Source organism: Phocoena phocoena, chromosome 6, assembly GCF_963924675.1.
Source record: "Phocoena phocoena chromosome 6, mPhoPho1.1, whole genome shotgun sequence".
Lineage (NCBI taxonomy): Eukaryota > Metazoa > Chordata > Mammalia > Artiodactyla > Phocoenidae > Phocoena > Phocoena phocoena.
Genome location: NC_089224.1, coordinates 110,162,600 through 110,420,006, shown reverse-complemented (window position 1 = coordinate 110,420,006; position 257,407 = coordinate 110,162,600). Strand labels below are relative to the sequence as shown.

The window sequence follows — 257,407 nt, the reverse complement described above, 5'->3', positions numbered from 1 at the left end:
TGATGGTAAATATCTTCTCCTCCTATTGGAACCTCCTTATGGAAGGATGAGAGGTGGGGCAGCCCAGAGGTCTGGAGTGGGTGTGGGCTCTGAAGGTGGACCGTGGATTCAAGGTCATTGTTGTGAGTCTGGGCAAGACACTGAGCCCCTCTGACCCTGTTTACCTTGTATGGACGATGGGGGTTCTCTGAGTAGCCGCCTCCTACCTGACACAGTGAGAACACCCTATTCTACTCGGTTGCTGGGTGTTAACTCACCAAATCCTCACAACAGCCCAGATGTTATCCCGATCCCCATTTCACAGGTGAGGAAACTGAGGGAGAGCCGAAGTCGAGAAGCTGCCCAAGGCCACGCACCTGGGAAGACGCAGAGTCAGGACTTGAACCCCGGCCCCAGGGCCCAAACCTTCCCCTGTGTGCTCTCAACCTCAGCGAGTCACTGTGGAGCACACGTTCTGGGATCAATAATTAACAGCACCTATTAATAAGAAGAACCCCCCCGCCTGTGGCTCACTCCATGCTGGGTTCCCCAGGCAGCAATTGCCTTCCTCCCCCGCCACAGGAAGTCTGTGCTGTCAGTTCTCCGTGGCCCACGGTGAGCCCGCTCGGTCCCTGCCTGTGAGGGGCTGCCTGGTCAGTTGCAGGCCGCGGGCTCGTCGGCTGGGTGGGCGGTGGCCTCTCAACATCGCCACGGAGCACGAGGGGCCCCGTTCACTCTGGGCATCGGGTAGTTGGTTTCTTCCCTGGGCTTCCCACACTGCAGCAACCCAACGGCATTCTGCATCCTATCTCCTGGGTGTCTCTCCTCTGAGACACCAGAGCAGGAAATTGCATAATAGGCTCCACTGGCCGGCCTCCACCCAGATGGCTTATGGGTGATGCAGCTCACTGTCGTGGTTTGGCTTTCGATTGTGGATTCAGCTCCTGCGCTCTGCCTGTGAGACCATGGTGTGTGCGTGTGCGTGTGCGTGTGTGTGAACAGAGAACGGGGTGCAGCCCCGGCCAGTGGCAGGAGGGAGCTGAGCCGGATCCCATCAGGGTTCAGAGTTGCTCAGGCAATCGAACCTTCACACTGACATGGCAGGACGCTCAGACGGCTGCCTGCGTTTGGGGGTAACATTTGGGAGGGGAATGCGCAGGGGGAGTGGTTACGAGTAAAATGGATTCCAAGTGGCATTTCGTCACACAGTGGAAGCCTCCAGCCTCTCAAGCTGATAGCAGGTTAAATTTAGAAGTCCCAGACTGGGATGAGACACAGACACCAGGCTCCAGCCAGCTGTTGCAGCGTTCTCCCCACCCCCGCCAGGAGCCAAGGCCTGGGGAGCCGGCCGTCCAGGCTGGGCCAGGCCGACCTGCCCCAAGACGCCCGGAGAAACAGGCTCACTGCAACCTCACACCCAGCCTGCCTTCTACCAGTAAAGTCACTTCTGGGTAGAGCCCAACCTCTGCTCTGGACAGAGTCCCTGTAGGTTCGGCCCTGAGGCCTAGAAGGAAAACCCCATTTGGGTCCAAGAGGGAGACAGCTTGCTGGCAGCTGCAGAAAGGCGAAGGCGGGTGGCGCTCTCAGGCCCCTGGACATTTCTAATGGCCCAGGCACTCTCTCGCACCTGCGGCTTGAGCTGTCTCTTGGTCCTCATCTATCCTGCCTGAATGGCCCCAAAGAGACCGTTTCCCACCTGGTTGGGGTCCGGGCCCTCAATTAAGGCAAACATTGTGGGTAGCAACAGGCCACAGTGCCCACACACCATCCACTAAGGACACATCCGAATCATCGACACGACGAAATCCCCCAAGACAAAGCGCATGCAAAGGGCGAGCGCTTGGCTCTTCCACGGCCCCTTTCTGACCCCAAACCTCATCGAATGGTACCACGTTTACAGATGAGGAAACTGACCCTCCCAGAGGGCCGAGGGTCTTGCTAAAGATGCCTCAGCTGGGAAGTCACAGAGCTGGGCTGCTTTCCAATAGCTGTCTTTTGACGCGGCTCTGTCGCTGCTTTTTTGGCTACACCATCCCCAGCTCTTCCACACCCCGATTCTACCACACTGCTCTTAACCATTCCTTCATTAACTGGCACAGAAGGTCCCTGAGCACGGAGCTTCGCACGAGTCGTCAGCAGCCCCGCTGGCACTGGAAGAAGGAAATTACTGAACGCAAAAAACACATCTGAGTGATGAGCTCCGCCTCTGCGCCTGTGTCTAGAGAGGCACATGCATGCAGTTGACACCGGTCCTGGCAGAAGCCGGCCCGGCTCCGACCCGGCAGGCCTTCCCCACTTGTCCCTGCCGACTGGAACGCAGAGACGGGATTAGTTCCTCCAGCGGCTCGAGCCCAACTTCGGTTTCGGTGCCGCTGCTACCAGGCTCCTATTTTATGGTCCCTTTTAAAATCAGACACATGAAGGGGGGTGTGGCTCGGTGTTTACAGCAAACGGGACGCAGTTCGAAGCCCTGCGCTATTCCTGGCTGCCACTTGTCTTGCTGAGTGAGGTCGGGCTGGTCGCCAGACCTCCCATGCCTGTTTCCCAATCTGCAAGCTGGGACACGCACCCCGAGCCTTCCCTCCCCTGTCGGGACCCAGCCAAGCGTAGGGGTGGTGTGCTCGGTATTGAATGTGCAGGAGGGGCTGCCTGAAAACGGTCACGCTGGACCCTGGTTTATATTAGAGACCAGAGACGTCTCTCTTTCATTGTGGCTAAAAGTCACGGCAACATCCCGATGACAGGACTTGGTTATTCAGGACTGAGCATCTTTAACAAACACACACCGAATGCCAGCCCGTCAGCCAGACAGGTGTGTTAAAAAAACTTTTTTCACGGCTTTAGTGAGATATGATTCACATACCATGTGATTCACCCACTTAAAGTGTATAATTCTACGGTTTTTAGTATCTTCACAGAGTTGTGTAGCCATCACCAGTAAATTTGGGGATATTTTCATCTCAAAAAGAAACCCTGTACCTGTTAGCTATCACCCGCCGCCCCTCTCCCCAACAACCCAGACCTAAGCAGCCACTCATCTACTTTCTGTCTCTATAGATGTCCCTCTTCTCATTTCATGCAGATGGAATCACGTGATGGGCGGTCTTTTGTGCCTGGCTTCCGCACCGAGCACGTTTTCAGGTTCACCGTGCTACGGCACGCACCAGCACCTCCTTTTTGACAAACGCACTTTTGATCATCTCCCGTGAATGAGGTACTTTGCTGGGTGCCTGAGAAGCAGCAGCCTGGAGCATACAGTCCCGAGGAGAAGACAAATGAAATGTTACAAAGGACTAGCGCGATGCTGACAGTCAGCAGGGACTGCGAAGGGAGGTGGGGAAGGCTTCCCCGAGGAAGAGGCCTTTTCGAGGAGACTTGGAGAATGGACCGGAGAGTCTGGGCCTTGTGAGCGCGGGGAGAGGAAGCAGGGCTGCCTGGAGAGGCTCTGAGTTAGGAGAGCGCCCTGGGGGCTGCAGACCAACTGGAGACACAGCAGCCGGGTGTAGAGCCAGGCCTGGTGAAGGAGCTCCTGTTATTTTAGGAGCAACGAGGGAAGGGGGTGCCTGCTTACGCCCAGGGTAAGCGTGCGGCAGCGGCAGCAGCTTTCTGGAAGGTGCCCATCACTCGTGAATGACTGAGAAACGATTCCGTGAAGGAGAGAACGATGGAGGCCACGTGCAGGAGCCCCTGCCTGCCAAGGGGAGCTCTCGGGCCTCCCCAGATGGCAGCTCCTGTTCCCTCTGACACAGCCGGCTGCACAGGCAGGAGAGGGTCACGGCAACCTCAGCGGGGTTTGCAGGCCTGCTCCACCCCTCCCTGGCCATGTGACCTTGAGCAAGATATACGGATACGGTTATGGAGAATGGGGATAAACGTGGTTGCTTAATGAGGTTCTGGTCCAAGATGGTGGCATAGGAGGACCCTGAGCTCACCTCCTACCACAGGTACACCAGAATTTCAACTATTTACGGAAAAACTATTCAAGAGAAAGACCAGAATCTAGCAGAAAAGATCTATGACTAAACATATAAAGTGGGGGGACTTCCCTGGTGGTCCAGTGGTTAAGACTCTGCCTTCCAATGCAGGGGTCCCGGGTTCGATCCCTGGTCGGGGAACTAAGATCCCACATGCTGCATGGTGCGGTCAAAAATTTTAAAAAGTAAAAAAATTTAAAAAAAAGGATATAAAAGCAGGAATCACAACGAGACGGGCAGAGGAGGCAGAGTCGTAGTATAGGAAAGACACACACCACTGGGTGGGTGACCCAGAAACGAGAAAATAATTACAACTGCAGAGGTTCCCCTCAAGGAATGAGGGGTCTGAGCCCCACATCAGGCTCCCAGCTCTGGGGTCCTGCAATGGGAAGATGAGCCCCCAGAACATCTGTCCTTGAAGGCCAGCAGGGCTTACATTCAGGAGGCCCAGAGGACTGCGGGGAATATAGGAACTCCACTCTTAAAGGGTGCACACAAAATCTCACACGCTCTGAGACCCAGAGCAGAAGCAGAAATTTGAAAGGAGCCTGGATCAGACCCACCTGCTAACCCTGGAGAGCCTCCCAGAGAGGCAGGAAGCAACTGGAGCTCCCCCTGGGGACACAGATGCCAGCAGCAACCACTTCTGGGAGCTCCTTCTACCATGTGGATGGCGAGGGCCATGTTGGAATCCTCCCTCCAGCTTATTAGTGCTGGGACCTGCCCCTGCCCACCAGCCTGTCGGCGCCTGTTCTGGGACACCTCAGGCCAAGCTGCTAGCTGGGCAGGAACACGGCCTCACCCACCAGTGGGCAGGCTGCCTTAAGATCCCCTGAGGCTACAGCTGCTGTCCCTGGACATGGCCCTGTTCACCTGAAGGCCCAGGACTCGGCCCCCCACACCAATGGACGGGCACTAGACCTAGGATTCCTAGGGCCCTGCAGCCAGAGATTCCAGGACCCAGCTCCACACACCAGTGGGCAGGTACCAGTCCTGGAATCCCTTAGGCCCTGGCTCTGCCCATAAGTGAGCCAGATCTAGCTACAGGACCAGCTTCACAGACAAGTGGGCAAGTATTAGACTCAGGAAACCCTGGGCCCTGGCCTGCCCACTGGTGGGAGAATCCCAGTCCCAGGACCACTACAGCCCTGCAACCTGCCATAGCAGGACCCAGTCTACCTACTGGCCGGCTGGCACCAGCTCTGGGACCCACTGAGCCTTGGCCCTCCCTACCAGCAGGCCACCACCAGCTCTGAGACACCTTGGGCCCCTCAGTCAGTTGCCCTGGGATTTCACCCCACTCACCAGTGGGCCAACACAAGCTCTGGGACCCCTGGGTCCTGCAGCCAGAGACTCCAGGACCAGACTTTGCCCACCAGTAGTCTGGTACTAGCCCTGAAATCTCCTGGGCCCCAAATTCACCCACTATCAGTGGTCACCAGCCCCAGGACCACTGAAGCCCTGTGGTCTGCCTTGTCAGGACCCAGATAACACATCAGCAGGCTGGCACCAGCCTGGGACCCTCCAGGCCTGGGCCCCACCCACCAGTAGGCCAACACCATCTGTGAGATACCTTGGACTCTTCAGCAAGCCACCGTGGGATCTAGCCCCACTCACCAGTGAGCCAGCACCAGCTTTGGGACACCCCAGAACCTGAACCCAGCTGTGTCATGAACTGCCCCCCCCACCGCCGCCTCCACCAGCAGGGTGACAATAGCTCTAGGAACTCTGACCTTACAACCACCCACCTCAGAACCTGGTTCTGCCCACTAGTGAGCCAGCACTAACCCCAGGACTCACTTCAGATCTAAAGACACACACAGACTGAAAGTGACGGGATAGAAAACAGTATCCCATGCAAATGGAAATCAAAAGAATGCTGGGGTAGCAATACTTATATCAGACAGAATAGACTTTAAAACAAAGACTGTAACAAGAGACAAAGAAGGACATTACATAATGATCAACGGATCAACCCAAGAAGATATAACAAATTGTAAATATATATGCACCCCAAAAAGGAGCACCAAATACATAAAGCAAATATTAACAGACATAAAGCGAGAAACTGACAGCAACACAATAATAGTAGGGGATGTTAATTCCCCACTTAAACCAACGGACAGATCATCCAGACAGAAAACCAATAAGTAAACATTGGCCTTAAATGACACATTAGACCAGATGGACGTAATAGATACATATAGACCATTCCATCTAAAAGCAGCAGAATACACATTCAAGTGCACATGGAACATTCTGCAGGACAGATCACAAGCTAGGCCACAAAACAAGTCCTGGTAAATTTAAGAAAAGTGAAATCATATCAAGCATCTTTTCCGACCATAATGCTAGAAGACTAGGAATCAAGTATAAGAAAAAAACTGCCCCCCAAAGACATGTGGAGGCTAAATAACATGCTACTGAACAACCAATGGGTGACTGAAGAAATGAAAGGAGAAACAAAAATACCTGGAGACAAATGAAAATGAAAACACAATGTTCCAAAGTCTATGGGATGCAGCAAAAGCAGTTCTAAGAGGGAAGTTTATAGTGATACAAGCCTACCTCAGGAAACAAGAAAAATCTCAAATAAACAACCAAACTTTACACCTGAAGGAACTGGAATAACAAACAAATAAAACCCATAGTTAGTAGAAGGAAAGAAATCATAAAGATTGGAGCAGAAATAAATGAAATAGAGACCAAAAAAATAGAAAAATCAATGAAACTTAAGAGCTGGTTCTTTGAAAAGATAAACAAAATTGATAAACCTTTAGCCAGACTGATCAAGAATAAAAGAGGGCCCAAATCAATAAAATCAGAAATGAAAAAGGAGAAGCTACAGCTGACACCATGGGAACACAACGGATCATAAGAGACTACTATGAACAACTATATGCCAATAAAATGGAAAATCTAGAAGAAATGGACAAATTTCTAGAAATGTACAATCTCTCAAGACTGAACCAGGAAGAAATATGAAACGTGAACAGACCAATTATCAGTAATGAAATTAAATCAGCAATTTAAAAAACTCCCAATAAACACAAAGTCCAGGACCAGATGGCTTCACAGGTGAATTCTACCAAACATTTAGAGAAGAGTTAACACTTATTTTCTCAAACTATTGAAAAAACAAATTGCAGAGGAAGGAAATTCTGAAACCATTGACAAAACGAAAAGACAACCTACTGACTGGGAGAAAATATTTGCAAATGACATGACTGATAAGGGATTAATATCCAACATATATAAACAGCTCATACAACTCATTTTCAAAAAAACAAACAACCTGAATAAAAAATGGGCAGGACAACTGAACAGACATTTTTCCAAAGTGGAAATGCAGATGGCCAACAGGCACAGGAAAGATGTTGAGCATCACTAATCATCAGAGAAAGGCAAATCAGAACCACAGTGAGATATCACCTCATACCTGTTAGAATGGCCATCATCAGAAAAACCACAAATAATAAATGTTGCCAAGGATGCAGAGAACAGGGATCCTTGTACACTGTTGGTAGGAATGTAAATTGGTGCAGCCATTATGCAAAACAGTACAGAGGTTCCTCAAAAAACTGAAAATAGAACTACCATATGATCCAGCAATTCCACTCCTGAGTATATATCCAAAGAAAACAAAAACACGAATTCAAAAAGATACATGTGTAACCAAGCAGAACCCTATGGGGCCTTCCTGGGACAGACACCTGCCACCCCCACCCCCCACCATGTCCTCTGCCTGCCTCTTTTTTTTTAAAAATAAATTTATTTATTTTATATATTTATTTTTTAATTTTTGGCTGCGTTGGGTCTTCGTTGCTGCGCACGGGCTTTCTCTGATTGCGGTGAGTGGGGGCTACTCTTCATTGCAGTGCACGGGCTTCTCACTGCAGTAGCTTCTCTTGTTGAGGAGCACGGGCTCTAGGCACGTGGGCTTCAGTAGTTGTGGCTCGTGGGCTCCAGAACACAGGCAGTAGTTGTGGTGCACAGGCTTAGTTGCTCCACGGCATGTGGGATCTTCCTGGGCCAGGGTTCGAACCCGTGTCCCCTGCATTGGCAGACGGATTCTTAACCACTGCGCCACCAGGGAAGCCCCTGCCTACCTCTTGCCTATAGACAAACTTTAGCCTCCCAGGCCTTCCCCACATTTCAAAGAACACGTTTAATCAGAGAAGTGAGAAAATGCAGAAACAAATGAAACACATAAGACAAAATAATAAGTTTGGCTGTTAAACAAAGTCAAGGACTTTTAGTTCCTTCTCAGGGGCTACATAGTATTCTGAACTATATCCTTTGAGCTGTTTTTCAGATACTGAAACCCCAACCAGGTGGAAGAAGTTAACAGTACAGTGCCCACAAGCACACAGACCCCAGACTGGCTGGAATCAGAAGGTTGATGATGTTAACTCCTTAGTAACTCAACACTAACCAATCCCAAGAATGTCCACGAGCTGATCACACACCCTGCAACCCTCTCCTTCACCCTGTCTTTAAAAAACCTTTCCCTGAAAGCCACTGGTGAGTTCAGATCTTTTGAGCATTAGCTGCCTGGACTCCTTGTTTGGTGTCTGCAATAAATGCTGTAATTTCCTTCACCACAACCCCGTGTCAACAGGTTGGCTTTACTGCACAGAGTCAAAGAGACCCAAGTTTGGTTCAGTAACACATGCACTCCAATGTTCATAGCAGCATTATTTACAGTAGCCAAGATATGGAAGCAACCTAAGTGTCCATCAATAGACGAATGTATAAAGAAGATGTGGTGTTATATATACATATACATATATACACACACACACACACACACACACACAATGGAATACTACTCAGCCATAAAAAAAATAAAATTTTTGCCATTTGCAACAACATGGATGGATGTGAAGTGTTTATTCTTACTGAAATAAGTCAGAGAAAGACAAATATCGTATGTTAACACTTATATGCGGAATCTAAAAAATAAAACAAATGAGTGAATATAACAAAACAGAAACAGATTGAGAGATAGAGAGAACAAACTAGTGGTTACCAGTGGGGAGAGGGAAGAGGGAAGGGGCAGGTCAGGGGTAGGGGATTAAGAGGTACAGGCTACTATGTATAAAATAAATAAGTTACAAGGATATATTGTACAGCACAGGGAATATAGCCAAAATTTCATAGTAACTTTAAATGGAGTAAAATCTATAAAAATTCTGAATCACTATGTTGTATATCTGAAAGCAATATAATACTGTAAATCAACTATACCTCAGTAAAAAAATCTATCATTCAAAATACACAAACCTAAGTAAGTGTAGAAGAACTGTAAATACTTAAACAGTCAAATTTTATTAAGTTTGTAGAATTTATGGTTCTGAAATTATTAAAATTTAAAATTGCATGAAGGAAAAGAAAAAGGTAGCTTACCCCAGGATTGTGGTGGGTGTTCAAAGGTCAATGGATACAAGGCATGTGAAACAGTACCTGACACATAGTAAGTGCTCAGGGCATTTGAGCTGTTAATATGGGTAAGCCCCCGAGCCTCAGTTTCCTCATCTGCAAGATGGGGCTAAGGGGCTCTCTTCATGGGGGAGGACTCAGTAGGATCAGTAAGCACAGCCTTACTGTGCTCACATGTAGCCAGGTGCCCAACTGGCATTAGCTGATATTGACTTTGTAACCCGGACGTTAAAATGGTTTTCTTTTCTGCCCCAATTTCAGCTGAGACATGGAAGGTAAGGTACAATACAAGCAGTACTGCTCCTCTGTGCTGGATGTGCTGAGGGACCTGGGATCACTTTGGCCAGTATTTGTCCAATCACACTCAGGGGTGTAAATGAGGCAGAATAAAGGCTGCCCTGGAGAGAGCCAGTGGTGGACTGTGTGTTCTTCGGGATGCAGCGTGTTTACTTCACTCCAGCACCCCTCCTCGTGGCAGCCTCCCCGAGGTGGGCAGCCAGGCCTCCCTGCAGCCATGCCAGCCTGTGTCTGTGGGCTTTGCCCTGTGCCCACCAGGTGCTTAAGGCTCAGTTAATGTTTACCACTGTCCTGAGCTCAGATGCGTGTGGTCCTGGAGTCAGACTGCTGGCTCCACCACCTGCCACCTTGGCTTGTGGGTTACCCTCCCTGAACGTCTTGGCATCCTCAGCTGAGAATGTGGATGGTATATTATTATTGTGGTAACATACAATTTACTACCTTAACCACTTTTTCAGCATACAGTTCTGTGCCATTAACACGGCACAACACCCACATTGCTGTGCAACCATCATTGCCATCTACCTCCAGAACGTTTTCACCTTGCACAACAGAAACTCTGTACTCATTCAACAACTCCCGGGGCTTCCCTGGTGGTGCAGTGGTTAAGAATCTGCCTGCCAACGCAAGGGACACGGGTTCAAGCCCTGGTCTGGGAAGATCCCACATGCTGCGGAGCAACTAAGCCCACGTGCCACAACTACTGAGCCTGTGCTCTAGAGCTCGCGAGCCACAAGTACTGAGCCCGCGTGCCTACAGCCCGTGCTCCACAAGAAGCTTGTACACTGCAATGAAGAGTAGCCCCTGCTCACTGCAACTAGAGAAAGACTGTGCGCAGCAATGAAGACCCAACGCAGCCAAAATAAATAAAATAAATTAAAAAATCAAAACCAAAAACCATAACTTCCCATCCCCCTCTCCCCAGTACCCCTGGCAACCACCACTGTACTTTCTGCCTCTATGAATCTGACTAGTCTAGGGACCCCATATGTGTGGAATCATATACTTTGTCTTTTTGTGTCTGCTTTTTTACACTTAGCATCCTGTCCTCAAGGCTCATTCATATTGTAGCAGGTGTCAGCATTTCTTTCCTTTTTAAGGCATTTCTCTCTGACCCATTCTTCCACGGGTCCTGACTACCCAGAGGTGTCCCAGAATTACAGCCCCGTCCCTGCTGCTCATGGCGAGTCATCAACACATGGGTAAATTCTAGAGCTGTGCAAGGACGTCCATGTGTGGTCCACTTTGGAAGATTTCCCTCCAACTGGTTAAAATAATAAGATACGAAGTGCTTAAAGAGAGAAATTTTTCTCATCTAGAAAACTCATTTATAAAAGGCTATTCTCCATGAAATGAAAATTATTAGCTCTACGCATGAAGAAGGTAAAAGTATGAGGAAGCATTTTCCGAAGTGCCATAGTGAATCTGGACTTCAGGGTGACCTTTGATAAGGTCCTTTATTATATCCTCAGGGGCAGGTGTTTACAGGTATAACCTTGGGCTTCCCTGATTCTTTTAATCTGGATAAAGCCCATCACAAGATGTGGCGGAGACAGGAGGGGGACCCAGAGGCTGTGGGTTACTGGCAGGGGCATCTGCCCTGATTTTCAGCGATCACTTGGTTTTGGCTGCAGATCTGGCTGTCAGCAATGGAAAATGAGCTCCTTTGGGACTTCTTCTGGTGCCTCTGATCAGTTAGGAGCTCTGCACAGCGGGGTCTCATAGAGAATAAGTATGGCAGCTGGCAAGGTGGACTGAGTGATTAACGCAGCACTTAGGATGTTGTTACCTGCAAGGTGAAGGGATTTCCCTGTAAACAGCCTGACAATTCCTGTAAAGGTAAATGAGGGGCGGCTGACTAGGCTTCTTCAGCTGTCCTCCTAACACATGGCTCCACACGGTGTGGCACAGTAATTCTGCCATGTGGACACATTCCTTCACCCTCTGATGGTGACGGAGGAGGAGAATCCAACTCCTCCCACCCCATGACATGAAGCTGATGCTCCTAAAGGAACTACAGATGTGAGAAATGGTGGTAGGGTTGGCAGAATTGATGGGTTTGATGGTCAGGGAACCCAGAAAGGTCTGAATCCTGCCCACAATCCATCTTCCTTCCCTGGGGGATCTGAGGGGAGATGGACACCCTAGGAAGAAGCACCTCTTCTTTGTTAGCTGGACAGGGGTCCTGAAAATCCAGCCTGAGAATCCAGAAAGCTGGGTATTACAGAAAACCCCTTTGGGTACTAGTTTCATCCCACCCCACACTCTCCATCGCCAAGGCTCAGCAATATGGCACATCACTGTGGCTGCCTGGAGGGCAGGTAGGAGAAACAAGATAAGGATGGCCACTCTTACCACTTCTGTTCTACCTTGTGCACAGAGCAAAATAGAAAGAAAAATAAAATGCATAAAGAATTGTTAAGGAAAAAGAAAACTATTCGCAGTGAAACAAAATGTCTCTGTGTGCAGATAATCCAAAGAAATCTACACATACACACACACATTAATAAGCAAATTTATCACAGTTACAGAGCACACAATTAATATAAATCAATTATATTTCTATATACCCTCACTTGTTCAGCACCATTTGCTGAAGACTATCCTTCCTCCACTGAATTGCCTTTTCACCTTTGTCAAAAATCAACTGATCATATGTGTGCATCTATTTCTGAACCTTCTATTCTGTATAATTTATCTATTTGCTTATCTTGACACCAGTATTGCATGGTTTTAAATATCATAACTTTGTAAGTTTAGAAGTCAAATAGCTTAAGTTCTCTTTTTCTTTTTTAATGTTGTTTTGGCTATTATAGGTTCTTTTCATTTCCATAAGAATTTTAGAATCAGCTACACACACACACACAAAAGCCTATTGGAATTTTCATGGGATTGCACTGAATCTATAGATCAATTTGGAGAGAACTGACATCTTAACAATATCGAGTCTTCTTATTCATAAGTATATATTTCTCCTTTTATTTGGGTGTTCTTTAAATTCAGTCGGCATTATTTTATAGTTTTCAGTGTACAGGTCTTGTACATCTTGTCAGATTTATACTTAAGTAATAGGTATTTGATGTTACTGTAAATGGTATTTGCTTTTGAAATTTCAATTTTTAATTATTCATTGCTAGTATGTGGAAATACAATTGGTTTTTTTTTATACTGACCTTATATCCTGCAACCTTGCTAAAATCACTTACTGGTTTTAGTAGTTTTATAGATTTTATAGAATTTTCTATATATATGATCATGTTATTTGCAAACAAAGCTTAACTTCTTCCTTTCTAATCTGGATCCCTGTATTTCTTTTTCTTGCCTTAGTGCATTGGCTAGAACTTCCTGCACAATGTAGGACAGAAGAGGTAATGGATATTCTTGCCTTGTTCCAAATCTGATGTGAAAGCATTCTTTCATCATTAAGTATGATATTAAAAGTAGGTTTTTCCTAGATGCCCTTTATCAGGTCAAGGAAATTCCTTTTTATTTTTATTTCACTGAGAATTTTTGTCAGAGACGGACAGTGGATTTTATCAAATGCTTTTTCTGTATCTATTGAGATGATCATATGGTTTTTATTTTTGACTCTGTTAATTGTATTGATTGGTTTTCAAATGTTTAACCATTAATTGCTAGAACAAACCCCACTTGGTCATTATGCATTATCTTTTTAAATATATTATATAAAATATATATCTTATATATTTTTAATATATTATAATATTATTTAGGATTTGATGCCTAAACTTTTGTTAAAAATCTTTACATCTATCTAAATGAGTGATATTTGTCATTTTCATTTATATTATATAACTTTGTTGGGTTTTGGTATAAAAGTAATGCTAGCCTCATAGAACGAATTGGAATGCATTCCATTCTTTTCGATTTTTTTGGAAGAGTTTGTATATAACTGGCATTATTTCTTCTTTAAGTATTTGCTGGAACTCACCAGGAAAGCCATTTGGACCTGGAATTTTCTTTATGGAAAAATTCTGGATAATAAATTCAATCTCTTTAGTAGCTGTAAGGCTATTCAGATTATCTATTTCTTCTTGAGTGAGCTTTGATAATTTGTGTTTTTCAAGGACTATTTCATCTAAGTTGAATTTATTGACATAGGATATTTGTAATATTACCTGTCTTCTTAATATCTGAAGAATCTGTAGTGATGTCACCTTTCTCATTCTTGACATTGGTAATTTGTTTTTTGTTATTTATTTTTTTCTTGATCAGTCTGGCTAGAGGCTTATCAACTTAATTGATTTTTCTCAAAGAACCAGTTTTTGGTTTCATTGATTTTTCTCCTTTTTGTCCTGTTTTGTTTTCTATTTTATTCATTTTTGCTCTGATGCTTATTTCCTGTCTTCTGCCTATCTTGGGTCTCATTTACTTTTCTAGTTTCCTAGTTTTCTTCATTTTTAAACATAGGCATTTAGTATTATAAATTTCCCTCTAAGTACTTCCTTAGCACCACAAATTGTGATTGGTTGTGTTTTCATTTTTCATTCAGTTATAAACATTTTCTAATTTCCTTTTAAATTTCTTCTTTGAATAATGGGTTATTTTAAAATGTGTTATTTAGCTTCCAAATATTTAGGGATTTTCCAGATATCTTTCTGTTATTGATTTTTAATTTAATTTCTTACACTAGAGAACATATTTTCTATGCTTTGATTCCTTTTGAATTGACTGAGACTTGTTTTATGACTTGGAATATGGTCTATCTTGGTACATTTGAGAAGAACATATATTCTACTGATGTTGGGTGGAGTGTTCTATAAATGTCAATTAGGTCCAAGTTGGTTGATAGTGTTGTTTCAAGTCTTCTGAAGACTTACTGATTTTCTGTTTACTTCTATCAATTATTGAGAGTGTTGTTGAATCCTTTGACTAGAATTGTGGATTTATCTATTTCTCCTTGCAGTTCTAATGGTTTTGCTTTATGTATCCTAAAGCTGTTATTAGGCACAGAAACATTCAGGACTCATGTTCTCTTCATGAATTGACATATTATGAAATGACCATGTTTATCCCTGGTAATATTCTTTGCTCTGAAATCTTCTTTAACTGATATAAATACAGCTACTCCAGCTTTTAAAAAAAATCTATGTTGGCATGATATCTTCGTCCCTCTTTTTCTTTTTAACCTACTTGTGTCTTATACTTAAAGTTGGTTTCTTCCAACAAGCACCTACTGTATAGCACAGGGAACTCTGTTCAATATTACATAACAACCTAAATGGGAAAAGTATTTGAAAAAGAATAGATACATGTGTATGTATAACTGAATCACTTTGCTGTACACCTGAAACTAACACAACATTGTTAATTACTTATACTCCAATATAAAATAAAAAGTTAAAAAAAACGTTGGTTTCTTACAGGCAGCATGTAGTAGTTGGATCTTGCTTTTTTATCCAATCTGCCAATCTTGAGATTTTAACTGGGGAATTAGACCATTTACATTGAATGTGATTATTGATATGGCTGGGTTTACATCAACTATCTCGCTGTTTGTTTTCCTTTTGTTACTTTCCCCCTTCTTTTTTTGCCTTCTTTTGGATTAGTTTTAATGATTCCATTTTATCCCCTTTGTTGGTTTATGAGCTATAACTCTTTGTTGTGCTATTTTGGTGGTTGCTTTAGGATTTACCAATACATCTTTAACCTACCATAATCTGTCTTTAACTAACATAGTGCTTCGGGGTAGTTGATGAACCCTACAACAGTGTATTTTCATTTCTTGTCTCCCAGCCTTTCTGTTATTGTTGTCATAAATTTTTTACTACATGTTATAAAACCCTTAATACGTTATTATTTTTGCTTTAGTTATCTTTTAGAGACTTGAAAAATACCCCCACCTCCCTTTTTATATTTACTCATGTAGTTACCATTTCTGATGTCTTTCGTATTTTCCCCCCATCTCTCCTCCCTTTTCAAGGACTCTCATTACACACATCTCAGGATGCCTGAAGTTGTTCTTCAGTTTACTGATGCTCTATTCCAATTTTTTCTCAGGCTTCTTTGTGTGGTTCATTTTGGGTCGTTCCTATTGCTATGCCTTCAAGTTCACTAATCTTCCTCTGAAGTGTATAATATTGTGTTAATCCCATACAGGATATTCTCATTTCAGACATTACAGTTCTCATCTCTAGTTTGATTTGGATCTCTTCCATGCCTCTATTTAACATGTTCAGTCTTTTTTTTTTTTTTAGCTTCTTAAACATATACAGTTTTAATAATGATTGAAAAATTCTCGGCCACTAATTTTATCATCTGGGTCACTTCTGGATTAGTTTCAATTGATTTTTCTCCTCATTACAGATACTTCTCCTTTTGCACACTTGGTAATTTTTGATTGGATGCTGGAAATTATGAAATTTATTTTGTTGGGTACTGGGTACTTTTGTATTCCTGTAAGTTTCATGAGCTTAGTTCTGGGATCTTACTCGGTAACGATCTTATTCATTTGGGCTTTGCTTCTAAGCTTTGTTAGGTAAGAGTGGCATTTTGTTATGACTGATTTTCCCCTATTACTGAAGTAAAACCCTTCTGAGTACTCTATCCAATGCTAAGTGAATACTGTGGTTTTCCACTTTGGTTGATAGGAACCAGCACTAGTTTATGCCCTAAAGTTCTTAGGATTTTGCCTCTAATCCTTTCATGTTGTGTTTTCTCCAGACATGGGATTTCCTCACATGCATGCGCTGATCAGTACTTAGTACTTGAGACAGTCCCTCTGCAGAGTCCAGAGCTCTCTCTGTGCAGCCCTGTCCTCTCTGATAATGCCGTATGAACTCTGCCGTATGAACTCACAAAGACCACTGGGCTCTACTTGGATGCTTCTTCCCAATGCTGTGACCTGGAAATGTTCCCTGGGCAGGAAACTAGGGCAATTGTAGGGCTCACCTCATTTGTTTCTTGAATCCCAGGGGTCACTGTTGTTTGCTGTTTGATGTCAAACTGTTTTGAAAACTGACCGGTATTTTAGTTGTTTCAGAAAGAAGGTAAATCTGGTACCTACTAACTCATTTTGCTGGAAACAAAGTTACCTTACTTGGAAATAAAAGAATCTGTAGGCCAGTGTCACGCATTTCCACAATTTCTGGAGGAAAAGAACTCTGAAATAACCAAGAATTAGAGGGACTGATTTTTTTTTTAAAGGTTATTACTGCAGCAATTTTACAAGAACACAATGATCTACCAAAAGGAAAAACCACAGTAACCCTAAAATGTATGAATTCATCCATAAGCAGCAACTGAAAACCATGACCAATTCAAGGCAACGCTGCTCGCTGAAAAAAATCTGGCCCTCCCCCAAACTGCAAGAATTCCCACCCTCTTGACAGGCACTCATGCAGTGGAGAGTTGCACGACAGCTAGACATCTCAACAGGGACCTAGAGTTCTCTGTAGACTTTCCCCATGCTTTCAACTTGTGAATACGTAATACGGGTAACCTTTTCTAACTCAGTAAGTCATTTTCCTTGCATGTGAAGGAAACCTAAGGAGTTCTGTGTTGAAGAACAGACTTCCATTTTAGATCCATAGACCCTTCTAAAGGATGTTGCCTAGAGGTTTGGGCACTTGGTCCACAGCTCTGGTGTCAGTAGCCAAGATACAGATTGAAGGAGCTTTACTTTAAGGATGAGCAGTGTAAATTTTGTCTTCCTCTCCAGCCCTCTGGCCTCTCTTACCTCTCCAATCTGATATTAGTGCTAGGAAATAAACAGGAGTCACTCACTATTTGATAGTATTAATAAACTTACAAATGGCAACGGATCACCACAACATAGGTCCCCATGGTCCTGTTTCCTGTTACTAGGCAGCTAAGTCAAGTATACTTTGACTATTCTATTTGTTCTTGACAGAAGTTTAGCTTTAAGATAAAATAAACATCTTTGATTAAGAATCCAACTGGAAATTAAATTGACTTTCGGATAGAATAACTCTATCTACTCAGGCAAGTTGCTCTGATGCCCTGACCAGCATTCAATGATGAGCAGAGCTGGGGCCCCTTCTCATTCCAGATACCCCAATCCAATCACTGTGACACAAAATACTCCTTTATAGGTAAGATGAGCCACTGGAAATAAAAATGAGTTTGAGAGAAGCCCAAGGTACATTCTGATTTTATATCCAAGAGGCAGTGGATGGACACCATCATGAAAAGGCTCATCTGTACAGTAAAAATCAGACTAGAAGCTTCTTCAAAGGCAGGGTTTTAATTTCTGTGTATTTGCAGGTTCCAGTTTCAGGTCCAGAGCATTTTGAGAGACCTCACTTTAACATGGATCACTGGAAAGTGAAATCTCACCTTCATGGGTGCCATTCCATTGGGGAAAATTGTGCAGAGAGGGCATTTAGGGACACCCAAGAGCGATGAGGGACAGCTCTGGGTGAACTGCCAAAAGTGGGAGGAGGCAGGGCCCACTGGTTTGTACCTTTGAGCGACAAGCACCCGTGGACAAGCCAAAGTCTCAAATGGACCACGTGTTCCTGCCACCCCTTAGTCCTTCAGAGACCACAGGGACCCACGTTATAGCTAGATTCCCACGATGAGACTTTTTTTTAAAAATAAATTTATTTATTTTAAAATTTTGGCTGTGTTGGGTCTTCGTCGCCGCGCACGGGCTTTCTCTAGTTGCGGCGAGTGGGGGCTACTCTTTGTTGCGGTGTGCGGGCTTCTCATTGCAGCGGCTTCTCTTGTTGCGGAGCACAGGCTCTAGGCACATGGGCTTCAGTAGTTGTGGCACACGGGCTCAGTAGTTGTGGCTCGCGGGCTCTAGAGCACAGGCTCAGTAGCTGTGGCACACGGGCTTAGCTGCTCCACAGCATGTGGGATCTTCCCGGACCAGGGCTCGAACCCGTGTCCCCGGCATTGACAGGCGGATTCTTAACCACTGCGCCACCAGGGAATTCCCGTGACTTTCAATAATTGATTTTTATTGCATGGCTGAAAACATGAAAATAAAATGCTCACCACGAGTTTAACTGCGGATACTTTTCTTATCCGGGGAACATCTATCGCACAAGCTGAGCCATCCTGTGTATCTTTAAGTTGTAATGCCCTGAGCAAGAGTTCACCTCTGGACAGTTGAGCTCGCTGGTTTTGGAGCGTAAACAGCTACGAGAGCAAGCGACTCAGCTCTTGCAGCAGACTCATTTTAGCTCTTTGATTACCGCCGTTATACTGAGTGCCGTAAATGAGAAGGGGGTCAGGAATGGGGAACTTAGCCTTCTGCTCTCACTCTAATAAATGATGATGATGATGATAATAACACCAGCTTTATATATAATGTCTCATTTAATCGTCAGCAAACCTAGACAAATACATTATCATTCCCCCTTTTTACAGATGATAAAACTGGGGCTCAGAGAGGTTAAGTGACTTGCCTTAAGTCACACAGCTAGGATGGGATTCGAGCCCAGACACACACATGACCTTAAGCAATAAACTCTACTTGCTGGATTGAGTCACTTTCTTCCCTGTTTTGGGTCTGAATTCCCTTCTGTATTGAGGATAGAATCGAACAGGATCATCTTCGGCCCCCAGATGCCGGCTTCTTTGATTCCCGCTTGGGCCGGCGGGAGCGGACGTGGAGGGAGGCCAGGAGGAGCGATGAGCTGGACTCGCCGCGACGTGCGGCTCGGGCCTGCCCCGCGCCCCCATCACCACACTGACTCACTGTCTGCAGCTGGCGGGCCGGGGCCGCGAACGACGTGGAGAATCTCTGGCCAGGGCTGTGGAATGGACGGGTCTCCACTCACGAGCAGAGAGGGGCGGAACAATGGAGTAACTGCCGCCTCGCTGGGTCTGTGGCCGACCGCCTGTGGGACTCTGGAAAGCCTCAAAGCCAGAGCCCGGAGGAAACGGCGGAGGAAGGAGGGGCCCGGACAGCCGGAGGGCGTGGGGCCAGCTGCTTCATCCGGGGTCTGATCGCCTTCCTCCTCCGGAAGCGGACGCGAGCCCCTATCTGTACATGGTGTGCGCCAACGCCGGCACCACAGACTCAGCCCCGCCCCCGTCCCGCCCCGCTGGGGTTTTGGTTCAGTCGGAGGATCACGCACAAGTTGGAGCAGCAGAACGGCGGCAACCGACTACACAACCGGCAGCGCGTTTACCGTGGTCCACACCCAATGTCAGCTCCTTTCCGTGGGGGTAGACACGACAGGCATGTGCTGGGCTTGGCAGTGTCCCTGGCACAACTGGGCAGGTACTGCCTCTAGAATGAACGACCACCTTGAGGGAGGACGATCACGAGAGCCAGCGGTGGACGGCCAGGGCCCAGTCGAGGACAGGCGGGTGCGGTGCGGGGCAGGGCAGCAGGCACTGCCCCGGTTCCTTCTGGCTCCACCGCTGCCCGGCTTAGGACTCAGCAAACTGCTTACTCTCTTGGTCTCACTCTCATCTGGAAGATGTTAAGTTAAACATGCAGACAGTAATCATTCAACGAACTACCACTACTATTATCACTGAATACGAGAGAGAGGAATGTGTATTGGAAACACAACCTGCAGGAAGTAAATAAGCTATGCTTTTTGTCCAGCGACACCGACAATGAAGCAAGGATGAGTTTCAAGGAAGCTGGCTCCAGCAGAAAGGTTCCACGGTAAAAGTATTTGGGAAATGGCAGACTATTGCATCTTACTGATTTACAAAGCAAATTTGCATACTAAAGGCTCAAAAGAGTCCGATAAAAAGACGTGTTAAATTTCACTGTGTTCATTCTTTTCCCCAACTTATCTGACCGTGGAACCATTCTTATTTTGGCTGAGTATACAAACGTTCCGTAGGAAACATTCTGAAGACAGAGGAGGTTTGGGGGCTAAAACCATCTCAGTCTAATTGCTTTTTTTTCCTCCTGTGAGTGATGAAGGAACAGACAAATCAGAGAGAACCGGGGTAGGAGGAGGAAGAAGAGACTGATCCCGGAAGCCCGGGGCCGGGAGGTACACCTGCCCCTGCTTTCCGCCCAGCAGGTGACACCCAGAAGCAGCAGGAGAGCCGGCCGATGCCCGGGAGCACTGGGCAGGCGCTCTGTGAGGAAACCGAGCGGGAACCCACAAGTTGACGGAACTGAAGAGAAAAGGAAAGGGTGACAGAGCCAAGCTCAGGAGGGTGCAGGACACCTGCCCCTCCTCCTCCAGTACTTTGTCTGAAGCACAACGTGGCGACCAGAGGCAGCGGGACTGAGTCGCGCCGGGAGACAGGATGAGGTCAAGGAGGGGAGCTCCTCCCACCCGTTGATCGGGGAGACCTCACAGAGGCGGCGTTCTGAAGCCGCCGAACAGGAAGGCGCTGACAGCCCACCTGTGCTTTTGTGTTTCCTTTCTGAGCAGGTGCCCAAAATGCAGCTGAAACTTAAACTCGGTGCCCCTCATCAACAGCTTCAGAAGGATCCCTTACCCTGGACTCACGGCCAAATCAACACAGCCGTGGGAGTGCGGGTCTCTTTCAGATGCTCCACAGGAAGAAGATATTTATAGTTACTGCCATTAAAAGGTTTCTCTAAATGTGGACCGTGGACCATCTGCGTGGGAATCACCTGTGAAGCTTATCGAAAACACAGCTTGAAGGGACTCAGCCCTGCTGAGGCAGTATCTCAGACTGAAGTGGAGGCCTCCTGCGCCACAGCTTGGTTAAGCAGGCGCCCTCCCGGGCCCATCTGCGGTCACGGTCCCTTCTCACGGGGACATGACCCTCACACTCGCGGCTGCTCTCCGTCTGCCCCTATTTGGGGAAGGCGCAGCCCCACCGTCTCCTCCCCGGGCAGGCTGGAGCCACCGTGCATTCCCTGCCCAGCATCCTGGGAGCTTGGGTTTCAGGGGACGCATGCTGGCTGCGCTCTGAGATGACCCCTGTCACCCACCAGCGAAATCGACCCCAAAAAAGGAACTCAGAGGGGCTCCCACACCAGCCATACATTCCCTGGTGGCCGCCGCGCCCGACAGTGAGTGCGGGGGGGGGGGGGGGGGTGTGTTATCTGGCCGAGCTCAGCTGATACGGCCTTAGGGAGAGATGTCACATGCCACCTCGATGGAGGATTACACAGAGAATTTGAGGTCAAGGGTTTAGGCCAAACCAGCTTCTATTTATAAAAAAGAGCCTCTGGGGGGAACATAAGCGCAGGAGATGGCTCTGTCTGGGTGCCGGTCAGGAGGAGGACACGCAGAGGCAGGTCAGCTCCTGCCGTTTAGTCACGTTGCTCCCTTAAAGCAAGGCCCTCCACCGCGAGCTGTTCCCATCAACGCTCGAATTCGTCTCAAGATGGCCCTGTGTACGAACTAGGGAGAGCACACGTGGGAGGAATGAGCCCCATGTGGACGTCTGGGGACTGGCTCTGCGGCTGGGGGGGCCTCACATGAGAACAGGTGGAGACGGGCTCTTCAGTTCCACAAAAACCAAAAAGGGTACCCGTTAAATGACTGAAGTCCAAGCTCTTTGAAGGAGGCAGACGCCCTGATTAATGGAACATACGAACAGACTCTCACTCTCCTCTCACAAACTGCACAGAAAACAGGATAAGTCACCCAGGGGCCCAATTCCGGCCTGGGATTCCTGAAACCCGACATGCCGCACTTAGGAGGCTCCTCTTCTGATGAGAGTAAGAAACTACTGCCTTCAGCCGCAGGGCGTCCAGTACCAATTTCAGTCCTACTGAATCACAATCTGCCAGACTGGGGCTTCTGAGTCTGTACTTTACACAGAGCCCCTAGCAGAGCGAGGACCAGCAGGGCAGGCTGTGGCCCAGGGTACCTCCCCGGGGTCTACCCTCCCAACAAGCCAACAGAACCAGCCAGGTCATACTGGCTGTAATGTGACGAATTCAATCACATGGAAAACTTTTATTAACACCTTTCAAAATACAACTTTCCAATATATAAAAATCTAAATAACTGTCCCTTTCCAACCCTCCCCTGCTAATGACCCAAGCCAAAGCGCTGTCCTATCCTGAGCCTGAAAGATAACAAATTCTTATGCCTATGCTTTGGTGCAAGGCAGTCCTTGTTTGCCAGCAACTGGCTAGGACATCACAGGCCTAAGAACACTGCATTACAAGCACTGTAGTGAGACCAAAGTCGCGACCTCTAGGCCACCCTAGCCAACACCTGCCTGGTGGCATCGGGCAGTAGCAACATCTTCTCAACTCCTGGGTCTACCCAAGGGTTATGTGCACTGCGGTTCGTAGACAGGAGCCAGGAGTGGTCACCAATGTCACTGTCACCTACTGGAGATAAAAGCTGTTTCTCAATCAACTGTCCACCTCGCCGCCAGAGTATAAGAAATTAGCCGTGGGACACACAGAGCCCAAGAGCCAAACTGAGAGGATGAGCAGAGGTGTTCCAAGGGCAGCACACCTGTCACCAGCACCCCCTGGCAGGTTTTCCACACCTGCCTCACAGCTACCTGTACTCTGAGGTGTTAATACCTCTTCCGAAACTCAGCTAATGCCTGCATAAGTCAGTTTCTTTCCCTCTACTCAATCACGCAGTTGGCACCTTGAGGGGCCTCATACTCAACAGCAAAAAGGATGTGAAGAAAAGACACCGAGTTATGGCCTCAAAAAGGCGCTGGCCAGCACTCAACCTCTTCCCCCTGGGGAGGGCCCCAGTCCGAGGAGACCAGGGGAGACTGTCTGGGAGAAGCGCCTGCCTATCCGTAACCTATGCTGGATCCTTTTGGCAGCCGTCTTTGAAGACACGTGCTGCTGGCTGATGGCAGGCTGTGCAGGTTTCTCAGACCCACAGAAATGAGGAAACCTCTCTCCTTGGCTGTGACCTGAAAAAGCCCACATACATTCTGTATGGAAACAGGCGAAACAGTTTAATAGCGGGGCGGGGGGGGGGGGGGGGGGGTGGGGAACAACCAACACAAAATAGAAAACAAAACAAGCAATCAAGCATCTCTGGAGTTTGGTTTCTGCTGTTGCTTTCGGGGTGTGTATTTCAATGAGAACGTCCAGCTCAAAGGACTGCTCCAGGGTTTCTCAGCGAAGGGGAGCTGAGAACGCAGTTGGTCACAGGAACGGAAAGGAACACCGACACCCACTCAGCTTCTCCAGCCACCAAAGCCCTGGACAGACCTGCAAGGAAGCGCCGGGAGAGGCATATCAGCTCCTGCTCTGAGGAAGGGCTTCGGGGCTTGTGCCACTCCCTGTGTTCAAAGTTCAGGACCCTGAATTTTTAATGTCATGCAGTTCTACACAGAAGCATAGAGCGAGGATCAAAAAAATAAGACTTGGTAATCGGCTTGGAGCCCAGGAAGCTCCTGAGACACCAACAGCAAAATAAGCAAAAGCATCTCTCGAGTCCTGCCTTCCAGACTTGGCTCATCAGAAGGCACAACCTTCTCTCTCAGGCTCAGCCCTTGAGGAGAGGCCAAGCCGGGCACCTCCTGCCACATGCCTGAGATCAGCAAGTCCACAGAACCCAAAGCCTGCTGCCAGACCACCATGCTGCTAGGACAAGCTTTTAAACCAGGAAAAATGGGCACAAAACGTACAAACAGAGCAGAAACTAGTATTTTCACATACCACACACTCTTTCATCCTTCGTTAATGACTCAAAATAACTGAAGATAGATACTTACGAGCTAGATGATCCAAAGCTGAATCCTGAAAAAGAGGAAAAGGGTGCAGTTAAAACACACACACACACACACAGGACTTCCCGTGGCGCAGTGGTTAAGAACCTGCCTGACAATGCAGGAGACACGGGTTCGAGCCCTGGTCCGGGGAGATCCCACATGCCGCGGAGCAACTAAGCCCGTGCGCCACAACTACTGAGCCTGCGCTCTAGAGCCCTCGAGCCACAACTACTGAGCCTGCGCTCTAGAGCCCTCGAGCCACAACTACTGAAGCCCACTTGCCACAACTACTGAAGCCCACACGACTACAGCCTGTGCTCTGCAACAAGAGAAGCCACCGCAACGAGAAGCCCCTGCACCGCAACAAAGAGTAGCCCCTGCTCGTCGCACCTAGAGAAAGCCCGCGCAGCAACAAAGACCCAAAGACCCAACGCAGCCAAAAGAAAAAAACAAACAGAAAACCCAAAAAAAACACCACCACACACTTGGAAGACAAAGGTGGTCTCTAGGCTGCATTGTTTCCCTCCCTTTGTCTCCCTCCTCCTGCACTGCCTGCAGGTCCGGGTGGGCAGGAAGTGCCGTGGTCTTTTATTTCAGGGTTCTTCCCCCCTCCCTGGCGGGCACTGGCAGAGGGTCTTGGGTAGGCACCCTCTCACTGTTGCACCGTGCCACACAGATCCACTGCGTCGGGAAAATATGTTTTTTCTACTTCTCCCATCCACTTGCTTCCTCTTCTTCTTGAGGCCAGAGCAGCAAGACACGCGGGTTCTAGGCCTGGCTCTGCTGCTCACCGTCTGGCCCTTTGGGCAAACTGGTTCCTTGGAGTTTTTGTGTCATTTGTAAAATAATAACGGTGCCTAACTTCTGTGTCTAATAACTGTGGTGCAAGGATAAAAGCAGAATGCACACACTGTACTATGTGGAGAAGCGGAGTGCCAAACAAATGAAAGACATTTTGTAAAGTCTCTACGTCTTATTTTTTTCTATATCTTATTTTTTGAGTCTGATTTTTAAATCACGGTTTAGTAGAACCTGATTTTTAAATCAAGGTTATTTTGGGGGGTCCTCAAATCTTGAGAGAAAAATCAGGTCAGCCACTTCTTTACTTGGTAAGAAACAGCAGAGTGTTACAAATCTAATTAAAACCTAAAAAGAACATTTTGTCTTTCAAGCACTTTTGGCTTTTAAAATACTACACTGAACAGCCAGGTAAAACCACCCATTCTTGTTTTTTTGGGCCGGGGGTGTCCAGGCATTTACTGAGGAGACGAAAGGAGGGACCACGGTGAGGGAAGAGGTCTGGCTGCCTACCTCCGCTGCCTGACCCGAAGGCGGAGAATCCCGCGCCCTGGGCCCCGAACGCAGAGGACTGTTGGGACAGCGATCCGAACGTTGGGGCGTTCTGACTGGCGAGGGTGCCGAAGGACGTGGTGTTGCTGCTGCTCCCGAACCTGGGTTCCGGCGAGAAATGAGGCTGCGGTTAAGCGTGGCCACGCGGTCACTCTGCCGCCCGACGGCCTCATCCCCCCTCCCGAGTCTCAGGAAGTGAGACTCGCGTGATTCGAGGTGACTCGCTTGGTTTAAAGTGGCCGCCTCTCAGAACAAACAGGCTAGAGCCCAGAGCCAACCTTCACCTCAGCTTCGGGAAGAAAAATAAAGGGACGCCATATGAAACCCCTCCTTGCCCAGTGTTTGAGTTCTCCTCCACTGTCTGGAAATTCCAGGTCACTGGTCCTACTCTAATCCCACTCCTGCCTCGGGTCTCTCATGTACGCCTGTGGGAACTCCTCAGATGTCAGTCGGGGTCAGATACAGTTTCCTGGCCAGGGACCTGAAAAAAGGTGACAGGCTCTTTCGGAGATTTCAAACCAAAGCTGGAACTCAGCTCTGCTGGACAAAATGGAACCAGCCAGTCAGGATTTATGTGGGAGAGCCCCCAGCCAAGGCAGAATCTGATACTTTTTTTTTTTTTTTTTTTTACTAGTGAAGAAAATAGCTGGTTTCAAATAAATAAATAAAACCCTCCAGATTCCTAGTCAACCACGAACCTTCCACCAACTCTGCAGCATTATGTGCTGGGCGGCCACTGGCGAGAACAGTGCCCGTCAGAACCTGCCAGGATACCGGCTTAAGTTGATCCCAACTCTCCTTTAAAAGCTTTTCTTAACTTTAAGTCTTGGGGTTTCCTGACTTCCTGGGAGAAACTTAAAAGACCCATTGGTCTCTGCAGGAAGTCTAAGAAGCAGTACATCGACTTGCTCACTTTCCTTGAAATTTGCCAGCACTGCTGCACCAGCACCTTTCATGGGGAGGAAAGGGTATGAATAAGGAGTCCACTTGAGTTTATTTTCAAGATAAAGATGCTTTCACTTGGCCAACCCTCATCCCATGTACCCTGACAGTTCTCCCAAACAAGCCCCTGGCTCCACTCCCCAGCCCTCTAGCTTTACACATCCTGAGCCAGTGCTGAGGACAAGGACAGCGAGAGGCCTGTAAGACGTTAATCTCAGACTCCACACCTCCTTTGAAGGAGACACTTTGTAGTCATCACCACATATATTTTACTGGGAATTTGTGGTGTGGTGAAGGCTATTTTTTCCATGGGGTTTTGGTAACCAGACCGAATTTCTGGGACCCTTAAAAGCAAATCTCTAATATGGCATTTTCAAGTGAGGATATGCACAAGGGAGTGAGAGCCGCCTTGAAGGCTGAGCAGTCATGGAGACTCTGAAACACGCACGGGGCCCAGGCAGTGCCTAAGGAAGCTGGCCCAGGGGACTGTGCACCGAAGACCCACTCTGGGGGTCTGGAGCGGAGCAGGGGACACAAGGAGCTGTTCGCTCGAGGACAATGGGCCTTCTGCGCAACAATCCCAAGAGGAAAGAATGTGATTAGAAACTATTCATTCAGAGTCTCCTAACAGAAGTCACCACACAAGGGGCAATCCTGGCTGTAAAGCAGCCACGGTGAGACTGTTTCTCTTCCTCTAACCAATCCTGTAGCTCCACCAGGAGAACAGGGATCTGCCAGCCACGACGCCACGTATCAGGGGACAGCAACACGGCGGACGTCCACCGCGTACTGGACAGAGTCTGCCTTGGAAGACACGAACCTTCCCCTGGAGACAACAGGAATCCTGGAGCGACTGGTTTGCTGATTTCAAGGGAGGGGCTTTCAGCTCAGTCGAGAGTAGGGTAAACAGAAGAACTTTCTTTTCAAAGCAGCAGTACTGGGCCCCAGTGCTTCTGCTGACCTGAGCCTGTGGGTCTGCCCAGGCCTCTATGGGGGGCTTACCCGAATCCTCCCGCGCTGGCGGCCGCGGTACCCTCTCCGAACACTTTGCCTCCCGTCGAGCCCAGAGGGCTTGTAAAGGCTGGGGCTGAACCGAATGCTGGCACCCCTCCAAACCCAGGGGATCCCCCAAAAGTAGGAGGGCTGCCAAACACTGGAGCAGCACCGAAGCCACCTGAGCAAAACAGAGGCAAACAAACAGAAACGGGGAGAAAGAGAGAAGGAGACAGGAGGAGAAGACAATGAGCAGTGAGAAACCAAATCAAAAGAGGGAGGAGAAAGGGGAAAGTACGTTAGAAACTCAAATTCAAAACACCATAGCAAAGGGCAACACCCTTTCTACCAGCAAAATAACAAACCCAACCCAAACCCAAACCCAACCCAACCCAACCCACCAGCCCCTCCATTTCTAGCAGAGGGGTCTGGGGTCCACGTAGGAGAGCTCCTCGGAGTTCTAAGAATCCAGCAGACTCCATGTTTGTCTGCGAGCTCCCTGATCCCTCCCAGAGGCAAGCTAAACTCATCAGCTCCAAGCCTCGTGAGATCCGACGGCCACCAAGAACCAACCCCATGCGCGCAGACCCCCGCCCAGACCCTCTGCCGTGTTCTGAGAATTCTCACTGAAAAGTCACGCTCAAAAGCGCCGATCCCTACGCAGCTGTCAAAGTGGTCAGAGTTTATTACTTATCATCACATAGGCAAGGCATCTCGCTTCATGGAAACACAAATTATAAAATTAGAGGCTCAAATCCCCTCTCAGGGAGAATCTGCGAGCCGGGTTACAGAGGAGATGGAGAGGCTGACGCTCGGCCAGGTGCTTTTTACTTATTTAGAGCCTGAGAGCTCTCACATCTCTCACAGGAGTCTTTCTCTCCCTGTACAGAAGAATTTTTAAAAAATGCTCTCTCTCTGCAGTCAGGAACTACTCCTCAATAAAAAAGCACACCGTTTCTTGTCTGGAGGATGGCTGCTGCATAAATGTGATAAGGCCATCAATCAGCTGGGAGGAGAGCCCTGAGTCCACGACCCCCTGGGCAGGCTCCCAGCGCTCTCACTCATGTGGACACAGGCCTGCAGGGGTGGCACGCATGCAGGTGACCGCACAGGAAGGGCCAGGCGTGCCCAGGCCACCTCCCCTGATTGCTGGATGCCCATCAGGCGGGAAGACAGAAGGTCCTTCCCTAACTGTTCCTTCTGCTCCTGAGGAGGGGTCCCAAACCCCAAGATGCTACATACATCACTCTAGGCTATCGGCAGAGACACTTGTTGAGTATCTACTGAGCAGAACAGAGCAAAATGGTACAGGACGTGTGCTCTAAAGGGCATTTCTTACAGTGACCATCGGCCCAGGAGCTACATGCTGAAGGGAGGAGTGGTGGCCCAGGCAGAGCCAGGAGGCGATTTGCCCAGGGAGACGGGGACCTCATTCTCGTCCCTTCAGAAAGTGAATCCCGTTGACAGAGGGATCACTCAGGCCTTCTTACTATGAGCGTAATCACAGCACAAGCTTCGGCCACCTGCAACAGGAAAGATCAACCGCTGGACACGAAAAGCTGTCGGCTGAATGCCTTAGTTAGCTGCCACTTTGTGGTTCAATCGTTTGCTTATTTACCACGAACAGCAGAAGCACAACTGAGAAGGTGCTTTCTGTGCGGGCTCACGTTTGGGTTTACATTCTGTATTTTAAAACCCTGAGTGAAATTCCAAGCCATGATAATGGAGACTGTTGGGTTACAAATATAACAGACTGGAAAAAAAAAAAAGTGCTAAAAAACCCTTGCAGTTGAATTATTTAAGACTGATCACAGATCTGGTTACACTTTCTTCCTGGACACACAGGCCTTTATCTAGTGCCTTGTACTCAATAGTGTTCAGAGTTCTTGGTGGAAGGTGAGTGAAAAATGAGAAGTCACAATGATACAGAAAGTATACTGGACAGGAAGGGGAGGAGATTAAGCGCACAGGCACGCGCGCGCACACACACACACACACAATGCCCCCAAAACAACGAATCCATGTCACAGCTACGTGAAACAGAAGAGAATGGTCACTTGGGCTTTATTTCTGGAGACAGGCAACTCACTCCTGATGCTAGGGGGGTTCCAATTTTATTAGATGCTTATATTTTTTCTCCTCCAGAAGAGACAGAAATTTAGTAGCACTCAATGATAATAAGATTTCTGATTTATTGAGGGCCCTCCACGTACCAGGTGCTGTACACCAGTTTGTTTCAATCCTCCCAACAAACCTGGGACTCCCTACTTCACAGGTGAGGACCCCGAGGCTCAGAGAACATGTCTCTCATCTATGCTGAGCCAGCTGGTGAGCAGTAGAGCTGGGATTGGAACAGGGCTGAGTGACTCACAAGACTACCCATCCCCTCACCACCACCTGCCACGCTGCCCCCTGCCACTACCACCAAATCCAGCAACTCCACTGACAGAGCAGTGGGGTGACCCCAGTGGACTGGGGGTGGCAGGAAGGTCATTTTCAGTCTGTCCCACTTCCTGTTCTCTCCTCAAATGATCTCCAGTGGTATTATTTTCTACTGCAACTGTACTCAAGGGAGGATGGGCACTTTTGGGATTTCAGAGACCCATCCAAACCATCAATCTAAAAATCCCTCGAGACCTCAATCTAGGTGGTTTCATGGGGCAAGTAATCAAATAGGAAAAATATTCTGAAACGTGGGAGGACACATTTTCTCTCAGACTGCAAAAATAAAAGGGGCAAATTCTCAGATCAACTGGGACATGATCCCAGGATAAGGAACAACATAGAAGATAAACACAAGACTCGAAGAAAACATGATCAGGTTCCTGAAAAAGTAAATTTAAAAGTCTTGATGATTAATAACCTAAAATTTCTTAGTCAAATAATATTTGCCTTGTCAAGCAGGACCAAAACCTTTGTAGCCCTTTCATTTTTAAATCATTCACTGCAGGGAAGGGTGGCGGCAGAATAAAGCTGTGATGCTCATTTCTAGTCCATTTTAAATTCTAGGAAGGAGTATAAAAAAACTAGCACTTGTAGACTAACCCAGCCCAGGCACGGGTCTGAGTAAAGGTGCACAGTGCGTGCAGAAACCTCAGCAGTTTCGGTTCTAAAAGGTGGGATTCCAGGTACTAATTTGGGGCAGTTCTGCTCCTCAGTCAGAGCCACCCAGGCATCTGCTCCTCGGGTAGGGTCCTTCCTCTGCAACACCCCCCCATAAATTCAGATACACACAAGGGAAAAGTATCCTGCCTGCTCACCTGCGGGGCATTTGCTTTATTTTGAAGAACTGCTTGCTCAGCAAATATCCTCCCCCTTGACCCCCTGCCTTAAAAAAGTCTTTTCACCCACTCTTCCACACAACAAGGGCAGGTATGCACAGATCCCCTCTGTAGATCTCAGAGACAGAAATAGGATAGAGGGGCAGCTGACAGAGATGAAGTACGGTTTTGCAAGTAAACATATATTGTTCTTTAAAATTTTTAATTATAAGTGTAATAATACATGATTATAAGAAGCCACACAGTTTATAAATGTATACTTTAAAAGTAAAGCTGGGATAAAAAGTAGCAGTGTAACGTTCTTTATTCCTGACTACGTGGGTATATTCCAACGGCAAAAATTAATTGAGCTGCAGAGTTATGATATGTGGATACTGTATATGTACAGGAATATCAATACATTTACGTATGTTACACTCACAAGTACAAAAAAAGTGATTTGGGAAGGAGGACAAATGATATGGACATAAGAAATTAAATAAATAATCTCTCTTGCCCATCACAGGGAATGGGCATCCAAGCAAATCTGACTTAGGATGCTTTCTTGTTTATATTTCAGCTATCACGGTCTTACATGTTCCCTCACTTTGGTTGTTAAATGCAACTAAATATTTACAATGCTTTCTACCCTAAGAAAACATGAAGTTCTCTTCAGGGCTGCATGCTATGCATTCTGTGCTTTTTAACATGTCTCAGGAGACCTAGAACAGCGTCAGAAACGTAGTAGGTGCTCAATAATTAGAGAATGAATTTTGGGGAAAAGGTCCCTTCATCCATACTCCATACTCTCCCCTGAGAACACCCCAGAGAGCTCTCCTTCCAGAGGTCTATGCAATGTTAAATATACATCTAACAATAACCACAGCTAACAGGCATAGGAGTACCTGTTTTACTTGGAGTGGAAAACCCAAAGCCTTGGGAGGCCACACTTCCTCCTCCAGAGCTAAAGGTGCCAGCAGGTTTCTGGTCTCCAAATGATGAGCTGGCAAAGCCGCCAAACGTCTTGGCTCCACTGTTTCCAAAAAGGTTAGAGGTATCTGAAGAGATGAAGAACACGTATGAGGGAGATCAGAGGGAGAAAAATGTCCTTATCTGCTTCTCAGAACAGAGAAGGAAGGAACCTCACTAGGTGTCTGCGGAGAAGGGAATGATAGAGAAGTCGAGGATCCAAGGTCGCTGAGACGACCTTGTGTGCTCTGCGGCATGTGGGATCTTCCCGGACCGGGGCACGAACCCGCGTCCCCCGCATCGGCAGGCGGACTCTCAACCACTGCGCCACCAGGGAAGCCCTGCATGCATCTTGATGACAAGTTTTTAATCATTCTGGTGCTCAGGCTCAGGATTTCCTGGCGTGATTCTACAGGCACAAAACAACGGGGCCGCAACAGGTCCCAGTGAAGGGGCTCTTCTGCAGAAAGGTACCTGCGTGCCCACAGGTATCACAGGTATGTCCAACACAGGACCAACCCCGCAGCTGCATACGAGACCATTTGCTTCGGAAGAACAGGGCTGGTTTTCATGGATCTCCTCGTATGAAGACCAACTTCTAATTTTGTCAAACTAGAGAAAACAAAGAGCGAATTCAAACCGAGCGCGGTGGCTTCCAGCGTTCTGCTTTTCCAGTCTAGCTGGGCATGCTTGCCACTGCCTGATCTGTACAGAGAATGGCAGACGAAATAGGAAAAACCCTGCTGCTCCTACCTCTGATCTGACAGGAGCTAGGCATGCTCTGAAGAATGTAAGGGGCCAGCAAGACTTCCAGTCTGATTTCCTCTTTCTAAGAGGTTCAGTTAAGCCCTTGACCTTTCAGAGGCTTATCTAGTGGGTCGCTCCTGCAGCTACACACTGAATCGGCTCCAAGACTTAAAGGAAAAACGGAAATGAGGGACTTTCCTGGTGGTCCAGTGGTTAAGAATCCGCCTTCGAATGCAGGGGACATAGGTTCGATCCCTGGTCGGGGAACTAAGATCCCACACGTCGCGGGGCAACTAAGCCCGTGCGCTGCCAACTACTGAGCCCGCACACTCTAGAGCCTGCGAGCCACAACTAGAGAGCCTGTGTGCTGCAACTACTGAGCCCGTGCACTGCAACTAGAGAGAAGCCCGCGTGCCACAACAAAAGACCCCACATGCTGCAACGAAGATCCCGCGTGCCGCAACTAAACCCCACTGGAGCCACATAAATTAATCAATTAAAAAAAAAAATAAGGAAGTGAACTACTAAAAACCAAGATGGGTGAGAAGTATTTTGTTACAAGAAATGTGAATCTGACAGGCAACATATAAACAGCCAAAGTCAAACACACAGAAGTGCTTGGAGAGAGTACAAACAGCACACTAAATGACAGGAATTTTTCTTTCACCCTTTTCCGAGGGGAGAGGGGAGGGATAACTCACATTTCCCCACCATGTTTGGATGCGTGTTTTATTAAAATGAGTTTGCACCCACAGTAAGGCAGCAAGAAGCTCTGCTGAAATGGGATCACTGCCCAAAGCCACAGGCATGGACAGGAGGCTGAAATGACACGCTCCGGGTGCCAATGGGGCATTGACTCCATGTCACCAAGCGAGGCCTACAAACACCTGCACAGGCCAGTCTTCCCCCAAGCCTGTCAGGCGCTCACAGAGAAGGTGACGGAAAGGAGAAGAGTGGAGGGCGAGTAACTCTGCAAGTCGAGCCGTCTGAAGAGGTGGTCTACCACTAGCCCGTCAGCGCCAGGGTCTCTCATCTCGCTCTGCTGCCAATCCCACCCCAGTGTGAGATGCAACTCCGTTACTACTTCCGCTTGCAGTGCTCTCGATCTGCAGGCCAAGAAGTGAGGAGCCTCACCTCAGGGACACAACCACCTCAAATGTCTATAGGCACCGATAACATAGAGCCTCGGACCACCGCAGGGTCACCTGCTCTGTAAAGCTATTGCTGACCGTTTGGGAGCTTGGCTGTGAGTAGGTCAGGCACTGAGAGCAGGAGTGGATAACAGATTCCTTTTCACCACCTTCACAAACGGTCGCACGGGACTATGTACCCTTCGGTAGAGTCTGCAAAATGCCCTCCTGAGCAGTCTGACCCTTCCCTTAGTGAGCCGGCTGAAGGTTACATCAGATTCCTCCAATGGAAGTACAAAACCAGGCTTCTCAGCCATTCCTTTTATTTGGTATTTCAAGAACAGAGGACTGCAATTTTCTGACTTTGTTAGCGCTACCAAGGCAAAAATTCCAAATAGCAAACAAATTCAAGTACAAGATTAGAGGCTAGATCTCCTCTTGGAGAAATCAGAAATACAGAGATGAAATGATTTTACTGGGACAGTGCTGGAAGACAAATTCTAGAGAAGTCAGAGAATATTTAGAAGTCTTCGGGCTTCTTTGTCCCTTTATCTCTTTAAGACTCCTTTGTCTTTAAGATGTTCACAGATATGACAGTGGAATAAATGAGTTGTGCAGTCAGCCCTGGCTTTGAAAACCTAATAACTGTGGGGCAAGGACTTAACCTTCCCGAGTCCCAGTTTCCTCATACATATAATGGGACAGCCACTGTGCCCAGGCAAGGCTGCTGGGAAGACTGAATGAATTAATGTATGGAAAGCCCCTAGTCAGGCATAAGGTAGTCCTAGAAAATAGGACTTCCCTCTCTGTTTAACTTTTCTCCTGCCAATCATGTTTCCTATCCCAATCAAGTTCAATACAAAAAAACAGAGCAGGTCAGCTGCAGAAAGTTAAACCCTTTTCATTTTGCAAAGATCACTAGAATCAAGCCATTCAAGTTGTAACAGCTGTCATTTGTAGTCTCCAAAGGAGCTCTGCATGTTGAAACATTTTAGGATTTATTTACGCTGCTCTGAAACGAAGTGGCATTAAACGATGGGATGTCTGCTTCTCTCTGTCTCTATGGCCAACAATGTGCTTCTCAGTTTTCTCCTAGTGGCTCCAAAATAACAGTCTCTGGCTCTTGAGAATATGGTGTCTTGGCTGTTGGAACAATATTTCACTGTGGAAGAGACTTCTTCACTTGTGAACTAGCCAGTAAGAAAGCCTGTCTCTGTAGAGCCACCGGATGACTTCCACTGGGGGTTCCAAGAATGGGTCACACTGGCATCCGCTTTGGGCTTCCCCCCACTGGTGCAGCGTGGATCCTCTATGGTCTTTTATTTGGCAAAAACACTAGCAAAATCCAACAACAGGGTCTGACCCAATTTAAATTGATACTTGATATAAATTTGATATAAATAACATCACAGAGACCAGGTCCCACGTCATTCTGCAGGTCTAAAGTCACTAGACGAGAATTCAACACACACTGAGAAGGCAGTTCTCAGGAAGCCCTCGTCCAGGATACCTTCCCAAGACATTCTCTTAAAGATCAGTAGTAGAAGGAGCCTTGTGGGACCAAAGGATTCTCATCAAATGACTCCTTCATCCTCATACAAACATGTCTTTCAAGCCCCTGTGCAGAAAATGTGCTGAGAATTGTCCTCACCAGTGTCTTCAGGACAAGACTCAAGGAGGCAATAGGGCCTTACAGGCAGCAATTCACAGGACCCCCAGGGGTTAACTGTATCTATGGTAGAGTCTCGGGGAAGAGAGAGAGAAGAAACCTTTCTAGTGTGAGCTTCTGGATACAGAACACGCCAACTCCAAGCACCAATGTTCCTAGCTTGTCTTTCTCGATCAATGCATAGTTCCAATTACTTCTCAGGCCTCAAGAGGGCAGCTCCAGGACCAGGCAGCCTGGGGCCTAAATGTCACCAAGGGAACTGCTGGCCGCCCAATCTGTGCTCGGATATCTATCTGCAGGGGAGCATGTTCGATGCCATGCGGAGTGATCACAAGGGCTGTCAGACAAGGCGCGTGCGGAGGCGTTCCATTCCATGGCGAGGCCAGACGATCTCAGCAGGTAACACAGTGGATCAGAGCTCTGCACACATGCCAGGATGAAACCCTCCTTATGCCACTTAATGGCTGTTACCACTGGAAGTCAACATTCCCACTCTGAACCTACTTCCTTATTGGTAAAATGGGGACGGCCACATCTGAAAATACTGTTGTGAGAGGCGATTAGACCGCACACACTGAACAACTGGCGCACAGCAGGCGATCAGTAAAGATGAGTTCCCTTCTGCTGACGGCTCCTGAAAGAACAGAGCATAAGGGCTGCAGGATTCCAGAGAGGGCGAGATCACTGTGCATCCTCGTGACCTTTCGGCCACACTGCAGAGGAAGACGTACATTCATGCTGAAAGGAACGGCAGGTTCAGAGGGGCGGCGTGTGGGGAGCAGTGTGAACCCTGGCACTGAAGCAGGGAGAAGTGAGGGTGCGTGCGTGTGTGTGTGTGCGCGTGTGAAGGCGAAGGAATTTGAGGTCAGAAAAGTGTGTCAGGGCTCATGGAGGGCCCTGCATTATAGCCTAAGGAGTTGGTCTGGACTTGGTTCTATAGTTAGTGGGACATTGCCAAAGGGTTCTGAGTAGGGAGAGTGGCAAAATAAAAGAGTTTTAAGACATTCAATTTGGTACAGGTTTCCAGACCACAGTGTAGGAGACAGCAGGCAGAGAGGGGAGTCTGGAGACTCCTGTGATAACCTGGATGACAATGGGGACACACCCCACGATGACAGGGAAAAAGGAGAGGGAAAGAGCAGGGAAGGAAGTGTTTGGCAGGCAGGAAAAGAGCCGGGAGCCCATCCACACAGGGCAGGAAACTGTGCTGCTCAGAGGATCACACGCCGCACGGTCGCCCGAGGAGAAAGAGGCCGCCCCTGTGACCTGCAGAAAGCGTTCTCAGTTCCGTGGCGAGGCCAGTGTCCTCCCCAGGGGCTTTCCAGCTCCTTCCCCACTGTTCCTTCCTCTCGCCCTGCACTTGGTCCTCAGGGCTACAGAAGCTCGTCTGTTTCACTAGCAAATTACGCAGTTTTAAAAACCAAAATAATGCTATATCTTTCCTGCATACTTTCAAATCCACTTAAACTTCCCTTAAATGTGAAAGTAAACTGCTGGTTTACAACAGCTGACCTTTAGGAGATGAAGACCCGCAGGTGTCTGGTATCAAGAACAGATATATGTTTATTTTAAACCAGAATTAAAGAATTAGAAACAATGGTGTGCCTATGAACAACAGGTCGGGGCTGGGCAGGGGGCGTCTGTCCCCGATCTGTAGCACTGTCCAGTTACCATGGTGTAAATAACTACTCCCTAATGTCACTGAACAGGGAGCTGGGGAGAAATGTGCAAGCTGGCTCTCCTGAGCCGGTACAGGCCAGCTTCAGCCCAGCACTGAGAGAAGGCCATTTTCTGCCAGGTAAGAGCCACGGCATTAAAGGTGAATCTGACAGGAGGAAAGGATTTTTTACAAAGATATGACACACCCACGTTTTAACAAAATAGGCTAGTAACACAATCTTGCAGACGATAATCTGCCCATGGGACAAACGCACATTTCTCACTAGCATGTTCTATCAAATGCCTGCTCTGTGCTAGACGCTGTGTTTGGCACCTCATGCATGATCTGGCTGAGTTCTAGGTCTGCCACTTTCTGGCTTTGTAACTAAAAATCACCTAACCATTCTGGGCTTGTTTCTTGATTGGAAAAGGGAGACTGACACCCGAGGATCATGTTTTCAAAGTACGTGCTATGGCGCCCTGCAGCTGTGTGCTGATAGCTGGGAAAAAGATGGGGAAACCACCCAGGAGTACTGCTGGTTCCTGGCCCCTGCTTCTGAATACCCTGTTTTTCTCTGTTTTATGTATCAGGATTCTGCGTAAGAGTTCATCTGCAGAAACGGCTTCTGAAAACTGTTACTAGACTTGACTTCCAAGATCCCTTCATTCAAGGGTTCTAAATTCCTCCTAGCAGAACACAAACTTCTGATTATATAATTTCACAAGTTTAAAGCTATGTGGGTCTTCACTATAATCTCTCCTTATATATTACTAGATGAACAGTGACATCAAAATAACTGATCTGTGACTCCAGGAGTCTCAGCAAAGAGTTTTGCTTTTTAACTACATGAGCCTTAATATCAAGGAAACATCTGTTCTGTCTATGCAACACGAGCTCTCGCATTAAGATCGCGTATAGCACAACAGAAGAGAGAAGCTTCTGGTAGAGCGTATTAAACAAGACAAGCTAAGATGAAGCTGACAGGTGCCCGACTTCCCATCTCAGTCTCCACTGGCAGCAGGATATATTTTTTTAGAAGATTTAAACAAACACATTTCTTTCATTTCCAACCATGAACAGACATCAACAAGGAATCAGCTGGAGAAGAAAGTGCCGGCAGAAAGATACAGCTTCATTTGAAAATAAGACAAAAACGTAAGAGATGGGAAATAATGACAGCGTCAACTTTTGTGTGACACTTCTCTACAGTAGCTGAATTTTAAAGCAAATTCAAAGAGAGTCCAACACAAATGAAAATCCAGATGCTCCTCCAAGCACACCCAGCTTGTTCTGCTGCTCTCTTTTACGCCTGTCTGCTTGCATTCATTTCAAGTCATTTCAATCCTAAGAAACAGAGCAATCTGGGCCTTGGGAGAGAAGAGGGGAGTAGCTCAATACACAGATCCTCTCTCCCTGAAGCTCTGATGTCTTTCCGTGATTATATAGGACATCTCATTAGAAAACCAAAGATAAAAAACAAAATCAAAACAGATCACACTGCTTTGGGGTAGATATTTTAAATGGGCCTTCTAGACCTTTTCTTTCCTTTCTACACTTGTCACTGAAGCTTTGATAACACCACGACGATGACGATGACATCAGGGGACCAAGAGACTGGGAAAACTTTCTTAACTTACTTGGGGTGGCTGTAGATCCAAAGCCCCCGCTGGCCGAGCTGAATGGGTTTTTGTTGGCTGCATCTTGGCTGGGTTTCCCTCCAAGGCCACTGAAGAAACCTCCCCCTCTTCCAGTGTTTCCAGACCCAAACACGCTGCCACTGGAAGAGGACGACTGCTAAAAAACAAAAGGGACGGGAAGCACGATAAGATGAGAGGTCACGGTAAAATGGCAGGCCACATCCACGGAGAGGAGGCACTCACAGCTGTGCAAGTGGAAGAAGCAAGAGAAGGCTGATTAATTCTGGTGCAGATGCTCTAACACCCACAAAGGAAGCTGAGCTCTGCATAGGAACACTCTCTACAGTCACAAGCTCTCAAGTTCTTCTATGTGCACAGTTCTCTGAAAACATCATTTATGGCAGGTGGGAGTCTTAACAGTTCATCTGCCCTGCTGCCTGCAGTCTCTGCTGGACGTGACGCCAGGGGCAGGAAAACCAAACCCTCAAAAGCGCCCCCAAGTGCGAAAGTTTAAAAACATGTCTAGGTTATGATGAGCACCAATTATTTTAATTCCTCTAGTGTTTGGCTGACCTCATCAGCAACCGACGATAAGGGAGTCACACTGTCTTTTCTCCCAATTTGTGTGCTTTTATTTCGTAATGACTTCCCCAGTACTGCCGAAATGAGCTTAAATTAGCTCCACTGTTGAAACGATGACCGCAGCTGAATTCTGTCCAAGTCTGCAAATCTTATGCTCAGAGGATGGTGAGCACGTGCTGACACAAAGCTGTATCAGGCACCACACACTGTATTTTTGTTTAGAAACTGGTTCTTTAAGGGAGGCCAGTGCTAGATTTGAGGGACAATTAATGATGAGTTAAGTATGATATCTCCCTGGCTGATAACGTAGAATACGATGGGCCATTAGAAATGGGTCGCTGTGCACAGGAACCTTACAGGAGTCCCTTCAAAGGGGAGGGGGGAACCAGAAGTGTACAAGTCCCTCTTTCTGGCAAAATAAACCACCCACCTCAAAACAGTGAGTGAAATATCAATAAATGAGCTAGGAAGGTAGTGCCCTTCAGAAAAGTGCCTAAAATGTAATTTACACGCTCAAAAAATGGTTCCTGTTCAGTATTTTGACAATGACGATAATGAACCAATGACCGAGCACTTTCTCTGTGCTAGGCACTTTTCTACGCACTTTACAAATAATTATTTAATCCCCACAACAGTCAAACCTCTAGCAGCCTGCCCCTGAAACATGCCCCAGCACATCCCTGCTCTGAGCCCCCGTGCCGTGACTTTCTGCCTGGACCATGTGACAACTTTATTGACGTTCTGCTTCCCCTACAATCTGTGGTCACACAGCAGCTGGATTAATCCTTGAAAATGGCAGTCAAAACATTTCACTCCTGCTTACAAATTCTGAAAGATACACATGACTTGGCCCCATCCATCTCTTGGCATCGTCTTCTATCACCCCCCCGCACTTGGTACAGTCACACCAGTCTTTTGTGCCTTGGACATGACAAGCTAATTTTTACCTGAGGGCAACATACTTAATGTACTTGCCTGTCTCTCTCCTTTCTTTTTTTCCCTCTTTAAACTTCTTTAACAACAACAGTAACTGTTTACTACAACCATTTAATGATGAGTAACAGCTTTTTAAAACTTGGAATGAAATCCAACCATAAGAGCACAGGCTTTGATAACTAGTAAACTGACTTTCAAAGGAACGAAGACGTGACAACTACGCGTGCACGCGGAAAACAGAAAATATCAGGTTTCTTGGCTGACTTCCACGCATCAGGCTGAAACATAGGAAACTGCCAATATACGGACATTTTTGCCCTACAAGGAAAAAACCAAAACAAAAACCCCACCGAACCCAGCAATTTCAGATGGCTCAACTTATTTTTAAAAACATCATTTGAAAAGTAATGGATATCTGCAGAAATGAATAGAAACGGGTAGCACTTCACTGAAGTGAATGTGAATCGACACTTATTGCATCCTCAGAAGCGGGTTTAGAGTATTCCATTCATTTTAACTACGATAAATAACAACAGTTTTTAAAACTGTAAATTATGGAAAATCTCAAAAGTGTAGATGGAGGAGCATAATGAACCCATGTACCCATCACCCAGTTTCACCGGCTAACTCACAGCCAGTTGAGTGTTACCTAGAGCCCCATCTTCTTCCCCTCAACCTTTATTAGTATGAAGTAAATCCCAGACATCTCACCATTTCATCCACGGATCTTCCAGCATAAAGCTCTAAAACATCAACCATAACCATGATAACATTATCGTGTCTAAAAAATTAATTCCTTTATATCATTGAATAGAGAGCTAGTGTTCAAGATGCAGCCTAATAAAGTTGCCAAAAAACCCTGTGAATCTCGTCCAGCCTCCAGACCCAAGCATCATTTCACAGGAAGTAACAGGGCGCTACACTGCGGGGATCTCCAAAGGACCAACGATCTGCTTTGTTCATCAACTGTACTATGAGGGGAAATAAAAGAGGGGAGGTCCTGGGAGGGCAATTTATAGATACAGAGGCTGAAGAGAACTACCAGCCGATCTCAGTGAGTGAGGCTGACTTGATCCTGATTCAAAGAAACAAACGTAAAAACAGACATTTATGAGACTTCTTCAGAAAGGCATTTCCTGACTATCGAACCTAAATCAGCTTCCCTGATTACTGCCACATCATCCTGCTTTACTGTCTTCATAGTACTTAAATTAACTATTTGAAATGAAACTGTTTTAATAAAGACTGACACCCCTCCCCACCCCGCCAAATGTAAGCTCTATGGACATAGCCACTTTTGTCTGTCTTATTCATTACTGAATCCCGGCATGAATGTTAAATTAATTTTCACAGTCCTGGTTCTCTACTGCCATTTTAACAACATTAAATCTTCTGATCCATAAACACAGCATGGCCTTCCACTTATTTAGATCACCTTTAATTTCTTTAAACGACGTTTCATTGTATTCAGAGCACACGTTTTGCACTTCTGTTAAATGTATTTCTAAGTATTTTACTCCTTTTCGTGATACTGAAAATCAATTGTTTTCTTAATTTCATTTTCAGATGGTTTGTTGAAAATGTACAGAAATACAATTAATTTTTATATATTGATCTTGCATCGTGAAAACTTGCTGGTCCCATTCATTAGTTCTAGTTCTGTAGTGGATTCCTTTGGGATTCCTATATACATGATCATGTTACCTGCCGATGCATAGTTTTACTTCCTCCTTGCCAATCTGGATGCCTTTATTTCATTTCTTGCCTAAATGACCTCGCTAGACACAACATATGCTCTTGAGAGCCACCCCTATGGCTGCATGCCATTAGCCGTCCTTCCCTTCTTGTTGCTGAATAGTATTCCACTGTGTGAGGACGCCAGGGTCTACTATTCCCCTGCCGATGAACATCTGGACTGTTTCCAGGTGTGGGCTATCATCAACAAAGCTGCTATGAACATTCTGATAGAAGTCTGTGAGTATACATTTTCATTTCTTTTGGGTGAATACCTAGGACTAGAATTGTTAAACCCTAAAATGAGTGTATATTTAACTTACTGAGAATTTGCCAAATGGTCTTCCAAAGTGGCCACACCATTTTACCTTCCCACCAGCCAGCGACGCGTTAAGAGATCTAGTCACTCTAGATCTTTTCCACATTTGGTCTTGTTGGTTCTTAAATTTCAGTAATTCTACAGGTATGACATAGTATCTCATGGTTTTCATCTGCATTTCTCTGATGACTAACAATGCTGAGCAAGTTTTCATGTGCTTATTGGCCATCTGCATAGCCCCTTTTGTAAAGTAGCTGTCCAAGTATTTTGCTTATTTTAAAATTGAGGTGTCTTTTTATTTGAGTCATAGGAGATCTTTATGTATTCTGCACAGAAGTCCTTTAATTTATGTATTGTAAATATTTTCTCCCAGTCTATACCTTGCCTTTTCATTTTCATAACAAAGTCTTTTGATGAGCATAAGTTTGTAATTTTAATGAAATCCCGTTTTTCAATTTCTTCTTTTATGGTTAGTGCTTTTTTGTGTCCTAAGAAATCTTTGTCTTCCTAATGGTTTCTTCACAGTGGCATTATTGACATTTTGGGCCACATAATTCTTTGTTTTGGAGGGCTGTAGGATGTGTAGCCTCTACCCACGAGATGCCAGTAGCGTCCCCCACTCATGAGGATCAAACGTGTCTCCAGACGTTGTGATTGTGAAATTCCCCCGGGGAACGTGTCTCCAGATGTTGTGATTGTGAAATTCCCCCGGGGGCAAAATCGATACCGGTTGAGAAGCACTGATTTGCTCCAAGGTAGCAAAGATGTTCTTTTTGCCTTTTTGCCCCGGCTGTCATATACTTAATACCTCGTTATTAACTGCACAATACATTGTTTCTCTTTATGTCATCAGTACTCTTTCTTCAGCTGCTTTAAAATTTATTTTCTTTTTGTATTTGGTTTTCAGAAGCTTAACCAGGTTGTGTCCAGGGGTGGTTTTCTGAGGTTCACAGAGTGTCTTGGATTTGTGTATTCCTGTTCTTCAACAAATTTGGAAAAGCCTGGCCATTGTCTCTTCAAAACATTTTTTTCTCACCAATTCTGTCTCCTCTCCTTTTGGGACTCTGATTGCATTATGCTGAATTGCCTGATACTGTTGCACAGGTCACTGATGTTCCGTCCAATTTTTTTCCAGTCTCTCGGAGCTTCATTTTAGGTAATTTCTATTGACATATTTTCAAGTTCACTGTTCTTCTGTAGTATTCACTCTGCTGTTTAACCTGTCTAATCGTTTTTTATTTTGGATATTAGATTTAAACTTCAGATACAGACTGACTTTCTATTTGTTTTTGTAATTCCCATTTCTCTTCTGAGATTCCTTATTCAACCATTCTTTTATTTTCCTGTAAATCCTTGAGCACAACAGTTATCATAAAGTCTCTACCTGTTAGTTCTAATACTGGATCATCTGTAGGTTATTTTTTTGCTGATTTCTAAAGTGTGACCGTAGGTCCCCCTTTTCATTTTGCTTCTTCATGTGTTACATACCTTTTTTTGTTTGTTAGGTATACTGGACTTTATACAGAGGAACGGTGGTGTGGTGACTGAGGAATGCTAGCGTGTTCCCCAGAGAGTGAGAGACCACTCTCGTCTGTGTCCTAAAGTGAGGAGGCAATTATTCAGATCGCCCTAAGTGTCCAGTTGATCGGGAACTGGTTCACAGATTTAGACCGAACTCACCTCTGGTTAGCCAAACACTGTCTTTGCTTAGGGCTTAGGTTATTTGTCATGTAAGTGTTGGAGCCTGGAGCCAGAAGGCAGTTAGGCTGGAGTGCTACCTTTGGATTCAACAGTTTCAGGGAACAGGAGGTTGCAAGACTGCAAGTTCTTTCTGCTTTACTTTCTCTCAGCAAAATTGGGGGAGAGGTGAATAGAGGATTCTTATACTGAACTTGCAAGTCTTTCAGACTCCAATTTGTTGTTGTTGTCGTTTTTTTAAAAGCAGCTTTACTGGGATATAATTCATATACCACACAATTCACTGATTTAAAGTATAAAATTCAGGACTTCCCTGGTGGCACAGTGGTTAAGAATCCGCCTGCCAATGCAGGGGACACGGGTTCGAGCCCTGGTCCAGGAAGATCCCACATGCCGCGGAGCAACTAAGCCCATGCGCCACAACTACTGAGCCTGCGCTCTAGAGTCCGCGAGCCACAACTACTGAAGCCCGCGCACCTAAAGCCTGTGCTCCTCAACAAGAGAAGCCATCACAACGAGAGGCCCACGCACCACAACGAAGAGTGGCCCCTGCTCACCGCAGCTAGAGAAAGCCCGCGTGTGGCAACGAAGACCCAACCCAGCCAAAAATAAATAAATAAAAAATAAATAAATTTATAAAGTATAAAATTCAATGGTTTTGGTATATTACATCTTTAAGTTTTAAAACGTGTGGTAAAACACGTATGACATAAAACTTGCCCTTTTAATCATCTTTTAGTATACAACTGAGTGGCATTAATTATATTCACAATGTTGTCCAACAATTACCACTATTTCTAAAATTTTTCATCACCAAAACCGAAATTCTGCAACCATTAAACAAGAACTCCCTGGTCCCTCCTCCCCCCAGTTCCTGGTAGGCTCTAATCTACTTCCTGGCTCTACGGATTTACCTATTCTAAATATTCCATACAAGTGGAATCACACAGTATTTGTCCTTTTATATCTGGCTTATGTTACTTAACGTAATGTATTCACGATTTATTCATGTGTAATATGAATCACAACCCCATTCCTTTTGAAGGCTGAATAATATTCCTATGTACGAACAGACCACCTGTTGTCTATCCAATCCTCTGCTAATGAACACTGGGTTGTTTCCATCTTTTCGCCACTGTGGATAATGCTGCAATGAGCAGTGGTGATCAAGTGTCTGAGTTCTACTGCTGGGTCATATGACAGTTCTATGGTTAGCTTTTCAAGGAACCTGTTTTCCACAATGGCTGTACCATTTTCCATTCCAACCAGCAATATACGAGGGTTCCAATCTCTCCAATCTTTGTCAATACTTGTTATTCTTTGTTTTTTTTTTTTTAAATTATAGCCCTCCTAGTGGTTGTGGAGTAGTATCTCATTATGGTTTTGATTTTCATTTTCCTAATGTTTATAATACTACTGATTATCTTTTCGTGTGTTTATTGGTCATTTGTTTGCCCTCATTGTTGCCAATAGCTTCCTCTGGCTTCTCCAGCCAGTAAATTTCCTTCGGCAAGGCCTCTCTTCCACTTCCTAAACCCAGACCTGACATTTGCCCCCAAAAGCTGCTGTACCATCGAGCTCACCTACGATTAACTCCCCTGTCTGGAAATCAATTCAACAAGGCTTTCTGCCATGTTTTGATGGTCCCATCGTGACAGATTATATTTTCCAAAGATGGTCACAGTAGTATTTCTAGACCTAAATGCTCTTCTAGAGCAAGAGGTGAAGTCTATTCCCCTCCCCTTGAACCTGGGTGGGGCTTTGTGACTCCCTTGAACAAGAAGATGCAGTATACATGATGCTCTGTGACTTCTGAGGACAGGTTCTGCCTGGCTCCCCCTCTTTCTTAGAATATTCTTCCGTGGAATCCAGCCACCATGATGTAAGGAAGCCCAGGCCATACAGAGAAGCCACATGTAGATGTTGCAGCCAAGAGTTCCAGTTAAGATTGGAACTAACAGCCAAGCCAACCACTGGAGAATGCTACTGAGTTTTGGGGTAATTTGTTACACAGCACTAGATAATTCTAATATCCACAGAATTAGTGTGATTTTCACACCATCTGGATTTTTCTTGGTATTATGATGAAAATGAAGTTCTTCTATATCCTGGCCAGAATCTACCTGTATCCTTAGATTTTTCTGAGAATACCCCTACTACCTGAAAATTCATTCATTTTTACAATGCTTGTCCTGTGCTAGCCACAGTCCTAAGCACTGGGGATACAGTGACAAATATAACAGATAAAGCCCCTGCCATGACAGAAAAAAAATTCATTTGAATTTCTAGCCCCTCCAATTGCAAATATAATTTCTGTGAAGGAAGAACATGAGGTGCAGGGCAGTAACCAATATGGAGTTTATCACAGTAAGCTTTAAATCTCTTTGCTCAAATTATGCCTGCGAGAGAGAGAAAAAATTTATGCCTGTGAAAGTCACGCACGTAGCTCTAATTTGTTCATTTCCACAACGTAGTAACGTTCTACTACAGAGTAATATAAGTTCATCTGCCCAGTGGAATGGCCATAGCCGTCTGGGTTGCTTCTAGTCCTGTTATTGTAACAGTGTACCCTGGCGCACAGGTGCATCAGTTTCTCTAAAGAACAAACTAGGAGTGGAACCACAGGGCTTCACTAGATCACACCAGACTATCTTCCAAGGTGGTGTGCCAACCCACGCCCCAGCTAAGAGTGTACGTGAGTTTCTGTGGCTCTGCATATCTGCTGACATTTGGTATTGTTGGGCTTTTAAATTTCTGCTGCGTTACAGGTGTGCATCTCTTAGTGGTTTTACTTTGTGTTACTAATTAAGTTGAACGTTTATGGTCCTCTGGCTATCCTTTTTAAAAAATGTTTTCTTATTACTCTCTTTTCCTAAATTGTGCTAAAATATACATGAAACTTACCATTTTAGGCTTTTTTTCCCCCATGCGTCTGGGGCATGAACCAGGCATGGGCACAAACCAAAAGCCAAGCTCGGATAAACAAGGAGTTGCTTTGTCCCCGGCTGATATGAGACAGGCACCAGCAACCAGGTGCCACTTGACCCAGGTCAGGGGCAACATTTTAAGGATTTTAAGTGTATAATTCAGTGGCATTGAATACATTCCACAATGCTGTGTAACCAACACTACCCTTTTTTATGAAGTCTCTTGTCCTTTTTCTTTCTGTTGTGTTTTCTATTAAGTTTTCTATGTACAGAGCTCAATGAATTTTGACATATAACTGTTTATGATGTTCAACTTTTTTTTTGGCTGCGTTGGGTCTTCGTTGCTGCGCGCGGGGGCTTTTTCTAGTTGTGGCGAGCGGGGCTACTCTTCGTTGCGGTGCACGGGCTTCTCGTTGCGGTCGCTTCTCTTGTTGTGAAGCACAAGCTCTAGGCTCGCGGGCTCAGTAGTTGTGGCACACAGGCTTAGTTACTCCGCCGCATGTGGGATCTTCCCGTACCTGGTATTTTCAAGTTTGTCTTTTATTTCTTTACGGCACGTAAAACACAGCTGTTTTATAGTCTAGGAAGTCTCTGGAAATGTGTGTCTCATGTTTATTCTGGCTCTTGATCATAGTTCCTTGTTTCCTGTTGTGATAAATTTACGTGTGGGAATCAACGTCCTTAAAAATTATCTGAGGCCTACAGTTACTTTTCTTCAGAGTGGCCTGTGCTCTTCTGCCAGACATCTGGAGACACCGCCATCCTCGGATCGGGTCAAGCCGCATTCTCAGGCCGAGACCGGTGAATCTGGAGTCACAGCTTCTCGTGGGGAGGGTCTCTTTTAGCCCTCCCACTTTGTACACGTCTTGGTGAATGATGTCTGCCCCTCTGCCCTTTTGGTGTTGTTAACATAGTCAATAGATTAGTAGATGCTCTCAGGGCAGAACTGGCTTCTGTGCTCCACTCACTTCTACAGGTTCCCATTTTCCCTTTAATCTGGTTTGGTTAAATACCTTATTAGTTTATAAGTGCTTTTGAAACTATGGTTTGTACGTTTTATGTAGCCATCTTTAGCTGTTTTCAGTGGGGAACTTGAAAACCAGAAGTTCTGTTTCTCGGTCAAGGATCACTGACTAGGGCAGGGCCCATCTTCTAAGGAAAAAGGTGATAAAGAAAATCTCCTACTCAAGACTTGGAAGAAACATAATATGGCTACCACTTTCTTAACTACTGGACAAGTACCAACCCCACCTTTAGAGAGTCACAATCGTTTCCAATATATCAGAGTGCCTTATGAAGTTACTGTGATCTAAATGCAGCAGCTAGCTTTCACAACAGTAAATTTAACCCCTCTGGGTCCTCCGTGTCCTCATCTGTCAAATGGGGATACTAACAGCGTTACCTTATACGAGTACTAATGATTCCAGGACTCAGTGCGTGTACAGCACTTAAAACCACACCCGGCACATAGATAGCCACTAGCTAGACAAAGTGAAACGGCTCAGGTCACCGAAAGGCCCCTGGACTACATACTGCTTCGCACAGGGGCCACACACAGCTTCTGCTACATATTCTTCTGCATCGTGTTTAAACAACGACTTAAATAAAAACGTTTAGCTCAACGGCCTTAAAAAAGGCCAAGGAGCAGGTTTAACCCATGGGCCATAGTTTGCCAATCCCTGGCCTAACAACAGGCAGAAGATGGATGGAAATCAGGCAATGTGCTTTAAAGTGCTTCCCGAGAGGACTTTCACACAAGGATCAAAACTGTAGTGATTCTCTCGAATCGGAGGCTGAGACTTCTGCATCCCCAAGGGAGCTACAGAAGGCAGAGCTTGAGAACCACAGGGCTGTTTGTTGGGGCTGGTTACATCCTACAGGACCGGTGTACATCCTACGGGAACATGACTGATTGCATCCTATAGGAACGACGCAGATGGGTTTGATACATGTTGACATGAATAGAGGCAAACATCCATATTTACCTGGCCAAAGACTGTTCCACCAGTACTGGCTGCTTGACCAAACAAAGAACCAGTATTACTAGACCCAAAACCTGTAAAATAAAAAGAAAACCAAAGTTTAATTTGGATGACCCTTCTATAATATCAAAGTTTTGTTTTTTACTCTTTAAATGGCATTCAGGTGTGCTTAAGTGCCTCACAGTAAATCAACTCGTGAAGAAAGTCTGTTTTCCTACCTAGGAAATGGAGAAAATTATGAGTAAATAATTTAAAGAAACCCTTTTTTTTCATTGCTAGAATTTTAGAATAGTAAAAAAAAGTCCCAAAGTCCCAAGGACTGAATCCTTGTCTCCTACCAAACCCCAGGTGGGTGAGGACTCTCAGTGTAGCTCCCCTAGACTTACAGCTGCCAAGAAGTGCTTCCAGTGACTGACTGAAAATCATGAATATTCCTTCTCCCTGGTTACCTCTAATCTCAAATACCAGATGCCTTCAGGGTCGTTTATCTTTCTTCTAGGTGGCAGAACGTGGTTGAGGTGCTGAGTTAACAGGGCCTGGGAAAATCAGGAAGAACTATATTTTACAACAAAAGAGCCCTAGATCAGGAGCTGGAGGACAAGAGTTCCACGCTCGTCTCTGCTACTGGTCTAGGCAGGGGAGCTCAGGCAAGGCTCAGTTCCTCAACCAGCGCTGGAGGAGAGGCTGCTCAGGTTATCTTTCCACCTAGCTCCCGTAGGAAAGAAGGGTTTTTCAGAGGTTCTCAGTTGTATTGAAATAGTTTTTTTTTTTTTTTTTTTTTTTTTGCGGTACGCGGGCCTCTCACTGCTGTGGCCTCTCCCGTTGCGGAGCACAGGCTCCGGACGCGCAGGCTCAGCGGCCATGGCTCACGGGCCCAGCCACTCCACGGCATGTGGGATCTTCCCGGACCGGGGCACGAACCTGTGTCCCGTGCATCGGCAGGCGGACTCTCAACCACTGCGCCACCAGGGAAGCCCCTGAAATAGTTTTGATTATACTTGTGAACGAGGATTCTCAAGTTTTGACTGCAGAACAAAAAGATGCACTAGCGATAGCGGTAACTATCCTACTCTCTTTTAAGACCCACAAGGCCTCTTCCCTGCCCGTTCTCTAGACCAACTTATCACATCTCCTCCCGTCACTCCAACAGGCCAAGCAGCCTCTTCACAGGGCATCAGGTGGATCCCAAAACTGTCGTGCACCACTGTGTTCTTGTAGTGGAACATAGTGGGAGCTTCACAAACATTTGTTGAAGGCAGGAAGAAAATGACTTCCTTTCTAATAAGTTATGAACCAGTTTCAAATAAATTTTCACCAAAGGAATGAACACGCAGTTACTTGTAATCCTGTCCACCAAATCACTGATCGTTGATTCCGCCCCCTCATCCCCTGAGCCTGATGGCTGAAGAAATGCCTTTCATAAGATAACCATGGAGAAAGGAAAATTAGAAGAGATACTCGAGTTGTCCTGTCTACTGGCTTTAGGAGCAAAAGCAGCTGCTAAGATTGGACATGCAATAGTGAGGATTACATTTTACTTTCAAAAGTAGTAAAATTTAAAGATTTGTTTCTTTAAAAGAATTACACTGGGGCTTCCCTGGTGGTGCAGTGGTTGAGAGTCCGCCTGCCGATGCAGGGGACACGGGTTTGTGCCCCGGTCCGGGAGGATCCCACATGCCGCGAAGCGGCTGGGCCAGTGAGCCATGGCCGCTAAGCCTGCGCGTCCGGAGCCTGTGCTCCGCAACAGGAGAGGCCGCTACGGGAGAGGCCACAACAGTGAGAGGTCCACGTACCGCAAAAAAAAAAAAAAGAATTACACTGAAAATAGAAAAATAATCCAACTTCTCAAATGTCACTATTTGCCCTTCTAGAAAGCAAGGTGGTGTCAGAGGAAACATGAAATACCGGCAGCACAGAGGACTAGGATGAGGAGCTCTGGAGTCTAGTCTTGGCTCCAGTAGTGGCACTAAATGACATTAGATCGGTCACCTCGAGGCCTGACAGGTTTGGACATAATGACCTCCAAAGCACCTTGCCAATGTAAAATTTCATACTTATGAGTCATTCGTTATTTGCCATGACTTTACATCTGTTTTTCTCCCCCCATGAAACTGGCACTCCGGTGGCTAGGAGAGTGGAGAACTTGCTGAGAAGCACAACTGGAGCTGCAGTGATTAGACCAAAGAAATGCCCGAGACTGCCAGTGGCCAGGCTCCCTTCCGGACTTTCCAGAGCCTCTTCTGTTTTCCTTTCCTTTCTTTTAATCACCAAACTAATGCAGATTTGCTGCAAATGTTTCAAATAATACAGAGGACAACAAAGTAAAAATCTTCTATAAATTCTTACCTGAAGCTTGACAAAAGCTAAACCCAGAGGATGGCGCTGTCGTGGTGGTGGCTGAGGTGCCACCGAACACAGAGCTTCCCTGCCCAAAGCCAGGACTTTGGCCAAAGGCAGGAGGGCTGCTCTGGCCAAAGAGCCCTCCTCCAGTGTTGGCAGAAGACTGTCCAAATGAGAAGGAGCTGGAGCTACTGGCGCTTGAAGATGCACCGAACACGTTCCCGCTGGTGGACGCGGGGGTGGGGGACGCGGACTGACCAAAAGCCGGCACGGAGCTGAAGCCGGGCTGACTGAAGGAAAAGCCGCTCGCGGGGCTGCTGGTCGGCTGCCCGAAGGCCGGGGCCTGCCCGAAGCTCGTCTGTCCAAAGACCGTCGGGGCGGAGGTGCCAAACGCTGGGCTGCCGAACCCCGAGCCGCTGACCTGCGGCGCGGCAGCCACCGTGCTGGCGATGCCGCCTGCCTGCTGTCCGAACAGGCTCGGGGCAGTGCTGGCAGCCACCTGTCCAAACATGGGGGTCGCCGAGGGGGCAGTGGCTGTGTGGCCAGTGAGCTGGCTGAAAGCCGAGCTAGAGCTGGCGGCCGGCGGCTGAGTAAAGACAGGCGAGCCCGAAGTGACCGCCCCAAACACTGCGGGATCCGTGGCTGGGCCTGGAGCATCACCGGAAACAGCGCTGGAGGTGGCGGGAGGCCTGGATGTTTCCGGGGCCACGGGGCCGGCACCTGGAACGGCAGGTGCTGCGACGGCAATCTGCCCAGGTGCTGCCGGGGTTGGGGCAGGGGACGGCGGTTCGGTCTTGGCGTCCGGGGCCCCGGTGGCTGCCGGAGTGGCCTCAGCGGACGGCGCTAGGACGGTGGCACTGGGCGCCGCTGTACCAGGGCTGCTGGCCACAGGCTGGACGAGAGCGGGCTCCTTCTTCACAGAGTCAGACGTTTGAGAAGGAGCCTGGGGAAGCTGGGCGGATGGCTGCTGCCCTAGGAGGGAGGCTGTTGACACTAAGGCCTCACTACTACCTGGCTTCTCAGGCAGAGCCGATGACGTGGCTGCTTCCGTGCTTTTACTGGAGGACGTGGGCACGGTGGGAGCAGATGCTGAACTCAGGAGGCTGCCAAACGACAAGGCGGGGAGGGATGTAGGAAGGGGTGTGGCAGCGGCAGTGGCAGAGGACGGCGCTGTACTACTTGTCTGCTGGCCTCCGAACGGAAAACTCGTCTTGCTACCGCTTAGCGATAGCCCCGCAAAACTGATTACGCTGGAGGGTCCCGCACTGGTGAGCGGCAGGCTGCCAAAGATGCCTGTCGAGGAACTGCCGGGGCTGGGGCCGGCCGCAGCCGCCAGGGTCACTGCGGTGGCAGCCACAGAGGAGGTCACGGGAGGCTCCGCGGGCTTCCCCAGCACCACGGGGCCGGTGAAACTAAACCCGGAGGGGATGGCCGAAGTCTTGGTGGGCTGTGCACTAGCACCAGTCCCGCCTGGGGATGAAGCCTTACTGGCTGCCTTTGTAGAATCATCTGCTTGGCCAACCCGCAGTCCTGAAAAACTTCCTAGAGTCTCTCCAGCCAGAGAACTTGGAAACAGGAGCTCTCCCAACTTGGACGGCGGAGCTTCCACCTTGCCAGAGGGGGTGGAAAGAGCAATTCCAGAAGGTGCCACGGGCCTGCCGCCGGATGGAGCAGACTCCCCAGGAGAGGGACCAGCGGCTCCCATGCTACTTGACGTCGTCATTCCCGAGGGAGGTGAGCTTTCAGGAACGGCCTCGTAAAAAGGTTTGCCTGTCCCGCCAAAGGAGAATGTGTCCAGCTGGTTTGACTCTTTGCCGGGGGGTGCTGCCACTAGCAAGAAAAATAAATTAGGAAATGGACTGGATTTCACAAAATATGACCTATCACAGTCTCACTGACTTTTCTAAGCCGAAGCCTCTCTCCTCCCTTGATACTGTCAGGGACAGCTTGTTCTGACAGCATAAGACAGAACAAATGCTTCTCCGCAGGAACGTTAGCTCTGAGTCATCTCACTGAGGTGGGATGAACGAATGTTCTCTTTATGACCATTAAATAATAACAAATACACCTCTATCTAGAGTACATGAAATTAACCTAGTGGCCCAAAAGAGAAAGAAAAGGCATCTTCCCACATTTCCCCCGTGTGTGTGCCGCAATTACATTCCGGGCAACAGTACTAGCCTATGGACCTCCTGAGAGACCAGGAATTGATCCTTTTTTTTTTTTTTTGGCCGCACCATGCGGCTTGTGTGATCTTAGTTCCCCAACCAGGGATTGAATCCAGGCCCTTGACAGTGAGAGCACGGAGTCCTAACCACTGGACCACCAGGAATTCCTCCTTTGGTTTTATGGACAGATAGAGTGTCAATCCACAGGCAATCATTTTTACCTATAATTAAGGGCTACTTCCTAGTGCTCTCCTCACTAAGTGCTTTCATGGCAGCAGTGTGGCCAGATGGTCAAGGACATATGTGGGCTCTGAGGCTGGGGGCTCTGCCACTTGCTGGCTGTGCAACTCTGGAAAAGTTAATTGACTTCTCTGGGCTTCAATTTCTCCATTTGGAAGAGAGAGCTAATAACAGCACGTACCTCACAGAGTTGTTACGAAGATTAAATGAAATACAGGTAAAGCATTCACAAGGCCTGGTCAAAAAACTGATCAATAACGACTAATTTGATACTTACAAACTGAAATTGGTCTATGGAAAGTGCTGGTTGATGTTTCTAACTCCATGCTGTTTTAAAAAGTCTGTCTAGGGGCTTCCCTGGTGGTGCAGTGGTTGAGAGTCCACCTGCCGATGCAGGGGACACGGGTTCGTGCCCTGGTCCGGGAAGATCCCACATGCCGCGGACCGGCTAGGCCTGTGAGCCATGGCTGCTGAGCCTGCGCGTCCGGAGCCTGTGCTCCGCAACGGGAGAGGCCACAACAGTGAGAGGCCCGCATACGGCAAAAAAAAAAAAAAAAAAAAGTCTGTCTATCACAAACTCCTGAGAACACTACAAAGCCCCTACTATATACAGGTAATTTCCAGAAACCCCTCTTTGTGTCACTGGTGTTGTACTGAGCTGTTTATGATTTTGGATTGTTGTCTATTCTTGTATTAATGAAAATGTTTATGGAATTACTATTGTGTTTTATTACTAATTTATTTCATTTAGGATTTTTGAAATTATTCTGTTCCTCTCCAATCTTTTTATATCATTGAGTTGTTTTTCTTCTAGAAAGTGAGACTGGGGAGAGGGTGGGCCTCAAGGGTATTCAGCCACATCTAAGTGGGCAGAAGAGTTTAAGAATCACTGCTCCAGAGAGAAAGGAATGAGACCAACAACCCTTTAAGTGCCACACACAGCTCAGGTTTAGGAAGTCTGCTATGCTTTCAGCTCCCTAATCTCCCTCCAGGAGGTTTTAGGAGATCTCTTTTTTACTAAAAAAAACTTCTACCACTTGGGTTGACACGTAGAAAGCGCTCATAAAAATATGTGTTGAACGAAGAGATGAAAAATGGTCATTGTCTTATTTATCATAGGGAAAACCTGGAAAGAGCCTAAATGTCCAAAAGGTGAATAGTTAAATAAATTATGGCATATCCACAAGACAGAAATTATGTGGCCATCAAAAATGACATTTACACAAGATTTTCAATAATACTGGAAAACTCACAAGAGATTGTGTTAAATGAAATGAGTGGAAGCAAAAACCCCAGAAGGAAATATAACCGAATGGCAATGGTTAAGGGTACAATGTGTGATTCTAGAACACATCACTTTTATGATAAAATATAACAATCACTTTTATAATAAAAGCTTTCTTTTTAAAATAAAAGTAAACTTAATTACTTAAACTGAGAACTGGAAGGCACTTAAAAAGTACATCTGGTTTCCTTATAGGTCTTCAAAGTCTTTTAAACATTAAAAACATGCTGGTTGGTAGATCTGTAACAACATGCATGAGACCAGTGTGTTTTCTGCTAGGTTATCAAGGAAAAAAGACGAATTCAGTCTTTGATATCTATAGTATTAAGTCTATCTCATCCTATGAACTGATAAAATTTTAAGTGACATAGGAAAAAGATGGAAAAAAATAATTCACATGTAAACATTCACATTTAAAGCACAGCCTTGCTTTTCTAGAAGCAAATCCTTTCCTTGTACTTAATTATGAAGAGTAGAAGCCCTTCCCCAGTTTCGTAAATCTAGCCTATTTTTAATGCATAATATCAACACCAGGTTAACTGCAGATACTTTAGGCAAGACGCAGCGGCAAGCAAAATGCCAACATTTCTGACCCCCGAAACCTGCACTTGTTTAGGGGGAAACACAGAAGTAACGCTATGCCATGCAGAGACTGTACCTTGTGTGGCCGTGAAATTAGAAGACGGTGTCGGTGTGACTATCCCAAAATTAAAGCCAGTCCTAGGGAGGGGAAGAAAAGAAGCTAAAAGTGAACAAACCCAAGGCACAACATTGCCCTTTTAAAGTACATTTTATAATTCATTCACACAAACTGTTCTCGAGGGACTTACAATCTAGAAGATAAACGTCAACAAAGTGAAAGCACATTATCTCTGAAGCAGCAGAGCCATCGCAAGCTCTCTAAGTGGGGAGAGACAATTTGTGGGTGAGGTAAGAAGGGAGAAGCAGGTGAGAAGACCTTGGAGGAACAGCTGGGCTTTCCACGGTGGAGGCTGGGGTGGGGACCTATTCCAAGGAAAGCAAAGGAGTAGGAGAAACGCACTGGGAATGTTTCTGTGGGGAGAGTGGCCAGAGCAGATGGCCCACCTAGCGAGGAAGACGAGACAGGCTGGAGGACCTCTGTGACCCAGACCGAGACCGAAGAGCGCGTCAGGACAGCGCACGCCACAGGGAGGTGACGGACAGCACGGAACAGGAGCCACTGTCTCTGCCGTTCTGACAGAATGCTTAGTTCTGGGCTGGGAAATTTGGTTCAAAAGCTTTTCTTTTCTTTTTTTAAAATTTTGGCCACACCTCGCGGCTTGCGGGATCTCAGTTCCCCAACCAGGGACTGAAGCCGGGCCGTTGGCAGTGAAAGCGCCGAATCCTAACCACTAGACCACCAGGAAACGGCCCTCAAAAACTTTTCTGACTCCTGTCATCACGTCGTCTCTTTCTGTACATTTTCTTTACACCATGAATGAAGACACCATGGCCAAAGAAGAAAACGCAGCACGAGCTGAGCCAGAACAGACTATTTACTGTGAGAAAAGTTCAAATAGCACATTTAAAACTCTACAGCTTTAAAATGTAAGGGACCAAGCATACCAAATATGGTAAGAAATGGTAAGGACTGGACTTAGAGTTGTCTTTTTAACCCATCATTGGCTTCGTCAAATGGACCAAGATCACCTAAGAGGTTGTGTTAAACATTTCATCACATCAAAAAAGAAAACAATTCTCTTTCTTTGTCTCAAACTTGGTGAAGAAATTTTATCTAATAGAGGTAAGCCACTGACCCAATGACCCAAACCTTTTCAGGTTATTTTAAAAATGGCAAGAAGACTATCAGTTCACAGAAGTAAAGATTAAAAGATGCAGTAACTCCAGGGCTTCCCTGGTGGTGCAGTGGTTAAGAATCTGCCTGCCAATTCAGGTGACCTGGGTTCGAGCCCTGGTCCGGGAAGATCCCACATACCACGGAGCAACTAAGCCCATGCGCCACAACTACTGAGCCTGTAGCCTGTGCTCTAGAGCCGTGAGCCACTACTACTGAGCCCGTGAGCCACAACTATTGAAGACCGCGTGCCTAGAGCCCATGCTCTGCAATAAGAGAAGCCACCGCTGGGAGAAGCCCGCACACCGCAACAAAGATTAGCCCCCGCTCGCCGCAACTAGAGAAAGCCCGCGCGTAGCAATGAAGACCCAACGCAGCCAAAATTAAATAAATAAAATAAATAAATTTATTAAGGAAAAAAAAAAAGATGCAGTCTGGCACTGACCTACTCTTTAAAATTTGCTCCAAACTACCTTTGGGAAGTAGAAAACATAACGATTGACAGTAAAATATATATAATTTCCTCCCCTCAAATTCTATTCTAACCACCTCCTTTCTTTTAAGGGGTTAGGTTGAAGGATGCTCAAGAAACAAATTCACGTCAGGAAAAAGAGATTGTGGTCAATATGATTCCAGTTACAAAAGCATAACCTGAAAGAGCTTAAGAGGCTTTTCTAATGGAACTGAACATGCAACTCTTCACAGTAAAAACAATCTTTGGATGGGTTTTTATCTCAGCCACACAGAGCCTAACTCCACCCCTGAAGGGGAAGGACGCTTTGGCGACTCTCACAGGTTTCAAGATGAGTGCTTATAGCACAGAGAAAAGGCACTCTCCTTCCAAGGTTAATAAAAGCTCCCTTTGGAATGAGGGTTAGAAGACCCTTTTGTTTTTAAAGATGACTCAACTTGACAAGTATAGCCATCATTACTTTTTTAAAAATGAAACAGAAATGTATGTCCCCACATCTATATAAAACCCAAATTTTCGAATGGCTACTGTCTTGATCTCTCAGAAGTTGCATAGAACATGACCTCTCAAGGCAGCAAAGCCAATCCAAACTTCTCACCCAGCCCCCAGATGGTGTCAGAATGAAAACACCTCAGTGTGATAAACCTGATCAACCACAGACTCACTATCCAAAGAAAATGGAGCCTATCCTAAAAAACAAAACAAATAAGCAAGTATGTAATAACACATTTATAAACTTGAATCAAAAAGGGGAAAGAGATTTACATTAGGACACTAAACTACTGTCACTATTATCAAACGCATCACTGCAGTGATAAGAACTCTGGCTTCATGTAAGTATACCTACTGATTGTAGGATTTGGGACAGCTATCTGTAAGGTTGCTGGTGATGTCACAAAATTTAGTTCGCTACTGACCCTGACGGAGAAAATGAGAAAGACTTGCTGAACTGCCCAACAACAGATGGGGTAGACGTCACAGCTGTCTCTATCTTGGTTGCCACTGGTCCTGAAATTATGGAAAAAAATGAGAACATTACAAAAAAACAGTTAGAATCACCATTTTAGTTTAATTCTCTGTGGCAGCGAATGCGTGGTGCCGTGTAGAGCACAGCCCCAGGTCACGCACTTTCTATGACAAGTCGGTGGCCGCAGCGCTGCTGCCTAAGTCATGCTGCCTCAAGGTCTCTGAACTTGCTCTCTGGCTCAGTCACTGTCAATTCCAAACCAGGACATGCCACACTTGCCCCTTTGCAGGAAAGAGGTCAAAATAGCTGGAGTGCAGTTCAAATTTAAGGCTTTAAAAGTAGCTTTTACAATTACCAAAAAGTAATATATACCAAAGGAAAAACAAAATTCCAAAGAGAAATAGGTTAACTAAATATCTCTGAGTAGTGACTTCGTGGCTATTTGCTTTCTCTCCGCATTTCTGTATTTTCCATAGACTTTTTGTATTTAAATAATAGTTCTTTTTTTTAAATTACAGAGGTAACATATGATTGCTGTAATCTAGAGAAGTATAGAGAGTTAAAAGTGCAATCCATCATCCTTCCCACATTCAATATACTGTAACTACTTATTAATAGTCTGGGGTATTACCTACAATCTTTCCCCTATCGCTCTACTTTTAAAAGGAGGAGGGGAATGGGGGAATTACATTTAAAAAGCCCAAATCAGGGATTCCCTGGTGGCGCAGTGGTTGAGAGTCCACCTGCCGATGCAGGGGACACGGGTTCGTGCCCCGGTCCGGGAAGATCCCACATGCCACGGAGCGGCTGGGCCCGTGAGCCATGGCCGCTGAGCCTGCGCTTCTGGAGCCTGTGCTCCGCAACGGGAGAGGCCACAACAGTGAGAGGCCCGCGTACCACAAAAAACAAACAAACAAAAAAAACTTAACAGGGTACAACTGCACAGTGAAGTCTTTGGCTACCATTAAAATGAGTGAGGTAGAGTTGTATCAGATCTGGAAAGGTGAACATGATATTTACTTTAGGGGGGGCGGGGAAACAGATTACATATCAATATATACAGGATATGACTATTTTTGTTTAAAAAAACAATACACATCAAACCCCAAGAGATACACATCAAATCGCTGAGGGCTGTTATCTCTGGAACAGGGAACTTATAGGGCAGCTTTCGTTTTCTACATTATATAGCTCTACACCATAGACTTTTTGTGGACTTGAAATAGCTCTATAATCAGAAAAACAATGAAGGTATTTCCATTATTAATAAGGAAATTATTCTATAGAAGTTTCAGAAATGCATTTTTTTTTTAAAGAAAGTTTTTGCAAACTCTTAAATAGTACTTTTCAGGGAAATTTTCCTACTTAAAAAAAGTCTGTTTCCAGAAAGTGAGGACAGAGGAAACACACAGCAAGGACAGAGAATATTTCACAATCATCACTGAATGATGAATCCTAGAAATTTCTTCGCAAGTCATGCTAACTGCCTAGACATGCACAAAACAAAGCCCCTTAGATATCCTTGATTCTTAACTTCAGGAGTGACAAAAAACTCTCCAATAAAATCCTTGAAAGGGGTTAAGATACATAATCTTTCAAAAAATTTTTCTAAAATATTAGCTAGAAATGGAAACAAATTTCTTAATTTGAATCCTAAATGATTCAAAAGTCTTCGACAAATTCCACTGAAATTTCCCTTCTAACATAAAGTTTTAGCTGCTAGTTAAGAAGTGCTATACACCTCCTTCTCATGGAGGCTTATATGATAAAAACTGTGCTCCTCCATTAATCCGAATTCTAGAATACAACTTGGGCTTACACAGTAATGGTTTTCTTCTGAGTGCAAGGAATACTTCTGAAGATAAACCCAATATCCAATGAGAAAGATTTGACTACAGAGAAGTTGGGATGATGGTATGATTGTGTAGAGATTACGGAAAGCAGGCTGCTAAAGTGTGAAGTCCAGCATCTCGAACAGAATTTATTGGCTTGAAGACCCACTGGAGAGCATGAATCAGAATAAAAGCTAGAGTCCAGAGCATGGGGAGAACGCTGGACTGCGGGCAGCACAGTCTAGCATTTTCTGGGCTGTAGCAGAAAGTAGCACATGTCAAATGAAGCGGACTCCAACACAGAGTCAACAAAAGGGGCTGCTGAGGAAGAGCCCACATTAAACTAGGCACTACGTGTAAGCACACTTCTAGGCCAAGTGGGCTAGGGCGGCGTGGATGCCTGGGCAGAGCGCTTTATGGTGACTGTAAAAACTAATTTCGGTTGAGAGTAATTACGCCTGCGTGACTGCTGGAAGCGTGTGAAGCCACAGTCTTTTAATACTGAATTTTATCTACTCTGAGATCTTATATTGTAACAGATCCATTTTACTTTCTGTGTTTTACCAGCTTCTGAATTGTCCTTGTAAACGCAGAGAGTTTTTCTTTCCTTTGTAGTAGAAGAAATAGAGTTCAGTATTCTGATCCACTCCTCTCTAAACTTTGATTATCCAGCAAGGCAGGTGCTCCTTTTTAGGAAAAACATTTAAAGGCAGGCTTTCTCCTATTGCTCTCATATTTCAGAAGTCTGCAGAGCTGCTGAAGGGCTCACTAATTTCCTGGATATTCTACATCAACTGAGGCCTTTCAAATATGTCTTCACTGTACTTGATTTCACATCAAGCTGCCTTTGTGATCCACAACAATCAACTCTACTGTGGAGCATATCTTTCACCTTTATTTTCACTAAAACAAAAGTGCAAACTTACCTGATGCTTTATCACCAGATGACAATTGACTGGACGCTGGTGTGGGCCCAGACGGCTTTAAGGCGTTTATCAGAGATCCCTATAACAGGAGCAAGACATTTATGTGAAACCGCAAACGAGCCTTTGGAATAAAGGAACATGTAAAATGATAACATAATTTAAAATAAGCAAGCACAAACACTTTGATTTAGTTTAATTTTGTTTTTTCCTTTTCAATTTAAGTCAGTATTTTTAAATGCTTACCACATGTAAGATCGTATCAGAGATGGGAATATTCCACAAGCACCAAGAAAACAGAGTCAGGCCTGTTTAGCTGGTGGCTATTTCCTCAGTGCCTAACACAAGACTTGGCACGTAAAAGGCACTGGGATATTTGATACACAAATGAAGGAAGAAGTTAATGAATGAAATAGGTCCTGGCTCTCAACAAAACTTATAATAAGGTTAGAAAGCAAAACTGTTCAACTTATCCACCTCCAGTCAATGTTCCTTTTCTCTTGGTAAGGCAAGAGGATTTGTGCCTTACCATGTGTCTTCCAAGGTGAACATGGAAACCTCCAGAAGAAAGGCCAAATGCTAACCACTTAAGTGTCATGTTAAGTCACGGCAAGCTAAGGTAGATAGCCACGTCTGAGAACTCACAATAGGCAAGTTCTGATGTTCAATCTCAAACACAATCTACCATTATTTCTAGAGACAGAGATGAGTAGCAGAGCAACCAGGTTTCTTAGGGAAAGTCTCCGAGAGAGCTTGGTCTACCTTTCACCATCTCTTGTGATTTTCTTCTGGATTGCGTAACTGTTCATAATATAACCTACCTTTGTAAGAGACAATGTTTATCAGGCAACAGCCTGAAAGTAGACATAACACACATCACTGAAGATGCAAGGTCTGAAAAACAGGGATTGCAAGAGAAAGCAAGAGAACCTATCCCCTGGATGCTGACACGGGAAGGTACAACGAACAAAGCAGTGGATAGGAAGAAGTTGGAAGACTTGGGTTCCAGCTCTGGTTCCATCATTTAGTAAAAACCGTGGAAGCCTACGTTAGTCACTTGAGCCCCGGCTTCTTCATTAGTGAAACATAGCTGAACACCTGTCTTGTCTATATGGTTGTTGTATGGGTTAACTAAGACAATGTTAAATGAAAGTAAATTTCAACTCCATGCAGATACCCCATATACAAATATAGAATTATGACCCAAGATTACTAGGTGCAGGATGTCACATGGCCTACAAAGACAGTATCAGGTCCTAACTGACCTGCCAGGTCGAGACTGGCATAAACTGTGGAGAAAGGATCACAGGCCTTTGTCAGACTTACAGTTCCTTTAAACAACATGAGGACCTAGTACAGCACTGTCTTCAGTTACAAAGACGGTCACTGCAGGTCACGTCAGTAAAGCCCAAAGCAGCAGGTTACCTGCTTAGCTTGGTGAGCAGACGCTGGGGTCAACATCGGGTGAGGTGTTTTGGCTGCGGAGTACGGCACTGAAGAACTGAAAAACACAAAGCATATGCTCAAGAGAAAGGCACGACTGGGCGTAAATCACATTCATCCCTGAGCCAACCTTCTGTCCAAAAAATAATATCAACTTAGGGGTAGAATATAGATGTCTGGGACCCTAATCAAAGTCATTTGACATTTTTCGGATTGCAGACTAAATTCTTTAAATGACATTTGGGTCTTTAGCATAAAAGTCAAAGCAGCGACCTGTAATCCTAGGAAAAAATTATGAATATTCAGAAGTAGATCCTTTTCTTATCTGGAGACGCAGCCTTCTACACCTCCTCCCCAACACCCACCGCCATTCCGGACCACGTGGGGAATTCCTGATTCTGTTTTCCAAGCCTGAGAAAATGTTCAACAGGATCTATGGGATGTATATGATCTGGCTCAAAGAAGAGACCTCAGCTTCTCACAGCTACCAGCCCTGGGAGCCCAGCGCTCACGATGTCAGCACACAAGAGAGTCAAACATACCACGGTTCCGTTCCCGACCTGCACTTCTGCTATGGTATGAAAAGTGCATCCAGTGTGTGTAGAAAGAGTTCTCACCATCTTTTGTTACCCCTGAACACAGTAAGCAGGGAACTGTTGTTTCAGTAATTACTTAGTGTTAATATGTGACGGAAAAAAATCACCTGTTTAACGCAAAGCTCTATTCTTGGCTCCTGGGAGCAATTCTTTCCATCAATCTATCTGTCCTCAGCGCAGAGCTACTTTGACTAGTATGCATAGGAATAGCAATTATAGGACCTGGTTTTATTTTTCAGAACTCTCATTTAGGGAGAATTAATAATTTTCCATTGAAAGATTAACTTGGAAGAGGAAAGACAAAAATAAGCCCATGCCTCATAGAAAAGAATTATCAAACATTTTAATAATCTTACAGTCACCTCAGGATACTCTCCTGGAATAATACAGGAACCCTCCCAAACAAACATTATTAGATTCAGAGAGAAGAAAAAAGGCAGTTATTTTCAATGAAACAGAACCTCTTTATTTTCCTACTGAAGAGAGAAGGAGCTGTAAATGTGCGCCTCTCTGAAGAGACACACCCCTGTTCCCCTGAGATGTTCTACCAAACAGGTACGCAGGGACACTGCTCCCCTCATCTGCTGACTCTCCAACGAGAAAAGGAATGTGTGAGTGAGATGCTGGGACTGAGAAATCCCTGGGCGGACACAGCAGACTTAGGTGGAAAAATGGCTGCAGCTCAGGCGAGTCACGAGGGCAATGAAAATCTTTCACGCTTTCTTAAAGATAAGCAAAAAATAAACTACAAATAAAAAGAAAAGCAGCAGTTCACCAATTTGAGAACATTTTTTGCACCCTAAACTTAGTTATGACATGACGGTGAATTAAATCATGCACGAAGCAGACTGAGTGTAATTGCTGTTCTATTTACTCGTGATAATGCTATAAATCTCTTGGGCGTCCTAAATCCCCAAACACACCAAATTAGGATTCACGGTACTTACACACCGGGCCATATGACAACCCTGCAGAGAAATGCTGCTCAGTGCAATCAGCTAACAAACCTACTGACTAAATCGGACCCACCGTGATCTAAGAGCACAAACAGAAAAGAACAGTATACTACCAAACAAATGTGTTCAAAGACTTGTGCGGGATTGTGAACCGAAACAATGGAAATCAACAGCTAGCAATGTTCAAGAGAAGATGGAAATGCTGAACTTGGAATTATCCTATTTTGGATGACTGTATTCTACTTTCTAGCAGTATGGACCTGAAAAGAGATCACTGGAAATTCATTTGAAATGTTCTGTTCCACAACTGAAAACAAAGGACCACAGGCAGAAAATGGCACTGTCACATATATTTACTACATGAGTCTACAAATGACATTTATACTACTGCCAACACTAGGGCACTGCTTTAGAAAGGAGGAACGGAGTTTACACAGGGCACTGAGAGTAGTAAAATTAGGTTCTTGGAGAAAAACAACTGCAACAGAACTTAAGTTCTCCGACTTTCCATTACCCAGACCATCCTGATAAAAGTTAATACACAAGTGGAGGTGAACATATCAAGTATGATAAACATCAAAAAATGTCACAACAAACCTCGTTCAAACACTGCCTTGAACACAGGAAAGCCATTTTTTAATTTTTATGCCACACCCTATCAGCACTGCCCGCTGACATAGGCAGGCTAATGCATACACATTCTAGGGCTGTGTACTCTACACACAATGATAAAATTGAGTTGTTAAGATTGTGAAGCATTAAAATGTTGCCTAGGCCCTTTCTTAGTGGTCCCTTAAACTTTAATGAACTTTAACAAGGCAAATATTCATACTATTGTTGTGAAAGGGGCCAACTACTCATTCTTCTACCTATTTCAACATTTTAAAGAGCTTAAAAAACAACAGACCTGGTTATGTTTTATTTTGGTAAGTCTGATTCATTATCATGTACATCTTTTTATAATTTCACGTATGACACAGTGGATCTAAACTGTGAAAGCTGCTAAAGTTAAGTATTTAATGAACTATGAATTTTTTGTAATTATTTAAAGGTGAAGCAAGTAAGGGGACAGGACTACTTAACAAGAGCAACTGAAGAAATAAATCAGGAGAGAAAAAGAAAATAACAGAAGATATTGAAAACAAAAGCTCTCAGTTCATTTTTTCACCTATCAGACTGCAGTAATCGTAAAGTTTGATAATCTTGGCAAAGATATGGGGAACCAGATTGTCATACACTGCTTGTGGGAAGGAGAAATTGGTATAAGCTCTACTGAGAGAAAGTTGACGACAATTATAAGAATTATATGTATGTATATACACTCACATATATGGATATCTCCTTTGCCTCAGCAGTCCTACAACTGAGAATTTATCCAACAGATATGGCTGCAAGCATGCAAAATTATCTAAGTGTCAAATTATTTTAGCATTGTTGGTAACAACATAAGAAGCACATCCCTGAATATCAGTCAGTAGAGAAAAAAAAAGCTATCAGTTCACTTTTAGGCGTTTCTTATGTCTTGTTACCACCAACTACTGTGCCCTATTGGTAAATTTTATGTCTCTGAAGACTCAAATGCTTTCCAAAATATCATCTAAAAGTCTGCTAAATCAAACTGTAGTTTTTGCACGCATGTCAAGGTGCCAAGTAACTTAAATAATGCAAGCTGGAACTGCATTAGAGCTTTAAAAAAGACGTATATTAAATATGAAAACAGGATTGTTAAGAATTTATAATGACATGGAAAAATGTTAACAATTAAGTTTATGTGCCCACACCATGCAGCTTGCGGTATCTCAGTTCCCTGACCAGGGATTGAACCAGGCCACGGCAGTCAAAATGAGGAATCCTAGCCACTAGAGCACCAGGGAACTCCCTCCAAATTTTACTTTAAAAAACTAAATTTTCATGGAATAAAGATGAAGAAACATGTAAACAGTGATTAAATGTTTGCAGTGGGAATAAAGGTAATTTAAATTTTGTTCTTTTTTAACTACCTGAGATTTTCATACTATCTACAATGAACATTTGTAGTAAGAAAAATAAAAGAATGAAAGTTTTTTTTAAGGTTATGGTAATTACTATAGTTATTATTTTTAAAGTGGGGCAACATCTTTAAGTGAGTGAAGGAAAAAACTGTCAACCTAAAATTCCTTACTTAGGAAAAATATCTTTCAAAAATAAAGATGAAATAAAGACTCTGGAATACACACAAAAGATGGAAGAATTCAGATCTAAACCTGAAGAAATGTTAAAGAAGTCCTTGAGCAGAAGGAAAATCATACCGGATGGAAACCTGGGACTGAACAAAGCAATGAAGAACACCGGAAATGATAACTATATGGGAAAAGAAAAGATATTTTTCTTCTAATTTAGTTCTGTTTAAAAGATAATCAACTATTTATAACAACATATCATGGTATTTATAACATAGGTAGAAGGAAAATATACAATAGCACAAAGGTGGGGAGGGGAGAAACAGAAGAATACTGTTATAGATTCTTTTACTATATTTTAACAGTATAATCACACTTGAAGATAGACTGTGATAAGTTAAAGATGTGTACTATAAACCCTAATGCAACTACTTAAATAACACACAGAGGTATAGCTAATAAGCCAACGAAAAAGATAAGAGAATCATAAAAATATCACTCAATCCAAAAGAAGGCAGAAAAAGAGGAAAATGGAACACAGAACAAATGGGACAGACAGAAAACAAATAGCAATATAACAGATTAAAACCCAAACATGTTAATAATCACATTAAATGTAAATGACCTAAGTACTCCAATTAAAAGTCACAGACTGTCAGATTGGATAAAAAAAAAGATCCAATGACATGCTGTCTACAAGAAACCCATTTTAAATATAAAGACACAAGATAGGTCTAAAATAGAAGGAAGGATAAAAAAGCTATACCACACTAGCACTAAACAAAGAAAGCTGGACTGGCTACATTAACATAGGAGAAAGTAGATTTCAGAGCAGTTAATCTTACAAGGGAGAAAGAGAGTTATTTTGTAATAACAAACTGGGTCATTTCATCAAGAGTATGTAACAATCCTAAACATTTATGTAACTAATAACAGAACTTCAACATGAAGCAAAAACTGATAGAACTGTAAGGAAAATAAATCCACAACTATAGTTGAAAATACCAACACCATTCTCATTAATTGATGGAACAAGCAGACAGAAAATTATCACTATCAACCACCTTAACTTAATTGACATTTATGGAACACTCCAACCAACAAGAGTAGAATACATGTTCTCTTCAAGTGCACACAGAACATTTACCAAGATGATTGATATTCTAGGTCAGGGACTGGCAAACTACAGACCAAAGACCAGCTGCCTGTTTTTGTAAATAAAGTTTTACTGTAACAAAGCCCATGCCCATTCATTTACAGTTTGTCTACAGCTGTGTTCAGGCTGCAATGGCAGAGTTGAGACAGAGACTATATGTCCCACAAACTTAAAATATTTACTATATGGCCCTTAAAAAAAACCCTTGCTGATCCCAGTTATGGGCCATAAAAGAAGTCTGAATAAATCTAAAGAATTCAAGTCATACAAAGCATGTTCTCTGACCACAATAATTAAATTGAAAATCAATAACAAAAAGATATTTAGAAAATGTCCAGTTATTTAGAAACTAAATAACACACTTTAAAATAATCCATAAGTATATAAAAAAAAAGTATTTTGAACTGAATGAAAACGAAAAATAACATATACAAAATCTGTGGGATGTAGCCAAAGCAATTCTTAGAGGGAAATTTATAGCACTAAAATGCCTGTATTAGAAAAGAACAGTCTCAAATCAATGACATTAGCTTCTACCTTAAGAAACTAGAAAAAAGAGTAAATAAAACCCAAAGTAAGAGGAAAATGAAATAATAAAGACCAAGTAAAAAAGTAATAGGAAAAAAAAAATCAATGAAACCAAAAGCTGGTTTCTTTGAGATGAATAAAATTGATAAACCTCTAGCTAGACTGATGAGGTAAAAAAAGACACAAATTACCACTAACAGGAAAGAGGGAACTGAAATCATGAATTCTATCCACATTAAAAGGATGATAATCAGTGACTATTACAAAAAACGTCATGCCAATAAATTTGACAACTCAAATGAAATGAACAAATTTCTTGGAAGACACAAACTACCAAAGTTCACTCAAGAAGTGGATAAGCTGAATAGTCCTATATCTACTAAAGAAACCGAAATTTCCAAGCCAAAATGATTTCAGTGGTGAATTCTACCAAACACTTAAGGATGAAATAATAACAAATCTACATAAACTCTTCCACGAAACTGAAAAGGAAGGAACACTCCCCAACTCATTTTGTAAGGCCAGCACTACTCTGATAACAGAATGAAACAAAGATATTACAAAAAAACGAAATCTACAGACCAATATCGCTCATTAAGACATGAAAAAATTCTTAACAAAATTTTAGCAAATTGAATCCAACCATGTATTAAAAAAAAGGACAATACATCATTACCAACAATTGGTTTAACATTAGAAAACCGATCAATTGGGCTTCCCTGGTGGCACAGTGGTTGAGAGTCTGCCTGCTGATGCAGGGGACACGGGTTCGTGCCCCGGTCCAGGAGGATCCCACATGCTGCAGAGCGGCTGGGCCTGTGCATCCGGAGCCTGTGCTCCGCGGTGGGAGAGGCCACAGCAGTGAGAGGCCCGCATACCGCAAAAAAAAAAAAAAAAAAAAAAAGAAAACTGATCAATCTGACAAGGGCACCAAGACAATTCAAAGAGGGAAAAGAAAAGAGTCTTTTCCGCAAATGGTGCTGGGACAACTGAATACCCACATGTAAAAGAAAGATGTTGGACCACAAAGTCACACTATTTACAAAAATTAACTCAAAACAGATCAAAGACCTAAATGTGAGAGCTCAAACAATAAAACTTAGAAGAAAACACAGGAGTAAATCTTTATGATCTTGGATTAAGCAATGGTTTCTTAAACACATACCTATATGTAAGACACCTATAGCACAAGCAACAAAAGAAATAAATAAACTGAATTTCATCAAAATTAAAAATTTTGTTGTTCTAAAGGACACTATCAAGAAAGTGAAAACTATGCAAAGAATGGGAAAACATATTCACAAATCATGTATCTGATAAGGGACTTGAATCTAGATTACACAAAGAATATGACACCTCAACAATTAAGATAAATAACCCAATTAAAAAACAGGCAAAGGATCTAAATAGACATGTCTCTAAAGAAGATACAAATGGCCAATAAGCACATGAATAGACTCCCAATTATCATTCATTAGTCATAAGGGAAATGCATATCAAAACCACAAGGAGATACCACCCATTAGGAGAGCTATAATCAAAAAGATGGACAATAACAAATATTAGTGAGGGTGTGGAGAAATTGGAACCTCATACATTGCTAATGGGAATGTAAAATGGTGCAGCTGCTTTGGAAAACAGTTTGAACTACGTTTAGCTCAAAAAGCTAAATGCAGAATTACCATATGATCTAGCAATTCCACTCCTAAAACATTACCCCAAATAACTGAAAGCAAGGGCTCCAACAGATACTTGTACAAGAAGAAGCGAAACACCCAAGTGTCAACTTACAGATGAATGGATAAGTAAAATAGGACATATGCATACAATGGAATATTATTCAGCCATAAAAGGAATGAAATTCTGACATACGCTACAACATGGATAAATCTCGAAAATTCGAGCGAAATAAGCCAGACGCAAAAGGACAAATACTGTATGATTCTACTTATATGATGTACGTAGAACAGACAAATTCTTAGAGACAGAACGTAGAATAAAGGCTACCAGACACTAGAGGGAAGGGGGAGTAAAGAGTTACTATTTAATGGCTACAGTTTCTGTATGAGATAATGAAAAAGTTCTGGAAACAGATAGTGGTGAAGGTTACACAACACTGTAAATGTACTTAATGTCACTGTACACTTAAAAATGGTTAAATTAATAAATTTTGTTATACATATATTTTACAATTAAAAAAAAAAAAGCTTCCTAACTGTTCTCCCTGTTTCTACCATTCCTCACTCCAGCCCTTTTCATCTATTCTCAATATAAGAACCAGAAGCCTCCTGCTAAAACCATAGGTCAAGAGAACTATCTGCACTTATCAAAGCTCATGGAATTTCACACTAAAAAAAGGTGAATTTTACTGTGTGTTAATTACGCCCCAATTTTTTTTTATTTTTGCGGTACGCAGGCCTCTCACTGTTGTGGCCTCTCCCGTTGCAGAGCACAGGCTTTGGACACGCAGGCTCAGCGGCCATGGCTCACGGGCCCAGCCGTTCCGCGGCATGTGGGATCTTCCCGGACCGGGGCACAAACCCGTGGTCCCCTGCATCGGCAGGCGGACTCTCAACCACTGCGCCACCAGGGAAGCCCACGCCCCAATATTTTAAAAAATTGCTAAAATTGCTTTTAATAAAGGAAACATAAATCCGATCAGTTTGCTCAACATCCATTGGTCAGCCAGGTCCTGACTGAGGCTTACTAGATGTTACAAGACCTGTATCCCGGGCCCCAGCCCTGCTATCCCTCTCCCTCCAGCCACCAGTGACTGTCTGGCTCCTTCCTGAACCTGCCAGACACGCTCTCACTACAGGCCTGGTGCTTGGGGCTTTCTTCCTTAGGATATTCATGCGACCTGCTCTCTTGTCTTTGGTCTTTATTCAAATGTTAAGTGTCAAAAGACACTGCAAGGCAAAATATTACATAAGGCGGGAGAATCCAGCTTAATGGTGAAAGAAATCTGGTCTGATATTTCTGAGATATTTTAGTCACTGGCCATGTATGAATAGCGCCTTCCTTGTTCCTATTTAAAATTGCAACCCATGTCCAGACAACAGTCCCTAGACCCCTTCTCTGCTTTAATTTTCTCCATCATACCTATCACCACCTAAAATACTATATATTTTACGTACCATCTGTCTCTCTGTGACAAGGGCAGGCTTTGGGGTTTTTTGTTTTGTTAACTGCTTTATCCCTGGCACCTAGAACAGTGTGTGGCATACAGGAAATGCTCATAAAGTATTTGTAGAAAGAATGAATAAACGAATGCCAAAATTCCTGGAAGTAATGATCTATCCGGTGTGCTTTGGAAAAAAACCCAACCAACCAAAAATCCCACCGTATTTCTAACCTCATTCGGCCCTGCTTTCCTCATCCTCCATTTCCTGCCAGGTCTCTAGACATACTGGCCTTCTTTTACCTTCACCTCAAACATGCTCTGTCCTTTCCCAGGTCTGGGCTTTTACACATCCTGCACCCTCTGTTTATAACGAGCTTCTCTCTACTCTGCCTGGCAGCTTCTGGTCACTGCTCAACTTGCAGCTAAAACACCTCTTCCTTCCCACCCTCCTCATCAGCCCCAGATTCAACCAGACGGCCTCACTGTGCGCCTTCTTAGCACCTTGTACGTCTCCTTCATCCAACTCATCACACTGCAGTTAGAGAACTGTCGATGTAATGGGTCGTTTAGTGGCTGTCTTCTTAAGATCTAAGTGCCGGGAAAGCGGGGACCTGGTATGTCTTACTCACGACTGGATCCCAAATACCCAGGGTGTTATCATGCTCATGGCAGACACCCCTTAGGAACCTGCTGAATCAAGTGACTGAGCACTAGAGAGGAGTCTAGATAGCCATGGGTTTGCTCCAGATAAACCCTCTTCCTGAAAACAGGAGGTGAATATAAGGGATGAGGCCAATGAACATAAGACATACCAACGGCAGAAATGTGTAAGCTCATCTTTTTTGTTTGTTTGCTTTTGTTTTAAAATTTTTATTGGAGTACAGTTGATTTACAATGCTGTGTTAGTTTCAGGTGTAGAGCAAAGTGAATCGGTTATACATACACATATATCCACTCCTCTTTTTTATTAGATTCTTTTCCCATATAGGTCATTACAGAGTATTGAGTAGAGTTCCCTGTGCTACACAGCAGGTTCTTATTTAGTTATCTATTTTATACATAGTAGTGTGTATATGTTAGTCCTAGTCTCCCAATTTATCACTCCCCCCCTTATCCCCTCGTAACCCTAAGTTTGTTTTCTACCTCCATGACTCTACTTCTGTCTTGTTAAGTTCATTTGTACGCTTTTTTTTAAAAGTCCACATATAAGTGATATCATATGATATTTGCCTTTCTGTGTCTGACTTACTTCACTCAGTATGACAATCTCTAGGTCCACCCACGTTGCTGCAAATGGCATTATTTTGTTCTTTTTTATGGCTGAGTAATATCCCATTGTATACATGTACCACATCTGCTTTATCCATTCCTCTGTCGATGGACATTTAGGTTGCTTCCGTGTCTTGGCTATTGTAGACAGTGCTTCAGTGAACACTGGGATGCATGTATCTTTTTGAATTATGGTTTTCTCCGGGTATATGCCCAGTAGTGGGATTGCTGGGTCACATGGTAGTTCTGTTTTTAGTTTTTTAAGGAGCCTGCATACTGTTCTGCATAGTGACTAACCAATTTACATTCCCACCCACAGTGTAGGACAGTTTCCTTTTCTGCACACCCTCTCCAGCATTTATTGTTTGTAGATTTTTTTTTTTTGCGGTATGTGGGCCTCTCCCTGTTGTGGCCTCTCCCGTTGCGGAGCACAGGCTCCGGATGCACAGGCTCAGCGGCCATGGCTCACGGGCCTAGCCGCTCTGTGGCATGTGGGATCTTCCCAGACCGGGGCACGAACACGTGTCCCCTGCATCGGCAGGCAGATTCTCAACCACTGCGCCACCAGGGAAGCCCTGTAGATTTTTTGATGATGGCCCTTCTGACCGTGTGGGGTGATACCTCACTGTAGTTTTGATTTGCAAGAAATGTGTAAGCTCATCTTATAATAAATCTCTTTAAGATATTACTCAGAAAAAGTTAAATGCAAAATTAAATATTTAAAATACACTTACCAAACTACTGCTTAAGAGAATCTGAAAGTAATTTTATAATGAATGTAATTCCCTCTCAAGCTTTCTTATTGGGGGAGGTGGTAAATACCAATTTCCACTTGTCAATTATGCTTAGATTCACCTATTATTCAACAAGTGGTTATTAAAAAGGAACTGCATTCCAGGCACCACTCTGGGCTTACAAGTTAAATAACTGCACCAGAGTCCAAATTCTGTGGGAGAGGAAGAGATTTTCTTTGATTCCTTTTTAAGTTTTGTGTCTATTTTTCTTAAGTCAGAAAAAAGGGCAAACTCAGCATTGCTCCTTTAACAAAGCCCTTATCAATGATTAGCTCAGATGAACCCTGGAGGGAAACAAAGCCTGAGATAAGATAAAGGAAATCACCAATAGGTGCTTCTCATACATGGTTAACAGCTAAAATATCTCAGAAATACCAGACCATATTTCTTTCACCATTAAGCTGGATTTTCCTGTCTTATGTAATATTCTGCCTTGCAGTGGCTTTTCTTTGCCTACACTACACTAGGAATCTGGCTATAATTCCCAAACTCTAATGCATAGTTCTTTCCCTTGAGAAGTTCACAACGACCACAAATGCCATCTTGGTCTAAACAGCATACCAAAGCTTCAAGGTCACTACAAGATAGGAAAGCGAGAAGGCTTGTTTTTGGCTGTTAGTATGGCCCTGAGATAACTAAGAAATTCCTGGCAGTGTTGATAAATGGACCAATGTGGAAAAAAGAGGCCAGTGGACTAGTGCAGCAGGGCCACTCGATAAAGCCAAAACAGAACCGTGAGCAGACCTGGGGGCAGGGGAGTAGGAGAGAGCTAATGTAAACTGGAAAAAACACAGGGTCTGTGGCTGTTCATCTCACCGCTGGACTAGTAATGGGCACCAGACTCTAAATGCCTGAATGACACTGGTTCTCACGATCCCTACATTCAGACTGAGGGAACGGCCCTCAACTCTTCCTTCTTCAGCCACACTCAAGAGCTCCTGGCTACAAATACACAGAGCAACAGGGCACAAGCATATTCTATGAACCGTGCTGCCCAGAACAGTGACACGGAGTCAATGCCTTGAATTCTAAACACAGATTCAGACTTAAGAAAAGTCAGCTCTGGCACCAACGATCCGGCCCTCAGATATGGCATGAAGTCAAGCTAGAAGTCTCCAAACAGAGCTGGTGCCTTTTAAAAGATTGTTTTTTCATACAAAAGGTATGAGAAACTTGAAAGAACAGGAACGCCTGGAGACAGGAAGGAAGGGAGGAGAGACCGTCAATCTCAAGATCATCACTGGGTTTTCAGAATCAACAGTCTGCATTAGAGTCGAACTGCCAACTCAGGAATCCCAGGAGTATTAAAAAACAAAAAAAATCAAAACTCAAACCCTACACCTTACCTGACTTAATAACTGTAATGTGTATCATATGTAGACTTACACATGACAAACAGCATACTGAGTATATATCACCAAGACTTCGAAGGTTTATGAGGCAACTGTTACTGCCAGTTGAAGAGGACAATCTCCTGAAAACCCTATTGTGTACCCAAGATTAGCTGTCCACTCCACCCCTCTTATAACCTAAAGTTCTGCAGGAGAAACAGTGACACTCTGACAGTGGCAATGCTGCTCCCTGCAGGCAGTTCACCACTACTGCAGAATAATTCACGGGCTTAAACACACTGAAAAGTAGTAACATACCCCATCGCTGCAGAGGGGGCTGTAGGATTATTCTTCAATTCCTGCACATTTACCACTTGAGGGACATTCTTCAAAGTTGATTCGGTCAAAGTACTGACAGCTATTTAAATAGAGAAGAGAAAGGCACATTAATTGCAGTAAAGGATCAAAAATTCTAGCCAGGTATAATGAATCACTAGGACACAAGCTCAAGCAGAAAGCCAACTTACTATATAAAGGAAATTTAGGCTGTTCTGCCTAAATTCTGTGCTCAGTGGAGCACATGGCCTACTCCACTCATAACGATTACTCGGTGAAGCTTTATGCAACTTAATCAAATGTACTAGTTTAGAAAAAAGGAATTCCCTAGCCAGCTTTTATACAGCAGAGCCGAGATACCTGCCATACTGCTGGCTCGCTCTGGAGAAGGGCAGAAGGAACTAGAGGATTAGCAGTGCTCGGACTAAGGGCTTCTGCCGTCCATCATGCATTCATTCATTCAACCGTTCTTTCGCATGAGCTTATTATTGTCAGACTCGGGTGCTGGGAATACAAAAAAATGTCTAAAACATAGTTCCCTGTCCAAAGAAGCTCATGCCTTAGTGAGACAGACACGATGAATAACATGTGAAAAGTGAGGCCAAGAGGCCTGAATTACAGAATGGCAACAGGGATTGACTTGACACCTACTTACCTATCTTAGGCTTGTCAGCTTTCATATCTCCTTTTTTGTGTCTTACAATTTAAAGCTGTGGCCCAAGACAATGATATTTCATAATTAACTATTAAGAAGGTCTAAGCAAAGCTCTTAGATCTCTTCCAACTATACTCTGGGCAAAGTTGAAAGCTGTAGCCCAGGTAGGACGGTGGGTCCATGGCAGCTCACTTCACTCCCTCGTTCAGAGAGGTAACCGGGGACATCCTGCCCATGACTGCATGTATTTCATCCTTCACATTCAGAGGTGCCTACGCCTTAGACATATTTGCTTCCAAAATGATAACAGACATCACACCACCTCCTGCTGAGAGTGGAATAATCCTAAATCCTGACAGATTTAAGTTTATAAATAACCAACTCAATCAGCTTGATTTGGGGCCTGTTCAGCACAATGGTAAGATTCTGCTTGGTCCAACAAATATTTAAAACATCAAAGGTTTCTTATTTTTTCAGACGGCTCAAAAGTGCCTTAAAAAGTTCTCCGGTTTCTGCTCTTTCATTTCTATTTTAGATGGCTTAATAAGGGTTTTAATATTTGAACTTTTCTTAGAAATCTTTTATTATTATATAATGGCAATTCTTTTTTGTCTAAATAAAACCATCATGTTTTTTTAGTCTTTTAAAATTTTAGTCTAAACTGGTATGTGTTCTAAGCAGTTACAGAACTAAAAAATAATTTTATTCAGCTAAAACAAAAATATTTGATTTATAGCCGAGTTTCTCAACCTTGGCACTATTGACATTTTGGGGCTGGATAATCCTCTGCTGTGGGGTTGTCTTGTGCATTCAGGATTTTTTTTGCAGCCTTCCACTAAATGGCAGCAACACTGCCAACTGTTGGAGGGGAGATGGGTGGGGCAAAATAGCCTCTGGCTGAGAACCACTGGCTTGTAAAGATTGATAGCTAGTGATAACTGAGGTCCCGAGGCGAACTACCTATAAATCTTAATGCAGAAAATTACGGATAGCCACAAACCACTGACAAAATGCAAAAGCTGATTAGCTTCTTAGAGTTTTCATCTGTCAAGTTTCCATCTTAAATTTGCAGTCTTAAGAAAAAGCTGTACTACAATACAAAGAACACAGGGTTGGGAGTCTGGGTTTTGTTACGTATTGGTCAGGTGACCTTCACCTCTCCAAACCTTACATTACTCAAAAGCAAAATGGGCATATTTATACCCACCTCAGAGGGTGGCTGGGATCCTTCAGATACCATCAGACAACTCTAATGTTATTAGGTGATCTAACTGCGAAGATTAATTTTGGGCCTAAAGCAGACATTATTCAAAAGTAGGGATCAACAACTCCATCAAAAAACCCCACTGATCTCCCACTTGACTGAATGTGGCAGATAATACTGCCCCTTAAAAGGAAAGTTCCCGACTAAGTCTCTGCCTTCACAGAACTCTCTCCCCCAAAAGGTGAGAGACCTGTCACATCAGCCTTCTCTTCTGAAGGGCAGCAAAGAGAGCCCGCCATTTCTTGGCACCTGTGTCCTGGCCTGGGGCTCAGACAGCTCACCATCAGCCCCTGCATAGATGTTTTTACCTGGCGCCTGACTGGCCATCTGCCGTCTCAGGGCTGCTGCAGCGGCCGCCTGGGGAGCAGAGATGGGGTGGGAAGGGCCAGGGGCGCCATGCTTCACGGTTTTTGTTGCAAGCATTGTGCTATCAGCCCCTTGGGGAATAATTTTGCTAGCAGGTGCAGACACTGAGGAAAAAAGATAAATTAAGTGAGAGAGTGGGTCAGAGAAGAAGAAAACACAAAAATTAAAACGGTAAATTCTCCATGTGTGGTTGCAGGGAAAATGCTACGATTAAAAATCCTTAAGCATTAACACAGGAAAGTACTGGCAACCTGACAGGCTGGCCCTTTTACCTTTCAAAGATGCTGCAGGCAATTTGCCTGCCTACTTCTATTAGTGAAAATACTTCACACGATCATTTCCTCTGACACTGAGCAAGATATAACTTTTGTGCCAAAACAGAGCAATGTCCTGCTCTCCTCTCATAAAATCTCTCTATTCTGGTACCTCATGCCCGGCTTTGTCCCCTTAGAAGTCACTGCAATACAAAGTCCTGATGCTCTGAAATAAGGTGTGACAGCACAACACACGTCACATCAGCGAGCCAACACAGACAATGAGCATTCTGGCTGGTGAACTCTGAGGCACAACACGGCTACAACGGAGGAGCTGAAATGAGGTGGGACGTGAAAGGCACAAGTTGTGCTCCACAGTAAAGCAGTAACTGTGAACCTTGCAGGGTATCCTCTTCCTCAGGTCCTACCAACCACTTTCAAGGGGAACACACCTCTTGAATCTGCCCTGTAATTTCTAGAATATTAACAGAAATGGGCTGGAACCCATGACTTATGGGTGTGATAATATAAAACCCAGTTACAGGAGTTAGAGATCTCTTAGGGAAAAAAAGATCATTTCCTGTCTCATTGTTTACTTACCTGAAGTTCCCATCACACCTGGTGAACCATGAATCAGGTGAGATTTAGCAAAAGGAGTCGCCTGGGGCAAAAGACTGGGCTGGATGGAAGGCGTCCGAACCACGGGAGCATGCCGGGGAACCTGGACCACTGCGTCGTCATCCTTACAGGATGCCCGTGTGTCTTCACCTTCCAGAGACTGGGAAATGGATGACGTTGAGCTGACTTCATCCAAGTCTTCATAATACCTCTGAGACAGGAAAGCTGACCGAGACAGGCTGGCTACAAAGCCCAAAACAAAACACAACTTAGACAATTCGAGTCCAAAAGACAATTCAAGTCCAAAAGCTATGTAATTTTCACTGCCGCTAGAGAAATATCCAATTTATAAATTGACTTAATTATTACTTATTTTATGTGGAAGCAGCTGCTGCTGAATGCGAACAAAGATACTTTTTGCTCAAATGGGCTTTACAAAACCGAGCTGTGTAGGACAAGAACATTTTGGCTGTTAAACAAAAAAAATGATGTGAGGTGAGAGAGGGGATGCATGCTGGTGTAAAAGCAGGAAGTTCACAGGCAATAACACCGTCTCAGAAAAGCAACAGACAAGCTTCCAGAGCAGAGTAAACAGTCGCAGTGCTGCCACTGCTTTCCAACAATAAACTTCTGAGAACAGGCCTAACGCAAACTCGAAAAGACATCATGTCCTCAATGTTGAGGGTCTCAAACACCGCCACATAAATCTAATCATTCTTCTGAATCAATTAGGTTAAAACAAAAAAATCACTGAAATCGACGATTGATTTTCACCTTCCCTGTTTTTTCCTTCCATAAACTATGGGGTAATACGCCATGTTACTTTCTACTGTGAATTTCAGAAGTCATGTTACTGTCTGTATATTGGAAAAAAACCAAAACCAAACAAAAAACAGCCCTCTCTCCTCCTCAAGTTACGTTAAAGTATCGCTACTATTTACTGACTTATTTGCCCTATAGGCACATCACTCTGCAAGATTTTATTTGTCATCATGGGACCGGAACATAAATAAATGCAAGTGAAAACCAACGCTGTGTGCTAGCGCTGCTGCTAGGCTGCAACAGCCACGCGTGGCTATTTAGATTCAAAGTAACGCAAAGTAAATCCATGAAAATTTGGAATCCTAAGTTGCACCAGCCCCCTCTGAAGTGCTGCTTCCCGCTGTGATCAAGGCTGCAGCTACCTTCCTGGCACTAGAAAGGGGGCCCCACTGAAACCTAAAGAATCTTACTCTGCTTAAATGCTAGCTCGGATCAGGACAGGCAGAAGTGCTCAACAGCCACAGCTTAACTGCTGTACTGGAGAGCACAGACGCAGAACATCGTCACCGCTGCAGCAAGTCCTACGGGACAGCACTGTACCGAAGTGTTCTGACGCAGGTCACTGTGCCGCAGGGTCACTTAGCAAGTCCCTCCATAACCACCAGCACCACCAGTAAAACTGCAGTTAACATTTATTGAGAACTTACCTGGTACCAGGTACTGCTCAAAGCATCTAAATTAGAAATTCCTGTTATCTGACTTTACGGTTATAGAAAGGCTCAGTAATTTGCCCAAGGTCACAAAGTTGGTAAGTGGTAGAGCCGGAATTCAAACCTGGCGTGTATCCGACTCGAAAGACCATGTTCTTAACAATACTCTGTTATATATAAAATACCCTGTGCTAGGTAGAATTGTGACCCCACGACCCTTGCCCCCAGTGCCACGCCCATGGTTATGTTCTGTTAGATGGTTATATTACATGGCCAAAGGGATTTTGCAGACACGATTAAGATTACTGATCAGTTGACCTTAGAACAGAGAGGTCAGCCTGGATTTTCCAGGTGGGCCCAGTGTAAAATCTCAAGAGCCCTTAAAGGTAGAGAAAAGAAGCACAAGAGGAAGCAGAGAGAGGTGGCAGAAGTGGGGGCACAGAAGCATTCAATGTGCTGTTGCTGGACTGCAGATGAAGGGGGTCGGGGGCACGTGCAAAGCAAACGAGGACCTCAGCCTTATAGCTGCAAGGAACCGAATTCTGCCAACAACTCAGAAGCGGGATCTTCCCCAGAGCCTTTAGATGAGAGCTCAGACCAGCCAACGCTGATTTCAGCCTGTGAGCCCCGAGCAGAGGACCCAGCAGGGCCATGCTGCGCCTGGACTTCTGACACACACAACTGTGAGATCATAAACAGGTGGTGTTATAGGCCACTACATTTGTGATAATTTGTTACACGGCATCCACAGAAAACTAATATAAACCCCACACTCTCGTAGGGCCACACTGCTCTCACTAATTTCTCTAAAATCCCACTTCCTGAGAGTTAATAGCAACAAGAGATGACTCAGACTCATCACCTTCAGGAACTGGAGAGAAAACGGAAATAACTTTCACTCCCAAGGTCTGATACCACCTGGGGGTTCTCTCAGTTTCCTTCCTTCATCCTTCTGATGCCATTCATTGGATTGGGGTGGAGGGACACCCATCAATTGAAAAATGCAATGGCCATGCTCGCTTGCAGAGGCCAGGAGCCCGGTCTGCTCAACTGTCCCAATGACGCTGCCTCCGCAGCTGACACATGCTGCTTCCCGCTGTGATCAAGGCTGCAGCTACCTTCCTGGCACTAGAAAGGGGGCCCCACTGAAACCTAAAGAATCTTACTCTGCTTAAATGCTAGCTCAGATCAGGACAGGCAGAAAGCCACATTAACAGGAAGGAGAAGGGGCAGAAATCATGATCATGTCAGTAGACGCAGCAAACCTCATATCTTATGAGGAACTACAGAAACTGTTCCCTTTGAGATAGAGGCAAGGATGCCTACTCACCCCTTTTATTGGACTTTGCATTGGAGGTCCTAGCCAGTGAAACAAGGTAAGAAAATTAAATAAAAAGCAGAAACAAAAGTGTTCATATCCATGGAAGGTGTAATTGTTTCCACAGAAAGTCCAAGAAATAGCTACAGACGTATTATTTGAAATGAGTTAGCCAAGATGCTAGATTCAGTCAACATACCCAAAAATCTAGTACATTTCTATATACTATATCTAACATAAAATAAAACGTAAAGTGAAATTTAAGGAAAAAGCCCCCATCATTATAAAAGCATCAAAAATATCAAACTTAGGAATAAATCTAACAAAAGATGTGCACGTCCTCCATGCAGAAAACATTTAGAAAAATTAAAGACCCGAATAAACATACATCCTGTCTAGGAAATGAAAGATCAACACTGTACAAATGTCAATTCTTCTAAGTCAATTTAGAGATTCAATACAATCCCCATCAAAATCTCAACTCTTTGAGGGCTGAGGGTGGTAGAACTTAACAAGGTAATTATAATGTTAATATGGAAACGGAAAGCACCAAGAAGAGCCAAAACATTCTAGATCATGGGTCAGCAAACTACAACCATGAGCTAGCTGCTTGCTTTTTTTTTTTTTTTTTTTGCGGTACGCGTGCCTCTCACTGCTGTGGCCTCTCCCGTTGCGGGGCACAGGCTCCTGACGCGCAGGCTCAGCGGCCATGGCTCACGGGCCCAGCCGCTCCGGGGCATGTGGGACCTTCCCGGACCGGGGCACGAACCCGCGTCCCCTGCATCGGCAAGCAGACTCTCAACCACTGCGCCACCAGGGAAGCCCTGCTTGCTTTTATAAATAAAGTTTTACTGAAGCATAGGCATGCCCATCTGTTTACATACAGTCTGTGGTTGCTTTCCTATTACACGGGCAGAGTTCACTAGGTACCATAGAAACTACATGTTTACTACATATTTACTATCCAGCTCTTTAAGAAACAGTTTGCCAACCCCTACTCGAGACTGTAGAAATTTCTGTGATGATGAAATGTTCTATGTCTGCGTTTCCCATTACGGTAACCACTAGTCACGTGTACCTAGTGAGCACTTGAAATGTGGCTGCTGGGATTAACTGGATTTTTTACTTTATTTAATTTTCATTCAATTTTGAATAGGCTACCATATTGAACAGCATAGCTTTAGGATTTAGGGAAAAACCAGTATTGAGACTTATTTTAGCACCAGTTAACTGAGGCAGAGCGGTGGCAGTGGCTTCTAATCAGTGTACAGACCATCAGACCTACAGTATAAGGAAAACCGGTTTACTACAAAGGCGGCCACTAAGCGGGGAGGAAGAATCTTCACTCGACAGCGTTGGGACAATCAGATATCTAAATACAAAAAAATGACATGAGAGCCATACACAAAAATCAATTCCAGATAGTATAAACGAAATATGGTCTACCCATACGATGGAATACCATTCAGCAATAAAAAGGAATGAACTACTAATACATGATACACATCATGGGTGAACCTTAAAGTTATACTAAGGGAAAGAAGCTAAAGCAAAAGACTACATATGATTCTATTTATACGCAGTTTCTAAAAAAGGCAGTTCCACAGAGCAAGAAAACGGATCAGTGGTTGCTGGGAGCAGAATAGGAACTGATTACAAACAGCATGAGGCAACTTCTTAAGTGATGGAAATGTTTTAAAACTGGAATGTGGTGATGGTTATACAATTCAGTACATTTACCAAAAATCGTCAAACTATACACTTACAACAGGTGAATGTTATGACACGCAAATCATACCTCAATAAAGTTGTTTAAAAAAATCAATCTCAGGTAGATAGCAGATCTAAATTTGAAAGGCAAAGCATTAACATTTCTAGACAATAATAAAGGTGCATACATACTCTTGTTACCTAGAGGTAGAGAAAGATTTCTTCAACAGAACAACAGGAACTGACCATAAAAGAAAAGGCTGAAAAATCTGTTTTAAAGTTAAGAACTTCTCTTTGCCAAAAGATACTAAGAGGCTAAAAAGCAACAAAGTGAATAACTACAAACTGGTATGACCAACAAAACGCTGGTATCAAGAACTGATAAAAACTTTTACAAATCAGCAAGACAGATTATCCAACAGACAGATGAGCAAAGGATTTAATCAGGCACTTCACAAAAGAAGATACCCAAATGGTAATTAAATATATAAAAGGGTGACACCAGCAGAGTTAAAAGGAAAAAGATTGATAATATCAAGCTTGGCAAGGCTGTGGAACAGCTGGAATATTCATACACTGATGGCCAAGTGTGACTTGCTACAAGAGAACTGCACGCAGAATCTGAAGCTGAGCACAGGGACAGGGTACGAGACACAATTCCACTCGGAGCCACAAGACCACAGAAAAGACATACACATGTACCCCAAGGGACAAGCACAAGAATGTTCAGAGCAACATTCTACTACGTTACAGCGAGAAGCTGCAAACAGTGAATGTCCACCGAAAGGAGAATGGATAAACAAACGCAGTATATTTATACACCGAGGCAGCCAAAACAAACAGCTACCTGCAGCAACATGGAGGACTCTTAGAAACCTCACGTAGAGTAAGAGAAACCCATCCAGAGAGTAAATAAATGGACTTCCACAGTATCCAAAGCCCAAAAAACAGGCAAAACCAAATTACGGTGTTTGGGGAGGCAAGCTAAGTAGTAAAACTATCGAAAAGGAAAAATAAAGGAGACTAAAGAGGACAGCGGCTTAATGCAATGTACAATCCTGAACTGGATCCTGATTTTCCAAAAAGCTTGGCTACGCGTGCCGAGCCCGCGCCTAGAGCCCATGCTCCGCAACAGGAGAAGCCACCGCAATGGGAAGCCCGCGCACCACAATGAAGAGTAGCCCCTGCTCCCCACAACTAGAGAAAGCCCGCGCGCAGCAACGAAGATCCAAGGCAGCCAAAAAAATAAAAATTTCAACTCAAAACATAGTTTCAAAGGAAAAAGCAGTTACAGGCACTAGAGCAAAGCAGGGTTATGCCTAAAGTTGCATCTAACAAATATTTCTTTAAAAGCAGATTCAGGTAATTATATAGATAATTTCATGACAAAGTATTTTTTATCAGGTATATGGCTTCTTTTCAGCAAGTGTTTTTAGCCATCGTTCCCTAATCTGTAGTTTTTTTTTCTTCTTTCTTAGAACATCTTTTTTCAAATGCAGCCTTACTCAAAACCCCATACCAATCAGAAAAGTAAAGCTTCTCTAGCTAAAGCAGAGGCTAGGACCCCTGGAGCCAGCTCAGCTTCCCCCAAAACCCTTGAGAACCACTGCCACAGAACCTAAGGACTACAGAAAACACAGTGTAAAAGCCAGAATAACTACCTTGAACTGCTTCATTGACCATGTATAAGCTGCTTCTTACCCCAATATTCAAATGGATGACAGGGACATTTTCTGTCTCCCATCAAGAACGAAAGGAAAACACACACACACACACACACACACACACACACACACACACACACACACACACACACACACACACACACACACCATCCTACTCCCACACCATGTACTATATGGTTTATCCTAAAAATTCAGGACCAGTTTCCTCTACCTGGAGCAGTAGATCTCACCGGTGGGGTCTTCCTCTTGGCCAAGAAGTTTCTCAGCTGTGCCTGTTTCACGGGGGACAGTTTAGCTGCAAGAAATTCATGAACCCATAAATGCATAAGACTCGGTTTTTAAAATGTCAGTAGATGAAAGAGAACAAAGAGAGTTTAAAGACCGGGAAGAACTCATTTACCTGCGACTTTGGGCAAGGGTTTGGTTTGAAAGTCTATGGTGGTTTTCAACAAAGCATTGCGCAGGCTTTCGAGGTCACTGTCAAAACTGAAATAGGATAGTGTTACATATGAACCAACTACGACCCGAGAAATCGGGGTGGTGGTGGTGGTACATTATCCTCCTAAATATAAAGGCAAGATATGAGAGCATCCCAATACAGAAATGGAAAATCTGACCAATCAAGGAAATTAATCCAAGAGGAAAGAGATCACAGTCTTAATATTATACCCGAACCCCAGAGCAAACACACCACCAACGGGGCTCCAGCAGGAAGGGCAATTAAAATCTACACATTCAGCCTAAAGGCAGAAACACAAGACCACCTTGGTAACTTCAGGGGTAAACTGTCTAACTGCAGGGTGTGAAATCTCCACACTCTTGCAAAATGATAAATCTGAGCTTCAAGACAAATTGGTCAACCTAATCCTGAGAGTTAGTTTTCAATTGAACAATAATCCTGTGACTATAGTATCTGTTACCATCTATTGAGCATCTGTTTCATCAGGCACACTACTAGGTGCTTTAAAGACTTAGTTTTAAACTCTCCAGTAATGCCATGAGGCACGTACTGTTAGCCCTACTTTTTGGCAAAGGAACAAAGGATCAGAGAGGGTGAGGAATCTGACCAGGCTCACACAGGTGAAAGACGGCAGAGTCACTTTCAAAGCCACGTGTGAAGCATGCTAAGACTGCTCCACCTAACTCTATTTATCCGCTCGTCAAACCACATTTACTGAGTGCCCGTGGCATTAACAGGCCCATCCTCCTGCACACCTGTGAGTGCCGCTCTGAGAGGGGGCATCCAAGGGAAGGCCCCACTGGGAGGTCTGGTTATAAAGACGGAGCTGCTGGAGACTATCCACCAGGTGATTCAGCCTCTTCCTCTGTTGGTTGATGATTTCCCGGTTGTTGGCAAGGGTGTTAAACAGTGTCTCTCGCTCTGGCACAAACAGGCGCCTGTTGAGAGCAAGGAGGAAAGAATTAAATGTGAATGGTTCAAGTAAAGGCACTCCCCACCGAATGGAAAAAAAAAAGACTACAACTGTAACAGTGAGAAGACTGAACTGGAGAACCACTAGTGGGAAAGAAACATCAAGAAATTACTAGAACATAAAAAGGGGATGAAAGCCTAACGAGGATAAAGTGTAAGGAGGAAAGAGCAGCTTAGGATGTGCAGGACCGGGCCTGCAGCAGAGGACAGCACAGCCAGACAGAACCTCAGATGGGTTCCAGGGAAGAAATGGGGGAAAATTCATCCAGCTATATATTTAGGATATGCATATTTCTCTGTATGTAAATTATATGAAATAAAAAGAAAAAGCCCAAGGGTACAGGGAAATCTAGGGAGTCAGTCATTTCTTCAGAGTGCTGTCAAAAAAATACCTAGAAACAAATGACAATGGGGACACAACGACCCAAAACCTATGGGATGCAGCAAAAGCAGTTCTAAGAGGGAAGTTTATAGCAATACAAGCCCCCCTGAAGAAGCAGGAAACATCTCGAATAAACAACCTAACCTTGCACCTAAAGCAATTAGAGAAAGAAGAACAAAAAAACCCCCAAAGTTAGCAGAAGGAAAGAAATCATAAAAATCAGATCAGAAATAAATGAAAAAGAAATGAAGCAAACAATAGCAAAGATCAATAAAACTAAAAGCTGGTTCTTTGAGAAAATAAACAAAATTGATAAACCATTAGCCAGACTCATCAAGAAAGAAAGGGAGAAGACTAAAATCAACAGAATTAGAAATGAAAAAGGAGAAGTAACAACTGACACTGCAGAAATAAAAAAGATCATGAGAGATTACTACAAGCAACTCTATGCCAATAAAATGGACAACCTGGAAGAAATGGACAAATTCTTAGAAATGCACAACCTGCCAAGACTGAATCAGGAAGAAATAGAAAATATGAACAGACCAATCACAAGCACTGAAATTGAAACTGTGATTAAAAATCTTCCAACAAACAAAAGCCCAGGACCAGATGGCTTCACAGGTGAATTCTATCAAACATTTAGAGAATAGCTAACACCTATCCTTCTCAAACTCTTCCAAAATATAGTAGAGGGAGGAACACTCCCAAATTCCTTCTATGAGGCCACCATCACCTTGATACCAAAACCAGATAAGGATGTCACAAAGAAAGAAAACTACAGGCCAATATCACTGATGCACATAGATGCAAAAATCCTCAACAAAATACTAGCAAACAGCATCCAACAGCACATTAAAAGGATCATACACCACGATCAAGTGGGGTTTATTCCAGGAATGCAAGGATTCTTCAATATATGCAAATCTATCAATGTGATAAACCATATTAACAAATTGAAGGAGAAAAACCATATGATCATCTCAATAGATGCAGAGAAAGCTTTTGACAAAATTCAACACCCATTTATGATAAAAATCCTGCAGAAAGTAGGCATAGAGGGAACTTTCCTCAACATAATAAAGGCCATATGTGACAAGCCCACAGCCAACATCATCCTCAATGGTGAAAAACTGAAAGCATTTCCACTAAGATCAAGAACAAGACAAGGTTGCCCACTCTCACCACTCTTATTCAACATGGTTTTGGAAGTTTTAGCCACAGCAATCAGAGAAGAAAACGAAATAAAAGGAATCCAAATCGGAAAAGAAGAAGTAAAGCTGTCACTGTTTGCAGATGACATGATACTATACATAGAGAATCCTAAAGATGCCACCAGGAAACTACTAGAGATAATCAATGAATTTGGTAAAGTTGCAGGATACAAAATTAATGCACAGAAATCTCTTGCATTCCTATACACTAATGACGAAAAATCTGAAAGTGAAATCAAGAAAACACTCCCATTTACCATTGCAACAAAAAGAATAAAATATCTAGGAATAAATCTACCTAAGGAGACAGAAGACCTGTATGCAGAAAATTATAAGACACTGATGAAAGAAATTAAAGATGATACAAATAGATGGAGAGATAAACCATGTTCTTGGACTGGAAGAATCAACATTGTGAAAATGACTCTACTACTCAAAGCAATCTATAGATTCAATGCAATCCCTATCAAACTACCACTGGCATATTTCACAGAACTAGAACAAAAAATTTCACAATTTGTATGGAAACACAAAAGACCCCGAATAGCCAAAGCAATCTTGAGAACGAAAAACGGAGCTGGAGGAATCAGGCTCCCTGACTTCAGACGATACTACAAAGCTACAGTAATCAAGACAGTATGGTACTGGCACAAAAACAGAAAGATAGATCAATGGAACAGGATAGAAAGCCCAGAGATAAACCCACGCACATATGGTCACCTTATCTTTGATAAAGGAGGCAGGAATGTACAGTGGAGAAAGGACAGCCTCTTCAATAAGTGGTGCTGGGAAAACTGGACAGGTACATGTAAAAGTATGAGATTAGATCACTCCCTAACACCAGACACAAAAATAAGCTCAAAATGGATTAAAGACCTAAATGTAAGGCCAGAAACTATCAAACTCTTAGAGGAAAACATAGGCAGAACACTCTATGACATAAATCACAGCAAGATCCTTTCTAACCCACCTCCTAGAGAAATGGAAATAAAAACAAAAATAAACAAATGGGACCTCATGAAACTTCAAAGCTTTTGCACAGCAAAGGAAACCATAAACAAGACCAAAAGACAACCCTCAGAATGGGAGAAAATATTTGCAAATGAAGCAACTGACAAAGGATTAATCTCCAAAATTTACAAGCAGCTCATGCAGCTCAATAACAAAAAAATAAACAACCCAATCCAAAAATGGGCAGAAGACCTAAATAGACATTTCTCCAAAGAAGATATACAGACTGCCAACAAACACATGAAAGAATGCTCAACATCATTAATCATTAGAGAAATGCAAATCAAAACTACAATGAGATATCATCTCACACCAGTCAGAATGGCCATCATCAAAAAATCTAGAAACAATAAATGCTGGAGAGGGTGTGGAGAAAAGGGAACCCTCTTGCACTGCTGGTGGGAATGTGAATTGGCTCAGCCACTATGGAGAACAGTATGGAGGTTCCTTAAAAAACTACAAATAGAACTACCATATGACCCAGCAATCCCACTACTGGGCATATACCCTGAGAAAACCATAATTCAAAAAGAGTCATGCACCAAAATGTTCATTGCAGGTCTATTTACAATAGCCCAGAGATGGAAACAACCTAAGTGCCCATCATCGGATGAATGGATAAAGAAAATGTGGCACATATATACAATGGAATATTACTCAGCCATAAAAAGAAACAAAATTGAGCTATTTATGAGGTGGATAGACCTAGAGTCTGTCATACAGAGTGAAGTAAGTCAGAAAGAGAAAGACAAATACCATATGCTAACACATATATATGGAATTTAAGAAAAAAAAAGTCATGAAGAACCTAGGGGTAAGACAGGAATAAAGACACAGACCTACTGGAGAACGGACTTGAGGATATGGGGAGGGGGAAGGGTGAGCTGTGACAAAGCGAGAGAGAGGCATGGACATATATACACTAACAAACGTAAGGTAGATAGCTAGTGGGACGCAGCCGCATAGCACAGGGAGATCAGCTCGGTGCTTTGTGACCGCCTGGAGGGTTGGGATAGATAGGGAGGGTGGGAGGGAGGGAGACGCAAGAGGGAAGCGATATGGGAACATATGTATATGCATAACTGATTCACTTTGTTATAGAGCAGAAACTAACACACCATTGTAAGGCAATTATACCCCAATAAAGATGTTAAAAAAAAAAAAGAAAGAAACAGAGGAACAGCACACGATTTAGCAGCAGGGGGGTCACCCACCCAAAAGAATTACAAGAAGCCAGGGACAACTGTTCCCTTCTTTCTGGTGACAAGGTAGTTAGTTCAACATATATTTTTAACAGGCATTTCAATAGGGTACAAGGTAATATTTAGAGAAGGGCCCAAAACAGAGGAATGCTAGAAAATTGTACAGATTTAAGAATCTGAACTCTACAGAAAGGGAACTTAAAAAAAGCACATTAAGGGACTTCCCTAGCAGTGCAGTGGTTAAGAATCTGCCTGCCAATGCAGGGGACATGGGTTGAGCCCTGGTCCAGGAAGATCCCACATGCCGGGGAGCAACTAAGCCCATGAGCCACAACTACTGAAGCCCGTGTGCCTAGACAGAGCCCGCGCTCCGCAACAAGAGAAGCCACCACAATGAGAAGCCTGCACACCACAACGAACGAAGAGTGGTCCCCGCTCGCAGCAACTAGAGAAAGCCCAAGTGCAGAGGGGGAAAAAAAAAAAAAAAGCACGTTAAGTAGAAAATCCATGGGGTTGTTTAAAGGAGAACAAAGAGCCTGGCTTCTCTTCTCTGTAAGCATCATGCACTTATTATTGTTTATTTTCATTTTAAAATATTTTATTTTATTTTATTGGCCGTGCAGCTTGTGGGATCTTAGTTCCCCGACCAGGGATGGAACCAGTGCCCCCTGCAGTGGAAGCACGGAGTCTTAAGAACTGGATTGCTAGGGAATTCCCCATCATGTACTTTTAAAAAAGCCAACTTATTAATTAGCAAAGAGAAATCCAACTGTCAAGCAGAGCAGAATGTTCTCACTGTCAGGTCAAGCCATTCTCTCACATGGGGAGGAACACGAATTCAGAACTAGGGGAGTAAGCTCTGAAATCTCTAAAGGGGCCCAACTGCCCACGGGGACAAGTGCTCCAGGCCACAGAACCTTCCCCCTGCCAGTGTCTGGAGGATCAATGTTCACCTCTGTCGTCCCATATCCATGCTCCTCATGTTGGGCACAAAGCCTTTTCTCCACATTGTGGAATATAATGTATTAAATTTTGTTTACTGAATTTTAAACACCTTCTAGCCCTGCCCCTGACACAACACCCAGGTTGCCCCACTTAAAAGTCTGTGACCTCACAGCTTTGTAAACAAGTGAATAGACCATTTCCTGGTTTGTTTCCTTACAAGGCTAATCACATTAATCAAGTATAGGTGTTTCAGAAATCTAGCATTTGGAGGGCTGACCTGGTTTTCACATTTCTTGTGGGCACCTTACTGCTTTCACAATGTACTGCATTCTATTCCTTCTGGAAAACACGAGGCATAAAACCAAATATCCACGGATGGAAGATCAGGATAGAAGATTTTCCTCTACTTCTGTTACCACTCCTCTCATCCTTTTAGTTATCCATACTAATTAGGAATGTTTCCTCCAAAGGAAATTTGGAATATACAGAAAAGTATAAAAGAAACATTCCTCTTGATCTCGTCTTGCAGGTGTAACTATGAGTATTTTGACAGATTTATTTCCAGCCTTTTCTACATTAGACCTCCACAACGAGGTCACCTAGTATGATTTTATGTCTTACCTTTTTCATATTTTATATTTTATACCTAATAATTAGTTACAGAATTATGTATCTTGTATAGTTCATGTAACACAAAATATATTTAATATGATTTTTCTGAGAATATGAGATTCAACGGCTACACAGTATTCTGCATTAAGAAAAAAATGTGACCAGATTTATTAGCCACTCCTCTAACTTTTGGGTAACTAGGTTGAATCCAATTTTTCACTCTCATAAATTGCGCTGTAATATAAACTGTTCTATGTAAATTATTGTGAATATTGCTATTATTTATGTAGAACAAATTTCTAGACGTATAATGACTGAGGGTCAAAGAGAATGAACCTTTGTAGGGTTTTTTATAAATCCTCCTAAGTGATCTTTTAAAAGGGCTACAGCAATTATCTACACAGTGGATGAGAGACCTCGCTCACTTTTGTTTTTTCTTTTGTTCCAGATGCCGATCCCACTCCAAGTCTAGAACATCATTCACATCTTGGACAGCAAATTTCACATACTGATGAAGGCGCCGAATTTCCTACAAGAAACAAATGAAACGTCAAAATGACTCAGTTGTCCAGTAGCTTGCAGGAAGGTGTATCAAAACAGTTAAAATGCCTTTGAAGTCTTTTTATACTGAGAACCATAATGAACAAGGAAAACGTAATAGGCTTTAATACAATATTAGAATGTTATAATTCAAAGGAAAAACAGCAACTCAACCTTTTAAAGCGTGTGACAGAGAGGTGGTGTGAAGAAAAGGGAAACAGAAAGGGCGGATCGGCCTGGGGCCTCTAGGGAACCAATGTTCTTGCTTAGTTCTCATTTTCAGCTCCTGTAAAGTATCTCCACATGGCCTAGGAATTTTCCACTGCACTCTGTTACTCTGACAGGGCACCCACTTAGCTTTTGCTCTCCCACCCATGAAATTAACTGTAATACAGACAAAATTATTCTACAAAGCAGTGGTGGAGATACTTCTGCACCTATCTATTCATAGAGTAGAACACATAGGTCATCTCACCAGTGGCGAAAAACTCATTTCTCAAAAACAAAGAATAGTACCAGCACTAGAAACTGAGTTTGCCATTATTAAAAGTCTTACCTATTAACTCATTTTAGGCCTGCAATAATTTTCTTTAAATATTGGTCCAGTGTTAACCTTCATGGCTATACCATTTGACTCTCAAAAACTAAAAAAATATAGCATTCCATTAAACATGTATACAGATGAAGACAATGTACTTTACAGTGGAAAACACTCTTTACATCTGTACCAAGATCTCAATGTGTTTAACTGTATTTTCAAAATTATTTTTGGACAAGGGTATGTGTCCTAACTGAAGAAGAAAATGTCATATAAAGAGAGCCAGGCTGATTCTAGGAAGCAGCAGTAACCTTAGCATCAAATACAAATTTCAACTCAATGCTCCATGACTACAGGGAGGCCCTTTACTGTGGACGCTTCAAATGTGACCATACCTCTGTGCGTTAACTGATCTTGTTTCTTCTGAACGCCCTCCCAACTTTGTCTGCCAGGAATAAAAACTTTTCTTTTAAGGCCTATAACAAATATTTTTCTGTGGCTTAGCTGCTCCCCCATCTGCAATCTCATAGCAACACACCCCACATTATATTTACAAGTCGATCTTTCTGCTGCTACTAATCCAGCTGTAGTGTAGTGTTGAACACCATAGGCTCTGAGCCAGACCCCCTAGGCTCCAGGGTCCAGCATTTATTAGTGGTGAGACTTGGGTAGTTCCTGTGTCTCTGATTCCTTATCTTTCTTTTGTATATGGTATGCATTCAATAAATGCTAGCTATTATTATCTACTTAGCACTGTGGAAAAGAGAAAATTATTTCCCTTGAATGGGGAAAGTGGCTCACCCAAAGCTGAATTCTTTTCGTTTGCACACAGAGCAAGGGGTGAAAAGGCACATAGGAAGAAAGAGTAACCAGATTCAATGCAGAGGCCTGTAATTTGATGAGTGGTAGGCAGGTGGTCGGCACTCTCTGCTAAGAGGGTTACCATCCCCAGGAGAAGGACACACCTAGGAATACCTCAAGGGTGGCAGGACACAGCAGGGGTTCCTCAACCTTTCTGGGAGGCCTCCACTTCTTTCATTTTCCTACTGTCAGTATGCTTACCAGGTGTGGGATGGAAATGACAGCAACAGTAGAGTCTGCAGCCTCAAATCCTCCGAGGCAGGAGGGGGTTCACCACACTCACAGGCCCTCAGGTCCCAGGTGAGGAAGGCCAGTGCTGCCACCCCTGCACCCTTTCCTACCTGATTCTAGGGAAATGCAAGGTGGTGGGAGATGACCCCTACTAAAGCTGTGATGCAACAATTTTGAATAAATTGAAAGATGGAAACAAAACTCAGATTTCGCTCAAAGAGAATATAGGAATAATTAAGAATGAGAAAAGTAACTTTGCTAATAGTTACAGGAAGGAGCCCCAGCAGGCAGAAGTTTCGATTCTGGTCCCACTCTTACTAGTATCAACATTACCTTGGGCAAGCTCCTTAGCCTATGATATTCCAGTTCCTTATCCGCACAGTGGCATCAGTAACTCTCACCTTGCAGAGCAGCAGGTTTTGAAGACTAGAAATAATGTATTAAAAAACACCTCACAGGGCTTCCCTGGTGGCGCAGTGGTTAAGAATCCGCCTGCCAATGCAGGGGACACGGGTCTGAGCCCTGGTCTGGGAAGATCCCACATGCTGCGGAGCAACTAAGCCCGTGTGCTACAACTACTGAGCCTGTGCTCTAGAGCCCACGAGCCACAACTACTGAGCCCGTGTGCCACAACTACTGACACCCACGCGCCTAGAGCCCATGCTCCGCAACAAGAGAAGCCACCACAATGAGAAGCCTGTGCACCTCAACAAAGAGTAGCCCCTGCTCACCGCAACTAGAGAAAGCCCGCGTGCAGCAACGAAGACCCAATGCAGCCAAAAATAAATAAATAAACGAATGCATTTATTAAAAAAAAAAAACCACACCTCACAGAGTACTTGGGTACTTGGTGCCCAATGAACAGTTGCTAGTTTAATAATTATTATTCCTGATTTGATTTCTAAATATATCTTTTTCAACAGCTACTCTCTACCAATCTTAAGGTTTAATTAAGAATTAAGTTTTTGTTTAATCCAAAAAACCTTAAGTGGGAAAGTGCCATTTTCTTTGTGACAGTGAAGGGAGTCTATGCCAAGTGGGTCAACACTCGCAGGAAATGAACAACTTTACAAGCAGTTGGGCAAGCCTGTACCTCCCAAAGGAGTACCTGTCTAGGAGTCTGTTCTCAGCAGCTCTGGCGGGGCTCTCCCTTACCTGGAGCTGAGCCTCACTCCTGGGGTCCAGCGGCCTCTTATAGAGCAAGTGCAGATACCCAGAGTCACGGTTTCTCTCATTTTGTTCTCTGGCTTCTTCAACACCAGCAAAGCCCTCAAGTAAAGTTGTTTTCAGGGTACTTATATCTCCATGAAGAGACTAGAAAAGGTACGAGGATGAATTGATACAAAAGTTATTTCCAAGAAATAAACCTTTCTTTCTAGATCAAGGAAGGTGGTATTTCTCAAATATTTAACATGATGATCTACGAATATAGCAAAAAGTGAATTTCACTGCTTGGAAAGAAAGATACTAACGCTCATTTTTTTTTCCTTCCTCACTAAAAAAAATACATCCTCTAATGATCAGAAACTCAGGAAATAAGATAAGTACTGGTAATCCTGCCATCTAAAGGTCATCACTGTTAAAACCGTGGAGAACTTTCCTCTTTCTTTTTTTTAATTTTTAAAAATTTTATTGAAGTATAGTTTATTTACGATGTTTCAAGTGTACAACAAAGTGATTCAGTTATATATACATATATATATATATATATATATATATATATTCTTTTTCAGATTCTTTTCCATTATGGGTTATTACAAGATATTGAATATAGTTCCCTGTGCTATACAGTAGGTCCTTGTTGTCTATCTACTTTACATATAGTAGTGTCTATTAATCCCAAATGCCCAATTTATCCCTTCCCCACCCTTGAGAACTTTCCTCTTTCCAAGTGTGTTACTTAAGACCAGAGCTCTGGAGTCAGGCAGTCTGAACTGGGATCCTGGCTCTGTAACTCAGTAACTGGGTGGCTTTGGGCAAATTACTTCATCTCTCTAAGCCTTGGTTTCCTGTTCTTGCAAAACAAAAAGAATAATAGTGCCTACGACACAGAAAAGCTGTGAGGATTCAATGAGATAATATATATATGCCTGGCACATAGTAAGTAGTAATAATTGTAACAGAGTAAATAAACAGTTAACAACAAATATTTGTTATTTTTATACTGTATATGCTCTTAAGTATCCTGCTTTTACTTTAAACCTAACCCTTTATAACCTAACAATTTACCATAAAAAACAGTAAATTTTCTGCTGTAAATGACCCACAGTATCTTCATTAAAGTCTGCTTTTATACCAAGAAAAAAAACTTAGTAAATTTTCAAATATATCTAAACTAGGGCTTCCCTGGTGGCGCGGTGGTTGAGAGTCCGCCTGCTGATGCAGGAGACACGGGTTCGTGCCCTGGTCCGGGAAGATCCCACATGCCGCGGAGCGGCTGGGCCCGTGAGCCTTGGCCGCTGAGCCTGAGCGTCCGGAGCCTGTGCTCCGCAACGGGAGAGGTCACAACAGTAAGAGGCCCGCGTACCGAAAAAAAAAAAAAAAAAAAAAAAAAAATATATATATATATATCTAAACTAAATTAACAGCTAGAATAAACTTTTATGGAATGCCTTGTAAGTGTCAATGGGGTAGAAAGTACTTATTATTCCATTTTCCACATGAGAAAACTAAAACATAGAATAGCTGGAATAATTTGCCCAAAGTCACATAATTTATTATTAAGTGCTAAAGGGAGGATTTGAAGTCAGGCATTCCTAGGTAAACCACTCATCCACATAAAAAACAACACTGGTGGTTCTTGAAGAGAGAAAATATATATATCCGTGGAGTATTAGGACAACAATTTGCAAATGTGCGATTCAACTTAGGAAGAATACCAAAAACACAAACCTCTGTGGTCTCTTTAATCTCCAAAAGAAAGGTGTGCAGGTCATCTGATTCTGTTCGCAGCATCCTCATCTCCTCAGAAGTGCCCACTTGGTAACAGGCTTTGGAAGTTCGGGCTTTCAGCTCTTCCAACTCCTTCTGAAAGTGAGTGATCTGTAGAGGCCACAAATGAGGAGACGGCTCAGTCTGAATGGCATGGCAGTCATGTCACCGCTCCCGGGCCCACTAACAGCGCAGACTCCCGGGACAAGCCAAGGCTCAATGCCACAATAAAACAGTCACGTATGAGTCCACACTCAGAGCCAGTCAAGTCTCACTATCAGAGCTACTTCTGGAAAAATCTGCAGGAACAAATTTACCTCCTCCCCGATTCCAGCCATCACAGGGTCTGACTCTTTCCACTGATGTCCCTGCTTTTCTGTAACAGGAGGCTGAAGTGATTTTGCCTGAAATGAAAGGCAAAGGTTTTAAAGTGCACCCCACCCCCCAAGTGATGGCTTCCTGGAGCAGGTGGCTCAGTGTCTGTCACAGGTGTGGCGCTCTCACAATACCATCACTGTTCCACCATTCACTCTTTTGAACCCCTATTTACTGGGCACCTTCCTGGTATAAGATATGCTCTAGGGCTTCCCTGGTGGCGCAGGGGTTGGGGGTCTGCCTGCTGATGCGGGGGACGCGGGTTCGTGCCCCGGTCCGGGAGGATCCCACGTGCCACGGAGCGGCTGGGCCCGTGAGCCATGGCCGCTGAGCCTGCGCGTCCGGAGCCTGTGCTCCACAATGGGAGAGGCCACAACGGTGAGCGGCCCGCGTACCGCAAAAAACAACAACGACAACAACAACAAAAAGATATGTTCTAGATAGAGGTAAACAAGGTAGATGAGGCCCCTACTCTCATGGAACTCACAATCTACTGGGACAAGACATATAATAAGAGGTAAACAACTCAGGTAATTTCAGCTAGTGAGAAGTGATATGAAAAAAGTAAACAGGAACATATAGAGAGAATAAAAGTGGGCACTGCTTGACATGAGACAGCCCCAAAGCCCTCACTGATCACTGCCTCTGCACTGAGACCTGAAGAGAGGGAGAAAGCTATGGAAAGCTCTAGGGGAAGCACCTCCAGGCAGCGAGAAGAGCAAGTGCAAAGAACGTGAGGCAGGAAAGACTTCGGCAAGTTTGAGGCAAAGATATAAAGCTATTCCAGGGAGTCTGGATTTTATTCTAAGTATTGTTGGAAAAGTACTAGCGGAGTTTTAGGAGAGTTTAAACTATTCTGATTTATGATATTAAAAGATCCCTCCTACTGCTAAATAGAGCATGGATGACAGTGACAGGTAGGAAAAGAAGTAGGAAGAGGAGTCAGGAGGCTAATGAGGGAAGAGATGATAATGGTCTGAAATACAATGTTAGCAGGGGACAGAGATGTGGATTTATGACATATGACACATCACAGAGCAGAGCTGGCAAGACCTTTGCTAGTATGGACTTGGGGAGGTGCTATTAAAGAGAGGAAATCTAGGATGACTTCTGGACTGGGGGTAGAGCAAACTACCCGGTTAGTGCTGCTTACTGACATGGGAATACTAGAAAAGGAACAGGGTCTGGGGAAGATGGAAATCAAGGATTCTGCTTTGGAGATGTTATAACTTGAGATGGCTTTCAGATTATTTGATACCTACAGCAATTAACACATGGAGAGTTTTCAGACTGCATAAGCATTCATTAAAACAGCTTTATTTAATAAATGCCATGTGTCATGCTTTATGCCAAAAGCTACACCTGTAAACTGGCCATTTACTGTGGAGCCTGTACAGGTGTGTGCTGGGGGCAGGAAGGAGGTTGACTGGGAGAGGGACAGAAGGAAAAGACATGACTTCTGTTCTGAGGACACTCAAGTAATCAAGTGGGAAATGGACAGAAAATGCTCTTTAAGTTAAACCATAAAAATAAATGGAGATGACAGACTGCAGATCTAAGTATGAAAAGTAAAATAATAAAACTTTCAGAAAACACAGGAAAACATCTTTTTTTTTTTTTTTTTTTTTGCGGTACGCGGGCCTCTCACTGTTGTGGCCTCTCCCGTTGCGGAGCACAGGCTCCGGACGCGCAGGCTCAGCGGCCATGGCTCACGGGCCCAGCCGCTCCACGGCATGTGGGATCCTCCCGGACCGGGGCACGAACCCGCGTCCCCTGCATCGGCAGGCGGACTCTCAACCACCGTGCCACCAGGGAAGCCCAGGAAAACATCTTTTTGACCTTGGAATAAGAAATGATTTCTAAAACAGAACACAAAAAGCACTCATTATAAAAGAAAAATTGATACATTGAATTATACTGAAATTAAGAACTGTAGTCACCAAAGGACACCACGAGGAAAATGTAACGGTAATTCAGAGAGAGAAAGTATTAGTATTTGCATCGTACGTATGTGTTTGCACATGCATGTGCATATCCAACAAGGAACGAACTCTTACAGATCGGTAAGAAACAGACAACCCAAAAGACACCCCGTAAAAGAAGACAGTCAAATGGCTAAGAGTCATATGAAAAAAAAAAAAGCTGAATTTTACTAGTCATCAGGGAAATACTAATCAAAACCACAAAATACAACAACAATAAACAATGAAAAATACAAAGGCTGGCGAGGATGTGGAGCAGCTGAACTCACATGCTCCTGGTAGGAATGTACTGAAGAGGAACACATGAATATTCTATGACCCAACAATTCCACTCCTAGGTATCTGCCCAGCAAAAACGCACATACATATTAACCCAAAGACGTCAGCTAGCATGGTTATAACAACACTATTCACAATGACTTAAACCCAGAAGCTACTCAAATGCCTGTCAAGGATGGAATGAAACTTGTAGCAGAGTCGCCCAATGAATTCCATACAGCAACAATGATAAAGAAAACTCTCACAAACGTAATGCTGAGCACAACAGTCAGACACAAGAATATACACTGTATGGTTCCACCTTACAGAAGGTACAAACAAGCTAAACTAAGCTATGCTGTTAGAAATCATAAGTGAGGCCCGTTTGGCAAGAGCTGTGACCAGAAAGGGGAACGTAAGGGGGACTCTGGGACCCTAGTATGTTCTATTTCTTGATCTGGGTGTTAGTTACCAAGGTGTATTCAGCTGGTGACAATTCACTGAGGTGGACACGTGTCACATGTATCCTTTTTTACCCCGATGTGTATTCTATGTTAGTAAAAAACTAAGTAACTAAAATAAACTGAGTTGTTATGGAAAGAAAAAGAAAAAGAAGGCAGTGGGTAGATTTCTTGGTTACTTTGGGAATGACAGAAAAAAATCAGGTGCTACACCACAGTCTTCAGACATAAAGAGAATTCAATAAACGGAACATAACATGGATAAGTTCAGGAACCAACAGAGAAAACAATTCTAAGACTCTAGGGTTGAGACAGATGGCTTTTATGAGCTCACATTACAAATATTCAAAGATCATACTTTGGTATTTCCTATCACATAATCCTACATACTATTTCAAAGGTGTGAATTCTAAAACACAAAAACCCATTTTATAAACATGTATGTTTTGGGCAGTAAATTAATAAACACAGCATTGTAGGTTGAGTTTAAACATACCTGGGGAGAGCCTGACTTGGCCACCGGAGGGGTTATCCTGGGTGATTTCTGTACCGTTGACGGCACTGCACTTGGACTACCCTGAGCAGACCGCCCTGCTAGAACAAGAAGTCAGTTAAAACCAACAGTATTTATTCCCATTATTTCTCCTATCACAAACATCCTTTCCTCAAATCTTAAAAAAATGTTTCTCATTGTCCCTAGCCCCCATTTATGATCTTTGTTACCAAGAGTGACACCCACAGTTCCCAAATAACTAAAAAACACATATTACATTTTAAAACGGGAAACTCCTTTGTAAAGCAGGTAGAGCTGGAGTGTCTCTGATCATAGGTGTGTGGATGGTGTGCAGGTCCAGGAGGCTGCCCACTTGGCCCATCCTTACTCCCCACAGAGGCTCCTGATGCACCTCTGGGAACTGGGGGCAAAGTTTAAAGACCACCAGAACAGTAATCCCCATCACCCTGGAAGAACTCACAAGGTCTTCAGGACCCTCCTGGAAGCCTCTAGGACAAGTCTCACCCTGTTGTGCATTAGAATCACCTAGGAGTTCTTTAAAAAAATAAACCAAAACCCATACCCAAGCCTCATCTCCAGAGAGCCTGATTAAACGGACAGGGAGGGGATCCCCCACTGCGTCCAGTGTACAAGTGGGATTGCAATCCAATAATGCAAGACCCACCAAACTGTAAGAATTAAATATGTCAATGGGGGTAGGGAGATCTGGGTGGTAAGCGGTGGAAACGGAGAAAATGTACGTGTGTCACGGTACATCTCCTCTCTCCCAAACTGTAAAGACATGGGAAAAGACTAAAGGAAGGCTTGTTAATTTTTTGGGTCACAGACAGGTGCTTTTCAGAATTTGATGACAAGTCCCAGAATGAGGTGACTTTGGCAAATGCCACAAGGCAGCTCTCTCTCCTGAGCAATAGGTAAGAGAGAAGATTTCAGGAATTTCACAGTTCAATGCTTGCTCAGTATCTATCAAGATAAAATTATTCCTGACGCTCAAACACCAAATGGCTATCCAAGTATGTCTGGCTAGGTATCATCACTGGAATTCATAAAAGCAATCAACTTAAAAACTGAGACAGATCTGACAAACACCATCCCAACCATGTGAGCAAACTGACATCACTTACGTCAGGACAAAAAGAAATCATGTGATGTGATGCACATCACCTATGTGGTATTACTGCTCAAAATGTTTCATGCGAATCTCAGCATGTGGAAACTCTCAAATCCAAATTGAGGGACTGTCCACAAAACTAACTGGCCTGACCTCTTCACGAATGTTAATGTTGAGAAAGACAAAAAAGGTGAGAAACTGGTTGAGACTAACGAGACAAAATCGGAATATAACGTGTGGTCCTTGAGTGGCTCCTGGATTGGAGGGAGGGAAAAAACGACTCCAAAGAACATTAAAAGGACAACTGTGGAAATGTGAATACCGGCTGTAGACTGGATTACTGTTAAATTTCCTCAGTGTGACAATGTATTGAGTACCCTTATTTTTAGGAAACATACTGAAGTTCCTAGGGGTGAAGTGTTTCATGTCTGCGATTAACTTTCAAATGTTTTAGAAAAAAATTACATTAAAAAGGAAAGACATAAAGCAAATGGTGCAAAATATTCGCAAGTGTTGACTCAGGGAAGGGCACGGTATTCAGAATATAATTTATGCAACCTTTCTGCAGGTTTGAAGGAAGAAAGAGATAGGCTGGGAACATTTACTCGTGGGGTTTTATAACGCACTTCAACTTGGCTATAATCATTATTCCCATTTATGATCTCTATTTAATAAATTTGCTTGCGGTAGGGCTGACTGTGAAAACCCAAAGACAGTCAGTCATCAGAGAAAATAAGCATAAAGCCACCGTAGGCTCCTTCTCATCTATGTGGCTTAAAGACTTGCTCTGTGACTGACCTTCACGTAGGGCAGGCTCTGCGTGAAGATAAATGTCCCACAACAAGATGGAGACAGCATGGCAGCACTGAGGCCACTGTGAACCTTCCCAATCCAGAGTACAGAAGCCACAGAACTTCAGTGTGAGTTACAGGGAGCAAGAAAAAGGATTTAAACAACAGTCCTTAAAAGTAAGGATTTTTAAACAACTTGGGAAAATTTTTTTTGGCCGTGCCGTGTAGCTTACAGGATTTAGTTCCCCAAACAGGGATTGAATCCGCACCCCTGGGAGTGAAAGCGCGGAGTCCTGACCACTGGACCGCCAGGGAAGTCCCACAGCTTGGAAAAATATTCATCTGGGAATTCAGGATTGAGCTCTAAAGCAGTTTGCTTAAAATCATACCCGATAGCGAGGAAGAGACTGAGGACTTGGATGACAAGGAACCGGATGATGCCGAGAGAGGTGCAGGGTGGCTGAGAGGTCCAGAGGATGCTGGCTTGGAGACCGAGGAGAACGGCAGCATTGAGGGTGAGCTCTGTGAGTTGTGAACAGGAGCAGAGGTGGCCGCGGCCGTGAACCTGAAAATGGAAGCCCGAATGGATCAAAATGGCCTGCTGCTGTGAGATCCTTTCACATTGGTCATGAGCGATCATCAAAGGATAACTTACTATCCATACTTTTTTGCCTTCAGGAAATGCAAACGTTTAGCTATTTCTTATGAAAGGTGAAAGCTGCATGAAAGCATTTATCATCTGCTTATTTGCAATGAAAAATTCAGTGAAAATATCTAATAAGTACCTGACATGATGATGAAACAGTTTATCATGGCATAAAACATTTATTGTCGATTCTATCAAGCTGAGTAAAGAAAGAGGGTGGGACTCTACGGGACTTAGGAGAGTTTAGTGCTCTCCCTTTGCCAAGGAAATTACTGAGAACTCGTTGTGGGGTGATCATCTCTGGGGAATGAGGAAGGAAGAGCAGAGCAGGTCACCCTCTTTGGGATGCTGACCATCTACTGGGCAGGGGAGGTAAGTTCCACCTAAAGAGCAAACGTCTGTGAACAATGTAAACAACCAGCATCAGATGACTGGTCAAATAAATTACGGTGTGGCCACAAAATGGAATACTAGGCAACCTTTAGAATGAAGTGGCTGCGTGGCAAATTTAATATTAACAATGACAGCGGCCAGCAGCCCCTTCACAGTAATAAGAGAGAATACAGAAGAGTGGGGGAAAACTGGTAGCGTTTACACTCAATGGCTATCTTAGGAAGGGTTACAAGGTATAAGGGATTACTTCACTCAAGAAGCTTACATGTTAGTGGTGAGAACAAAACAAGCAGATAAAGAAGTAAAAAGTAAGATATGAGTGAGTTAGTAGGACCCAGATCTGGAGGAAAGTGGAATACCACGCTGAAGTGTTTGGATTGTACTCAAACAGCAATGAGAAGCCGCTGGGGACTGTCATCTGATGTATTTACAATTTCACAAGATCACTCAGTGGCTATGTGGAAAACAGTTCAGAGAGTCAAGAGTGGACACAAGGGAGAAAAAGGACTAGAGAGATTCAATTTCCTTGAGAGACATATAGTCTGTACTGCTTCATTTTTTAAAAGTAAGGAATACCTCCTACATTTAAAACCTGCAAGAGCAAAACAAACATTTAAATATAAACTTCTAATGTTAAAAAAAAAAAATTCTCAGAGACATCTCTGGACTCCGTCCACTGATGAAATGCAAACCTTTATGTTGTTTGCATTTTTACCATTTGCAAGTATTACTATGGGAAAAAGGAAAAGAAAATCTATTCAATAACTCCACTCACAGCGACTCTATTTCTAGTGAACAACAAGCGATATTTCTACCCGTCAAACTTTAAGTGTTACCTACTTTTCGCTAAGGTTGACCTTCACTGCAGAGGCTGATGGTGGGAAGGTGGGCTTCATTCCTGTGTTTGGAGCAGACACGCTTGGCACTGGCGTGCTTTCCAGGGTAGGCTTAAAACCCGATGATCCAAAGGAGAATGAGGCAGCTGAGGGTGCCATGGGAGAGGCCGCAGGGGTGAGCACGAGGGAGGCTTGAGGAGGAGGAACAAAAGAGAAGGAGGATGCTCCAGGGCCCAAGGCTGCTTTGGAATTGTCAGAGGCACTGGAACACGGAGGGGCCTCCCCAGTGACAGAACCAGATGACTTCAAGGATGAAGAACCAAAGGAGAACACAGCAGGGGCTCCCACTGCGGAAGGCAAAGAGAAGGTGGAGGTGGGAGCAGCCGGTGATGAAGGCAGAACGGAGGCAGGAGCTACGGCTGCTGCCGCATCGAGCTTCTGCGGGGCCTGAGAGGAGGTGGGAGTAGTGGGAGTACTTCCTGCAATGGGAAATATGGAGAAAAAGGAAGGGAGAAGTTAACCCCGTAACAGTGGAGGTCCACATCACAGAAAGCAAGTGGGTTTGTGGAAGAATGAAGCCAGAAATAATGGTTCTCGTTCCACAAGGGGAAAAAAAAAGGGAAATGGAGTTGATGTTGGACTTTCCATAGCAAATATTCCATATGGTAAGATGTCTAAAACTCTGAAGGAAAAAGGAAATGCAAAAAGACATTAGACTAATAGGAATTCATGAACACCCACTTGAGTAATGTAGAAAAAATACACTTCTCAAAGTTACAGTGAAAAATAAGTTATTCTGCAATATTTTATTATCAGGAAAAACCTTTAATTCAGACTTACACCTCATAAGAGTCACTAAAACAACTCTAGGTTAATTAAAGATACACACATATACAAAAGCATATATATAACTATATCTCAAAACAAAGGAGGCAAAAAGTGAGTTGTCTCTTAGAGTCTATCAACTTGATAAACCTAAAAGTGACCCCCCCGAAAAAAACACAAAAGATAAAGATTTGACTATGTACAGAAATAGTTATACAACCAAAAGGTAAATGAAAAAAAATTTGCAGCAAATGACAAGTAATATGTTTTATTTTTTTTAAAGCTCATACAAATTGAGATTTAAAAAAAGTTGAGACGTTAATAGATATAAGCTGGGAATCTAATTCATAAAAAGAAAATATATTGTCTCTCTAATCAAAGAAATACAAATTTAAAAGAGGCATATTTTTGCCTGTCCTCTAAATTATCAAAATAAAAATATAATAATCCCCTATGTTTGAAAGGGTAAAACAAACCTGAAACTTTTTATCACTACTAGGTACCTTTTTAGCACAGTCTTTTAGAAAGCGTTTTAGCATTTTGCCTCAAAAATCACAGAACATGTACCTAGTAAGCCCAATTTTAAGAATAAAGACTATGGAAATAACCTAAAAAATGAAAAAGATATTTAATACAACCCACATGGTAAAATATATTCAACAGAGTGTTAAACACTCCTAAATGAATCATAAAAATTACTTAAGAACCTGGAAAACACTTAAAATTTAAATAAAAGACCAGCATACCAATTATGTATATAATATAATCACAACTATGAAGATGTTTATGAAAAAGCACTGCAAGAGAATACCATAAAAGGCAAGTTTAAAATTTTTTCTATTTTCCAAACTTTCTATAAACATGTTAATTCTCCAAATTAAATAACTAACTAAGAAAGCAGTATTTTTTAATCAATACATTTATGGGTCTTGGTTCTTCCAAATTGTCAGAGGTGACAGTTTATCTTCACTATGTCTAAAGCAAGGAAATACTTAGGATACAAGTATGAAAATGCCACTTTCTGAAAACAACGACCCCCAGGTAAACTGTCACTTCGACGACAGTATATAATGCAAGCCTATCTATTCTGTTAATACTTCCTTTACACAATAAATATGGAATCAACAACAGCTTACCTCTTTAGAGACCCAAGCATATGTGTCAATCACTTCCATGCATTTAGTAGACCAATACAAAAAGCATATGCCAAACCCCAGAGAAAGCACAGGCATCTTCCCCACTGAAAATGGAACTAAATATCTGAAAACCATCATGCTGCTCTTTGTGATCATTTGACCCAGCATCCTTGGCGCTGGAGTGTGGGAGCAAGCGGAAGCACTGATGTCCTCTGAACCCATGAGCCAGCTTCAGCTAGAGCTGGTGAGCTGGTGGGACACCTCCTCCCCCTCCAGTGGCTCTCTTCCTCTCATCTAAACATGGCTGTTACCTCTGGGCTAAGCATGAGGGAACACGGGGTTTCTCTAGGAGAGGCAAACAGTAAAACTGGTCTTTGCTCGCGCTCAGGGAATAAGGGGCTTGTAGCAAGCCCCTCACACTGAACTGTGCTCAGAAACAAACATCATCCCACAGGCTCCCAACTTCACAGGGTACACTGCTTGTTACAGACAGACCCAGCAACTGAGTGTAGGTAGTGCATGGGACTCAGGACCGCTTAAAGGGGAAAAAATAACTCAGAGTACACACTGCAGAAAAGGAGATATCCCAACACAACAACACTGATACAGTCTATGCAAGGCACCCGGTACATTACTTGGGGTCACACTGCCAGTTGATAGGAGCCCAAGTATCTGAGTGGCTCTATTTATGAAGTACAACTCACTCTGCATTGGGAAGCAGTGAGAAAAGATCCCCTAAGTGTTCTCCACCACATCCAACCCAACTGGTCAACATTTCTTCCTAGATATAGAATTGGTGGCAGTATGAGCTTTTTTAGCTATATTAGAAGAGAAAAAACTTACTAGTTATATACTCACAAAATTCAAAAAAAGAAATATTAGTAAAATTCCACAATATGAAACAATGCCCTTCTAGAAAGTTCATTCTGTTCTCACAAGTGACCCACTGCCGTTGTGAGAATTCTGAAGACGCAGATTGGCACTTACATGCATGCATTTATGTATGTGAAGCATATGTACCAAAATGCTGACTGGCTGTATTGCTTGATGGGTTCTGAAGTGGTTCTGTCTTTGTATTTTCTAATTTTTCTCCAATAAACATATATTACTTAAGTGATATCTTCAAAGAGAAAGGGAAAAATAAACTAAAGAAAATTAAATACAAAGAGAAAATTCCCATGTTCTCATCACCCAGCAATAGCCACTATTTAGATTTTAACATCTTTCAAGTATTTTTTCTATGTACATATTTTTCTCATAAAAAAGGAATCAGAGTATACAGTGCTCTTTTACAATATGTTCTGTCCTTTCCTTGTCAATAAATATAACATTTTTAATAGTTACATGGCATTTCACTGTATGGATGTACAATCATTTATTTAACCAACCTCTCATGATTAAACATGTTAGGTTTCAGACCATATAATATAGGGTCTTATAATAGGATACTGTCAGTAAATTACCTAATGGGATCCATCGGGCTGAGATTCCTTTTTCTCTAAAGTAAAGGCTGGAGAATAAAGCTTGGGGGTGAGAGAAGGCAAGTATGTGCATGTGTGTGAGGAAAAGATGAGTCCTGCCTCGATAAGACAGACTGGCTGATAAAGATAACCACTGTGTGTCCTCACAGTATTCATCCCAGCAAATACTCCCGTACAAGCCCTCGGTATCCCCTCTCGGCCAAAATGGGGGGAGGCACGCACCTGGTGACTTGGGTTGTCGCTCTCCTTCCAATGAGAGCCGCTCTGGTGTCCTGAGGAGGGACCTAACACCAGGATTTTGATTGATCATGTAAAATGGACAAAGCACACCATCTGTTGAAAGTAACATAAGAACTGGAGCAGGAGGAAGAGTCGTCTCATCGTCTGTTAAAAAAGAAAACAAAGGTGATAAAAGGGCCAAGTCGATTGAAGGGCCTGGGCCCAGAAGCGGAAGACTGCCGGAAGCAAAAGACTCTTCACAGGACTCATCTCTACAGTAGCTCGAGTTGGTTTGTTCTGATTTGGATCTGAACAGCCTTTTATGAAACAGCTCCTTAAAGAAGGGCTACTGCCACGATCAGATGGCCACCGTCCCACCAGCCCTACAGGGAAGCCCTAGCAGTCCTGCAGTGGCTCTGACTCCCAAACCTCTGATTTTTACGTGTGTCCTGGTGTTTGGGAGGTAGGTTTAGCATTCCCCTGACCAAGACAGGAGTCTCCAGGAAGCGACTCCTTTAGTTAAAAAAAAAAAGACAGACGAGCCTCTTTGGAAAACACACGGCAGGGCACAGAGAAGTGAGTCCCACTACTTTATATTCACTCACAGCTGAATCATAAGCATGTATCTTGTCAATTAAGTCTTTACGAGAATCAGAGTAGACCAAACAGCCTGACCAGGGAAAGGACAAGGAACTCAGTGGTGTCTGACGGGTACACCTTTCTAAAATGAAGCCCAAAGCCCAAAGAATATGGTTTTTTGTAAACAAATATTTTTTCCCAGTTTTATTGGGATAAAACTGACAAACATCGTACATGTTTACGGTATACAACATGATGGTCTGATGGATGTATACGCTGTGAAATGATCACCACAACCAGACTAATTAACACATCCACCACCTCACGTACTTCACCATTTTGTGTGTGTGGTGAAAACTTTTTTTTAAAATTTTTATTGGAGTATAGTTGATTTACAATGTTGTGTCAGTTTCTGCTACACTGAATCAGTTATACACACACATATATCCATTCTCTTTTAGATTCTTTTTCCATATAGGTCATAACAGAGTATTAAGTAGAGTTCCCTGGGCTATAGGGTAGGTCCTTATTAGTTACCTATTTTATATATAGTAGTGTGTCTATGTTAAGATCTACGCCCTTAGTAAATTTCAAGTATAGATCCCCAGACCTTATTCATAATATAATTGAATGTTTCTACCCTCTGACCAACACCACCCCATTTCCTCCACCCTCTAGTCCCTGGCCACCACCATTCCTGCTCTCTGTTTCTCTGAGTGTAACTTTTTAAGATTCCACATATAACTGAGATCGTGCAAGTATTTGTCTTTCTGTGTCTGACTTATTTCACTCAAGGTCCATCTATGTTGTTGCAAATGGCAGGATTTCCTTTTCATGGCTGAAGAGTCCATTGTATATATACAACACATTCCCTCTGTCCATTCATCCACTGATGGACACTTTGGCTGCTTCTGTGTCTTGTCTGCGGTAAGAACATTGCAATGAATATAGAAGTGCAGCTATTTCTTCAAAACCCTGATTTCACTTCCTTTGGAAAGGGAAGTGGAACTGCTGGCTCACATGGGAGTTCTATTTTTAATTTTTTTGTTTGTTTGCAATACACAGGCCTCTCACTGTTGTGGCCTCTCCTGTTGCGGAGCACAGGCTCCGGACGCGCAGGCTCAGCGGCCGTGGCTCACGGGCCCAGCCGCTCCGCGGCATGTGGGATCCTCCCGGACCGGGGCACGAACCCATGTCCCCTGCATCGGCAGGCGGACTCTCAACCACTGCGCCACCAGGGAAGCCCTATTTTTAATTTTTTGAGGAGCCTCCATGCTCTATTCCACACTGGCTGCACCAGTTTACATTCCCACCAGCAGTGTATCCAAGGATTCCCTTTTCTCCACATCTTTGCTAACACTTGGTATCACTTAGCTTTTTGATAACAGCCGTCCTAAGAGGTGTGAGGTGATAACTCACTATGGTTTTGATTTGCATTTCCCTGGTACTTAGTGACGTTGAGCACCTTTTCGTATACCTGTTGGCCATCTGTACATCTTTTTTGGAAAAACATCTATTCAGGTCCTCTGCCCATTTTCTAATCAGGTTGTTTACTTTGTTTTATTCTGCTATTGAGTTGTATGAGTCCCTTATATATTTTGGATGTTAACCCCTTATCAGATATATGGTTTGTAATTTTTTTTCCCATTCCACAGGCTGCCTTTTCGTTATGTTGTTGGTTATGCTGTTTCCTTTGCTCTCTTTTTTGTTATCCTCTTACTTTTTTTTTTTTTTTTTTTTTTGTGTGTGCATCATGCGGGCCTCTCTCTGTCGTGGCCTCTCCCGTTGCGGAGCACAGGCTCCGCACACCAGGCTCAGCGGCCATGGCTCACGGGCCCAGCCGCTCCGTGGCATGTGGGATCTTCCCGAACCAGGGCATGAACCCGTGTCCCCTGCATCGACAGGCGGACTCTCAACCACTGCGCCACCAGGGAAGCCCCTCTTACTTTATTTTTTTATACAATTTTTAAAGGTCATACTCCATTTATAGTTATTACAAAACATTGGCTGTATTTTCCCCATGTTGTACAATACACCCTTGTAGCCTGTCTTACACCCAACAGTCTGTACCTCCCACTCCCCCACCTCGATATTGCCCAGCTCTTCCCTCTCCCCACTGGTAACCACTAGTTTGTTCTCTAGATCTGTGAGAAAAAATGTCTTGTCTCACTTTCACATTTCAGGGGACTGCGGCCCTGCCGAGCCTCAGCAGGGGAGAAGACAGACTCAAAGCATGTGCTCAGGCCCCATCTGGAAGCCTGTGCCTGAGGCCTCCATTTTCTAACCAGGCCTTCGAACCAAGTATTGGTATGTAGCACCCAAGTGCCGTGGGGCGCTGTCCCCTTGGGAGGCACTGGGAACCTGGAAGGGGCACAGAGACAAAGCTATGAAATCAGCACTGTGTGTTTTAGCCGTATTCTAAAGCACACACAGACACGCCAACACTCAGATACTCAGACACACAGAGTATGTGACCTCGGTCAACGAATATCCGTTCAAATTAGACGAGCGTTGTACAATGCGCTGTCTCACTCTTTAAGTAGAAACATGGTACAAGTTAAAAGTGCACAGCAGAGTAGATTCTGTCATGAAAACGCAGAGCTGGATTTGAATATTAAGCATGATGGGAAGAAGACCACTTCTGCGCTAAGCTATGTCAGACTATACTTACTGATGGTGATTTCCACTTGGTTGGTGTAATCTATGGCAACTCCCATGGGCAAGGAATCATCACTCTTGTCTGTCACAGGCAGTTCAGCTCGGCTAGAATCCTCCAGCAGCCAAGATTCCCAATTACTCTGGACAAAAGAACAAGGAGAAGAAGAAAATGCCATGTTGGTTAGAGCCTTCTCCAGCACTGCTCAACAGGAGAGAAGAAAAAAGACAGCTCACGTGGTTTAGAGTTATATGTTGACTGAGACTCTGAAATCTGGAAAAACAGTCTAAAAGCTATGAGTCCCCCAGCAAGCGAGGGGTTACTTGTCCAAGTCAACCTCTCTGTCTGTTCCTGGCATACGAAGCTCCTGCCTTGTGAATAAATAACCACTACTGTGAACACTCTCTGAAGTACTGTCCACCACAACCAGGTAGACTCCTGAACACAGAGGGTGAATCTAATAGCTGCACTAAGCCAGTCAGTAGCTGCTCCTAGAAATCTGGGACGGGAACCAGGATCTCCAGGGGATCTCCGGTGAGGTCTTGAGCAGAGCAGCTTATAAAGCTGGCCAGATGCCCTGTGCTCACTCGACCACAGAGACACAAGGTAACCTTAGTTCTTGTCTTCCTAGTTCCTGGTGTCAGTTCCTCACACTGGCCAATCATCCTGCCACTGGATTCCTTGAGAAACCACCACATCTTTCCAATAAACTCCCCTTTCGTTCAAGTTTGCTCGAGTGGGATCTGTTCCTTGCAACAAATGATTCCTGGTTTTTAAAAATCTAACCTTTCAACGTTGACCAAAACTGGGCAGCATGAATCAAAGGGGAATAATGCTCAATGAGAAACAGAAAAACAAAAAAACTGCTCAGGAAAGGGAACATAATTATGCTCCATGACTTAGCTATGGAGTCAACAGTCACATTCATAATAACGTAAACAAAATGGATTCCAACTTGGAAAAGCAATCTATAGACAAAATAAAGAAGGCTTGCTAATCACTACAGAACAGAATACAAACAGCATCAGCTTTGATTTTGCGAAAGACGAGACACAGATGACAACAGCTTACAGGTGGGAGTGGGGAAGGTGTGCTAAAGGCAAGGGTGGGGCGCTGACATGTTCCTCTCACAGCTCGGAAGATCAAGAGAGATGCTATATGGGAATACCGTAAGAAACGAAGGTAAAAATGATTACTTAAAGTTCAAAGATAACAAACAGAAGAAACTGAAACAGTGCTATAACCCTACTGAAAGGAAGGAGGGAGGGTTTGAAGGCCACATGTGAGCTAAATCCTCATTTGCCCTAACAGCCCAATAGTTTAACATTAATAATCAACAACTAGTGATAAAGCAAATTATTATTTAGGGATAAGGAGGTAACCATTAAAAGAAAAAGTTTACAAGTTAAAAGTGGTCCCCTTTCGTGGTTGAGAGTCCGCCTGCCGATGCAGGGGACACGGGTTTGTGCCCTGGTCTGGGAGGATCCCACATGCCACCGAGTGGCTGGGCCCGTGAGCCATGGCCGCTGAGCCTGTGCGTCCGGAGCCTGTGCTCCGCGACGGGAGAGGCCACAACAGTGAGAGGCCCGCGTAACGCAAAACAAGTGGTCCCCTTTCGAGAACAGGACAGATCAGGACAGGATGGGCAGTGGTGATTTTTCACTTATAAGCCTTTCTCCACTATTTGATTCTTCAACCATGAACATAATTATTTTGATAAAAAGCAAAAATAAAAGTGTTTTTCAATGTGTGAATACATAAAATATTTGTGCTACTAAGAAATTGTGACTGAAGTTAATCCAAGAGCAGCAAATCAGACTGAACTCTGGCCTGTGACCCTGAGGACTACGCACTCACGGTTGGCCACCTTGCTGCCCAGAGAAGGATGGATAAATGTTGAATGACTGAAGAGGCATATGTACCTGTGCATGGGGTGCACAAAACATTTTTAAACTCAAGGTAGACTTTTAAAAAGAAAAGTTTCTGGCTGAGGAGTTGTGAGAAATGGTCAGAATGCAGATGCATTTTGCAAGTAGGCCAAACATTACCTTTTGACAGATGTGAGATGTGAGAGAAAGAGAGTCAGAGGTGACACCATAATTTTTGCTTGAGCAATTGATGGAATGGAGATTAACCTACAAAGGGAAAAACTTGAGGGAGGAGCAGGTATTGGGAGAAAAACAAGAGTTTAGTTACAGACAGTATTAGTTTAAGATGCCTCTTAAAAATACAAGAGGAGTTGCCACTTAGACATTTACATATGAGATAGAAAAGTACCCCTGGAATAAACTCCACTTGCTTACTGCAAGTGATTCTTTTGCTTAATGCGTTATTTAATGTAGTGGTATTTAATTTGCAGTGTCAAATTCTGATACACATACTACTTCATCTGTATTTTATTGGTCCACATATTATTTTGTTTCTTTTTGCCTAGTTCACTATTGAGGGTATACCAACACCCTGTAACAAATATAGATCCGAATATGCACTAGCCAACATCACAGAAGATTTTTGGAGTTTGACTGGGTATTCAAGTTGGCAGAGTGGCTGTCCTACCAGCTTTATTCAGGGATCCAAGCTCCTCATTTGTGGCTACACAAGCCATTATTTTAGTCCTTAACCAACTCTGTATCCAGGTGACAAAGAGAAGAACAAATGGAGAAGACCCACAGTTCCTGGTGGCCGGGCCTAGAATTAGCACAGAAACTGCTGCTCCCATTGGAATAGGTAGAACTCAGTCATGTGGCCACACCTAAGACAGTACCAAGACACACCTAGTACCTAAGACACACCAAGACAGTACCTACGACACACCAAGACAGTAGCAGAAAAATAGCCCATCATTTTAATGTTCAGAAGCGAAACAAATTTTAGGTCATTCTCCTGGTTTTCTTAGCAATAAGAAAAAATATTTAAAATTAGCAGAATTCTGTACTCACTTTGATTAGGTGAATAGGTAACTGACCCATATTCAAAATTCTCTGCATCCTTTTCTTATAATCCTTTACAAAATGCAGCAGAGGCACTAAAATTTGGCTCACGTTTTAAATAAAACATTTTATTGATTTGGTTTCCTGTAGCTTATTGAGTTTTCATTCTCTCTTATTCTTTAAGAACAGCTCCGTATGTTTTTAGTTTGTCTCTGCCATTATTTCTAAGTAGTCTGCAACTGTACCTCTGAGCTTCTCTTTGACCTGAGTTATTTCAGTTAGTGACTTCATATACATGTATACATATTTGCCAGTATTTTGCAGTTTTGCTTTGATGGTTTAAAACTGTGTCATTATCCAGCTTTATTACAATGTCAGAAACAGTGCAATGTCATTTCTACATCTGACTTGATATGATCAATTTTTCAAAATGTTTTGTGGGGCTTCCCTGGTGGCACAGTGGTTGAGAATCTGCCTGCCAATGCAGGGGACATGGGTTCGAGCCCTGGTCTGGGAAGATCCCACATGCCGCGAAGCAACTGGGCCCGTGAGCCACAACTACTGAGCCTGCGCGTCTGGAGCCTGTGCTCCGCAGCAAGAGAGGCCGCGATAGTGAGAGGCCTGCGCACCGCAATGAAGAGTGGCTCCCGCTCGCCGCCAACTAGAGAAAGCCCTCACACAGAAACAAAGACCCAACACAGCAAAAATAAATAAATTAATTAATTAAAAAAAAATGTTTTGTGGCTTCTGGGAAAAAAAAAGTTTATTCTTGATGTGTACCCAAATTTAATACAACCATTACCTGGCCTTTACTAATTATGTAATTAAAGAAAGAAAGAAAGAAAGAAAAGCTTCCCTTTCATTGTGTCTCCTGTGTAGTCACTGTGCATAATCTACCAGAGCTCAGGAGAGCTTACCACGATGACTTCAGCCCACCCTGGCCTGCAAAGAGCACAAAGGGGAAGAAGGGAGATGGGCGCTTAACCGCACAGGTGCTTTTAGCTTTCTGGCAGTTTTCCAAAGTCAAACAGAAAGTATTTCAGATGAGTCACAATTTGGTTTGATTTGCATGTCTCTCTTCCATAGTCAAGGATGGGTTATAGTTAACCAAATAGAAGAGGCAGGTTCAAGTAATAGGAAGAAAATAAAGACGGTTGAACAGAACAAGGCAGAAAAAACCTCCTACACATCCAGGTACACTCCTATTGGAGGCTGATTCCTAGTATGTTTCCACACACAGTGGATACATCCTAACCTAACAGAAGGGCTTTTGATGACATTGAAGGAACGGCTAAATCTGACACCCATGTTTGTCCAATGCAATATCCAAGCCATTTGATCCAGGGCTCTTGGTCATTTAAGCTGTGCTCTCATCCAGAAACTCATTAAAAGGGATGTGACTTCATCTAAATCTTAACTTCAGTTAAACCCCTCCAAAATCTTTCTCAGAAAGGTATCACATAAAAGTGACAAAAGAGAGACACTTACCTGGCTGCTTTGTCGAGCAAGGATACTAACTTCTGTTGAAGCCGCAGATGCTGCCAGCACTAAATCCCTTCAAAGAATAAAACCGGAAGACCATTAAATTCAAACAGCAACAGTTGTACCTTGACTTGAGTCACTGGTAGCATCTACAAGGCTTTCATTGGGACGTGAAGGAGAAAAGCAAGGTTTTCTACCCGGCTGAAGAAAGGTAAGAAGATTTTGGATGTAAAGCTTTATTTTTCAGTTCATAGGCTAGAGCCCTGGAGACTCAGCCAACTGCCTCCCTACTTAAGACAAAGGAGAGACATAACAGAATCAAGTCAGAGTTCCCAATAAATATAATACCCCCCTGTAGAAAGAATAATCTAATTAGAGGAACAGAAGCTTTGCTTCAAGTCATCTATCTTATAAAGGGACACTTCTGCTCAGAGGGAAACTTCAGTATGTTCCTTAAATATCAGTATTTTCTTAAGCCATCACCGGAGTTAATGAGAAAACGGGATTTCTAAGTTTAGTATGTATTTGAGCTAAATAATTCAAGACTGGGAAAACAGAAGTAGTAGTCAGAAAGGCATTATCTAGCATGAGCTGAAAACATTCGGGGTATCTCCAGCCTCTATTTTCCTCCCTTACAGAAAGGAAACAAAACAGAACAAGCAGGACCAAGTGACTCAGGGGTGACCTGACAGTGAGGGCAGGTTGTACCCTCCCTGGGTACGCGGCTCACCATTCTTCAATGTAGCTGAGGTAGTAATGATGCTGCCTCTCTGTACAGCTGCCGTAGCAGGGCTCCATAAAGTTCACAAACACTTCTGGGTGCTTTTCTTCTTTTTTCTACAATGAACAGAACGAGAAAAAAAAAATCTCATGGGCGATTTTTCTTGAATCCTACACAGTTAAGAATCTCAAAAGATAAAATCATTTAAGTTTTATGAGAAAATTCATTCAAAATATATAGACACTATATAAAGGCAGCACTGAGCAGTACAAAGAACAGAAGCATTGGCCGCTGACCAAACTGAATTCAAAGTTTTCTGTCACTTTAGCATGGACAGATTACTCAACCTCTCTGATAATGTTTTCTCTCATGTATGATGGACCTAAAAAACCTACATCAAAGGCTGTTGTGAGATATGAAAGGATACATATAAAGCATCTAACCCAGTCTAACACGGAACATAAGTAGTATTCAATAAATGCTAGTGTTAATATTATCCCTGGGAAAAGAAAATCTTAATAATATCTTGAAATAAGGCATCTTAATAAACTTATTTTTAAAATTCAATATTGTCAGGAACCCAAAAGAGTTAATAAAAACAAGGCACTTTTTTCTCATATCAGATTGGCAAAGATTAAAAATGGTACCAATGCATATTGACACACATATTGGGAAACTGGTAATTCCAACCGTGGTAGGAGTACAAACTGATACAACTTTTCTAAAAGATACTTCGGCAGTGTTTTCAAAAGCCTATATCAAAAGAGCATATACTGCTTGACCTAGCAAATTCATTTCTAGGTATTTACCCTAAAAAATAAACATAATCCCATTAAGTGCACATAAAAGAGTGTTAGTATTCTTTAAAACAGGGAAAAACTGAAAGCAACCTGAGTATCCAACAGTAGGGGAAGCGCTAAATAAATTGATTATCTGCCCAAAAGCAAAATTCAGATTTACTGAGGTAGAAAGGTAGTTGCCATTTACTAAGTAAAACAAGGTTGCGAAACAGAATGACTAGTGCCACTCCCACTTTTGTTAGACTTTTATGTATGTATTTAATGTTTTTCTAGACTTTGAAAGTTAACATGATTTGGAAATATAAGCCCTGCCTCATTTGCTGTTTTTAATGCCACTGCAATTTAGGAAGACAGTGTAGATCTTATTATTCAGGTCCTTCTTTGTCCTTCAGAATACTCCCTCCCTCACTCAAATGGCTCTTCCTCAGAGGCCTTCCTTGACCACCCAAGCTAAATCACACGCCAGTCATCAACCACCCCTTACCCTGCTTTATTTCCTCCATCACCCCTATCACTCCTTGATCCGACACTTGTCTGTGGACTAGCACGTTCATCCGAATGCAAGATCCACGAAAGCAAGACTTTGCCTTGGTGGCAGCTGCGTTCTCAGCTTTAAAGCACACTGTGCAGGCATTTGATAAATATCTGATGAATAAATAAGTGAACGAATTTTGAAAATCAAGGTGCTTTCTTGCTTCTCTAAAATGTCTTTATCACGTTAACATCTGCCACAACTCATAGTTTGCAACTTAAGCAAAGTAAGTTTTAGGGCTTTTTTCACCTTGTGACTCAACAGTAGAACATGCTCTAAGTGAACACCACCATTTCGGTCCCTAGGCTCCCAGTGCAGCATTAAAATCTTACACCTCAAGTTGCACGACCACTGCCAGCAAGAAAAGGAAACTGAAGCCTAACTGCGAACTTTATTAGAAGACTTCTAAAATTCTCAAATAACAGAGACATCCTTTTCATAGACATACCGGGAGTAGAGCCATCACCACATCGGGAGCAGTTTCCAAGGTCCCGTCTGCAGCAGCATATACTATTGTGAATTCATATGTACCGATCCACAGCACATCCAGAACTGAAAGACACACATCCTAATAAACCATCTTGTGCTTGGAATAACCCCTGTACATTATATTACCATCTCATGGATAAAAAAAAAAAATCCAACTCCTATAGCTTTTAAAAAGGTCCCGATTTCACTAACTAAATACAATTCACAAAGACTCAAGAAGCCCAAATTCATCCCAAAGTGGTATTTTTTTTTTTTTCTGGTGGATTATAATCAAGGCAAATAATGAAGAATTCTAATTAAAAAAATCAGGATCCATTTAATGTCATTTACCAAGAGACACAGGTGTCTACCAGAGGATTATTGTTACAGCGACTTAATTAGCTAACTGAAATAATGGGAGTTTTCATACAGGAGGCACCAACACTTCCCTGATCAGGTATGCAGGTACATCACATGATCTGAAATTTCTGCAATACGGACATCACCTCATTAGAGGTCAGCCCAATAAGAAAAGCAGATGTGTGTTACCTCTGACAGGATGATCTGCCTCATAAAATGGAGGACAAGGAATGACTTTTTTCTCCTGCAAAGTCTGAAAGAGATTTGAAAAAAAAACAGAGTCGAATGAAACAATCCCCAAACCAATGAAACTGTCAAATCCAATAAGTTCCCCTAGAAACCACCTAAGTCTCATCTCCCCAGCCAGGAGAGAATGAATACAGAGACGAGTGGATGCCCACTTCTAGAATCCTACCCTATGGAAACACTCCCAGCAACGGGATCAATGCAGGTGGTGAGGATGCTCAATGCAATACCACTCAGAGTAGCAAAACCACTCACACCGATACAGATAACCATCAATAATGGAACAGAGATATTCACAGAGTGGACTCCTATGCAGCCATTCAAAAGAATGAAGTAGCTCTATATGTAATGAGCTGGGAAAAAAAGACTCCAATACACTTTTTTTTTGGCCGCAGTGCACAGCATGAGGAATCTTAGTTCCCCGATCAGGGATCGAACCTATGCCCCCTGCAGTGGAAGAGCAGAGTCCTGACCACTGGACCGCCAGGGAAGTCCCTCCAATACACTATTAAGTTAAAAAAAAAAAAAAAGCGAACAATAAAATTAAACCAACTGTATTAACTTTTCTTTTTTTTTTTTTGCGGTACGCGGGCCTCTCCCTGTTGTGGCCTCTCCCGTTGCGGAGCACAGGCTCCGGACGCGCAGGCTCAGCGGCCATGGCTCACGGGCCCAGCCGTTCCGCGGCATGTGGGATCTTCCCGGACCAGGGCACGAACCCGTGTCCCCTGCATCGGCAGGCGGACTCTCAACCGCTGCGCCACCAGGGAAGCCCTGTATTAACTTTTCACAGGCTAATGCCCTAGAAGAATATGTACCAAATGTCACATAACAACTTTTTGTGATGACAAAGAAGAAACAAAACCTTAACCTCAAACCTATTCCACCACATCCACCACTTTGCAACCCCTCAGAGAACAGGAGGAATACACAACAGCACAGGCCTTGGCATTGCCTGTGAACCCCTCCTTCCCATTCGGGTGTGACCAGATATATATGGATTCTTTGTCCATTTACACTGAAGAATATTCATGGATATCACCTCTGGAAGACCACAGGGGAAGCTGACAGAGTGGACATGCAACACTCTTTCCTGTGTTCACTTGTGTACTGACAGATTTGTTGCAATGAGCGTAAATTACATTTTAATAGAAAAAAACAGCAAAGATACTCCCAAACCACCCCCAAAACAGTGGGTAACTTAAGTAAAAAAGTTCTGAAGTCCAAGGCAAGACTTACAGGAAGATACTGGACCACAGTTCCATTCTGTTTCCCCACTGCCAGCTGCTTTCCTTTGGGGCTCCAGCAGACTGGGTAAAGAAGAGAATGCTACCAATTAAAAACTGAATAAAATGGAGCAAACCAATGAGATCTGTACCAAAACAGCTACATAGTAACCACTTCTTGTTCCTCTGTCAGTCCATGGAAGACTGTGGGATCATCCTTACTTGGCACAGTGAAAAAAGAAAGATCATTTCGATGATACAAGCCAATTGTGATTTATCACTGGGCCACTGAATCAGCTGTTAAAAATGCTTTTTCAGTGGAGTACTGCCCAGAAAGCTGTAAAATACAGAAAACTTTGTAGTCTTTAGATAAAACAAGGAGAATACAGAAGGTTCTCAAATATCAAGATGTCATTCTCTTGCTCCTGTTTGATATTTTCTAATGCTTTTCCTCAAAGGTACAAATGACTGTGTCAGAGTACGACCCTTTTAGATCAAAACAATTATTCTCAACAACACAGTTCTAAACCAACTATACTAAAATATTTCTTTCTCCAGAAAACCCAAGCACATTCAAGTTAAATAATGTATGCTATTTGGCTTCAAGGGCATTAACTATGGAAATAAAAAACACTCTCTCCACTTCTACCAAAGAACAACAAATATGACAAAAAACCCCATTTGCTTTTTTTCCAGAGATTAAATTTTAACTAGATCACCATTACCATATGTTACGGAGGAGAAGACTTTATTACTCACCAGATGTTACTCCCACTGTGGAAGGAAGAGTCGCACACACTTTCACTGTCTCTGTGATCTGCAGGACAGCAATGCTGCCATCAGCCAGGCAAACTGCCACCATGGAGGAAACAGTAGGGTTCCACTTCATATCGATCACCATGCCTCCTGCATCTTTCAGGAGCTTATGATACGCAAACGGGCGTTTCTGCTGTTTGGCCTTTTAAAACACATGCCCAGAAGCAAAAATAAATTAGTAAGTACAGAGACATTTCATAGTCAAAGAAAATTACTGAATGTGCATGTTTTCTCGAATTACGGTTCACCTTTCTCCACGACCATGAAAAACAAACGCAGCTCTGCACAACAGTCTATTTTTTACAGACAATTTTAACACAGCTTTGAAAACGGCAATCAATCGTTATAGCGTACTCAGAGGGACTCGCAACAAAGGAATACACAAACGCAAAACAATCCGTAAAGAGCAGACACTAAATAAAGATCTGGGCTCTGCTTCTTAATACTGCTGGGCCCTTGAATTTTAGAGAGCTCGCATCTTAAAATATTATACCTATTTTAACTGGTATGCAGAAACCACCAAAGCCTTCAAAATTCCAAAAGAGCTTCACTGAAGATTTGTTGTGGAAGGTTAATGAAAGATTATTGATATAAAAGGTACCCCAAACAAACAGACACACAAGAACCCCAAATACTTAAACTCTTTGGGCCTGTTTCTCTACCTATGAAATGAAGATGACAGTACCTACTGCATAAGGCCATGAAGGGTAGGCATGAATGAGAACAAGGCATGTCAAGCACTAGTACAGGGCCTGGCACAAAGTCAGTATAAACACTCAATATTATTGACTATTATCATTACTAAACGGCCTGGAATGGAAGAACACTATATTAGGAGGCCAGAGATCCAGGATGTAGGAACTTCTGACATAACTACTAACTCTATGGCCTTGGGCAAGTCACCTAAGGGTCCCTGGGCTCTGGCTGTCTCATATATAAATGAGAAATGATAACATCTTGGGGCAGGTGGTATTATGAAATAATTTCTTGAAGTCACCTCTATCTCCAAAGATCTATGATTCTGTAATTAAGGACCTTTTAAAAACCCATATTTTAATCTAGAAAAAGAATTCAAAGGCCAACCAAGAACTTCTAGGTTATGATTCAATACCAGGAAATCTTCTTAGGTCCCTACAGTTTGCCAGCAGCTTACCTCATTTGAGAAAGTGCGAACATCAAAAAAAGCAATAATGGAACCATATTCACTGGACATCATGCACACGGAAAGTGTGAGGTTATCACAACTCAGGGCCAGGTGATGTATCGGGAATTTCATAGGAACTAGCAAGCTCTGAACTTTATCAACTATGAAAACATAAAAAAACACAAAGCAGAAAATGGAATGTTCTAAGCATAAGCCACAAACTCTCTATTCAGGTCTATGTAAAACAATTTTTACATCTACATAAAAATATGCACACACCCTGATAACAAGCTGTACAGATAAATCGTAGCTTTCTTACAGATGTATGATGTTGCATTAAGTATCATAGGGACTCTTCCTCATCTGACCTGAGAAAACTAACTGTGGCTGTAGCCCTTGTTGAAAACAGTGCCCTGTACCGTATTTTTGCAACAATGCTCCAAAGAGCACACATTCCCATTTGTTTGGATGGCGCTGTTGTGACAACTAAAAAGCCACGCGATGAAACTCTTCTCCCAGGGAGCTGGAACTCAAGTTCAACTGAGCATGGCACAACGGTAAGCTGTTCTTCCCTTTGAGCTCAGAGGGGCAGCTCTTCAAAAGAGAAATACCATGGACCAAAGAGAACACCCAGGAGGGCTTCCAGAAGCCTACCTAGAACTTCCTCTTCTTTGGGGTCAATCTCAGGACTAACAGCAGTTTTACTACTAGAATGATTTCTTGTAAATCAAGTGACATTAGCACTTCACTCCTCTATCACGCAACACAAACCAAGGAACTTACCTATCTTATTGGGATCATCTCCAGGTTTATTCTGAATAAGAAGAATTTTAGTAGGAAAAATCTGCAACCCACTGGCTCCACCAGCGAAGACCAGGCCATACTTGTTGGACACGGCAAGCAGATTCGAGCGTTCCTTGGGCAACTCCTCGGGGGAGTCAAAGATTCTCACCTTCTTCAGGGCTCTAAACTGAAAATCCTGTGGTGCGGGGTCAAAGTAAGATCAATTCAGGGAAGACAGGAAATTAAATCACATCTGTCATTATTTCAGTACACCCAATTCCAGTACAACAAAATATACATTACCCTGAGGGTAAGGGCTGTGTGGCTCAGTCATTTCTAAGCTTCCTGTGATATTGTGGCACCCGGTATAGTGCTTATTAGTATTTACTGAATAAATTAAATTTAAAAAATTCTTTCATGAAGCCTTCCTTGACTAACCCAGATAACACTGATCTCTTCCTTTTCTGAATTCCTAGCTAATTTATTGTCTGAACCACCACACAAGCTGCACTTTTTTATTTACAATCTTGTCCTATTTCATGGTATGTCTTACGATACAGAGTAGTGCTTAATAAATTGTTGTTAAATATTGAAAGCATCACTCAACTACCCTGTAAGCTCAAACTACCAGTGCAGTACTCAACAAAGATACATGGAGATAATGGCCACTGAATGGTAACCGAATCCCAAACTGGCTTACCTGCATCAGACACTAAACAAAACTCCCACCACAGAAGAGGTCAATCTCTTGGTGTTCAAGACCTATAAACATACCTAGATGCTATGAGGACATCTAAAATCAAGTCCAAACCCCTTAACACAGGCTATAAGGCCAACATGGCTTGCCTCGTCCACTTCCAGAGCCTCACCCCACAACACTCTGCTTCCCTCCCACAACTGCGCCATCACCTCTGCCACATCCAGGGCCACCTCCACCCCCCACCTATTTCCAGTTTTCATTTCCTCCCATTTTCATGGTCCTTAGCCCCTCAGGGCCTGGGAGCCTTCCCCAACCTCCTGTCAATGTCTGATTCATCCAGTCTTCCATGAATTTATTGATCTGCTTTCAAAGACTTTTCAGTGTGTACCACTTCTTGGTAAAAAGAGTTCCATACGTTTACCAAGCATTATGTTAAGTTGTGTTATATATATATATATATATATATATATATATATATACACACATTTTTTTTTCTTCAATTCTAAGCCTATCTTTAAGTCAAGGTTTTGGTGAAAAGAATATGAATCTCCTTTCGCTTACACTCTAAAAAGTGTAAAAGCCAAAGACAGCCTTTCTCAGCCTTCATTTGTGTCCATTTACGGTGCTTCATCCAGGATCCCTAACACACCCCACATACTAATTTCCTTGGATTCAATGTTTAATACATATTTGCTAAAAGATTAACTGAAATACTCTTAATTCCAACGGAGTATGGTGATCAGAAATCCACACGGCTTTCCAGATCAGACCACAAAATTTTCAACCTTTTTTGTTAATTCGCATCCTGATAATCCCAAATATCCTACTTGGGTCTTGTAATCAGAAACTCAAAGGGAGGCCATCATTTTCTAAGTCTGTGGTTCTAAAACCTTTTTATCCTTCTGCTCCAGCATATGAAATATGGCACACTCTCACTGGGTTGCTCACCCTTGGCGGTGATTCTCAAGAAGAACGAGAGCATCACTATTCTAAACATGGTGTGGATTACTACTCCCTAAAATGCATTTCAGTGATTTGTTGTTCAAATGCCTAAAATATTCCTACAACTTATTTCCTTTCGGGTGTTTACAACCATCATTTGGATCACCTGGCCCTCTCAAGTCTCCTGACTTCAGGCTGATTTCCAGTCCCGAAACAGCCCTCCGATTCTAGTTAACTAAAGCCCTTGTAGGATAAGTGATGAATCCTGGCTCTGCACTAGGCGAGCGTGGACCGCCTTACTAGTACAGCGAGAGAGGAGGGTCTTAAAAACAGTAACAACAATCTGGTTTTCAGCCCGCTTGTCAAATGCGGCTTTGGGTAAGTTACTTTCCGAGCCTCAATTTGCTCCTCTACATTAACAAGTATTCCGTGGGGTTGCTGTGATAATTATCAGTGCCTTGCACAGTAAACGCTCAATAAACAGTAGTTAGTACCACTACTCCAATCACCACATTAAAGGGGCTAGGATAACTCAAGAGGCTCGCACAAGACCAACAGGGGACGCGGAAACCGCATTCGGTGGGGTTTTCACGCCGACTGCACTGAAGAGCGCTCCAGGACGCAATAATGAGAATTCTGAAAGCGGCAAATTGTTCAAGCAGGAGGCGCGGGATCGGGGGGGGGGGGGGGGGGGGGGCGGGGCGGGTCAGCGGACATCCGAGCTTCCCGGGTCAGCGGGGCTCCAAGGCAACACCAGAACTAAGGAAGGGAGGGAGGCCCCGGCCAGTGTCTGACCTTCATCTCCCGCTCGGGGATCACGGCATCCATTTCGTCTCCCATCGCGCCGCCCTCGACAGGTCAAAGCAGCTACCGCAGCTGCCAGCGTCCTTGCAGACACAGCCCAGGCAGCCCCCAGGCCAACTTCCTTCCCTCAGCTCTAGCGGCGCGCGGGCATGACGCACTTTCCGGCGCGCTTTGATGACATCACACGTTTCGGGCCGAGGGAGGTGGAGGGACCGTCTAAAGTCGCGAGCTCTTCTGGCCGCCGCCTCCCATTGGCCGGCTCTGACAGAGTATGGGGCGTGGCCCGGCGTCTTTGCGCCTGCGCCCGGGAACGTTCAGGTGCCGCTACCGCGTTTTCAGGTGGAGCGCGCTTGCTTCCTGTTGGTTTCTCACGCTGGGAAGTGCAGGCGTGAGTCCTCCACGTTCGTTTCGTTGAAACTTCGCGGTAGTCTTTGGATGTAGGTGGTTATTAATAGTTCCGATTTCAGAGGAGTTGGGAACTTGACAAATATTTCCAAGGGGCTGTAGCTTCTGAGAAAGGCTTTACAGGAGTGTGGAGGAAAAAGGTTCTCAGAAAGTCGGGGGGCCGGGTTCTCGCCAAGGAGACCCTTACGTGTCTGAAGGCTGAAAGGGGATATTAAAGGGCCCCAGCGATCAGCTTTGTTTATTCGTTGGAGTAACAAGCCTGGAAACTGCGCGAAACACTGCGCAAAGACATCCTAGTCACCTAGCAGTTATCATTGCCATTTAATTGACGAGGCAGCTGGGAGCGCAGAGAAGTTACGAAAATTCCCCAATGCCCCTCGGTCAGAAAGTGGTGAAGGCTGGATTAGAATTCAGCCTTGCTGATTGCTGGCTATTACACAGTCCTACGTAGAGATTTTTGTAGTTAAATTATATTATAAATGCTCTAGGACAGAGATTCTTAACTTGGAGACCATGGGTCAGCTCCGGGGGGGGGGGGGGCGGTGTATTCTGCCACTTACTATTTGGTTTTCAGGAAACTGCTTATCTGCTCCAAGCCTGCTTCTCATTTATCAAACTAGGATGATATAATAGAACCTTACTCATGGGGTTGCTGTGAGGAGTAAAGGCACACAGGACACATTCAGTCGTGTCACTATATCAGCTAGCTCTTCTGAATTTGCTGACCCCGGAACCACCCCCAAAATACACCAGTCAAGACGTTGATAAGTTTGTCTGTTTTATTTCCAGTCCAGTACCACACATACTCAACACGCACACGCACACACATACTGCATCCACTTGAACTTGCCCGACACACTCCTTCCTTTTGAATGGCAGGGACAGAGCCATACTCGGCAGTCCCCAAGCTGCTGGTTACATTAGTTAGATTTGGTCTTTCAGAAAGAAGACAGCTGAACTCCTAGAAGCTGAGCCCTTAGCCAGAGAAGTAAGAGTCCTAGAGCTAATAGCCACAACCTGAAATACATGCAGACCACCACCCCCTTTCCAGGGACCACTCTTGAGACCCTCTCCCTCTGGAAGTTGAATTCCAAATGATGAAGGAGCTGGTAAAGTTTCCCCAGGACACTCCCCATCCAATGAGAGAACTCTTTTCCTGCCCTTTCTAGAAGCTGGGGACACACCCACTTGCTCTCCTCCCTTAAGAAGGTTTCCTGCAGTCTTGTAAAGTGTGTAACCCGCTGAAATAAGCCTGGTTGGTTCTGTCCTCCTGTCTGAGTGAGGTACAGATACACTGACTATGATGGGTAGTCAAGGAAGGCATTACCTTGCTCAAAGGTCTCAGCCTGTCCCAGAAAGGAGAGGCAGTGGGAAGGGGTGGAGACAGGCAATTGCTCATCTAAGGATCTCAGGAGAAAAAAAAAAAAAAGGCAGGGGAGGGAGTGGGGGTGAGAGTTTACATTTACAAGGTGGAATGTTCTGCTGGGGTTTAAACTTCAACTAGGCTTATGCATTTGAAGTACCTTCTTAGGCCGAAGATCAGCCAGTCGTGGCCAAATAATCTCGTTCCTGAACTGGTCGAGACCAGTGGATTAACCCAACCCGGCCGTTTCCCCATCCCCTACCTGCCCACTCCCTGCAGCTGCTGTAAAGTCAGCTCCTTGGCCTTGATTACGGGTCAGAGGAGTCACAGGAAGCTCCCAGGGGCTCCAGCGCCCCCCACAGCTCTCCGCTTCAGGTTTGTGAAGGCTTCTCCAAGACCCTTGCCCAATGTTGGGCCCAGTTAGGCCCCCCAGGATTGCCCTGCAGTCACCTCATATCCTCCTCTTTCCTAACTTTCATCACCTGGGTCAGACTTCGCCACTAGACTCTAAATTCCATGAGTCTGTCCGTTTCACTACTGGGTTCTTAGCTCTTGGCCCATAACAGGTGGTTAATAAACATGTTCAATGGATGAGTGCATCTAAGTCCTGAGTGGGCGGGGGAGGGAGTCCAGAATACAGGTGGGGTCAAGGCTGGGGTCCCTGCTGATGCTGCCTCAGAGGCACTGGGAAGGGTGAATCCTGGCCCAGGGCCTTGCCCAAGGGTTGACCTAGGAGACTGCCCCTCTCCGCCCCTTCCCTTGTTTTCATCACTGACTGAGGCATGGGCAGGGCATCTGAACACCTGGGCCCCGGTCCGGATCTTCCATCTCCAGATTGACCCCTGCCCTAGGGCAAGGCACTTAATCCCTGTGGGTCACCACAGTTTTCTCACCTGTGAACTGAGAGGCCTGGCCCAGCTAACCTACAGGGTGAGTCAGGGCTCTAAAACCCTAGTCCATAATAAAAAACACAGGTGACCCCAATCTAATCCCCAAGCTCAAGGTTTTGAGTGATTTGGAAACAGAATAATGAATTAGAGAGACACTGGACATGGCACATGTCAGGACAAAGTGGGGGGACTTAAAGCTTATAATAGGTTGTAAATAAATACCTATTGAATGACGGAGTGAGTGAATGAATGAATGAATGAATGGTGTAAGGAAGGTGTGAAGGCAAATGGGGAAGCAGAGTCAGGTTCCAGGCAGATGGGGATCAGAAAGGCAACCTATTTCTCAGCTCCTGGCTTAACAGTGGTGCTGCCTCTCCTTGCCATGAGCATTTAAGTCCTCATCCTCCTATCCTGTAGCCCTCAACATCCTCCCTAAAAGGTGGGACTAGACTGAGCTGAATCCCCTCCCCCAAGGCCCCTGGACCCCCTCTGCCTCTGAAGCCCCAGCAAAGGTCAGGGGGAGCTGCACCCTTCCTCTGAGCTGCCTGTAAAGGTGTGGCCAGGGGGCAAGGCTAGAGGATTCCTCTGGAACCTTCCTGAAGGGCTCAAATTGCCAAGTCCCTCTCCTTTTCTCCTTCTGTCACCTCACTAAGGATAAGACAAAGTGTGGACTGAGAGGGGACCAGCTGAGGAGATGGGACATTGTGTGGCCACATCCTGGCCCACCCAAGAGCACTGGAACCACAGAGCTGTCCGAGGACACCCTAACGAGGCCCTGCAGCCTTATCCCGACTCCAGGGTCTTCTGAAAGGGGCAGAGGGCCTCACCAGGGCCAGGCCAGGGTACCAGGACTTAGCTCAGTGACCTGGAAGGACAAACAGTACCAGCTTCAAGTGCGGGAATCACAGGCTTCTGGTCTCCCTGTCCTGGCCCTGCCCCCTCTGGTTTTTGGTTTAATGTCAGCCCTTCTGCACAGGGAGGGGAGATGCAGGGAAAAAGAGAAGGAGGCGATCTGGACTCCCCAACCCAGAGCCCCTTTAAGGCAGATAACTTGTGCTATACAAAGAGATCACTGACTCTGCTGACGAAAAAACAAACGCACAACGACCAAACAGAACAAATAAGACACATCGCAATGAGTCGAGAAAGGCAGTGAGATCACGAGGGAGACAGAGGAGTGGGGAGGGCGGGGCAGGTCCAGGCGGGGGTCCTCAGGGCAGGCTGGCAATGTCTCTCTCTGGAGGGGGGCCAACTGGCTTGGGGCTGCTCTCGTTGGCTTTTCCTTCAAACATCATGACTCTGGTTCAGAAACGGAGAAAAGAAAGAAAACACAAAACAGGATTAGGACTCCTTTCCTCGTCCAGGGAAAGATCATCCCAGCCCTCACGTCTGCAGGGTCCTCCACAGAATGCCCTTGCATCCACTCTCCAGCGAGATTTTCCCAGAAGCCCATGCGGCAACTCCACAGAGGGGGCTGCTAGTCCCATTTTACAGAGGAGAAAGCTGAGACACAAAGGGGCAATGAGACTCGTCCGAGTCACACAGGCAGCCCGAGGCAGGACGACACTCACTCGAGACCTCGGACTTCTAGGTCATGCGCCTTCCCCTGAGCACACTGCCTGGAGGAAGCAGAGCTCGGCTGGGCCGTGGCTCCGCTCAAAACCCCTTCAGATCTTCAAAAACCTCCCACTACTCTGACAGTAAAATCTGGGCAGCAGAAGAGGATGGGGGTTCAAAGTATAGCCTCTGGAGGGAAACTGCCTGGATTTGAATCCCAGCCCTACTCCTTCCCAACTGGTGACTCCTGCAAGACACTCAACCCCACCGATGCTCAATGTTTCCAACTGAAAGTGAGGATGTCAAAAGCACTTGCATCCTGGAGCTGTTCCAAGTGACAGTGCCCTTCACCCTCTGTACTCCCTCCCTGGGTGGGCTCCTTCAGTCCCTGGCTTTAAATCCCATCCAAAGTGTGATAGTCGGGCTTCCCTGGTGGCACAGGGGTTAAGAACCTGCCTGCTAATGCAGGGGACATGGGTTCGAGCCCCGGTCCGGGAAGATACCACATGCCGTGGAGCAACTAAGCCTGTGCACCACAACGACTGAGCCTGCTCCCCAGAGCCCGCGAGCCACAACTACCGAGCCAGTGTGACACAACTACTGAAGCCCACACGCCTAGAGCCCGTGCTGTGCAACAAGAGAAGCCACCGCAATGAGAAGCCCGTGCACCGCAATGAAGAGTAGCCCACGCGCAGCAACGAAGACCCGACGCAGCCAATAAATAAATTAATTTAAAAATAAAATTAAAAAAAACAACAACAAAGCGTGATAGTCCACAAACGGCTTACCTCTGAGCTCCAGATCTGCACAGCCAGTTCCCTCCTCAACCCCTCCCCATGCGTGTCTAGGGGCTCTTCCAATTCAATACATCAAAACTGAGCTCAATTCCCACCTTCCCCCCTGCTCTCTTCTCAAAGCAAACAGCACCATCACTCAGTTAACTCAGACCCCAGACCTTATAACCATCAGACTCCTTGTTTTCTTTTAAACCTGGAAACAACCCTTCTAGCTCTACCTCCCAAATCACTCCCAACTCTGACAGCCCCTGCCCACCTCCACTACAGCCTCTCCAGGCTGAGAGCCTCATTTCTGACTTGCACAAGTGCACGGGCCTCCTACCGGCCTGCTTGCTGCCACTCTTGTCCCCAACGCAGTCGGAGGGGGCCTTTTAAAACTCAGTTCCTAGCTTAGAGTACGCCAATGGCATCCCTCCATGGCAGTACAAAATGCTAGATCAACCGTGGCCTACAAAGCCCCACATCACCCGGCCCCTGCCCATCTCTGCAGACTCATCCTTCACTCGCTGCACTCCAGGCACACGGGCCTCTGTGCTATTCCTTGAGCGTAAAAGGGCCTCTGCACTTGCCGCTTCCTCTGCCTGGAATGCTTTCCCCTAGATATTCACATGGCTCATTTCTTCACATCTCCCTCGCGCAGAAGGTCAGATGTCACCTGCTCAATGAGCTCCTCTCTGCCTACTATGCCACCCCTCTCTATTCCTCTCGCCCACTTTATTTTTCTTTGTATTGCACTGTTGCAATCTGGTGTTTTGGTTTGTTTTTGTCTGTCTCTTTCCATTAGAATGTAAGTAATTCATGTGTCCCCAGCACCGAGCATAATTCCTGGCACACAGGTGGTGCTTAATAAATATTTGCTGAATGAATGAATGATACATCTAAGGAGTCACTATGCAGACTGGATGTATCAAATTGGAAGTGCCCAATACATAGTAAATGTCCACTAAATCTTAGGTGTGGCTTTTAATAGCATCACCACTCTTATTGCTACCACCTGGCCTCTCGGGTGCAGCGTGATCTGACCTGGGCGGTTTTCCCACCACACCTCCCGCCCCATCCCTCCCGACAATAAACACTCCAACCGGACCAGCCTGAACCGTGGGCTTACCAGCAGGTCACCCCGCTTCCCCCTATGTAAAATGAGACAGGTATATTTTACCCTGGTACATTTGAAGAAGTTAATCTTACAGATACACACCACTATATATAAAATAGACAAACAGCAAGGATTTACTGTGTAGCACAGGGAACTACATTCAGTAACTTGTAATAAGCTATAATGGAAAAGAATCTGAAAAAAACATGCATATGTATAACTGAATCATTTTGCTATACACCTGAAACTAACACAATATCGTAAATCAACTAGACTTCAATTTTTTTAAGAAAAAGTTAATCTTATCGCATAAAAGCCAAGTGAGTGTCCTTTACAGCTTGAACACATACCATGGGACTCTCCAAGGAATTTCTCTGCTGCTCTCCAGTGGGGAAATACCCGCAAAGTGTGATTTTGGCCACCATACAATAGGTGTTTGCCATCAGCCAGGTACTGGGCTAGACGCTTCATATATATTATCTCATTAACCCTCAGGACAACACTTCATGCAAGATATTTATGACCGGGGCTTCCCTGGTGGCGCAGTGGTTGAGAGTCCGCCTGCCGATGCAGGGGACGCGGGCTCGTGCCCCGGTCCGGGAAGATCCCACATGCCGTGGAGCGGCTGGGCCCGTGAGCCATGGCCGCTGAGCCTGCGCGTCCGGAGCCTGTGCTCCGCAACGGGAGAGGCCACAACAGTAAGAGGCCCGCGTGCCGCAAAAAAAAAGATATTTATGACCATCTCTGTCTTATAGGTGAAGGAAAATAATTTGCCCAAGGTCGTTTCAGTAGCAAGAAATAGCATCAAAATTTGAACGCTACCTCCCTTTGGAGCCGGTTTTTGACTCTGTTATGCTCACAACCCCATGGGGTGGTAGAGTCACTCTACAAACAAGGAAGCTGAGGCTCAGAAGATTTCAGCAGTGCGTTTATCATCATCGTCACCATCACAGTCGGCCACTTACTGAGCACTGATTCTACCAGAGGTTCTGCTACAGGCTCATTTCGCCTGCAAGGTACATATTAATGTGACCATTTGACAAATAAGAAAATCACGTTCATCAAAGTTAAGCATCTTGCCCAGCAGATCACATAGTGAATTACCTCCTGGCCAGGGACTGGCTGGGGCGCCCGAGCCAGGAGCCTCTCCACACACTATGACTTTGCCTCCAGAGGTCCCAGGAGAGGTGGGAGGTACTCACAGCTTGAGGACCGCTGACCGTTTCCCCAGCATCACGTTGACAAAGTCTCGGTAGGAGATGGTGTCGCTGACCCCGCCCGTCACCTCCGAGATCATCTTCTTCATCTCCAGGTGGGTCTTAGGGACCCCAAGCTTCTCCATCATCCTCTTTAAAGACATCAGGTCTGCCGGAGGAAAAGCAGAGCCGTTAAGTGGAGTCAGGGGGCCGGGCTGTGTAGGGAAGCTCCCCTCTGGCACCCCCATGCCCAGAACAAGCCCGGCAGGAGAGTCCATCCCTGGAGACTGCAGTCGACAGCTTTTCTCCTCCAGGGAGAATGAGCCCATCGCATCTTCCCTGCTCTCTGCGGAGGCAGTATGGACTAGTGGTTAGGGACTTGGGCTTCTAAAGTCAGACAGACTTGGGTTGGAACCCAGCTCTGCTATTCTTGGCTGTGGGACCCGGGACAAACTACTTAACCTCTCTGAGCCCCTCCTCCCATCAGTGGTAAAATGGGTTGATGGGATCATCTGGAGTGAGGATGCAGCAGAAACACCTGGCACCCAGCAGGTGCCCAGGAACACAGCCTCTCTTCTTCATTCTGTTGTTCTCTCTGCTGCTGCCTAAGGTTCAGGTGACCGTGAGCCTGCGGCTCCAGCTACCCGGGAAGTCACGGCCCAGTGAGGTGGGGTCAGGGAGTCGGCCTGACCCAGGCATCAGGAGTTACTTTCCAGGGCGCGGTGGCAGCTTCTCCCCACCTGCCACTCCCACCCTGCGGTCCCTGGCTCCACCTCGCTGGAAGGGAGAGGATGCCAAGAACATCCCGCAGAGCAGGAAAACCAACAAAAGAACAAAATTCAAGAAAAACAAGGGAGGCACCAGAGTCACTACAGGAGGACTTGGTGCCTCTGACCTCCTGGCTCCCAAGATCTGAGGCAATTTCCTTCGGATTGTTCCGTGAACAATGGGGCAGGTCAGCAAAGGACAGTGGGAGTGCGGGTGGAGCAAGGGGCCAATTTTAGGGTCAGGGGAGTAGTGGGCAAGCTCACCGGAGAGGCAGGGCTGGCACGACTGGTGCCAGACCCTCAGGTGCCAGGATGTCCAGGACATTTCAAAGAAAGCTGGGCAGTGTTCTACAGGAAGAAGTGAAAGGTCTCCTACACGCTGCTGGCCACACTCTAAATTGGCAAGACCTTTCTGGAAGGCAATTTGGCAAGATGCTTCAAAAGCCTTTGACCCAGAAGGTCTAATTCCTGAGATTTACTCTAAAGAAATAATCAGCAATGTGGATAATGATTCAGGTACAAAGACGTCCTTCACGGGATTATCAATGAGTTAAAACCAGACGTCATTTAAATAGGTGATACTGAGGCATTGGCTGAATAAATTATAGTCTGTCCCCAAATGTAATATCACGCAGCCATTAATTATATTTTTAAAAAATGAATTATATGTCAAAATACTAACAATATATTGTACAAAATTTTAAGAGGAGGTCCTAAAATGGTATTGAACGGTGTTTGTGATTAGAACAAAGAATGGAAGGATATAAACCAAAATCTTTATCACAGTTATTTCTGGGAGGTGGGATTGTGGTGATGTATTTTTGTCTTTGTGCTTTGCTGTGATTTCCAAAACGTTTTATGATGACGATGTATTCATTTGATACATCGTTTTAAGAAAAAAAGGGATAAAAATATTCAAAAAGGAGAAAAATGTGAGAAGACAGAGGAGGGGGAGAAACGCTGGAGGGAGAACCCACTCGGAAACCACAGGCTGGGATCTGGGCCCTGGCTACCACTTAATGACCACATGCCCCAAGCAAGTCCTTTCACTGTTCTGAGCCTCGGTTTCCTCATCCATACAATGGGAACAATTAAACCGACCTTGACCGCGTCATAACACTACTGGTGAAGGTCAAGGTATGGTCGTGAACATAAGTGCCATGGAAAAGGTGTCTGTCACCCCTAGCACCTGGACGGCAGGACACGATAAAGGTCTGCTGGAGGAGAGGACCAATGTCCATGGAAGGCCCTTGTCAACTGCAGGACAGTTTTCAGATGGAAGGACAGGCTTGGGGACAAAGGAAATGCCAGCCCCCTGGGCCAGGGTGGCAACAGCCTGAGCATCTCCAGGCCTGGGCTGGGTGGCACCTCTATCCTGAGTCCGGGGAGCACCTGGGGTGGGAGGCTGGGGTGTGGGCAGGGAGCTGGGGTCGGGGAGGGAAGCAGTGGGGAGAGGAGTTTGGGGGGCAGGGGATCCAGGGTGAAAGGCAGACAAGTTCAAGGCCAGCTTGGCTGGCCTGGCCCATCGGGGAAGCTTCAGTCGGTGCTTGTCACCCTCAAAATATAGCCCCAGGCCGCTCACCCATGCAGGTGAGTCAGTGGGGTTCTCTGGACGCCCACACCCCCTACCCACGGAGCACTCTCCCCCACCCCACCCGCCGGCTCACCCAAGGCCTCACTCACCAATCTCGCCCTCATTGTTCAGGTCAAACTCCATGTACTTCTCTGGAAATCACAGAGCAAAAACTGGCATTAACCGGGAAGCAGGGCTGCCCCCTGCAGGGTCCCAGGGACTCCCTTGAGGGCAGCTGGCTGGGTCCCCAGAGTGCCCACACCATCCTCCTCACCCCACGTCGGGGTCTTGACACAAGTCCCGTCATTCCTCTGGGGAAAACCATTGTCTCTGGGAAAAGGGCTTGCCCACCTGCATCACCTGCTCACAGGCACCATGGAGAAAGGTGCCCGGGGGCCACTCTGACCCTGTACCAAGAAGGGCAGCGGCTTCCCCCCAGGCCCCCAGTGTGGGCTGGCTGCATCCGAGTCGGCTGTAAAGTGACTGGAATAAATCCCCGGCCCTGGAGATGCAGATCTGCAGGATTTGGGAGGCAGAAATTGGTGTGTTTTCAGAGTATCTCAGGTGATTCAGATGGGCCGCTAGGTGTGAGAACCCCCAATTTAAGAAGTCCCTGTAGTTCTGAACTTTTGGTGGCGGGGGGGCGGTCATGGCTGCCACTGAGAATCTGATGCTCTCTCCGGAGAAATGCCCGCAGACCTGCCCTTGACTACAAAGTGGCACATACAGTGCCCGGGGCGCAGAGACCCTCCCCGCAAACCTCACCTACAGACTTGGAGTTAAACCTCCCTGATCAAGGGGCCAGAGCAACGAGCTTGGTGTCTCCTGACCAGGCAGTGGGTGCAAACAAGTCGTGTGGCCCTGAGTAGCCACAGGGTCTATTCTGCACCAGCAGCCAGCACGAGAAAGCCAAGGTCCTGCCAGTGACCCTTGAGCCCGGGCTTGCCGCCCCTCTGCCTGGCATGTTCCTCCCGGGCATTCTCAGGGCCCCTCCTCACGCCTTCAGGGGCCCCAAGCCTTTTTAACTGGGCACGGTCAGTGCCCCCTGCAAAGCACCTGCTACCATGACACACTTTCTACCTCCTTGCTCTCTCTTCACCACCCCTCCCCCACTAGGACACCGGCTCCTTTGGCCAGGGGCCGTCTTGTGTGTTCTCCATTGTGTACCCAGGCCCCAAATGGCCTGGTGCCTAGTACGGCTCATTTGAAGATCAAATGAGTGAATGATTTGAAACCTCCGTAGTCCCTTGGCTTCCAAGGTAACCTCCTGTGGTCCCAGGATGGACCCTTATCCTACAGCCCAATGAAGACAAGGAGAATGGTCGTTAGACCCCTGGGACCTCTCCCTCCTCTCAGAGCCACCTCTGAAGAGTGACCCTATTGGTATCCAGGGAGAAGGGAATGGACTGGCTGCTCCTGCTTTGCACTGGGAGGGGGAGGGGCAGAGGGATGGGGCAGGGGAACCAGCCAGGGGCGGGCGTGTCTTCGTTCTAGTTCTTTTTTCTTTTCTTTTCTTCTCTTCTCTTTCTTTTCTTTCTTTCTCTTTCTTTCTTTCTTCCTTCCTTCCTTTCTTTCTTTCTTCCTTCCTTCCTTTCTTTCTTCTAGTTCTTTTCTTTCCTTCCGTCTTTCTGTCTTTCCCTCTCTTTCTCTCTCTTTCTTTCTTTCTCTTCCTTCCTTCCCATGTAAAAAGCACCATTGTGTAACAGTCACAAGCAGGGGCTTTGGAGTGAAACCAATATGGGTATAAGCCCCAACTCTGCCATAGGTGAGCTGTGTGACCCCAGGCAGATGACCCCACCTCTCTGAGCCTGAGTTTCTTCATCTGTAAACTAAAGCTCCCACCATCTCCCTCCTGGCTGGATTGGGATGAGGCAGGAAGATCGCAACCCTGAACACAAGGTCACGCTCAGCAAATGCTTAGCCACTGGTGTCCTGCCTAAGGATGGCTACGTTATAAGCGGTCTGAGGAGCACTGGCAGGTTCCTTGCCCTGGTGCAGGGAGGGTGTCCACGTTGCCAAGACTCTGGGGGCGGGGAGGGGGGACGCAGCCTGGAGGATGTTCACGTGGTCCCCCAGCGCGCCCAGGGCCCCCGCAGCGCGAGTGCATCTCCCGGACAGGAAAGGTGGGTCTGTCCCACTCCTTATGTGCACAGCTCCTCTCCTTTCGAGCCGCTGGCTGAGGACCAAGCGCCAGGGCCCGGAACAGAAGGACCTTTATGCCGCCCCCTCCCCGCGCGGACTCCCGGGCCCTGTTTTCTTTTCATCCTGTACTGCCGAGATTCAATGGGCAGAAACTCTGCCCCCTGCCCCACTGTGGTGACACAAACGTCCATTCTCCGCAGGGGCTCCCAAGATGCTCCACCGCGCAGGGGGAGAGACAAGGGCTGCTACAAAGAGCTGATTGTGTGCTGGGGCCCCGGGAGCGAGCAGGGCCTGGGCAGGGGCGGGCAGGAGCCAACCTGAGCCCTGCTGGGCAGCAGAAGGGAGGGAAGGGCAGGGCAGGCCGGGGCCCGCAGGCGAGGGACGAGCGGCCTGTGCCCCCAGGCTGGGCGTCCCGTCTCACAGCCCGTCGGGAAGAGGGGTATTGTGGATGCAACACGGGTGCAGCCTGGCCCTGCGGGTGAGGATTTGTATAAGGGGGTGTAGGGGCCCACCCAGCTCTCCTGTGGGGGGTGGGCAGCCAGCCCCAGCTCACCTTTAAAGGCTGCAAGTTTTTCCGGCAGGTTCTCTTCATCACTGTACTTCTGGTCACAGAGGAACTCCTACAGAGGAGAGAGGACAGCACTGAGCAAGGGGTCAGCAGGCAGAACTCACCAACACACAGGCCCCGCCAGGTGGCTGGGCTTGGCCGCGCAGGGCCGTGGTAGTCCTGGCCTCCTGTCAACCCCCAGAGGCAACCAAAGACACGTGGCTTGGCCCTGGCATTAACTTCTTAGGTATGTGACCCTGAACAAACTGATCCCTCTTTGAATCTCTATTGCTTTATCTGCCAAATGGGTATAACTATCATAGCGTCTTCTTGCATGAGAATCCAAGGAGAGCGTATATAGGACTCTTAGCAGCTCAGTGAACAGCAACTGCTATATCATTATTATTAGTCTCTCTCTAGTCAGAAAATAACTGTCCACTGCTTGAGAGGTCACTTACCCGCTCACCTGCGTCCTCACCTGTAAAACAGGGCCCACCTTCCCCTCAGATGCTTGGAGAGACTCAAACGAGTCTTTTCAGAACCAGATGGAGTTGGGAGGAGATGGGAAGGGACTAACAACAGCCCCCAGAATGAAGCACTAACCCACATGGTCGCTCCGGATCTCTCAGTGGGCCCAAGAGGTGGCAACTATTATTACTCCCATTTTACAGATGAGGAAACTGAGGTTCACAGAGCCAGAACTTCAAGTCAGCTCTGTCTGACTTTAGAGCCTGCATCTATCTTTTACCCTGACACTTAAAGATGGGCAGTGAGCAGGTATGCATCCGGCTTTAAAACAAAAAACTAACAATTAGCACTTGCGAGGCTGGGCGCAGTGGCCAGGTATCTTACTTGCCTTGTTGCTAATCTTTAAGCGTCCCTAGAACCTGCATGCAGATGAGGAAACAGAGGGTGTGTTCCCATCCTGGCACCAGAGTCCACAAATCCCCTCTACTTCCCTGGACCTTGCTTTCCTCATTGAGTCAACTGGACATGGCTGTGAGTCCTTCATTCCTTCAACAGTTTTTGAGGAACCACACACTGCTCTATTCTAGGCATCCAGGGAACAGGTGAGACCAAGGTGAATAAGACAAGGTCCTTATCCTAAAGGATAATTTTAGGATAAATTTAAATTTTATCCTAAAATTACAGGAAGTCCCTGTTTAAAATGATGTTAGGGACTTCCCTGGCGGTCCAGTGGTTAAGGCTTCACACTTCCACTGCAGGGGACACGGGTTCGTTCCCTGGTCGGGGAACTAAGATCCTGCATGCCACGTGGCACGGTCAAAAAATAAATAAATAAAATAAAATAAAACAAAACAAAATGATGTTAAATGTTATCGAGGTCTAACTAATACACCGTTTGAAGGACCCTTCTGCCCCTCCCTAATCCAATTTCTTTTCCTTCCCAGAGGTAATCAGTATGCTGAACTTGGGGTTTCTACCATTCTCTTGAATGTTTTTCCTACTATGACTAGGCCAACCAAAGACATCTTATAAGTTCATTTTGAGGGGTTTAAAAAAATTCTAATTCTAAATTTTGGAACATTCCATACAAATATATACTTGTAGTTCAACAAATGATCTTTTAAATGAAAAAAAATTTATCTGGGTCAGTCACTCAATATGTTTCTAAATTCCTGCCGTCATTTCCCACTAAATGATGACCAAGTCTGTACTTATACATCTCCTAGGACAGGGAACTCACTACCTCTCCAGTCACTGTAAATGGAATGTAGAATGGGACAATGACAAGAACCTAAGTGAGGATAACGCCCTCTGGGTCTGGATCCTCAGCCCCCTCCTTACTAGCTGTCAAATGGGCTCACGGGTACCCACCTCCTCAGGCACCTACCCCTCAATCGAGACAACCCACTGCGGGCAGTTAGCACCTGGCTCGAGCGTCCGTGCTCAGTAAACAGTAGGTACGATTCCGTGTAGGGCAGAATCTGATCCCTTCCAGGGTTCAAGTTCCTCCACACTAACTCAGCACCCTTTGACTGAGTAGAAGGAACCCCCCGCCAATGTGGCTTCCCTCGCTGGGTCAGGGGGCCTCTGATAGCCCCCTTGCTTTTGGCAGGCACTATGTTATCCCATTCAATCCTCACAGCCACTGTTATTTGATTTTACAGGTGAGAACAGGAGGACCAGAGAGCTAATAACATGTCCAGGGTCCCCAGGCCCTGGGGAAGCTCAGGGTTCGTTTGGAACCTGTGTCCATCAGACTCCAGGGCCCATGGGGTCCAGCTGGCTCGGCCACAGCCTCACTCAGAGCCTCATTACCGTGTGCCATGCACAGCCCTGCCTGCACTTAGCTCCACGGAGCTGGAACCTTCCCCTGCAGCCTGGAAGGCTGCCCTCCTGTCGGCTGGCTCTGTCTGTCCTTCCCTTCCTCTTGGCTTCCTCTCGTAGGTCTTCTCCACTGAGGCCCCCACCCCCATTCCCTGACCAAAAGTAGGGCAATTAACTCTTGTCTGTGACCCTGAGCAACCCAGGCACCTCCTGGGGTCACAGATCCCATATCTGTCCAACGGAGGTACAAATTGGCCAATGGTTCCCAGACTCTGGGGTAAAGCAGAAAGAAACATTTCCAAAAAAAACACAAAAGCGTGGGGGAAGGTGCTAATATTGGGCTCTCAAGATTTTATTTTGCCAAGTAAAGACTTTAAATGATGACCATGGACTGTTGCCACGAGTTCAGAAAAGGATATTTCGTAAAAGTAGGAACTTCACAATCTCCGAATTTTTAAGTGGAACCCATTTAGCCTACGTTCAACTCACCACATTGTCCCTATGTTCCCTTCACTTCACCACATTAGGAACTGGAAAGCCTTCCTGGGGAGGCACAAGAACCCAGGTAAGGCTCAACATCTGGGAACCTCTGGGGAAAGACCTGGGGGTCCTCCAAATTCCCAGGCTCTGGTTGACCCGAAATCCCGCACCAGCCTGGAGCCTGTCTGCAATATACACTGATCACCTCTAGGGATCCAGACAGATTGGGTTCGAGGGGTAGGACATGGTCCTGGGTCTCGGAGACAAATGAGACACAGACAGAGACAGACAAGAGCTCAGCCTAAGCCACAGGGTGCTTGATAGCCACACCCCTCCCTAGACCTGACCCCAGGACCATGCTCTCGGCAGCCCCGGGGCTTCCAGGATTATTGTCTTTTCGCTGATGAAGCCGGTTTTCTCCTTAGCACCAATCACCATCTAACATGGTATTTCATTTTTGTCCCCAACTCCCCACCCCTCTCCACCAGAGTGGGTGCCTCAGCCACCCTGACCTCCCTTCTATGCCTCTCCCACGCCAGGCGTGCTCCCACCATGGGACCTTTGCTCCAGCTGTGTGCCCTGCCTGGAGCGCACATATCTGCATGTCACCTCCTTCAAGTCTTTACTCAACTGTCACCATCTCAATGAGGCCAACCCCATCCACTCTGTCCACTGGAGTCCCCTCCTCCACTTCCAATCCACCTTAAGATAACACCTTTTATACCATGATGAGTCATCTCCTAACACGATTTACAGTGTCATTGCTTATTAAGGGTGTTGTCCATTACCTGTCTCCCCCTGCTGGGTTCTACATAGTAGGTGCTCAATAAATATTTGCAGGAAGGGTCAATGAATTGAGACTCAGAAAGGATGAACAACTTGCTCATCAAGGAAGCACAGCTCACAGGTGGCTGAGCTGGGATTAAGCTCCACTGCAGAGGCTGCTTGGGTTCCCTCCCTGCAGAGAGCTGGGGAGTAGAAGTGACCCAAGGAAGTGGGTGTTGGAAGGATGCTGAGAGGAGGCAGGTCCTCGGTCACAGGACACATGCAGGAGGATGTGTTTACTGTCTCTGCCCCACGGATGCCTAGCACCCAGCAGTGCCCAGCGTACAGTAGGTGCTCAATAAACATTACTGAATGAATGGAGAAGACTGCCGTTCAGCCCAGAATGACTTTCTCCACTCTCAGCCCTGCAATGGAAAGGCAGCTTTGCAAATGCATGTGTGTGTGTGTGTGTATGACAGAGGCTGGAGAGGCCTCAGAGATTGGAAACACACATTTCCTTAGAGCCAACAGTGACAAATGCTTGAGCCACAGAGTGACCGGGGGTGGGAGAAGCAGCTGACTCGTTCACGTGTGGGTGGGCAGCCCTTGCTGACCCAGGGCTTGGGGCAGCTGTGTGGACCAGGGGGCCGGGGAGGCAGGAAGGCGGGTGGCAGGCACAGGAGCTCCACTGGCTGGGCTGCCAGCTCCCACCCCACCACCCAGCTTTGGATTCCTGGTTCCTGCTCATGCGCCGCCCACAGCTTCCTCCCTCCAGGGGTCCTCCCCCCATATCCTAGCTCAGCCTCAGGGCACAGCCACGCCCACTGGGCGGATCCCTTGTACCCGCCCCGCCCTGCCCTAACTCTGGGCCCCCAGGCAGAGGAGATGGAGCTAGAAGTCACTCCAGATGTTTGGAAGAAAAACAAAAAGAGGGCCAACTGGAGCCAGAATGCCTAGGTCTGAGCACACTTAGTGCTGTGTGAAAATGACTTCATGTACCTGTGCCTCAGTATCCTCGTCTGTAGGAAAGATAAAAGTGTTAACCACACAGGCTCGTCCTGAGAATTACCATATGTAAGCAAACATACCCAGAGTGCTTAACACAGGGCCCGGCACTTAGTAAGTGTTAAATAAATGTGAGCCATTTGTTATTATTATCGGCTAACATTTATATACATTCAGTCCACTTACAACCCACAGCTCATCATCCAGACCATCACTGACTATTAAATAGATTAGGAAGGAAACCCCTGCCCTAACTTAGGCTGGTTATGGTTGCTCTTCCTCCTTTTTTGGGTATTCCCATTTGACAGATGGGACAACTGAGGCCCAGAGAGGTCGCTCAACTTACTAAAGATCGCAACGTTTTCACAATTCAAGGTCTATCTCCCTTCACCATCCCAGCTCCCTCCCTGCCCCAAACAAGGCCTGGCCACAGGTTTCTGGGCAAAGAAAGTCAATACTGGGAGTTACCTTTCCTCTTGGGCAGAAAGATGTTATTCCAGAGGCCAGGGAACCACTTTATAGCCCTCTAGGGGCATGGGGGTGTGTGTAGATGGTTTATTCTAGCCCCTCTCCCACTCCAACCCACCGTCCCAAAAGACAAGTTTTTCAGGCTGTAGAAGCTGCTGTCAGGGCCTCCAGGTATGAGGGATGCAGGGGTCCCCTGGGCTCTGAGAGTCGCAAGTCTAGAGGCCTTGGTGGCCTGGTCAGTCCCTGGCAAAGAACCAGGAAATGCAAGCAGGGAGGAGCCTGGGGTTGAAAACAGGAAGCTCTGAACCAGGCAGTCGCTTCTCAAGCCAGTGTCCACAGGCCAGGCCCAGGGAGGTGGCACAGCTGTTCCAACATCCACCCAGTCACAGGACCCAGAAGGGACTCCTCAGAGCATCCGGCTTGTTCTCTTTGTTCAACAGCTGGGGAAACTGAAGCCCAGAGGGCAAGGTCTTGATTAAACCATCCTTCCTCTAGGCAAGTACAGGGCGTGCAAGGCAGAGGGACAGGGCAGGGAGGTTGACTCGGGCTGCCAGGGTTCAAGTCCCAGCTCCAGCACTTACTAGCTCTGCGGCCCTGGGCAACTTGCCTTACCACTCTGGGCCTTAGTTTCCTCATCTGCAAAATGGAATCATAAAGATAGAACCTCCTCACTGGGTTGGTGTAAAGGTTAAATGAGTGAACTGCATAGAAAGAGCCTGGCTTCTAGTACACTTACTAACGGTTAGCGATTATCATTGTGTGTTTGGATCGCCCAAACTCAAGCCACACCGAGAGACAACTCTTGGGGAAGGGCAGAGAAGAGACCCACCCACAACTTTCTTTGTCCCCTACTGTGCCACGAAGTCCTCCTGGTGAGTCATGACCCTCTGGTCATTCCTCCTCGAGGACAAACTTTGCTTTGTCCTTGGATACCTATGGCTGAACTGGTCGTGACTGGCCATCCACGGAGGACAGAGTGCACCCATCTCAGCCCCGAGGGACGGTGCCTGCAGCTGCACGGGCTCACTGCTGCCTCTCTTGGTCATCTGCAACCTCCGACGCACATTAGAGACTCCCCCCACCCCCAGAGAGCCCCGTCCAAGTGCTCATGACCAGGAGGGGCTATTTCCCCAACCAGCAGAGGTTGGCAGCCCCTGCTGTGTCCTGGCCTCCAGACCTTTGCCACCTGCCTGCACCCCCCCAACGCCCACCCTGACTTAACTCTCTTTCTGGGCTGGTACCTCTAGCACCTGCTCCTGGCCCTCCGGGCTTGCCTTTATGAATTAGCCACAGCAGAATTTTAGGGCCGGCAGACAAGCACCATCTCGGAGGCCATCCAAGGGGCTGGTGGCTGAAGCCTCGGGAGAAAACCCCAAGGACAGGCAGCACGATGCCTGGCCGTGTGGCCTCTGATGCAGCCCACAGGCTCTTAAAGGGCCAGGGCCAGGCCATAGACGCCCGGCCTGGTGCCTGGCGTGTAGCAGGAGTCTGTAACGTGCACCCACGAGGACAGCAGGCTCACATTCCCCACGGCAGCTCTGGGGCCTCATCCGGACGCTGTGCCCTCGCCAATAGATGGGGCAGCTGGAGAAAAACACCCCCACTGACTACACAAATGAAGCAGACCCTGCAGAAATTCCATCTCCAGCTTCCTGCGACATGGCCACACCGAGGTCGAGACTGGTTGGACCTGCGGGGACACTGAATCCTCAGAGGCTCACGTGGCTCCTTATCACCATCTCCCTTATAATATATTAAGGAAGAGCAAGAGAGACGGGTGCCCGGCGATGCCAGCTGGGCACATTCACCTGGGCAGGGACAGGGTGGCACTGCCAGTACACAGGAAAAGAGACACACCTGTGTAGTGCCTGGGTCAGGTCTCAGAGGTCCCCCACTGGTGGGGGAGGGGCTGGGGACAAGCCTCACCCCAGGTAGAGATATCCAGCCTGCCATACCCAGTTGTTCCCAGCACAGGTGCCACGTGGGTTCTGAAATAACCATCAGGCACCGAAATGCTACAGGGAATGCTGAGTGCCCTTCATTCGACCCAGGACGGCTGAGAGGGCAGGACAGTAGCCAGAGATCCTTATCCACATAAGCAAGAGAGGCCTGTGTCACAGCGAGGCCACGGCCACCTGGTGGACAGAGGCCAGGGCGGGCCAGGGGCAGCGTCCGGAGACAGAATCCCGGCTGTGTCACTTCCTGGCTGGGTGACTTCACCTGGCTGAGCCTCTGTTTCCTCATCTGTAAAATGGGAGGCTTAGTAATCCTTGTCTCATGGGGATGTTTACAGACTCTCGCTGGGCATCTATCTAATCAAGTGTTCCATTGAGAGGAGTCAGTGAGATGATTTATGTCAAGCGCCAGGTCCGGAGCAAAGGCACCACTCATGCTATTTTGTTAAAGATCCTGGCCTCTGGCCGGTGCAAAGCCACGGCTCTCGCCATCCTCCAGTGTCTTCCTGCTCCATTCCAAGGCTAAGGGCACCCTGGGCACCCACCCAGCCCCACAGCTTCCCTCTGTCCCTGTGGGAAGCTGGAGGGAACTTGTCCCGTTGCCATATAAGGCCGGCCCCGGCTGGCCCAGGGTCACCTGCCATGCCCTCGGGCGCGGGGAATGTCAGCTATGTGGGGGCAGTAGGAGACGCGCGCTGGTCCTGCCCGCTCCAGTGGTGCAGAGCACGCGCGAGCACGTACACGCGCGCGCACACACGTACAGCCCGGAGGTGGGGCGGGCACATACAGAGGAGCCCCAATCAAGGCCAGAAATGGAGAGAAGAGGCTGGGTTCAAGTGTGGCCGTTTAAACCCAGGCAATTTACTCAGGCCCTCTGACGTCTCCTGCAAAATGGGAACAGACACTCGCAGGGTTGGAGTGCGGCACATCCGACGAGATAATGTCTGAAGCACGCCTGGCGCTCTGCCCGGCACACGCCAAGGGCTCAGAAAATGAGGGCAAAATCTAGAGTGAAACCCCAAAAAGGTGCATTTTCATACAGTTCCACCAGGACCTTTAGGTCCACCCAAGTCCCCTTCTATTTTGACTCCTGAATCCCTTATAAGCACAATAGCCAAGACTGAGCTACCCCGCTGCCCTCTGGAAGTTGGCCCATCCCAGCGGGGAGAAAGGCCCCAGAGGAACTGTTGGCCCAGAGAAGCCTCCAGAGCTCATAGCCAGGCTGGGCTCTGCCCCAGGCAGCAGCCACAGCAGTGCCCAAGCACATACAGCGAGTTACAAAGCCCCATCCTTCACGCCTTCTGGCTTCCACGGGACCACTGGGGCAGCTGTTCAGCCCAGCCCCCCAGAAGCCCCCCTCCAGTGGGGCAGTGAAGCTGCACCCCAAAGACAGGCAATCTGGACTGCCAATGCGGTTCCCTCCAGAATCCATCCACCCAAGGGAACTTCCACCATGGCCATGGCCGTGGGTAAAACCGACTCAGACCCTCAAACACAGCGACTCCCTGAAGTGTCTGCAAGGAGCTTCAGCCTGTTCATCTCCTCCGATTGTTGTAGGGACTTAGAGCAGAGCAGGGGTCTCTGCTCCCATTTCAGACAGGGGAAGATAAGATTCTGCCAGACAAAGGGGTCTGGTCCAGGCTGAGCAGCCAGTCTACCTCAGACCTTGCCCCTGGGTTTCCACTCCCACCCTTTTAAGTCCCAAACAAACCAATGATAGCAATCAAGACAGCAGCCAGCTCTCCTGTGTGCTTTACATAGATTATCTCTGTTGCAAAATCACAACAAACCTACTACCGTCATCTCAAGTGACTTGCCCAAGGTCACAGAGCCAGTGAACAGCCCCCTCTGCCCATGACTCTAAACCATGGTGGGGCCACCCTGACCTGCTGTGGTGGGAAGCAGCTCAAGCTTCTGGTCTGAGCCTCATTCCTCCGGAAGCCCAGAGCCTGGGTCCCAGCAACCTGACCGTAGCCCGGGCTCACACGGTGGATCTCAGAGTAGCATCCAGTCAGGGAAAGGACGCTAGGCTGGAAGCTCTGCCATTGGCTTCGGTGTGGCCTTGGCCAGCTGCTTGCCCTCTCTGGGCGTTGGGGTCCTGAGGTGGTTGGACACAGCCCCCTCTTGTTCACCTTCCCCAATCTCAGCGCTGTCCAGACCAGCCCCAGAGAGCCACAGCCCCTCCCCTTTCTGAGCCAAGCCAGTACACCTCCCAAAATAGCCCTGTGGCCTCACCTCCACACCCCACCTAATCCCCCCATCCCCCCAAGGGCAGGGCTGGCATGGAAAGTCCCACACACTCTCAGCTCCTCTGGTCTGTCCAACTACAATCCCCTCTCCCCCATCTCCAGCTGTCTGTGGCTCGGGGTCCTCTGGCTGTGGGTGGATTCAACTGGCTTGGAACCCAGCCTGCTGAGTGGCCCAGGGGGCTGTATGAGGTCAGGGTTCCAGGCTCCTGTCCAGAGGGCCAAAGCAGCCAAGACCAAGGCTGAGCTGACCGCAGAGTGAACTGGGGGGGAGCCCAGCAGCCTGGACCCCCGAGAGCCCCAACCAGACGCCCAGGCTCCCTTTCAGCTGTGCTCAAGATGGCACTAAGAGGCCAGATGAGGATGGCGATAAGGAGGCCAGAGTTTACCTGGAGGGACCCTGGGGTCCCCAGAACCCTCCATGGGATTCCTACGGCCAGTGGAATGAAACCAGGCAGGCTGCCTAGCTCTAGGCAGTCCAAGGAAATCAAGGAGCAAATAAAGACTGCAAGCCCCTGTCGAGAGTTATACTACAACCGTGCTGCCGCCCGTGGACCCACCTCCACATGGACTCCACCAGGACCCTGCTGACCCTCACCAGCTTTCCACTTTGGGACTCTGAGCTGGGTGTCCAGTGGCCCGGGGGAGCCTGCAGGGGAAATGTCCAGCCTTGTTTCAGTGGGCATGATTCTGCAATCAGTTAGAAGGAAACCTGGAGACATCCTCCTCAAGAAGTAATCCTAGTACCATCCATGGAGGTCTTCTCTTGTGCTAGATGCTGGACCAATCACGTAACATGCCTTCCCTCGTGGAGCCCTTACGGAGACCCTGCGATGAGGGTCTCTGTGATGAGAGGTCCTCGCTGGGGACCACAGAGCTGGTACATAATGGAGACCAGATCCGAGCCCCAGTCTTGCTGTGCTGCGTTTGAGTTTCGGCCAGTCCAGGCAGAGGCCCTAACAGTTTTCCTTATCTTCTAGAATTTAAATGGTGGTTTTTTGTTTGTTTGTTTGTGGTATGCGGGCCTCTCACTGTTGTGGCCTCTCCCGTTGCGGAGCACAGGCTCCGGACGCGCAGGCTCAGCGGCCATGGCTCACGGGCCCAGCCGCTCCGCGGCATGTGGGATCCTCCCGGACCGGGCACGAACCCGCGTGCCCTGCATCGGCAGGCGGACTCTCAACCACCGCGCCACCAGGGGAGCCCATTTAAATGGTGTTTAAGCAAAGGTCTAAAACGTCCCATTGTGTGCCTGGCAACAGCCGGAAGGATTTCTTTTTAGAAATCCACTAGGATCAGGATGAAAAGCACCAAGTCTCTAAGGTAACCTTTCCTAAAAGCCTGAGTGAGAAGGAGTTTTGTGTGTGTGTGTGTGTGTGTGTGTGTGTGTGTGTGTGTGTTGGGGGGTGGGGAGAGGCAGGAGGCCAACCTTTTTTTGGGTGGAGAGAGCACTGGCCTGTGAGTCTGGAGCCCAGGGTTCTAACTGCAGCCTGACCCAGACTTGCTGTGCCATCTAGGGGCAGCCACCTCACCTCTCTGAGCCTCTCTTCCGTCCCTCGCTGTAAAACTGGGAATTACTCGAGACATCAGGGGTCCCTTCCAGCGCCAAGTCCCTGCAGCTGGTCCCAGGCTGGCTCCTGGGGAGCCCGGGGCCGGTGGGCCGGGCTGGCATCAGAGCTCCCGGGAGGGCCCTACCTCCCTAGTCTTTGAGTAACAACTTGCAACCCGAGACCAGAGGGCGGTGGACGGGGTGGAGGGGGACCTACCTGGAGGCACAGGGAGGGGGCTGGAGGAAAGAAATCGGGGGAAGCCCGGGTGAAGGAGAGGAAGGGGGGTCGATTTTGCGGCAGGCACAGCCGCGCAGACGGAGGTGGGACCCGCGGAGCGCTGGGAGCTTTAGGGCCGACTCGCCAGCTGCCCTCGGAGGCGGCGGGGCTGGAAAAGCGAAGGCGGCGGCGCGCGCTTACCCGGTTGATCTCGGCCAGCCTCCTCTCCTGCCGGGCTTTGAGCAAACCGAACGCTTTCCCTCCTGGAGGAGACAAAGAGGCGGCCGGGGAAGCGGGGGTCTCCCCGGGCCGCGCGCCCTCGGCTCGCGCCCGCTTCCCGCGCGCGGCAGACCCCACCGACCGCCCCGTGCGCACAGGTGGCGGGCGGGGGACGCCGGGTGTGGGCAGGGGCGCGGGACAGCGTGGGGACAGCGGCGCCTACCTTGGAACCTGTTGCTGAGCGCGACCGACATGGTGAGCACCGGGCTTCCGCCGGCTCGGGGCTTCGCGACCGCGGCGAGGACGAGGAGGAGGGGCGGGCGCCTAGTCCGAGCTCGCGCGGCGTGTGGCGGTGGGACCGAGGGGCGGAGGGATGGCGCGGGCGGCCGGACACTCCCCTCCCTCCCACCCCTCCCGGCCCGCCTCCCCTCTCCTCCCCTCCCCGCCGCCCGGCATCAAAGCGGCTATTATGCTGGACGCCGAGCCCGCCGCCGGCCCCTCTGCTGGAGGACGCGGAAAATGCACGGCGCGGGGGCCGCCTGTGAGCACCTCCCTCTCCGCTCCTGCAGGAACCTCGACCAGTCCCTTCCCGCTCCGGGCCGCGGTTTCCCCTCAAACAGACCGTGCACGACCTTAGTACGCACTTCGTGGGATGGCTATAAAGATCAAATGCGGGTCCCAGCTGCCGGGAGCTGTAACGTGCCTTTCGCCTTTTGCGCAGCACGCACTTTTGGAAGGGAGGCCTAGGTTCCCAAACTTTACTCTGAACTCTTGAAAGATGAACAAACTTTTAGTTTCTTGAGAAAATGCATAATGACAAAGTGCCTCTAGGGTATCAGTGACACTTGAAATCAATGAGAACGAATTAGTGTTCTGTTAATAAAACCTTTTTTCTTGAGCCCTCACTGGGCACCAGGCACTTTGCCAGATCAACCCAGGATATATGTGTTACATCATTTAATTCTCAAACCTCTGTGAAACAGGACTCGTCAGTTCTGTTCTGCAGAATGGAATGGAGGAAACAATGCTTTTCACCCAGCAGGGGCTGTTATAAATTTTATTACCATCAGGGTGGTTTAAGCAGATAGGAGTTATAACCCTTGGTTGCTGGGACATGTCCCGTCTGGAGGTCAGAGAAGACAGCTGACATAGAATGGGACCCTCATAATGCACTTCTGAGCCTGGTTCAGGCTCAGAGAGCCTGTTGCCCTGGGCTGGCTGGCCCCGGTCACCGGTTCTGCAGGGCAGAGGCCACCCCATCTTCAACTGCTCAGCTGCTGGGCTGCATTGCTAGCCAGATGTTCAGCGGCTGCCACATTCCACCCAGCCACAGCCCCACCTCTGGGGCCAGAGAGTGGCTCTCTACACCCGAAGCGTGACTGGACTGCATGAGTCACGAGATGTCAGGTCTGAGGTATGTCACCGCGGAACAGAGAGGAAGCCTGTTCTCCACCCATTGGGGATGCTGAGACTGGGCCTTGCTGAGCCCCCCACGGCTTGAGCAGAGAAAGGTTTAAGGCCAAGAGCAGGCATCAGGACAGCTGTGTGCCTCTGTCAGCAGAGAAGCTGGGTAACAGGGAAGAGGGTTTGGGGGCATCAGACCCCACCCCAGAGGTCTGCAAAGCACCCCCATCTCCTTGACACCACTTACACCAGACATCAATCATTGAACTCACAATAGAGCAGCAACCTCCTGTTTTGGCCTCCCCACCCCCGTCCTCCCTCCCAAACCTTCCAGCTTACTCCCTGGGTCACTGACGTGCATCACGTCACCCCCCCACCCCTGGCCTCGGTTTTCAGTTTCTCCGTGGAGGAGCGCACCTCTTCTCTGAATGCTCTCCCCCAGTGAGTTTGCGGGGGTGGGGAAGGCACAGCCCAGCTCTCATTATATGGCCTTGGACCCAGAGACCCTTGATTTTCTGAACAGGAGTAGGGGGGGGACCCGGCCTAAGCTGGGTTGGTCCCTCCTGGGAAGCTGGAATCAGGTCAGTTTTCCAGCTTGTCTCTGCCAAGCTTTTGACCTGATGACAAGTAAACATGGGGGCCATGGTGGGTCCGGGTGGGGGCAGTGGGGACATTCTCTTCCATCAGCACAAGAAAAGCAAAGAAAGCTGCTCTGCAGAGAGAAGGAAACAAAGTAAACGCAGAGAGAGCAGAGGCACAGACCAAGGGGAGGGGCGGGAGGGAAGGGAGAGGCAAGCCCCCGGCCCCTGACCATCTCGGAGCCTTGGCAGCCCTTCCTACCCCAGGATTCCAGGAGACTCTCCCTAGTCCTCCCAACGAACTCCCCTTTTCTGCTTAAACGAACCCGGGAGGGGGGCAGGCCTCGTGGTCAAGAGCCCTGACTGAGCATATGCCGTAATCCCGCCCGCGACCCGAGTTCCTGGAGTGACCCGTGCGGGCCAGGCCCCTACCCTGCAAATGCTGCGCTGTTGCCCGCCCTCTTGCCTGGAATGTTCCCCGCTGTCTCCCCACCCTTTGAGGCCTGGCCCTAAGCCCTCCTCCTCTCCTCACTGGTGTCCCTCCCTGAGCCTTTCTGCACTGCTGGACACTGGTTTGGAGTTCCTTTCCTGCCTCGGTGTCTCCAGCCTGAGCCGGAGGTCACCTGAGGACCTCTCTGTACCCCACCCCTCAAACTCCCCCGGGCCCTAGACTTTGCCTAATAAGCCCCCTGGAGCAGAGAGGACAGGGCAGATGCTTGGGGTTGCAGGACCCCAGCAGAGTCCCCCCAGTGGGAAGACACTGGCAAAGCCGATGGGCTCAGCTTTGTCACCTTCCTTCTACCTCATGTGGGCCAAGAAGAATCACTGAACCCTCTGCCACTGACTCACTGGTTGGGGGAGGGATGTGCACCCACAGCCAGGCGGTGAGTCCGCACCCACACCGGGGATCCTGCTGCCGACCGGCACCGGAGGACCAAAGGCACACCACCAGCTAGTAAAGGGGTCCTTTATTGCCACGTTAAACAGAGCTGGTTAAACAGAAATGGTCTGTGCTGCCTGTCACCCCTGCTGGGGGACAGGAAGAATGCTGGGAAGGGGCTGGGCCCCCCGAGGCACCCATCCTCCCAGTGCCAAGGCCCCGCAGTCTGCTGGAAGAGGGCCCGGGAAAGGGGAGGAGTGCCAGGAGGAGACGCCGGGAACCCTGGGCAGGGCCTAGCCACAGGGGGAGACCCTAGCCTGACAGGTTAGAAAGGCAGCCAGGCCTCCACGCCCAGCAGGGCCTCCCATGTGGCAGGTGGGGCCCCAGGGCTGCAGGGCCAGTTTGGGAAGTGTCGATCGGTCAAAGGCCAGCCAGGGTTGGCAGGGTCACAAAGGGAAGATCCAAGCGACCTGTCTGAGCCCCCTGACCCAGGCCCCCTCAGGTCACGAGGCCATGGCCCAAAAGGGGCACCGGGCCTGGGGCAGGTGATTCCTTCAGTGAGTCTGACCCAGTCCCAGGATCTTGAGAAGGAAGTATTCCACAAAGCCAAAGATACCCCTGCATGGGTGGGCCACGGCCCGGCCGGCCTAGCAGGCTGCACCACGGCCCCAGGAGCCCTGGGCCTCAGGTTCCTCTGCTGAGAACCCCCCAGAATCCTGTGCCTTTTGACCTGCCTGCTCCCTCAGCTACGCAGAGCTGCTGGGTGTTCGTGGCGGGCGACACACTGGTCAGGGGGCTGCAGGACAGAGGGCAGGGCTGGGACTGGGGGCTCTGGCTCTTGCTGAACCCGCCCTGGATCTCTGCGGATGGCCCCCCGACCCTGCCCGGTCCCAGCCTCCCAGGTACCAACGCTGCCTGAGTATGTCAGTGTCACAGGGCATTTAACATAACATAACATAACATAACATAACATAACATAAAACACCCCCAGCATCCAGAGGGGGGCACCACACATGGATGGACTTGCACACGCGGGCACGTGTCCACACGTACCTGTGCATGTGTGTGTGTGTGTATGGGGTGGGAGAGCACACCGATGGGTGTGTGCACACCATAGCCGCCTGGGTGAGCTCTGAATGCACACTCACTCCTGCCGGTGTGGAGGGGGTGTAGGCACAGACTCGGGAGGGTACGCGGCAGCAGGATCTGGGCAGTGTGCCTGCATGGCGCACCTGTGGCGGGCGTGCATGCCCTGGGCCGGGGGCACCATGGGTCCGGGCAGCCCTCACTGCCAGCTGGCACAGCTCTCGGGGAGGCTATGCAAAATGGCCTCCAGATTCTGCTTGTCAGCACGGATCTCAGCAAGGTTGCTCTCGAAGCTCTGGATCTGCAGCTGCTGCTGTTCAGACTCCTGCTCCAAGAGCCTCAGTTTCCCTTGCAGCACCCCTGGTGGGCCCAGTTGCAGCCTCAGGCGCTCCAGCGCCCGCTGGGTCTCATTCAGGGCCCGGGCGGGGGCTCCGAGGGTGTCCAGTGACCCTGTGGAGGGGCACGGACAGCCTCAGGGTGGGCTGGCTCCCCTGCAGGCCCCATCCCCAGAAGCCCTCCCCAGCCCAAACCCTCCAGGTTTCCGAGTGCCCACGATCTACCAGGAGGCAAGGGACCGAGAGGGCGGCGTGGTGAGGCAGGTAAGGGCCTGGCCTGGGCACCCCATCGGGCTTATGTGCAGACCCCGGAACTTTCCCCCTGGGTGGCACTGGGCAACTGTTAATTTTTGTTGTTGGTATTACTATTACCGTTGAAAAATGAAGGCCTTGGGTGAGTCCTGAGACCCAGTTTCCTCATCCGTAAAGCAGTGTGAGTGGGAGAGGCCCCATAATGCCTGCTGCTCCCACACACTATTTCAATTCACTGAGAGCCCACACTTAACAGATGGCACTTGTGGGCCAGGATGCGGGGACATCAGGGTGAAAAGAAAGGTTTCTGGCATCAGAATGAGGGTGGGTGAGGCAGACGGGGCGGGAGGGGCTGCAGGCCTGGGCAGCAGGCAGCAGGGGTCCAGTCCTGGCCCAGCACACGTTAGGACTTCCTGGAGGAGCCTCTCCAAGTGTAAAACGAGGGGGTGGGGCCGGGTGCTCATGTATGAACTTGGCGATGGTGGCACGGAGTCCACGGGCTGTCTCCCCCACCTGGCCTTTGTCACCTTGTCATTAAGATGGCATTCAATGGAAAGACAGCTGAGCCAGGTGGGAGAGTGCTGGAGTCACAGAAACAAATCCTCAATGCCTTCGAATCCCACAGGACCCCCCTGGGCCCCAGGGCTCCCCATGGCCCTGAGTTTCCTGGGCAATGAAGGCTGGTTTGGAGGACAGGCGACTGCCAAGAGCTGAGACCCGGGGCAGGAAGAAGCAGAGAGAAGCTGAGCCCTGCTGCCGGGCAGGCCCTGCTCCCAGCCGAGACTCGGAGAGGTCCCACCATCCACGGGAAAGTCCAAACAGCCTGGCCTTTGAGGAGGTTACAGCCTCCACTCTAACTGCCCAGCTGGGTCTCCTGGGACGGGGACAGGGTCTAGGTGTGCGTGGTCACTCCCGCACCCCCGAGTCAGGCATAGTGCCGACGTGAGAGAATAAATGACAGCGACAACGGCCAGAGTGGTTTACCCACACAGAGCGTTTGTTTCATGCTGGGCATCGTGTCCAGTGAGCTGAGTTCTTACGGGTATAGACCTGTGGCTACGAGCGGGCGCTCTGAATCGGTCAGACCTGAGCGTGATCCGCAGCCTCCCCACTGACTGGCTGGGGGACCCTGGGCACATCATTTAAATTCTCTGTGCCTTGGTCTCCTCATCTGCAAAATAGCGAGAGCCCAGGGATCCTTGCCTCGAAAGTTCAAATGAGATACGATCATGTGTGTGAAGAGCTTAGTGGAGCCTGGCATCCAGCCAAAATGCAGAATCTGGTGATTCTTCCTTGTCTTATCGATCATGGTAACCGAAATGCACGCTGTTACATGGATGGACCTTGAGGACGTTACACTAAGCGAAACAAGCCGGTAACAAAAGTATACACACTATATGGTTCCACTTAGGTGAGGTGCCTACAGTACCAAATTCACAGAGACAGAAAGTAGAACAGGGCTTGCCAGGGGCTGGGGGAGGGCGGAATGGGGAGTCTGTGTATAATGGGGGCGGGTTTCATGTTGGGCTGATGAGAAAGTTCTGGAGATGGATGGTGGCGACGGCTGTACGATAAGGTGGAGGTTGTGCCTGATGCCATTGAACTGTGCGCTGAAAGGTGGCTAAAATGGCAAATTTTATGTTTTGTGTATTCTACCCCAACTTTTAAAACTGCTTGCTCATTTCAGCCTAACTGCTCTGACACTGTCCCTTTGCCCCTGCTCTGAGGGCTCCACGTCTTGGGGGCTGTCCCTTTCACGATTTACTGTCTCATCACGCACAGTGTGGAAAGCACTCTCGAAACTACCCCACTGTTACTCCCATTTCCCGGGTGGGGGAACTGAGGCTCAGAGAGGTGGAGTGATTTTCCCAAGGTCTCACAGCCAAGGAAGGGAAAATGCCAGACTTGAATGCCAGTCTCTCTGATTCCAAACCAGCACCTGATCCTCGATGCCAGACTTGCTTCTGTGACATTCTCTCTCCTTCTCTGAAACCCTCCACCACTGAGGGAGGACCTAGTCACCTGGTACCTACAGGTGTTCTGTGGGTGGTGAGTGTTCTGTGTCTCTCCTCTCCTCCTGACTAGCAGCCCCTGGAGGACGAAGTGAGCATGCTTCTGGACACCATCCCTGCCTCGCCCCGGGGGCCCTGGAGTGGTTACAAATGCTTGTCATTGAGCACAAGGCTCGGGATAGGGGGAGCCACGGACAGGAGGGCTAGGAGGCAAGCTTCCCCAGGACGGGGCCTCCCAGGAAGATCCTGGAGATGCACCGTGGACCCAGGGGGCCAGGGCCCGGTCTTGGGGTCTCCTTACCCAGCCTGGCAAGCAGCTCCGACAAGGCTTTGATGTCCTTCTCCAGAGAGGTGCGTGATTCCCGGATCTGCTTCTCCATCTCGCTCAGCCCGGCACCCACCTTTTGGGGGGGAGGGAGGGGAAGAAAAGCTTGAGCGGCTCCTGGCTGGCTCCCGGGACCACAGGAGAAGGAGTGCTGGGGTCTCAGCACACGTACCTGATCAGCTGCTTCTAGCTGCTGTCTGCGTGCTTCTGAGGCCAGCACCTGCTGGGAGGCCTGTTGGAGCATCGACTGCGTCTGGCTGGAGAGCCGGCCAGCCCGGCGGCGCTCTTGCTTCCCCTCCCTCAGCAAGGCCTTGGCGAGCTACGTACGGGGTGGGCGGCAGCAGCAGGGAGGGGAGTGTGAGTGGAGAAGGTCCTTTTAGAGGTAAAGGGTGACCGCCCTGCCCAGCGGTCATGGATCATGCACTAGATCATTCATTCATTCAACAGCTGTGTACCAGATGCCGGCAAAGTGCAGATTGCTGGACACTACCCATCTCCCCCGAGAGGAGCAATTCCAGTAATTTACAGATGGGGAAACAGAGGTGCAGAGAGGAGGAGCTGGCCACAATCAAAATGGCGGGACCAGAAACCAAGCCTGGGGACTCCTTCAATCCAGCACTGTCTCTAGGGAGCTGTAGAGGCAGTTCACTTGGGCCCTGAGCGACGGTGCTGGGAAGACGCCTATTGGTTCAAATTTGGCCCGAATTAAACAAGAAAAGTCTAGAAGTTTAGGGAGTAGAGCCAAACAGACCGAGGTGTGAGTCCTGGTTATGTTAAGTTACTGAACTGGGCTGGGCGTCAGGGTCCTCACCTGTCCCATGGGGACAGCAGTGACATCTATTTCATGCGGAATCAACAGGGTCGCCCGCGTGAAGCTCCAGAGCTCAGAGCCTGGGACCCCTTAGTAAGTGCAGAGTATTCAGCATTGCATACAGAAGGGGCGTTTACCCTACAGAAGGGCACCTCTTCTATGACAGGCCTCCCACACGCCCAGAAGGCAGGGATGCCCCTGGAGTCACATCCGTGGCCCTGACCTTGGCACTGTCCTTGGCCAACAGCTCGGCTTCCCTGCCCTTCTTCTTGGCACTGGAGGAGATAGATGCCGCATTTCCCAGCATCCTCTCCACCTGCCTGGTCTTCTTTTTGGACTCTGCAAGGAGCCTGTCCTGGACGATGGCTGCCTGCCTCCTCAGTGCGGCCTGGTCCTTGGGCCGAGGAAACCTTGGCTTCATTCCTGTAAAGCCAACCGAGGCTGTGTCAGGAGGGCTGGGCTCATGCCTGGAGAGCCCATTGGGTGGTCACTGCCAGATGTCTGACCAACCCCGGACCCTTGGACAACGGGAGCAGAGGTATGAGATGCACGAGATCTGTGTGTAAACTTCTCAGGCTCACCCAGGGAAAACAAATGAGTGAGACATACTGCCCTGTGAGTGTAAAGATTCATGTTATATTATGATACTTACTAAAGTCACAGAATTGCATGGTGGTCAATGCCTGGGCCAGTGGTAGAGATGGGAGCTATAGCACAGTACACAGCAAGATCCATTAAGTTCTTTGTTTTTTACATACCACGCATTTCTAAATAGGCTTTGAGGCAGCTTATCGTGATGAACAGACCAAAAACTGGACCATTAAAATGATAAACCAAAGGCCATATGTAACTAGAGGGATGATGAAAGGTGAGAAGTGCCAGAAAACTAGGGTAATGACGGTGCAGGTACCAAATGCACTATTTACCTTTTAGCCCCTAGCAGCCAAGACAAAAAGAGAAATTCTACAATTCACATAGGTTTTTATTATCTAATAAGAAGTAGTTTCCTTCTATATAGAAAGAGAGACTTTTTCATTTCCTTTCAGATAAGATTCTAAGGGAAATTTATCCTAAGGAGTACTGATTATAGTAGACAAAGTCAAAATTTAAAAAGAATCAAGGGGACTTCCCTGGTGATCCAGTGGTTAAGAATCCACCTTCCAGTGTAGGGGACGTGGGTTCGATCCCTGGGCGGGGAACTAAGATCCCACATGCCGTGGGGCAACTAAGCCCACGCATCGCAACGAAAGATCCCGTGGGCTGCAACCAAGACCCGATGCAGCCAATAAATAAATAAATAAATATTTTTTTAAAAAAAGAATCAAGCCTTCTAATATCCAGGGACATAATACTACATAATCATTCTATGAAGATAATCCAAAAGTTAGATCTACTTTGCTTCCTGTACACAAAATTGGCATTTCTTAAAGTGCACTCTGGGGGGACTTCCCTGGTGGCACAGTGGTTAAGAATCCGCCTGCCAGTGCAGGGGACACAGGTTCGAGCCCTGGTCCAGGAAGATCCCACATGCCGCAGAGCAACTAAGCCCGTGCGCCACAACTACTGAGCCTGAGCTCTAGAGCCCGCGAGCCAGAACTACTGAGCCTACGCGCTGCAACTACTGAAGCCCTCGCGCCTAGAGCCCGTGCTCTGAAACAAGAGAAGCCACTGCAGTGAGAAGCCGCGCACCGCAACGAAGAGCAGCCCCCACTCGCCACGACTAGAGAAAGCCCGTGCGCAGCAACGAAGACCCAACACAGCCAAAAAAAGAAAAAAGTGCACACTGGGGAGCCCTAATTCTACAGGGTGTTGATAAATGCTAGGGGAAATTAAGTTTACATAAAGTGAACCCGGTTTCCTTATTGAAGGACTTCTCAGAGCCTTTAATATTCTCTGGTGTGCACTGCAAGGCCTCAGGGGGATCTATAGCACGTGACATTTCCTAAACTTATTTGAACACAGATCCTCTCTTGGCAGAGCAGCTGCAGGCTAGGGGCTGTTCCACATTTCATTCAGTAAAATCTCCTTTCTTGGTCTACCCGACTGTAAAATGGGGGCACTTGGCCTCATTTTCCTACAGCTCAAAAGAGACCTGTACTGGCATCAACCCATCAACCCACGTTCTAAAGAGAAACGCTGCATCCCTGCCCATAGCCCCACTGGACATTGGACCAGGGCAGCCATATTTGTACCAGGTAACCAGACTCCCAGCCAGAGTGGCCTAGATCAGGGATGGACAGCTGATGGCATCAGATTCTCTTCCCATCTGGTCCTGAGGGGCTCTGCGTGTGTGGTCTGATGATGGACGGCCACGTAGGCAAGAACCTGGTGAGTGGCATGTGAGATGGGGAGGGACAAAGCAGCCACAGGAGAGGGAGGTCCTTAGAGGCAGAGGGAATGGTCTCCTTGGCTTATGCCCACATGACTGGACTTCTGTCCTCTGCAGCCAAGCCTGCCCTGGTGTCTGTCATGGGCATCTGTGCATCCATGAGCCTGGGGCTAAGCAGGGCACACATACCTTCTAGGTCAGCCAGCAGAGTCCTGGCTCCTGTGACAGTCACCATGGCAGCCCGGACAGATGAGGAAGCCCGGGTCAGAGCAGCTCTGGCTTCCCGGTGCAGCTGGAGAGAGAAGAGAGAGTCTGGTTAGGTGATGCTGGAGGTGTGCTGGGCAGAGAGGGGTCAGGTGGGCACCAAACCCACATGTACAAGGTCCCAAAACATCACCAAAACTCTGACACTGAATTATGCTGTTTACCAGGAACATCTGATCTGTTTTATTATACCAATATTAAACCTTGAATATCTCTCCCAAGAAGTTACCTGTCTCACCAAAGCTCCGAGGAAAACTGGAACCTAAGAACTAAAAGAAAGATGGACAACTGAAAATTTCTTGTCAGAATGCTGCTGCGTCTCAGCCAGAGGATGTGAAGTCGAGAATCTGTTTATTAGACAACTTTTACTCACAGAAAATTAGTTTCTTCCCCGTTGCCACTAAAAAAAGGCTGGATACTTAAAGAATACGGGTTTGATGGATGAAGAGATACACAAAATGTGGTGTATCCACAGAAAGGAATATTATTCAGCCACGAAAGGGAACGAAGTGCTGATATATACTACGATGTGGATGAACCTAGAAAATATTACGGTAAGTGAAAGCAGCCAGACACAAAAGGTCACATATGGCACGATTCCATTTATATGAAATGTCTGAAATAGGAAAATCCATAGAGACAGAAAGCAGATGGGCAGTCGCCAGGGGCTGGGGCGGGGGGGAGGAATGAAGAGCTTAATGGGTGTAAGCAGTCGCCCTTTGGGGTGATGAATGTTTTGGAACCAGACAGAGGTGGTGATTGCACAACACTGGGAATGTGCTAAGTGCCACTGTGTTGTACACTTTCAAACGGGTAATTTTATGTGATGTGAATTTCAATCCATCATCAGTCATGCGGGGTCTAAAAAAATTCTTTTGGTAAAGTCTTTGTTGAATTTGTTACAATACTCCTTCTGTTTTATACTTCGGGTTTTTTGGCTGTGAGGCATGTGGGATCTTACCTCCTCGATCAGGGATGGAACCTGCATGCCCTGCATTGGAAGGAGGAGTCTTGACTACTGGACCGCCAGGGAGGTCGCAATCGTGTGGGTTCGAAGAGCCACGAGATGCTGCCCTGGGACCCCTTGTGTCTTAAGTCTTACTCCAAATGCCTAGCAGGATGGGAGAGGAAGGTGGGAGGCCCTGTGTTGGAGCACTGCGCACTAGGGGCTGGTCCTGACTCTGCTGTGGCCTCATCTGTGCCCCAGACCAGGGTGATGGACTAAATCAATGGGTACCACCCCAGGGGGCCCTGACACAGCACAGGTCTCCCAGTATGTGACAGGCACCAGGCCCAGCTGTTCGGATGCAGGCAACAGCTTTCTGCCTTGTTTCTTGTCTTTAAAAGGAAAATAAAGATGGATACAGGGGACTTCCCTGGCAGTCGAGCGGTTAAGACCCTGCTCTTCCACTGTACGGGGCACGGGTTCGATCCTTGGTCAGGGAACTAAGATCGTCTGTGCCCGCCCCCGCAAAAAAAAGATGGCTACGGGATAAGCCACTGCTGGGATTTGAAAAAGGTCTGTATATTAGCTCATTGTATTATATATATCATGTTGATTTCCTTATTTTGATCCTTGTAAGGTGGCTGGGTAAAACATTAACAGAAGGAGAATCTGCGTGAAGGGTATATGGGACTTCTTTGTGCTCTCTTCACAACCTTTTTCTAAGTCTAGATGAAAGATGGAAAGTTAAAAAAAAAAACACACTTGAAGGGGTGCTTATACTTTAATAGGTTGGAAACCACTGGTTGGGGCTCAGTTCACTCCATGATTCTTGAATTCCCTGACTATTTAGGCTTGCCTCCCCTCCTGGGTTGTAAATGCCAAACAGTGGGGTTTCGCACTACAGCAACGTATGTGCTCGCTGAAATATCTGGCACGTGAACTAATGAATGCAAGAATAAGTGAATGAGACCCATCCCAGCTGTAATTAACACTGAGTAAGGGTGGTGGGCGTGGCTCTGTCTGTCTGTCCATCCTGCCTCCTCTCACACCTTTACTCCTTCTCGGGAAATCAGGACCTCCTGCCTTGGCACGAGCTAACTGAGGTTCTCTGGAATTTGGGGGAAGGCACTGGAGGGGTGGAAAGAACTACTTCTGGTCTTTGCCCTTCCCTCCCCCTGCAACCCCTGAGCCCAGATCATGCCTGGGGCAGCCCCAACTTTCTCCAGGTGCTGCCTCAAAGGACAAGAGCCCACCTGCGTAAGGGGTTCTGTCTTGTGCAGCATGGCCTGGGCGGTGGCCTGGAGGGCCCGGGCAGCCTCGGTGACCACGCGCTCTCTCGATGTGACCGTCTTCTCCAGGGCCTGCACCTTCAGGCCCAGGGTCCTGGCCTGGGACTTCTGAGGCTGCCGGGAGATGGAGGGCTCAGACAAGGCCTGATGGGAAGGTCCGAGGGGCAGGTCCTCTACTGGGTGGGAGAAGCCCAGGGGCAGGGACCGTGGGGGGGCAGGGCTGCACGTGGACCCTAAGAAGCAGAGGGGCCAGGGCGAGAGAAGCCAGACTGGGGAAGCTTCACTTGAGGTCTGATTCTAGCACCAGCAATTTCTAGAAGCGCAGACTCGGCTAACCTCCCGGACCTGTGTTTCTTTCCCCAGGCTCACAATCCCTTAGCTGAAACCTTGGGGCCGGACGTACTTCTGAATTCAGAATTTCCTGCGGGGACTTCTTATTACCTAACGCCCTCAGCAGTATCTGGGGCAGTGCTCAGGGCCAAACATGTCACCACCTACATTTTCCTTCTTCACACACAGTGGGAGGATCAAACAGCCTGGGAGCCGTCAGTCCTGGGCAGGCTGGGCCCCAGATGCATTTCTATAAGTTTAGTCTTTTTTTTTAAAGTTTAGCTCCCAAGTTTTGGAATTTCAGGATTACTGAGAAGGCCTGATGAGCTGATTTATCCAGAGGTAAACAGCATAGGGTGACAGGCACACAGAGGATGAGGGCATTGCTCACGAATCCCCTCCAGCCCCTCATGGATGCAGGCCTGAAATAACCAAATGGGTGAGCTCTAGCCGACAGACGGACAAAGTAACCGAGGCATAGGGATGGGAAGTCCTTTGCCAAGGTCACAGAGCTAGAGTGGCGGAGCTGGGATTTGGCCCCACGTCCGTCTGGTGTCATTGCCAATGCCACTGTGATGAAGGAGAGGCCTCGGCCTTGATATTATCATTATAATCAACAACAAAGATTGGCTGAGATCTTTAAATCAACTGCTAGGGAGTTAGAAATAAGCCACGCCCTCTGCCTCTGCCTGGGCCGCCCTGGTTTCCCAGCTGCCACGTTCTCCCTCACAACCGCCGTATGCAGAGCGTCAAGGACAGCTGAGCTGACCGGTGCTGCAGGGGCAGCCGGTGAGGCCAGGCGCTGGGCTGCATCCGCGCCGACTTGCTGCACGGCGGCCAGCACCCTCTCAGCTTCGGGCAGCACCTCTGCCACAGCCGTGCCCAGCGCCCTCTGGGCCGCGTGTACCTCCTGGTACCTGGGAGGAGACAGAGGCAGGATGGCCCAGGAGCAGGACGCAGGCCATCCCTCCCCATTGCTGTCCCGGCCCCCCCAGTGGAGCTCCCGGTCGAAGGGGCTCTGGCAACTTCCCGGGCAGAACTGCCATCTGCGGAGTCGGTACCCAGCAGCTGGCCTCGGAAACTGGCTGCTTGGCAGCTGTCTAATGAATGGGGAAGGCAGCCGAGGGACTGCATTCTTGTTTCCTCATTCACTGAATTCAATCACGCTTTTCTGAAGGAGCTCCCGCTTGGTTTCCACTTGAGAATCACATGTTTTGCAAATGTTTGGCTCCTCTGGGTGAATGAGGAAGAGGAAAATGCCCGGTGTTGTTGGAGGGATAGCGGCCCAGGCCCTGATGCCCCTGAGGGACCTTGGGCATGTTGCTCTCCAGGTAAATGGAGACCTCTGGGCTGTACGACTGTTCTGGGGCCCTTTCTCCCTGAAATGCTGTAATCAATCAACCAGGACAGCTTTCCTATCCAGCTGTCCACACCCTGCCCCACCCAGCTCCCCCTACCATGGGTACTGCTGGACCCCCCCCCCCCCCGGTCCCCAGGGTGCCTCCCATCCCTCATCCCTCTACAGAAAGCCAGCCCCCCCACCCCTGGGAGTGGGTCATGTGATCCACCCAGCCATACCGATTGGCTCAGGACTGGCCACCTGACCCAAGCTGGGCCAATCAGATTCTCTCATCTAGGAAATCCACTTGGGCTCAGTGAGACGTTTGTGGGTCTCCATTGACCCTCTGAATGAGCTGGATACAAGAGGGCCACCCACAGCAGAGAAGCAGAGGCCAAGAAGAAAGCTGGTGCCTGACAGGAGCTCCCCAGGGGTCTGGGGAGGGGCAGGGGAGCTTCAGGGGGCCGAGGAGGAGCAGATCTGGGGCCTCCTTGTTTAGGTTCTCATTCCTTCTCTCCAGAGGCCAAGCTGCACCCCGGCGTGAGTGGGTTCCTCTATCGCACCCCCAAGCAGGCCTAAGACCTAGGCATCACACCCCACCCTAAAGAACATCGGGACTCAGGGAAGGAAGCCGGTTCTGGAACCAGCGGCCTCTGACCAGGCCCTGCCGGCTTCAGGAAGCCAACCCAAGTTCCTACCCACACCTGGGAGGTCTCCTCACCTGTCCTCTAGCTCCTGCTGGGCCTCCAGGGCTGTTCTCCCCTCCACCAGACTCCAGAGAAGCGCATAACTGCTGTTGGAGGTGAGCAGGGCCCTCCGAGCAGTGGCCTCAATCCTGGTGGTGGTGTCCCTGTGACTGTATGACAACACCCGTCCGACCATCACCAGGGGCTGACACAGAGCGGGCCCGGGCCCACCCCCCACCCCCCGCCACCGCATGGGCCTCTTGCTGTCCCAAAGGGAGTACAGCCACGGGTACCAGGCTCCTGTCCTCCCTCTGCCTGACGCACAGTGAAGACTGATGGGAAGGGGACCCGTGCCCCTGCTCCTGTTATATAGGGTTTATGCCTGTTGTCCTGGCATAATAAATAATAGGGCCTTTGATCACACATAAAATCTCAGCTTGGACAATAAATTATATGGTTACCCTAATAAAGAGAGCACAGAAAAGACAGCCTGGGTTTGAGTCTGGCTCTATCACTTCTAACCCCGTGTCCTTAAGCAAGTCACTTTACTTCTCTGAGTCTCTTTTCTCATCTGTAAAATGGGCCTACAGTCCCTAAAGTACAGCTAAAGGGACAAATTGCTTCAGAGCTTGTGTCTTTAGAATCTTAAGCTGCTTCTTAAAAGCAGTGGATGAAACAACCCAAATGTCCATCGACGGATGACTGGATAAACAAAATGTGGCATATTGGTACAATGGAACATTATTGAGTTGTAAAAAAGAATGAAGTACTGATATATGGTACAATAGCCATGAACCTTGAAAATATTTTGCTGTATGAAAGAAGCCAGATACAAAAGACCATGTGTATGATTCCATTTATATGAAACGTCCAGATTGGCAAATCTATAGAGACGGAAAGTAGATTGGTGGTTACCAGGGGCTGAGGAGGGTGAAGAGGAATGGGGAGCGACGCCTAATGGGTACCTGTTTCTGGGGTAAGGAAACTGTTCTAAAACTGACTGCGGAGATGGTTGCACGATTCTGTGAATACACTGAAAACCACTGAACTGTACTTGAACTGGTTGACTTGCAGGACATGTGAATTATATCTCAGTAAAGCTGTTATAAAAAAAAAGCCAGTGAAGGCTCTCAGATGCCTTCAGGCGACCAATGTCGGCAGACCCCCACCCCGACCCCTGCATCTCATGCCATCCTTGCACACCTCTCCTTCCCATGGCGATGTCACTTCAGCTCTGTACTCAAGTGATTCCAACTCCCGGGGTGGGGATACCTATGGGGCTGGCCCTGACCCTGGAAGCCCCCAGCAGAAGGGCTGGGCTCCCTTCATGGTTGTGTGGCCAGGACCTCACCATGCTCCCAGGGCATGGGGGCTCACCTCCTGGCGAGGGCACGGGCCTCTATGGCCAGATGGCTCCAGTTGGTGGGCTGGCCGAGCCCTTCCTGAGGCATCGCCTTTAGAGAAGAGAGAGAAATAGGAGGAAACTGATGGTCCATCCCTGAAGGGCAGGGCCCACATCTGGCTAACTTGTTGGGCAGACCTGGGCCATGCCACTTATTTCATAAACGCTCAGAGCCAGCTACAAAGTCAGCATCCAGTGGGCAGAGCCCTAGAGCTTGGAAATAACAATAACGACGCCTACCACTTGCTGGGCATTCACTGTCTACTTGGAATACGGCTCGTTCTTTGCAAATATTATCTCACTGAATCGGCAGAGGAGGCACTGTGTGACCGCTATTTTGCAGATGAGAAAACTGAGCCTCCCAAAGCAGGGGGGCATGCCCCAGGCTCAGTAGAGGGGAGGAGTTGGGGAGGGGTCCCCTGGGGTACCAGAGATGCAAGGATGGTGGCTGCATGCAGAATCTCCTCTTCTGAGGACTCCAGCACCGCCTCTAGGTCTGCCAGCTGGATGCAGGTCTTCTCAGCTCTGGCCTGGGCACAGTGGGCTTTCCTGCTCAGTGCCTGCAGCTGCTCCTGGGCAGCCTTCACAGCACCCTCAAGGCCTGTCACCTGCTCCAGGAAGTCTTCCTGGGCCCCTGCAGAAAGCCCAGAGTCCAGGAGTCACAGAGCAGTCGAGATTTCACAATAAAGCCTGCAACTTCAAGGGGCCCCATCTGTGTCCTCTACTCCTCCTGGGCACAGCTTGACTCCATCACCAGGCCTGAGCACTGGTTCCAAAGGAAAGGCCTCCCCATTTTACAGAGGCGAAGGCTGAGGCCCAGAGACGGCAAATCATGACCCAAGGTCCCCCACACAGAAAGTCAGCCACACAGGAAGGACTGGAAGGAATCCAGGCCTTCTAGATCCACAGCAAACAATTCCTGAACCTGAGACAGCAGTAAAACCCGCCTTGAGTCAGCTCTGTAATTCGCAGCGTGGCTCAGGGTGGGAGTTTCAATGCACAGCATCTGACAGCTCCCTATTTTGTTAGTCTTGCAAACAGGTGCTCAGCTCACCTACGGCTGCTACAGGAGTACAGGTGCTTGTGACGGCGAAATTTAACAAAATAAGCAATTCACGTTTGATGCTCCTAAATTTCAGTGTTCCAGGGACAAATTCCACGTGGACTTAATGACAATCTTTTTTCTTATTTACCCATTTATTTTCTATGCTGGGGATACAGCAGTGAGCAAAACGGCCAACAGTCAAAGACGGCGGGAACTTTACCTGTTCAGCACCTGGGACAGCGCCCCAACGATTATTTGTTGAGTGACTGACTCAACGAATAAACCCACCCCCTGTCCTCACTGAGCTTATGGGCGCAGTCTAGGTGGCGCAGGGGGCATGGGGACCGAGGCTGTAGTCAGAGGTTGATATTAATAAAGCTACAAAATACAACTGGGTGAGGGATGTTGAAAGAGAGGTCCGTGGGATGACAGGACTGCATAGCAGGAGGAACTCACTTAGCTGGGGAGGTCTGACAGGCTCTCCCAGCAAGTGAGTTCTCCTAGGGGTGAACCCAACTGAGATCCCACTGAAGGGCTCCAAAGGGGGTATCTGACCAGCCAGCCCCCTCCCACTGACTCCCAGTCTCCCACTGTGCTCTCCCACTGTACCTTGCAGCAGGGGGTGGCCCTGGTAGACGTCCCCCCGTGGGGCCTCTCCCTGTAGAATGTCCAGTGGTCCCCAGGGCCTGCCACAGTTTGACCCCTGCAGCCACCCTTCCATCAGGGTCAGTCTGGCCTTTAGCTTGGCAGCCTGGAGGGGTCAGGGAAGGAACGGTGTGTGAGGCTGGTGGCCTGAAGTCCTGCTTGGAAACCTCAGCCTGGCCTGCCCCCCCCGAGCATTGCCTTCTCCAATCCCACCCTGGGCCTCAAAGCTAAGCACACACCGGACCTCTGAGAACCAACTGTGCCCACCCTGTCCTCGGAGCTGTCCCTTCCCTTCTCATACCCACAGCACCTGCTGGCATTCAGCCGACCACACCTCTGCCCTACTGAGGGAGGGATGGGAAGGGAAGCCCCAGGAGGGTTTCTGTCTGTTTTGCTATGTTCCCAGGACTTGGCACAGAGCAGGCATGTGATCCTTGCAGGCTGAGTGAGTGTGCTTTGCACGTCTCCTAGCCCCATTCTTTCAATCATATGAACGATACACGCATTTACGGGGCACTTGCTAGGAGCCAGGTATGAGCGACCGCTGGCCACGCACCAGCTCACATTCACCTCGTAACCACCCTAAGGGGCAGGGGATACAGGTCCCGAGCCCAGTCCTCGATTCCAAAGTCCAAAACGCTCTGAAAACCTGCAAAGCTTTCCATTCCTTACTGGGTGGCAAAATCAGGTTGAAAAAACCCTGCACTCAATTAGAAACACAACTGCTCTGAACAAGGCTACTTATGATCTTTATTTACCCCCTTGGTGTGACTATTCGCCTGTTCTCCTGCAGATGTGTCACTGGGTTTGGTTAGGGGGCTGGCCCAGGCACCGCTGGGAGTGGTACCTAACATTCAGCACATACCATCCTATCTTTCTACAGAACCATCACTGGATTCAGGTTAAGGGGCTGCAGGTTTTCATTTTGGAGTAGGAGACACACACTGAAACTTACCAAGGCTGTCACCTGCCTGGGCACGTGACAACTAACAGGGTTGGGGGGGGTAGGGGAACCCCAGAGGTCATGCTCCTGACCCCTGCACGACACCACCTCCCTGCCTGAGATACTACTTGTGTCCCATAATGGGAATTGCCCTCCTCCTGACCCTCCCCCAAAGGGCCTTCTGTGGTCTCGTTCCCATTGAACTTGAGAAAGTGTGAGACCTCGGCCTGGGTGGTGGGGAAGGACATGCAACAGAAGCCACCTTTCTCCTGTCCGCTCAGGAGCCAGGGAAGGGCAGAGGTGGGGCTGGGCCAGATGGCTGGGTGGGCACAAGAAGGAGGTGGCCGGTGGTCCTAGAAGGCCTGAGAGCTGTGGGTAAGTGGGCATTTCCCGGTGGCCAGCACAGAGCTGGTGCTCACTGGGGGTGTGAAATGAACAGAAGGTGGGGCGGCCCTGGGCAGGGCCTGGATGGGAGGGCTCACCTCCTTCTTCACCAGGGCGTAGCAGGACGGGCACTCCTGGCAGTGTGTGCCGCCGGCCGTGAGGAAGAAGTTGTCCTGGCAGAGGTCACACTTGTAGCCCACGAAGCCGGGCCTGCACACACACGTGCTGTTCTCGTGACACTGGGCCGAGGCGGCGCCCAGCGGGGAGCACCTGCAGGCTGGGGGGCGGGGCAGACGGCACTGGGTGCCCCGATGGCCACCCCACACTGGAACCCCCAGGTCCCCCGCACCCTTGCGCCTGGCTGCTTCAGACCCCGTGGGCAGCTCAAGTACATTCCTGGGTCCTTCCTGGGAGACTGATTCAGAAGGCTGGAGGTGACGGCTGAGAGCCTGAGTTATTTCAGTGCCCCTGGGATCTGAGGACCAGTCAGGTTTAGGACTGCCACACAGTCTAACCAAACAAATGAGGCCCAGAGAGGTGACCTGATGGCCCCAGGCACACAGGGATTCAGCAGTGGAGTCTAGGACTAGATTCTTGGCCTCCCATGCTGTCTTCTGCGCTGTTCACTCACTCCATGTTCCCACGGCTGCTCTAAGAAAACCTGCCCCGTATCTGATCTCTCTCCTGCTGCGTGGCCGTCTGCCCCGTTGGTCCTCTTTCCTAGAAGCCTCACTCTCTAGGCAGCCTGGGAAGGACCCGGCTTCCTTACCCCGGCAGCCCTCGATGGAGAAGCCGAAGAAACCCAGCTGGCATCTGTCGCAGGCCTGGCCCTCGACGCCTGGACGGCAGGGGCACTGCCCGGTCTTGGGGTGGCACTGGTCCTCCTGGGAGCCCAGCGGGTGGCACTTGCAGCTACGATAAGGGAAGGGGCCCAGGTCTGAGTCCAGCTCTGGGCCATCCCCAGTCCCACCTCTGCCGGCTAGGGCTGGTGATCACGCCTCTGTTGACAAGGCCCCATCTCTGTGTCTACACATGTCAAACAGCTTCCCTCAAGCTGTGCCCTGGAAAGCACAGTCTCATAAAATGCCCCCCCCCACCCCCTAAAAAAAGGTATGGGGACGTATATACATTTGGACTATACCCTTCAGTTGGAAAGTCACAATGCAATTAGCATATTAAAGGCCTGAGAAGTCTGGTCAGGAAGAAACCTGTTTGCTTCACTGGGCATTTCCCTGGAGTTCTCCACTGCTCCCTAAAGATGGTATCTAAGCTGCTGCTGTGGCCCAAAAGGTCACAGAGCGACAGAGTTACCGAGAAGGGAATCAGAGACCCAACCAGCCCCTGCCCACCTGGGCATCCCTTAGGGCTGCTCTTGGCCTGCAGCCTGGGTTGGCAGGGCCATGAATCTGACCCCCAAGGGACCGTCCCTTTGTCCCCCTTCAGTGCAGGGCACAGTGTACCTGGCAGTGGACCTGGGACGACACATGCCAAGCCAGGCCCCTCTCTGGAGGCTCCCTGGCGACTTCGTCCATCCTGGAGAAACACCCAGGGGAAGGGCACCCACAGCCTCACCCCACCCACCTCCGGCAGCCCCTGCCAGGCTGGAGGTCGTAGAAGCCAGGGCTGCAGTGGCCACAGTCCCGTCCGGTCACATGAGGCAGGCAGGTGCACTGGCCGGTCACTGGGTCACAGGGTCTCTGCTCGCCGACTGAGCCCGCCTGGTCGCAGCTGCAGGCTGGGGGTGGGAGCAGGAAAGGGTGGTGGGGAACCATGCCGATCATCCGTTCAACCTCTGGGGACCCAGGAGAGGCAGAGAAGATGGGGAGCCCACAGAGATGACTCCCGTTCAGCTCAGACTCCTGAGCAGTCTCTGAAAAAAGGTTCTAGGGCTGGGCTCAAGTCTCAGCCCATTTTCTACGTCCTTGGAGAGACAGCCCAGAATAGTCGTGGTGGCAGATGGCCCTTCTGAGCCTGCCCTGAATCCCCACAGGCTGGAGAGAAGGCCAGAAACTTGGTTGGGGGTTAGGGGCAGACCTCTGTTCCCACTGTTTTGGGCCACTTGTCTCTGCTCTCCTGGGCCCCATAAAACAAGAGGCGACGGGTGCTCCATATACAGCAAGGGCTCAGGAGCAAGTGAGTCTGGGGCAAATACTGAGCTTCTCCCTGCAGCACTTCTGGAAGCCTCCCACGAGCTCACGCACGCTGTGGCCCTCTGAGAGGGCATAGAGGGCTGAGCATCTCGGTGGGGAGGCACGGCCTGACAGGAAGCCCAGGGGCAGGACAAACATGATGAGTGCCGCAGGCCATCTGGGACAGTCTTGCATGCCAACTGTGGAGCGTGAGGTAAGTGCTGAATTATCCGGGCAGGGAAAAAAAAAAAAAAAATCACAGGGTCAGAGTTGATCAGATCCCAAGGCTGAGAGACCTCGGAGAAGAGCAAACCCATACACTTTCTTGACAAGGCAACAGGGAAGGTGAGTAACCTGCCTAAGGTCGCACAGCCTTGCAGAGCAGCCAGCTGGATCTGGTGGAGAAGGGGCCCACCACGTCCCACCCTGTGGGTCTGGGAGGGGGGTACTCACGCACGCATTTGTCTGCGGGCCGAGGGGACAGGGCACTCCCGTAGAAGCCTTCCTCACAGCTCTCACAGTGGGCACCTGTCGTGTTGTGTAGGCATCGCAGGCAGCGGCCAGACAGGGGGTCACAGTTGCCCACTGCGTTGGGGTCCACGTTCCCACTGCACTGACACAGCTGGCAAGGCTGGGGGGCCCCAGAGAGCCCCAGCGGGTCCCCAAAAAAGCCATCATCACAGATCTCACAGCGCCACCCTGGGAAAGGAGAAACCTTGTGTGATTGAGGAACCCAGCCCGCTGGGTCCATGAAGGGTGAGGCCGGGCATGAACCAAAGTGAGCTCCCTCAAGTCTCCTTGTGGAGCAGAGCAGGGGCTCTGGGGTCAGTCTGACCTGGGGCCAGGGCCCAGCTGGGCCATTAGCAGGCTGTGTGGTCTTAAGCAAGTCACCGTGCCTCTCTGAACTTGGGCTCCTTGTCTGCAGAGCGGGGACAATAATGGCAGCTACCTCAAAGGACTGTTGAGAAGGTTTGGTGAGATCACTTGTGCAAAGCACTTAGCACAGATCCTGGCACATGGCTGGTGCTCCACAGTAGTGGCTGTTATCACCCATTCACCATCATCACCCTCCTTGTCATCACGTCAACACCCACATTTCCATCATCACCACCATTCTCTTCATCAGCGCCTTGACCATCACCTTCATCATTATCGCCGTCATCGTCTTTGTCGACGTCATCTTCATCATTCATCACCTTCGTCATCATCTTCCTTGTCTCCATCTCAACATCACTGTCACCCTCCTCTTCACCCTTCTGTACCTCATCCTCTCCCCCATCTCCCTCCCTCAGCTGTGGTGGCTTTTTCGTTTGCGGTTTCTGACCCCTTTGCCTTTATCTGCTTCTCATGGTTTCTGAACTCCATCTGGACCGTTTATTTCATACTCCCACCTTGCTTCCTGGGTTTGATCTGGGGCTGCTGCTTCATCTCTCAGCCCCAGGGTTACTGTGAGTCTCAGAAAAGAAGGTGTGTGAGGAGGCTTCTGGAGGGTCATGGCCTGGGAGATTCACTCTGAACACAGATGGGGCATAAAAGGACACACTTGGACTATGTGGTTCATGCAGTGTCAGTTCATTCTTGGTAAATAGCTACTGTCGTGGTGAAAGATACTTGTGGGCTCCCGCATCCTCAAAGTTCATTGGTCCAGTTGAAATCAAGTTAATGCGACTAAAGGCAGGCAACCTTGAACATGGAGAGGAGGAATACTAAGGAAGAGGTAAAAAAAAAAAAGAGAGAAAAGGAAGGAAAAGAAAAATCTGAATGGAGTCCAAGGTAGAGGCTAGTGTCTGGCTTTGAGACTCTGAAATAGAAATGAAGTAAGAGGGGGGAATTCAATGATTAGGACTCCATGCTTTCACTGCAGAGGGCCTGGGTTCAATCCCTGGGCAGGGAACTAAGATCCCACAAGCTGTGCAGTGCGGCCAAAAAAAAAAAGTAAGACGGGCAAGGGGGAGATTGAAGCTGGTGATGAAGAATGTGGTCCCCATAGTTAACCTGCCATCCACTTGGGACCAAGTGAGGACAGCTCCCAGGTAGGAGGCAAGCTGCAAGGGTTCAGGATGGTAGACAAGTGAGGCAGGCAGGGATCAGGGCTTGACCCTGGTCAGTCCCGGCTCAGACTGTCTGGGTGAGGGCTTTGGCGGGACCTGAAGGATGCTGGTGTGATAAAGACAGGAACTGGTACAAAGCCCCAGGGCCTAACGTCGACCCCAGGGAGCCTTCCCAGGGTTCCCTCTGTGGACAGCAGTGGCTTGCTTCCCCAAAATCCTCCCTTGGGTAACTTCTCTAAGTGTCCACCCTCTCACTGAGTGGGATCCCCTCATGTTGCAGACCAGAGGAAGCCACAGGTAGGGAGCCAGAAAATGTGGGGAAGTTTATGGAAACAAAGGGGTAACATGATGGCAGGGGGCAGGGTCCTGTGGTCGGACCTCACTCCCTCCGTTCTTGGGACCCCTGCTCTGGGGCATCTCCCCAGTCCTGCTAGCCATCAGGGAGCTGCTTTCAGAGTGGTCCCAACAGAGCAGGCATCTGACAGGACCAAGATAATGGGCTGTCCTGATGCAGCCACAGGTACTAGATGTAGAACCAGATGTCTGGGAACCTTGGGACATTATGCCAAGTGAAACAAGCCAGACACAGGACTTCCCTGGTGGCGCAGTGGTTAAGAATCGCCTGCCAATGCAGGGGACACGGGTTCGAGCCCTGGTCCGGGAAGATCCCACATGCCGCGGAGCAACTAAGCCCATGCGCCACAACTACTGAGCTTGCGCTCTAGAGTCCGTGAGCCACAACTACTGAGCCCGCGTGCCACAACTACTGAGGTCCGCGCACCTAGAGCCCCGTGCTCTGCAACAAGAGAAGCCACGGCAATGAGAAGCCCGCGCACTGCAACGAAGAGTAGCCCCCGCTCGCCACAACTAGAGAAAGCCCGCGCGCAGCAACAAAGACCCAACGCAGCAAGGAAGGAAGGAAGGAAGGAAGAAGAAACAAAGAAGCTAGACATAAAAGGACAAATGCTGTCTGAGTCCACTTACATGAGGCACCCGGAATGGTCAAATTCAGAGACAGAAACTAGAATGGTGGATGGCAGGGGCTGTGAGGAGGGAGAACTGTTCAACAATAATTTAATGGGTGTGACGTTTCTATTCAGGATGATGAAGAAAAATCCCGTGGATGGAAGGTGGTGATGGCTGTGCAACGCTGTAAATGTACTTAAGGCCAGTGAACTGTGCACTTAAAAATGGTTAAAATGGCAAATTTTATGTTATGCGTATTTGCCAAAATTAAAAAAAAGTCAATAATGGCATATACTGAAAAACCATTGAACTGTACACTTTAAATGGGTGAATCATAGCGTATGTGAATAATATCTCAATAAAGCCGCTTTTTTTTTTAGAAAAATCAGATGCCTAGGATGACTCTGAGTCCTGGAGTGGGAATGAGGAACAGGGAGAGAGCTGGGGATGGGGACACTTCTGCTTCACACATTATCTGGTGACAGTTTACAATTTTATTTATTTATTTGATGCACCACGTGGCTTGCGGGATCTTAGTTCCCCGACCAGGGATTGAACCCAGGCCCACGGCAGTGAAAGCGCCGCGTCCTAACCACTGGATTGTCAGGGAATTCCCACGACGACATTTTTTTAAAGCTGAAAGTTCAATCAGAGGTTTTCCACCTTAACTATGGGGGAAAATTGATAGGAATACGGATTCCTGAGCTTTGTCTTAAGCTACTAAACCAGGCTCTGCGGGGCCAGGACCGGACATAAGGATTTCCAAAATCCCACGTGGTATGTTCAGTGGCCCAAGTTCTGACGGGAACCCATTCAGCCCGGGCTCCTGGCTATGGGGCTACGAGACTCAGTGTCCCCAGAGGTCAGGCCTGTCACCCCTAAGCTGGGCCCTCCGTCATCTGTCACACTCCAGACCCAGGACTCACTCCTGGAGGCCGGGCAGAGGCAGGGCCCCAGGGCATGAGCCACTCACCTCTCTGGCCCGGGGGGCAGTGGGTACACACCACCTCTCTGCTCTCTGGGATGGTCATGCAGGCCGACTGTGCAGGGCACGGACAGGGCTGGCAGTCATCGGCTTGGCCTGTGAAGGGGTTGCCGTAGAAACCTGGCAAGCAGCGCTCACAGGACGGGCCCTCGGTGTGGTGGTCGCATAGGCAGATCCCTGAGGGGCAAGACGAGCACCTGGTCACCACTGCCTGAGCCCAGACGCTCCAGAGACAGCAGGCAGGCTTCTGGCCGTGGGGGTCACGGAGCGCGTCCCAGGCAGAAAAGGGGTGGCAACACTTCCAAGGTGGAGGCAGCATAGCCCAGGGATGAAGTGTCCACCCCAGGTTCACATCCACCACTTACTGATCATGTGAACCTGGGCACCCCGTGCCTCAACGTCCTCACCTGCAAAATGGGCATAAATGGCTCTGACCTCAAAAGGTTTTCATCAGGATTCAATGAGGCCACGCAGTCAAAGTGCCCTGCACACAATCATTATTGCTGTCGTCATTGTTATTTTGTATTCCCAAACCCGTAACCGAACCAGCTGACGATACAGCTAGCATTTGCTGTCACAGTTTTCCTTTTCCTTTTCCTGTGTCCTCTTTATCTTTTTAATTGAAGCCTCCGTGTCCTCTTAACTTCAGGGACAGTGACACAGATCCAGGATTCTGGCCTTGACATGAGGCTCCCGTTTAGGGGGTCTATGGGTTTCCAGAGGCTTCCTGGTCTCACAGAACAGAACCCCCGTCTCTGCCCACTGGTTTCTAATGAAGGGGATTCTGCAAAACCCCTTCTCCAGCCCCACAGCATCTGGAGTCTTCTCAGAGCCACTGCCAGGGACTAAGGGAGGAGCCTGGCCGAGAAGGGGATAAGCAAGACCGGCACTTCCCAGAGGCCCCCAGCAGCACCCAGCAGGGACTGAGGTGAACAGGAGGAGAGGGGACGCAGGGCGGACAAGCGGAGCAGGGGTGGCATCCAGGGGGAGCTGTCACACCTGCCCTGCTTTCTTGGCCCAGCACCCACGTGCTCACTACTCCTCCTCCCATCCAGGGTGGACAGCAGTGGCTGGTGTGCCCATTTTACAGATGAGGACTCGCCCACATGGAGCTGGAAGTCATGCCAAGGCGAGGGGCTCTGACGGATGACAAGCTAGTCCCGTCTCAAGAGACAACTCTCCTGGAGCGCTGCATAGAAGGACTATGAGGTCTCATCTGGCTCGATTAGTGATGCCTGCCACGGGCACAAGAAGCGGGGAGGCCCCTCATGTTGCTGGTGCATGCCCATCTTGGCTGGCCGGTTCATTCCCAGGTTACTGTGCTTTGCCAGCTGAGAAAAGGCATTCCCTTTTCAGAGACCCCAGCAGCTCCAGGAGGGCAGCAGGGTGCTGACCCTCCCACCTCCTGTGTGAGGGACCAGCGTCCAGCCCCTGTTGGGCATCTCCTGCCCAGTGACTGTGGGCAAGGTCTTTCCCCAGGTTTCCTCTGCTACAAGCGGGGATGAATAGCTGGTACTGAACTTGTGGGAGGAGTAGCTCTGCCACCTATTGGCCGTGCAGCCTCCCTGCACCTTAGGTCCTTCATCTGTAAGATGGGACAGGAATGGCCCCGGCACTGCCAGGGGTTTTTGCAGGATTCAATGACATAGCATATAAAAAGGTGCCTGGCACTTGGAGGGACTCGAGGACACCATTTTATCAGTATTGTTTTTCGTGATCACTTACATGCTAGTAGCTGACCCCGTGCAGGTCAGTACTCATCTCGCTGTTCTGTGGGCCCAGGAGGCCTTGCGGGGGTGGGGGGGGGGGGGGATGCAGGGAGACTCACCTGTGTTGGGGTCACAGGTGCCATGCTGGTTACAGGTGCAGGGAACACAGCTGGCATAGGGACCCCCCAGTGGTGTCTCCCTCTTGTATCCCAGAGCACAGGACTCACAGAACTGGCCCGTGTAGCCCCTGGGACACGAGCAAGTCTCCACCCAGGAGGCTGGCGGGGAGAGTCCCCGCCGGGCCGACGTGAGCCGGACCTCAGTCAGGAACACTGGGCCTGCAGATCGAGGAGAGAGAGAAGGAGAGAGTTCCATGCACATGTTTCTCCCCCAAATCTTCCTATTCACATATGTAAAAGGCAAAGGGTTATTGGCCCACGTATACAGAGGCAGTCCATGGATCACTTATAATTTTTAAAAAACAGACCAAGAGCAAAGGAAAATATAGGTAATTTTCAGAAGGAGAAATAGATATGGCTGGGAATTTTACAGAAAGACATTCGCTCTCACTGGTTATTAAAGATGTGTACATTTAAAGACTGCTATTGGGCTTCCCTGGTGGCACAGTGGTTGAGAGTCCACCTGCCGATGCAGAGGACACGGGTTCGTGCCCTGGTCCGGGAAGATCCCACATGCCGCGGAGCCGTTAGGCCCGTGAGCCATGACCACTGAGCCTGTGCTCCGCAACGGGAGAGGCCACAGCGGTGAGAGGCCCGCGTACCGCAAAAAAAAAAAAATAAATAAAGACTGCTATCATTCACGACCCTCAGATTGGTGAGCATGTTACAGTCAGTGACAGTGGAGGATGTGGGTGTGGGGAACTCAGGCACGGGACTGTGGGAATACAAACCAGGAGGTCCTGCTCCTAGTAACAGGGGAGTAGCTCCTCTCAGACCAACCTTCCCACAGAAAACAACTAGCAACTTGGGACAAAATATAAAAACTCTCTGCAAACACTGGAGGAAAACCAGAGCAGGTAAATAGGGAAGGAGAGCGGACACCTGTCATCAGAATATAGATTGGTACAGCCTTGCTGAAGCAAAATTTGATAGCATGTGTCAAGTGTAAAATGTACACTCTTTGACCTAACATTTCCAGTTTGAGGAATGTGTCCTAAAGACACACTTGCACGAGGATAAAAGACCTTTATACGAAGCTGTTCCTTGCAGCGCTGTTGGCAATGGTGAAAAGCTGGAAACCACTTCAATACGTATGAGTGGGGGGGTGGGTAAAACTTTATGGGGCGTCTCTACCACGGAGTGATATGCGGTGGACATGCAGAGCCAGCCTTTTCTACGCGTAAGGCAAGCGGCAACCTCCAGGATGCAGTTAGCTGAAAAAAGCGAGTGGCAGATCACTATACCGTGGGATCACATTTCTGTATTAAAAAAATACAAATGTAAGTACACGCACACAGAAAGGTCTGGAGTGATACACCCCGGAATGTTATCAGTGGGCACAGGAGGTTTGGGGGGTGGGGTGAGATGAGTGTCAATATGTCCACGTGCGTGTCCAGTTCACCCCCAGCACGGGCCTGGCCTAAGTAGGTGCTTTGTAAACATCTGTTAACTGACGGCTGAGTGAGTGACGGAAGTTCTGGAAGCTGCTGGAAAGAGTAAAAATGAAATTCCTGCAAGGGGGGGGGGGTCTGGGGAGCAGGGAGTACTGGCAAGGATGATGGGGGTGAAGGCAATTAAACCACAGCCCCAAAGAGGAGGAAGGTCTGGGGCTGGAGGGGGCTGGGTTACAACCCCCAAGTCTTGGACTCAAAGGCGCCCCAGGAAAAGCTGGCCATCTAAGCCAGGGGTTCTCAAATCACCCTCCTAGAAGCAGTGACTGGAATTCATACGGTTATTTAAAAATATCACTTACTTTCCTTTTATTTATTCTGTGTACTACAGTTAGAATATTATACTGTTTTTAAAAAATTATGTCTAGGTTATAATATCTGTGAATTTCATTTCCAGATAGTAAAAGGGGTGCTACATATGAAAGATCTGTTCTAAAAAGGGGCATGGAGGATCCCTGGTCTAGGCACGTACAGGCACGGGGTGGGGAGAAGAGAAAGTACATTGAGGAAAAAGGAGGGAACCAGGAACAGTCAGAGGACCATCAGGGCAAAATCACCCAGTGACCAGGATGGGAGGTGCTGAGAAGTCCCAGATGAAGTTGTGATGACTTCGCTGGCTGGTTCAGAGGGTTTAGAAACCAGGCTTTCTCTAGGTGCAACACCTCCGACCACCAGCAGGGGGAAGCGATACCCTGGGAACCCTGGCCTGGCCCCTGCGGCCAGCACCAACCTAGGGCCGGCCCTCTAGGGTGCGGCCTCCTGGCAGTGGGGGACTCTGCCATGGTACGACCACACCAGGCTCTTGGCTGCCTTGTGGCCAAGCACCTGTCCCTTAGAGCTGTCCATCCTCAGGCCCCTCACCTGTCCAGCCCCTGCCTCTGTGCTCAGCATCCCCTCCTGCTGCCCTTACTGGTTACATGAACTTGGGCAAGTGTCCCAACCTCTCTGAGCCTCAGACTCCTTCGTGGTAAAGCGGGGACGATGATCGCCTGCTGTGAGAACTCAGCGAGGCTATGCACGAAAGAGCCCAGGGGCCGAGCTGGTTTGGGGCTGGGGGTGTCCCTACCATTACTCACCGGCAGGGCTGGCACTGTGGCCACTGGCCTGGATGCGCAGAGCAGTCAGATTGGTGAGCAGCCGCTGGACGTGGAAGGGCGGCAACGGAGGGTCCACGTCCTCGGAGGTCTCTTGCAACCTGGCAGGGGGAGGGGGTCAAAGCAGAACGTGAGGCCCGGGGCAGGTGGTGCCAGGAATCCTCCAGCAGGAGTGGGGAGGGCGGGAGCCCCCAGACCCCAGGGACCTCAGGGACCACCCCGACTGCTCGACCCCATCTCTCAGGACAGAGCGGGACACTTACAGGAACTTGAGCTGTACCTCCCCCGGCTGCCTGGCGTCCAGGGGGCTGGGCGAGCTGGAATGCCGCAGAGTCAAGGTCAGACCCGCCCCTTCCAGCCTCAGCCTCACAGGGATGGGGGAGGCCCTGGGGGGGCCCCGGAATGTCAGTGTGAGGGGCTGCCCATAGCTGAACCGCTGGTCTCCCAGGAACTTCTCTGAAGACAAGAGAGGGCAGCTTTGACGGTCTTCAATTAATTAGCTGGATTTTAAATGTCTACACTGATTTTATTGCCAATTAAACCTTCGAAAGATAAAACTACAAAATCAAAGGGTCCCTGCACAGAAGACGCTGAGTGTGGCCCACTCATACCTCCGCAGACAGGGCTGGCTTCCTGGGCATGTGACCCCGGCAGTTACCTGGGGCCCCACGCCTGGCTTAACGCTCTGCTGTCCCTATCTTGACACTCTTAAGACTTTTATCATGGAACTTGGGTTTTGTAAGTGAAGTGCCATGGGACAAGGGAGCCTGTACAGGAGCAGAGGAGAAACTCACAGTACGCAAGGCGGTGGCACCTGCCTGCCCGTGCACCCAGCGCTCACGACGCCCAACACCGTGAGCTCAGAATCCCTAGGGACCCGCATCCACTGCATTTAGTGAGGCTCAAAGCGAGTACCAGGCAAGCGTGCTACACGTGTGATTAAGTAGGGGCACTGGCAGCCCCCAAGGGCCACACTTCCCATGGGAATCAGAACTTGCTCCCAGTGGGAAGAAGGCAGACGCATAAAGGACCGAGGGGCCCTGTCATGGCCCGTCTTACTTGGTCATTTCTCTGTATTAGCCAAGTGCTTAGGCGGAAAATCATGACACAGAAGGAAAGGGACCGAAAGACGCCCCATCCTTCCTCCCTTCAGGCCTTCCGTACTCACGAGAGTGTTTGTTGGATGTGTGCGTGAAAAGAAGTGAAATCAAAACGGTTGAGTTCGCCCACCACCTGCCCTGCCCACCGCAGTGTGCCCAGTGCACCCAGCAGAGAACCCAGCAAACACGTGAGCGAATAACTCCTTCTTCTTAAATCCGTTGACAAAGCAGCGAGGGAACAGAGCGTGTTTTCTGCTCTCGGGCTTCTGAACTTGGAACACCTGCCCCAGGAGAGGACCCGAGGACCCCATGTCCTTTGTTTCCTGACTGCAGGGCACACGGGTGCTGCATCCACACAGTTCCTCAGACGTCTGAGTGCCCCTCTCTAGCCCCTCTTGCAGAGAGAGGGAAAGGGCAGGACTGGGTGAAGGGAGCCAGTGGACCCCAAATCTGGCCACAGTGGAGCTAAGAATGGGCTCCAGGCTCCTGGTCTGATACGGTTTCCAGGAGACCAAAGCTGCCCTAGTTGGTGGGGAGTGGTTCAGAATAATCTAGAACTTCTTGCTTCTACAGGAATACCATGGTCCCGGGCATGGGGGTGCGGTGGCCTGGCGGGGTGAGACGCTGACGGGAAACGCGCAGGGACTGTCTGGGGTGCGACGGTGGTCTGAGGGAGCCCTGGGTGGCAAGGCTGTGATGAGGAAGCAGAGGCTGCGGGGCACGTGGTCGGCAGGAAAATGGCCCCCCAAAGTGTCCAGGTCCTGATCCCCGAAATCTGTGAATATGTTATGCTGCGTGGCGGGGGCAATTAAGGTTGTTAATCAGCCGGACCTTCAAGCAGAGATTAGTTTAGATTATCCAGCTGGGCCCAACGTAATCACAAGGGGCCTTCAGAGATGGGAGAGGAAGGCAAAAGAGGTGGTGTCATAATCACAAGGGGCCTTCAGAGATGGGAGAGGAAGGCAAAAGAGGTGGTGTCAGGAAGATGCAACGTGAGAAAGATCTGACCGGCTTTGAAGGAGGAGGAAGGGGCCACGAGCAGAGGGATGCAGGCCACCTCGAGAAGCTAGAAAAGGCCAGGCAACGGATTCTCCCCCGAGCCTCCCCCAGAAGGAGCCCAGCCCAGCCGACACCTCGACTTCAGCCCAGAAAGACCCGTTTTCAACTCCCGACCTCTAGAACACTAAAAGAATACATCTGCGTTGCTTTTAGCCACTAAGTTGGTGGTGATCTGGGACAGCAGCCACAGGAAATGGACGCGGGCAGCCCTGCCCCTGCCTGTGGAGGCAGGTACCTGGTGCTGTGAGCTCCTCCTTGCCCTCTGGGTCCAGGAGAAGCCCTCTCGGGCTCCACTGTGCAGGATGCTCTGGGCCCCCCATGCTTCTGGTCCGCCAGCCCTCGGCTCCTGGACAGCAAACACACACACAGGGCCCCTGTGAGGTGAGGCCCTGGAGGGTGGCCTCTGCCCCCTCCCACTTCACACCCTTTCCCGGGTCCCAAGGACGACCCCCAGAGGCCTGAGTGCAGCCTGAAACACCAGGACCCAGGGAGGGGAGAGACTGTTCTAGAGACAGGCCAGGGGGGGATGAGAACTGGCTGGTGCGAGCAAACGCTCCGTGCCCAGAGCCAGGCAGCTCGGAACCCCATTCCAGATCAGGATGGGGGTCTTGGGGTGGGAGGTGGCTCCAGGAGGAGCTGGGAGGCTCAGAGACCGGGCTCTGTTGGGGCACAGTCAGACATCCGGGCCTGCCCTGCCCCTTCAGTGGGCCTTTTTCTTTTTTTAAAAAATATATATTTATTTATTTGGCTGCGCCGGGTCTTAACTGTGGCGCACCGGATCTTTAGTTGCAGCATGTAGGTTCCGAGTTGCAGCATGCAGGATCTAGTTCCCTGACTAGGGATCGAACCTGGGCCCCCTGCATTGGGAGCATGGAGTCTTAAGCACTGGACCACCAGGGAAGTCCCCTTCACTGGGCTTTGAGGACATGATGAGGACATGAGGACAGCCCGGAGACCCCACTGTGGGCAGTCTCTAACAAGACTGGACTAGACCTTGTCTTCAGGTCTTCAGAGGATTTCCTCGCCCGTGACCTCACCACCCCGTCCTTCCAGGTGTGTGTGCCACGAGCCCCACTGCACCCAGGGAGGCCACCTGGTTAGGAAGTGGCCAGGTCAGGGTGGGAACCCAGTCCCAGTTCAGTCCACCCTCCCTCTGGTGATGGCAGTACACCAGGCACAGTCGGGCACAGAGCAAGTGACGTCCAGAGGGTGCTCTCCAGGGGGGCAGCTGGAGAATACGGTGGAGGCCCAACACCTGGGGCACCCAAGGGGTGAGGAGGGAGGGATGAAGAAACAGAAGGAGGTCAGAAAGGGGAAGTCCGGGGCTCCTCCGTGCTAGACTAGGCTCTGCCCCTTTGCTGGCTGTGTGACCCTGGGCAAGTTACTTAACCTCTCTGAAGCCGGTTAGTGCCTCATCTGCAAAATGGAGGCAATGAGGTACTGTGGTCCCGGTAGCAGTTCTCAAGTTGGTTTGAATATCCTGGGAGATTCCCTAAGGCTCTTTCAGGGGGTCCATGGCGTCAAACTATCTTCTAAATAACATTAAAATGTTATTTGCGTTTTTCATTCTCTTTCTTACAGTGAGAATTTTCCAGAAGCTACAGGATGTGTGATATCACAACAGACTAAATGGCAGAAGCCGTGGTAAGGATCAGCTGACTTCTATTAAGCCAGACCTTAAAGAGATGTGCAAAAATGTAAAACGGGTAGCGCTCTTCTCAAGGTGTTTTGTCTTTTAAAAAGAGGGTTATTTTTCACAGGCAGAAGTTATATTTTGTTATAAGTTTACTACGGTCATCCGTAAATGAATTAATACACAGATATTTAAAAACTACTGTTTTAATTTCTAATACAGAAAATATCCGTATAAACAACCCACATAAACAAAAGGACTGTGAGGTTCTCTCTAATTTTCAAGAGCATGAAGGGATCCAGAGATCAAAACGTTTGAGAACTGCTGGCCGAGGGTGTTAGTGAGATCACGTGAGATGCTGAGACCGAACGGCCAAACCCAGGGCTTGGCTCCAAGTGAGGAGGATCGGGATGTTATTCTAGGATCTATAGAATGAGTCCCTTCTGACGCTGACATCCTGGACTACAGCCCAAGTGACCACAAGGCAGTCCCCATTCCAAGCCCCGCTCCGTCCTGCTTTCTGCGTGGTGTCCAGCAGAGGGCGCACTGCTCCCCCTGCATCTGGGGCGCCCCAGAGACAGCCCTGAGGTTCTAGCTCCCTGGGGGAGATGCTGGGGTGGGGAGACTCAGTGGGCATGGCAGGGACCCACGCAGGCCATGATTTAATGCAGAGTTCAGAGCTCCACTGCTTTCCTGCTCCAAAGATCCACCTGGAGCTGGGGACCCAGGTCCCCACAGCACCCCTGGACCTAGAAAGAAGAACTGCACAGCAGTGAAGAGCAAAACTCGGGAGCTGATGAACCCAAGGTGCCAACAACTAAGTTACGTGACCTTCCTTTTCTGGGCCTCAGGTGCCTCATCTGTAAAATGGGGATGAGAATATCTACCTGCCAGGGAATCCAGGAGGTTCCATGGACATAACGAGGTCAGCATGGTGCCCAGCATATAGCAGGTGCTCAATAAATGGAGGCCAAGGAATTGAGCCCGGATCCCCAGCACTAGGGGGCCAAGGAGCAACTGGAAATTCCCCCACAGGCTCCAAAGGCTGCCAGGTGCCCACCCCCCACCCCTGCTGGAGGCTGAGGAAGACGGCAGCGGCCAGGAGGGAGCCGAGGGATGCAGGTAGGTGCTGGGGGTACTGAAGGACCCCGAGGCGCATGGCCGGTGTGCGGACCTGCGGGAGACGCCCGGGCTGGGGCCCGAGGCTGCCCCCTCCTTGCCACACCCACCCACACCACCATCGCAGGATCTCCCCAGAGCAGGACCCAGGACCGCCCGTCCCAGCTGCACTGGGAGCAGACCCCTCGGAGGTGGCTGCAGTGGGGGCACTTCTTACCTCGGCGGAAGTCGGAGAGGACGTGGTGCTCCCGGAAGTGGGCAGCGGCCGCACACGCCCTGGAGTGGCCGTAGCAGAAGCAGCTGCTGCAGCCGGCTGGGCTGTGGGACTGCAGGCTAAATGTGCCCGGGCGACATCTGCAATGGAGGTGGACATGCCCACGGGGGCCAGATGAATTGGCTACATTCGGGGGATCCCAGCTAGACTAACCGGAGCCCAGAATCACCGGGGAAAGTTGTTTTAATCTCAGATTTACAGAAGAGTTGCAAAGATTGTAGACACGAGCTCCCATGGCCTCTTCACCCAGCTTTTCCTAATGTTAACATCTGCCATTACCAGGGTACGTTTATTAAAGCCAAGAAGCTAACACTGATTAATGTTATTTCCTAAACCCCAGATTTTATTAGGATTTCTCCCCCTTTTCCACAAACGTCTGTTTTCTGCTTCAGGATCCCATCCAGGACATGACATCGCATTTAGCGGTGTCCTTCATCTCATCTGTAACAGCTTCTCGGTCTTTCCTGGACACTTTTGACAGTACTGGTCAGATATTTTGTAGAATGTCCACCATTTGGGTTTGTCTGGTGTTTTTCAAGATTAGACTGGGGCTGTGGGTTTGGGGAAGAAATAGAGGCGAAGTGCCCGTCTTCTCACATCGTATCAGGGTAAATGATACCTGTGTGATGTCACTGGTAATGTATGACATCACTGGTCATGTATGACGTCACTGGTAAAGTTAACCTTCACTATTTAGTTAAGGCGCTGCCTGCTGGGTTTCTTTTCTTTCTTTCTTTTTTTTAATATTTATTTGGCTGTGCCAGGTCTTAGTTGCAGCACACAGGATCTTCGTTGCCACGTGCGGGATCTTCAGTTGCGGCATGCGAACTCTTACTTGTGGCATGTGGGATCTGCTTCCCTGACCAGGGATCGAACCCGGGCCCCCTGCATTGGGAGTGCGGAGTCTTAACCACTGGACCACCAGGGAAGTCCCTGCCAGGTTTCTCCACTGCAAAACTGCCATATTCTAGCCGTCAAAAATAGTCACTAAATCTAGCCCAGGGTCAAGGGGAAGGGAATTAAGCTTCCACCTCTGGGAGGGGGGCAGTAATCAAAGCATCGTGGACCTATGGTGAAAGCACCACAGTAATTAGTAAATATTTTGAGGGAGATATTTGGGGGCCATGCAAATATCCTGTTTCTCCCTCAAGTTCTGCCCACGAATTTCAGCATTCATCAGCGTCTCTGGCCTACAGCGATCGTTACTCTGATACTGTAACAGTACTTTAATATTTCCCTCATCCCTTCTCCATTTCTAACGTGGAATTCTTCTGCCAGGAAGAGTTGTCCCTTCATCCCCCTGTATTTATTTATTCACTCATCTATTTATATCAGTGTGGACTCATGGATGTTTATTTTATACTTTGGGTTATAATCCGATATTGTTGTTACTTATTTTGTTCCAGCTCTGGGAACTCTTTCAGGTTGGCGCTCATGTCCGTTTGACACGGGCCCCCATCCTGGTTTGGGGTTTTCTGGGTTTGTCTTTGTCTGGTTTTGTTTTTAAGCACTTCCCTGCTTTCTACAAGATGCTTCGGGCTCATCCTGTGTTTTCCCCGCCCCAGCCCCAGAATCAGCCATTTCTCCCAGGAGCCCTGCAGAGGCCTTTTACAAACACATATTCCTGGTTTGCACCATGAGGGCTCCATTCGGGCCGACCCAGGTGGAGGAATCCAATTCATAAGAAGATGTCAGTTACCCCAAAGCTGGGCCAGCTCCAACGAACACATCTCACCAGCGCCCCCATCTCACAAACAGGTAAAGTGAGGCTCAGAGGCAGACCTCTTCAAGGTACGAGGCAGTGGAGTAGAGCTAGTGGGATCTAGTCCCCCAACTCCACTCTGTCTCTTCAGCTTGAGGGGTCTTGGGGGAGGAAGACCCGGCAGGGAGTCCACCTCCCACCCCAGGACCCACAGGCCCCGCGTGGACAAGGTGAGAGTCAAGGCCGGGCTTCTTCCTGAACCAGTAGAGGCCCAACGTAGTCCGGCAAGGGTAGAGTCCACAATATACTGCTGTGTCAGGTTCCCATGGCCAGAGGATCAAAGAGGCCCTGGCACACCCCACGCTGGCTGCAAAGGCTTCAGAGGTTGGAGATGAAGCCAGGAAGAGGGGACAGAATGTGCCCAAGTTCGTAAACCCACATTTGTCTGCCAGCCCGTTGCTGGGGCTAGGAGGCCCCCTAACCACATCAAGGAGGAAGGGCAGGGAAAAGTCCTTCTGCCTCGTCGAGCCTTAGAAGCTCCGCCTGTACCATGATAGGATGGCAAGGATGGCAAACAAGCTTGAATCTCAACTGGTGGGAGCTTCTTGGAGCAGGGCGTAGAGAAGGATTCTGAGGTTACAGTAGAGCTCATGGTAAACTGCTGTGGTCCATTGGTGATGTCTGCCCTGGGTGTGAGATGGGAGGGTTGTGGTAGCGCTCTACTAGTGATGTCTGCCCTGAGTGTGAGATGGGAGGGTTGTGGTACGAGTACCATGTATCTGCTCTCCCTGGATTAGATGGTCTCTCCTATCCTTTCTAGCTCTTTCTTTTCAGGATTCTGAGATAGGGGAAAAAAGATGTATTTTCACAGCTTATGAACTCTCAGTGGTGGTGGGTCAAAGTATAAATGGTATTGCAAAGTCTTTAGATAACTTCCTGGGTGTCAGATACATGGTGCTCCAGGAAGGGTGCCAGGTGGTGGGGTTGCCCACGTCTGGGAGGGTGATGGCCCCTGCTCCTCCCACCACCACTGAGGTCACTTCCAGCAGGCTTATTACTGGATCGGTTCACCCACCTGTCACACAGGTTGCCTTCCACATTCTCTTTGCAGGGACAGCGGCCACTGCGGGGATCACAGGTGCCCAGGCTGCCAGCGGGATTGCAGGTACAGGGTCTGCCAAAGAGAGAGGACAAGAGGAAAGCATCCAACGAGCAACTCCAGTGTGGGAATAGCCCACCCTCCTTGGAAGGAATCTCTCTATCCTTCCCCACGCCCGAGAGGAACAGGAGGCAGGCTGACCCAAGAGCCTGCCCACTGGCTCTACTGTTCCCACTGAGTGAAGGAAGTGACCCACCCACTCACCTGAACAATGATCCCTCTGCCTACCCACCTGCTTATCCATCCACGCATTCATCCATCTGTGCATCCTTCCAACCACTGATCCATTTATTCATCCTTCCATCCTTCTATCCATCCCACCCACACACCTATTCACTTACCCATCCATGCATTTTCCATCCACCCACCCATCCATCTACCCATCCATCCATCCATGCCCCATCTGGTAAGACACGGTCCCTGTCCTCACAGAGCCTAGAGTCCAGTGAGGATGGACAGGCAAACAGGTAGATGCTGTACTTTGATACAAGCTATGGGAGAGGATGTACAAGAAGAGGCTGTGGCAGCACCAATGAGGTGTCTGGAGTGGGAACAAGGTGGGGAGTTGTACCTTGACTGAAAATTAAAGGATGAGAAGAACTTTGTTCAGACACAGGCTGGGGAGAGGCAGGGTGTTGAGGGAGAAGAGAATGCTCCAGGGTAGGAGAAGTGGCATGTACGGAGGCCCAGAGGCCATAGAGACCCTGGGGAAGCATCCAAGTCCCCACCTAATGGCCAGTTTTATGCCTGAATGACTGAGTATTTTGAGAGAGATCTGAGACTCCCCAAACCTCCCCAACGGCATTTCCACTGCCTTTCAAATATACAAGGAGACTGGTGCAATGAACCAAAGCCAAGATCATTTAATAGTACTTCTGAATTTATAAGGGCTTTATTTTTTTGGGTCATTGTGTATTTTCTCAATCAAGTGATAGTAAAGCGTTAGACCCTCTTCTGAGGTCCAGACCCCAGTAGCCCCTGCCGATCTCTGTCCCCCTGGATGCCCCACGAGCACTGCAGACTCAGCCTCTCCCCACCCTGTGCTCCCCTTGCCATGAATGGCCTCCCTTCGCCCAGGTGCCTGAAGCAGAACCCCAGGGGGTCAGCCTTCATCCCTTCCTCCTCTTCCGCCCCCGGGTAACCGCCTGCTGCCAACTCTGCCTTCCGAGGGGCTTGGGACTCCCCCTCCTGCTTCCCATCATTCAGTCCAAATCCACCACCGTGCGCCCTTGCTGGGTCATCTACACCCACTGTCCCCACCGCCCTCACCTGCAGCCGCCCTCACTGAGCGAGTGGAACCCGGGCAGGCAGCGGTCACACTTCCAGCCCGTCACCGTGGGCTTGCACGTGCAGGTGCCAGAGTCATTGCACTGGAGGTGCAGGGAGCCTGGGGAGGAAGGACACAGGGCAGCAGGAGCCCGTGGCGGTGGGCGAGGGTGGGGGCCGGGGCAGTGCGGCCCACTCACCTGCTGGGTGGCAGTCACAGGGCTGGCATGGCATCTGTGGCTTCCAGCGATAGAAGTTCTCCCGGCAGCGCTCACAGCGTGGCCCGGCTGTGTGGTCACGGCAGTGGAGGCAACGCCCACCATGGCCCGAGCTGCGGAAGAGCTCCCGGTCAAACATGCACTCCTCAGAGCGGCCGCTGCAGTTGCAAGCTGTGGGCAGGAGGTGGGGGAGGGTGTGTGAGAGAGGCCGCAGCACATGGTAGGAGGGGAGTATGGGCCAATCAGCTTCCTTGTGGTGAGTGAGCAGGCAGCTGGAGGAAGGGCAAGGATGTAGTTCAGGCCTGGCTTGATCAAGGATCTGGAGACCAGTCAATTGATCTTCCAAAACAGGACACTCTCGAGAACAAAGGGGGCACCATTAATAAATATACCCACACACAGGACCCTCCCAGGCAAGCCAGGACGTACAGTCACCTGGTCATGGATCACAGACTGGCTACCTTCTCGAGTGGCAGCGTGGCTCCCTCCAAGATCTCCTGTGGATCCTCTGAGCCATAAGAGTATGTGAATCTGATCCCCAGTGACCATGAGGTCACTCAGAAGCATTGAAAATACAAGTCACCTTTCATTCACTCATAAATACGTTTTTTAAAAAACATCTTTACTGGAGTATAATTGCTTTACAATGGTGTGTTAGTTTCTGCTTTATAACAGAATGAATCAGTTATACATATACATATGTTCCCATATCTCTTCCCTCTTGCATCTCCCTCCCTCCCTCCCTCCCTATCCCACCCCTCTAGGTGGTCACAAAGCACCGAGCTGATCTCCCTGTGCCATGTGGCTGCTTCCCACTAGCTATCTATTTTACATTAGGTAGTATATATTAGTTCACACCACTCTCTCACTTCGTCCCAGCTTACTTTTCCTACGTTTTTAAAAAGTATGTACCAAAGGGACTTCCCTAGTGGCACAGTGGTTAAGAATCCGCCTGCCAATGCAGGGGACATGGGTTCGAGCCCTGGTCCGGGAAGATCCCATATGCGGCGGAGCAACTAAGCCCGTGCGCCACAACTACTGAGCCTGCGCTCTAGAGCTCACGAGCCACAACTGCTGAGCCCACGTGCCACAACTACTGAAGCCTGCACACCTAGAGCCCGTGCTCCACAACAAGAGAAGCCACCGCAATGAGAAGCCCTCGCGCAGCAACAAAGATCCAATGCCGCCAAAACTAAATAAATAAAAAAACAAAGTACATTCATGTTAAAAAAAAAAAAAAAGTATGTACCAAAGATCGGCTCCGTCTTGGCTCCCGTGGTGAGCCCAGCATGGTGTGGACCAGTGCCCGCACACATGGTCCCACTGTTTGATGGAGGTCAGATGCAGCAAGCAGGTGGATATCCTGCAGGTGAAGGGCTGTGATGGGAGAGGCAGGGAGGCTCCGGGAGGTGAAAGGAGGGCCCTACAGCTGCCTTCCTGGAGGAAGTCACAGCTAAGTGGGACCTGAAGGGTGAGCAGGAAGTGTCCAGGCAAAGGAGGGGAGGAGAGGGAAGGGAGAGTCCCAGGCAGGAGGGGAGAGGATAGTTGTGGCACAGGCAGAGAAGCAAGGTTCACCCAGTGTGGCGTGGGAGGGTGGCACGTCACGTGATGGGCAGGGCAGAGGGTGGGGACGTTGTGCACTGTGCTGGGACGGGGAGGGGCGCAGGGGCAGTTGTGAGGTCAAGGGGTCAGCCAGGGCTTGATCCAGGGAGGCTGGGCAGCCAGCCGTGGTGAGTGGGCTTCACCTGGGAGCAAGGGGCTCGGTAGATGAATATAATCGCACCTGCACCTGCAAGTGCCTTCAGCTGGGCGGCAGGCGGGTGCGGGGGCTGGGAGAGCAGGGGGGTGGTGGCTTCAGACGCTCAGACGAGGGGTGACCGGCCGGACCACAGTGTCGACCGCGTAGAAGGACACAGTCAGATGGGTTGGGGGGATGTGAGTGCGGCTCAGGGGCTGCCTGGACTGGGGAGCGTGAGGGGTCAGGCACGAAACGCAGGTTCCAGGCTGGGAGGACAGAGATGTGACCTCAGGGGTGAGGACCTGACGGGAGAAGCAATCTGGCCTTTTGTGTCCCCACCATGGAGAGAGCCCCAGCCTCAGAACGGGTGAGCCAGCCAGCTTCCTTGACCCCGAGAGGACTTCCTGGTGGAGGCAGGCCAGCACGGGCAGCAGGAACTCATTAGGGCCACAGTGGCCCCGGGAAGCTCCTGCAGACAGCATCCTGTTCCATGGAACAAGCCGTCCTCTCCCCACCCCAGCTCTACATGCCAGCAGCCCAGGAGCACAGTGGGTCCAGAGGCTGAGCCGTCAGGAGCGCCTACACATGAAGACATGCCTCCTGCCAGCAGCAGAGCCAGGTGGAGTCTGGTGCCCAGCGACAACCAGCCACTCATGGGAGCCCGGAGCAAGCCAGATGACTGTCGGAGGGCAGGGCTTGTGGACAGAGGGAAGCTGGAGGGGCACGCCAGGCTGGGAGGAGCCCCCCACCCCATGCGCGGCCCCCCATCCCTGGAAAAAGTATGATGGCAACATCCTCTCCAGCGTGTCTGTGAGGATAGGCAGTGCCAGCCACGTCGCATGGGGGCCGGGGCAGCGAAGGGCTGCCTGGGGGCCTGCAGGAGAGGCTGGGTGGGCAGGTCAGCACCCCAGGACCTGGGGTGGCCTGGCTTTGATCGACAGCTGTGGTTGGAGCAGTTGACACAAAGGAACAAGTTGGGAGTCCTTCTCAGCCCTCCTGCCACGCATGCCTCTACCTGGGGAGACTGGGTCTGAGGGGCTGCCTGGGGGGGCGAGGACGGAGGATCACGTGCCCCCTCCGGCCCCCCCTCAGCTCGTCCTCATACCTGCACAGGATTTAGAGCCCCAAAAGCTGCGGCCAGGCCCCCCAGGAGCAGCCCCGCTGCCAGGGATGGGGAGTTTGTCTCCCGGCCTGCACCCCCGGCCTCCGGCCACCGAAGTCCCAGGACACTTACGCAGACACTCGCTGGCTGCCTCGGCTGTGCCCCGGGCCCACGGGCGGTCCTGGAAGAAGGGCAGGCAGCGCTCGCAGTCCGTGCCCACGGTGTTGTGCTGGCATCGGCAGACCAGCCGGCCCTCCTCGTTGGGGCCACACTCGCTGGCGTGCCCGTTGCACTTGCACCTGGGAAAAGAACACGGGGGTGGGGGGTGTCTGGCAGCTGGGGAGGTGCCGGCGGAGAAGGGGTTCATCACCAGGTAGCCCCGCCTTGGGGTGAGCTCCTCGTTCTACCGCTCAGCTATGGAGCTTTATTGAACTCCTGCTATGTGCCCGGGACAACAGTAACGGAACCCACCGCGCCGGGCTGTTCTGAGCTCTGTACACGCGTAAGCCCATCGCGTCTTCACAAGCCCACTATGATCCCCATTTAACAGACGGAGGAACCGAGGCAGAGAGGCTGCCCGAGGCCACCAGTTAGTAATGGTCAAGCTCTCGATGCTGCCACTGAAGGCACCACACCCAGGGGCCGAGGGGGACCCAGGAAGAAGTCATCTCAGTCTCCTGGCTAGAGGGTGGGCCAGCTCTCAGGGCAGTGGGTGGGAGGTGGAGGCAGCCAGGAAGGCGCCTCACGCCCCCTCCTTCGTGTCTAAAGGGATGAGAAGGAGATTGCGCCTTACACAGGACAGCCCCCAGCTCATCTCAAGACCCCAGTGAGCCTGTGCCTTTGAGGGCAGCCCTGGGCCTGTCCCACCCCCGCTCCCGCAGAGTCAGACAGGCGGAATCAGGCAGGAACAAAGGTGCTCAGGGGGCCACACAGTGTGCTCGGCTGAGCCTGACCCGGTGGGGTCATCGCCCCCATCCCGGGCGGCCAGGCTGAGGTACACAGACGATGGCCGTGGCTCCAGCTCCCAGCCTTCCTCTGTAGCGGCCCCCAACAGAGCAACCAGCTCATGTCATGTCTCTGGAGTTTCACCACTGCAGCAGGAGGGGCCATAACTATGCACATTGCACAGATGAGGAAACTGAGGCTCAGACCATGAGGTGGCCAATGCTACGTGGCAGAGCTAGAATCTGAACCCCGTTCTCTCCTACTCCACGCAGACCCTGAGCTCCTAGACACTCCTCTACGGCCATCTGGTGTCTCCCCATAAGCTCTGCTCCACGCTCTGTCCCAAATGGATGTTGAAGAACCTCTGGCCACTGCCAGTACCCATGGACTGGGGACACAGGGCTTGGGAAGGTCACAGAGCACTATTTCCTCGCCTGGCCTCCCTGGGAGCTCAGGGTAGGCAGGTAATGCCCAGAACTTCCAGCAGGGGTGAGGCGGGCACCAGGCAGTCTTGGGACAAGGGAACACCCACGGCCCCAAGGGGATATTGCCAACACTCCCTCCTCCACAAAGCCCTCTGATCCCAAGGGAAAGAGTGAAAGTCCTACAGGCCACTGTGGGACACAGGCTGCCGGGCCACTGCCCCCCAGCCAGCTGCTGGCCTGAGGGTGGTCCAGCTTTGGCAGCTGGGGCCCGGATGTTCTCTGTCCTGAAGCCCCCTGATGGCAGACGCTGTAGCTCACCGCCATCCACCATCCGTGGAGAGGCCCTGCTCCCGGGCGGTTTGACCTGAATCAAGTGTGGGAGTGGCAGGGGAGGAGGAGAAGCAGAGGGGCCCCCACAGACACCCCCCATTTCCCCTTCACTCCCGAGCGCCAGCCTCCAGAGGGTGCAGACACCCTGCGTGTAGGCAGTTGTGCCCGTGCTCCCTTCCCAGACATCTTCACCTCTCCGAACGCCACCTAAACGTCCTTGAATTTTGGAAGCCCCTCGCCCCCTACCCCCATGGGCCACCACTCCCACATGGAGCTGGCTTCCCACCCTAAATAGCTTTCAGATCCACACTTCTCCCATCCTACCACCAGCTCTGCCCAACCAGCTTCTTCTCTCTCCTCTTGTCTGCGCCCCTGCGATGGCAAGGGTTGGGGTGCCTTAGAAATCTATCCCTGTCACTACCCTGGCCAAATCCTCAGTAGCTTCCCACTGACTGCATAAACTTGGTCCACGGCCCCGACAATCTTCCGGCCGTCTCTATGCCCCCTGTTCCAGCTGCAGAGCCGTTGCCTCGTTCGTCAAGCCTGGGTCTCGTACATGCTGGCTCTTCCACCTGGGATGCTTGCCCCTCACATCTCCAGCCTCGCCAGGTCCCCATCTGCAGGGTGGTCCCCCTGACCTCCCGCAGGGTCCCCATCTGCAGGGTGGTCTCCCTGACAGCCAGCACACCCTGCCCTGGCTTCCTATCCTTGTTAATCTGGGGCGTGCGACATGATTACTGGGGACTGATCTGGTTCCTGTCTGCCTGGGGCGGGAACACATCTGTCTCCTCTCTCCTTTCCAGGAAGGAGCCTGATGAGGGAGTGTTTACATTGAAGACGTAATTTGTGCCTGGAGGGCCCAGTACCAAGTGGCCATGTGTGTACAGGATGGCCCCTGCTTCTTGGAGAGGCGAGATGCTTAAACTACAATGTGCACCGATCGAAGCTGCAGGAGTATGTAGGCCAGGGCCAGGGGTCCCGACGGAACAGCCCGACTCTCCTCACATGAGAAGGGTCAGAAGTGCGGTGCCTCCCTCCTCGGTGACCTGTCTGGGTCACTGGCCGTGGGGCTTTGGAGCGGCCTGAACCGTTCGTACTGTTTGGAGATGCCTGAAAGCCTTATTAAACATGCTTGGGGGCTTCCCTGGTGGCGCAGTGGTTGAGAGTCCGCCTGCCAATGCAGGGGACACGGGTTCGTGCCCCGGTCCAGGAAGATCCCACATGCCGCGGAGCGGCTGGGCCCGTGAGCCATGGCCGCTGAGCCTGCGCATCCGGAGCCTGTGCTCCGCAGCGGGAGAGGCCACAACAGTGAGAGGTCCGCGTACCGCAAAAAAAAAAAACAAAACAAAAAAGAAAAACATGCTTGGGTCCCCAGGAAGCCCTACTCTACCCAAGTTTACCGGAAGGTTTGGGGAAGAATGGGGTTGATGGGCTCCATCAGTTAGAAGCTCATGAGTGCTGACGAAAGAAGCAAAGCTTTGAAAGCCTGGGGTCCCGCGCCTGCTTATGGTCACTGTTAACCAGCTTCATTTGTCCCACAGAACAGTGGTCCGACTGGAAATTTAAGCAGGTTCTACGTGTTAGACGAGAGTGTGGAACATTGCCCCACACGGGCACATGTGGCGTGAATGAATGTACCGTCAGATGCAAAAAAAAAGGAAGGAAGAAAAGAAAGGGGGACGGACCACCAGGCAGAGGAAACCACAGGTGCAGAGGGCTGGTGTGTCCCGCCGACAGCAGCGGAAACACAGCTGACGTGGGAAAAGCAGCAGGAACGGGGCTGGGAGGCGGGAGGCAGGCGGGTCACGGAGGCCTCGAACGCCGGGCCCGGGAACCAGGCTCCTGCTCTTTTCCCCCTGCGGCACCAGAAGTGGTTTCTTTACCCTCCACGGTAGCCACCGGGTGAGCCCACGAGGCAGCCACCCCGTCCAGCGTCCCGGCCGCCGCCCTGCTTCCCGCCTACCTGCCGCCCACAGAGAAGTCGGACACAGCGTAGTAGTAGGACTGCAGCACCTTGGGGTCCTTGAAGATGTCATCCCCAAACGTGTTGAGCCGGTCTAGGGAGATGAGGAACTCGGTGCTGGTGACCCAGTCCTGGGGGACAAGATGCACGGGAAAGGGCTCCATCAGCGGGTTCCTGAGCGTCTGCCGGCTCCCCGGGGCATCTTCTGGGACACAGGGACACGCCAGACACAAACAAATTCCGAGGACACTGCAGAAATAAGGAGCCTGTGCTTCTGGGTCACACCAACCTGGATGCCCGGCCCCTTCCTAACCGTGCAACTTTGGGGAGTTTGCTCAATGTCTCAGAGCCTCCATTTCCCCATCTGTGAAATAGGACAAGGAATAATGTCGGCTCCAGGAGGGTGCTGGAGGAGGACGGCCAGTGTCAGCGGCGGGGCACGGAATCCGGCACGTGGTCGAGGTGCCGGAGCAGCCCATCTAAAACCGTGTCACGCAGGTTACCTGACTCCTCAGCGGGACCGCACCCCCGCTCTAGAGGGCAGCTGAGGGAAGATGCGTCCCAGCGCCCTGGCGTGGGGTGGGCCCTGGGTTTACAGGCTTCTCACGTTTCAAGTATCAGGCTCCCACAGACAGGGCACCTGCCCCAGGTGACATCTGTTCCACCAGAACACAGCCCCAAGAGAACAAGGACTCAGGGCCCCTGGTTCTCACTGCATCCCCAGCGCGGGCTCTGCCGGGTGCACAGCGGGCACTCGATAAACACCTGCTCATGGCGGAATGAGAGGCTTCGCCCTGGAAGAGCTGGTGGGGGGTGGGGGAGAGCCCACGTGAACGCCGACATTTTCGTCTGCCTGCTGTTATCATCAGAGGTAGCTCCAGCTGAATGTCAGCTCCAGCATTTTAACTCAGCCCAGCAGCTGCTGGTTCAGCAACCAAGCTCATCAGGACAGAAAATGAACTGGCAAAGTCTGACTTCTCACCCCAGCGCGACTCAGGCCCGCGGGCCTCTCCGATCCCCTTGGGCTCAGCACCTCTCGAGCCCGCGGCCTGGGGCCCAGGGCCTCTGCCCGAGGATGCTTCAGCCAGGGAGGGGTCCAGGACCAGAAAGCTTCAGAGGGGACCTCAGCGCTCAGCTGAGTTTGTAAACCTCCGGGGAGTCACTCCCCGAATCACTTCCCAAACGTCAGTGTGCATTCAGGGATCAGGTTAAAATGCAGCTTCTGATCAGAGGTGGGGCCTGAGACTCTGTATTTCCACACGTGCCCAGGTGGTACTGATGCTGCTGGTCGGTCCCTGAAGCAGCTGAGGAGCAAAGGGGCTAAGGCCCGGGGTGGGAGCCCAGCAGAGCACAACTGATGGTCTAAGAGTCTTTTCTTTCTGCAGAAAAAGTGCCCCTAGAGAACCCAAACCAGCTGGTGTCCAAGCTGGAAGGTGCAGTAGCTGACGCGTATTGTGTGGTTATGGCTCAGGTCCTCACCATAACCCCACAGGGAGGTGTTATTCTTACCCATGCTTTACAGATGGGAAGACTCAGGATCAGTGAGGGTAAGTACTCTGCTTCCTAGTTGCACGGCTGGTGCACGCAGAGCTGGGATTCGGGTCTATCTGACCCCAGGGTCCCAGCTTTCGCTACTAGGTAGCCTGCCTTCCTGCATCTACTCCAACGCCCTCATCATACTAATGGAGCCCAGAGGGCAATGACCTGCCCAAGGTCTCGGCCTGCAGTGACCCCTCTTTGGGTTCCTGCATCTGCTTTGCAGCCTCTGACCTGCTCCATCAGTCTTGAAGACAATGGTGATAGGAACAGCATCAAAATCTCCCTGAGACACCAGCAAGGGAGCTGGGAGAGAGAAGGGGAATTTGTTCCCTTAGCCCAAATTGTACGGGTGACTCCCCGATGCCTTAGAGGTAACTTTGGGGGCAAACCGGAGCCCCAGTACGCAGAGGCAAGGAGCTCCTGCAACTTGCAGTGGCCCAGCTAAACCTACAAGTGGGCTCTCGGGTTGACTCTGGACAGACGTGGGAGCCAGGATGCAGCGTTAACTGCAAAAGCGGCAGGCAGGAGCTTCGTCTCCAAGCAGCCCAGAGAGGGTCAGCCTTCTCCCCAAGTCCTTGGCCCCCATGGAGGACAGAGGGACCCAAGACACAGCAGCCGCATGGACACATCGTTCGTTACCCCACACCCCCAACGCTCCACGTCCTTAGAGGAAGCCCCACCCTGGGGGTGCCCAGAGGGGAGAGAAGGGGAGGGGGGGCTTGGCTTTTTTTGTCCTTCTCTGTCCTTCTGCCTGGGGGCTGCAAGGATCTCATTTCTGAAAAGGCTGTTTTCCCGTTAGGGACAGCATCCAGGACATAAGCGGCAACAAGTCAGGGGGCCCCTCTGTCCAGATAGCACAGATGCAGGCAGAGCAGGTGCCCCGCCCTTGTGCTTGTCTTCAGATGCCCTTGGCCGATGTTTTCTAATCTACAGAGCTTGGAGCCCCATGGAGAAGAAACTGTCATTTTCAACAGAATCATGTGATGAGCACAGGTGAACTTTTTTTTTTTTTTTTTTTGTGGTACGCGGGCCTCTCACTGTTGTGACCTCTCCCGTTGCGGAGCACAGGCTCCGGACGCGCAGGCTCAGCGGCCATGGCTCACGGGCCCAGCCGCTCCGCGGCATGTGGGATCTTCCCGGACCGGGGCACGAACCCGTGTCCCCTGCATCGGCAGGCGGACTCTCAACCACTGCGCCACCAGGGAAGCCCACAAGTGAACGTTTTTAATGGGATAAGCAGGGCCTGGGCGTCTGGAGATAAGACTTTGTGCCAGAAAGGATTAACCTTGCCTGAGAGAGTTCTGACCTTTGCCCCCCACTCCTGGGGGGTCACCTGCAAGCCCTCAGAATGTCCTCCTTGATAAGAGTAACTTTGTTCACCTGGGGCCCTGGGCCACCCCAGATGGTCAATGCTGACAATGTGATTTATGGGGAGGCCTTGGGCCACACAGAATCCACCTGCTCTCTGGAGGGGCTGGAGATCAAGGTCAGCCATAGGCTGTCCGCCATGTGCATGTGGCTGGCCCCCAATAAAAACCCTGGACTCCAAGGCACAGGTGAGCTTCCCTGGTTGGCAATGCACTTGTCACATGCAGTTGCTGGGAGAAATCAGCACTGCCGCCACGACTCCACTAGGAGAGGACACCCAGAAGCCCCATGCCTGATCTCTCCTGGACCTGTCCCATGTATCTGTTCCCTTTGTTGGTTTCAGTCTGTATCCTTTCACTGTAGTAAATCGTCACCGTGAGTACAGCGGCTTTTCTGAATTCTGTGAGTCCTTCCAGTGAATCACTGAAGCTGAGGGTGGTCTTGGGGACCTCAAGCCAGCTGACACCGTGTTTTCTTGTGCTGGACAGCCTGGGTGGGGCACAACCTCTTTCTGGGTCTCCGTGTTCCCTCCAGAAACAAACGGGATTCTAATCCCGGCCCCCTCATTATCCCAGACAGGCAAAGGAAATGCTCTGAATATGTCGAGGGAAGAAGATAGCAGTTTTTCTCGGCAGAGGTCTGTCGGAACGCAGGGAAGTGGACTACAGGGCCGTCCAATGCCCCGAAACATCAAACAGACCACCACATCCACAGATGAACCGTCACTGACGCACAGAAATGTGGACATGCGTGGGTGCTTATACTGGTAGGGCCACAAAGCTGAGTAGACCCGGGTGGGCAGGATGGGGGCCCTGTATGGATGCACACAGCCACAAGCCTGCCATGCTCTCTGCCACGAGGATGAGACGGGTGAGCTACCACGAACCCTTATCTTCAAAGCGTGAATGAGCATCTCTTCTAGGACACGCACTGTGCGGGTCACTTTATAGTTGGCTGTCCAACGTGGCAGCTGCTGGCCCCATGTGGCTGTTTAAACTTCATTAAAATGAAATAACAATGAAAATTCAATTCCTCAGTCGTGCTAGTCACATTCCATGTGTTCTACAGACAGACACGTGGCTCGTGGCTACCATACCGGAGGGTGCTGCTAGGGATCATTTCTGTCGCTGCAGGAAGTTCTGCTGGGTAGCTCTGCCTGACGGCACAGATCCCAGGACTCTATGACTCCAAACTCACGTTCTTTTCGTGTTTTCCCTTTTATCCCCGTCACAGCCCTTGGAGACACACAGGGCAGGCAACGCCATCCATCACAGCAGCGGGGAAGCGGGGCTCCCAGCAGGGAGTTCTAGCAGAACCTCCAGCTAGGAGTCAGGACCCTCAGGGTCTGCGCTGGGCCCTTCCACCAACCCACGTGTGCCCTTGGGAAGTCCTTTCCCCACTCCGGGCCTCAGTTTCCACACCTGCCTAAGGAAGGGGTCAGCTGAGTTGGTGGCTGTCACAGGGCACCCTCTTCCATCTATTTCATTATCAGTCATCCACAAAAGATTCAGATACAACAAAAGCTTCTGCTGTTTCAAATCTGAAAACCACGGGAGGTCTCACAGTCCCCTGTGTCGTCCTGCCCTTTTAGACTTCTCTGTGGTCCCCTGGACCTGAGTGTCCAGCACAGCCCCTGCCCCAACCCGGCCCCCGCCCAGCCCCACTCCTCTCTGACCTGCAACACGGGGCTCTCCTCAAAGTTGTAGGCACTGGGCCGGCCCTCCAGGGTGGAGAAGGCCACGTTGCCGCCGCTCAACGGGGAGATGTCGCTGAACTCGGAGGTGCAGAAGGCCATGCGCTCGTCCTCGCCGGGGCGCAGGTACTGGCCCTCGGGCTTGCCGTAGGTCGTCTGGCAGGAGGCGCTGTAGTACTGGTAGGGCTCCCAGGGACCGCCGGCCCGGGTGCGCTTGTAGATGGCGAAGCTCTCAGGGCGGCTGGTGTGGAACTTCAGCCGCACGTAGGTGATCTCGTAAGCTTTCCCTGCAGTGGGAAGACGTGGACCCATTTTACAGAAGGGAAGGGAGCGTCAGAATCCTGGTCCAGGGAGAGCAGGACGGCTGTGCTGCGTATACTATCTTGGATGGATCGTTAGAGGCTGCCTGGAGCACCGTGCTGGGTGTGCCATGATTAATTAGTGATGCCTGTCAAGGACACAGGAGAGGACAATGCTGGCATGCTTCCCAAGTACTTGCCATCCCTTAACTAGGCCCGTTTGTCTCCCTGCACAGAAATCTGCAGAGTAACACCCCTGACAGGCAGCCATCTCTTTCTGCTCAACTATCTCCAGCAATGGGATGTTGCCACATCCTGAAGAAGCCTGCTCTACCATTAGAAAGTCATTTCTTTTACTACACTCCAAAAAACCAAACCTTCCACCTGTGCCTTTTGGTCTCATTCCCTCCCAGTGATTTTAGACCCCTGGAGTCTGGAGACATGCCTGTTTCAAGCCCCCCGCCCCCACAATCCTAACACAACCCCCCCGAACCCCTGTCTGTCTCCTGCTTCCATCTAACTTCTGTTTGATCCAAAGTTCTTAAGAGAAGTCTGTATCTGTTGGCCCCATGGTCTCATCTCCCAATTTAACCCTCAGTCCACTGCAACGCAGCTTCTCTGGGTCACTCGACAGAAACTGCTCTTGCAACCAAGAGCCCCTTGTGGTCACAGCCAGGGGACCACGCCTTGCCTTACTTCCTGGGCCATGGATCATCGCTGTTACTTGGAAGCCCCCTTCCCAGGCCTCCGTGCAGCCCACACTCCTGGCCCTGCCTCCTGGGTCTTGCTCCTGGGTTGCTCCTTCCAGCCCACCCTGGGTCCCCTCCTTGGCCCCCTCTGCTCAATCCCTCCCCCCTCCCAGTGGCCTCTCCATCGGCTTCAGTCCTGCTCCCCTCCCCCACCCTGCTGACGTCAAGGTGTGGGATCTTCAGGCCCCACCCTGCCCTCCTCTCTGCCCAGCTGCCACCTTTATGCCGCAGGAGCGCTCACAATGGCTCCAGATCCACCACAGTTACTCAGAGCTGGGAGGCTGGGATGGGAAGGCGCATGCGACTGGGGAGCAGGGCGGGTGGGGAGGACAGCCGCCTACATCCTCACCTGCCCCGACAGGTGTCAGCAAGGAGCGCCTAAGAGCAGAAAAACCGATGGACTAATGAACGAATGAATGACCAAGAGAGGGCGCCCTCCCATTCCCCAGAGCTGCTCCGAACTTCTCTCCACCCTTTTCCCACATCTGCTTTCTTCCCTCTGGCTGTTCTGCCCTGGTCCCAGATACCCCAGGAGGCTTTTCCCGCTGCTGCCCCCTCTCTGTCACTGTCCACAGTCTCCCTTACGCACTGAGGAGAAGTCACTTCAATCCTCTGTTTAAACATCTCGGCCCAAAGTGAGAGCTAAATCTATAAAACTCTTACAAGAAAATACAGGAGTAAAATCTTCATGACCTGGGTTAGGCAAAGCCTTCTTAGATGTGACACCAAAAGCACAGCTGACAAAGGAAAAAAAACAGATGAACTGAACGTCATCAAAATCAAAAAATTTGTCCTTCTAAAGACACCACTGAGAAAAATGAAAAGCCAACCCACAGAATAGCAGAAAATATTTGCAAAGCATTAAATCTGTTAAGGGATTTATCTAGAATATTTAAAGAATTCTTACAACTCAAAAATAAAAAGACAGACAACCCGGGAATTCCCTGGAGGTCCAGTGGTTAAGACTCCATGCTTTCACTGCAGGGGGCACGGGTTCGATCCCTGGTCGGGGAACTAAGATCTCGAACGTATGCAGTACAGCCAAAAAAAAAAAAAAAAACCACAGATAACCCAATTTAAAAATGGAAAACAGAAAAAAGGATCTACCAGGCATTTCTCCAAAACAGATATATCAATGGTCAATGAGCACACGAGAAGATGCTCAACATCGTAAGCCACAATGAGATACCACTTCACTCCCTTAAGATGGATAAAACAAAAGAGACAGACAAAAATAAGTGTTGGCAAGGAGGTGGAGAAATCGGAAGCCTCGTCGTACACAGCTGGTGAAGATGTAAAACGGTGCAGTTGCTTTGGAAAGCAGTCTGGTGGTTTCTCAAAATGTTAAACACAGAGTTACCACATGACTCAGCAATCTCACTCCTAGGCGTGTCCCCAGGCGAAATGAAAACATACGTCCTCACAAAAACCTGTACACCAATGTTCAGAGCAGCGGTACTCGTAAAATGCAAAGAATGGAAACAACTCAAATGTTCGTCAACAGACAGACGAATAAATAAAATGTGGTATGTCATACAAAGGAATATCATTTGGCAAGAAAAAGGAATAAAGTACTGACACATGCTACAATGTGGATGAACGTTGAAAATATTGTGATAAATAAAAGAAGCTAATCCCAAAGACTATATAATGTATGATTTCACCTACATTAAATGTCCTGAATAGGCAAATCCAGAAAGACAGAAAGTAGATTCGTGGTTTTCAGGGCCTGGGGTGTTGGGTGAACACTTGGCAGGGGGAGGTGACTGCTAACATGCACAGGGGGACGTTAATGGGGATGATAAAAATGTTCAAAAATGGATTGTGGTGATGGGTATACAATTCTAGGAATAATACTAAAGAGCACTGAATTGTATGCTTGAATCGGGTGAATGGGACAGTAAATTATATCTCCATAAAGCTGTTACATATATTTTTAAAAATTGGTCCTCACATCCATTAGGACGGCTATTATTTTTTAAAAAAACAGATAACAGGGACTTCCCTGGTGGTCCAGTGGTTAAGACTCCACGCTCCCAATGCAGGGGGCCCGGGTTCAATCCGTGGTCGAGGAACTAGATCCCACATGCATGCCGCAACTAAGACGCGGCACAGCCAAAATAAGTAAATTAAGTAAATAAATAAATATATTTTAAAAAATCAGGTGACAATAACAAGCATTGGTGAGGGTGTGGAAAAGTTGGAACCCTTGTGCACCGCTAGTAGGAGTATAAAATGGTGCATTTCCTTTGGAAAACAGTTTGGCGGTTCCACGAAAAATTAAAAATAGACTTACCATATGATCCAGCAATTCCACTACTGAGTATAGACCCCAGAGTACTGAAAGCAGGGTCTTGAAGAGATATTTGGACACACATGTTCATAGCAGCATTACACACAATAGCCAAGACGTAGAAGCAACCCATGTGTCCATCAACAGATGACGAATAAACAAAATGTGGTCCAGGGACTTCCCTGGCGGTGCAGTGGTTAGGAATCTGCCTGCCAAGGCAGGGGACACGGGTTCGAGCCCTGGTCCGGGAAGATCCCACATGCCGCGGAGCAACTAAGCCCGCGAGCCACAACTACTGAGCCCTCGTGCCACAACTAAAGAAAGCCCACGCGCAGCAACGAAGACCCAACGCAGCCCAAAATAAATTAATTAATTAAAAAACAAAATGTGGTCCATGCACCCAGTGAAATAGTATTCAGCCTTAAAAAGGAAGGAAATTCTGACGCATGCTACAACATGCATGAACCCTGCCTGAGGACATGATGTGACGCAAATTAGGCCAGTCATCAAAAGACAAATACTATATGATTCCACCTATATGAAGCCCCTAGAGGAGTGGAATATAGAGAGACAGAAAGTAGAATGGTGGGTGAGGGGAGAGAGTAATAGTATTTAATGGGGACAGAGTTTCAGTTTAGGAAGATGAAAAAATTCTGTGGGTGGATGGTGGTGAATATACAACAATAATACAACAATGTGAATATACTTAATACCAGTGAACTACACACATAAAAATGGTTAAGGTAATAAATTTTATGTTATGTGTATTTTACCACAATAAAAGAAAAAACTGCGGCAAAAGCATACCTATTGGCCCCTTGGGAATGCAGTGTAGTGACACAGACGCAGGGCCATAAAAATATTCCTGGCCTTTGGTGAAAAAAAAAAAATCCCACTTCTGGGAATTCGAACAAGGCATGGAACCTAAATCAAGAAGTTCATCAAGGAATTTTTTTAGAATAGGGAAAAAAGTGGAACCATAAGGATTCAATAAATTGTAGGGATAAACTCACAGGGTGATTGAAACCACGGAAACAGCTGACAGTGAGTTTATATTACATGGGAAAGTGAAAACGTTGAATGAAAAAAAAAAGACAAACGACCTTACGTTTAGAATCGTCAGATGATATTTAAAAATCCCTAAAGAACAAGCAGAAAAGAAAGACATCGAATGCATGAGCATGGCTGTCCTCAGGGCAGAGGACTCAGTGACTTTTCTTCCCTTTTCAAGTGTTCTACATTTTCCCAATTTTTTCTCATGAAGTTTGTTCTAATTTAAAAACTGGAGAAAACACAAATTAAAAAAAAATTTAAAAAGCAACCGCCTTGCCATGTTCTGTTTTAAGATGTTTTTCAAAGTTACATTACAGCACAGCCTGGCACTGTCACTCCAAGCTCCTTCAAAGAAAGCATGTGTTGCCAACGGAGCCGGTGTCTGGGGCGGCCGCTTCTGTTCTGAGCAGGAGTCAGACCTCGGAACCAGGTGAGGACTTGCCCCAGGTGCGCGTTCACGAAAGGATGTTGTGTGGAGGTCGCCGTGGGTCCACAGGCCCAGATTCCTCTGTAAACATCTAGCAGCCAGACACCTCTCAGGAGGGGAACCTGGAGCCACTTAAAAGGTAGCTGGCAGCTAGAAGCGTGATTGGAAAAAGGCAGCCACCGGGATTTCATGCAAATGAGCAACACCGCACACTAGGAAACATCGCGGCTTTTCCCTTTCCTTGCCAAGGCAGGTGCGAGAAGATGCAGGTACGTCACAGAGGCGCGGCAGGGACTTTCTGTTACAAGAGTTAACAGAAGGGCCAAGAGTTAATTAGAAGGGCTAAGAAAGCAACTTAATCCCTGCTTTGCGATGAAAAAGGTTTCTGCCAAAGGCAACCCGAAGACTGGGGAAGGAACTGGCCCTGAGATCTTCTGAACAGTGACAAGAATTAAATTTGCAGCCTCAACCCAGACCCTTGCAAGCTCCAGGGGCCAATGAAGCTTCAGGGTGATTGAGACAGGTGTGCTCCCATCAAAAAATCTGGGCCAAAACGTCATCCCCACCCGTTAACTGCGGAGTGACACTGCTTGGGACCACACGGATCTCAACTCCCAGCCACCCAATAGGCTGTTCCCTCTGCCTGGAACGCTGTTCCCTCCGCTCCTCACCTGGCTGGCTTCCGTGCATCCCTGCTCATCCCACTGATTTAGCAGACTGATCAATTGCCCCAGCCGGAGTCCTGCGTGGAACACCTTTCTCCCGCCTTCCCTGATGGCTACTCATCCCTGGAGCTGTGGGTTTGGGTGCCTCACTGGTGCTCCCCAGCTGCCCTGAGCCTCTTCACCCTGTTCTGTAAAGACCTGCTCATCCCTCCCACTAGTCTGTGCCCTCCTTGGGACGGGGCAGTGAATCCTCAGAGCTGAGCACAGTGCCAGGTACACAGTAGGTGCTCCATAAATGCTTGCCAGATGAAGCATGATTTGTACCTTTAAGGAGGTTACAATCCAGTGAACAAGTTGAGACAGGCAGGCCTGACAACATGACCGAGGCTGTCACAGGGTTCTGCCAATCACGACCCCCCGAATGAGTCTGTTGAACAACAGCCAGCATTTAGTGAGCACCTACTATGTGCCAGGCACCTTGTTAAGTGCTCTATGCACACTATCTCAGAGACCCCCAAACAGTTCCATAACCGTGCACATCTTACTAACAAGGAACCCGAGGTTCAGGCAGGAGAAAGGGTCTCGCACAAGGTCACGCAGAAAACAGCTGAGTCTCTGCTCAACTTCAGGCTTGTCTGACCCCAGGTTGTCGAACCAGCCACCCCTCCATTCAATGCTCAGAGAGAAAGGGCTGCCCAGGAAGGAGGTGCCAGTGCCCATGAAAACTGCAGAGGTCGCCCAAGCCAGCACCAGGAACACCAAGCCATGTCCTCTCCAGCCAGCTGGGACGTAAAGCCCAACAGGAATGACACCAGGGCGGCCATAAAAGCAGGCTGGCCCACATCCGGCACTGACCGAGCAGAACGAGCTCCGAAGGAGAGGCTTATTTTGGGAAAATGGAAACAAAACAAAGCCCTTTAATTGGAGCCATCTGGGGAGCAGTGGCCTGGGGATGGGGCTGGAGGGGACAGGGTGGGGAGCTGAGCGGAAATGCATGGGCGAGGCTGCCCTGCCCACTGTGGGCATGAGAACCAGGTGGGGAGAGCCGCTCCCAGCCTGCAGGAGGCATCACAGCAGGGCTCCTCCGCCCTAGCATCTGGCCATCCACTGTTCTCGTCTTCCTCTCCCATCCTAGCTCTTGGCAATTTGGGGCTCGCTGAATCCCTGTGAAGAGCTGGGGAATCCCTGTGACCACAGTGCCAGACACCATGAGAGCCTGGCTGAATCAGAGCTAGGCCCACGACAGTTCCCTCAACTTTGGGCCAAGAGTCTAAACCCCAAATATGGATATCAAGATTGTCAAGCCTATTGTCTAACCTGGGGAGAGTGAACAGATTTCGTCTGATTGATTATTGCCTAGGGCTTTGTGTTAAGAAGGATTCTGAGGTCCAGTCTGAATGGAGCCATGACTGAAACGTACAAACTACAAGTCTGCAAAGAGAGGTGTCAGGGCATTTAAGACCACTGCAATCAATCAGGGAACAGATGAGGGGCTGAGTGGGAACGATGGAGAGGAAGGCAAAGACAAGGAACATTCCAGAGAATGATCTAGTGATCTGGCGAATGCTGAAATCAAAGGATGAGGAGGGAAGAACTGCAGCGGATTCCTGAGTTCCTTGCTTTGGTGCATGGAGAGATGAGGGGGAAGGAAGAAGGATGCCTTTACTTTTTAACTTTAAATATATATATATAACATAAAATTTACCATCTTAATCATTTTTAAGCACATGGATCACTGGTATTAAGCACACTCACTGTTGTGCAACCACGGCCACCATCCATCTTCAGAACTTTTTCATCTTCCCAAACTGAAACTCCATACCCATTAAACACTCACTTCCCATTCTTTCCTCCCCCAGCCCCTGGCAACCACCATTCTGCCTTCTGTCTCTATGAATGTGACTCGTTTAGGGACTCATATGAGTGGAATCATAGAGTGTTTGTCCTGTGTCTGGCTTATCTCACTGAGCATAATGTCTTCGCGGTTCATCCACGTAGCAGCACGTGTCAGAATCTCCTTCCTTTTTAAGGCTGAAAAATATTCCATTGTATGGCTGTGCCACACTTGGCTTATTCGTTCATCAGCGGACACTTGGGTTGCTTCCACTCTTCAGTTATCGTGAATAATGCTGCTATGAATATGGGTTACACGGTGCACCTTTACTTTTGGACCCTAAGTTTGGGGCCCATGTGTGACATTCAACGGTCGGCTTTCAGGAGGATGCTTGAATGACCTGGTCAAGGGCTCAGGTGGGAGACTGGGCTGGAGGTGCAGGTGGAGCCCCAAATGTCGACCATGATCCCAACAGGCAAAGCCAGGGGCATGAGATGGGGAGAGGGCACAGCTGGCGGGGAGATGAGAGAGAGCAGGGGAAGGGAGGCAGGTGAAGCGGCTGGAGCCCTGGGGTGCCCAGGTGCGGGGCAGGGCCAGGAGGAAGGGCGGAGCCACAGCTTAAGAGTCTGGGATGGATCTGGAAGGCTGGGGAGTTATTCATTCATGCGTTCATCCACTCATTCCTTGTTTCCAGGGAGGAAATACAGTGTAGCCATGATGTGCTGGGGTTCACATCCCCGCTCCACTGCCTAGCAGCTCTGTTGCCTTGGGCAAAAGACCTAACCTCCCTCCAGTGAAATGGGCAAGTGTCTTGAACACAGTGACTCCATTTCCCCATTTGCAAAATGGGCATCACAATAAAAGGGCTTCGTGAGTAAATGCCTGCAAAGCACTTACCACAGTCCCCGGCACACGCATGACTAAATGCTGTCATTCCATCCATCCACCCAACCAACAGCACCACTGTGCAGGGGGCCCTGCACTGGGCGCTGGGGTGCAGCTGTGAAAACAGGCATTCCCTCTGAAGCCTGGAGCCAGTGATGGACACAAACAAACAAAAACCTCACGCCTAGGATCTAGACTGTGACGGGGGAAGGGTGAGGGGCTGCAAGAGCATACAGGCAGGCTCTCTGCCCAATCCTGGGGGCGGAGGGCTTCCTGTAGGAGGTGACCTCAAAGCCTAGTGGGGCAGATAGCGGCCTGTCCGCTGTTGCATCCCCAGGGCTTGGTACAGGGACTGGCACGCAGTAGGCACTAGGCTGTTCTGTTTATGAATGAGATACGGGTTATCCAGGAGAAGGCGGGAACAGGAAGCTTTGCCGGGCAGATGCAACAGCAAAGGCAAAGACCAGGAGGACAGAGGCAGTCTCGGCCCATCCTCAGCCCTGCTGAAGCGCAGCTGGTGCAGCCAGAGCGGGAGGGGAGGGAGGGGAGATCTGGAGGCTGCCTGCATCCTTCCTGGGCTTTGGGACTTCCCACTCCTGCAACTGCTGGGTCCATCCTGAGCCCAGATGGGGGCGAGGCCAGCCAGGGCCAGCTGGGCCCAGGGCCATGGGGGGCTGCTTCTGCGGTAGAGGCTAATCAGGGCCGCTGCCTTGACCCCTGACCTGACTGGGGCCCGGCATTCCAGCCAGAACCCCCAGGGAGAAGGAAGGAGGACTTGGCGCCCCCCGGCACTGGCCTCATCCAATGCAAACACGGCCGCCCACTCGACAGGAAGACGCAGTGGAGTCAAAGCTCAGGAGACCCAGCCGGCCTCGGGCTCCACCGGGGCCGGCAGGTCCTTCTGACGTCCAGCTCCCACTGGGCCAGGCCCCGCTGTCCTCTTGTCCCCTCCGCTCTGGCCATCCAGGCCGTGCAGGTCCAAGAACACACAGAGCGGCTTCCTGGCTCCCCTTGACCTGGGATGCCCTCCACTCTTTTGTCAACTCCCGCCACCCTTCACATCTCCGAGAGGCCCGCTCACCCCGGGTGTGTCCCCTGAGCATAAATCTTCATCCACATCGTTCCCGGGGCCCAGCTCGTCTTCTGGCACCATGAAGATGGAGCCGATGCCGAAGGGATGCAGGGAGAACTGGCCCTGCACACGGGCAGCCCCCAGCCGGGATCTGAGGCTGGAGAAACCTTCCCCTCGCTCAGGGGCTCAGAACTCACCTGCTCAGGGACTTAATGGTCTTTCCAGTAGCTTCTCAGGAATCCAAGAAAGTGTACAAGCAAGAAGGGAGACTCCCCTGAGGCCAGCCGAAAGCTGAGGCACAACCTGGACGTTTATCATCCCCAAACGCAGCCTCAGTTTCCCTGTCTATAAAAGAACAAACGGGGACTTCCCTGGTGGTCCAGTGGTTAAGACTCCACGCTCCCAATGCAGGGGGCACGGGTTCAATCCCCGGTCGCGGAACTAAGATTCCACATGCCGCACGGCGTGGTCAAAGAAAAAGAACAAACGGTGCTGGGATGGGGTGCTGACTTAGTGGGGTCCCTAGCACGTGGTGAGGGCCCCCTGAATACTGTGTTACCCCTGATGACCATCCACCTCCCACACACCCACTACAAGGCTCCAGCCTGCTCACTTCCCATGGCCTCCGTGGAGGGCTGGGAGCCACCAGACCCCGCTGCTGCCTTTCATCCCAGACAGGAAGGCTCAACTTAGCGACAGGACTCAGGGATTTGGAACAGATGTCTGCGAGCTCGCAGGGGGCTGGGAAAGCAGCGACCTCCATCCAGGGCTGACCGGCCGCCTGCCCCTCCCCCGGCCTCACCCCACTCCCTCCAGGAGGCCGGGGCCAGAGCCGCTGCCCACTCCTCCCTCCAACGAGGTCAAGGAGAGAGGGGGCAGAGCCAGCAGAGGCGGCCTGAGGGCTAGGAGAGGCTCCCGCCCACCTTGACTGAGGACCCACCCGGCCCCCACCGGGTATACCCTGATGATCCCAGAACTCTTCCTCCCCTGATATTAAGCGACCTGTGGCTCAGCGTGGAGAAAACCAAATTTGAACGGAACCAGACGTGGGCCACGTCTGTCTGGGGCTGCTGTGGGTCCCCAGAACCCCTCCTGCATAAATGGGACCAGGGTCAGGATGTCTTTTGAGAGCCAGCTGGGAGAACATTTCTCAATCCCTTTGGAAGAGGCCATCCCAAGGGGAACCTCAGCCTGAGCCGCTCGCAGCAGAGTCCTGTTGGTCACACACAAGGACTGTCCCAGCTCCTGTAAGCGCTTGGCCTACCTGAGCTCACAGGACCTGCACACTGCCCGAGAGGTGGCAACTCTCACCCCATTTCACAGGGAGGAAACCGAGGCACGGGGAGGGGGTGGCGTCTGCCCAGTGAGTGGCTGTGCTGGGCTTGAGTGTAAAGCCCCTTCTGTGGCCTGAGGCAGACAAAAGAGAGACCTGAGCTGGGCCCGGGGCACAGGACGGAGGAGGTGGGGGCCTCCTTCATTCATTCACTGTACAGACCCTTCCAGAGCCCCTCCCACATGCCTGGTGTTACACAACACGATGGGAAGAACGATGGTGGGTGTGTGTGTGTGTGTGTGTGTGTGTGTGGCGTAGGGCCTGGCACACACCAAGTGTAAGCGGGAACTGCCCCAAATCCAAACACGTAGACCCTCCCCCGCCCGCTCCTGCCTCGTCTGTGCCTGGCCTGAGCCCCTCATCTGATCCAGGTTCCACCCACACAAGCAACACATCAGCCAATCCCGCATCCTCTGTCATGGAACAAACTGTCTCCCACAGACCCCATCCTATCCCAGATTCCTTCCCCTGTGGCCTTGGGGTCCTGCCAGGCCAGTCTAGCCAGCTCCCCCAACCTCTCTCCCCCCACTGGTTTCCTGTCGCACGCCTGGGTAGAGAGACCCGTCCCATCCCATCCCTCCCATCCCATTGACAAGCCCCACCTGGAGAGCCCGACAGGTCAATGGGTGGTACCAAGGCCTCAGAGCAACCGAGCTTCTTGGGGTGGCAGTGGGTACCAGCCTGCTTTTCTGAGAAGGCTCGGTGTCCCCCCTACCACTTCAGTGCCATTCCCCAGCCCTCCCCAAGGCACTGTCACCCAGAGCTAGGAAAAGCCAACTCCACTGATGGGTGGAATTCACGTCAAGAAGTTTATGCTCTGATCTTGGATACACACGGATGTCAGTATCATTTAGCAGCTGTGTGTCTTTGGGCAAAAGACTTAACCTCTCTGAACCTCAATTTTCTCATCTGAAAAATAGGGATACATTCCCATAATTCCTTATCGAAACCGTTTGGCTCTGGATGTGGTTTAGAATTCAGAACTCTTCAGACTTCAGAGAGATGATGCAGTCCTTATGCCATGCATTGTGTTAACACCTCCAGCCGGGTCTGGGGCTAACAGCCATGTTCAAACATCTCGGGAACAGAATGTATGACTATTCACTCTAGGATCAACAAGGTCTATAAGTAGCCTCAGGTCAGGTTTAGCAGCCGAAATGAGTTATAAAAATACTTTGAGGGGCTTCCCCACTGGTCCAGCGGTTAAGACTCCATGCTCCCAGTGCGGGGGGCCTGGGTTCGATCCCTGGTCAGGGAACTAGATCCAGCATGCATGCCTCAACTAAGAGCCCTTGTGCCACAGCTAAGACTCAGCGCAGCCAAATAAATATTAAAAAAATACTTTGAGTTTTCAGAGCTTTGGGAGATTCTGAACCCACAGATAACGGAGTGTGGACCAATGGAAACACTCCCTCCCTGAAAGGGCTACGGCTACGGAGCCAGGGGTCGGGGGGGAGGTGGTTATTCCCATTCCCTGAAATGGGGGAGGTGCCGTGAGTGAAGTGCTGGGTCCAGACTCGGGATCGTGATTCCCGGGGACCTAAGGGCTCTCGCACCATGGCGTGGGGTTGGGTGGAGAGGCTTGGGCACAGCAGAGAGGCCGTGCCATCCGGTCCAGTTACCCAACAGCCGGGTGAAACTTGGCTCCTGCCCTGAGGGCAACCTTCTCGGTGATGAACACACTGGCTCTGTCCCCAAGATCACCCCCAGGGACGGCACACAGCCTCAGGGATTCACTGAACCCCAGAAGTCAACCAGATGCCCCAAGATTAGGAGCCCCAGAGAGCCGACTAGTTCACCCCCTGGTGGGTCACCTCCCTTCTTTGCCCACAACAGCTCTGGGTCTAGGATGGACAATCATTACAGGGCACGGTCCTCGCACCCAGATCCGCTGCTCTGTAAAGGGCTCCCAGGAGGCTTCCCACCCCTCCCAGCCCCAAGAGACACTCATCAGTCTATCCTTCCAGATAGTGGGGGGCACAGGTCCCTTTCCTGAGGCCCCCCCATATCTGGATCCTACAGCTAACCCAGGGCGCGCAGCCTCGAGCCCCCGATGGTGGGCACAGGGGACGAGGTGATGGCGGTGCCCTGAGCCCGCGCTTACCCAGGTTGAGAGTGATGTTGACCGAGGTGGGGTACTGCACCCCAAAGGCCATGGACGGGCTCTGCCACCAGGTGCTGTCGTCCTGGCTGTGGAAGTCGGTGAGGTAGGAGGCGTTGTGGTGGCGCTCGGGGTCGGCGGCGTCGCAGCGCTGGCACTGCGCCCCCGCTCCCTGAGCGCCCACGTGCGGACAGAAGTCCTCGGGCGGGCGGCCGCACGTGTGGGAGGCCTCGGCTAGCCGGCCGAACGCCGCGTTCTCGAACACGGGCAGGCAGCGCTGCGGGCGCCCCACGTCGTCGTAACACGCGCCCATGCCCGCGCCGGCCGCCCGCGGCGTCAGGAGCGCCAGACCCAGCAGGAGCGCAGCCACCGCCGCCATCGTCCAGGGCACCGACGCCCTTGCGGTCCGGCCGAGCACGCCCGGCTCCGCGCGCCCGCCTCGTCTCCCGCTCCGGTGGGCGCGGACCGCGCGCGGGGCCCCAGTACGCGCCTCCCCCGGCGGGCGGGACCCATGGCGGGAGGGAGGGACAGACGGCGGGCAGCGCCCCCCAACCTCCCGACCGCTCCGTCCCTGGGCGCTCACCCCCCCTGGTGGCCGTGCCCGGGAGTGCTCGGCTTGGGAGTCAGCCCCAGCTGCTTTGCCCTGGCTCTGCTGGGGGACCCTGGCTCTTTGACCCTCAGTGTCCTCGTCTGTAAAAAGGGATTGGTAATGATGCAGGTTCATTACCGTGCTTGTGAGGTTTCAATGGCCGTTCATGACATGGAAACTGCTCACTAGTGCCTTTCAAGTCCTGAAATAAAGGGGGGCATCAGGGTCTTTACCTGGTCTTTCCCGTTGCACGTCTCCTCCCAGCAATTAAGTCACCCTAGGGGTAGATCCTTAAGTTTCCACTGTTCCATTCACTCTGAAAAGTGCTTCTGCTGCTGGCTATTCTCTGCTCTCAAAGCAGAGATTCTAAGCTGACATTTGTGACCGAGGATACCTGGTCTCATCACAAACATCACCTCAGAGAAAGACCTTCCCTCCCCCCACCCGCAGGACATGCCCCCTTATATGCTCCATTCATTAAAATTAATAAATCAAAGGAGAAAGCCAGATGCTCATATCAATAGATGCTAGAGAAAACACTTGATAAAACTTAGCAGCCCTTCCCAGAAAAACTCCAAGGAAAATAGTAATAAACTTCCTAAACACGCTCAGGACTATCTTTCAGCTGCAGCCTTTACAGCTAGGTCCTTCCCATCAGATGTCCTTGCTTGAGACTGGGAACGTAAAAGTGGGCAGAGGCCATCCTCTGCCCTTCTGTGATTTTTTTCTGGTGGCAGGTGAGGTCACAGAGGAGGAGGCTTTCTGTAGCAGCGTGCTTCCCATTCTCCAGCTCTGTGGGGGACGAGAGGGCTTTGTGTGGTGGTAGCAGCAGCCGTGAGCTCCTGACTCGTATTTCTGCCCCCTGGATTGCAGTTACAGAGTGAGCTCCCAGAGCCTCAGGTGGTGGCAGCTTCCCAGGTGGGTCAGTTCTGCAATGTCCTAGATGTCAGCACTTCCAGTGTCTTTCCATCCATCCCCTGAGCACTTACCTCTCTGCATTCAGTCCTTCCTGCTGCAAACACCTAAGCACTTGCCAAGTGCTTGGTGCCGAGCTCAGCATGGTGAGGGTGGAGAGGGTGGGCAATAAACTGTTATCACTACAATGAAGACAGGATCCTGCTCTCTATGAGCCCTTGGTCTGACTGGAGAGGGAGACAGGGCACTAAGAAACAGCCTGATGACATTCCAAGGCTTGTTCTTGCCTGTTTCATAAGACTGGATTGTGGCCACGTGTTTTCCATTCGTTTGTTCCTCAGTAAACGTGTACTCTTGCCCACTGTGTACCCTGCACTGTGTTGGAGACACAGAGCTGAATTAGACACCCCCATCCCACCCCCTAGTGAGGGAGAGACACCACATCCATTGATGTCCATGAAGAGGCTGATAGGATGTAACGGAAGGTGGTGCATGGGGGGCTTGGGGTGTAGGGAGGGTGGGGTGGCTAGTTCTGCCTGCAGGTGGAGGGTGCTTCCTAGAAGAGGTGATAAATAGACCAAGTTGTAAAGGATGAGTAGGGGAAAGGGCATCTCAGGCAGGAGGCACAGCTTGTGCAAAGGCTCAGACGTCTGAATGGGGAGGGCAAACCTGTTGTGTGTTTGCAACTCTGGGTGGGGACTTGGTCCTGGGGGTGAGGCTGGAGCAGGGTGCAGAGGCCAGATGACGTGGGGTGCTGGGCACCATGGTGATGAGCAGGGGCTTCGTCCTGTAGAGGATCTGCGGCTGCCGTGGGTCGTGAGTTCTTGGCGGGCAGGGACCTTGTGTGCATCACCCCCTGTCCCCAGGACCTGAGCTGGGCATAGTTCAGGGAATGTTTGGGGAACAAGCAGGAACCACATGGCTGGCAAAGGCTGATCCTACAGGAGCAGGGCCGGAGATGATGGCTCCTTTAAGAGGCTCCAGCCGGGTGCTCCCTGACCTTGCCCAGCTCCTGGCAATCGCTCTTGAGGGGACCACACCACACTAAGGGGCCAGGATGAGGGTCTAAGTTTAGTTTGGGCAATCAGGGGAGGCTTCTTGGAAGAGGTGACAGCACAGTGGAGACCTGAAAGATGGGATGAGAGGCAGGGTGGAGAGGGAGGGCTCACACTGATGGGAGCTGACAGGGACCCCTCAGCTGTCACCCTCAGAGAACATCTTCTCCCTGGAGTTAACAAGTTCAGACAGGCCCAGGGACATGGTTGACCTTGGGACATGCCACCCCTCAGTACAGCAAGTGTCTCAACCCTCCTCTGTCCCCAGCCCGAGCAGGGCCTGGGCCTGGGATTGAGTCAACCCTGGATAGCCCTTCAAATCCAAGGGGCCCAGATGGATAAATGATGCACCCCCTTGTGGGTGGTGCAGGGGCCAGAGGCTGGGCTCCAAAGGAGGTAACAATGGCTGTTGGGACTTCCCTGGTGGCGCAGTGGTTAAGAATCTGCCTGCCAATGCCGGGGACATGGCTTCGATCCCTGGTCCAGGAAGATCCCACATGCTGCAGAGCAACTAAGCCCGTGTGCCACAACTACTAAGCCTACACTCTAGACCCCGTGAGCCACAACTACTGAGCCCATGTGCCACAACTGCTGAAGCCCGCATGCCTAGAGCCTATACTGTGAAACAAGAGAAGCCACTGCAATGAGAAGCCCACACACTGCAACGAAGAGTAGCCCCCACTTGCCGCAACTAGAGAAAGCCCGCGTGAAGGAACAAAGACCCAACGCTGCCAAAAATAAATAAATTTCTAAAAAAAAAAAGGCTGTCCACTCATCATTCATTCACTCACTGGACAGACATTTACTTAGTCCGCGTGCCATGCCCTGGGCTGGGCACAGGGGACAGAGTGATGAATTGGTGAAACTGTCCCTGCACTTGGGGGGTCCCAATAAGAAACTGGTGATTATAACACAGAGTGATCAGAGCACTGGGGAAGAGAGAGTAAAGAGAAGGTGCTTACCCCAGTCTGGAGAAGTCAGGGAAGGCTTCCTGGAAGAGGTGAGGTCTCAGCTGAGACCCAGAGAGGAGGAGATAGCCAGTAAAGGGGATGGGGATGAGCATTCCAGGAGAGGAAACAGCATGTGAAAGGCTTGGAGACAAAACCGAAGAACTGAAGGAAGTCCAGGGTGGCTGGATATGGGAGTTTGGGAAGAAGAAGGTTGGGGCTGGTGGGGTGGGCAAGGGCCAGCCCCACATGTCCTGATGAAGAGCTGGACTCCACGTGGGGACTGCCAGAGAGCAGCTTCCCTTCTCCAACCTCTCCCAGGGGTCCAGGCTACCCGCTCCCCAGTGAGAGGCTCCTGCCCTAGATCCAGCCTCTGGCCCCTGCTAGGTCCCCTCCCACTTCCTCTGGACACTCAGGGTCCAGCATGGAAATCCTTGGGCCTGGCACTCCCTGGGGAAACCCCACGGCCGAGTCCACACAGACATGTCTCTGCTGTGCCTGACATTGCCCACACGCAGCCAAAGTCACCCACAACACAGGCCAGCCAGGAACACAAGGCCATGGAGCCCACCCTGTGGGTAGATCACAGAGCCCAGCTGCTCCTCAGTGAGTTTTCTTATTTGTCTGCACCGCTCCCCCAACTAGGGGCCCCTGGAGGGTAGGCAGGAGGGGTGTGACTCATCCCCCGGGTGGGTGCTTGCAGAATGCCTAGTGAATGAATGAAGGATGACGAATATTAAATGGATGGTAAGTGAATGAAAAGTACATGAAGAATGAGAGCATCTGAATGAATGGATGGATGGATGGAGGGATGGATGGATGGATGGATGAACGAATGGATGTAAGTGTGATTGACGATGATGGTGATGATGGTGATGATGATGGTGATGATGGTGGTAATGATGGTGATGGTGATGATGGTGGTGATGGTGGTGATGGTGATGATGATGGTGATGTTGGTGATGATGGTGATGATGGTGATGATGATGGTGATGATGGTGATGGTGATGATGGTGGTGATGATGGTGGTGATGGTGAAGGTGATGATGGTGGTGATGGTGGTGATGATGGTGATGGTGATGATGATGGTGGTGATGGTGGTGATGGTGATGATGATGGTGGTGATGGTGATGGTGGTGATGGTGATGATGATGGTGATGATGATGGTGATGGTGATGGTGATGATGATGGTGATGATGGTGGTGATGATGGTTATGGTGATGATGGTGGTGATGGTGGTGATGGTGATGATGATGGTGGTGATGGTGGTGATGGTGATGATGGTGGTGATGGTGATGATGATGGGATGATGGTGATGATGATGGTGGTGATGATGGTGATGGTGGTGATGGTGGTGATGATGGTGATGGTGGTGATGATGGTGATGATGGTGGTGATGGTGATGATGGTGATGATGGTGTTGATGATGGTGGTGATGGTGATGATGATGGTGGTGATGGTGATGGTGGTGATGGTGGTGATGATGGTGATGATGATGGTGATAGTGGTGATGATGGTGATGATGGTGATGATGGTGATGGTGATGATGATGGTGGTGATGATGGTGATAATGGTGGTGATGGTGATGGTGGTGATGGTGATGATGGTGACAGTGATGATGATGGTGATGATGGTGATGATGGTGGTGATGGTGATGATGATGGTGATGGTGATGATGATGGTGATGGTGGTGATGGTGATGATGGTGATGATGATGGTGGTGATGATGGTGATGATGATGGTGATGATGATGGTGATGGTGATGATGATGGTGATGGTGGTGATGGTGATGATGGTGGTGATGGTGATGATGGTGATGATGATGGTGGTGATGGTGGTGATGATGGTGATGATGACAGTGATTATGATGGTGACGAATGAATGCATGCATGTGGGAAGTGAGGGCTTCTGCTCCCTGGGTTCTCCCCACACAACCTCTGCCCCCCGTTCTGGGGCCCTTGCCCTCTCAGAAGTAGGCACATCCTGATAGCCCGCTCCCCATTTCTCCCACTGCACCTGCCACCCTCTCCTTTTGGCCACTCAGCTCCGGCCACACGGGCCTCCTTCCCAAACACACACAGCGCATTCCCACCTCAAGGCTTTTGCACGTGCTGTGCCTTATGCCTGGAGCACTGCTCCTGCAGATTTCTGTGTCCCTCCCTGCCCCAGGGTCCCGATATGGAGAGTCCGGCCCAGACCTTCCTTGACCTTCCCCTGTGCTTCCTACTCCTGCACTGGGCAGTGTTTTCCTTCCTAACCTGTGACACATACACAGACTTGCTTGTTTGTCTGTGATCTGTCTCTCCCATCAGCCTGGGAGCTTCCTGAGGGCGGCAACTGTGCTGCCCCCCTTTCTCTGCCCAGCAGGGACACTTGTGGGATGAATCCATGGGGCACAAAGCAGCAGATGAGGGCACAGAGTCCCCAGTGGAGTGACGAGCTCCACACAGACACTTGTCTGTGCCAGCAGTCCCCACCGCAGGGAAGCTACCCTTAAACAGTAATTTCACTTCCAAGCTCTTTCTGCTGAGGACAAGGAAATGGAAATTATAAGTCAACAGCAGAACCTAGCAAGGGAAGGGAAGGCGCAGATAAGCCACACCTGCACTCCAGCTGCCCCAGGGATTCTTAAACATTGCCGTGAGCACCGCTGGAACCAGGATGGGACGCCCAGGCCTGAGTTGGACCCCTGTCTGCCCCCAGGGCCTGGCACGACCCTACAGAGGCTCCCATTGCTCTCTGGTAAGGGTGGTCTCTGAGACCTCAGCTCCTAAGACTCCAGAACTCCCACATCGTCGGCCAGCACCTTCCGACCCTCAGGCTTTCCAGGTCCCCTCCAACCCCAGGACTTTGGCACCTGCCAGTCCCTCTGCCTGAAACGCTCCTCTGCTCTTCTCACCAGCCTGATTCTTGCTCCTCCTCTAGGGCTCAGACCTCGGGATAATGTCACTTCCTCAGGTTGCCCCGCCCCCTGACTTCATGGCACTTCTAGACCCATCATTATTTTCATGTCCCTATTTCCCGGTCCCAGAGAACAAGAATCCTGTAGCTTCCCGCTCTGTCCCTGACGTGCACCCAAGGCAGGGTGTACACTAGGAGGTCCATAAATAGTACAGAGTGAATGAATGAGTGCAGGAAAGCAGACTGGATCGAGGGAGGGAAGGAAGGAGAAAGAAATCTGGCAGCGAGGCCCAGGCTCCAGCTGGGCTCTTCTTTGCGGGTGAGGCTGCCCGTAAATGGGGGTGAAGGCCAAGGGTGGGGAAGGATCTCGCAAGCCCATGACCCATGACTGGGAAGTGATCTGCAAATGCACCTCACCCTTCACGTGGCTTTATTTTGAAAACGTGAACCTGACAAACGTCAGGGAGAGGCTGGGGTTCTCAGCCTGGGGCCACAAGGAGCCATTTGCATTCCTGGTGCCAGCTTAATGGGGCTTTGCAGGGGCTGCGGGAAATTTGTGCCGCCTGCTGGGGCCGGTCCAAGGCCAAGGCAGGGGCAGGAGCACCTAGAAAATAAAACGGTAAGGCTGCCGAATCTGTGCCTCCCCCAGGAGGGTGGGGCGCCTGGAGGACAGGCAGGTGGAGAGGGTGCCTCCCACAGGTGAGGGTAGCCGTGGGGACCGGGCGGTGAGGGGCCCCCCTTTTGCTGCGCCCTTGAATGTTGACCGCTCACCCTCCCCGCCTCGGACAGGGCCTGTCCCTGACCACCTGACACGCAAACCATCTGGCTCCTTCTCACGGGGCTCCTACTAGGGTGCAGGTATCGGCCCCACGCCTCGGATGAGGAGACTGAGGCACAGGAAGCAAAGTAGCCCAGCGTTACCTGGCTGGGAGAGGTCAGGTGGGGTTTGAACTCAGTTCTCTTGGATTCTCTAGCAGCCTCCATGCCTGCCCTCCCCCACCTTTCCTGATTTCCAGAACAAACCACATGTAGGGTGGCCCCCCAGCATGCTCTCCCCCCGAGAGCATCCTGGGTGCTCTGCCTGGGCCATGAAGCCCTTGCACATGCGCTGTTCCTGCCACTGGATCACCTCCCCACCGATCACCTCCCCACCGCACCCCCTTCCTTTCCAAAGCTGTGGTCGATTGTCCGTCCTGCTCTCCAGCAGGGAAATTTATCTCTTCAATGGGGATCATCTTTGCAAATCGCCCTTCCCGCACGGCTGTGTCAGGGGTGTGCCGGAGCTGTCAGGCTTCCGTTTGGATGTGTGTGCATTCACGTGTGTGTGCGTACATGAGAGGTGTGTGTTTTGTGAGTGTGAGCTGTGTGTGTGTGAGATCGATGTGGGGTATGGGCGGGTGTGTGTGGTGTGTGTCTGTGTGTGGTGTGTGCTGGGACCTGGGCTGGGGGTGGGCACAGACATGGTCTGAAGTCCGTGGAGCCCTGAGACACGTGGGGTCCCGCAGGCAGGCTCCGTGGGAGGTAGAGGAGGAAGAGTGGCGGGAACTGATGCGGGGTGAGGGACGCATCCCCTGGAGCCTGAAGTTAGCGGTGCTTGTCCTAGACCTTGTGGCCTGGCCCGGCTGGGGGCGTGCGGGGCTCCGAGTCTACTGCTGGGATGGAGAGACACAGGACGGGAGCACATCGCGGAGTGGGACTCGAGGCCAGAGGCTGGCCCCTGGAGGACAGTCCCCGAGGGGCACAGGGTGGGCACTGCAGGCTACTCAAATCATGGACAGGAGTCCACATGAGATGGGGGGCCACAGAGAGGCTGTAGAGGGCAGCCTTGAAGCCAGCCTCAGGGCTCTCCAGCTGTGTCCTCAGCAAGGGGCAGGGAACCAGCCACTGAGCCCTTCTGTCACCCCCAGAACAGGGCTGGCTGAGGGCAGGGCTGGGGTCTGCCCACTCCCGAGGCCCCTCAACCAGTCAGTGCCCGGGCAACGTTTGTGCGGAATGAACGCCCAGCCCTGTGCCGCGAGCGTGCGCAGGGCCTCCCTGCATCTTGGAAGCAGCCCCAGGATAAAGGCCGCTGCCCCCTCCACAGGTGAGGAGACAGGGGTCAGGCAGGGTGACTTACCCAGGCCCCCAGGGCTCAGAGGTGCCGCTTTTTGGTTTTCAAGATGTGGTTTGTTTCCCAAGCAGAAGCACGGCCTGGCCACTTGGCGTGGGGTCCCCACGGGAGAGCGGGCAGGGGGCACATGTCACGAGTCTTCAGTGTTCTCCACCCGCAGAAGAGCTGGTACATCTGGACCTCAGGGGTCCCTGCAAGCGAGTGGCACTGGTTTCGGTCCTGAGTAGGGACGCCTCGGCCCGGTGGCAGGCAGAAGGTGGGCAGGGCAGCCTGCCAGCAGAGACCTCTAAATAACAGGGAGTGACCAGCATGACTGCTCCCGTCCCAGCCGGGGGACAGGCTCAGGCTTCATAAAGCGTGATAGATGGGCCTAATATGGGAATGGAGACGGTGGGCTGGCAGCCCCGGCCTGGCCTGCCGGCTGCCATTTACCCATATATTTATTTATTTATGCATTCTCCTCCATGGCAAAAGCCCAAAGACAATAAAAGAAATTGAATTGCATATCAGATGGGACATCAGAGGGAGATAGAGCCATAAATCACGTCGTATTTATTCCATAAATATCAACACCTCCCGAATAGCCAGTGCCCGTTATGAGGTTATAATCGGGAAGCTGGTCCCGCGATGCTCACCACCAGCCCCTCTCCCATTACACAAACGGGCTGAGTCCCCAAAATAAATAAGCACTTCCTCAGGCCACCTGCCCTCTTTAAGGCAGGCATCTGGTCACCCGGGCTGCCTTCACCCAGAGTAAGGGGCGGGGTCCTCGGGAAAGGGCAGGAGGTAGCTGGAATTACAAGGTGCCCAGGCCCCGATGCAGTGAGCGCATGGAGGGAAGTAAGTTTCTGCAGGCCCTTTGTTTCCACCTGCACACCTACCACACTGGCACCTGGTTGGAGCCTGGATTCTTTCTCTTTCATCCTATGACAATTTTTTTCCCAAGATGTAATTCACATTTGGTGAAATGCACACATAAGTACATAGCTTGATGAATTTTTACATGGGTATGTAAAAACACCAGCAGGGTGGGCTTCCCTGGTGGCGCAGTGGTTGAGAGTCCGCCTGCCGATGCAGGGGACACGGGTTCGTGCCCCGGTCCGGGGAGATCCCACATGCCGCGGAGCAGCTGGGCCCGTGAGCCATGGCCACTGAGCCTGCGCGTCCGGAGCCTGTGCTCTGCAACAGGAGAGGCCACAGCAGTGAGAGTCCTGCGTACCGCAAAAAAAAAAAAAAAAAAAACCCACCACCAGGATCAAGACCAAGAATGTTTGTCACTGGGGAAAGCTCCCTCATGCTCCCTCCCTGTCATTAACACCTTTGCAAACAAAGCTGCACTTCTGTCACTGTAGGTTACTTTGCAGGTTCTAGAACTTCAGAAAAATGCAATCATATAATATGTACTCTTTTGTGTCTGTTTTCTAATTTGTTTGACATTAGTGTATAGGAGATGCATCCATGTCACTGTATGTATCAGGGGTGCCTTCTTTTTCATTGCTGTGTAGTATTTCATCGTGTGGATACACAATTTTTTCATCCATTCTCCTGCGGATGGACATTTGAGCTGTTTCTAATTTGGGGCTATTGTGAATAAAGCTGCTTGTATGTGTCTTTTTGTGAATAAAAGCACTCATTTCTCTAGGGTATATGGCTGTGAGTGGAATTGTTGTGTTGTAGGGTAGAAGTACATTTAACTTTACCAGAAACCGCCAAGTACGTCTTCAAAGCGGCCGTAACATTACATGTCCACAGCAACATATGAGAGTTCTGGCTGCTACAGGTGCATGTCAACACTTGGTTATGTCTGTCTTTAATTTTAGCCACTCTGGTGGCTATGTACTAGATCTCTTTGTGGTTTTAATCTGTATTTCCACCACCGACTCTTACCTAGATGACTGCACTGACCTCCCACCTGGGGTCCCTGGGCTGACTTCCTGTCCCCTGCATTCCATCCCGCACTCAGTAGCCAGAGGGATACTGTTGCCAGGTCAAGACCCTCCTCTGCTCAGAACCCTCCCATGGCTCCCAGCTCACTGAAAGTAAAAGCTGAGGTCCTGATGGGTCCTGCTGTGCTCGGGCCTTCCCCCACCGCTGTCTTCTGTCCCCCCTTCCCTGGTGCCAGCTCTCCAAGGGCAGCACCTGTGTTTTGCTCGCTGTTGCATCCCCATAGCCTAGGTCAGCGCCTGGTACAGAGCAGAGGCTCAATCAATGCTGGCTGAACAGTTGAAACGAGTCAGTGGCGGGTAACGTGGCATTTAGCAGAGCCCCTGTTCTGAAGGAACATGAGACTCATAGCGTAGAAGTAAGCATTTTAAGGCACACAGTCCAGTGGCATGTACCGCATTCACACTGTCGGGCAACCACCATCCCTGTCTTGTTCCAAATGACAGCAGTTTTAACGTGGCCTCCTCAACTCCTGATGTGACCTTAACAGCCTCCCCTCGTTATTTTTTTAAACAACTAAATGTCTTTGAGTTTCCACCTCCCAGCCCTGAGCCTTGCTGTGTCCTGGAGCTCTCTCCTACGGTGTTTACAGATGGTCCAAACATCCCACTTTGAAGGTTGGCTGACCGGGGGCTCCCATCCCCGTGCCCAGAACGTCCCCCTCCATGTGGCCTTCCCAGGGGCCTGATGCAGAGACTGGGGGACAGGGAAGTGGCTGGTTGTCCCCCCACCCTCTCCCGCCACCCACCAACACACACACTGTTGGCCACTCTGCCTGGGCCCACAGGTCCCCTAGAGGTGGGACAGTCCTGAGCAAACCTGGGCTCTGCCGTTCCACACCCGTGCCCGCCTCCCTCACACTCCCGGCCTCCCTCTTCGACCCGCAGGAATCTTTCCTTTCATTTGGCTGATAACTGGGGGAGGGGAGGACGACCCAATTTATTTGGCAACAAATAAAGAGTTGCCCTGGTTAAGAGCGGGGGAGAAAGTTTAAAGGAGGAAAAATACCTTGGGTAATGCCATCGCCTGCGTCTTTATATTCTGAAGCGGATCGTTCTGGATGCGGGCAGAAGGCCTGATTTAATATCCTCATGGAAAATACTGCACCTGATCCAATTACCACGGGAATTTTGATACAGTCAGCAGTCAAGTTGAAAGATTCAGAGGCACTCACCGTGGAAATAAACACAGAGACTGAATTACCCGGATGCCTCTGGGGGGTGTTAAGTGGTTCAGGTCGCTGTGAGGGCACCTCAAGCCAGGCTGGGGGGCTCGACGGAGGCCAGTTTGTTGTAGCTGGCCCTGTGGCTATGCTTCTCTGTCCCTCGGGCTGCTCTCCACGCTGTACTCCAGGCCAGCAGAAGGCCCTCGGCTTGGGGTCCTGGTATGGCAGGCCAGGGGGTCCACACACGTGCCAGGGCCCAAGCAGGCCCTGGAGGTCCTCCTTGATGTCCAGTCCCTCCCCCACTCCACCCTTGCCAAACCCTGTCCAGGCTGCCAACTGAACCAACCTCAACGCACCCAGCTGGCTCAGTTTTCCAGCCACTAGGCTGGCCCGGGCTCCAGCTCCCTCACCTGGACGTCAAAGGCAGCCCCTCTCTGGTCTCCCTGTCTTGTCTTACTGCCCTCCCATGATGGATGGTTTACAAACGTAAGTCCAACCATGTCTCTTCCGTGCTCAGAGCCCTTCAATCACCTCTAGCTCTTCTCAGGAGAAAGTCCAAAGGCAGGAAGCACCTCCAGGGTGCTGCCCATCCTGGTCCCTTTACCCACTCCAGCCTGCCCCCCATTTCCCTCCCTTGCACCCACCTGGCCTCCCCTGTCCCCAGACCAGTCCAGGTCTCTCTGCTGCGTGCACTCTGAGCCCCTGTCCTCTGCCTGCAAAACATTGGCCATGACAATAATTATTACAAAACCATTTGAGGACTGTATGTGGAAATCCATCTCCCCCCACCGGATTTGGGTTACACAGAGGTTGGAAGGGCCAGAAGCTACTGAGTCTGTCCCATGCTGGCCATGCAGCCTTAAGCAAGGCTCTAGACTCTCTGAGCCTCAGTTGACTATCTGCACAATGGGACGATAATGTCTACTTCCCACAGGTGGGAGGATGGAGGAGATACTGAAGGAAAAGAGCATGATGAAGACCCAAAGTCCTGCCACCAGACTCTTGGGAGCCTCGTCCCAGCTTTGCCACCCACAGCTCTGTGTCTCCGCCCCCTCATCTGTGAAATGGGTTGTTCTGGCCATCTCATGAGTTAATATCCCTGGCGTTAATAACACCATAGCCGTGTTAGCTTTTGTTACCTTGTTGGGTACCTTGAACACTTCCTAGTTACGACTGGAGCTCCTTCCCCCCCTTGAATAGGAGGGTCAACTAAAGGCCTCGGGGCAGCCCCACCATTAGAGACCAAGGCCAGGGTCAAAGGGCCAAGTGTTTCCCGCTGAAGCCAGACATTAGCCTGTTAACCATAAACCCATGAGTACAGCCAGGCCTGTCACCTCCAGAGCTCACCTTTGGGAAGGGACATGGCAGGTGGGGTACACGGGAGGGATAAGTTTTGAACGGGGGCAGGAATGTGGGCTTGTGATTGGTTTGCTCCCTGGGTGACTTTTGTGCACAGAAAAGATGGCTGAGACAATGACTTTGGCTTTAAACATTCAGATTTGATTCATGAATGTGCCATATGAAAAAATGTTGTTCTGGGACTTCCCTGGCAGTTCAGTGGTTAGGACTAGGTGCTTTCACTGCCGAGGGCCTGGGTTCAATCCCTGGTTGGAGAACTAAGATCCCGTAAGCCGCGTGGTGTGGCCAAAAAAAACCACAACCAAACACAAAAATGTTGTTCTTTCTTAAGTTTTTAAGTTCACCTTACATCTTACTATTCTATTTCTATTTCTATATTTATAAATGTAACACAACTGAACAGTCTCTTTTAAGGGCCATTTGATTACTCTTTGGTCCCATTTACAAAACTAGTTAATCAAACTCCTTTAAGCATTTGAAACTGCATAAATAAATTGAATATATCCAGTTTTCTTTTAAGTACTTCAACGATCTGACTGAGAAGACAGCCTCTCAGCAAAATTAAGTACATCCTTTGCACATCTAATACACGGAATTTGTAAATGTGGTAAGCTCCAGCACTGTTTACAAACTTCCTAAGAGTATAACCTGAAATCCCAAGTCTTGATCAAGTACTCAATTTCATATTTTAAATTCGAATTGCAAGGTTGACTAGTGCTTTAATCGGCAAATCCTGAAACTTACAAATGCTTAAGCCACCCAACCTGCACACACTAAAGACAAAGATATTAATGTTGTTTTGATTCTCTTAAAAGTGCCTTTTTTTTTCTTCCCTGTGGCTGCACCGCGTGGCATGTGGGATCTTAGTTCCCTGACCAGGGATCGAACCAGTGTCCCCTGCAGTGGAAGCATGGAGTCTTAACCACTGGGCGGCCAGGGAAGACACAAAGGTGCCTGTTCTTAATTCTAAAGCTTCTTGAGGCTGAAAGATGCTAACCCAGCCTGGAAAGATCAGGTTCCCGGGGCTCCCTGGCTGGTGGGGATGTGCCCCTGGGCCCTTCATTCTCCTCTTTGCTCAGCCCAGCCTGAAGCCCCCCATCCTGTCCTCCCCTTCCCCGGTAGATTGGATTCAGCTAATCAGTTTACTGATTCCTTCTGTCCTGAGCTCTTCATATCCCTCCTCTCAGTTAGGGCTGCTGCCATGGAGGACTCCTAATGACAGGTGATTGGATTCTGTGTGTCTCTCAGGGATTCTGTCACAGTTCTGAGGTCACCACAAGGACAGGAGGTAGGTAGAAAGCCTGGCCACCACCCAGGAAGAGGCCCAGAGTAGGAGGAAGGGGTGGTCATGAGGAGACTGGGGCTCTCTGAGGGCCGTGGACCCTCATGGAGACTCCAGTGTCCCCACCGTTAATTGCAGGCCCTGCATCCCCTGCTGCTGAAGCCACGGAAACTTGGGGCGGCTTGAAGAGTGCAGGCTCTGGGGAAGACCCTGGGCTTCGAATCACAGCAGCCTGGCAGGATTGCACTGCATCACCCTCCCTGCTGAGTGCTGCGGGCAGTAGCTCGCTCTCTGAGCCCCACCCGTTACACAAACCAACTGCAAACAGGGTCTAACGCTGGGCATCGCTGCTGCAACACTGAACAGGGGCTGGTGGCCCGCAGGCTCTGCGTAAACATCTGTCCCCTTCCCTTCCAGAGGGTGGGGTGGGGACAGAAACAGATCTGACATCCACAGTAGCCCCTTTCCTCGACTGAGCGCTTCCTGGGTGCCAGGTTCATGGGAGGGACTGTCCACACTGTGTCTCGTTTGATGTCTCAACAACCCCACGAAGGCTGTAACTGGTGTCTGGTCAGTCCTGGGGCTCAGCAAAGCTAAGTAGCTTGCCCAACGTCACACAGCTTAGAAACAGCGGAGCTGAGGTTCGCACTCAGGCAGGTCTGACCCCTCGGGCCCCTGGTCCTGGCCCATGTGCTGTCCTTCCCCAGGGCTCTGGACCTCCAGATTCGGGCCTGGGCCGAACGAGGCAGCAAGCAGCAGGGGGAAGCAGCCATGACCGAGGTCCTTCCACAGTGGAGAGGATTTCGTTCCGTCAACTCGTCACCCCCTCCTCAATTATCTTGCCACGGGGAACCTGAGAGAATCAAATCTGCTTCAAAGGCGTCTCGCAGATGAAAGCTGCAGCTTGCAAGCCAGGCTGACAGCCCCGTGGCAGGGGTGCCCGCTGTCCCAGCCTCTCCTGGCGGGACCCGCTGGAGGGTGGGCACCACGGGTGTGGGTGGGGTCGCCCCTCCAGCCTCTCCTCCCTGCCCGCCAGTGGTGGGCAGGGAAGGTTGTCTTGGTAACTCGGGCTGAGTTGATGTTAGTCATCTTCTTGGGAGTTTTTTCCCTGTGATGAAAGGTACAGCGAGGGGCGTGGGGCAGGGGGAGGGGTGGGGGGAGAGACAGAAGGAGGCTGACGCCCTCCTTCCACGGGGCTGCTGACTTAATAAGACTAAAGGCAGCTCTGATGGTGCAGGAAACACCAACTGAAGGTTTGAGATGTGGCCTGGGGGTCGGGGAAGCCAGGCCCAGGTGTGAGCAAAGTCCTCAGGTCCCAAATACCCCCCAGGCAGGGACAGAGCCTTGGAGGGACCAGTGTGAGTCGTGGCTCCTGAGAAGTGGGCGCGGCCAGCCAGTGGTTAGAGTTCAGCTCTGGTTGGCCGTGAGTCCCCTCTTTTCACAGGCTGGGCGGCCTTTTCCTCATCAGAACTGGGGGAGTAGTGGCACCCCTCCCCGGGGTTGGGGGGTAGGGGTGGACTGAGAGAGCACAGTGAGGCCCGTAGTGGGGAGCCCCATCCAACGGCCGGCACTGCCTTCATCACGGATGTGGTGGGGTGCGGCCTCGCCCCAGCCTGACCTTTTCTGTTTTCCTTTTTTTTTTTTGCCGTTCCACGCGACACACGGGATCTTCGTCCCCTAACCAGGGATTGAATCCACGTCCCCTGCATTGGAAGCGAGGAGTCTTAACCACTGGAAAAGGAGGGAAGTCCCTCCTTTTCTTTTTCTGAAGCAGTTTGCAGAATTGCACAATTTTCTCCCTTGGACTTGGAAGAGAGGCTCACCATGGCCTGCTCTGGGGCAAGGGCATGTTCCTACCTTGATCCCTTATTCACTTATGTCCCTCTTTACGGACGTGGCCACAAGCCCCGGGAGACCATATGACTTGCCCTGGGCTCCCCAGCCAGTTGAGTCTTCTCTGGCCGAGGTGGGTGGCCCAGGGTGGGGATGAGATCCAGGTGGCCCCCACCGATGGCTCTTTTTTCTGACAGCCCATCGGCTCTGCCGTCTGTGCAGAGACCCTCAAGTCCCCCCGCAATGAGGACGGCTTCACAATAAAATGCCTACACTCTCTAATCCAGAGCCCCACGTGGCCTAGACCACAGCTCCAGGAAATGACCGTGTCAGAGGCCAAACCCACTCTCGTAACTGACCACCCCCCAAGGCACCAACGCACGGCCTGAGAGTCAGAGGGGCAGTTAAATCACAGAGCCAAGGATGAGAACCCCTCTGATGGGAAGGGGTGGGTGGGACGGGGCTCAGAGGGGCTACAGACGTTTTCTAAAGCCGCTTCTGCTCAACCACTGTGTGGGTGACCCGGGACACCCTCCACTGCCTGAGAGGCAGTGTCTCGTTCCTGAGTATCCATACTGACAGGACTGCTATGCATTCCACAGCAATCAGAAGAGATTTCATTTAGTGAGCACTTACTGTGTGCCAGGCCCTACACTAAGGCCCTTCGTGCTAACTGCTTGCAGCAGGGAATGTTATGTCTGTCCATTTTACAGGTGAGGTAAGTGAGGCTCAGAGAGGCAAAGTCACCTGCTGTCTTAGGCGAGGTCTTCCAGGAGCAGAGCTGAGTCAAGGATTTCAGGGCAAGTGATTTTATGAAGGAAGTGCTCCCAGGAGAAGCCAGAAGGAGTGGGGGAAGCAGGACGGGGAGGGAGAGAAGGCAGACAAGCGTGTGATTTCAGGTGAGGCCCGGACTCAGCCTGGTGCCGTGAGGAGCACTGGAGCCGGGACTGTACCCTTGGCCTTTGTCTCATCAGAGGACCAGGCTGGGCTTCTGTACCCACCCACCAGCCAGTGGCTGTAGATTGTTATCAGCAAAGCCAGAGAAGCTGGCAGATGGGCAACAGTGCCAATAAAGGGGACTCTGGGCACCCGGCCGAACACCAAAGCCTCTACCTTACTTGCTGTAAGTCACACATCTGGAAAGTGGCAGAGCCAGGATTCAAACCCAGTCCAGCCAGGCGCTAAACCCTGGGATCTCACCCACTGTCCTGCATGGGCTCTCCTGGGGCTGGCGTGTCCTCACTCAGAGGCCGGCGTCCCCTCTGTTCCCTGCTCTCTACTAGGAAGCCACGGGGCATATGTTAGGTGCCAAAGTGACACGCCTTCATTATCCCACGTACTGTATCATGTCTAATACACGTCTCACCATGGAAAATGTAGCTCAGGGCCTCATGTATCTTTTATGCAGTGGGACTCTCGACGGGGGTACAGTGGATGAGACTTGGATATATACCCCTATGGCCCTGCACACTCGGAGAACTCCCCACGCTCAGAGGGACAATTAGACGTTCCTGGATTAGGGCCCCTCTCCTTGCCTTGCAAAGCGAGCAAACAAACGAGTGCATTTAAAGAAAACGATTCTGTAAATGATGTGACCATTGGCCCATGGATATGGCCGGGTAGCTGAGGTTTGGATCAAGCCGCCCAGTGGAGGGAGGAGGAAACAGAGGGGCAGGGTTGGGGAGTCACTCCTGGAAGAGTCATTCCTGCCTATACGGGGCATCGGCTCCAGACAAGGCAGCTGCCATTCTCACAACACCCTGGGAAGTGGGATCCAACACCCCGCTTCTGGGGGCTGTCACCTCTCGAAGTTAGACACAGACGTGTGGCAAAGGAAAGCTGACGGGGAGGTAGGGGCCACTTCTGGACCAGAGCAGGTACATGTGGGTGTGGGACCCCCGGCTCTGCTCTCCCTCCAAATGGTGGAGCTTCCATTCGCCTGGTCCCCAGAGCTTTTAAGCCAAGGCAATTCTGGGCTTGTTACCAACCAGTCATGCTGATGGGACATTTCACAAATAAGCAAACAGGCTCAGCGGCCAGAGGAGACTTGCCCGACGTCATGCCCCTGGAAGTGGGGCGGCAGAACCCGGATCCAGTCCCTTCAGCACCCCCAGCCCAGCTCCCTTCTAGCCCTGGGACAATCTGGGCTTGTTTCAGTCCCTCAAAACCCCGCACACAGGCTGTTCCCACTGCCTGGAACACTTATCCCTGCGATCTTAGCTCACTCTCACACCTCCTTCAGGCCTCATCTCAGACGTCTAAGAGGTCTCTGCAGTAAAAAACCAGTAAACGTGAGGGTGGAGGAGCCCCAGAGCCCAGAGTCGGGGCCCAGGAACCGTGGGTGCACACATGTGAGCGTGTGTGTGCATGTGTGTGTGTGTGTGTGACCTCCATCTTCCCTAACACCCCTCCGCAGATGCTCTAGTCTCTGCCCAGGCCCTGTCCCCACTGCATCAAGCCATGCTTCCTCCCAATCCACCTCCCCTACTTGAACAGAAGCTCCATGTGGGTGGCGACGTTGCCTTTTTACTGTGTGTCCTTAGAGTCTTACCCAGTGCCTGGCACAAAGGAGGCATTTAAATAGTCACTGAATAAATGAATGAATGAATGCCTTGTACTGGTTGACACCTCGAGTGGCCATGAGTCAATGAAGATATATTTGAATTTCTCTGCCTGTCCCAGCTGGGACACAGACCCAGCTGCCCCTGTCCTGGGGTCCACACCCAGGCCAAGACCCGCCCCTGTCATGGATGAGCCATGCCCTTCACAGGGCAACACCCTCGTGAACTCGACCTTCCTGCCCACAGTCCTGGCAGCGCCTGGTGCCCCCTGTGCTCAGGGTCTGTGTTCTCTGAAGTTCACGTGCAGAATCCCTTGTGGCCCCAGGAGTCAGACCCCCAGCCTTGAGCATGTGCTTCACGCTGGTTCTGGGTAGTAAAGACCTTGGCCTTTGGAGCCAGAGAGACCTCCCTTCCAGTCCCTCTTACTAGCTGTGTGACTTTGGACAAGTCACTGGACAACTCGGTGGAAGCCTCAGTCTTTTCCTCTGTAAAATGGGTATGAAATGGTACCACCTCCAAGGGCCATTATGAGGACTTGGGGAGCCAACTTCCAGTGTCTAAAGTTGTTACTATTATGACCATGGCCACCCAGCCCTGCCCTTTGGACCTGCTCCCCCAGGCTGGTACTGCTGACCACGAGAGATTCACAGGGTGTGAAAATGGACTGGCCCTCTGTGGAAACTGCCTCTCCCACCGAGGGGCCTTGATGGTGGAGTGTTTCACATCTGGAAGAAACCACTCACCTGTCTGCATTCTCAAGGAAGACGTACCCATCGAAGGTGTGACACCAGCATCACTGGAGACTGCTCCCGCCCGAAGAGCCCGTGTGGCCTCACCTTGGGAGAAGGGCCACGTCCCACCAGGCTGGCAGCTATCAGGTGACGGCCTGAGGGATCATTAAGTGAAGATTCTCTCTTCTCTCTGAGCCCAGGCAGGGCTTGAGAGAGAAAGTCTTGGTCACGTTTCCAAACCTGTGATCCTCTGGCCATGATCAACTACAATGAGCAGAAGTCCCTGGAGTTTGGGCAGGAGTGAGCGTGAAACGTGGCCCAAAGCAAAAGGTGGGAGCGGCCGGAACGGCCAGGGTTCGTGGCCCGGTGGACATCGCTGTCCTGGCTCCTGCTGCCCCATGGGAGCTCCCCGCGGCCTCCCACTTGCCTGGGACCAAGGCAGGGGAGTCCCCATCATGGGGCCGTCGAGGGGCTGCCTCTGTGTCTCCCGCTCCCTGTCTCCTCCCGCAGGGGCAGAGCTGGGAAGGCAGGGCTTACAGGTGACAGCACGGCTCAGGGAAAGTCTGTGTGGTCCCCAAGGAAGCCCCGGAAAGGCAGGTCCTCCTACACTGAGCTCTGGAAGCATTTCCACCCCTTCCTCAATGGGTGCCCGCTTGGGGCCAGTGGAACCGGAGGAGGGGATACCATGGGGATGCACACAGACATGACTCTGGCCACAGCTGCAGGAAGCAGAGTGCGCAGTCCTTGGCCATGGGCTGTGATGGAAGTTCAGGAACCGGCACGGGCCGTCGGGGAAGACTGGACCCAAGGATCAACCAGAGCTACAGTCAGCTGCTGATGACGGGCAGGGAAGAGTGGTCTAGGCAGAAGGGCAGCTTGTGCAAAGGCCCTGAGGAAATAAAGACACAGAGTATCTGTGTGTAGTGTGTGTGAAGGGAAGGCTGGGTGGCTGCTCCTGGCGGGGCGGGGGTTGGGGGAGGAGTGAGACACGGGGCTGGAGAGGTAGGCACAGCAGACCCACAGGCACGAGTCTGGGCTTTGTCCTGGAGGTGGGGCTGAGCCAGGAAGGGAGGGGATCGCCCCTCCTGTCCCACCGGGGAGGTGGCAGGGTCTGCACTGAAGGGTCCCAGCTGTGGCCACAGCTGTGTCCCCAGCCTCCAGGCCTGATGGAGGGACTGTCATTTAAACAACCTGGGGATGTGCAGGAGGTAGAGGCTGGGGCTGGGGCCAATGGGAGGCTGCTGGGAGCAGGGGACCACCACCCCCAGCCCAAGGGTGGGCAACTACACTCTGGAAGGAAGCCGGGCTGGGTTAGCAGCCAGGGACTTGCTGTTCTGGGGCCTCAGTGAACCCTGGTGCCCTCAGACCTAGGTCAATTCCTCTTCCCCGCGGCACGCCGGGAGGGGATCAGCCCTGGGTGGCCTGGAGGGGAGCCCCCAGCCATGGTGCTGGGACCATTGCTTCTCCCTGCACACCACTCTCTTCTACAGCGACACTTCCTGGAATGGCCCTGCCCTGCCCCCGTCACTGTCACTGTCACAGGCGACGGCTGCCCACAGCCTGGGAGCCGCAGGGGCTGGCAGAGACCTCAAGAAGGCTGGTCTGACATCTGCACAAATGGGAAGTGGGAAGTGGACCCAGCACCCCTCCGGCTGGGCCCCCAGTGGGCTGTGCTACCCGAGGTCCCAGCCCACCCGCTGGAATTTCAAAGGCAAATGTTCTGAGAGATAATGAGGCTTAATAAGCCAGGCTGATCGATATTCCACCGAAGGAGAGGGACAGAAGGAGGGAGGGGGAGAGACTGACCCAGAGAGACACGAGAGACCTAGGGAAACACAGATTAACAGAGCCGAAAACAGAGAGAGATACTCATACACGGAGAGAAACGACACAGAGAGATACAGGCAGAAATCCACAGAGACAGAGGGATGGAGAGAGACAGACACAGATAAATACATAACACGGAGACACACAGAGATACAGTACAGAGAAAGGGAGAGACTGAGACCCCCACCACGACACATACACCCAGAAACAGAGACAGGGACACGGGGGGACACCCAGAGAATGGGGGACACCGGAGATCCGGGGCGCTGGGGGGAGTAGAGCTATGGGGTCTGAGCCTCCTCAGGGGAGCTTGGGTGAAGCTGCTGGAGTCCTGGGCCCACTGTCATGCTAGCTATGGGGTAGTGTCCTTGGTCCTCAGGTGAGGGGCATGTGTGTGGTCATCCCCCTGCCCCAGTGCTCAGGACACAGAACGATGGACCACCTGACAGCAGTGCCTGAGGTCAGACAGATGGGAGGGGCTGTGACCTCCCACCCCAGGCCAGCTCACCACTCTCCTGCCTCAGTTTCTATATCTGGAAAATGGAGGGGGAGGCCCCAACTCTTGCCTCCAGGGTGGTCTCGAGGGTTAAACGAGGTGAAGACGATGAGAACCACTAGTCCAGCAGCAGCTACGCTTTCCGAAAGCTTCTGATGTGCCAGGTCCATCTGGGGACCTGAGGACCTTCGGAGTGAGGCATAGAGACCCCATTTCCAGACAAGAATACGGAGGCCAACAAAAGAAGTGACGCGACCGAGGCCACAGAACTACCTCCGCAGAGGTGAGATCGGGACACGGACCCTTCTTGTTCTTTCCATTTTTAAATCTGTTTCTACCACCCAAGTCCTAGGAGCAGGCGGACCAAGCAACCCAAGTCCTTTGCTAAGAATTGGGTGAATGGGGCTTCCCTGGTGGCGCAGTGGTTGAGAGTCTGTCTGCCGATGCAGGGGACGCGGGTTCGTGCCCAGGTCCGGGAAGGTCCCACACGCCGCGGGGCGGCTGGGCCCTTGAGCCATGGCCGCTGGGCCTGCGCGTCCGGAGCCTGTGCTCCGCAACGGGAGAGGGCACAACAGTGAGAGGCCCGTGTACCGCCAAAAAAAAAAAAGAATGGGTGAACAAATAGCCAAGACATGGAAGCAACCCAAATGTTCATCGACAGAGGAATGGATAAAGAAGATGTTGTATGCGTGTACAATGGAATACTACTCAGCCATTAAAAAGAACGAAATAATGCCATTGGCAGCAACATGGATGAACCTAGTGGCTGTCATACTAAGTGAAGTAAGTCAGACAAAGACAAATATCATATGATATCATTTATATGTGGAATCTAAAAAAAAATGAAACGAACTTATTTACAAAACAGAAACAGACTCACAGACATAGAAAACAAACTTATGGTTACCAAAGGGGAAAGGGAGGGTGGGAGGAGGGATAAATTAGGAATTTGGGATTAACATATACACACTACTATATATAAACTAGATAATCAACAGGAACCTACTGTATAGCACAGGGAACTCGACTCAATACTCTGTAATAACCTATATGGGAAAAGAATCTGAAAAAGAATAGATATATGTGTATGTATAACTGAATCACTTTGCTGTACACCTGAAACCAACACAGCATTGTAAATTAACTATACTTCAGTAAAAAAAAAAAATAGGCAAATGTCTACCACCAGGGGCAGAGAGCCATTCACTCATTCATTCCCCCGTCCACAACTCATTCATTCACTCACTCATTCATTCACTTCTTGAACATGTGTGAGTTGTCTGGCTGGTGTAGATTCCTGATAAACAATTTTGGAAACTAGGTATCTCCCGTCCCTTCCACTGTTCCTCAGAGGCTGTTCTGAGTGTTCTTGACCACCCGTGGATTGCTGGACCTCAGGCCTCCTTCTCCAAGCTCAGAAACCGCGTGGAGCCTCTTCTGTGCACCCTGAAGGAGAGAGGGGAGGGGAGGCTGGAGCTGGGCATCCATCTTGGGAGGCCTGCCTGCCGCACCCCATCAGGTCAGGCCGGGGCAGCAACGTGCAGGCTGCCCTTCCAGCCACCACCAGGAGAATGGCCACCCCATGCCAGGCCCACGCGCGGCCCCCTCTCAGCTTTGCCACCGCAGGAAGGAGAGCGCCTTCACGGCTTCATTTAAAAGCTGGGAGAGGGAGGTGTCCCATCTGAGGTCGCACAGCTTGTGGCGGCAGAACTGGGACCCCAGCCCGTGCTCTGGGCCACCTTCCCGTCCGTCAGGCTGGGGCCCTCGCCCAGCAACACTTCCTGCCCGTGCCCCCAGCCGTTGTGTCCTCGCTCAGGGCCTGCACGGGTGTGGCCACTTCAGGCTCCTCTCTGGGGCTTGGTCTTGGAGTCCTGCCTCTGCATGGAGCAAAAGGTCTTCGCCACCCTGGTCTACGAATCGTCACCATAACCCAGCTAAGCAGTGAGCCGACTCTGCCCGCCCTTTCTCTGCAGACTGCCAGCTCGACCGCCGCACAGCCTTCCTGTCTTAGCGGGCAGCGTCCATGCTGCTCGTCCCCAAGGGCTCAACAAAACAGAGGGTTGGAGGGAAACTGCTCGCCTCACTGGCTTATGCCCCCCACCCATGAGCTTCCTCTCCAAACGTACGCTTCCTGAAGGCCCTCCCTTAGGTGGCTGCCCCCCAACCCTGGCTCTACATCAGAGGCCCAGATTCCTGGGTCCCACACGGCACCGTCCGGTTCCACCAGCCCGGATATCTCCTGGTATTTGTTTACAGAGGTAAAATACACAAAACATAAAATTTACCGTTTTAACCTTTTTTTTTTTTTTTTTTTTTTTGCGGTACTTGGGCCTCTCACTGCTGCGGCCTCTCCCGTTGCAGAGCACAGGCTCCGGACATGCAGGCTCAGCGGCCATGGCTCACGGGCCCAGCCGCTCCGCGGCATGTGGGATCTTCCCCGACCGGGGCACGAACCCGTGTCCCCTGCATCGGCAGGCGGACTCTCAACCACTGCGCCACCCGGGAAGCCCCGTTTTAACCATTTTAAAGTGTACAGTTCAATGGAATTCACTACTTCTACAGTGCTGTGCAACCATCTCCACTATCTGGTTCCAGAACTTTTCCATCACCCCAGTGGAAACCCAGAAAGCAGTCAGTCTCCATTCTCTCCTCCTCCAACCCCTCCCCCCAGCCTCTAGCAGCCACTTATTCTACTTTGTGTCTCTGTGTACTTTCCTATTCTGGGTATTTCGTATAAATGGAATCATACATATTCAGCCTTTGGTGTCTGGCTTCTCTTACTTGCCATAATGATTCTGAGGTTCATCCACATTGTAACATGTATCAGAACGTCATTCCTTTTTATGGCTCAATAATTCTCCATTGTATGGATGTACCATATTTTGTCCATCCGTTCGTCCATTGATGGACATCTAGACTGCTTCCATTTTTCAGCTATTGTGAATAATACTGCTAAGAATGCGGGTGTACAAATACCTCTTTGAGACCCTGCTCTCAGTTCTTTTGGGAATACATTTTTCTTGGAATATACCCAGAAGTGGAATTGATGATCATACAGTAATTCTATTTTTAAGGAGCCACCATTTTACATTTTTACCAGCAGTGCACAGGAGTCCAATTTCTCCACATCCCCACTAACACTTGTTATTTTCTGGGTTTTTTTGTTTGTTTGTTTTTTGCGGTACGCGGGCCTCTCACTGTTGTGGCCTCTCCCATTGCGGAGCACAGGCTCCGGACGCGCAGGCTCAGCGGCCATGGCTCACGGGCCCAGCCGCTCCGCGGCACGTGGGATCTTCCCGGACCGGGGCACGAACCCGCGTCCCCTGCATCGGCAGGCGGACTCTCAACCACTGCGCCACCAGGGAAACCCCCTTGTTTTGTTTTAAATCATAGCCATCCTAATGGTTGTGAAGTGGTATCTCCAGTTTTGATTTTCATTTCTCTGATGGACGCCTCTCATTTCTTTTTCTTGCTGTGGCTAGAACTTCTAATACTACATTGAACAGATGTGGTTAAAGCAGACAACCTTGCCTTGTTGGTTCACTGTGGTTTTGCCCCCAGAAATTTTTCAGGACCTGGGTGGTTCTGATGGGCAGCCTGTGGTATAAACTCCTAGCATGCTTTGGTCAGTGTTTCCCCACCTTATCTCTGATTCTCATGACAGTCTTCTGAGGCCCTGTTTGTGTACCCACTTTACACTAAGAGAGAAAACAGATGGCCAGAGGTGAGGGTTCTCCACAGGATGGGTGGTGGGCAGCAAAGCCAGGAGGACCCAGGCAGGGTAACAGGTCTCAGGGGGCACCTGTTCTGATTGTTGGAACAAAGATGAACAGGTTGCTGAATATTTCAAAGGTCACCAGCCCTGGCCCATGTCTGCCTGATTCCAAAGTCCTTTGCTCCCCCGTCTCTAGGCACAATATGGTAGCCCAGGGGTTGGCAAACTACAGCCCAGAGTTAAATTCAACTCCAGGCTGTGAGCTAAGGGTGTTCATATTTTTAAAGGTTTGCCAAAAGAAATCAAAGATGTACACACAATGCCTAAAGCATTCACTGCCAGCCCTTTACAGGAAAAGTTTGCTGACCCCAGCTTTGTCCAGAGGAGAAACTCTTATGGAGGAGCCCCCCATCCTCGGGGCACGGGTGGGTGCATGAGATTTGGGGCACAATCCACACCCTTGGACGGTGTCTCCCAGCTGTGCCTTGTCCAAGGCCCAGGCGATGGCCGAGGGGCTGGGCCTGGGTCCCCAGTGCCAGATGTCAGCACTCAGCAGCTCAACCCTCCCTCAACCCAGGAGGTGAAAAATGTGACACTTTTAATGGGACATTAAAGTTTCATGGGGACGATGCATATTTAATGGCGCTTAACAAAGCATTCTTAAAGGCGGCCCAGACAGCCCCTCAAGGGCGGGTGCAGGCTGCAGGCGAGCCGCCCTGACCGAGGCAGCCCAAATGCTCCCTCATCTGTCTGCGGGGGACAACTTGGCATTCCAAGCTCCTGCTGGAGCCAAGTGCAGGCCCTTTCATGATTAATATTAATATTAATAATATTAATATTATGAGGATGTCTGAGGGGCTGCGTGGGCAGGGACGCAACTCAGGCTGCCTGGTCCCTTTCCAAGCAGCCCCCAGCCTGTGGGACAGATGCGGGAGGCCTGCCCCTCGTCCCCCCCACTTCTCCCTCCATCTTCTGACCCCCCACTAGTGTCAGGGGCCACTGCTGAGGGTGGAAGGTCAGCTGGAGGCATCCTTAGGAGAGGGGCACAGGGACGGCCCCCCGGGAGCTTTGCTTGTGATGGGTCCCAATCATTGACTCTGAGATCAGTGTCTGAGAACCAGAGGTCACAGATTCTCAGATTCACGGCATCTTGGAAGGGCTGCTACGGACTCTCCTGCATCTAAATGGCCCTAGCGGCTGTGAGTTCTGACAAAGTCACGGGAGACACAGGACTCGCTTTGCCGCTCTCCACCATCCACACGACTTTGTGGCTGCAGCCTACTCTCAGAGCCACCCAGATCCTGGGGGCTTCCCACAAGGAGGCCACCAGTCCTTACTGATGTCCCGCACCGGCCCTTGACGAAGGAAGCTCCCCTCAGCCAAGCGGCAGGCGACCTGCCCAGGATGGCCACCTAGGATTCTCAAGCTGGGAGTCCCTGAGACTCGGCCCTGGGATCTTGCACCCATGATCACCCCGCGTGCAGCGATGATACAGACCTGCACCTTCAGTCCAGCACCTGGACCTCTAACTTGCCGCATGGAATGAGTCAGGGGCTCCCCCAACCCACTGTGTCAGTAGGAAGCTTCAGATCTACCCACCAAGCCTGGTTCTCACCCGGGTTTCCTGTTGAAGTGACTAGCACCCCATCATTGAAATGCCTGGGCCACCTGCCAGTCTTAGGGTCACTCATGACACCCGCCTCTCCTTCACCTGTTTCTGACACTGTCCTTCCTAAGTCCCTGCAGCTCTGTCCTCCGCACTCCGTCTCCTCTCCCCAGGCTGGCCCAGGTGGCCAGCACCTCTTCTGACCCCTGGTTGGCCCCCAGTCCATCTCCTATCACCATCAGAGTGGACTTCCAGAAGCGCCATCTGATCACAACAAGCCCCTCTTTAAAACCATCAGTGAGTTCCCGGTTCTCTCCCCAGCAGGGCTTGCAGGGGACACAGAGTCTGGTCCCTTTGCCCTGCAGCCCCCATTACACACCCTTCCCCTCTCCTCCTCTCCCCCACAGCCCCCCACCCCAGCACTGGGCCCTGGCTCCCTCCTCTCCTCACCTGTAACACCTGTTAGCCTTCCCATCTCACCTGCTCCTTGTCACTTGCTCAGGGGACCCTTCCTGACCAGGTCAGACCCCCAAGCAAGTTCCCGCCCTGCTGGGGTCTCTCTCCCTCAGGACACATCACAGAGGGCACTTGATAGCTCTCGGGGGACACCCCCCCCACACCAGCTGACCCTCCCAATGCCCACGGCGTGCTGGCTCCACTGTCAGATTCCTGGCATCACCCAGGAAGCTGGCTTCAGGCCAAGATGCGAGATGGGCCACCCCCTTCCGTGCCAGTTATTCAATCTCTATTTATTAAGCGCCTGCTTTGGGCCAGGCCTGGTCCCCTGGGTCCCAGAGCAGCGCCGCGTAGCCCCAAGTGTCCCGAGGTCGGCGCTCAGAAGGGCCCCTTCCTCGGAGCAGACACGCCAACTCCCACCTCCTTCAGTCACCTCCACCCGCTGACATCTGGGGCCCCTGCTCCGGTGGTTATAGACACGAACAGAGCTGATGGCCAGGCTGGCAAGGAGCCCAGGCTCCCTTGGAATCTGAGGGGCTCACCCACCATCCTAGAATCCGAGGGCTTTCCAATGTGCAGAAGTGTGGGTGTTACGTCTGCAGAGCATCCATCCAGGCCAGGGGTTAAAGGCGTCTCCCAATCTCAGGTTCTGTGGGGCGGCTTTGGGGTGTTGAAGGCAGGAGGGGCTGAAGGAGGAAATTGGGAGCCCAGGAGGGGCCCAGGGCCCTTCAGCACACCCTGCCCCCCAACCCAGAACAACTCAGCTCTTAGACTGCGGGGTTCCTTAAAAGGTCTCCTTTAAACAGAGCGTATCAGCTGAAATCGAATCCAGAGACCCCATTTGAAGATGGGGAAAGTGTAGCTGGGCCTGGGGGAGGGGGCGCTGGGCTGGGGCCTCCTCCGGGCCTCAGCCACATCCCAGGCCAGCGGGGACCCAGCCACAGGGATGGAGTTAGCAGGAGAAGGAGGGAGCAGGGGGGCTTGGCAACATCTGGAGTGGGTGTCAGTCTCTGGCTCTCACCCAGGAAGCAGCAGGTGTCCTGGCAGCCTCTCCAGCCCCCTCTGTGTTTCCACCCCCTCCCAGATACCCCACACCCACCCTCCAAGATGGCACAGAGCAATCGGCCGTCCTCACGTTTGGGAAGAATTACCGAATTCCTTTGTCATTTGTTATCTCTCTTAAAAATATATATATTATCCCAAACATCCTGGGAGGCCCATGATTTCATGATTCTAAGATCCTCTGGTCCCCAGATTCAGTAGTTGGAAGATTCTAGGAGCTGGAGATTCCCATTCTGCCCTGTGGACGGCAGAGCCCATCCTGGCCTCAGGCCACCTGTTCTCTCTGCCCTGGCCTGAGCCCTCCTCACCAGTCGTGTGAGCTGAGAGACAACTCCAGGGCAAGGTCGCACCTGCTGGCCTCCGGGGAGAGGAGGCCAAACGCCCTCACTCTGCTCGCCCGTCAGGGTCCAGAGGAAGCCTCTCCTCCGGGCCACCATGCTTGAGGGAGCTGTGCGGGGCTGTCAGAGCCCATGACCACAGCTCTCTCCTCTCCTTCTCGGTCTTTGGGGGCCCCGTCCTCCCATCACAGCCTGAGTGGACAGTCCAGGCCCCGGCCCAGAGAGGGTAGAGCAGTCACACCCCACCCCTGTTCCCATACCCCTTCTCTTGGGGCCTGAGGTGAAAACCGACTTTTCCTTTCCTGGCAGACTCGGGGTGGACACCTGGGGGTCAGAACCACCTCTGAGCTCACTTTAGTCGGGGCAGTTTAGACCTGAGCTGCTCAGGACTAGGTAGAACTCTCCACAGAACCTTCTGGAATCGGAGGCACACTCAAGTCCCATTTCACCTCCCATTCACCATCATTGTCCCTGGAACCAATCTCCCTCAGGGGCCTCTGGGGTGGGGTGACCGGGGTCTGGGGCAGGATCTTGAGTTCCTGGCCAAATCTTATCCTGCAGAGTCTGTCTCACCCCCTTATCCAGGTGCCTTTGGGGCTGGAGCCCTGGGGTAGCCATGTCCATGGTTTACCCCATCCTGGTCCTCTGTGAGCCCTCTTAGGTTTGATGTTGATAATTTATGGAAAAGGGGGCTGACTGGCGGGCGGGGGGCAGAGGGAGGCCAGCAGGAAATCCGGGCTAAAGATAGGCCCTTACTTCATAAGCAGGTCCCACTGGGCAGGCCTGAGCTGGGATGATAATCAAGGCATTAACACTGGGCCCTGTGAGCTGGGTAGAGAGCTCCAATGCTCAAGGGCCCACTCAGAATCAGCCCAGGCCCTGGGGGTGTACCTGATGGTCTATGGGGAGAGTAGGGTTGGGGTGAAAGGGGGGGAATGAGGACTTTTGTGTAAAAGTAACAGGGAGGTGTGGTGGCAATAGTGGTGATGGTGGTGATGGTGGTGATGGCAGTGATGGTGGTGATGATGGTGGTGGTGGTGGTGATGGTGGTGATGGTGGTGATGGTGGTGATGGCAGTGATGGTGGTGATGATGGTGGTGGTGGTGGTGATGGTGATAGTGGTGGTGATGGTGATGGTAGTGGTGATGGTGGTGGTGGTGGTGGTGATGGTGGTGGTGGTGGTGATAGTGGTGGTGGTGGTGATGGTGGTGGTGGTGATGATGGTGATAGTGGTGATGGTGGTGATGGTGGTGATGGCAGTGATGGTGGTGATGATGGTGGTGGTGGTGGTGATGGTGGTGATGGTGGTGATGGTGGTGATGGCAGTGATGGTGGTGATGATGGTGGTGGTGGTGGTGATGGTGATAGTGGTGGTGATGGTGATGGTAGTGGTGATGGTGGTGGTGGTGGTGGTGATGGTGGTGGTGGTGGTGATAGTGGTGGTGGTGGTGATGGTGGTGGTGGTGATGATGGTGATAGTGGTGATGGTGGTGATGGTGGTGGTGGTGATGATGGTGATAGTGGTGATGGTGGTGATGGTGGTGATGGCAGTGATGGCAGTGATGGTGGTGATGATGGTGGTGGTGGTGGTGATGGTAGTGGTGATGGTGATGGTAGTGGTGATGGTGGTGGTGATGATGGTGATGGTGGTGGTGGTGGTGATAGTGGTGGTGCTGATGGCGGTGGTGGTGATACTGGTGGTGATGGTGGTGACGGTGATGGTGGTGGTGGTGATGGTGGTGGTGATGGTGGTGGTGATGATGGTGATGGTGGTGGTGATGGTGGTGGTGGTGGTGCTGATGGCGGTGGTGGTGATACTGGTGGTGATGGTGGTGATGGTGATAGTGGTGATGGTGGTGGTGATGGTGGTGATGATGGTGGTGGTGGTGATGGTGGTGATGATGGTGATGGTGGTGGTGATGGTGATGATGGTGATGATGGTGGTGATGGTGGTGATGATGGTTGTGGTGGTGATGGTGGTGGTGATGGTGATGGTGGTGATGATGGTGATGGTGGTGATGGTGATGGTGATGATGGTGGTGGTGGTGGTGATGGTGGTGGTGGTGGTGGTGATGATGGTGATGGTGGTGATGGTGGTGATGATGGTGATGGTGGTGGTGATGATGGTGATGATGGTGGTGGTGGTGGTGATGGTGGTGGTGGTGGTGGTGATGATGGTGATGGTGGTGATGGTGGTGATGATGGTGATGGTGGTGGTGATGGTGGTGATGATGGTGGTGGTGGTGGTGATGGTGATGGTGATGGTGATGGTGATGGTGGTGATGATGGTGGTGATGGTGGTGATGATGGTTGTGGTGGTGATGGTGGTGATGGTGGTGGTGATGGTGGTGATGGTGGTGGTGATGATGGTGATGGTGGTGATGATGGTGATAGTGGTGATGGTGGTGGTAGTGATGATGGTGGTGGTGGTGATAGTGGTGGTGGTGGTAGTAATGATAGTAACAACAGCACCCAGGATTTACTGAGCCCTTGCTGTGTGCCAAGCCCTGTCCTAAAGAGTCGATGAGCCTTATCTCATTGCATCTTCATGGCCACCCAAGGAGGTGTGGCTTCTTGTGTTATCATCCTATTTACAGATGAGGAAATTGAAGCTCAGACTGGCAAAGTCACCTCCTCAAGATCAAGGCCAGTTGGTAAGTGGTGAGGTAGGGACAGGAACCCGTGTCTGCCTGCCTACATAGCACTGCATTAACCTCTCATAATTGGCCCCCGCTGCAGGGACAAAGGTGGCCAGAAGGTGGCAGACCAGCTGGAGGAAACTGGCACACCCCTTGTCCCCTCCCCCCCACCCCAGTCGCCCTTCCCTGGGCCACCTCACATACCCGCCTGCCCCGATACCATCTGAGTGTGTGACTCACTACCTCCTCCGCAGACTGACTTCACAGCCCTTGTCTTCTTTGACCTCCGCAGTGGTCCTAAGAGGTAAACCTGATTAGCAGATGGGGAAACTGGGGCCAGAGAGGGGATGTGACTGGACAGAGGTCACGGAGCACAGTTCAGGAGGCATTGGTCTAGAATGCAAGGTGCCTGACTCTCAGTCCAGGTTCTACCCAGCACCTCCCTGGGGCCGTCAGCCTGGTCACGGGGACACCCAAATGGGGGCAGCACAAGGTCACTGCCTGGCTGTGCAACCATAGGTGGGTGTCTCAACCGCTCTGAGCCTGGGTCAGGACTCAGCACAGGCCCTGGAACGGGACAAAATGTTGGTCCATGGACTTGTAGGAGAGTGCCCACGCTGGGCACGAGTGGTGGAAGCCCAGAGCCTTGGGATCCATGCAGGAGGCCACCCTGCCACCCACCGCCCTGGATGGAAAGTGCTCACCCTAGAGGAGAGGACCCAGTACATCCCAGTGGGTTGGAGTCCAGTTAAGGACAAGCCAAAAGCCCCCTCATACGGGTCTCAGAGGAGGAGCCTCGGAGGTGAAGAGCTTTCCCGAGCCTCACGTGAGTGGCTGAGCTGCGGGTCCCACGGGCTGCTCGGAGGAGGCGGTCCTCACACACACACACCCCGCTGCTACCAGGCTGGCAAGGCCTCTTGGCAGTGGGCACATCCAGGCTGGGCTGCAGCCCTCTCCGCAGCACGCAAGCTGTTCATAATGGGGGAAATTGAAAAAAACAAAACCAGATGCTTCCTTGAACATTTTTGGCATTCGTAAGGCTAAGAGTTTCATCCCAAACGCAGCTAACCTCCTCTCCCCTGCTGCAGCCTGCCTTCAGCGCTACGCTTCCCCCACCCTCCAGGTGGGTAGCAGAGGGCCAGGAGGGCCAGCTCCCCTCTCTGGACTCCCCCTCTCCCTGCCTCCCCCTGCCTCCTCCCCGCTCCCCCCACCCCGCCTTACAATGCTCCATCTCCTGTAGACTCAGCCTCTGTCAGGCTTCGGCCTCCCCCGGGAGCCACGTTCCTGGTTGCTAGATCTGGCCCTGCGCCTGGGCCTGCCCCTTCCTCCGCTCCTGGGAGGCCCCGGCCTTTGCCAGGCCCTGGGGGCCTCCTGCAGAGGAAATGAGGCCCCAGCTGTGCTCCGGAGAAAGGTGACTGACGAGCTCACCCAGCAGCACAGCAGGGGAAGGGCTGGGTCTCTGGGGGGTTTCAGCTGGTCGGCTTGTCGCTCAGGCGGCTTCGAGGGAAATTGTCCCACCTGCCAATTAGCAAAGGGGCAAAGACCTGGGCTCTGGGCCTTTCCTCGACACCCGCCCCGGGGTTAGTCAGGGAAGGAAGCCGGCGAGGGAGCTCTGCTGTGTGTGCTGAGGGCCTCTGTGGCCTCAGTTTCCCATCTGGACACTGGGGGGATGTTCAGGCTGGATGGCCTCTCACGGCCCTCTGACTCTGATGCTGTAGGATTCTAGAACAGCTGCCTCCTGTAACCTCATCTCCATCACTAAGGGAAAATAAAAGGGGAAAAATCGCACCCACCCCATCTAATCCTTTCCCGGCTTACACCAAGCAGCTCAGCTCTCTTGCGGGCTCCTCTGGGGGGATGATGGAAATGTGAATTTAAATAAAGTTATGCCGAAAGCACATTACCCAGCGCGGTGCCAGCAGGGAGAAGCCCTGCTGAGCCGCGGAGGCAGGCCCCGGTCTGCCTGTTCACGACGAGGGCAGCACCTTCGGACGATTTACGATCAGGAGGCTTGATTAACCTTCCTCCCACCTGGCCCTCTTCCCAGGACTCGCCTTAATAGGTAGGCCTTCTTTGGGGGCGCTGGGGCTGGCTGCCGGGGACCCGCCGGGTGTAGTTAATCTCCTGCTGGCACCGTGATGCCATCCACAACGAATGGGGACTCCAAACTAGCTCTCCGGGTGGCTCAGTGCCCCCTCCCAGCCAAGGGCGGCAGAGCTGGTGCCAGGAGCTGGGGGCAGCTGGGAGGCCCCAGCTCCCGCCACACAGCCCTGAGCCACCCCTCCCCCTATGGCTCCCCCACTCCTTGCTCTTTCCCATCACCTGAGCACCCTGGAGGGAGGGGACAGTCTGCCTAACTGCGGGGCACAGAGCAGACACTCTGGGCAGGGCTGTCCTTCCCCTGCCCTGGGCCAGGGGGTTTGTAACCTGTAACTCAGCGGGGGCAGCTATGACAGGTGGGCAGGGCTGGCTGCGTGGGCTTGTGTTAGAGGTGCACTCCTTGGGGGGCCCAGCACCCCCCAGCTCAGGCCAAGGGGGCATGGCAGTCCCCAGGGGGAGAGCCAGGAGCTGGAGGCCCAGTGGAGTTATGCCTGAGCCAGGCTCTGGATTGACTACACAGTGGGGAGCAAGAGACCAGGTGAGCGCAGAGGGCAGGGATCCTCACGCCGTCAGAGCGAGGGGTCTCTGACCCTGGAGGGGCAGGGGTCAGCACGGGGAGGGGCCTTTACCTCCCACCGTCCCTCCTGACACTGTGGGGCTTGTTGTGGCTGAATGGTGCCTGCTTTGGGGTTAAGTTCCAGAAGCTGTCCTTACCCCCCAGAAGTGGCGGTCGTGGTAGTGGTGATGACAGCTACGTGTAGGCTCCCAGGATGAATCAGATGCTTCTAGAGGGTCCACCTGGCCCAGGGCAGGCCCCAGCCCTCGCTCAGAGTCCTGGTTAGTGCTGGAGTCTTCGGGGTGGGCTCTCAGGGCCCCAGGAGCAGGGGGCTCCAATGCTGTGCCTGCAGGTCCTACCCCCAGCCCCCTGAGCAGGCTCCTGCCCCAGGAGGCAGCAGGGCGAGGGGGACCCAGCCCTGGTAGCTGTGTCCACGTGAGTGCTGGACTCAGCCTTGCATCTCAGATCTGACACGGAGAGAAGTCCCCTTCCCCTTGCTGAGCTGAACTCAACCCCTCCCGCCCGTCAGACACACTCTTGTGTCCAGAGTCTCAGTCTCTCCTGGGAATTGCTGCTGGTTCGAATGTTCTGGGGCTAATGCCTCTGGGGCCCCACCGTCCCACCTGGTGCTTTTGAATGAATTAGAAGAAGACACCCATTTCAGCTCCCACCACCTTTCTCGGCCAGGCGCCCTTGTGCAGGGCACAGCCTGGACGAGTGTTCCAGGCGACTGCCTCATTTCTCCTCCTGAACCCCTAAAGCAGAAAGTCCTCTTGCATTCGTTGCATGCAGCTGGATCTCCCAGGTGCACCGTTCTTTTAGGCTGTGAACAAATCCACTCTGGTTCCCAGTTTTGACTCAGCTGTTGGTGCCATTTGACATAGACTGGGTGCTGGGTGCTGGGTAATTGTAATAAGGCTGAGTGCTGGTAGTTACAATAAAACAACAGAGTCACCATGGACTGAGGGCCTGCAGGTGCCCAGCACCAGGCTCAGTGCTTGTCAGACACATCTCCATGTGTTCTCAGCACCCTTGGGAGGCAGCTCTGGTGGTTTTAAAGAATTTCCATCCCTCTCTTAGGGCAAACCTAATTCCCCTGCCCTTGAATGTGGACTGTACCTAGGTGCTCACTTCTAATGAACAAAATGTGGAGGAAATGATGGAGTGTGACTTCTAACCATGGGTCATAAAAGACACTGTGGCTTCTTTTGCTCTCTCTGATCCCCTGCTCTGGGGAAAGCCAGGGGCCATACTGTGAGGATGCTCAAGTCATCCTCTAGAGAGGGCCATGTGGTGAGGAGCTGAGGCCTCCCGCCAAGCAGCCATGTGAGTGTTCCACCTTGGAAGTGGGTCCTCCAGCCCCAGTCAAGCCTTCAGATGATGCAGCCCCAGCCGGCATTTTCACTGCATCCTCCTGGGGGACGCTGAGCAAGAACCACCCAGCGAAGCTGCTCCCGAAGTCCTGACCCTCATGAACTGTGTGAGAAAATAAACATTTGTTGTTTCAAGCTGCTTAGTTTGGGGGTAATTTGTAATGCCACAGTCGATAACCAGTACAATAGGTATTTTTGTTCCCTGGTTGTCCAGACTTGAAAACTGAGCTCCAAGGTACCCTGGGGAGCAGGTCTGGCTTAAGCAAAGGTGCCCTGGCTGGAGCACCCATCTCAGAAAGAAAAGCAGTTGTCAGGAAAGGTGCACAGTGGGGATGAAACCAGGGATAGCCGTAGGGCTTTGGTTGCAGACCGAGGGGTTTGGGTCTGCATGTCCCCTTCCCTCCTGTCTCCCCACCCAGTGGTGGGGAGCTGCCCCTGTGGGCTCCAGAGTCGGGGGGGCTGCTTCACAAGGAGCTGCTGGGGAACCAGAAGTGGATCCAGGCAGGCCAGGGGTCTTGTTCATTCATTCACTCATTCATTCAATGATAACCAAGCCCCTACTGTGTGCCAGGAGCAGCCACAATCCCTCCATTAAGATCCTCCCCTCCTCTCCCATCCTTTCCGAGAGAAAGCTGCCTCATTGAGAGCCTCGGCCCTCCTCAGAGGGGACACAAGTCAGGACCTGGGATGTCGGGCTGGAGGTCAGGTGCAGACTTGGGCAGGTTGGAACCAGGTGGAGAGAGGCCAAGTCTTGACGCTTCCCAGTGACGCTTGGCTCAAGACAGTGTGGGAAAGAAGGTAAGAGATTCCAAAAGCAAGGCCAGAGCAGGGGAATTGGGATTGAAGAGTGTTAAAGACAGTCCCGTCCTTTGACCCTGTAATTCTCTTCCTGGAAATCCACCTTAAGGAAGAAATTAGCAAGACCGACAGCAATGGGGGCCGGGCGGGGGGTTGGAAGGGGAGGTGAGGCTGTTAGCTGTGCATTGTTTACAACAACTAGAAAATAGAAGTAAATGTCCAAAAATAAGCGAGGCTTATAAACGCTGTGTCCCCAGCCCCAACTCCCGGATATAAATCTCCAGTCTACAATTGTGACCTCTCTGTGCCTCTACTTCCTCTTCTGTCAGTGGGGAGAATAACGGGACTTAGCTACGGGCCCCTGTAAGGGTCTGATGAGTTAGCACCTGGCGCAGGCTAAGCTCAGTTCCTGAGAGATCATCTTCCGTACATATTAGCTAATAGCATCATTACGCAGGCTTCACTCTAAAAGTGAGTTCTGGAATCTTTAAGAACATGGGACGGTCCTCACGATCAGGTTATGCAATGGTATGTATGGTATGATCTCCATATGGTAAAACGTGATGCGTGCCGGAAATAACCTTCTCCACTTCAGCCTGAGGCCCTCCTCTGGGTTGAGGGTGAGACCTGGTCGCTGGGGCACAGACGCTGGACCACTTCCATCAGCGCTTTGGCCACGGTCAGTGTCTGGTGTACAGTAGCAGTAGAGGTAACACAAGAATATGGTTACGCTAGAATTTGCTGGATCACTGTGAGAGGGGACAGAGGTACACGTAAAGCCTATACACACAGCACCCGGTTGCCTTATGTTGGCTTCCCCAGAAGCAGAGATGTAAATACAAGAGGTTTATTTGGAGGTGATCCCAAGAAGCGCTGCCAGTAGAGTAGGAGGGTGAGGCAGGGGAGGGAAGGCAGCCTGCACTGGGTGTGTCGTGTATCAGATTGTACCGTGGCACCTGGAGCACTGGTCCCCAGGGGGACTCTGGGAAATGGGGTAGACCATGTCCTTGCCAGAGAGTGAGGGAGCTGGGGTATTTACCCTTCACTCTCCCCCGACTCCCCTCTGTCGTTCGCCAAGGGCTGCCCTTGGGGGAGAGGGTGCAGTTGCTGGTCTCCGCACATTCTGGAACCGTGCGTGGTGAGTGCCCACGTGGGCAGAGATCCAGCAGTGCCCGCTGCACTGGTATCTGGTAAACATTGAATAAATGCTGCTGGTATTTTCCCATCTCAACTCCACGGGCCTGCCCACAAAAACACCACCAAAAAAAAAAACCACCACCAAGATCCTCTCCCCATGTGTGTGTGTTTTTGTTTTGTTTTGTTTTGTTTTACTAATGCTCTTTTTTTTTTAATTTTATTTATTTAAAAAATTTTTACTATTTATTTGGTTGCGCTGGGTCTTAGTTGCGGCAGGCAGTCTCCGTAGTTGCAGCTCACCAGCTCCTTAGTTGCAGCATCCGGGCTCCTTAGTCACGGCATGCATGTGGGATCTAGTTCCCTGAACGGGGATCGAACCCGGGCCCCCTGCATTGGGAGTGCGGAGTCTTATCCACTGCGCCACCAGGGAAGTCCCTCCACCGTGTGTGTTTTATATCAGTACATACAAATAGATTCCCAAGACGTTGCTGGTCCCGTGGCCCATAGTGTCCGGTAAATACTTAGAAAAGACTGGAAGGAAGAACCCCAAATGGAAGCCAGGATTGTCTCTGGGCACAACTAAAACAGGTGATTTCTACAACTGGAAAAACTGATGAAATCGAAGAAAGAAACATAGACAGGACAGATTGTGGCAGGGGCGACCATGAGGAATCCAGGGTTGGGAAGACACTTAGGGGAGCATCTCTGGTTTAGATTCACAGTTAATTCCATGTTAGTGACACTAAATGGTGTTGGCTGAGCACTCACTGTGCACCAGGTCCTGCACTGAGCCCACAGGTGCACGGCTGCATTTCCTCCTCCCGCCTGCCCTGGGAAGGAGGAGCTGGCCCTGCCTCTGTTTGTGCATGAGTCAGCTCCGGCTGCAGCAATGCTGTGTAATAACCACTCTCAACACTCGATGACTTACTGCAGCAGCATAAGTTTTTCTGGTTTGCGGCTCTGCTGGGTTCAGGCCTGTGCCGCATGTCTCTCAACCCCTTGGACCAGTGGCTTCCCAGGGCATGTGCTTTTGAAGGTCATGAGACAAGTGCCGGAGGGTATCTCTCAAGGTCTGGGCTCAGAACATCACTGCGCTTCTGCGCGCATTCCAGGAACCAAAGCAAGTCACATGGCCAAGTCCAATGTCAATGGGGTGGGAGGTACAGGAGAGTTACCAGGCAAGGGGCATGGCTGCGTGATTCCCTAAGAGGGAGCAATAATTCCATCTACTCCAGAGCCCACCACCTGCTTGTGACCTCGTCTCCTGGCTCAGAGTTGATGACTCCAGCCTGGACCTCTCCCTGGAACCCCAGGTTTGGTACTGATGCCCACTCCATGCCCTTCTGCGAGGTCTACCAGGCACCCCACACTTAACATGGCAGGGACAGAACTCCGGATCAAAGAGCCCCAGCACGCCTCCCCTGGGCTTCCCCTGTCTTGGTAAGTGGCACCACCATACATCCACCTGGGTCTCGGGCCCCAGACCTCAGCATCACCCTTGCTCTCTCCCTTTACATCATTTCCCGCATCCACTCCATCGGCCAGGCCTACTGGCTCCATCTCTAAAACGTGTCCCACATCTGTCCACTTCTTTCCATATCCACTGCTAACTCCCCAGTCTGAGCTGCCTCCATCTCTTACTAAGAGGGCTGCAAACAACCTCCATGGTCCCTGCCCTCCCACCCAGAGCCTCCTGAAGCCCAGCTTCAACAGGGCAGCCAAAATGAACTCGCAAAAACATCCATCAGCTCACACCATGTCCCTGTTACAATCTTCTGATGGTTTCTCAATGCAACCAGTGTAAAATCCAAACTCATTCCCTGCCCTGCCATCATCCATCCCTCCTTCCCTCTCCAACCTCACCTCTGCCCCCTTGTCCACTGTGCTCCAACCACAAGGCCTTTGTCAGGTCTTAACATATGCAGATCTCGATCCTACCTCAGGGCCTTTGCACCTGCTGGCATGTCTGCCTGGAGAGCCCTCTCTCAGAGCCTCCCATGGCTCCTTCTTGTCCTTCAAGCACCACCTCCTCCCCAACCACCCTGTATGACAGCACCCTGTTTTATTTTCCTAGAGCATGTATCACCATTTGAAAGTATCTTATTTGTTCATTAGAATTAAGCTCCACATAGTAGGTGCTCAATAAATATTTGTTGAAAGAACTCTTTGATGGGTTGGACATGGGAAGTGAGGGAAGAGGGGAGAGAGCAAGCACTCTCCCTGGAACTCAGCTGGTCTGGTGCAGGGTGCTGGGGGTGTGTGGGGGGCTTTCAGATGGGTCTCCAGAAGGGGGCATGGATCGCATGGGAACAACGGCTCTTGAGCCCTGGGCCCCGCCAGAGGGTGACCCAATCCCTGCTGAGGCTTGGGACATTCTCACCCGCAGGAGCTCTCAGGGGCCGGTCTACCTTCTGGGCTCTGTCTATCTGGCCTCACCTGGCACTCCGGGTGAGACCTGGAGCATGAGATGGGGAGCACCTGGACCCTCCCACTCCAAGGCCTTAGGCTCCAGGAAGGCAGGGAGTCAGAACCCAGCAGAAAGCCAGGGCCACACCCTCAGTGAACAGGCAGACTGAGAACAAATCCACCTGCAGGTAAAGGGGCCAGGAGAATAACAAGGAAAAAGTGTCTCCCGCAAATGTGTGGCCACAGGCTTGCTCTCATGGAGACTGAGGCTTTGAATTTATTCTACCCCTCATGGTGCTAATGAGAACAGCAAGTGCTACAAGCACGCTGGGAAGCCATTTGGCCATTGTTTCATGAGGGCACGGCCCTCGGCCTCTGATGCTGGTGGGTGCCGGGCGGTGTACCTGGAAAGTGGGGGAGTGGTGGAATGGGAAATAGAACGATGATCGACAGGCCCCTCCCCACGCTGACACATTTCTGAGGTTTGACCAGGATGCCAACTCTGGAGCACAGATGACAGCTGAGCTGCCCTCCCGGCCACGGCTGCAACACAGACCCTCTGGCAGGCATGATAGGAAAGGACACCACCCACACGAGCAGAGCGGCACATGGGGGAGGGCTGCCCGGCCACCCTGAGGCCCAGATGAATGGGGCAAGGCAGGTGGGGGTAGGCCTGCGGGACAGGTGCTCAGGAGATATCTGTGGAATGACTGAGTGAGTGAGCAAGGGGGCTTCCAGCAGACACACCAGAGCCACCATTACCCACGCGGTACCCACAGGTACACCGGGAGAAAACCAGGTGTGAGATACAGGGCGCCTGCAGCCCAGATACCGCTAGTGGGGTGTCAGACGGTATGGCCACATTGGAAAGCAATCTGGCTGTTTCATAAACAGTTAAACTTACTCCCATCCCATCACCCAGCAATTCCAAGGAATGTGTACACATGTGTACCAGCATGGGCGTACAAATGTTCACAGCCACACTGGGCTTGACAGCCCCAAATGGAAACGTCCCAAATGTCCATCACCAGGAAAGCGGTTAAGCCAATTATGCAGGACCATAAATAAAATACTATTGCAATAAAAAGGAACAAACTACTGAAATACACAACGTGGATGAATCTCATCAGCCTAACGCTGAGCGAGGGACGTCAGATCCAAAAGAGCAACACGCCATGTGCTTCCATTACACGGAATGTAAGAAAAGGCAGAACGAAGCGATGGCGACAGAAATCAGAGCGCTGGTTACCTCGGGCCACGGCGGGTGGGCAGTGCGTCGGGGGAGGGCCGTGAGGGAACTTTCTAGGCTGATGGAGATGACAGGTGTGGTGGCCGAAATTCACCAGACTCTACCCTTGAGATCTGTGCATTTCATCATATATAAATTAGACTTTATTCTTTTAAGTTAAAAAAGGTAAATAGGCATGAGAGAAGAAGGGACTTTTCAATAATATGGTAGACTAGATGCCTACAACAAAAGAGCCTACAAAAGTTGGATATGATATCACAAATATTCTTTTAAATGTGTAGCTAAACTGAAAAAAAAAAAGGCGATCAACAGTGGCTAGAAACCAAAAGGTGGCAGGGAACCTGCAGGGAGATGGGCAGAAAGTAGGAAAAATTCCAGCTTTGGGGGAAGGGAAGAGAACAAGGAAAAAGTTTCCACTTTTTTTTTTTTTTTTTTTAATTGGAGTATAGTTGCTTTACAATGTGTGTAAAAGCTTCCACTTTAGGGACTTCCCTGGTGGTGCAGTGGTTAAGAATCCGTCTGTCAGTGTGGGGGACACAGGTTCGAGCCCTGGTCCGGGAAGATCCCGCATGCCACGGAGCAACGAAACCCGTGCACCACAATTACTGAGCCTGTGCTCTAGAGCCTGGGAGCCACAACTAGTGAGCCCGCGTGCCTAGAGCCCGTGCTCCGCAAGAGAAGCCACCACAATGAGGAGCCTGTGCTCCACGAGGAAGAGTACCCCCGCTCGCCGCAACTAGAGAAAGCCTGCGCAGCAACAAAGACCCAATACAGCCAAAAATAAATAATTTTTTTTTAAAGTTTCCACTTTAGACTAAAAACTACAGGTCTGTTCTCATGAAGATTTGGGGTTTGAATTCATTCTATATGCAGGGTGAGAACTTAAAGTAGCCCTGAGTTCAGAGCGTCCTCAGGTGCCCAGTGGAAACAAAAGCCATTCTTCTAGGGAAGGACAAATTCTCATCCCAGAACACACTGGATTCCCAAAAATAAAGCTCTAACAAAGAAGGAACACACAATCCAAAATTACAAAACACACGGGGAAACAATCACCATGAGTGAGAGTTGGCAGACATAGTGACCGACAGGATTAGCACTGCGGGAACTCGAGATGGTGGATCCAGTATCTTACAGCACACAGAAAGCAGCAGAAAACAAGTCATGCCATTTTGGAAAGTCTGGCCGCTTGTAAGTTAGGAGTTTTGTTTGGTTGGTTGATTTTTGTTGGCTGCAAGATTTTTGTTTTCCACGCCCAGTTCCTTTCATTCAACAACAAGCATTGGTAACCCAAGCTTTCGCTGCATAGGGAATTCGGCAGCTGTGGGTTCTGGAGAAGTGGGCTCTGGGGCCAAATTGCAGAGCTCAAATTCAAGCTGTGATGTTTATCAGATGCGTAACCTTGAGCAAGGTACTTGGCCTTCACGTACTTTAGTTGTTCCTTTATCTGTGAGATGGCGGAAGAACTAAGAGCATCTGCCTCTTGGGTTCTTGTGAGGGTTTCAGTGAGAAAATCCAAGTCACCTGCATGGTGCTTGGCACAGTGGGCATGCAATAAAACGGCACCTATCCTGATTCCTCTAAAATGAAAACGGAAACGGCTCCAGGTCAGGTCACCTGCTGGTCGGATTTCCTGCTTGGCCCGAATTCTGGACCTCTGTAGCATCCCTCCCCTGCCCTCCCATAGCCGGACCTTTGGACCTTTCTTTCACCTCGCCTTGCGCTGACCTTGGCGGGGGCGGGGCCCACTCCCTCCATTTCCCCCAAAGCCTTGCGAACACAGGCTGTCGTGCAGAGCAGACTCTTACCAAAGACCGAGGGGGGGGGGGCGGGGGGGGGGCGGGCGTGGTGACAGATGGGATCTCCTGCGAGGCCCCCATCCGGGCCGGGTGGGCTTCAACCTCTCCCTCTCTTGTTCCTTCTGCCTCCCTTCTCCCTCCCTCACGGCCCCTCCCCTTCCAGCTGCTTCTGCCAAAACCACATTTCTCCCTGGGTTTCTAGCCTCCCTCCTGGGTCCTGCCCTCCCCTCCCTGGCCAAGCCTGAGCCTCAGCTTTTCACACCCAAATATTCCATCAGGATGTTCTGCTGAATAAAAAGCCGGAACTGTGCCTCCAGCTTTTAAAATAACGGTGTTCCTGTCCTGCTCCATATTTCCAGGGCACTGATTATGTCTCGGAGACCCATGGGGAGGTCCCATCTCGCCCATTCTGCCTGAGTTATCCCTCTCCCGGGTTCCAGACGCAGCCTTGAGGGCCCAGCCTTGGCACGGGTTTCTCTGGTTCCCTCCGAAGGGCACGCCGCAGAGATGCCACACACAGAATCCCAGTGGACTCGGGGTGCAGACCCACCGGCCCGTGCACGGCTCATCAACGCCAAGACCTCACACACTCACACACGCACGTTCTCTCCATACTCACTCTCGCCTTTGATCGCGGCCTCTAGTCTGTCATCCGCCACTCAGTGTTGACAAAGCAAAATACAAAATAGAAAGAAAGAAACCCGCCCTGTCACTTGGAATGTCCCTACACCCACCGGGCTTGGCAGTCCCCACTCCCGCCCCCGCCTTTGTATTATGGGTTTATGTCAAGGTATGTTGGATGCTAAATTAAATGTCAGCTCACTGTACGTTTCTGGCTCCAGCCGCAGAAAATGAGGAGCTGGCCTTGGAGACCATCCAGTTGCTCCTCTCCCCGTGCCTAACCGTGAGGGGTGACAAGCCCATTGAATCACTGCTCAGTAGCTTTCCATGCCACGGGAAGCCAAGATAAATTTATTTTTAATGATAAATGTGACTGTCAGAGTTAAGTTGAGACAGCTTTTCAGTGAGAGTTGAGTGCCCTCGGCAGCGTGGGGCAGAGGCTGGGTGGACGAAGGCCAGAGGTCCCAACAACCCTGCCAGCCGGTCCCTGGGGCCCCATGAGACAAAAGTATTCAACATTCAGCCCACTTTCACTGAGCTCCACGTTCACTGGTCTCAGGCCCAGCTCTAGCCAACCAAAAGGATGGAGGCAGGGGAGAAAGGGAGATACACTCCAGCAGTGCAGAGCCCTGGGTTCAGATTCTGGTCCCATCAGTTGCTGTGTGATCTTGGCCGAGTTACTTAACCTCTCTGAGCTTCAGTTGCCTCATCTATAAAATGGGAATATTAATGACACCCATAGGCGTTTGGTGAGGATTACATGAAATAAGATATATTGCTGGGGCTTCCCTGGTGGCACAGTGGTTGAGAGTCCGCCTGCCGATGCAGGGGACACGGGTTCGTGCCCCGGACCGGGAGGATCCCACATGCCGTGGAGCGGCTGGGCCCGTGAGCCATGTCCTCTGAGCCTGCGCGTCCGGAGCCTGTGCTCCGCAACGGGAAAGGCCACAACAGTGAGAGGCCCGCGTACCACAGAAAAAAAACAAAACAAAAAAAGAGATACATTGCTAATGAATGGTACACAGAACATGAAAAATGCTTCCTGAAAAGTAGCTATTATTTACATCATTTTACCAAGAGCACTCTTACCCAAGTTATGTAACTTACCATTTGGAGTCAGTTTTGTCATCCATAAAATGAGGATACCAATAGCTCTCGTTTATGAGGGTGGCTGGGAGGATACAGCGTGCCTGGCACAGGGCTGAGTGTAGGGAAGATGGGCAACGGATCACAGTCGGTCAAACAGAAGTAACCTGGATGCTGTCACCCAGCGTCTCTGGACACTCTCTCATCTCCTTGATGAGAAGGCTCTCTTCCTTTCCACCTTCCTCATGTTGGCATGTCTCACTGCCTGCCCTGTACCCACTGCCTGCTAAGGGGGGTGCCCTGCGTCAGGATCCCACAGCCATGCCCTCCTTTGGACTATGGTGGGCACCTGACCAAGGACAGCTGTCTTCGGCCGGCTAATGACCTATGATTGACGTGTCCCGGCTCCAAAGGATGAGCAGGTCGAAACACAGCCCGTCTCTCTGGAATTTAAACTAAAAATCCCAGATGAGAGCTTTCTGTTGGTGGGGCCATCACACCTAGGTGGCCACGGGCGGGAAAGACAAGAACACGGGGAATCGGTGAGCCAGAGGGAGAAGGGTGAGTGGACGCGCAGGGAGTGGGCAGTTGGGGTGCCAGAGCAGCCTGGGGGGTCCTGGGTTCCGGCTCCCCTGAGGTCCTGGCTGGTTCCTGGAATGCCCTATCTTGGGCTGGCTGGAAAGCCCTGATCCCACTCTATCCCGCTGAGCACACGTGGGCTGATCCCTGGGGCTCTGTGGACACCAACTTTGTCCAAAGGAAATCAGAGGGCGGGGCACTGTCCCCTCTGCGGGACTTTTGCTCACTGAGGTCTCCTTGGGCCGCTGAACAGGGGGTCCCCTCCCCTCCCCAAGACACCACCCCAAGCGTGTCAGGTGAGGGCAGTGTGTAAGGCGCTGAGCAAACGCCTGCAGGCTCCTGGCAGAGCTGCGCCAGGGCTGACTGTTCTTCTGGGGGGCTGAGCAGGGGCCTCATCACAGAGGGGGTGATGGGTGAAGACCACGCCGACACATGCACTCACCACAGCCCCGCGGGCAGGAAAGTGAGGAGTCTATGGCCGAGCATGTGAGACAGCCTGACAGCAAACAGTGCCAGGAGGAGCCGCTAGGTGGCCCCCGCTTAGCTGTCCTACCGCCCTTCTGCAGGCCTGGGAGGCGATGCTCCAGCCAGCGGCCTCCGGTTGGTACCTGCCCGCGCAGGCTACTGTCGCTCTCCATCCTCCGCCTTTGCTTTTTGGCTTCACAAAATGCCTTCCCCCCAACATCCAGTTGTCCCCACCTTCACAGCCTGGCTCACACCCCTCCTTCTCCAGGACGCCTTCCCCGCCCACCCAGAGCAGATACCCTGAAACTCTTTTGGTCCTTTGTATCCCTCCCAACACTTAGAATCTCAGTTCAGGGTCCCCCCAGCGTGGTCTTCTGTCTGTGCATAGACACGTCTGGAGTTTACGTCCTCTCCCCAAACTGGAATCGATTTGCCGTCTCATCCTCATGCCTACAAACCTCACAGTTCCCCCATTTAGAAGGGGGAGATTGTGATTTCTTATTCAATGAGAAAATTGAGGCTTGGAGAAGACAGGAAATCTGCCCAAGTCATAGTGGGAAAGTTGCTGAGGTGTTTCAATCCACTATCTCTCAGAACTTCACAAGAGCCCTTCTGAAGAACGTGCTGTTAACCTTTTAGCATCCATGGGGAAACTGAGGCTCAGAGGCACAGCTGCTTGCCCCAGGCCATCTGGCCAGGGCCCTGTGCTTTCCACTACACCCCTCTGCCCAAGCCTGATGGCCCAAGCCATCACCTGCCAATCCACAGGAAAGGCCTCCGGGGAGAGATGCCATCCAGAAAGAGCCACGGGGCCAGGACTCCAACCCGGGTCCCCTGACTCCCAGCTAGTGCCGTGGGACCCACTCCGGGTCGCTGGGCTGCCTCCCTTGGGGCAGAGGGGGTGGGGCAGCAGGTGAGGCCGGCAGGCAGCCCTGGAAGGAAGAGGAGGCTGGGGACAAACAGCTGGCAGTTTGTGAACCCA

At 49.6% G+C, this 257,407-nt stretch overlaps 3 protein-coding genes and 1 non-coding gene across 5 annotated transcripts; all 4 read right to left on the bottom strand.

Moving 5' to 3' along the window:
* Positions 1 to 23,332: 23,332 nt before the first annotated feature.
* Positions 23,333 to 124,111, bottom strand: NUP214 (nucleoporin 214). Of its 2 annotated transcripts, none has more exons than XM_065878688.1 (36): positions 124,001 to 124,111; positions 121,564 to 121,759; positions 120,790 to 120,941; positions 119,580 to 119,778; positions 118,834 to 118,904; positions 117,541 to 117,604; positions 116,972 to 117,075; positions 115,201 to 115,307; positions 114,477 to 114,543; positions 110,074 to 110,200; positions 106,827 to 106,988; positions 103,167 to 103,641; positions 101,677 to 101,852; positions 99,368 to 99,462; positions 96,113 to 96,199; positions 95,757 to 95,906; positions 94,020 to 94,178; positions 91,120 to 91,223; positions 85,112 to 85,294; positions 84,297 to 84,382; positions 84,108 to 84,191; positions 77,694 to 77,954; positions 76,782 to 76,943; positions 74,537 to 74,636; positions 62,288 to 62,363; positions 60,866 to 60,944; positions 58,058 to 58,142; positions 55,511 to 55,572; positions 51,166 to 52,989; positions 48,823 to 48,893; positions 38,642 to 38,798; positions 31,735 to 31,887; positions 27,579 to 27,750; positions 25,596 to 25,735; positions 24,288 to 24,312; positions 23,333 to 23,781 (listed from the first exon to the last, which is right to left on the bottom strand). In XM_065878688.1, exons 1-36 carry the CDS (start codon positions 124,043 to 124,045, stop codon positions 23,748 to 23,750), a joined length of 6,294 nt encoding a protein of 2,097 aa, XP_065734760.1. In that variant the 5' UTR covers positions 124,046 to 124,111; the 3' UTR covers positions 23,333 to 23,747. The 2 variants fall into 2 exon arrangements, with proteins under 2 accessions (XP_065734760.1, XP_065734761.1); XM_065878689.1 differs by having other exon boundaries at positions 23,748 to 23,781; positions 99,368 to 99,465; positions 101,677 to 101,820; positions 103,168 to 103,641; positions 124,001 to 124,045.
* On the bottom strand, positions 46,835 to 46,969 carry LOC136125222 (small nucleolar RNA SNORA48). Its single transcript, XR_010655991.1, has one exon. It is a non-coding gene; the product is annotated as a small nucleolar RNA SNORA48 (small nucleolar RNA).
* A 3,767-nt stretch (positions 124,112 to 127,878) lies between the features above and the next one.
* Positions 127,879 to 147,789, bottom strand: AIF1L (allograft inflammatory factor 1 like). Its single transcript, XM_065879302.1, has 6 exons — positions 147,759 to 147,789; positions 147,518 to 147,579; positions 136,349 to 136,415; positions 133,764 to 133,805; positions 131,320 to 131,482; positions 127,879 to 127,966 (listed from the first exon to the last, which is right to left on the bottom strand). Exons 1-6 carry the CDS (start codon positions 147,787 to 147,789, stop codon positions 127,879 to 127,881), a joined length of 453 nt encoding a protein of 150 aa, XP_065735374.1.
* Positions 147,790 to 151,682: 3,893 nt separating this feature from the next.
* Positions 151,683 to 211,452, bottom strand: LAMC3 (laminin subunit gamma 3). The gene is made up of 28 exons (XM_065879963.1): positions 210,732 to 211,452; positions 198,000 to 198,304; positions 193,418 to 193,548; positions 189,887 to 190,053; positions 186,897 to 187,085; positions 186,700 to 186,817; positions 185,347 to 185,445; positions 182,513 to 182,649; positions 179,779 to 179,889; positions 177,648 to 177,840; positions 177,367 to 177,485; positions 174,780 to 174,998; positions 172,940 to 173,128; positions 169,403 to 169,648; positions 168,402 to 168,555; positions 167,590 to 167,732; positions 166,919 to 167,097; positions 165,458 to 165,599; positions 164,232 to 164,437; positions 163,779 to 163,855; positions 162,437 to 162,571; positions 161,146 to 161,293; positions 160,011 to 160,160; positions 157,737 to 157,839; positions 155,442 to 155,641; positions 154,580 to 154,726; positions 154,384 to 154,483; positions 151,683 to 151,933 (listed from the first exon to the last, which is right to left on the bottom strand). Exons 1-28 carry the CDS (start codon positions 211,450 to 211,452, stop codon positions 151,683 to 151,685), a joined length of 5,079 nt encoding a protein of 1,692 aa, XP_065736035.1.
* Positions 211,453 to 257,407: the final 45,955 nt, after the last annotated feature.

What these genes read in the sequence shown, in the direction of transcription:
- NUP214 (XM_065878688.1), bottom strand. Translation starts at nt 124,045, where the DNA reads ATGGGAGACGAAATGGATGCCGTGATCCCCGAGCGGGAGATGAAG. An exon ending in AAGGTCAACCTTAGCGAAAA is followed by an intron (nt 101,853 to 103,166) that starts GTAGGTAACACT and finishes TTCCATTTTCAG; the next exon opens with GTTCACGGCCGCGGCCACCT. An exon ending in GGTGAGATCTACTGCTCCAG is followed by an intron (nt 77,955 to 84,107) that starts GTAGAGGAAACT and finishes TGGGCTTTGTAG; the next exon opens with CCAGCCTGTCTCGGTCAGCT.
- AIF1L (XM_065879302.1), bottom strand. Translation starts at nt 147,789, where the DNA reads ATGTCGGTCGCGCTCAGCAACAGGTTCCAAG. An exon ending in AAAACTTGCAGCCTTTAAAG is followed by an intron (nt 133,806 to 136,348) that starts GTGAGCTGGGGC and finishes TGTGATTTCCAG; the next exon opens with AGAAGTACATGGAGTTTGAC. An exon ending in CGGTCAGCGGTCCTCAAGCT is followed by an intron (nt 127,967 to 131,319) that starts GTGAGTACCTCC and finishes TTTCTGAACCAG; the next exon opens with AGTCATGATGTTTGAAGGAA.
- LAMC3 (XM_065879963.1), bottom strand. Translation starts at nt 211,452, where the DNA reads ATGAACCTGCATCATTACCAATCCCTTTTTACAGACGAGGACACTGAG. An exon ending in AGGAGAGCCCCGTGTTGCAG is followed by an intron (nt 193,549 to 197,999) that starts GTCAGAGAGGAG and finishes CTTGTCCCCCAG; the next exon opens with GACTGGGTCACCAGCACCGA. An exon ending in GAGGTACAGCTCAAGTTCCT is followed by an intron (nt 177,486 to 177,647) that starts GTAAGTGTCCCG and finishes TCCCCCTGCCAG; the next exon opens with GTTGCAAGAGACCTCCGAGG.